Here is a 236,783-nt window from a genome sequence, read left to right as displayed (position 1 = left end):
GTTTACATTTCTTCCGTTCCTTTTCTCTGATTCACCGACCCCATATCTTCAATAACCATTTTTACCTGATATGGAGCCTACCATTTTTCTTAACCAGCCCTTTGTTTTCTTTTCACAAATAATAACACATTTTTTTGTTTTTCCCTCAAATAACACTCTTTTAATTAATCGTTTTTAAGCCATTCTGATTATGTAGCAAATCCACCTAGCTTTGTTTGTAGTACTTTTTAAGTCCATTATATTATCATTCTTCTTCTCATTCCCTCGTGCCATTTTCATACCCCCAAAAGCTTCGAATAGCTTTCCTTCCCATACATTTAGTTTAATTTCGTCCTGTTTGGTCATGTTTTAAGTCTCACACATAGAACTACCAGTCTTATTGTCCAGTTTGTCCGAAGTAGTTATCTTATGTTAAAAATTATTAAAAATAAAATCAGTAGATATAAATATCTACTTTTATTTGAATTATTTGTTTTAAAACATCGCCTCTTTGTTGAGGTTCTCTTTCTGTTAATGTTTCTTAGAAGACAACTTAGATCTTTTTGCAAAAATCTTCAATAATAAGTGTATACAAAACTTGCAAAATTCTACAAGATTGGTTAAATTTCGTTTATCCCACATCCAACAACACCATTCACGCTCACACTTCGTCGCCAGTCGGAAGTTGGATCTTCGAGTGGTCCTTCAAAATGTTCCGATCGTACCACTAGAAAGATGTACCACTAATCCAGCTAGCCCAGGGGTGGGCAAATACTTTTAAGCGCGGGCCAAAATGACATTTTCAAAATGTCTCCCGGGCCGGAGACCTGTACCATTCCCAGGATGTACGTTGCGCACACGCTAATGTTTTTGGTGGATGTTTTTCTCTGCCCAATAGATAATACTTATAAATAGTTGCAATAATAAATTGCATAGTTGGGTGTGGGTGTACATGCGAACCATTTCTTCCCAGGAAAACTACGAAATTTTTAATGTGGTCCATTATATTAAGCCATAACAAGGATCCAGATAAAAAATGAAATTCAAAAATTCAAGAGCAGCCTTTATGAAGATAAGGAAATTTCTGAGTAACCAAAGATTCAAACTGCAAGTCTGATATCGAATGGTAAAACGTTGTGTCAAATCAACCATCGTCGACGAAATTCAAAGGAGACAAATGGACGACGAGAGGCTGCCAAAACAAATTTTAAAATTGACGCCAAGGGAAAGAAGAGAGGACGGCCGAAACAATCCTAGCTCTGTGGCATTCAGAAGGTAATGTCAAAAAGGAACCTTCACCCTGGCGAACGCAACGACGGACGAACGAAGCTGGAAACTGGGAACCGGAAGGCAGAGAACTCTATAAAAACCGGCATAATAATAAAAATGGTATGTCCACTCTATGCTCGTTTATTGGATTGTTAATGCTGAATTAACGAGAAAGCTGGAAGCTTTTGAGCTGTGACTTTTTAGGAGAATTTTGAAAATACCATGGACCGATTATATTTATTACAAACGAAATGGTGAGAAATCATTAAAAGGAGAAAGACAGCAAGGAGAAAGGGCACATACTTAGAAATATAAGTAGGTACGTTGTTGTAAGTTGTTGCCGGAGCTGATTTTGAAGGGTAAAATCGAAAGAAAATGGTCCTGGTAGACGACAAATACCCTGACCGAAAAATAGTCGCGCCTGGACCGTGTTAAACATAGATGAAGAAAATCTTTTTCAGAAAAGCAAGATAGAGATTCATTTAATTGAACACTACAAACACTAATACTGTTGATTTCAACAAAATCGCATAAAAGAGATGAAGAGCGTGGGAGCAAAATTTCGGACCAATGCTTTTTAAATGCATTCCTTTTTTTCGAATCCTGAGAAAACTAAAAAATATTTTTGAAAAATTTAAACGCAGAATATGAAAGATTACATTATTACCGAGGGCCGAAAATCCCTTAGAATAAACAGTTTCTTTTGAATGAGATATTTGAAATCAAAAAACACATTAAATTTTCTCTTTTTTTTACCACTGTGACTTATTAAAATAAACATAGAAGTTTTCAGGGACTTTCGGCCCTCGGCAATAATTTAATATTTCATTCAGCGTTTAAATTTTTCAAAAATACTTATTAGTTTTCTCAGGATTCGAAAAAAATGAATGCATTTAAAAAGCATTGCGCCTATGCTCTTAGAAAAAATTGCTTGCTGGATTTCTCAACGGGCCGGATAAAGTAAGCGAAAGGGCCGGATCCTTTTGCCCACCCCTGAGCTAGCCTATTCACGGTCCGATTTGAGATCCAACTACGAAAATTGGACCACTAGGACTAGAGGGACCACAAATCTGATTGTGAATGCCCCGTTTTACGATCCACCTGTAATGTTTAATCATCGCATTAACTTGTTTAGTTTTGACGAAGACTTTTACGTCATTAACATATTCCAAGATTCTGCTCGACGTTCAACAGAAAACATAAAACAGTTAGTAGTTTAGTATCTCCGCTTCGGTCAGTGAATGTGGATTCTTGGATAATACTTAGTACCACTTTGTCGTGTATAGTTTACGTATTACTAGTTTGCAATGGTATCTAGTTCAATGGCTTTATTGTGGAAATCTTTGTTATTATTTATAATTACATGTTTTTTGGTAGTGGTTAAATCCCAAGGTTAGTATACTGTTCTTAATATTTTCAATTGCTTCAATAATATAGTAGGGGAGGAAAATATGCTAAATTTGCAGTTACTTGAGCGTAATGGCGACTTATTGGGTTGTGAAAAGTAGGTCCTAAAACCAAAAAAAGTTAAGTTAAATTTGGTGCCATTCGATAGATTTTTCAAAAATATTGAATACGTTTAATTTTCAGTTTTGAGATCTGATGTTCATTTCGCGAAATATCGCGGGGTTCGTATTTAAAATTTTACATTTACCCCCCACCCTCTCCGCGGGGGGTCGAGTTCGGAATCATTCCATAGATTTTTGAAAAATATTTAACACGTATTTTTTAGTTTTTCGATCTGACGTTCATTTATAGTATATAGCATTAAAATTATACAGCCTAAAAATCTTCAACCACGACTAACTAAAGCTCCAGTTTATTACCTTTATTTATGTAGGTACATAAATTTCTGGGTTTTCTGCATCACGTCGGATTCGTATTCTTGTAGTCTTGTGTCTCAACTAGATTTTTTTTACTTTTCTGTATCTTTTTTCCAAATTATAAAACATCTATGTTAGTCCACTTACTGATTGTTTTTGCTGTAAATTTTAAAGAACCGCTTGGATTGACATGAAATTTGTCATACACATAGCTAACATATCAAAGAAAAAAAGTAGTGCTGTGCCTATTTGTCCTTTTGCCTTAGGGGTGTGGTTCACCCCTTCTCAGGGAAGAAAAAAATATTCATTGAAAATAATTCCGGAATTAGATAACCTGACTAATTCTAAGCAACTTTTGTTCTATAAAGTTTTTATATTTAGAAGAAATTAATGTACAGATTACATTATATTTTTGTAGATTTCATAGAAATCTAATTTTTGTATTTTTCCTTATAATGAAACTTCCTAAAAATATTGTTATGTTCTGACTTGTTCGTCGAGCTGGATCAGAAAATACCTACATATGGTTCGAAAGTGTACATGTGTGGCTTTTGCGTCACATAGTTAACGGATGCCTCCATGATTTTTCAATTTTTTGTATCGACCCGTGTTCAAGATATTGAAAGGACATCGCACACATCTTATGGAAAATATAATGTCACTCAAATTCAATAAAATTTATACGAATAGATTCGTTTTAAATTAACGGTCAAATCTTATCATTGCGCCAACTCTTAATTATGATTAATTACGGCGCAAATTGCAATTAAAGTTTATCGAAATCACATTTTTGGAGTCAGTAAAACTGTCAGTTACAATTACTATTGCTCTGGGTGCTATTCAAAAGAGCTTAAAAACCCCGCTGGGCCTAAGCGGATTAGTGAAACTAATCCGCTGATTTATGGAGTACCGACAATTTGGGTATTATAAAATATTTTTTCTCTCTCTAACTTATGTACGTATCCATTTGATTTAAGATTTATTTATATCAATTTCTGCTCTTATTATTGAAAATATGGAGTTGGCGCAATGATAAGATTTGACCGTTAATTTAAAACGAATCTATTCGTATAAATTTTATTGAATTTGAGTGACATTATATTTTCCATAAGATGTGTGCGATGTCCTTTGAAGCAAATTTTTCTCAAATGGTCATCAAACCAATAATGACATAAGCGATAGAAACACAACCTGACAGAAAAACCGATGATAAGATACTACAGGGCAAAGCTAGAAGTACAGATATACGATGAAGATATAATATGAAGCTTGACCAGACATCTCGTAACGGGACAGTTCGTAACCACACAGATGGTAACGGACAGTTAGTAACAACGACAGTTCGTAACGGCGACCTTACGTAACTTTACATATTCGTAACGGACAATAATTCGTAACGTCAAAATTAAATTATTCTGTTTATTTTTGTTAACGTGGAAACTAACTTTTATTATAGTTACAATTAAAATTACGCTTCTCAAATTACGGAACAGGCATCAGGATAAACATTTTCAACACATTACATATTTCGTGGAGAAATAAATTTTTAAAATTGTCTTAAAATAAACATAATCTATGTAGTAATGTGTATTGTATCAAATTTAATAATACAGGGTGTAACAAAAATACAGGTCATAAATTTAATCACATATTCTGGGACCAAAAATAGTTCGACTGAACCTAACTTACCTTAGTACAAATATGGACATAAAAAAAGTTACAGCCCTTTGCCTTTGAAGTTACCAAATTAAAATCGTTTATTTCCAATATTTCGAAAACTACTGGAGATTTTTTATTGAAATTGGACATGTGGCATTCCTATGGCAGTAGAATCTTAAGAAAAAATTATAGTAAAATTTGGACACCCCTTAAAAAATTTATAGGGGTTTTGTTCTTTTAAACCCCCCCAAACTTTTGTGTACGTTCCAATTTAATTATTATTGTAGTACTATTAGTTAAACACAGTATTTTAAAAACTTTTTTGCGTCTTAGTACTTTTTCGAAAAGTCAGTTTTTATCGAGATATTTTGAATATTTGTCAAATCCACCACATATTTGTATATGGTTAAGTACGATTATGGAGACTTTGTAAGAATATGAAAATTTATTTATGACTAGCTGACCCGGTGAACTTCGTTGCACCTTAGATAATGTGTCATAATTAGATAATGTGTCATAATTTTAATTCTAGATCAATTGGTCGAACGCAATTGCTAGAGATCAATAACTCAAAATCAACTGCTCGAAAATGAATTGCTCGATATAAAAATTGATCGAAATAAAAATTGCTCGAATAAAAAAGAAAATTATATGTCCAAATATTTATTCACAATAATGCCAAATTTGTAGGTATATAAGAGAGGTACATTTAATAGGACAAATTATTTAATATTCTACGTATATAATCACAGATATTAATTTGTGGTTCATAATATGTAATTGTTTATTAAACGCAATAACCTATCAACACTATCTCTATATCTTCTATGATCATTTTGAGGTTGTTTGCCACTTATGGATACTCGTTCTCAGAGGCATCTTTCAGTGCATCACAGGTTTTCGATTTCTTTCTAACGCATTAAGTTGGAAGTGACAGAAAAAATGGTACGTCCGTGATCACAGTTTGTTATAACATATATTCTAGTTGTTGATAGATGGCGCTATAATCGAACAAAGAATGATTTAGGAATTATATATACGACTATAATCTGTACAATTTATAAGACTATACAAATCAAAGAAAATAACATTTTATAAATGCAATAAACACAATTGATTTGTTTTTATACCAAATTGCAAAGTAAAGGGTTAAACTGCAATACCCTTTTCATATTTGGCTGATTACGATTCTGACAACTGTCACAATTAACTTAAATATCAGATTCTAATAAATGTTATAAATGTGTATTACCACGGACTTACCTTTTTTGCGGTTACTTGTGACATACTGAAAAATGCCTCTGAGAAGGACCACACTGTTCAATTTTTAGTTCATTTAAACTTTGTTCTTGTTCTAGAGCGGAAATAAATTTCTGCCGTTATTTTTCTTATATTTCCAAAGCTCAAACATATTTAAGATTTATAATAAAGATGTTTTCAGCATAAATTAATATACGATTATATATGTGGAATATCATATAATTTGTTCTATTATACTATCTTTCTTATGTCTATATTTTGTACTAATGTGAATAAATATTTTAGATATACAATTTTCTTTTTCATTCGAGCAATCAACTTTGAGTAAATGTGACCTTTCGGCAGTTGCTTTTCTCTGTAATAATTGTATAAACTCTAAAAAACGTAGGTGTTCTACAAAATATTTTATAGAGAAATTTTTTGATCAACAATAGAGTTTGATTTTATGCTTCTGTATTTTGGTAAAATTTTAAAAGCATTAAAAAGAGTAAACTGACGGACGGACCTATTGAGACAGAGAGCGAAGTGTTCTTGCGCTAGTTTTTTGGGGAAAAATTATTATTGTAGTAGAGATACACGCCTTCGCCAAAATTTTGATTATTATACCAGAGATGCGCCTCTATAAAAGCATCTGCCAAAATTTTGATTATTATACCAGAGACATGGTCCTTCGGCAAAATTTTGAAATATTTTTGGTACATTAAAAATAGTAATCGATAAATTAAAAACTTCATAATTTCACGGATGTTAGTACAATTTTCGCCCGTTCTTCTCGTGTGCTTAATGTCGTCTCTCGTGCTCTCGTGTTGTCCTACGGGCTCGTTTTGTTATCTCGGAAATTAATTGAGCTAGAGAGACGATTTATATACCGTTGGATAGCGAACTCATCAGGGAGTATAACTGCCAAATTTCATAAAAATCGGTCTAGTAGTTTCGGAGGAGTATGGCAACAAATACTAAGAAAGAGAATTTTTTATATATATAGATGTTAAATATTTAAATGGCTATTAAAAAATAACGGTTGAAGATAAAAAAGTGAAAATTTAGGATTGTGTGTATATTTTGGTTCTACATCGTATAAAATTAGGAAAAAAAAAATTTGGCCAAAAAAATTTAAAATAATTTTGGGGGGCAAGCCCCCTTTTCACTTAGGTAGAACGTTCCACTTCAGAAACCATCCCGGGTTCATGCACAACAACTTTGATTAAGGTCATCATACGATCAAATGCATAGTTTGCGAGTCTATACGGAACATACATACATACAAACATTCATTTTTATTTATATAGAAGAGGTAATATTTAGATGGCTATTAAAAATTAACGGTTGGAGATAAAAAAGTGAAAATTTAAGATTGTATGTATATTTTGGTTCTACATCGTATAAAATTAAGAAAAAAAAATTTGGCCAAAAAAATTTAAAATAATTTTGGGGGGGCAAGCCCCCTTTTCACTTAGGTAGACCGTTGCACTTCAGAAACCATCCCGGGTTCATGCACAACAACTTTGATTAAGGTCATCATACGATCAAATGCATAGTTTGCGAGTCTATACGGAACATACATACATACAAACATTCATTTTTATTTATATAGATTTACATCTTTAGGTATACTTTTAACCATGTTAAAAAAGAAGCCACATCTCGATAAAAGGTGCCTTATCGAAAAAATACAAAGAGGCAAAAAAGTTTTAAAAATACTGTGTTTAACTAATGGTACCGCAGTAATACTTTAATAGGAACGTACACAAACATTTGGGGGGTTTAAAGGCACAAAACCCCCATACATTTTTTATGTAAACATATTAAAAAAGAAGCCGCATCTCGATAAAAACTGCCTTATCGAAAAAATACTAATAGGCCAAAAAGTTTTAAAAATATTGACTTTAACTAATGGTACCACCATAATAATTTAATTGGCACGTACACAAAAGTTTGGAGGGATTTAAGGGAATAACACCCCTTAAAATTTTTAGGGGGTGCACAAATTTCACTATAATTTTTCTTCAAGATGTTCCTGCCATAAGAATGCCACATGTCGAGTTTCAATAAAAAATCTCTAATAGTTTTCGATATATTCGAGAAAATCGATTTTCATTTTGTAACTTTGAAGGGCTGTAACTTTTTTTATGTGCATATTTGTACTAAGGTAAGTTAGGTTAATTCGAACTAATTTTAATCCCAGAATATGTCCTTTAATTTATGACCTGTATTTTTGTTACACCCTGTATAATAAATACATTATTAATAAACTGTTTTTCTTTGTTTCATTATTATTCACACTTAGTTTTACTGCTTTAAAGTGACAATTTAAGATAAATAAATAAAAAAAATCCGTTAGTTGTCATATTTATTAAGAAGGATAAGGTGCAAAAATATGTGTGAAATATATTTAAAAAGAAGTGGTCTTAAAAAAGTACCAATACTTTAAGTATAATTAAAGTATACTTAAAGTATACTTAAAGTATAAAATGCGTCTTTTTATAAATTCAGTAATAACTTTGCTAAAAAGTGAAATGCTAACGTTACGAATTGTACCGTTACGAATATGTATAGTTACGAACTGTCGCCGTTAAGAAGTGTCGCCGTTACGAACTGACTATGTTACGAATTGTCCGTTTCCATTTGTCGGGATACGAACTGTGGCGTTACGAGATGTCACGGAACCAAAGTGAAGAACATTAAGGACGGGGTAATAAAGAGAAGAGTAGACTGGAACGACCATATAAGCAGAATGACAACAAATAGAGTAGTAAAGATGGCGAAAGACGGTTCCACAATAGGAAGACGATCAGTGGGACAATGAAATCTGAAACGTAAATGACATATTGCAAAAAATACAGAGACATCTTTATACAAAAAGAAGAAGAAGAAGCACAAGAAGAAGAAGAATATGTCGGAATTTGTAAGAAGAAAGAAACAGCCTGTAGAAACATTGGCATCTAACGGGATTTACAAAAAGAAGAAGAGGAAGAACAAGAAGAAGAAGAATATGTCGGAATTTGTAAGAAGAAAGAAACAGCCTGTAGAAACATTGGCATCTAACGGGATTTACAAAAAGAAGAAGAAGAAGAACAAGAAGAAGAAGAATATGTCGGAATTTGTAAGAAGAAAGAAACAGCCTGTAGAAACATTGGCATCTAACGGGATTTATCTGTCGAAAGAAATTCCCCGTAACATTGACCAAAAACGAGTCTCAAAAAGTAAAAAATCGGCAAAATAATTAGCAAAGCATGATGTCAAGTAGATTTTTTAACCAACAAAGAAGATATAAGAAATGACCCGTAATTGTATCCTACTTGTGATATTTTAAAATGATCTCGAAAAGTAATATATTCCCAGAATTCACTTCATTGATATTACAAACTATATAGCATATTTTATTTCTTGGTTTAGTTCCAGACATTTAACTATTTATTTTTACCAAAAAGAGCATTGTTCCTAGCTTGTTCTCTACTTCATATAAGTTGATATACACTACTCCAAGAAATTAACGCACCACCTTAAAAATGGGTCATTTTTGATGTCTCGAATTTCTTAAACCTGTTGTCCGATTAAGTGATTTTTTGAATATGTTATAGCCTTATTCTTTAACAATATCGCTGTAATAATACTGTTGCTAAACAGGTAAATTATCATTGTATACCGAGTGTACCAATCAAATTGTGTTTTTTTTATCAAATTTCACCACACCCTGTGGAATATTCTAGCATTTATAAAATACTGAAATTAAAACCAAACTATAGCCTCAAATTTTCTTCACATTCTGTTTTTTGATTCAATCGCTTATGTTGGATAATAAAAAAGTTTGGTACTTTAACAATTAGCCATGTTTTTCATCAATACAGGGTGTGCCACAAACTTTAAGGGGTACTTCTGTATGAAAAAGAAATTACAGTTTGCTTTATAAGCGTATGTCCGCAAATGCTTCGTTTCCGAGATACAGAGTGTTGAAGTTTTTCTTACAAACTGACGATTTATTTATTGCTCTAATTGAGATATGCAAATGAAATTTGGTAGGTTTTAAGAGATAGGTATTGAGCATTTTTTGACATACAATTAAGAATTTTATATTCACCATTGGCGTTCATACGAGTAATATGACCCGTATTCACCCCAATGAAGTATGTAAAAGGCGTATTCGCGCTGCATGCCCTGAACGTATCCTGAACTTACCCAGAGGGAGATTGCCTGTGTATTAGGTTTTCGGAGGGAAATATTCGACCTTATTGAAGGTCCAATTTTGTAATGCGCAGGAGTTCTCCCTCTGGGTATGTTCGGGGTATACAGCGCGAAGAGGCCTATTGTTTTTAATTGTGTGTCAAAAAATGCGTAGTAACTACCTCTTAAAACCTACCAAATTTCATTTGCCTATCTCAACTGGTTTTAGATTAATAAATAAATCATCAGTTTGTAAAAAAAATTTCAACATATCTACCTCGGAAACGAAGCATATGCGAACATAATGTTTATAAAGCAAACTGTCATTATTTTTTCATGCAGAATTACCCTTTAAAGTTTGTCGCACTTTTTAGAAACACCCTGTATTGACAAAGAACAATTCTAGTTATTAAACTACCTAACTTTTTTATTATCCAACATGAGCGAATGAATCAAAAAACAGAATGTTAAGAAAACCTGAGACTATAGTTGGGTTTTAATTTCAGTATTTTATAAATGCTAGAATATTCCACAGGTTGTGGTGAACCTTGAGAAAAACACAGTTTGATTGATACAACCGGTATACAATGACAATTTACCTATCTGGCAACAATAATTTATGAAATTTAAGAAAAACCTGTGCAGTCACGATCTTAATTTGGAACTTCGCATAAGAATGGTTCGATGTTATATATTCCCAATACTACTTTACGAGGTTGAAGCATGGACTCTGACAGAATCGCTTTTAAAAAACCTAGCAGCATTTAAGATGTGGGTCTACCGTCGTACTCTGAAGACCAGTTGGGTAGAAAAAGTCACAAAGGAAAGGGTTTTGCAACGTTTGATAATAGTTGTAAAATAGTGAACACGGTTAAAAGGCGTAAATTTAAATAATTTGGTCATATAATGCGTCACTCAGAAAAATATGGCATTCTTCACCTTGTCATGCAAGGTAAAATAATGGGAAAAAGGAGTGTGGGCCGCTGTTCAACTTCTTGGCTTAAAAACCTACGCCAATAGTTTGGGAGAACTAGCACTGAACTATTTCGTGCGGCTGTAAATGAGACAATGATTGTTAATATGCTGGGCAACATGAGAGCAAACGATCGAAAAGCGGTCTCGGCACCTTAAGAAAAACAAGCAACAATATTATTTCAGCGATATTGTTAAATAATAAGGCTATAAACATATTAAAAAAATCACTTAAATCGGACAACATGTTTAGGAAATTCGAGACCCATTTTTAAGGTGGTGCGTTAATTTCTTGGAGTAGTGTATTTGCTTTTTGCTTATAATGCTGAAGTGATCATTGATGGCTTATGACGTGATTTTGTAGTTTTAAATAATCTTCTTTTCTAGTAAGTAGAATAGTGTATCCAAATTATATAATTATTTTGCGTTATACTCACATCGTAGATAAATTATCGTAGACGTATAATATAAAACATCTAAAATTCAACGATACTTAATAAATAATAATTACAATGTTCTTTAATACTTCTTTGTTAGGGGCCTGAATTAGTAAGATGATATTCTTCGTGCCTTATCGGCATGGTAACAGCATCAGTGACATGTTTTCCATTCTAACCCCTGGTCATACCGGTTCTATTAAAGCGTTGAACTGGATATTTTTTATCTTTTTAAAAGAATGCACATCGGTATTTTCGCCGGTAAACGACCACAAATCTTTGGCACTATGTATGTATAATAATGCTAATGCTTAAGATATATGTACCGGGTGTCCCAATAAGAATGGATCTCGGCCATATCTCAGGAACCGTTAGTTTATAGTACAGCTTTGGAAAAAAAAAGTTGCCTTAGGAAAAGCCTGGAAATTATTTTCATAATTGTAAGTCCACCGCTAGAGGGCGCAATTGAATATCAAAAATTAAAAAATCTAAACTGGTTATGGGAATCCGATTATCGTATTCTGCATAAAATTCTGCGCATATTTGATTTCACAAGTTTATGTCTACCTTTGCAAATAAGAGGTGGGCGTGAATGGGAACCTTGTTATGAAAAAATGGCTGTAAGTCCGGTTCTGCTTAATCGATTTTTGTAAACTTGGTCTTGTTGAAAACAGCTCTTTTTCTTCAATGTAGGAGTTATAATTTCGAAACATCCTAATAAGTAATATACCAGTTAGGAGGCTCTATTAAATTTTTTTCAAAAATCTAGTTTTTTTAGAAAATATTAAGTATATTTTTAATATTAATACATTACATGTGAAAATATTAAGGTGATACAGTAGCGATCAACAGGTAGCCAAAACGCGTTCCAAGATTGCGGCTGTAATTTTGAATAGTTTTTTGAGATATTTGACACACGTATTCGTAATATAATAAAGAATGGCGGTACAGAGCCCAATTTGAAAAATATAATAATATGTGGAAATTACTCTGTAATTAAATACAATATTAAAAAAACGAGCCTGTACCGCCATTAAGAAGAACAAAAAAATACACTTTCTTCAAATAAACTTTTTTATCCGATGCCTAGATTTTGTGTCATTTTGGAACTACTATGAAATAAAAAATTTTAATAGTTCCAAAATGACACAAAATCTAGGCATCGGATAAAAAACTTTATTTGAAGAAAGTGTATTTTTTTGTTCTTCTTAATGGCGGTACAGGTTCGTTTTTTTAATATTGTATTTAATTACAGAGTAATTTCCACATACTAATATATTTTTCAAATTGGGCTCTGTACCGCCATTCTTTATTTTATTACGAATAAGTGTGCCAATTATCTCGAAAAAATATTCAAAATTACAGCCGCAATCTTGGAACGCGTTTTCGCTACCTGTTGATCGCTACTGTTTCCTCTTAATAGACAAGGCGAAAACGGCGGGTCCGTTGGGAAAAATATTCCCATGAGATTTTTTTGCATAATCACATTCGTGAGACATTCCAGAATAAGGTTCAAGATATCGCCCACGTGAAAAGTTCAATTTTTGAAGTTATACTTCTTTACGCGCGATATGAGGGTGAATTTTTATATGTTAAAACCTACGATCCCGGCGCATGCGCATTATAACTTTGTTCTGATTGGATGTTCAAATGACATGTCAAAAATTATCCAATATGGCAGCTGTAGCGCAGCTGTGGTTTGGACGGTTGACGGTTTGGTTATGTATGGTTGTTGCGTTTTAAAATTTGTGGGAAGAAAAACAACAAAGGTTAGTTAATAGTTATACTGCCTTTCTAAATAGTTTTCATATTATATTTTTGAAGTTATACTTCAAAATGTTTTAATTTATATATGTATCAGTCCAGAAAAGGTGTGGAAAGAATATATTAGTGTTTTTAAATATATTTTTCTACAAACGTGTTAAAAATGCAATTTTTAGGACTCCATAGGAGCGTTAAAAATGCTACTTTAAGGCACTAGTGCTTTAAAAATTTTAAGGCACTGCAGTTAAAAGTGAATTGTCAAATTGTGAAACGTCAAAATATTTATATTTCATTTATTAACATTAATATTAATAATACAACATGCGCAATTTGAAAAAGGTGGTTTAAAAGGTTTTTTATTATAATTTTGTGTCTTTGGATTTGTCTTCCTTGGGCGTAAAATAATAAAACATCTATTTTTATATTTCACTTGTCACCGTGATGTATAATTATGTATATCTGAAAGGTAAGTGCATGCGGCTTGATGGCCTTGTTGGTAGAGCATTGGACCAGAGATACAAAAATCGCGAGATTGCGGGTTCAAATCCCGGACGATTCATATTTTTTTCTTTTTTTTTTTAATATTTGGCATAATATTTTGGTTCATTTTTGGTAATTATTGTTAATTTTTTGTATTGTCACTGTTAAGTAGGTATATTTATTTCGTTGAAATTATATTATAATAGAAGTATAACTTCTTACGTGCGTACAAAGTACACACACATTCTTTTTTTTTAACAATTCTTTTATTTACATTGCAACACTTAATATTTACGGCTCAGACAATTTTTTTGTAGGTTTTTGGACAATTCTGGATAAAAAAGGTCTCTTATAATTTTTCTCCAAAGTTGATCGTTTTCGAGTTATAAGCAATTTAAAATTGAAAAAACGAAAAATGGCGATTTTCAAGGCTTAATAACTCGGTTAAAAGTTATTATTATGAAAGTCAGAAAGTGACTAAGTCAAAGTTTAATTCCCCCCCTACAAGATCCTGAAGAAATTTTTGTCATTATTTTATTACTAAGCTGTTATTTTTAAGTAATAATTATGAGCGCCATGCACGTGGTAGGCGGCCGTAAATTGAGTGCAAGTACGATGCACAATTGGACTGCCGGAGTGGCATCTCTCTCGAACTTAGCATTTACGGCCGGCTACCACGTGCATGGCGCTCAATATTATTTCTTAAAAATAACAGCTTAGTAATAAAATAATGGCAAAAATTTCTTCAGGATCTTGTAGGGGGGCATTAAACTTTGATTTAGTCACTTTCTGACTTTCATAGTAATAACTTTTAACCGAGTTATTAAGCCTTTACTTGAAAATCGCCACTTTTCGTTTTTTCAATTTTAAATTGCTTATAACTCGAAAAAGATCAACTTTAGAGAAAAATTATAAGAGACCTTTTTTATCCAGAATGGTCCAAAAAACCTACAAAAAATTGTCCGGGCCAAAAATATTGATTTTTGCAATTTGATTAAAAAAAATTATTGTTAAAAAAAATTTGGCCCACTTTTCACATGGGCGACTTCTTGAACCTTATTCTGGGATGTCTCACGAATGTGATTATGCAAAAAAGTCTCATGAGAATATTTTTCCCAACGAACCCGCCGTTATCGCCTTGTCTATAAATACATTACATGCATTTTTAATCCCGTATTGTAAAGCCAAAAAATTGTTTATAATTTTAAAACATTTCTGAGACCGATTAAATAATCAAATTTCAATTGGACTGCACAGGCAAGACGTTGTGTGTAGCCGGCCCATTAGCACACGGGTACACTAAAACGTCACTAAATGATCGTTTTTGAAGATATTCAGTTTATATCAAATATGGCCGTCTAAATAGCGTTATCTACTTGTCTGACAATGTTAGTACATCAATAATATGAAAGGCGGCATTACCATGAGCCATGACGTTTGTCCCAAGGTACGACACCTTCCAATACTACTAATAAAAGTAACATAAAGATGTTAAAATCATAATAGAAATTTACTCGAATGGTTCATTTAAATTGCAAAATATAATTTGTGTCTTTAATTATTAAACCAATGTATAATCGAGAGTAAAAAATGATGCACAATCAACATCCCAGAGAACGGCAGTTCTTGCCAGTGGCGCACAACCCTACTACATATAACACTATAGGTTTGTTCCAACACAACGAGATACCGTCCATGTAACGATCACCGACCTGCGCAGTAAACAAAATAAACCATGGAGCGCACGATATACAGACACAGAACGCATGGAACGTATTATTTTATAGTAACGTGATCGTTATAATATGAGGGTTCTTCGTTGTGTTGGAACCAACCTTATAATATACACGAAATTTTCGGTTTTCTAAATCAGACAGAATTGAAAATTGGGCCAGATCCTATCTTAGAGTTTAGGAAAAGACTCGCCCATCCATTTGTAAACCATTCATTTTGATCAAGGGTGTGGATTTTACGGCCCTTCCCATTTAGGGTCTGTTTTTCGTTCTCGTCCCAAAACTCCCAAAAATTTAGAAAATTTAAGTTCCACCTTCGCGGCTTCTAATAGTACTGATCAATACCTTGCCAACACATGTCTAATTTTGAAAAGCGGTTATACCATTCAAAAGTTACCGAGCTCAGAAATATGACTCAATTTCTATTGGGAAAATGTTTGTGGATATGTATGTAGTGGGTATGTGGAAAAGTTACACGGATCTGAATTTTTTTTCTGTGTTTTAAGAGAGGGTCGGGGCCGATTCAAAACCGGTATAGTTTGTGACTTTTGACCACCCATAAGCCAGCTATAGGACTGGGTAGGTACAAAACGGCATATTTTTGGGGGTAAATATCTTAGGTTCTAGGAGAGACAGGAAAACCGCAAATACACCAAATCAATAGCGTTGAGTTAAGCTTTCAAATGATGCCTAAGTGGTCAGGATCAGACATACACATGGCTCAGTATACGCTGTGAGCTCGTACGTAGAGGGGATATTTAAAAATTCGCGAGCGCCAGTAGTGACAAGTCTGTAAACGTTTACTGGAAATTTGACATAAATGTCAAAGTGATTAATTTAAAATTAAAAATAAAAACATTAATTATAAAAAATATTTGTTGGTCAAAGCTGTGGTATATATTTTTACCTTAAATATACTTACGTTTTAAATACTGAATTTAAGTTTTTTTAATGTTCCGTAATATGTAATTATAAATTAATCTATTAATCTTAGCGCCATCTACACGATAATTGTGAAAGTATTCGAAGTAAGAAATTATTATTTTATCAATAGAACGTCAAAATGATTAGCAATATCTTAAAAAAATCGATTACAATTTAATTACTTTTTGGGTTGTAAATATTAAGCGATAACAATTAAATAATAAATTTAAAAAATTACCGGTGAAAGTTCCATTACTAATCCGCTAGGAGCGACACCAGCGAAGCTTAGAGCGTATAGCCGAAAAACTAAAAAACTAAACTTTTGCAAATTTTTGTTTTTCGACAATTACTCAAAATTACAACCTACGAATTGCGCCAATAACTGAGCGTTTGTAGGAGGACTCTAGATGCGTCTAATGCGTCCTATGAGGTGTATACCTGATATTTGGGAAAATTCGAATTTTTAAGTTATAGGATTTATAAGTATAATCAAATTTATCTCTTATGGGAAAAACGGGGTTTCAAGCTCAATAATTCCTGTAATACCTTCAGGTATCATACTTAACCTTAAATGCATCAAATACTATTTGTCAATAGGTTTCAGACTCGTGTTTAGTAATCAAAATCGGTTAAGCCGTTTAGAAGTTATCGAGTTCCAAAAGTATAATCCATTTAACCATTATCGCCGAAATTGTTTATGTAGTTGTACTAACCACTATATCATTTGGGAGATAATGCGACAAAGGGGATCATTTTTAACGCTTAAAGTGTAATCTAGGAACATTATATACAACTTCATACATTTAATTTAGAAAGTACTTTGGAAACTCCTGATACAAGAATAAAAAAACCGCTAAACGCCGTAAAAATGAGTGGCGCACACAATATTCCAAATAGCTGCAAAAGAGCTGATATGAATATTACGTGGCGCGAAAATATATTTTTACTTTCATGGAAAATAAAATTCTAGTCTTATTTAAAACGATTTTTCCATAATATTTGCTAAATTTGAAGTAAAACGCTCAACAAAAGAGCTTCAAAATTCAAACTGTATTAAAGTTACTCTTTTGTGGCGCGTTTTACTTCAAATTTAGCAAATAGAGTGGAACCTCGATAAGTCGGACTAATCGGGACCGCGGCCGATACAGGTTATCGAAACTCCGGATTAGCCGGAGAATATGGTAAAAATGAATAAAATACATTTTATATATAAAATTTAAAATACATATAAATAATAAACAAATACACATTATAATTGCAAAAACATGAAGTACATAAATATGCACGGTACATCTAAATTACGTACAGTTGTATACAATATTGTTTATTTCTTGGTAAAAAACTCAGACAAAGTGAAAAAACATGTTTGTTTTGTCTGATGAAAATCGCTCCGGGTTAGCCGGACGTCCGGGTTATCGGAGGCCGACTTATCGGGGATCCACTGTATTATAGAAAAGTCGTTCTAAATAAAACTATAATATTGGACATGTCAGCTCTTTTGTAGCTGGAATATTGTTTGCGCCACAATATGCCTCTTCTAGACAGTGCCGGTTTAACCTAACTTCGGGCCCTGGGCGCTGGAGGTTTAGGGGCCTCTTCATTGCTATTCGTTGTCAGTTTTTTAACAAGAAAACAGGTGCATTAACTATAAAGGTTTATTGTAAAATTCATAAAATATTTTTTTAACAAGCAAGAAGAATAGCAAACGTGAAAAATAGTCCAAAAAATACATTTAACCCGGCACCTGCCACGTGGGGTGCTACGAGCACCCCATAACACATTTTTATCAAATATTTGGTATTTCAAGTTTGGTAACCGAGCTGTGCGTCATAGTAGCTTTCTATAATATTATATAGCATAGATGTGTTAGTGTTGAAGTGGTTATTTAGTGTCATTCTGAACTTATAGCTCTAAAGTCGAATTGGGGTGTCATCATCTGGCACTTTAAGTTTTATTTTTTTTTTGTATTTTTGATAAACAGGTCAAATTTACATTTTTCATTGAACTAACTTATTTAAATTATTAATATAGACTCTATACTCACTTAATCTTAATTTTTTTAAATATTTTACTTGACTTCATTTATTATGGCTGGTACTTGCTAATTGGCTTATAACATCTTTTTTATTTTATTTTTTAACTTTTATAACGTATTAGTGGCTAATAAATTAATAAAACATGTTTTTTTATATTCTTGTGTTACTTAACGCATTATTTTGTTTTTTAAAAAAGTAGATCACAGAGAATTTTTAAGGGGTGCTGTGAGCACCCCATGTGGCAGTTGGCGCCTTGCAAAGCCACGTGGCAGGTGCCGGGTTAAAAACATCAATAAAAAACAGAAAGTTCCACAAAACAACACATGACAAACAAAAACCATATTCTACAAAATACAGACAGACAAAAATTAGATCACTTTTTTTTCTTGACTTGGCATTCGCAAACTACCATATAATATTATCACAATTCAGTTTCTCCAGTTCTTCATTCTTTATATATACCTACAATAAATAGTAATAATGCGGCTAGGTTTTCTTGGCCCAAATTAGGCCTTAAATATGTTTTTATTCTTTTTAAAGCCGAAAAAGACTGCTCGTCTGACGCATTAGAAATTGGTATCGTCAAATAAATTTGCAGTAAAGTTAAAATATTGGGAAAAGTTGTTTTTACATTCTGGAAGAATCAAATTTTTTATAAATTGTATGATGTTCATTCAAATTTTGGCATAACGTTACAAAATGGGTAATTTCATTATGCAAGTTCTCTTTGGTTTCATCAACATCGTTTTTATGTTTCTCGCATAAAGTATTAATTGACATCTTGACTTCTTCTTTATCTCTACATTAAAAAAACATCTAAAAGCTGATGTTACATCCTTGTAGTAGCATTCAATTAGCGATTCTGAAAACAGCGACTAATTTTCTAGAATCTAGATTTTCTGCGACAGCGATTTTTTTGCCGCTGCGACTACAAATCGCAAGTGGAGTGCTAGCCTTAGAGGCCACTGTATAATGCCAAATTGCAATTTTTGTAACCGCTTTACTTTTGAATGTTTGAAAGGAAAGAGTGTGTACCTATTGTTTGGGTATTGGCATTTTCGAGAATAATCTGTTTTTTATCTATAAATTAGATTTAATCTATAAATTAGATTCCTATTTTAAAAGAACTTATTTTAAAGACGAAAAGTGAGATAAATTATTATTTAAACCACACAATTCAAAATGAAAATATTAGAAACTAAAAAACTCCTTAACGTTGTTCTGAGGCTATTTTCTTCTGGCATTTTTGCAATTAACTAGTTTTGATGGGAAATAAGCCACAATTTTACTAAAAAAAATGACTTTATTAACGTTTCGATGCCCAAATCGGGTGTCGTTGTCAAAATACAAAAAATATTAATATTTTTATTATAAATAAAAATAAAAAAATAAATAAATAAAAAAATAAAAATAAATTAAATATTAATATTTTTTGTATTTTGACAACGACACCCGATTTGGGCGTAGAAACGTTAATAAAATCATTTTTTTAGTAAAATTGTGGTTTATTTCCAATTAAAACTAGTTAATTAAAAAAAATCCGTTTGTGCGATTATTTTGGATACAATAATTCGAGACATGGCCATTGATTAATAACCTACACAGTTTTTACCCACTACCTGGGTAGTTTTAATCAATAACATGGCGAAATCTGACAAATTTCTGTAGTTTTTGGAAAAGAGCCCCGCCACAAACACTGACACGGGGCCCCTGTGGGGCTAGGCTACGGCACGACGGCACTGTGTATAGACGTGGAGAGATGTAACTATAGAACAAAGGCGTTTGCAGTGTGTTGGCGTATCTGCGTATGAGATTTTTTTCGGAGAATATGTAAATTATTTAGCGACTTTATTTTTTTATAATTAAGAGGAACGGACCCCTTCGGACCCCTCCGGGGTCCGGGCATAAGCCAGACAGAAGCAGCGGTGACAATTTATGTCATTTGAATGTTAAGTGCAGTGACTGAGTTGTATGTAGGACTTGATTTTCAGACGTATTGTATTTCCTTGATATTATCATTTGTTTCGCTTAAACTAAACTTGTTTTAACAAAAATTAATAAAATAAAATAGTTTATATTCTTGTCGGATTGGTACTCACTCAAGGGACCGCAGATATTCGGATACAATTAGCGTCTCTTTGTAAAGACAATGGAGTCGACTAGTCACTGTACCATGCCAATGGTCATTAGATATTGTTATTGAGGTATCAAACCAAATAAAAAATAAATTGTCTCAAAATTGTGAGGAAGTTCTACAGTATTTAAAAATTAGCAACCTCGCACAGACGCGGTCACCATCCAATGCGAATGTCATTATAAAGACAGCAAAATATTAATTTAACAAAATTGATTATTTTAGTAAATATCAACCAGTCTTTAATTATAATCCAGTATGCTAATAAAACTTCTCTCTAATATGATAGAAATAAAAGGTTAGTAGAAATATATAGTTTAGTTTTATAATTAAATGAAATGTTTAGATTTGTATAACGGATTCCCCTTGTTGAGTAAATTGACTTTCCCATCTATTTCACACGTCGGACGATTTTTCATTTTACTATAGAGAAAAATTAATACAACTTTACTGTAAAAGCTTCACTTCAAAAAGTGATAGGTACATTGTTACACGAACGTATTCTAGAGCTTTGGTTCTCAACCTATTTGAGTCATGTTCATTTGTTCATGTACCATAAAATTATTTTTATTATGTTTGGTACCACCTAACACAAATACCTATCAAGCTAGGTAATCTAATTAACTATCCACAGAGAACGGCAGTTCTCACCAGTGGCGCACAACACCCCTACAAGCGACACTATATATACACGAAATTTTCGATTTTCTAAACCTGACTGAATTGAAAATTGGGCCACATCCCATCTTAAAGAATAGGAAAAGACTCGTCCATCCATATGTCATATCTCCATTTTGGTCCAAGGGTGTGGATTTTACGGCCCTTCCCATTTAGAGTCTGTTTTTCGTTCTCGTCCCCAAAACTCCCAAAAATTTCAAAAACTTAAGCCCGACCTTTGCGGCTTCTGATAGCACAGATCATTACCTTTCCAACGCATGTTTAATTTTGAAAATCGGTTATACCATTCAAAAGTTATCGAGCTCAGAAATATGACTCAATTTTTATTTAAAAAAGGGAAAATGTTTGTGGATATGTATGTATGTATGTATGTATGTATGTGTGTGGAAAAGTTACACCGATCTGAATTTTTTTTTCTGTGTTTCAAGAGGGTGTGAGGGCCGATTCAGAACCGGTCTAATTTTTGACTTCTGACTACCGGTAAGCCAGCTAGAGGACTAGATAGATACAAAATAGCATATTTTTTGGGCGTATATATCTTGGGTTCAAGGAAAGACAGGAAAACCGCAAATACACCAAATTAATAGGGATGAGTTAAGATTTCAAACGGTGCTTAAGCGATCAACCTGAGACATACACACTGCTCACCATAGCCGAAAAACTGAAAAATTAAACGTTGAAAATTTTGGTTTTTCGACAATTACTCAAAATTTCAACCTACGAATTGCGCCAATAACTGAGCGTTTGTAGGAGGACTCAGGACGCGTCTAACGGTGTATATCTCATATCTGGAAAAATTCGAATTTTTTAGTTATAGGCTTCATAAGTATAATCAAATCTATTTCTTATGGGAAAAACCGTTTTTCAAGCTCAATAATTCCTGTAATACGTTCAGTTATCATACTTGATCTTGGATGCATCAGATACTACTTGTCAATACGTTTTAAACTCATATTTAGTGATCAACATCAGTTCAGCCGTTCAGAAGTTATAGAGCTCCAAAAGTATAATTAGTCCAGGAACTGAAACTTTTCACTTCGCAATTTTTACAGAATGGATCGATTTGCTTGAAAATTTGAGAATAAGTAGTGGAGAGTCTAAGGATCAAAATCTGTATGATTCCGAAAGACGCTTTTACCATGGGGTGGTTGCCACCCCGTCTCGAGGGTGGAAATTTTTTATTATATTTTGACCGCAAATGTTGGTAAAAACATTAATTGTAAGCAAAAAATGTTTTATATTTTTTTGATAAAATTAATAGTTTTCGATTTATTGGTTATCGAAATTTAGTTTATATCGAAAAAATCAATGTTATTAATCAATCATGGTTTATGTACTTGTAGTGGTTACGATGCTAGTTTGATTGGGCAATCCGAGTTCATTTGCCGGCCATAATTACATAATTATTAGGATGGCTGGGATATGAACTCGGATTGTCTTATCACTGGTGTCGTAAGTTCTAGATCATTTGGGAGAGATTGCGACCAAGGTTCTCGTTCTCAAAACTACCAAAAATTTCAAAAATATTAGTTCGACCTTTGCGGCTTCTGCTAGTACTGATCATTACCTTTCCAACGCACATCTAATTTTGAAAATTACCAGAGAACGACAGTTCTCGCCAGTGGCGCACAACCCCTACATGCGACACTATATATTATATACACGAAATTTTCGATTTTCTAAACCTGACTGAATTGAAAACTGAGCCAAATCCCATCTTAAAGTTTAGGAAAAGACTCCTAGATCCATATATTACTTCTTCATTTTGGTCCAAGGCTGTGGATTTTACGGCTTTTCCTATTTAGGTTCTGTTTTTCGTTCTCGTCCCCAAAACTCCCAAAAATTTCAAAAACTTAAGTTCGGCCTTTGCGGCTTCTGATAGCATAGATCATGACCTTTCCAACGCATGTTTAATTTTGAAAATCGGTTATACCGTTTAAAAGTTAGCGAGCTCAGAATTAGAACTCAATTTTTATTTAAAAATGGGAAAATGTTTGTGGATATGTACATATGTATGTATGTATGTATGTATGTATGTATGTATGTATGTATGTATGTATGTATGTATGTATGTATGTGGAAAAGTTACACCGATCTGAATTTTTTTTCTGTGTTTCAAGAGGGTGTGAGGGCCGATTCAGAACCGGTGTAATTTTTGACTTCTGACTACCCGTAAGCCAGCTATAGGGCTAGGTAGATACAAAATGGCAAATTTTTTGGGCGTATATATCTTAGGTTCAAGGAGAGACAGGAAAATCGCAAATAAACCACATCAATAGGGTTGAGTTAGGTTTTCAAACGTTGCCTAAGCGATCAAGCTCAGACGTACACACGGCTCAGTATAGCCAAAAAATTGAAAAACTAAACTTTGAAAATTTTGGTTTTTCGACAATTACTCAAAATTTCAACCTACGAATTGCGCCAATAACTGAGCGTTTGTAGAAGGACTCTAGGCTAATCTAACGTTGTTTACCTCATATCCGGGAAAATTAGAAATTTTAAGTTATACGCTTCATAAGTATGATCAAATCTATTTCCTATGGGGAAAAACAGTTCAAGCTCAATAATTTCTGTAACAACTTATCAGATCTTTTGTAGCTGGAATATTGTATACGCCACTCATTTTTACGGCGTTTAGCGGTTTTTTATTCTTGTATTGTATACGCTGAAATTTTAAGGAATAGATAAAATAAAAGGGCATTTCGACAAGTCTCCCATATTTTAGTTTTATAGTCACCTACTGAACTTGTAACGTAAAATAGTATTTCATTTTTCTTGCGTTATTTTATGCATTGTCGATTTTTGCTGAGTTTTTGTGATTTTGCGTTTTGTGCACCACCACAAATAATGATATGTACCACCAATGGTACATGTACCACAGGTTGAAAACCGCTGTTCTAGAGAATCGAAATCAATATCATCAATTTGTCATTTTTAATTATTATTTTATATATTTTTTCAGATTCGGCTGTAGATGATGATGGTTGTCGAACTCCTACTGGTGGTGCTGGTCACTGTATACCTCTAAGGCAATGTAAACCGATGATCAACGTTTTACGAACTGCAAAAAGACCATTATCGCCAAGCATTAGTAAGCAATTAAATGCATATTACTGTAAGTGAGTAAATTTTATTAGTAGGTAGTATTAAAAATCTGTCAAAAGAGACCGCTTTTCCCGTTCAACATCATCATCATCAATCAGCCCTAATTTTTCCATTGTAAACATAGGCCTCTCTACATCATGACAACCTCTTGAAATTTTTCGACAGCCACGTCTAGGTCTGTATGCCTTTTAGTCTATTTAACCCTTCCTAAACGATAAGGGGCTATACGATTAGTGTCGTTACAGAATTATTATCTGATCCTTTGTAAAAGGTATATTTAATATACCCCAATAACGGTTACATCACAAAACAAAACGTTTTCGGATTAATAGGTAATCCATCATTAGTGTTAAGCCAATAGAATGCATGCGTGAACCACCAAAAGTTATGGGTGAAAACCCTTTAAAAGTTTCAAGATCTTAAATGATACTACATATTTTTAGTATTACAAATGGATGTTGCAAATATTCCTGGATATAACCCAGGGCAACACAGGACTCTAATCCACGTGGATGTGATATGCAAGGAATGAACCTCACATATTGAAAATTGAGTGTCAACTCTTGTTGACATTGTTGACACTGATGTTGCAAATATTCCTGTATATAACCCAGGGCAACACAGGACTCTATCCCACGTGGATGTGATATGCAAGGAATGAACCTGACATATTGAAAATTGAGTATCAACTCTTGTTTTTTACACCGATTTCCATAACATATTGAAAATTGAGTGTCAACTCTTGTTGACACTCAATTTTCAATATGTGAGGTTCATTCCTTGCATATCACATCCACGTGGGTTAGAGTCCTGTGTTGGCCTGGGTTATATCCAGGAATATTTGCAACATCCATCTGTAATAATAATAATATGTAGTATCATTTAAGATCTTAAATCTTTTAAAGGGTTTCACCCATAACTTTTTGGTGGCTCACGCATGCATGCTATTGGCTTAACACTGATGATGGATTACCTATTAATCCGAAAACGTTTTGTTTCGTGATGTAACCCTTATTGGGGTCTATTAAATATACCTTTTACAAAGGATCTGGTATTTTTTGTGATTTCTGGTATACAGCCAGCTACAGGGATTTTATTTCCCTCGTGGATTTTTTAAATTATTATCTGTTATTTTAAAACATAATATGTGTCGATGGTCTAAAGAAGTCATATCATTCAACGTATGCCATTTCTTAACAAAAAATAAGTAAAATCCTTTATAAAAGATATATGTATTTATTAAAATTCCCTAAAAAGGGCTACATCACAAAAGTAGAACTAGTTTTCGATCTGATAACAGATCATCATCAGTGCTGACCTAAAATAGGTATAACCTAATAAGTTTAAGCAAAATTTATAATGTTGACTATGGTTGAAAAAAGATATAGGTTATGCTCACAAGATGTTGACGTGCTAACCACCAAAATGAAAATATTTGGGTAAAAACCCTTTAAACTTAGCCAGTCATGGAAACATTGACTATAATTATTAAAATAAACATGGATATATTAGATACCACATGCATTACTGACCACGGAGAGGTGAATGGCCAATTTTAGACATACTGTATGTTTTTGACGGTGCTGAAAACGAAAATGAGATTTATTTTGAATTTCATTTGCGGGAACATTGTCAAAATCGCAATTTTATCCTAAAAATAAATAAAAATAAAATCATATTTTTTTGCATTTGCCTCGCTACAACTCTGTTCCATTTTAATATTTTTTTCTGAAATTTTTACGGTTTATAGATCTAACATTTCTGAAGACAGCGGCGTCCGTTTTAAGCTTTAATCCTTATTCTGATAAAGGTTATAAATTTTTGCAAGGAAAAGGTGCGGATTTGTGCATTGCAAAGTTTAATCGCAAAAGTTGAGTGACGAAATTTAAAATCTAGCCTTTTAATTACATTTATGTTAAAATAGAGAGTACAAAGAAGTTTTCTGGAAAATTTTAGATCAAAATGTTCTATAGAAAAGAAAAATAGTGCAACTTTTATTATCGACATTAGAAATTACCAATATAACGGTCATTTTTCGAGATACTGACCGTGGGTGGTAAATGGCTAATTTTGGTCTTAGATTATGTTTTTATTGGTGCTGAAAACGAAAATGAAATCACGTTTTTTGCGTTTAACTCGCTAGAGCTCTGGTCCATCTTAATATTTTTCCCTAAGGTTTGTACACTGTATGTTGCTCACTGTTTTGAAGACAACTGCTTTAATATTTTAGTCTTATTTTAGTAAAAGTTATGAATTTTTTAAAGTACAAGGGGCAAATTCGTGAATTGCAAAGTTTAATCGCAAAAGTTGAGTGGCTAAATTTAAAATTTATCTTATTAATCACGTTTATGTTAAAACATAGAGTACAAAGAAGTTTTCCGGAAAGTTTTAGTTACAAATGTTTAATATAAAAAAAATGGCGCAACTTTTAATATAGACGTTACACATCCCCAAAATAACGCTTATCATTCGAGATACTGACCATGGGCGGTGAATGGCTAATTTTGGTCTTATTTTATGATTTCGTTGGTGCTGACAATGAAAGAGAGGTTTTATTTTGAATTTTGTGTGAGGGAACATTGTCAAATGGCAATTTTAAGCTAAAAATGAAAAAAAAAAGTGAAGTCACGAATTTTTACGTTTAACTCGCTACAACTCTGTTCCATTTTAATATTTTTTTCTAAAATTTCTACAGCATATATTTCTCACCTTCGTGAAGACTATGAAAGCAACTGTAGTCTTTCAGTATTTCCTTCATAAAAGTTATGAATTTTTAAAAATCAAAGGTGCAGATTCCTGAATTGCAAAGTTAAATCGCAAAAATTAAGTGACAAAATTTAAAATTTACCTATTTGATTACGTTTATGTTAAACCGTAGAGTTCAAAGAAGTTTTATGGGGAATTTTAGGTCTAAATGTGTTAGAAAAAAAATATGGTGCAACTTTTAATTTTAAGAAAAACGTGGTTTAATTTTTTTTATTTTAAGAGCAAAATTGCGGTTTTAACAATGTTCTCCCACCTAAAATTCAAAATAAACATGATTTTCGTTTTCAGCACCATCAAAAATATAAAGCAAGACCAAAATTAGCCATTGACTACCAATGATTCAATGTATCTCGAAAAATTAGCGTTATTTTGATGATTTATAACGTAGATGTTAAAGGATGCACCACTTGTTTTCTATAAAACATTTTGATCCAAAACTTTCCAGAAAACTTCTTTGTACTCATGTTTTATTTTCGAATTTTATTTAAAATCTATATTTCAAATTTTGTTAGTCAAATTTTGCGATTAAACTTTGCAATTCACGAATCTGTACCTTGTACTTTAAAAGATTCATAACTTTCACTAGAATAAGATTAAAAGCTTAAACCAGAAACCATTGTCTTCAAAAAAGTGAGCGATATAATATAGTGTACAAACTTTAGAAAAAAATATTAAAACGGACCAGAGTTGTAGCGAGCTAAACGCAAAAAAAACATGGTTTAATTTTTTTTATTTGCAGGGTACAATTGCAATTTTTACAATATTCCTTCACCTAAAATTTAAAATAAATTTCATTCTCGTTTTAGCCACGGTCAAAAACATAATCTAAGAAAAAAATTATCCATTCACCACCCATGATCAGTATCTCGAAAAATAAGCGTTATATTGGGGTTTTCTAATGTTAACATTCAAAGTTGCACTATTTTTTTCTATGAAACATTTTGATCTAAAACTTACCAGAAAACTTCATTGTACTCTCCATTTTAACATCAACGTGTTTAAGAAGCTAAATTTTAAAATAAAAATGTATACCATTTTTATTCAGTTGCAATGCGAAGGCAAAACAATCTTATTTTTCATTTAGAACAGGGAGCGCAGTCCAGCACCCTGAATCGACGATTTTCGACTTTAATTGGAGTCGTCATCGTAGAGGCGTAGGCCTGCTGCTCTCTGCTCGAAGTGACCAATCCATGAAAGTTTATCCCCGCATTTCAACTGGCGTATATGGAGTAGGTGACTAGCGTCATCTGGCAACTGAAAGGTAAAGTTTTCAATCCTAATAGCAACATTAATAATATTGAAAAATATTAAAAATATTACTAAAAGATTTTTAAATTGAACACTTATTGGTCCATTTCCCTGGTAACACCTCCAAGGCTTCCAAAATTTGCAAGCCAGATGGATGCTGTAGTGAAGACAAGAGGAAATTCTAAAAAGTTGCAATTCACAACCCCCGTCTGCAGCTTGGTAAAGTTCCAACGGAAAAGGGACCTAGTTACTCAATAGGAATAATACTAATATAAAATAAAAATGTAGACCATTTTTATTCAGTTGCAATGCGAAGGCAAAACAATCTTATTTTTCACTTAGACCAGGGAGCGCAGTCCAGCACTCTGAAGCGACGATTTTCGACTCTTATTGGACTCATCATCGGAGAGCCGTAGGCCTACTGCTCTCTGCACGAAGTGACCAAACCATGAAAGTTTATCCCCGCATTCCAACTGACGTGTATGGAGTAGGTGACTAACTTCATCTGGCAACTGAAAGGTAAAGTTTTCAATACTAATAGCAACATTATTAATATTAAAAAATATTAAAAATATTACTAATAGACTGGGCAGTATCGTCGCCTCCGCTAGCGCAATTATTCCGATTCGATTTTTTTGCACAAACTTACTCAAAAAGAGGTCCTTATAACATATCCACAGGGTGCCGGGCGGTGCCGTGGTCGAAAAATTTTTTAAACAATTTTTTTTAAACAAATTCACAAAAATAATTTTTTTATTTCCAAAAATTTTTTTTAGATAATTTGGGTCATTCTGAGCAAAAAACGTCTCCTGTCATTTTTTTCTAAAGTTGACTTTTGTCGAGTTATACGCGATTAAAAATTTAAAAAATGCGAAATTGGCCATTTTCAAGGCTTCATAACTCGATCAAAAATGATTATTATGACATTCAAAAAGTGGCAAAATCAAGATTCAAATACCTTCTTCAGCTTTCTGAAGAGATTTTTGTCATTAATTTATTACAAAGCTGTTATTTTTAGTTATTAACAATTAGCGCTATAGTCTAACTGTATCGTCGCCCCCGTTAGCGGAACAATTTCAATCAGATTTTTTTTGCACAAACTTACTCAAAAAGGGGTCCTCATAACATATCCACAAGGTGCCTTGCGGTGCCGTGGTCGAAAAATTTTTTAAACAATTTTTTTTAAACAAATTCACAAAAATAATTTTTTATTTCCAAAATTTTTTTTTAGATAATTTGGGTCATTCTGAGCAAAAAAGGTCTCCTGTCATTTTTTCCTAAAGTTGACTTTTGTCGAGTTATACGCGATTAAAAATTTAAAAAATGCGAAATTGGCCATTTTCAAGGCTTCATAACTCGATCAAAAATGATTATTATGAAATTCAAAAATTGGCAAAATCAAGATTTAAATACCTTTTTCAGCGTTCTGAAGAGATTTTTGTCATTAATTTATTACAAAGCTGTCATTTTTAGTTATTAACAATTAGCGCTATAGTCCAACTGCATCGTCGCCCCCGTTAACGGAACTATTTCGATTAGATTTTTTTCCACAAACTTACTCAAAAAGAGGTCCTTGTAACATATCCATAGGGTGCCGGGCGGTGCCGTGGTCGAAAAATTTTTTAAACAATTTTTTTAAAGAAATTCACAAAAATAATTTTTTTGTTTCCAACAATTTTTTTTTAGATAACTTGGGTCATTATGAGCAAAAAAGGTCTCTTGTTATTTTTCTCTAAAATTGACTGTTGTCGAGTTATACGCGATTAAAAATTTGAAAAATGCGAAAATGGCAATTTTCAAGGCTTCATAACTCGATTAAAAATGATTATTATAAAATTCAAAAAGTAACAAAATGAAGACTCAAATACCTTCTTTAGCTTTCTGAAGAGATTTTTGTCATGAATTTATTACAAAGCTGTTATTTTTAGTTATTAACAATTAGCGCTATAGTCTAACTGTATCGTCGCCCCCGTTAGCGGAACAATTTCAATCAGATTTTTTTGCACAAACTTACTCAAAAAGGGGTCCTCATAACATATCCACAAGGTGCCTTGCGGTGCCGTGGTCGAAAAATTTTTTAAACAATCTTTTTTAAACAAATTCACAAAAATAATTTTTTCATTTCCAACAATTTTTTTTAGATAACTTGGGTCATTCTAAAAAAAAAGGTCTCTTGTAATTTTTCTCTAAAATTGATTGTTGTCGAGGTATATGCGATTAATTATTTGAAAAATGCGAAAATTGCCATTTCAAGGCTTCATAACTCTATTAAAAATGATTATTATGAAATTCAAAAAGTGACAAAATCAAGATTGAAATACCTTCTTCAGCGTCCTGAAGAGATTTTTGTCATTATTTTATTACAAAGCTGTTGTTTTTAGTTATTAACAATTAGCGGTATAGTCCAACTGTATTGTCGCCCCCGTTAGCGGAACTATTTCGATTAGATTTTTTTTGCACAAACTTTGTTACTCTTCGCCGATGTTACCGGTTTTTATTGAAGGTATGCGAAGGTAAATAACTAGTTTTATTTTCTAACAAACAAAAAAATAATAAGAAATCAAAAAATCGGAGAATTCACAAACTATTTATTCTTATTAACCAAAGCTATAAAATTCATATTAATCTTAATTGAAAATATAAAAAACCCAAAAGAAAGAAGTAAAAAGCTTAAATAAAGTTTATGTTTGCTTCTAAGAATATTCTTTTCAGCGTACACCCATATTAAAATTCTTAAAACTATGTAATATTATATTTAGGTAGATACTATTTACAAGAAAAAAAAATACAAAACCGAGATATTTGTCAGACTGCTGTATGGTGTGGTGGCTTAGACAGGCAAAACAACGTTCTTTTAAGAGAAGTATTGGTTTGACCATACCTTATGTTTTTTTTTGTCGATGTTATACACGTGGACGATGTCGTACTGCATTTACATACTTGGATACTTCACAGTTATACAGGTTATATAATATATCGACCCTGGACAAGGGTGTTTCAAAAAAACTCACAACATCAAAATGAATTGGAGAGAAAGAAAAATTGCTGGCCTTAAAGATAGCGTATGGCCAAAAAGAAAGGTCTTGAGGACCTAAATATCCAGATATTTTAAATCCTTGCTGAGCAAGACAATCTTCAACTTCATCAAATTGAATATTTCTTAATTAGTTATCTGGATTACTTCTGATTAAATATCCTCAAGGAGTTTCATAGGACAACACTAACTTGTCCTCATGAAGTGTAAATCAAAAGTGAACAAGATATGACACTAGACAGGTAAAGACAAAGAGATGACACTTACTAGACAGGTAGCAATGTATACCTAAAGCCTACTTCATGCCTGATTTTCTATATGATTTCGGACTTAAAAATGGCTTGATAGCAGCTAATGTTCAAGACAATATAGAAGCCTGATTTTTATAATTGTTTAGGCCAGTACTTGTGACAATAAAGCAAAAATTATGAAAATCTTATTTATAAGAATCGTTTCTAGTTGCTTAGCGACTTTTAACCCGTAACAACCCCACCCTTACTTGCAAAAAGTTTCAAAGAAACTTTTAAGTCCTAACGGTACAAAACAAAATAGAAATAAAACAAAAATAAAAAAAACAAAACCAAAAAAAAATAAAACAAAAACTTGTAAAGATAACAAAATCTTATAATAAAATTTTCAACACATTGTAACTCTATACTTCCACATCAGGAGGTTTAGACTTAATGTCCTTAACCTCAGTGTCCTGAGTAACCGGTTTCAAATCTTTTGCATTCCAGGTTCCTGCATGAGAGCCACTTTCATCAACAAGTTCATAACTCCATGGGGAGACCACTTTATTAATACTAAATGGTCCTACAAACTTTTGGGCCAATTTTGAGCTGAAATATCTTGTAGCATCAGACTGAACGAAATTTCTTCTCCAAACCATGTGCCCCACTTTATATGTTTCTGTCCTTCTTCGCAGATTATATGGAACTTTACTTTTCTCATACTCTGACTTAAGTTTCCTCCGAACATCAGAAAACAGTTTATCCAGAGATTCCTTCCTTGTTCCGATATTATACTGACCTTGTTCAGACTCATGTCTATTTTTATTGGCATTCACATTGATTTCCCTACCAAAATTAATAAGGTTCGGTGACACTCCAGTGACTTCATGAACCGAACATCGCAAGGCACATGTAATCTTCGGCAAAAGAAGATCCCAGTGTCTTTGATTTTGAGAGACATAGGCCGTCAACATAGTTTTTATTACTCTATGAACTCTTTCCACGGGATTAGCTTGTGGATGGTATAGTGCTGTAAACTTTAATTCAATACCATAGTTTGAGACAAGTTGTTGGAATATATGGCCACGAAATTGTGCTCCATTATCCAACAAAATTCTCTCTGGTACACCATAGACTAGAAACACCTCATTTTCTAGTAACTTAACTATGTTGGCTGATGTCGCTGCTCTAATCGGGAAAGCTAAAATAAATTTGGAAAAGCAATCTAACACGGTGAAAATATACGAAAATCCTGAAGTGGTCCTAGGTAAAGGTCCAACTAGGTCTATACTGATGAGACTCCATGGATGACTTGCAGTCGGCTGCTGAGATAACAATTGACCTCTAGGACGTTGCTGTTCTGGTTTTATCCGTTGACATGTTGTACAGTTCTTAATATAGCGTCCCATATCTGATCGCATCTTTGGCCAATAATATTTTTGACTAAGTCTTCCAAATGTTTTTGAAACGCCAAGGTGTCCATAAGTTGGAGGATCATGATGATCTCTTATAAGGTTTAGTCTTTGTTCCCTTGGAACTACCGTTACCCACTCTGATGAAGCTAGTTCAGGGTATCGCGGTTTTATATTCTTCAAAAGTTTTCCTCCCTCTACCCTCTAAAGTGGATAGTTTCTAGGATATTTGTTGACCTTGGAAATCAGACCCAAGTACCATCGGTCTAAACTGACCTGTGTAGAAGTAGAACAGTCTACATCCAAAGCATTTACGCAAGGAACTGCACGTGATAGTGCGTCGTGCACTAGATGATCTTTTCCTTTCCGGTGTATAACTTCAAAGTCATATGCCTGCAAACGCAGAGCCCAACGAGCAATTCTGCCTATGGGGTCTTTAATGGAAAACAACCACTTTAAACTAAAATGGTCTGTAATAACTACAAATTTAGTAGCTTCTAAGTATGGCCTTAGTTTCTCTACAGCAAATAGAACGGCGAGACATTCTTTTTCTGTAGTAGAATACTTCCTCTCGGTTTTTGTCAGTGATCGACTCAAGTAAGCTATGACGTGTTCTTCATCTCCATGTTTTTGAGAAAGAACAGCCCCCAATTCATAGTCACTTGCATCTGTCTCTACTATAAATGGTAAAGAAAAATCTGGACACGCCAAAATGGGTGCCGAAACTAAATATTCTTTAACCTTATTCAGGGCGTCCTCGCATGTCTTATTCCAAACGAATTGTACATTTTTTCGAGTAAGTTGAGTAAGCGGTGAGACAACAGTACTAAATGATGGAATAAATCTCCTATACCATGATGCCATACCTACAATCCGACGAACATCCTGAACAGTTCTCGGTGTCGGTATTCCCAGTATTGCTTCTACCTTTTCTGGATCGACAAGTAATCCAGATTTATTTACTACGTAACCTAAATACTTCAATTCTGAACGACATATTATACACTTCTCCCTATTAAGAGTAACACCAGCGTCGGTTAAACGCTGAAATACTGTCTCTAAAACTTTTAAATGCTGCTCAAACGTTGATGTACAAATAATTATATCATCAAGATATACAAAAACATAACTGTCTAATTCGGGACCTAAAATATTGTCAATTGCACGCTGCCATGTAGCAGGAGCTGAATGTAGCCCAAAAGGCATACGACGAAACTGAAATAAACCTCTATTAGGCACTGTGAAAGCAGTTAAAGGTCTAGATTACATAGCTACATTTATTTGCCAATATGCTGATTTGACATCCAAGGTAGTTAAATATCGTGTATCTCGAAGTTTATCTAGAATAGATGACACATAAGGAATTGGATATGCATCCGGAACGCTTACCGCATTTAACTTTCTATAGTTAACATAAAATCTCCATTTGTCATTCTTTTGTACCATGACTATGGACGACGACCACGGTGAGGTTGAAGGTTCTACTATGCCTTTTTCTAACATTTGGTCCAGTTCGGTATTAACTACCTTTTGTAGAGCTGGTGACAATGGGTAGTACCTTTGTTTAATGGGTGGTGAATTGGTATGTATCACATGCTCCACGCCCTTTATACATCCTGTCTCTTGAGATATCATTCCTAAAAACGCTTTATCTACAATCTTTTGTAATTGATCACATTGTTCTTTATTTAATGAATCAAAGTCCTGGATTCCAGAAATTAATACACTATTTAACTCTTCTTCACGGTTAAAAAACCATTCTCCCTTAAAAAGGTCTGGGACTATCCCCATAGCTGACCAAAAGTCAATACCTAAAATAAGCGAAGAAACAAGGGATGGGATAACTAGAATATTCAAAACACGAACCCGATCTCTTAACCGTACTGGTACAGTAATAGATCCTATACTTTCACATGAATCACCTGAAGCAACTATACATGATTTCTTGTTATCTTCATTTAATGGGCAAATGTCTTTAAAAACATCCCAACCAGATTTTCCAAGAATGGTTCGTGATGCTCCACTATCCAATAATCCAAGTATATCTTTTGCAAAAATTGAGACACTCAAGTATGGTCGTTGATCACCTTCAGCATGGGCTAAAATGTATTCAAGGACCGCTGTATTATCAGTTGTCGGAGTTGATTTACATTCCACTCCACTCGTCCGACTTACCGAGGGAGAGAAGCTGCGTTTTTTTGAACATCTGGGACAGTTTTTCGTTGTCACATTGTTGCATCCACATTTATAACAGAAGAACTTCTTAGGCTGGTTACAATTTTTAAACTTGTGTCCCTCAGATCCACAATTAAAGCATGTACCCTTATTGAAATGTTCAGATTTATCGCTATTTGCAACTTCTTCTGTAAACACAGGTGTTGTAACCGGACTCGTAAAAATAGGAGTTGACGGCTTTCTATAAGCTAATTCAGGTTCTACCAAAAGTCTGGTGCTTGAAGGAGGAGGGCAAAATTGTCGAATCCTTGTTTCCATTGCTTCCATAGCCTTGGCTAATGAACAAAGATCACTGATGTTGCTAATTTTTGTTAAAGCCAAGCCCTGCTGAATATAAGGAAGCAAATTCCTACGAATGATATTCAGTCTTTCTTCTTCGTTAGGGGGGATCAATAGTTTCTTGAATAGATTTTCCATGACTGAAATATAGTTTATAACTCGTTCCTGTGAGCCCTGTGTTCTTCTTCGGATTTCCTCCCATAAGGAATTCTCATAGTCATGGGGCTGGAAAGCAGACCTAAGTTCCTGGACCAGATTATCCCACGATGTAAAATTTCCCATTCTGTACCAGAGTAAGGCGTCTTTGGTAAAAAGTTCTGGAGCCGAACGAAGTAGTCTCTCTATAGATACTCCTCTTGAAACTCTGAGTTCCTCCACTCTTTCTAGAAAACTAGTAACGCTCGAGATTCCATCATATTGTAATCTCCATCTACTTATATCAACGTTCTGAACATCATGCTTTAAGAAATCTAGCGAATCCATTATTTTACTGTTGAAGTTAGATGAAGGTGTTTCCAGATTAAAATGTCGAGCTAAAGTATTATCAATCTTCCTTGTAGGTACTGTTGCACTACTTCCATTATTAAAATTGTGCCTTGATAATCTTGTATCAGTTTGTGGTTCCGTATGCCTATTGTGATTTTCAGAAGAATTCATTTCTCTACTTGAATTAAGTGGTCTATTTATAGCACTGGACATATACTCTTGATTCCCATCTGATATTCTGCTTGAAACCCTCAGAGAACTAGAACATCTTTGAGAATGTACTTGTGGTTGTATCGTGCTATCATGTTGATTTTCTTCAAAAACCTGCCTTAAGAATGAAACTCTATTGCCTGCAGTTGGTGAACTGTTAGTAGCTCCAAACAGTGCAGCTTCAATAGGATGCTCTTCAGCTAATGATTCTGAGTTTACCAAACCACATTCATGAGACCCGGAATGAACAATTTCAGGCAATAATGGAACTGAAGTATCCAAAAGTGAGATGTGCTCTACTTGATTATCTTTCCCAAAGCTCTCATAAATCCTGTTGACTTCTAATAGTAACCGTTTGTGCCAATCTAATAGTTGATTCCTTTGAGCTTCCTGTTTTTCGTTGCATTTAAGTCTGTTAAGTCTAAGTTTAACATGTGTTAGACGAGAACTAATTCTTTTAAATTCATTAGTTCTGTTCTGTTCATTAAAATGTTCTATACCTTCTTCCAGATCGCTAAGTTTCCCTGAGCACAACGAAAACTCAAAAGATGGGTCTATATTAACCACCTTAGGAGAATCTCTTTGTCCCTCTCTTTCTGCTTTAAGAGCTTCTCTCAACGTAGCCCTTTTCGTGTGTACATTTGCATCAATTGGTAAACTTCTTATTGATAACTCATAACTGAGTTCATCACCCAAAAGTCTATTAACCTCCATATTAAGTAAACCGAAAAAGAATAAAATAAAACCCTATCTCGGTTAGAGATAAAAAAAATATGATAAAATAAGAGATGAAGTATAAAGTAAAGACAAAAAAAAATCTCAACAATATATTATAGTATCCTATTCTTAAATATTTTTGCGTGAAATGGCAACACGCAACCCTTACCCAATGTTACAAAAAACAAAAAAAAATAACTTCAACTGCTACTTTAAGTTATACGAGCTTACAAAAAACAAAAAAAAATAACTTCAACTACTACTATGCGAGCTAGTAGTAAGTCAATACACAACTATTGGGTTAAATCCGAACACTAAAACCGATAAAATACTATGCAATATATATTTTATGAGGTGCAATAATTTTGAGCCACCCTGTATATTGGAAATAAAGGAATAAAATTAACTATTTATTTGCAAGAAATCAAGAAAGTGTCCACAAAGCACAAAAATCAAAAATATTATGCCTAATAATATTTATGTACAGCAGTGTATATCAAAATATCTGTGTAATATGTAATAATAATTAATATTAAGCCACTATGCCATATCAAAAATCAAAAATTTTATGCCTAATAATATTTATGTACAGCAGTGTGTATCAAAATATCTGTGAAATATGTACCTAACAATAATTACTATTATGCCACTATGCCATATCAAAAATCAGAAATTTTATGCCTAATAATAGTTATGTACAGCAGTGTATATCAAAATATCTGTTAAATAATAATATGTAATAATACTCAATGCTTTATAAAATAAATAATAACAAAAAATTTTACGTTGGAGCGCCAAATATTACTCTTCGCCGATGTTACCGGTTTTTATTGAAGGTATGCGAAGGTAAAAAACTAGTTTTATTTTCTAACAAACAAAAAAATAATAATAAGAAATCAAAAAATCGGAGAATTCACAAACTATTTATTCTTATTAATCAAATCTATAAAATTCATATTAATCTTAATTGAAAATATAAAAAAAACCCAAAAGAAAGAAGTAAAAAGCTTAAATAAAGTTTATGTTTGCTTCTAAGAATATTCTTTTCAGCGTGCACCCATATTAAAATTCTTAAAACTATGTAATATTATATTTAGGTAGATACTATTTACAAGAAAAAAAAAATACAAAACCGAGATATTTGTCAGAATGCTGTATGGTGTGGTGGCTTAGACAGGCAAAACAACGTTCTTTTAAGAGAAGTATTGGTTTGATCATACCTTATGTTTTTTTTGTCGATATTATACACGTGGACGATGTCGTACTGCATTTACATACTTGGATACTTCACAGTTATACAGGTTATATAATATATCGACCCAGGACAAGGGTGTTTCAAAAAAATTCACAACATCAAAATGAATTGGAGAGAAAGAAAAATTGCTGGCCTTAAAGATAGCGTATGGCCAAAAAGAAAGGTCTTGAGGACCTAAATATCCAGATATTTTAAATCCTTGCTGAGCAAGACAATCTTCAACTTCATCAAATTGAATATTTCTTAATTAGTTATCTGGATTACTTCTGATTAAATATCCTCAAGGAGTTTCATAGGACAACACTAACTTGTCCTCATGAAGTGTAAATCAAAAGTGAACAAGATATGACACTAGACAGGTAAAGATAAAGAGATGACACTTACTAGACAGGTAGCAATGTATACCTAAAGCCTACTTTATGCCTGATTTTCTATATGATTTCGGACTTAAAAATGGCTTGATAGCAGCTAATGTTCAAGACAATATAGAAGCCTGATTTTTATAATTGTTTAGGCCAGTACTTGTGACAATAAAGCAAAAATTATGAAAATCTTATTTATAAGAATCGTTTCTAGTTGCTTAGCGACTTTTAACCCGTAACAACTTACTCAAAAAGAGGTCCTTATAACATATCCACAGGGTGCCGGCCGGTGCCGTGGTCTAAAAATTGTTTAAACAATTTTTCGACCACCGGTCGGCACTCTGTAGATATGTTTTAGGGACCTATTTTTGAGTAAGTTTGTCCAAAAAAAATCTAATCGAAATAGTTCCGCTAACGGGGGCGACGATACAGTTGGACTATAGCGCTAATTGTTAATAACTAAAAGTAACAGCTTTGTAATAAAATAGTGACAAAAATCTCTTCATGACGTTGAAGAAGGTATTTGAATGTTGATTTTGTCACTTTTTGAATTTCATAATAATCATTTTTAATCGAGTTATGAAGCCTTAAAAATGGCCATTTTCGTATTTTTCAAATTTTTAATCGCGTGTAACTCAACAACAGTCAATTTTAGAGAAAAATAACAAGAGACCTTTTTTGCTCATAATGACCCAAATTATCTAAAAAAATTGTTGGAAATAAAAAAAATATTTTTGTGAATTTGTTTAAAAAAATTGTTTAAAAAATTTTTCGACCACGGCACCGCTCGGCGCCCTATGGATATGTTACAAGGACCTCTTTTTGAGTAAGTTTGTGGAAAAAAATCTAATCGAAATAGTTCCGTTAACGGGGGCGACGATACAGTTGGACTATAGCGCTAATTGTTACTAACTAAAAATGACAGCTTTGTAATAAATTAATGACAAAAAGCTCTTCAGAACGCTGAAGAAGGTATTTAAATCTTGATTTTGTCACTTTTTGAATTTCATAATAATCATTTTTAATCGAGTTATGAAGCCTTGAAAATGGCCAATTTCGCATTTTTCAAATTTTTAATCGCGTATAACTCGACAACAGTCAATTTTAGAAAAAAATGACAGGAGACCTTTTTTGCTCAGAATGACCCAAATTATCTAAAAAAAAATTTTGGAAATAAAAAAATTATTTTGGTGAATTTGTTTAAAAAAAATTGTTTAAAACATTTTTCGACCACGGCACCGCCCGGCACCCTGTGGATATGTTATAAGGACCTCTTTTTGAGTAAGTTTGTGCAAAAAAATTGAATCGGAATAATTACGCTAGCGGGGGCGACGATACTGCCCCGTCTATAAAAGATTTTTAAATTAAAAACTTATTGGTCCATTTTCCCTGGTAACACCTCCATGGCTTCTAAAATTTGCAAGCCAGATGGATGCTGCAGTGAAGACAAGAGGGAATTCTAAAAAGTTGCAATTCTTAATATTTTTCAATATTATTAATGTTGCTATTAGGATTGAAAATTTTACCTTTCAGTTGCCAGATGACGCTAGTCACCTACTCCATACACGTCAGTTGGAATGCGGGGATAAACTTTCATGGTTTGGTCACTTCGAGCAGAGAGCAGTAGGCATACGCCTCTCCGATGATAGTCGGAGACTGAGAGTCCAATAAGAGTCGAAAATCGTCGATTCAGGGTGCTGGACTGCGCTCCCTGTTCTAAGTGAAAAATAAGATTGTTTTGCATTCGCATTGTAGCTGAATAAAAATGGTATACATTTTTATTTTATATTAGTATTACTCCTATAGAATAACTAGGTCCATTTTTCGTTGGAACTTTATCAAGCTGCAGACGGGAGTTGTGAATTGCAACTTTTTAGAATTCCCTCTTGTCTTCACTGCAGCATCCATCTGGCTTGCAAATTTTAGAAGCCATGGAGGTGTTACCAGGGAAATGGACCAATAAGTTCTCAATTTAAAACTCTTTTGGTAATATTTTTATATTTTTCAATATTATCAATGTTGCTATTAGGATTGAAAACTTTACCTTTCTAAATTTTAAACTTCATTACACAACTTTTGCGATTAGACTTTGTAACTCACAAATCCGCACCTTTTCCTTTGAAAACTTCATAACCTTTATCAGGATAAGAATAAAAGCTTGAAGCAGGCACCGTTATCTTCAGAAATGTTAGAGCTATATACTGTAAAAACTTCAGAAAAAAATATTAAAATGGAACAGAGTTGTAGCGAAGTAAACGCAAAAAACGTGACTTTATTTGTTTTTATCTTTGGGGTAAAAATGCGATTTTGACAAAGTTCCCCCACAGAAAATTCAAAATAAACCTCATTTTCGTTTTCAAAACCATCAAAAGCATACAGTATTACTAAAATTGGCCATTCATCTCTTCGTGGTCAGTATCTCGAGAAATAAGCGTATTTTTGGGGGTTTTCTGCTCGTCTACATCTGACCATCAATTCAGTTGTTTACATGTTCAATGATGGTTGGCAACTAATTACAGTAACGAAAATCTTGAAAGATGTCAAGACTAAACTGACCGTACAACAGGAGGCACTAATATGCACCTATTGGTTATGTAGCCAACAGTATAAGACTTGTTGAAATTGAAAACAATAACGAACATGTTCATCATGCCACAATGTGTTCATCTAAAGGTACCACAATAATAATTGAATTGGAACTTACACAAAAGTTTGGGGGCGTTTAAGGGAACAAAGGCCCCATAAAATATTTATGGGTTACCCAAATTTCACTGTTATTCATTGTTTAAGATATTTTTGCTAGAAGAATGTCACATATCTATTTTCACTAGTAATACCACTAGAGGTCAAATTATTTCCGGAAATTTTCTAAAAATATTCATGATCAAAAAAAAATTCCGGATATTAATTTGACTTCGCGTGGTATTCGGTAAGAAAATTCCACACCAAATTTGCATTTGAAAATCCAAAGCTGCATGAACAGATTAATATCGCGCCATAGCTTTGTCAGCAATTATTTAGGCTTTCAAATTCGTAATTTCTACTCATTGTAGTTGCATGGGAATACCATTTCAGGATAGAAAATAGTATATTCTTCAATTTTACATAAGTTTTGAGTAACTACAAGTGATAGAAAATGAATCAAAACTAAATTATGTAAACAAATAAAAACCAGTCTGTCAAAAATGTTCTGTTATTGTAAACGTCAAAAAATGTCCACTATAATTCGCTGTTGGGTACCCCACGAGCAAAAAATTTCCGATAAAATACCTCCGTTGCCATGGTGATCTGTCAAAATAACGTATTTTGATTGGTTCAAAATTACAGGTGTGGAATTTTCAATAAAAAATCTCTAATAGTTTTCGATATAGTGCAAAAAATCGATTTTCATTTCGGAGCTTCAAAGGCCTGTAACTTTTTTTATATGCACATTTGAACTAAGTTAAGTTAGGAGTCAAACCTAGGAGAGACTACGTTGGTCAGGCAAAGGTCGAAATTTAATTTTATGAAATCGGGGTTTCACTAGTCAAACCCCGATAAGCTATTAAAATGTCGTAATTTGTTAAATTAGGTTTAATAAAACGTCATTTTTTAATTGTAATGTTTATTATTTTTATATTGTCGTAATTAAAATAAAGAAATTAATGCTTATTCTCGCATGTTGAGGCATTATCATTATGGCATTTAGAGTTGCACAACACGCTTGACGTTTTACACTTACATGGTTTTGAAGAGCATTTCTTATTGCCGTGGTATTTTATAAACCTTGTCTTCCAAATTTAGAATATTTTGTACTAATTTCTCTTAGAGACAGCTTAACTTCGGGAACATCTTCGAAATTAGGAAAATTCTCTTTGCATTATTTTATTTGATTTCCTAAAAGAAGTGTGTTTATTGCTCCTTATTTTGTATTAACTCTATATAAACCGTCAATTATTGTTTTAGCTTGTATGATACCCGAAATATTACGAGATCTCCTTGGCACGCTTTCGAGCATGCGCTGTGCACAGACAGAAAAGATTAAAATAAATAAAGGAAATGCGATTGAAGGTCTTCTTGCCCAGCCTAATGCTATGAAACAATTAAGTGAAAAAAAACATCCTCCAATTTCGATCGGAAAAACTGTAACAATGCTTATCCCCAGCTTTTATAGAGCCAAAGGAGATGCTTGAAATATTTTGGGTATCATACAAAATAAAACAATTGACGGTTTATATAGAGTTGGTACGAAATACGGAACAATAAACACACTTTTTTCAAGAAATCAAATAAGAGAATGCAAAGAGAGATTTTTTAATTTCTACGATGTTCCAGACGTTAAGCTGTCTCTGTCTCTAAGAGAAATTAGTACAAAAGATTCGAAATTTGGAGGACAAGGATTTATAAAATGCTACTGCAATAAGAAATTCTCTTCCAAATTACGTAAGTGTCAAAGGTCTAACGTATTGTGCAACCTAAATGCCATAATGCCTCAACATGTGAGAATAAAGACTAATTTTTTATTTTAATTACGACAATATAAAAATAATAAACATTACAATTAAAAAATGACGTTTATTAAACAAATTACGACATTTTAATAGCTTATCGGGGTTTGACTAGCCAAACCCCGATTTCATAAAATTAAATTTCGACCTTTGCCTGACCAACTTAGTCTCTCCTAGATTTGACTAGTCAAACTCTGAAACTGTAATTTATTTCGGGGTTTGAGTAAGACCGTCAGTCAGACCTGAGGATTGCCTAGTCAAACCTAGGAGTGCCTGAAATTCGTGCTTTGACTATAACATATTATTCATACCATATTTGGTATCGGTTATGGTATTTTCTCGAGGTCTCTTATACCCTCGTGGTTTACCAGTTTTTCCGCTTTGGTAGCCCGTGGCCCGTGAGTTTTCTTTACGATCCAGCAGCTGCTTTTGTCTCTTTTTTGATCTTTCTCCATTGAGTTCCAGATAGGCGTTTTTTAATAATAAGCCCAGAGTCTGGTTCCATCGGGAAAACTTCAGTCTTAATATCTGGCACAGAGACCGAGTCCGCTACTGGAGTCACTCCTCGTATATTCCCATTATGTTTTTAGTCATACGCTCAAAAGTCATTTTTTCATTTTGAGATAATTTCTAAGCATATTTTTTATTCCTGTCTCGTTGTCTATTGTGTTCCCACGAGTTGGGGCAAAATATTGTCATCGATCATAACAGTATATTCATATTTCAGTCCATATCAAATTTGAGAAATTCGGTGTAGCATATGAGCGTGGTGCGGCACCAATTAACACGAACCTTCTTATGGTCAGCAGTGAAATTAGGAGAAATCCAACTACTGCCCATTTTTTCCTTTTACTGCCAAACTGTTATGTATAGTTGTTTGTGTTTGACTCACGCCTATGCCGAATAATGTATGAATTTTTAAACGGGTAACATGTCGATCTGTAAAATCAATGTTTTTTTTGTCACTCCATAGATTAAATTTTAGATTAAATAGATATGTTTAATCTGTCTATGTTTAGAACTGTGTATAGATCTGTGAAAATTTACGAAAATCAAATTTACCATAATTTACGCCAGATGGCTCTGTGCAATGTGCAACACTTTTGGTATACCTGACCTACATTATATAATTTTTATATTTAATTTTTATTATTCTGTACTAATGCTTTTCTACTTTTATAGCTTTACAAAGAGCGTATGCTGCCCGCAAGAGCCTATCATACTCCAAGATGATTCGGTAACAGAAGTGCCTCAACGCCCTCAACTCCCACCAGATGTATCGAATCATAGAAACTTAAATTTACTACCGTCTGATTGTGGTTATCTAGATCTAAATGATAGGATTAGAAACGGACAGGATGCTGATTTAAATGAATTCCCTTGGATGGCTTTACTCAGCTACAGAACAAGTAAGGTGAATTAGTTTACTATAGCGAATATATAATTTTCTTTGTTTTTGGTTCGTATTTAACAATTTAAAAATGTATTACTCACTTTAGTTGTTTCAGCAATAACTAAAACAAGTAAAAATTTATAATACCTATAAATAATGACCTAAAAAAAAATTTGTGGAATGATACAATTATTTCACTTTGATATTATCTCTCTTGAGGTAATAATGGTACTGCCCTCTGTGCATGTAAAATGTTCGTCCCTTGTTCAATTTTCCCCCACTTTTTACTTGGGTACCGGTGCCGGTTTATCCACTGGAGGGGTCCGAAAGGGCCCGTTCCTCTTAATTATAAAAAATAAAGTCACTAAATAATCTACATATTTCCGAAAATAATCTCATACGCAGATACGCCAATACACTGCAAACGCCTATGCTCTGTTGTTACATCTATTCACGCCTATACACAGTGGCCTAGCCTAGCCCCACAGGGGCTCCGTGTCAATGTTTGTGGGGGGACGCTTTTCCAAAAACTATAGAAAGTTGTTAGAAAGATGTCTCGAATTGTAGTGAATTTTTCATGCGAATCCAGCTTGGAAGCAACTAGTTATTTCAGAACTGTTCAAAGTCTCTACACGTTTTTTTCTCGGCTTCTCCTTAAAGGTGGAATTTACTGAAAGAAAGCGGCAAATGTTGTGTAAAAACATTAATTGAAACTAGATGGGCCGCCCGATTTGACGCTGTAAATGCAATATTTAAAAACTACGGATCCATCAAATATATTGTTTTCAGTTAAGCAATAAGAGAAATGAAAAATTGGCTGTTAGAAATGAAACCAAGGCACTGCACAATAAAATGGATACCTTTGAGACAAAATTAAACAAAAAAAAATGATTTTATTAACGTTTCGACGTCCAAATCGGATGCCAAATTAAACAAAAAAGTTGTTGCAAAACAACAACACCAATCTTTTAAAATAGGTTCTCTTTAATTTAATAACAAATCTTGTCTGCATGTTAGATGAACACTTGCTCCACTATCTAGGATCCAATCTGCCTTATTGAACTGTGTACTAAAAGAGATAAGATTCTAACATTGAATGCATTTACCTTATTTCGCGAATTGTTTTCGGGTATAATATCACAAGAGAGTGAGAATTAATTGAAAATAATGCAACAGTTTTTCGAAAATTTGTTGTTTGGCAATAGACACGAGAGCCCGCAGAGCTCGAGTGGCTATTGCCCAATGACAATCAAATTTGAGTAAAAATGAAGCATTATTTTCTTATTTATTCGTACTGTCGTGTGACAGTTGTCAAAACTAGGAAACTGGTTGCCATTAAACAGAAACAATCTACTTAAAAAAATTCTATCGGGAATTTTCTACAGTAGATAATTCTCAGTATAATTTTAATCTGATTGGACAGAATTAAACACGTTATCAAATATCTTACTATACGCTGTGAGCTCGTACGTAGAGGGGATATTTATAAATTCGTGAGCGCCTGTAGTGACAAGTCTGTAAACGTTTACCGGAAATTTGACATAAATGTCAAAGTGATTAATTTAAAATTAAAATTAAAAACATTAATTATAAAAAATATTAGTTGATCAAAGCTGTGGTATATATTTTTACCCTAAATATACTAACGTTCTAAATACTGAATTTGCGTTTTTTAATGTTCTGTAATATGTAATTATAAATTAATCTTGGCGCCATCTACATGATAATTGTGAAAGTATCCGAAGTAAGAAATTAATATTTCATCAATAGAACGTCAAAATGATTAGCAAAATCTTAAAAAAATCTATTAAAATTTAATTAATTTGTAGCGTTGTAAATATTAAGCGATAACAATTAAATAATAAATTTAAAAATTACCGGTGAAAGTTGAATTAGTAATCCGCTAGGAGCGCCACCAGCGAAGCTCAAAGCTTATACGACTGGAAGTAAAAATCATCAAAAAATAATCTCCAGGATTTTTGTTTTTCAGTGGACACTTTGACATGTAATGACCGGCTTGCTTACATCTATAACAAATGATCTCACTTTTTTTTCTTATTTGTGGATTTGTTATTTTTATATTCAGCAAATCTGCCTCTGTTGTTTACATTTTGCTGTTGACAGTTCTGATGTTTATTCGAATTGGCATTATTGACAGTAAATGCACCAACTGTCGAAGTCCTGTGAGCACTGCCCTCTGGAATCATGTCCATTAGCTTCGTTTTAATAGAATCTGCTGTCACTTTGATACCTGCGCTTTCTATTGCTATCACCATTGGACTAAACTGGTCTGGTAACCCTGCTAACATCAGATTTCCGATAAGTGACGTTTCTAACTTCATACCTGTTTTAGCAACATTTTGGGAAGTTTCCATTACCTGATTGACATAATCTTCCATGGACGAACAATTTTCTTTTAGAGATCTTTTTATCCCAAACTTCTTTAGCAGTAGTTGCTTCTTTAATATGCACATACAATGAAGGATCTATACATAACACAATCTTTGCTTTGGCTTTTGAAATGAATACGGTGTCGGTTTGTCCACCTTCTACACACTTACTTAGACCTTCTAATATGAGGAAATTTTCCATGGCAAACGACCATTCATCATAATTTTCACGGCCATGTAGTTTCGGAATAGACGACAAATAGTTGACGGCAATCTTGTAACTTTACACTGCACAACTGTACCGTTTTCTGTTACAAACCTTCTGTCGCTGTAAAAACCAAATACTGGCGCAGCAATCACTTCTCAGCTCTATTAGACTTTTCTGGGTCCAAAACCTGTTATAAATGCGGTGGAAATACAGTGAAAATTGGTCTGGAAACAGGCAGAAATGGAGTAACGCGCGTTTAGTTTGAACTCTACTCAACGACTAAGTTTATTATTGACATATGACATATATACATGTATGTTGCATACACTGCAGGTGTTAACTTACGTAATATTTTAAACTATTTTTAACACAACAATCGTTTATTCCGATTATAGCGCCATCTATCCATATAATTCGAAAATAATAATATGTCTTGAGTAAAAGATGTATATTTTTACGTAAAGAATCGAAATCTGCAATAGAAACTGGGGGCTTCTATTTAATATTTTAAATTGACACCCCCCACGGGGTTGTGTTTGGTGCCAGTCGATAGATTTTTCAAAAATATTGAAAACGTGTATTTCGCAGTTTTCGATCTGATGTTCATTTCACGAAATATCGCGGGATTCGCATTTAAAATTTTAAATTTACCCCCCACCCCTCTACGCGTGGGGTCGTGTTTAGTATCATTCGACAGATTTTTGAATTTTTTTTTTTTTTAATTATTTTGCAATCTGTTGAGTGTCAACAATAAACAAAAGTAATTACATTGACTAAGGACAAGGAAGATTTTACCCACTGGCAAAATCAAAGTACAATTTTTATAAAGTTGTGTACAAAATAATTACATTTCATAACTACTAACTTATTAGTTTAAAAGTTTACTCTAAATGGTAAGTCCAATGGTTTGAACCACTTTAACCTACGCTGTTCTTGGGAATTGTCTAGGAGGTTAAGTGCAAACTGGTTTTTATGATCCTCCAACTTGGCAATGTAAGCAGCGCTACGTTTTGTGATGACTTCTTGTACCGTATCAGTTTTAAGGTCTCGATGAATAATTCTGTTGTTGATGTACCAAGGTGTATTAGTGATGGTTCTGAGAGTTTTTGATTGGAAGCGTTGGATGATTTCGATGTTGGAGTGACTGGCTGTTCCCCATAGTTCCAACCCATATGTCCAGATTGGCATAAGTATTGCCTTATAGAGCAGCAATTTATTATCCAGAGATAGTCTTGATGAACGGCCCATTAACCAATACATATTTCTGAATTGGAGACCTAGTTGCTTTCTCTTGGTCCAGGTATGTTTCCTCCATGTGAGACTTCTGTCCAAATGAATACCAAGATATTTTACCTCGTTGGCTGATGGTAATTGGTGATTGTTTAAAGTTACAGGAGGACAAGTTCCTCTTCGTGTTGTAAATGTAATTTGAATAGATTTTCCTTCATTCACTTTAATTTTCCATTCCAAAAACCAAATTTGTACTCTGTCTAGATACGCTTGAAGGATATGCGAGGCATAAATAGGGTCTGTGTGTGAGGCTAGGATTGCAGTATCGTCCGCATTTTGAAAAATATTGAACACGAATTTTTTAGTTTTTCGATCTGACGCTTTAATTTCGCGAAATATTCGCTTCTTTTGTGAAACTTTGGGGCTCACCCATTTCCTCAGATCGTCAGATTTTTTAAATATACTCTTTTGCATGTACTTAACTTACCTTATCTTAACACTTTCAAGTTCTCCGACACGGCTCCAGTGTTCACATTGTTATCAATTAGGTGCCACCGACACGGCTATCGTGTTTAGATTTCAACAATTTTCCAATGACTGTGTAAATGGGCACATGGGACAAATATCTGATATTGGCCCGGAGCTGAAAGTGTTAATCTGACGATTTCTAAGGATAGATAATTTTTTCGACCCCCCCCCCATAACGAACTCCCCTGCATTAAGAGCCAATATATGGTAGAGGTACATTTACAGGGTACAATGTTTCTCCCCATGTGATAATCTGAGGTGCTCGAGTAACTCCAAAAATCCCCGCTTGGGCTCGTCTACCATAAAGGGTTGATTTTTTTAGGTCAGTCTTATCTTCTTTTTTATGTAGCAAATTTGATACAGCCTCATTCCATACAGACGATATCGACTTTTCTCGTCAGCATAAATTAAAAAATCCTTGTATTTTGAATATCTGGGTCTGGACCCCGTTTTTGAGGGAGTCTATAACTAGTTCTTCTAGTAAATAGTAAATCATAATCCTGATAATTTATTAACTTTGGTCTTTGGTCTTTGCCATTGCTTGTATGATTACACTAAGGGATTGTCAATATGCGGGCGGTTTGCCAACGTCGACTGCGCGGTTTACCTGTTTTAATTGATCTCACTCTAATGCCTCCTTTAAAGTTACCAAGGAAAATAGGGGTAAAACAAGTATACCGCGCAGTCGACCTTTGCAAACCGCCCGCATATGGACAAGCCCTAAGCGTTGTCTGGCATGCGTTTAGATCTTTGATTTAGTTTGGTTGTTTCAGTTGCCTTTTTTATTCGGGGGCCCGTCTAGTATTGTATAGTTTTTCATAAAAATCTGTCATCGTTCCTATTAATTTAGTCCTGTTGGTTATTATTTGATCCTGTTTGGTTTTTGATTTGATTATTTGATTTTTTACATTGTTTAAATTTCTTTTAACTATCTTCAAGATTTTATTTGCCTCTATCGTTTCATTTGATTCTTTCGTTATTTCATTTTATCAAATATATTTTGTAATACATTCATTGAGAACAACTATATCTTCAGTCAGAGGTTCCCCTTTATTTGATTTTAATTGGTCTCAGTTTCTTATTGGTACTTGTAACGGTCCACCCGTTATAATATCATTTTTAGCTCTTTAATTATTTTTAAAATTATTTTCCTTTAATTTCCTTTAATTTAATTCTCTAATTTTCTCGTAAAGGACTACTTACGTGACGTCATGCTTCTTTAAAAATTTTAAGTAATATTCCTTCACAGAAAATCCTAACCTTAACTTTTAGCTATTTATCTGTAGGTATCTTTGATATCTGTATATTTTATTGCAACATCTAATAGGTATCCTATAATTATTTTCAAGAAATCATATTTATTCTTTACTGTAATGTGAAATTGTCACATATTTCGCTCTGAAGGTCAAATTTTGTCATGTACTATCCAATAATGAAAGTTTTTCTTGTATGTTAATGGCCTTTTTTACATTACAATCTATACTAAAAACCACTACTTAGTTTCTTTTTTTTCTCCTTTGACTTTTTCGTAGACTTTTATATTGAAACTAAGACTGGGAAATATTTGTTTTAGCCTTTTGAGAAAATACTACACAAAACAACATGGGAAGTCATAGACCCTCACTCACCGAGAGGAACTTATTCCGGCTCCAGTCAGTCTACCTGGGAGCAATCTGTAGCGTTTCAGCTTCATTTTCACTTTTTTTCGCCTGGACCTACAGGGGGTATAGTTTTGCACCACCATGGCGCTCATTTTCCGGTTTGCGGTAGCAACCTTTTGAGAAGTCAGTTGGGATTGTTTGGGAACAATGAGTTTTGTGATAGAAACTTTCTGTATATGGTGTCTCATATCACAGACATTTGGTTAATGTATTATGGTTTTTAATTATTTTTCTTTTAGATTTAGCTTGTATTTATTGGTTCTTAATATACACATAAGTTTAGTAATTTCCCAAACTTACGTATAATCCTGCGGTATTTTACGTTGAGCTCGACGTATTTGCCGAAAAGGTATTTATTGTATTTTGTTGGTAAGTTGGTCGATTTCATTTCATTATGTAAATTTAGGTTGTAAAATTAATTGCTTGTTCCCAGATATCTTGGTATTCATTTACGTATCTTCATTTATTCGGTCAATTCAAGTCGTTTGTTTAGATATTTAGTCCATTCTTTCACGGTATTTGCTCTAAATTTTAAAGAACCGCTTGGATTGACATGAAATTTGGCATACATGTAGCTTGCATGTCAAAGAAAAAAAGTGATATTGTGCCGATGTGTGCTTTTGCCCTGGGGCTGACTTTCACCCCCTCTTGGGGGTGAAAAAATATATGGCCTAATTAAGTCCGGAAATGGGTAAACTGACTAATTTTAAGTAACTTTTGTTCCATAGAGCTTTTTCGCCAAGTCAACACTTTTCGAGTTATTTGCTAGTGAATATGTTCATTTTTCAACAAAATAACCACATTTTTAGACGGTTTTCCGCAAATAACTCAAAAAGTAAATATTTTGTCGAAGAAAACCTTCTTACCAAAAATATAGCCGATATAAAATTACAAAAAATGGTGTAAGAGTTAGGTCTCTGGATCTCGTAGAACCAGAGTTATAGCCAATGAAAAATAGATTCATATTCACCAAATTTCAAATAGAATATTTCGACGTGAAATATCCAAAATATTAAGCGCTTTTTGGGGAACACCCATTAAAACTTTTTTAAAGTGTTTAAAAAAAGCTTTATTTATGTTTTCACAAAAAGTTTCTAGCATTAAATTTAAGCGAGTTACGCTCAAAATAAAGTTGGTCCCTTTTGTTTTGGCAAAAAGAAATCGGGAAAACCACCCCCTAATTAGCAACTTAAATGAAATTAATAATTACCGCTCCACAAATTATTTTACTTTTATGTTGTGTTTATATGATCTGTAAGTTTTATCGATTCAAAGTGCTTATTTTTGAAAAAATTTGGTTTCAAAGTAAAATTTTTAAAAATTTTAATTTTAAAAATTAGGTTTTTTTTCAAAATAACTTAAAAATTGTTAGAGATACCAAAAATCTCGAAAAACAAAAAAAGTCGGCATTACTTTTCTGAATATCATTTTTTTTTTCTGTTAGACAAAAATTGATTAAGATTTGGTGTTTCCAAATTTGCATACTTTCGTGATCAGTGACTCGTTAAACCCCTTTTAACTACATCCCTTTCAAAAATAAGGACTTTGAACCGATGAAACATACAGATCATATAAACAATACATACACGCGTCAAGAAACTTGTGAAGTCGTAACGATTAAGTTCATTTAAGATACTAATTAGGGGGCGATTTTCTCGATTTTTTTACCAAAACCAAAAGGGACCAACTTTATTTTGAGCGTAACTTGTTTACTTTTGATGGTAGAAATTTTTTGTATAAAACAAAAATGAAGCTTTTTTTTAAACACTTTAAATAAGTTTTAATGAGTTTTCCCCCAAATGTGCTTCATTTTTGGTTATTTCACTTTAAAGTATTCCATTTGGAATTTGACGAATATGAACCTATTTTTCATTAGCTATAACTCTGCTTCTACTAGGTATAGAGACGTGATATATACACCATTTTTTTTTTAAATTTTTTACAGGCTATATTTTTGCTAAGAATGTTTTTTCGACAAAATATTTACTATTTGAGTTATTTGCGAAAACCGTCTAAAAGCGTGGTTATTTTGTTGAAAAAATGAACATTTTCACTGTCAAATACCTCCAAAAGTATTGACTTAGTGAAAAAACTCTATAGAACAAAAGTTACTTAAAATTAGCCAGTTTATCCATTTCCCGACTTACTTTGGAAGAATATTTTTACCCCCAGAATAAAAGCACATATCGACACAATATCACTTTTTTTCTTTGACTTGTTAGCTATGTGTATGCCAAATTTCATGTCAATCCAAGCGGTTCTTTAAAATTTAGAGGTTTTGCAATATTTTACCGTTAAAGAACGGACTAATTTATCGTAACTTCAATCTATTTCATTTATCTGTATATTTAACTTTGCTTATTCATTATTGTATTTTCTCTTCGTCAGGCTTTTGCCTATTTTTTTATATTAGTCATATTTTTCGGGTTTTAATTTAGTTGTACGTAGCGGGCCTACTATAACCATTTGGTAAAGAAGTCTCATATGAGTTGTACCCTATATGTAAGTAAGAGGTATGTAATTTTGTAACAGGTAACCTTATTGTAGTTATCTTAAATATAAATTTGTATAACTTATGTCATTTTAGAGTCACATGATATGCACTTTGTGTAACTCAGAGATTGTCAAAAATCTATGTAGTAGTTATTTTTAATAAATATTTACTTATTTTGTATATCATTTATTTTTATTATTCTTTTATGTTCATTATTACTGATTTAATATATTTAATATTTGACAGCAGTGTAAGATACCTGGGAGAGTGATCGAAGGTCATTTTCTTGGCGCCCATGATTTGTTAGTTTTATTTAGTTGGTTCTTCTTTAGCACTCATTCATCTTTATACATTTTCAGTACATTATTCTTATCATAATATTTACTCTTTTTAGTAATCATTATCTACTATGAGCTACTGTTTTTCGACGGGCATGCAAACGAGCCGTATCCATCCTTGAGTGTCAAGTTGTTCTCTTGCGTCTCTTGCTAGCCACTCCATTCAGTTTTGCCTCTGTCTATTCATACTTCTACTTCTATTCATTTTAATTCCTCTGTCCTCAACTTCATCATCTTATCATTATCTCCCCATACAAGTACTTCAGTTTTCCTTAGTATTTTTATTACCTCACCCTCTTTTCATTTTTGTTCCACTAGTTAGTTTCTTTTTTCTTACTTCTGTTGGAGTTTATTACTCTCTTTACTTACACTCCAACAGAAGTTCCTTCTTTTTGTTACATACTATTTGGTCATTGAGTTGTATCCATATGTGTATTACATTTTTCCTCAGTAATCGATGTGTTTCCTTGTTCTTCTCGTAGCACTACAATCCGGGGTGGGTCGAGGCTGACTGCACAACTTGCTTCTATGTCGAACGGTCGTCCATGAAAGTTGAGTCACCGGGTAACCTCATTGTTCTTAAGTCTTAACATATACATAATATATTGTCTCTCCATCGCATTCGTGGACGTCCTGAGGACCTTATTCCTGTGGAGGCTCCCTCCCAGATTAACTTGGCAAGGCGGTTATTAGGGAGTCTATGGACATAGCCAGCCCATCTTGAAGTCGAGATTTAATTTCTTGGACTACGTCGCCTATACATCTGCTTGACCTCAGCATTTGTTCTCATTCGGTATTGGTTGCTATTAGGGTCGTGATAAGGTCCAAAAATTCTTCTGAAGATTTCAGAGTCCACGTCTCACATCCATACATGAGCACCGGTCTAATCTCTGTTTTATATACTGTGATAATTGATGTTCGTATTGGGCTCTTATAAGAGTACATGCTGGTAACAGGCATCTGGGGTTTTTTAAAACTAAAATAATTAAATAATCATAAAATGGCCGTGAGCAAAAAATATTAGCATAAAAAAATTACTAGTGATGAATGATGCAAGGCTAATATTTGTTTTTTTACAGGGAGGGGACCAGATTTTAAGTGTGGTGGCACTATTATTAATAGTAGATATATACTCACAGCTGCTCACTGTATTTCAAATTTGGATACACCAATGTAAGTAATTCTAGTTATTGTTTTCACCAAATTTTAAAAACATGTGTAAACGTTGAATTATCCACGTCCATCTGTCCGTCCGACCGTCTGTCCGTCTGTCTGTCTGTCCATAAACTCAATTCTTCCGTGACTATGTCAGGTACATTGACAAATATGGTGTCGATTGAAAGCTTATAATCCAACGATGGTACTAAAGGTGAAAAATTTGACATAGGACTTCCAGTTACAGAAATGCGACCGGAAGTACTTTAAAGTGACCGGAATAGTATCAGGGTCTCCCGAAAAGATTGGTCATAAATTATACCACAGATTCTCGGGTCAAAAATAGGTTGATTGAACCCATTGAAATATTAAGCCTAGACTAAGCATACTCACCAAAAAAGCGTAACGCGGAAACAGCATGGAAACAGTCGATTGGTGGTCTATCTATCTCTTTTAACCAAGCGACTTTTGACATGTGACTGACAAAGATGGCTAGACCACTCAATCCTATGTCGGCGTTACACCTCGATGCATTGAGTGGCATATCCCTAGCCAAGTCTATTCTCTTTACATGTCTCTGATTGAACCTCACTTACCTATATACAATGGTGCACACAAAAAAAGTTACAGCCCTTTGAAGTTACAAAATGAAAATCAATTTTTTTTTCATATATCGAAAACTCGTAGAGATTTTTCATTGAAAATGGACATGTGTCATTCTTATGGCAGCAGTATCTTAAATGAAATTTAAAGTAAAATTTGTGTACCCCATAAAAATTTTATGTACGTTCCAATTTAATTATTATTGTGGCACCGTTAGTTAAACACACTGTTTTTAAAACATTTTTGCCTCTTAGGACTTTTCCGATAAGCCAGTGTTTATCGAGATATTTTGAATATTTATCGAATCCACCACATATTTGTATATTATGGTTAAGTACGATTATAGAGACCTGTTAATAATCTGAAAATGTATTTATAATTTACATTTTTAGGTATATTTTGAAAAAGAAGCCACATCTCGATAAAAGGTGACTTATCAAAAAAAAGACCAAGAGGCAAAAAAGTTTTAAATACACTGTGTTTAACTAATGGTACCACAATAATGAATTAATTGGAACGTACACAAAAGTTTGGGGGGTTTAAGGGATCAAAACACCCATAAAATTTTTATGGAGTGGACAAATATCACTATAATTTTGTTTTAAGATGATCCTGCCATAAGAATGATACATGTCTATTTTCAATAAAAAATCTTTAATAGTTTTCGATATATTGAAAAAAAAATCGATTTTCATTTTCTAACTTCAAAGGGCTATAACTTTTTTGGGCACATTTGTACTAAGGTAAGTTAGGTTCAATCGAACTATTTTTGACTCCAGAATGTGTGGTATAATTTATGACTAATCTTTTAGGGACACCCTGTATTATTCGACGCGCCTTAGCAAAACGAGAACAAATAAATATATACTTCCGGTTTCATTACTGCCTGTTCATTTGTCCGTCCGTCCGCGAATATAACTCCTCCGTTATTAATACAGGGAGAATGACAAATGACGTGTCGAATGAAAGCTTATAACCCAAGGATGGTAATAAAGATGAGAAATTTGACATCAGGCTTCCGGTTTTAGAGTTGCAACCGGAAGTACTGTTGTAAAGTCACCGAAATAGTATAAGCGATATATAATTCGTCGTGCCTCAGCAAGATAAGAACAAATGTGTACTTTTGGTTTTTATATAATTTCCGCCCAAAAAGTGCTAACCGGAAGTACTATATTATAGTCGCAGAAATAATACATTTTCTTGGTTTTAGAGTCCTTTCCGTTTAAACAGTTATGACCGAAAGTTTAGTAAAAATGACTCAAAATTAGTGAAATTGTATATCAATTGACGTAAAGTTACACAAAGGGTTCAAATATCGACTTCCGGTTCTACATTCGATCACTTTAAGTGAAAACACCTAGGACTTACGAAGATACGAAGTCCAATTACTTCTTTTACTTGTAGATATTATTGATGATGATAAAGGAAAACAACTGCATTTAAGTTGTATGCGGACAATTTAAAACCAACTAAATTAAAGAGATAATATCTTGAAACCAAATATCGAAAATTTAATAACAATAGTGTTAAGTTTTTGCAAAGAAAATCAAATGGATATATGAACAATATAGTAGTTTTAAGAAAATTTTATTGTTACCAAAAAAAGTATTGTTAGCTTCCAATAACGTGGCATGCAAAATCAGAGAATGTAAAAAATCGCAGACAATTGTCGAAGACCTTGTTTTGTCAGCTTCAACAAATATGGTAGAAACAATGTTTGGAAAATCTGTGATTAATCAGGTGCGTCAAACTCCTTTGCAGATAATACGGTAGGATGCAGAATTTCTGATACCTCCTTCCCACGGTCTGCGATTTTACGGATCATCACACACAGCCAACGACCACGGACGGCAACACACTGCAGAGATATCTTACCATGGTCCGTGACAGTCTGTGTGGTGTTTGATTCAACCATTTAACGCGCTTCTTTTTTAAACTCTTTAATCTTAACAGTATTATCCTTTAATTGATTCTTTATAAGGTTCCATGGATCATATATATCGTTCCTCTTCTTATGCTCTGGCGCTGTAGAATTCCATAAATTTGGTTCGTTTTGATACAGATTTAAAAAATCCAAAATAAGTTTGTTGTCCATTCCATGTTTTTAGCAAAACACTGCTAAATCAACTGCAACAAACTTTATTAACACGACAGACAACTACTCGTGTCAGCGGATGAATAACTTCTGACTTTCCATCTGTTAAAACACGAACGCGCTCGGACCGCGTCACATGGGCATATGCCGCATATGCCATACCGCACCTTTGTTCTATCCGACCACTACATATCAGCAGACGCGTCCGCGGATGACATCCCCGTATGCATCCGCAGATGTGTAGATGAGGTAATTTGGTCGTCTGTTGTTTATTTTTAAGGCATGCGGTTGTTGTCGGTTTTCCAAGAACCGACCAAAAGGTTTCCGCGGACGCGTCTGCCGATGTGTAAAGGAGGCACTTTCTTACATCGGCAGATACATCCGCAGATGCATCCGCAGACGCGTCTGCTGATATGTAGAGGAGGCATAAATACCTACCACTACCACGCACCACCACACAGACGTGTCTGTGCCCTGTGCTACCACGAACGAGACACTTCCCACGGTGCGTTGGTGCGAGCTGGTCCGCGTCTGTCGGCGATATTGCGGATCGTATGAGGCCTGCGTGATATGTCATCAATTTTTTTGCCATTTAATTACTTTAAGGACAAGTAAACTTACAATTCAAGATTAAATATATGATATTTGTTTATTAGGTTGGGTGTACGAGTGGGAGAATATAATACTAGGACTAGACGTGACTGTGTTATGGGAAAAGATGGAACTGAAAAATGTATTAATAATCCTGTTCAAGATTTGGCGATAGAAAAAATTATTCCTCATCCCCAATTTGATGCTAGCTCAATCTCAAACGATATTGGACTTTTAAGGGTGGCAAAAATAAATTTAAATGTTGGTGAGTAAAATAATAAATTTAATATACAGGGTGTCCCAAAAGTAGCGGGACGGTCGAATATTTGAACATCTGATCAAAAAACTGAAAAATACGTTTTCAATATTTTTCAAAAGTCTATCGAATTATACTAAACACGGCCCCCACCCGCTGGAGATGGAGTGGGGCGTAACATTAAAATTTTAAAAAGGAATCCCCATTTTCATTGCAGATTTGGATTGCTTACGTAAAAATAAGTAACTTTTATTCGAGACATTTTTTCGAATTGTGGATAGATGGCGCTATAATCGGAAAAAATGATTTACTATAATCTAATATCTTGAGAAATTCACTCTCAAATGAAAAACCAAAAAACACGTTTTAATACTTTTTACAAACCTATCGAATATCACTAAACACGATCTCCCCACTATATCCCATGGAGGTGGGATGGGGGTAATTTTAAAATCTTAAATAGGAAGCCCCGTTTTTTATTGCAGACTTGGATTCCTCATGAAAAAATAAGGAATATTTATTGAAGCCATTTTTTCGAATTGTTTATAGCTAGCGCTGTAATTGGAAAAATACGACTGATTAGCGCCATCTATCAACAAATCTAAAAAATTTCTCGAATAAACCTTACTTACTTTTTTATGAGGTATTCAAATCTGCAACACAAAATGGTGGTTTCTATTTAAGATTTTAAAGTTACCCCCCTCCCACCTTCATGGGATGGAGTAGGGGGTCGTGTTTAATGTTCTTCGATAGGTTTTTGAAAAATATTAAACATGTATTTTTTGATTTTTCATTTAAACGTGTATCAGGATAAATAGTTTTTTCTGATTATAGCGCCATCTATCCATAATTCGAAAAAATGTCTCGAATAAAAGTTACTTATTTTTGTGTAGGCAATCCAAATTATGAATAAAAAAATGTAAGTTCTTATTTCAGATTTTAAAATTACCTCCAGGATGTGGGGGGTGTCGTGTTTGGTGTCATTCGAGAGATTATTAAAAAATATTGAAAACATATTTTTCAGTTTTTTGATCCGATGTAAATTTCGCGAGCTATTCGACCGTCCAGCTACTTTTAGGACACCCTATATAACAGTGCTCGATATCTGCCTTTTATTTCTAAAAAAATTGAAAAAATTTAAATGTGTTATGTCGGACTCCTCTCGTCGCGTAAATGAACTATTTTACCTGTTTACTGTGACTACGAACCACGAACCGCTATTTTGTGTTTCGTGGCCCTACTTCTATGACGCTCGCATCGGCCTTTTACTATAGAGAAAAATAAATAAGTACAACGCCAGTATAGAAGCTTCGCTTCAACAAAGTTTTAAATGTACAGTATGCGGCAAAATAAACAGTACTGAAATGAATATTGAAATGTTTATGATTATTTATATATTTAGTATATAGTATTCCACCTCTGGAAACTATAGAGATATATGCCTCTCATCAGTAGTGTTCAAGCTCTATACGAGAATAATAGAAAGAAGATTAAGAACAGAGGTAGAAGAAAAACTGAAAGACGAACAAACAGCATTCAGAGCCAAAAGGCAAACAGTTGACAACTTAGGCATATTACGAAATATAATAGAAAAAAATAATGATCGGGGAACAAACATATATATGACCTTCATAGACCTTAAAGCAGCGTTCGACTTAGTCGACCGGAAAATATTGTGGAATACTGTAGAGGAGCTGGGAATACCGAGGAAACTATTAGAGATAATTAAAAGTACGTACAGCAGAGTGGTGGAAAAGTGTAAATGGGAGGTAGCAGATCACTAGAATTTAGGATAAACAAGGGGATAAAAGAGGGAGATAGCCTAAGCTCACTCCTATTCGTCATAATTATGGACAAATTATTTAAAAGGGTAAAAAGAAGAACAAACCACTTAAAAACAATAATAGGCTACACGTACCTAACACCAGTTATGATAGAAGGATTACTGTATGCTGACGACGTCGTTCTCTTAGCAGACAACCCGAGAAAGATGCAGCGAATAATTGATGTATGGACTAAGGAAATAGAGAAAATGGAATTAGAAATAAACATCAGCAAATGCAAGACGATGAAAATAGGTCAGCAGGAGCAGGAAATTGAAGGCGAAACACGAGTGCTCTGTAAAGGACAAGAATTGGAGAGGGTGACGGCCTACGAGTACATGGGCACGATAATATCGAATGGCGAAAAGCTAGACCTAGAAATTGCAAATAGAACAAAGAGAGCTACGAAAATCTACTATGCGATTAATAATACGATACTGGGAAAAAGAAAAATCAGCCAGAAAACAAAAATACAAGTATATAATACAATCACAGTACCAACTCTTCTATATGCAAGCGAGACATGGGTCACAAATAAAAGACATGAAAGTGCCATAAATGCAGCAGAAATGAAGCAGCTGAGAAAAATAGCTAGAAAGACGAAGATGGATAGTGAAAGGAACGAAAACATTAGAAACGTGCTAAGTCAGGAACCAATAGAGAAAAAGATTGAAAAAAGAAAACTGAATTGGTTTGGACATATAACTAGGATGAACGAGAACAGACTATTAAAGAAAGTGGCAGATGCCAAAAGACAGGGGAAAAGAAGAAGGCGCAGACCTAGAAAGGGGTGGATGGAACAAATCGAGGAAATCGGGACAAATAGAGGGAAAACAGTGCAACAGATGAAGGAAATGGCAGGAGAACGGAAGGCGTGGAAGAAATCGGTAAAAGATGGATAGGTGATACCAAAGTCCGACGCTCTTATAGGGCATAAGGACAACGAGAAGAAGAAGAAGAAGAAGTAGGGGAGCAGGGGGCTAGTTGTAACAATTTTCATAAAATCAAATATATCTTGACAGCGATCGTCCCAATTATAACTAATTAAATACTAAACGCTAGTTTAACTCTTTCTAAATAAAATTGAACTGAAGAAAAATTAAAAGGCTGGTATTTTTTAATCAACTAGCATTTTACCAAAAAAAGTGCATTGTTACAACTTACCCCGCGCTTGGGGCTAGTTGTAACATCTTTTGCGGCAGGTTGTAACAGTACGAAAATTCGAATTTTTTGGAATATGTCGAAGAAAATACCAACGTTGGTCCTCTTGAAAGATGTTGCTCGACTTAATAACGTGGCTTTCGGTGTTCTTAAATATAAATGTATATTTCTGATGTAGAAATCTGGACCAACTGCAACATTGGTAAGGCAGTTTTTGCATCTTCATGGGAATTAATCCAAAATATATTTCGGCGAACTTCAGAATATACGAAGCAATTTTACTTTCTTCTTCGGCTGTAAAAACTATCCCTGGTTTAGTACAGCCTACTTGCAGACTGTTAATGTTTTTCTTTTTTTTTATATCGTTATAAAGATACATGACCCAGTCCGTGCTGTTTTACTTGCTTGCCTTATGCTACATTGATTATCTAAAATTTCCGCTGAAGGTAACTCGTAGACTTCACTTCCTGGCTTTGAGTTGCCCTTTCTGATTTTCTGTGATATTGTCTAATTCTGGAAGAAAAAAACTAAATAATACGTTTATGTATTGTAATATATCATATTGTAATCATGTATATCACATTGCAATATATTATATTGTATCATAAATTTATTAAGATTCAGCTCAATTTGTGACATGTTACAACAAGCCCCAACGTTTTGTTACAACTTACCCCGTAGCACACTTTTGTATGTTTATTAAAATAACTGTAAAAATATCTTTCTAATCGTAAAATCGTTAAGCAACATCAAAGTATAACTAAATTTAGAAAAGAAATGAACATTGAAAGTTGTATTTCCGTTTAAAACAATGGCGATAAACCAACATTTTATGAGTGTCAAATTTTAAATTACCTTATCCAAATTAAGCACGTACAAAAAACAACTATTTACAATATTTGGAGGATGACTGGTTAGACGGTGTCATTTGCAGGGTGATAAGAGAATAAGATTGAGTTAGCTAATTAGTTAAAAACGGTCAAATAACCTATGAAAAAGACGTCTTACTACTTACCCCTGTTACAACAAGCCCCTCGTTCCCCTATACAGTATACATGATAAAGCCTTGCAAACATTATTCACGATAGAACAGATGTTAAATATGTCCTCTGGCACGAAAAAAACTTTAATTCTAGTCCGCAACTCTGGAATGTCAGACGGTGAATCGGGCTGCCTACTTCAGCATTCCCCATATGTAAGCAACATGTGGCGCATCAGTTGAGTGCTAGGGTATGGAAAATCACTGCCACGCGAAATAAGTCGATGTTAAAAACTATCACGCAGTATGCTAAGAGACTCCTTGGCCCTGTGACAGGTTGCCTCGTCCTGCTGAAACCATTGTTGGTTTTAAGCTTGGACTGTTTTCGCGATATTTTCCGTATGACCGAAAGTAGTGCTCTACGATAAAAATTTTGTCTGCATAACTGAGAACCATCCTGCAGCATATAATGTGACATTCACATACGTTATAACGACGTTCGGAAACCATTCAGTATGTTTCGGTGCATGACACATAGAAATTTAAGGCATAGGTACGCATTTCATTACTGTTTATTTTGCCGCATACCGTATTTAATCACAACGTGGTCACAATAAACAAATTTTTTGACAATGATTGCATATAAATCATCTCGCTTTGACTTCACTTCCTGTGGATTGTAATATATTTTTTTATTTAATAAAACTCCAACAGGATTCTTATGATTATTGCTATCTGATCATTACTATGATCAATAAGCAAGTTAGTTCTATATACAAAATATTATAAAAAAAATGTGTTTGTACTTTGTACGCACGTAAGAAGATATTCTTCTATTATATAGGTAATTTAAACGAAGTAAATATACTTAACAGGTTATTTGTATTTTATTTAAAAATTAAACTAACTTTCTTATCTACCACTTTCAAAAATTTTTTATTAAAACAACCAAAAATAAAAAAAAATATGAATCGCCCAGGATTCGAACCCGCGTTTTTCCAATCTCGGAGCTAACGCCCTACCAACTACTTCAGCGAGGTCCTTGTAATTGACATGTAAGTTTCGGATATAATTACACAGCACGGCGACAAATAGTGTTAAAATGTTATGCCTACATAATATTTTATCATTTTACTACAGAGAAACACAAATCCAAAAACACAAGAATTATAATAAATAATACATTTACTAAAAACACTAATATATTCTTTTAATGACTTATTTGCACGGTTACAGATACATACATACCTATCTTGAAAGATTAGCAACGAACTACATAGGTACTGACTGTGTGCGCAGGCGCGCAGATTTATGTACAATTTTATTCTCAATCGAAACGCGCCTAAGGAAGAATATCTTCAAAAACTTATCTAAGGTCATATTCAACAATATTCCTTAGGCTCTAATACATTACAGTACTACTAGCTAACGTGTACACTTTAGCCGCACTTTGCTCTGCTTTTTCACTTTCACGCACTTGAACTTATTGCACTAACTCGAACGGCTTCGTTCTCTTAAGTCTTCTTATCTGGTTGGCGTTGTCTAGGAGATTGATGGCCTCGACATTCACATGGTTGGAGAGCCTTTGTTCGTGACTCTCGGCAAACTTACTTACTGTCTGGATAACCGTATTCATCTGGAGGTCTCGATGAAGATCACAGTTTCTGAAGTACCATGGAGCTTTGACGACGTTCCTTAATACTTTATTCTGATATCGCTATATAATTTTGATGTTACTTTCTTTTGTACAGCCCCATAGCTGTATCCCATATGTCCATATCGGTTTAAGGACTTGCTTATACAATAACAATTTGTTATAAGTAGACAGAGTGGATTTTTTCCCATCAACCAGTACATCTTTCTGAACTTAATTTCTAATTCTTCCATTTTTTTCTTAATATGCGCTTTCCAACGTAGCTTGGAATCTAATATACCCAAATATTTCGCCGTATTTGCATAAGGTATTTGGTTTCTATTTATACTAACTGGGATATATTGTTCTCTTTTTTTAGTAAAATTGACATGAACAGATTTTGTTTCATTTAATTTGATACGCCATCGCCTGGTCCAGATGTTAATTTGTTCAACAGAATTCTGTAGCATGGTTGCTGCTTCCTCGTGGTTTTGTCCGACTGCTAGAATGCATGTGTCGTCTGCAAAACACGATTGATTTTAAAGCAATTGTTTTTGTTCAATATCTTCCCCATTTTCAACTTTTCGACAAAATGTGTACGGACTGAAATTGATGCAATTACGATTTACTACAATTTTTCGGTCCAGAATAAAAAAAAAATTGTTGAAATATTAAAATATGTTAGCTGACATGAAACTTAATTATCGACAGACATATTTAACCAATAAAACTCACTAGTTAATAAAATTAAGTGAACTTAATGCATATAAGTTATTATTTATGTCTTTTATGTACTTAGTTTGGTTGATGTTTCATTGGAAGTTTCAAAAATTGTATAAAATATATGTATCTTTATTTTTGTTTATGTACAATTATGTCGTAAAGTTAATAATAAATGAGACAATTCAATAATTATGCTTTCCCTCCGCTTCCACTATTTTCCTCCTTAACTCTGAGAATATTGATCGCATAAAAAAAATTGTGGAAAAGAGATTGTAGGAAATTGAGTTTCCAACAGTTCCAGTTGAGTTTCCAATGTTAGCTGACATGAAACTTAATCATCGACAGACATATTTAACCAATAAAACCCACTAGTTAATAAAATTAAGTGAACTTAATGCATATAAGTTATTATTTATGTCTTTTATGTACTTAGTTTGGTTGATGTTTCATTGGAAGTTTTAAAAATTGTATAAAATATATTTATCTTTATTTTTGTTTATGTACAATTATGTCGTAAAGTTAATAATAAATGAGACAATTCAATAATTATGCTTTCCCTCCGCTTCCACTATTTTCCTCCTTAACTCTGAGAATATTGATCGCATAAAAAAAATTGTGGAAAAGAGATTGTAGGAAATTGAGTTTCCAACAATTTTAGTTCCTACCGTTTTTGTCGAAAAAATGAAAATGGCGGAGATATTAAGCAACAACGGTTCTCCTTTAAAATCAATATGGCGGCTAATGCAATCGCGAAATTCAGTCGAGATTTTAAATTTACACTACTATTGATCTCCCCTAAAGGATATAATTATACAATTTGGGGCAGCTCTGGAAAAAAATTCAATTCAGTTATTATGCTCCCCCCACCACTTTTTACTATTTTCCCACTTAACTCGGAAAATATCAACCACATGAAAAAAATTGTTAAAAAGAAATTGTAGGAAATCATATTTGGAACAATTTAAGTTGAAAATGGCATAGATATTGAACAAAAACAATTGCTACAAAATCAATCAGGTCTTACGCTCGCGCCATTATCGCATACATACTACCTTAAATATTAACTTTAACAAAAAAATGAAAGAAACTAAAATTGTGTAGAATTAAATTCTCTCTATTTTTGTGTAGGAACATTTTTGCCGTAAAATTAACAATAAACGAGATAATTCAATAATTATGCTCTATTTATATATAACTGTCACTATTTTCCGCTATAACTCGGAAAATATCGATGGTACAAAAAAATTGTAGAAATATAAATGATAGAAAATTGTATTTTCAACAATTTTGGTCGTTATACTTTTTGTCCAAAAAGTTGAAAATGGCGGAGATATTGAGCAAAAACGGTTCTCGTTTAAAATCAAGATGGCGGCTAACGCAATGGCGGAATTCAGTCGAAATTTTAAATTTACACTACTATTGACCCCCCCTAAAGATTAAAAAAATAAAATTTGGGCAGCTCCTAATGCAAGGTTAGGCCTGTTATTCGTCTGACCCGACTGGACTATGTTGCTAAGATTGGTTATGCTTGATTTTTTTGGTGTTGAGTTAATTGTTTTTTTTTTGTTTTAGAAAACGCGAGACCAGTATGTTTGCCGCTTGGTGAATATCGAACTAAAACGTTCAAAAGAGTAACAGTTACTGGATGGGGAGTAACAGATACACAAACAGGTTAGTTTTAAAATAATTTATTATATATGTTACACATTCTAAATTAAGTAAATAACAAGCCTCAAACAACAAAGAAAACATTTTATGAAGAATTACGACAAGTAGTAGATCAAGTTAGAGGGAAGATGAAAATACTGGGACTGGGTGATTTTAACGCTCGAACAGGCAACCAAATAATACCCGGAATTAAGCAAGAACATACCGATAATGTTAAATACGAAAATGGAGAACTGATGCTAAACCTCTACACGAATAAGGAACGTAAATTAAGACATTTTTGGCTACAAAGACCAACACCAATATACATTCAAAACACCCTACACAGCGTGGAGAAATACAGGGTGTTTGGTAAAGAATGGGCAATAGCTTAACCTTAGATTCCTGAGCTAAAAATAGGTCGATTTAATTAAGCTAACTTACTTTAGTACAAAAGTTGATAATAACCGAAATAGAGGGTGTCAAAGTTAAACTTTTATTTTATTTATTTTTGAATATTTCCTGATAGGCATGAGATAAAAACACGAAATTTGGTAAGCGGCGTTGGGACAAGAAATCTAAATTTGCAACCAAAAATGGTGTATTACCCAGAGGGCGCCACATGCGCCTTTCAGCACTCATTTAATACGTTAAATTTTTTATCCCCCACTCTTTGTACATACTTTTTGAGTCAAAACTTTTTTTCTCTTAATATTTTTACTTAAAAAAGTTATACTACAAGAATACCTCTCTTTAAAAGGGCGACTAATCGGAACCGGAGAATTTTAGAGGAATTAATTTGGTAAACACAACACTAAAATTAATGACCAACGTGATAAGAAATATACGTATTGAATACAATTTTAAACCTAGCAGATGAACACAGTGGCGGCTCGTGATTTTTACAATAGTGGAGGCTATACCTAACTCTAAAATATCTAGACAAAGTTGCACTAGCAAAAAAATGCGCAATGAAATGTAATGTAAGGCCCCATTTTTGGCCATTTTTGATTTACATTTCATAATACATATCATCATAATTCATAATTTCATAATATCATATCATTTTAAAAATAATTAGTCTAATTGTAAAAGTTAATACCAAAGTTTGTGTCATTTATTTGTTAACAATTCCATCTTTGTAAGTAAATATGCATATCAAAATAAATACAGATTTGAAGTTTTGCAGCCCATACAGGTTCAAGGTTCACATTTTTTAAGATACTCAACTGAATTTTTTTAATTCTAAACGCGGCCTACTGCGAATCCAAAAACATGATAAATTACCGATATTTTGCTTTGCGTTACAAATATCGGAAAAAGTTATTTGAACAAGTTGTTTCAAATATTATTCTAACCCCAAATAAAAAATTTCATAACAAAATTCGCAGTTTTAGTTTTTTCATTATTTTTAGTCAGGACCCTAAAATTCGTTGTCTCGAGATGCACGCAACGGCAACGGAGCCGAGAAGCTAGTTAGCCTCCGTTGGTAAATCTCCGGGCAGTGTGTGACGGCACCGTAGATGCCACTGTTAGGAGACCGGGTCTCCCTAAACGCCTGCTGCGCTGCGCGGAGCATTAGCAACGGAGGCTGGCCGGCTTCTCGGCTCCGTTCAGGCATCTCGGGATAACCCAGGGTCCTGCCTACAATAATAATAAAAAAACTGAGACGCAATCATGCGTTCTAATGCTAATGCTCCGTGCGTATGAATATTTAGTGATAATATGGAATTTACGCGTTGTATAATAGTGAGAGTGCTTGTTGTTTTTCGCGATTCAAGATAAACAAAACAGTGTAGCATGTGTAAAAAATTTATGGGGAGGTTAAGCTTCCCTTCCCTCCTCTGACGAGCCGCCACTGGATGAACAACAAACTTTTATGTCGGGAAGATCATCCACTAACGCTATATTTTTATAATGAGACAAGTACAAAAGAAATCATTCGATAAACAAGATGGCATATTTATGTTTCTTGGATTTTAACAAAAAATTTGACAGGGTCAGATTAAAAGACGTTATCCACTACTCTACAACCTGGCTGTGGATGGAATATTAAAAACAACTCTAAACTAAAAAATAGGAGAAAATTAACTTAAAATTATCTGCTATTCAGGCGACACCGGCGACGCATTACTAATCTCTCAACGTGAAGATGTTTTGCAAAGTTTGCTGTACCAGTTTAATATAACCGCCAAACAATTTAACATGTTAATTTCCACAAATAAGACCAAATGCATGATTATAACCGAAAATCTAGTAAGATATACATTAGAGCTGGAAGGACATACAGTCCGTCTAATTTACTCACCGTTGCACGTCATTATCTACGTTAGAGATCTAAGTTGACATTGTTGCATAATTGCAAAAAATTCTTGAATTCATTTTAAATCAAATACATCATATATTTTTTCGGAAGTGAATTATGCAGCAAAACAAATTAATAGTCAATGTAAATCAATAAACATTTTAGAAATAGAAAACAAGAATTAAGTTATAATCTTACGTTAAAATACAAAAAGAAAACAGTAAATATAACGAAACAAATACTTATAGTAAAGATTAAAAACAAATATGAAGTGTCATCACCGCAACTGTCAAATAAATGTTACCAATTTATGCCAAAATATCACCTTCATTCAATTACAATTACAGTGTGTTCCGAACAAATATGCTGCATAAAAACGCTTTATAATCCATTTATACAAATTAAATGAAACATATTATTGTGTATTTCTTTGAGTTAACATTAATAGAATTCTTTAAATATTATTTCTGCGCCTACATAATAAAATTTGTCTAGTGGCTTTAACGCCAGTGAATTCGGCCAAATGATTCTAAAAAAGAACACACCTACTGTCTAAATTCTAAATATTTCGTGTTGGTATCATGTGACGTCACGGGCTATGACGCGGATGATGTGCAACGGTAAGTAAATTAGACGGAGTATATAAATGGACAAATGATGGAGTTTAAATATCTACGTATCACACTATCTAGCTACGGAAAGCTTTAAACTGCAGTGGAAGATCTAATGAATATATCAAATAGAACTGGGTTGGATATGTTGGATATGGACTGTATAAATATCTAATGAATATATCAAATAGAACTTGGGATAAATCAAAAACACAATGTTCGGAAAATACAAAATACAACTAAAAAACTATTAAAGGTAAAAAACTTAAGAGATCTTCTTCTTCTTATGGTGCCTATCCGTTACGGATGTTGGAAAGTAACATGGCTATTCCGACTTTGTTGACTGCTGCCTTGAAAAGTCCGGTAGTGGTTAAGTTAAACCATTTTCGCAGGTTATGCAGCCAGGATATCCTTCTTCGTCCTGGACCTCTTTTCCCATGCACTTTACCTTGAAGTATGGTCCGAAGTAGGTCACATCGTTGTTCATTGCGCATTATATGGCCCAGGTATTCCAATTTGCGACGTTTTATGGTTACGACTAGTTCGCGCTCTTTACCCATTCTATGTAGAACTTCTTCGTTGGTAACTCTGTCTATCCAAGAAATCCTCAACATGCGTCTATAGCACCACATCTCAAATGCTTCGAGTCTCTTTATTTCCAATTTTATATCCTGGCTGTTAAAGATTTTTTTCATTTTGACGAAAGCTGATCTTGCCTTCTCGATCCTTATCTTAATTTCTGTCGATTGGTCCCACTGTTCATTTAAGTTTGCAGCCAAATAACAAAAGTTGGTGATTAGTGTTATAGGTTGTTGGTTAACTAGTAATTGACCAGGTGGTATCCTATTTTTGCTTATAACCATGTATTTGGTTTTTTTATGTTAAAATCAAGCCCAAACCTGCTACTTATTTCTGCCACCCTGGAGACAAGTGTCTGCAGACCTTCAAGACTGTCTGCAAAAATGACAGTATCATCAGCGTATCTTATGTTGTTCAATCGTTCTCCGTTTATAAGTATTCCCTCGTCTATGTCCGTTAGTGCTAGGTTCATAATGTGCTCTGAATATGTATTGAACAATAATGGGGACAATATACATCCCTGTCGCACACCTCTTTTTATATTTATGTCGTCTGTTAACTGATCCCCTACTCTAACAGCTGCAGTTTGTTCGTAATAGATATTGTTTATTATACGGCGATCTCTGCTGTCTAGACCAATTGAATTTAATATTTTCATCAGTTCGTCATGTTTTATTCTATCGAACGCTATCTGGTACTCAACAAAACACACATATATATCACAATTCACGTCTCTACATCTTTGAAAGAAAACTTGTATTGCAAAAAGTGCCTCTCGAGTACCCAATGCATCCCTGAAGCCGAATTGTGTATTTGTAATGTGTTCTTCACACTTTTTATATATTCTTTTATGTATAATTTTTAAAAAAGTTTTCAGGAGATGGCTCATAAGGCTTATTATTGGATAATCTTCACATTTTTTGGCATTGGGTTTTTTAGGGATTGTTATAAAAGTTGATCTTAGCCAGTGTTGGGGTATTTTTCCACTTTGGTATATATTGTTGAAGATCAAGGTAAGTCTTTTGACTTCGTCTTTATCCATAATTTTCAAAAATTCTGAGTAGAACTCGTCTGGTCCTGCGGCTTTTCCCTCCTTAATATTGTTACATAAGTATTGTTGTTTACTTAAGAGATAATGTGATACAAACATATAAACAAATACAGTGACTGCGTTCACCAGATGCAAACACGTTCACAACTGTTTGCGCTTTTGATTCTTAAACTTGTTGACAGCGGGCTGAACGGTTGGTTGTTTAGGTTAATATTTGACATTTTGCTTGTCTGGTTTGAACGTAACCTAACTTTTCTCAATATATAAATTTTTGGAATTACTTTTTTTTTTAAATAAAAAAGATAATGGATTTAACATAGATCATAACGTGTCTGAATGTCTTCTGTAGCCGTTATTTTATATATAAAACCATTATAAATATATTCTATAATATGTATATACAATTTAAATTCCCGCCATATTTTTTCAATAGTCAACACGTTTGCAAAGTTCAGCAGAAATATTTTATGCTTGCAAAAATGGCGATCGCTTTCCAAACATGTTTGCTGTCAAGCGCAAACTGATTGCCAACGTTTGCATCTGGTTAACGCGACCAATGTTTTTCTCCCAGCGGTGTCATAAGCGTCAAAGTGTTGGAATGCCCTATAGTGATTTAGTGTCCTTTATTTTGAACCTAGCTTTAAATACGGAAACAATTATAATAGGGCTTTTCATTCACAGTCATTTGTTTCGAGTTTCTGTCATGTGTCACATAATATTAATATATCTACGACATACGTTATTGGTATGTACAATAATACAAACCAAAGACGTATGACGTAGATATATTAATATTATGTGACACATGACAGAAGCTCGAAACAAATGACAATCGATGAAAAGCCCTATAGATTTGTTCTAGCAAATAGTCAAACTAGTCAGAAACCGTCAGCAAATAGTTGGTCAGTGAGAAAACATAATACAGTCACCAGTGCTATCCCCTCTACTCGCGCTGGTCCACTATTCGCTGATAGTTTCAAACCGTTTGAAACTGATGCCAGAACAAATATAATTTCTCTATTTATTTTTTAGGAGCCGTAAGTGATATACTTCAAAAAGTTGATTTACCAGTAGTGGACTTGGATCATTGTAGAAACGTATACAAAAATCAAAGTCGAGCTCTCCTCACCTACAGGCAAGTTTGCGCTGGAGGTAAGAACAATCAAGATTCTTGTCCCGGTGATAGTGGAGGACCACTTCATGTTGCCGGATTGATTGATGATAACGCTCGTTACATCCAACAAGGTGTCGTATCTTTTGGACCCCGTGAATGTGGCTTGGAAGGTTTTCCAGGAATTTACACAAGGGTGGCGTATTACATGGACTGGATATTAAATAATCTTAGACCTTAGTTTTATATAATTTTATTCACTCTTTGTGATAAGAATGGATCTTTGATTGTAAATGACATGCTGAAGGATGTTATCATAATTCAAACTGCTAACTCTAAAATAAGCAAATTAAATGTGATACATTTTATCAGAGTTAAAAATATTTAATTTGTATAAATTACCTTTTTAATATTTTTATTTTAAATTTCGACTTGTCAAAAAGGACAAATACAGTACCGAAACCGAACATTGTCTTTGTTTTTTAATTTATATAATTAACATGTTTCAAAATGTACAGTGTACACCATTTTGTCGCAAACAACCTACGACGTAACGATCTTGCACAATATTTAACATTTATTATATATAGGGTGAGGCAGATAACTGGCCTATTAAAAATATTTCTAGAACTAAAATTGGAATAAAGGGGAATTGGAATAATCTCATGAAAATTGGAATAAAGGGGTTTTGAAGGATGATCTATTAAATGAAAATATTTTCATCTCTTTGCAACTTCCGGTTATACCGGAAGTTACTTATAACTTCGTTTTTTTTAATGGGACACCCTGTATATTTTTACATTTTTGGATTCTCTTCGATGTCTTCTTTCTTAAAATATAAGGTTTTGTAATATTATACAAGGTATTTTAAAAGATAATTACGTTTTTTTATTAATTTCGTAGCAAAATTCACACCCTGTAGAATTGTAGTAGTTTGACATCTAAAACTCTACTTACGTTCAAATGATTTTTAATATACTCTACTATTGTTAAGAATCATTAGTATAGCTAAATTTTTAATTTTAGTATACAGGGTTGGTCGAAACTGGGAATGAGTATTTTCTGAGTTTTCTTAAATGGAACACCCTGTATTTTTGTATTGTAGTGAAATGATATTTTATAGTACTTTTTTATTTCTTAAGCATTCCCTATACCTAACTGCTTTAATTTGTGCTTAATTGTTAATCGGAGGAAATCCAGAGGAAACTTACGAACATGTAGGAATTGTAGATTATAATCATGTCTCTGTCTTGTATTTTTTCTACATCTTATTTTGGTATTGTTCTAAAGGTATTTTTTGTGGCATCTTATTGAATAAGCCACAATTTGTGTGAGTCAATTTGACGTTTCAAATAAACATAAAAATATCTCTAAAATATTTCAAACGTATGGTGTTGATTTTAAGGGTAAGCTAAATAAGACCAAATGTTTACCGTGTAGAGATAGTATCATAAGGTTTTTAAAGTAAATAGTTCTTATCGCTTGGTATGGAGTTTTTACAGAAATAAAATCGTATTTGACTTTATTCAAACAACGTGACGCGAGTGGTAACCTTGCTGTAGACCGTAATATTACATATCTGTACACTTATGTTTTTAATATTCCGGAATGTGTCAGAATTAGGTCTTCAGGCAGTGAAAATAAAAATATCGTCGGCGAGAAATCTTACTATACGGTACGATTACGTAGACAACACTGATAGTACTGTCTAACCCCTGTGCCGGGCGTGAGCGAATTGGGTCATTTATTTTCCCAATAGAATATCTTTAAGTTGCCGATGGAATCATGTCCCATTTATGTCACGGTTCACGTCCCGTTCACATCACGGACACGTTACGGTACGTTACGGTCAAGTCATGGTCACTTCACGGTCACGACACCGTCACGTAACGGACACGTAACGGACACGTGACGGACACATAATGGACACGTTACGGTCACATCACGGACACGTTACGGTCACATCACTGCTAAGTAACGGTCACGTCACGGGTGTCTGTGAATTGACCTTAGAGATCTAGCCATTGTTTTGGTTTACCTAAAACGTGTGGCTGCCTTTGTCTTTTTTTTTTACTTTTCACGTGGATGACTGAAGTTTGATTTCCCGACGAAGAGATTTTTTTTTAAATTCAATTTAAGAAAAAAATTAGTGTTTGTTAAATTTTAAAGAACTTAAATGTATGGTTTTATCATAAAGAATATTAACAATTCAGTGATAAGCAGACTGGAAATGGAACTGGGTGGGAAACGTGGCACCTCAAAACAGCGACAGGTATACGAGAAACATTGTACATTGGAGATCACACGAACACAGTCGTAATAGAGAAAAACAACAAAAACGATCATCAAAGCCAAAGTGGGGAGAAACTGGCACCAAATAGTACAAAACAGAGAAGACTGGAGAGCTCATGGGGAGGCCTTTATCCAGGAGTGGATGCAAACAGGGTGAAGAAAAAGAAGAAGAATAAGCAGACATAAAATTTTATTAACCTACATAATAACGGGCTTTATGGGGATGGGTACGTATTTTCGGCTGCAATGCTATTCAAATGGGCATTCATTTTTTCGAATCCTGAGAAAACTAATAAGTATTTTTGAACAATTTAAACGCAGAATAAAAGATTACGTTATTAGAGAGGGCCGAAAGTCCCTGAGAACTTCTATATTGTTTATTTTAATAAGTTACAGGGGTGAAATACTAAGAGAAAATTTAGTGTGATTTTTAATTTCAAATATCTCATTCAAAATAAACTTTTTATTTATTCTAAGAGACTTTCGGCCCTCGGTAATAATTTAGTCCACCGTTTAGTTTAATCCACCGAGATAAAATACCGAAAAAGCAATTTCAAATGAATATAATTTTCTGTATCTCAGGATCAACTCCGGATTTTGATCTTTCTTTTTTTAATTTGTATGTAATTTCTACGTACACTTCGCGTCAAAAAAAACTAGTACAACTCTTATAACCGAAAATCGTGTTTTTCAAGTTGTGTAAGTTAATCTTGTCACAAGTGTCATTCCAATTTCTAGGGCAACGTTGCCGGTTCAACGAAAATATTATATCAAACTAGGTAAAAACGGGGCTGTGCGACAGACCGCATTTTTTAATATACATACTAAAAACTAAAACAATTGTAATTTTCCGTCATCTCAATTAAGTATCCATACATTGATTCGTGTTTTATTATAATTTATGAAAATATTTCAATTCAAAAATAATGACAGATAATAAATCTTGACATGACTTTAAATTATTATGTTTAATGTCAAATCGAGAGGTCTGAGTGGTTTCTCCTAAATTGTAGGACAAACCTGCATTAAGTTTTGTAGAATAAATAAAACAAACTGGAAAAATTAAAAATTTAATTTGAAATTAATACAAAATGAATAACTTTTTCAGTGAAGTGTGTAATTTAAATATATGTATTACAATTCGAAATATACATTTTAAACGTTATTTTTTTGTATTTAGATTTAGTGCAATTCCGTTATCTATGATGGCAACAACGAAGTGATTCACGAACAATAATTGTCAGTCTGAACACAGGTTTACATTGGGAAAAAAAAAGTGTACCAGTTTTATATGACGCGAAGTGTACATTACAAATATACAATTTGTTTATTAATTTATTAATTAATAAACAGTCTAATTTGTTTAAACCATTCTTGAAAAAATATTTTTTTACAAAAATCTATTTTTTTAATCATAGTATCATTAATGATCATAGAAAAAGTTAAAATACACTTTAATAAATAAATGATTTTGATTAGATAATTATTTATTGAAGATAATTTATTTAATAAAGTATTCCTTAACTTTTTCTATGATTAATAACGATAGTACGATTAAAATCATGGATTTTTGTGAAAGAATTTATTTTTTTTAAATTGTTTAAACAAATTAGACTGTTTATTAATTAATAAATGTCTAGACAAATTACATATTTGTAATATACAGATAAATTACATACAAATTAAAAAAAGAACGATCAAAATATATTCAGTAGATCCCGAGATATAGAAAATGATAGTAGTTTTAAGTTGCCTTTTTTAGTTTTTGAACTCGTGCATTTGTCGGCTCCCAGCTCCCCCTTCACTTACCCCGACTAGTCACCAGTTGAACTACATTTTTAAAAATTCGTGTAAAATGCCAGCTTTTCTAATATGTAAAATGATTTTTTCTGCGGACAATATTTTTAAAGTTATTCTAAATGATTATAAACTACAAAATTTGACAAATTTGTCCTTACGATTTTTGACTATATTAGATCATTTTTTATCTTTTTTTAGTACATTTTCATAACATCAGTTTTCTACTTTCATTTGGCATACGCAGAATTGCGCTATCTTCATTATTTTCTGTCTTATGTTATTGCAAGGTAAAGGTTTCTGAGATAAACAATTAGAATAACTCTTAAAATAATTAATGGATCGGTCTCAAATTTTGAGGGTTTATTAAGTACCCCAATATCCAATTTTGGGTGAAACACTAAAGTTCTAAGGTAGTTTTAGTAAAAGTTATTAACAAATAACGATTTTCACTTATTTTGCAGTTTGCGTAGCAACAAATTAACTTTTTAACTTTCAAAAATCGGCATTTTGAAGGTTTTTTAATGTTCTAAAAAATAAAATTTTGTAGTTTTATGTCAACTATTTAGATTTTAAATGGGGTGCAAAAAATCTAAAAAATTGCAATTTTTGCACTAAATTATTAATAATTAAAAAACGGACGCGAACTCTAGGCAGGAAACTAGTAGGATTTCATCCTATAGGTCTACAATAACTAAAAAAGTAGTCAGCTACCTGGATCTTTGAGTGTCCCGAACATGGTCTATTTCTAGCTTATTACCCTGGAGTAAAACGTAAAATCACAGAGAGAAGATAAGTCTTACCAAGAAACGAACAGTCAACAATTATTATTAATTACATTAGAGTGCAAAAAAACTGAGAAGAGCTGTATAAGAGACGTAACGGTGACAAGACGCTATGAAATAGGCATTGGCCTCTGCCTACTAGAAACTACATTTTACCGTTAAAAAAATAGAAATAAAAATCACAAACGAAAATAATTAAAGTACATAAAGTATTGGAAGAAATAATGAATATCAGAGATGGATGATGGAGACATGACAGAAATGATAGAAGACGAATAGAAAACATTTTGAAAGCAAAACTAGTACTAGTCGTGTGATCACAAAAAAAGAGAAACGGCAACATGGTGGAATATGGAAATAAAAATCGAAAAAGAAATTAGGAAACTGTGGAAAAATGTATCAAGTTGTCATTTTCACTGTAATGTCGTATCCAATAACTGGACACGATTTTTTATCAATTTAGAAAAAATGAATAAAAATGAAAATGTCAATACCATGCAGTAAAATCTGCTTTGTATTAGCTATTCAATGAAAAAAAAAATAATATAAAAAATAAATAAATTATAATTTATATAAATATTACACAGACATAATAGACCATACAGAGACTTTCTTTATTCTAACTTCAGATATTTTTCTTTCTTCTTCATCATTTGATCCATCCCACTTTTGACGAACTCCAGAAGCAAAGAGGGCAAACAGGATGCTTGGAACAATATACATCATAGCGGCTACTATAAATACGATGCGCCATTTAAGTTTGTTTGTCTGAAATAAATAATAAAATTAATAAAATATATAAAACATAATACAGTGCGTCCATAAAGTAACGCATAAATTCGTTATTTCGTAAACCGGCGACTTTAAGGAAAAATCGCGAACCAAGTCGATTTTTATTTTTAAATTACGATTTTTTGGCATATATGTCATCCTCGTGACGTCATCCATCTGGGCGTGATGACGTATTCGATGATTTTTTTAAATGGAAACAGGGGTCATGTAATAGCTCATTTGAAAGGGTATTTAATTCTCTATCCAATAATATAAACATTAACATAATTATTTATACAGGGTGTTCAAAAAACCTTTTTTTAATTAAAATAAGTGAGACAAGAAGAAGAATATATGTAATTTATTTTAAATCAAAATGCATTTTACTACTGTCAGTAAAGAGAAAAAAATTTAATTTGACAAATAAACATTGATTTTCGTTTAAACGAAATGTTCAAACTGCCAAGAGACAGGTGGGTGGCAGCTTTAACATTGAATTTGAGCGAAAAACAATATTTATTTGTCAAATAAACATTTTTTTTTCCTGTTTTCTGACAACAGTAAAACGTATTTTGAATGAAATAAATTACATACATTCTTCTTTTTGTCTCAATTATTTTAATGAAAAAATGTTTTTTTGAGCACCTTGTATAAATAAATATGTTAATGTTTATATTAGTGAATAGATAATTGAATACCCTTTCAAATGAGCTATCACATGACCCCTATTCTCATTCTCATTTAAAAAAGTCATCTATTACGTCATCATGCCCAGATGGATGACGTCACTAGTATGATATATATGCCAAAAAATCGGAATTTAAAAATAAAAATCGATCGGTTTCGGGATTTTTCCTTAATATCGCCGGTTTACGAAATAATGAATTTATGCGTTACTTTATGGACGCACTGTATAAGTAACGTTTAAATTCTCAATCTGTTGAGAATTTAAAATCTCGACGTTTCGGCACCCATTTTGGAGTCATTCAGCCCTGTGATGGATGACCGAAGTTATCGTTAACGTAAAGTTATCCTGTAGTTATGTTATAACCATCGAATTGGTGTGATGTATCATACCTAACTTAACTATTTGCGTTATTTCTTGACAGTTCTTGAGTTATCTGGCCACTTTACACCGCGACGTTAAACCTCAAGTTATGAGATAATTCTGTAGTTATGCAAGGTTAGGTTCATCTTTTGACTTGTTTTTAGACAGAAATCAACTGAATTTAGAAGCTAGTAATTTAATAATTAAGAATAGAGGGGTAATACAATTTTAAAAATTATACAAAAATCAAATCGAGCGATATAAGTTGAAATTTTATTTTAAGTACCTACTGAGCTTTCTATCCAGAGTTGCCAGATGATATTTTATAAATCCCCGACTTAAAAACTGAAATTCCCTGAAATTCAAGCTCAAATACCCCAAAGTCCCCAAATTTAAATTGTTGCCGCATTTTAATAAATTATTAGTCAAATGAAGAGAACAGTAAAGCAAAATTCATACTACAATATCAACGAGGGCCATGGAAATAATTCATAGTTCCTATCGTCTTCGATTATATGGGAGTATAATATACAGTTCTATGTACATTCGCAAATTTAATTTACCATGACCCCTTAAAATCATTCATAATTTTCCGCCTCCAAAAAAATCCCACTACAATTTCTGCTTAGAAAAATTTCAATAGACGCTTTCAAATTAACCCAAAATTTTGGGAAAATACACCAATCTGGCAACCCTGTTTCTATCTTCCATTTGAAAGCAACTTAGAAACACCAACGAACCTAAACAGCTGTTTGCTGTTCGGTCATCGGCGGTAGCCGACGACGGGTATGTTCGGAACAATCTCTCGCGCTCACTCCAACTTGTACTATTTGTACATAAGGTTCTCTTTGTTACTTCAAAATTTGTTCCTCAAAACTTCTTTCTAATATAACGTTGATGATATAACTATCTCATAACTGCGAGCGATACATCACACCAAATTTTACCTATATAGTTATGGGCACGTTATTCCTGAGAGTTATCTTAACTTTAACTCAAACGTTAAACTTAACTTCGGTCATCCATCACAGGGCTGAATATCCAGAGGGATATGGTTCCGTTCGAGTTCGTGACGTACAAGTATCTTTTTCTCCAGAAATACGAGAACCGTCAAACGGCCTTAAGGTCTCAATCTGCCTATTCCTCAGTGTCGAGTAACTCGACTCTGAAAGTCGAGTTTAAAACTACAGAAGTTTAGGGTGCACTATAATGTTCAGTAGAGTGGAGGGCTGTTATATGAAGAAAAATGAAATAACAATTTTTACAAAATTTTTTAAAAGGATTGGAAAAGGTAATGTCATTTTTTTATATTATGACTCTAACATCTGCCCCAAGGTGATTAAAATTTTGAAATTAAAAAAAAATTGCATTTTTACCTACGCGGGGTGCGGTATCAATTCGCTTCTAGGATATGAATCAAAAACTTCAATAACACTTATTTTTATTTGTATCAGAATAACTGTCCCAGCGCTACTTAAATTGATCTATTTTGAATTTCGCGCCAACCACCTACCTAACGCTGCACCAAGGAGTTATAACCTTCGACCTTCACTCTCCCACTCAATTTCAATTATAAGTAAGTAGAACACAAAACAATATTGGCTAGAATTATTATAGTTTTCCACGATAAGTATATAACATTATTGAAACCCTATGAAGGCAGGAAGGACGAAGACGATTACAAAGAGAAGGTATTAAAGTTTGGTGAGGATAGCAAAAAATTGTTTGATATTGTAACTTGCAAATGTTTAGAGTTCAGAGATTGCAACTGTCCTAGAAACCGAAAAATTCCAAGACCAGAACGAAATTTCTTAATCGACCAACGAACTGACCATAAAATAACGATTAATAGTTTATATCGTGCAGAGACCAAAAAAATTGAGATGGATTTACATAGATTACACCAACAAGAGCAACGTGAAGAACAAATAGTCTTGCAAATAGGGGTGGAATCCATTCCTAGTACTTCTAGATTACCTACAACTTCAAAGATACGACCGAATGTTCAATAGCCAGATACATTAAACAAAAGCGGTGAAATTGAGGACTTTCAATCGCAATCGATTATTTCCATTTCTTCACTCACAATGACTGATGTCACATTTCCGGTTGTTGCCAGAACATTAGATCGTTATGGGGTTTCAGATCGTGCTGGAGTAGCAATCATTTCTGCAGCTTTCCACGACATTGGTCTCATTACTGAAAACGATTCATCACGGGTTATAGACAGAAATAGAGTTCGACGAGCTCGTTCTAAATCTAGGACTACTTTGTAACTCTATTTTGACATTTCTTTCCTCGAACTCTATCGATGTAAATCAAATAATGGCTGTTGGTTGTGATGGGACTGTCGTTAACCAAGGAAATAAAGGTGGCGTTATTCGTTTATTGGAAATCAAGTTTCCACCTCCACTCCAATGGTTCATATGCCAACTACACGCCAATGAACTGACATTGCGTCATCTTTTTCAACATCTAGATGGCACTAGAAGTGGACCAAAAGGTTTCACATGTCCCATTGGCAAGGCAGTTACTAACTGTGAAGTATTACCCATTGTTCCGTTTGATGCAATTAAATGTACGTTGCCCGATATTACCAAATCGACACAGGAATTAAGCACCGATTAACTACATATCTACTACAAATATGTCAGTATATCAATAGTGGACATTGTAATGAAAATTTTGTGAAAAAAATCGTGGTAAACTAGTTCACCCTAGATGGTTGACAATGGTTAATCGGGTATTGAGATTATATGTCTCAAGCCAAACTCCATCAGAAAACCTAACTATACTAAGCACATTTATTTTAACGGTCTATGCTCTTATTTGGTTCAGGATCAAGACTAGGCCAATTTGTATTTTTGGTGCCAAACATTTATATGATATGATAAAACTGTCGCGCTATTTGCCAAACCACTTGAAGAATGTTGTTGTCCCAGTCATACAGAGAAATGCATTCTTTGGACATTCAGAGAATCTACTACTAGGAATGTTAGCTGACAACAGACAGTAGGTACGTCAGAGAAGTTGCACTCCGCAGAATATTGAAGATCAGAGAGACATCATACATAGGAGCCTTACAAATTTTCCAAGTACCTACTTTAAATATGGATGCTGATGATAACATCGATATGATAGATTGGAAAACCAAGACAGAACATCCACTTACGAAGAATTTAAGTACCGAAAGGATATCTCAGGCCATCATAGGCCATCACGGAAAAATTCCGTGTCACACACATACACAATTCTCTGAAAGGTGTGTCAAATTAGTTACAGAAGCAAGTGCTGCCCTCTGTGGGTCACGGAGGAGAGACGGATTCATTAAGAATAAGCTCAAATCATCTCTTTTGATGCCTAAATTTGATACTAAGAAAGACTATCGTTCACAATGGGTTTTTATGTTATTCTTCAATTTGTAAGCATATATTTTTTTATTTTATATTTTGACTATTTTTCTTTTTTTTTTTTTCTTCATATTATAGTCCTAATAGCTTAAATAAATGAATAAAACATAATCGTTGACTCTATCGAATTTTTTTTAGAAACATTTTTTTTACAAAATTCCAAAATTTCGATCACCTTGGGGCAGTTTTCATACTGAAAATACGAAAAAGTGTTATCTACGTTTTTCATTCGAAAATGAAAGACGCATCAATTCTGCACCCCGCGAAAATGAAATTCGAAAAAATAAATTTGCGCTCCACCCTAATGTTCAGTAGATCTGGAAATGTAAATCAGGGCCCCCGTAAGGGTAACTGGCGCCTGTGTGCAAAAAAGGATTTTGGCGCCCCTTAAGGCATTTTGGATCATGTTTTCTATTTATTTTTTGAAGGTAGGTCGGTAGGTAGGTAGGTGCTTGAAATAAAGCAAAAAACTGAACCTTAGAAGTCATATTTATAGTCCATTCACTCACGGTAAAATATTGCAAAACCTCCGAATTTTAAAGAATTGCTTGCATTGACATGGAATTTGGCATACACATACCTAACATGTCAAATAAAAAAGTGATATTGTGCGGATGTGTGCTTTTGCCCTGCATGTGAGTTTCACCACTTCTCGGTGGTAAAAAAACATAGAAATGTTCAAAAAAGGAATTGGATAAAATGACTAATTTTAAGTAACTTTTGTTCTATAGAGTTTTTTTAGTAAGTTCAGTAAGTATTTTATCGAACAAAATGTTCTTAGCAAAAATAAAGCTTATAAAAAAGTGAAAGTGAAACATTATTATTTTTTTTTTCAAAATAAGTTATCAATCGAAGTAGCACAGAAAACGACAATAAATCGCTGGTACCGATGATTATTGTTATTCCTAATACATTTCCAGTGAAAATAATACCTATTTGATAAGTGTTGGCGATACAATTTTTTTTATATGCGTGTCCGCGAAGATTATAACTCCCAAAATATTTATAACGAAAATGTTTAGTTCATAATAGATGTCGACGAAAACAATTATTTCTGAGAACTTTTTAGTAATTATAATTTTCGTGGGCCCACAAACAGACATGATGTTTTTTGTTGATACTCCTCAAAAAATAAATTTTTTTCGCTATTTAACACTTTATTAGGGACTATAATTTTCAATAGTAATACCACTAGTGATTCAATTTTCGCGATAAGTCTGTCGATTTACTTCTAAACGAAACTGAGTTGCTTGAAAACACCACGAGTCCGTAGGACGAGTGGTGTTTTCTTTAAGCAACTCAGTTGAGTTTAGAAATAAAAGACAGACTTATAAGATAAATTAATTCACGAGTGGTATTTTATTAGACTATTTTACGAATAAAGTGATATTCTTTTAGAATGAATGCTAGTCTTTCGTTGTTATTTTCTGCATCTAATTTGTAGTTGCGATCCACACAGAACATCATAAATTGTCTCCACATATAAGATTTAGATTTTCTTGTGTTACTCGGTATATTTTCTTTAATGTTTTGGTTTATAACTTCGTTTGAAGTACCACCGAAACGACTCATTTTGACGTATACCGCTACAATATTTTTTTTGGCAAACGTCAAACTTTGCTTTGCGATCGGTATCCATGGTTACGTCGTTGAAAACACGAAGCTGATAGACCAATCAGAATTGAAAGACAGTTGGTGTTTTCACTAGTAATACCACTAGAGGTCAAATTATTTCCGGAAATTTTTTTGAGATCATGAATATTTTGAAAATTTCCCGAGTCGCAGACGAGGGAAATTTTCTAAAAATATTCATGATCAAAAAAAAATTTCCGGATATTAATTTGACTTCGCGTGGTATTCGGTAAGGAACTTCCACACCAAATTTGCATTTGAAAATCCAAAGCTGCATGAACAGATTAATAGCGCGCCATAGCTTTGTCAGCAATTATTTAGGCTTTCAAATTCGTAATTTCTACTCATTGTAGTTGCATGGGAATACCATTTCAAGATAGAAAATAGTATATTCTTCAATTTTACATAAGTTTTGAGTAACTACAAGTGATAGAAAATGAATCAAAACTAAATTATGTAAACAAATAAAAACCAGTCTGTCAAAAATGTTCTGTTATTGTAAACGTCAAAAAATTTCCACTATAATTCGCTGTTGGGTACCCCACGAGCAAAAAATTTCCGATAAAATACCTCCGTTGCCATGGTGATCTGTCAAAATAACGTATTTTGATTGGTTCAAAATTGTAGGTGTGGAATTTTCGCGATAACACAAGCTGTCTTTGGTTTGTGATTGGTCAGATTATGTGAAAATTTTAAGATGAGTGAAATAGTCACAATTATATAATCGAAAATAATATTTTTCGCGGCGTTCATTGAAGGTTCTACTCTTAACGGCATTTTTCGGAGTTATACTTTTCGTAGGCAGCGGCGAAATATCGTTCCCATACCACCAGATTGACAACAGGTGGAATACTTTCTTTGGTTACAACCTCCCGAGATTTTCAAAAATTATAAATCATACAGGATGCCGAGGAAATTAAGATGAGAGAATTTTAAATAATTCACAACCCATATGCCTAGCGTGGTAAAAGTTCCAACAAGAAATATTCCTTAGTACTCAACAAAACAGTAAGTGAATTAAAATGTATAAACATTTTCAATTTCTTTGCAACACCAGAGTTTAAACCAATTTAACCAGAGTATTATGCAGCTGCTCCATTTTCGTGTTGCAAAGAAATTGAAAATGTTTATACATTTTATTTTTTTTTTTGTTTTTAACTTCAACTTCAAAAGTAAGTACCTAAGTTAAGAGACATCTAACCAAACACGGTACTGTGTAGAACGTTTTTAAAATTGCTCGTAGTTATTTGCTATTTTTGCAAGGAAATAGTTATTTTTGTATTGTTTAATTGGCATCAATTTAATCGTCTAATTATAGTGGTAATATTAGTGAAAAATTAAAAACTGTGCAACATAAATTAAGCGAGTAATTAGAAGATATCTGGAAGCTGTTCTGCCGTATAAACAGGTTAGTCAATAATTGTTTATCGTTACCAAGGTCAAACAGCTTTAAATATGAGTGATTGCCAGAATTGTCGATCAGCTTTAGGGTCTACGCCAACAACAATGTGTGACGGATGTCGATCTACTGTTCATTTGAAGTGTGTTGGAATGCAATCCGCCGAAGATGTTAGAATGACTAGAAATAAATCACGAAGCGTTAAGATTCTTTGTAATAATTGTTCAGGAAATATTGGTAATCTTGATCAATTAAAATCTTTTTTTGAAGGCTTTAAAAATGAGTTTGAAACTAAAATGTCAGAATTAAATAAAAAGTTTGATGATCTAAGCACACAAATTACAAACCAAAAGATGTCACCACAAACTTTTGAAGAAGTTGTTTCGGAGGCAACTGAGAGGATGGTGCGAGCTCAGAATATAATTATTGTTGGTGCTCCAGAAAGTACAGGCAGTATCGATCAACGTAAAAAGCATGATGAAGAATTAGCATCCGATATTTTGGGGGTAGTGTGTGGGAATTCAACCCCACATATTCCTGTTAGCATAACCAGAATTGGCAAACCTTCACCCAATAGACCAAAATTAATGAAACTTTCATTTAACAATGCATCAATTGCAAAGGATATTCTTAAACGCAAGAACTCATTAACGGGAACCCGTTTTGATAAATTTATTATTAGAGATGATAAAACACCTAAGCAAATGGAGTATTTGGATCAGTTGAGAAAGGAGCTAAATGATCGAAAGGCTAAAGGCGAGACTGATATTACTATAAAGTTCATCAGAGGAACCCCCTCTATTGTACCATCAAAAAACTGAAACAGTCAAATTTTCTTAATTTCTCTATATCTTATACTAATATTGATTCTTTAATGGCAAAACTCAATGAATTTGTTCCTTATATGGATTTAGAGAAGCCTGCTATTATGCTTATAACAGAATCCTGGCTTAAACCACATATACCTAATTCTATCATAGATGTACAAGGTTATACTATATTCCGCAACGACCGGCTTTCGACTGGAGGTGGAGTATGCATTTATGTGTTAGATTCTGTTTTTTCTCAATTTACAGTAACTGTTTTACCTTCCAATATTCCTGGCTTCGAGGCAATATGTCTTCTCTTTCATAATAAACACTTATCTTTTACGATTTGCTGTGTTTACAGACCGCCTGATACTGCTTATAATAATTATGTTCAACTTATTAATTTTTTATCCGTTCTAGCTTCAACTTACAAAAACCTAATTATTGCCGGTGACTTCAATCATAGAGATTTAAAATGGCCACATCCTGTACCTCAAAATGCTTCATCTAGACTTCTTCTTGATTTTGTACAAGATTCACATCTCCAACAAATCGTTACTGAACCAACTCGTTTCCGTTCTGGGCAGCAACCCTCCATCTTGGATTTAATTATTACTTCTGATAATGATTTAATAAACAATCTAGAATACTATCCCCCTTTTGCTAAATCCGATCATGCAATTCTTCAGTTCCAAATGCAGTTAATTCTTGTTACTGATCCAAAAAAACTATACTCATCAAGATATTTTATTGATTATAGAGGTATTAATCATGATGTGTCACTGGTTGACTGGGCTTCCGCCCTGTCGTTACCAAATGTACAGGAAAACTGGAATATTTTTCATGAACAATGTAGCAACATCATAAAAAAGAATACAAGCTCAAGACTTATAACTACATTTCCTTCTAAACCCTGGATTAATTGGGATATTCAAAGACTGATTAAGAGAAAGAAAGCTCTTTGGCAAAAGTATCAAAGATCACGTTTGGAGAATGATTTTGTTACGCATAGGAAAGTTGCCAATCTATTGAAAACAAAAATTTGCAATGCTAGGAGAAACTATGAAAAAAATATTATAGACAGCAATAATCCAAAGAAGTTTTATAAGTATATTAGAACTTCCATAAACACAAAAGTTTCTGTTCCTCAATTAAAAACAGACTCAGGTGATATTACAAATGATGATTTGAAAGTGGCTACAACTTTTGCTAGGAGCTTTTACGGATCTTTTACTTTAGAACCTGATGGCCCGCTCCCAGACTTACATTATGAACCCGTAAATCATAGTTCTATTACCTCAGTAGAATTTTCTCCTGATGATATTTTTAAAAAACTTAAAGAACTTGACACCAACAAATCTCCAGGACCAGATAATCTTTCTCCTACTTTCTTGAAATCATGTGCAAATGCTCTTAAATATCCACTCCATTTGCTTATGGAACAATCATTCCACTCTGCTACTCTGCCACTTATTTGGAAAGAAGCACGGGTGAAACCAATCTTTAAGAAAGGAGATAAACTCGACCCCAAAAATTATAGGCCTGTTAGTCTCACTCCAGTTATATCCAAAGTTATGGAATCAATTATTGTGGATAATTTACACATATTTTTGAACCAGCATCAAATAATCCCGAACGAACAACATGGCTTTACCAGTGGAAGATCGGTTGTTACCAACTTGTTATGTTGCCTAAATGACTGGACTGCCGAAGTAGATATGGGACAGGATATTGATATTATCTACTTAGATTTTAGCAAGGCTTTCGATAAAGTTCCAAGGGAAAGGCTTTTGAAAAAATTAAACAGGATTGGAATTCGCGGGCAACTGTTAAACTGGATTTCAGCCTTCTTAAGTGAAAGAAAATTTTCAGTAAGAATACAGTCTTCAAGTAGCCCCCTATATGACGTGATAAGTGGAGTCCCCCAAGGATCTGTTTTAGGGCCACTACTGTTTAATATATTTACATCGGAGCTAAAATACATCATTTCATCAAAGTTTTCGGTTTATGCGGATGACACAAAGCTGTACAACAATCCTAAAATAAACTCTCAGTGTTTGCAAAAAGACTTGGACAGCATTTCTCGATGGTGTACTGACTGGTTGCTACCGCTTAATATAGAAAAATGTGTCGTTCTTCATCTCGGCAAGAATAACCCTCGGTTAAATTATTTTATTAACGGCACCGTTTTAAAAAAGACCGATTGTCACTCTGATCTCGGCGTGTTAATAGACTCACAATTGTCCTGGACTCCTCAAACGTTGCAACAGTGTAATAAAGCCAATCGCATGGTATATCTTATTAGTAAAGTTTTTTCGTCCTGTGACAGTCGAACCTTAGCAAAATTGTATAAAACTTATGTGAGACCTATATTAGAATTTGCTAATTCAGTGTGGTGCCCGGTTCTTCAGCGTGATGTAAATATGCTGGAAAATGTACAGCGACGAGTAACACGGATCCCGTATTCATTGGTGCGTCCCTCATATGAAGATCGTTTAAGGATCATGGATTTAGTTCCATTATCCGCCCGCAGACTTAGAGGCGACTTAATTACAACATTCAATTCATTTCATTACGAAACTTCTTCACTCAGAAATTTCTTTACAATAAATACAGATGAGCGGTTAAGAGGCCATCCCAGAAAGCTAAGAAGAGAACTCTGCAGAACCAACATCAGGTTAAACTTTTTATCAAATAGGGTTGTTTATGCTTGGAATTCATTACCGGCTTATGTCGCTATGGCTCCTAGTACAAATAGTTTTAAGAATAGACTCGATAATAATTGATTGTATTTTTAATTTAATTATATGTAAATCAGCATAAGTGTAAAACAGCTAAGTACCAAAATTTGTTTAGCTTTTAGAGTATAATAGGATTCTAATCCTCTATTCTTATTGAATGTTAATAATAAATAATAATAATAATAAAGTTACGCTAAAAATAATGATGGCCCCTTTTTTGATAAAAAAAAAATCATGAAAATCACCCCCTAATTAACGTCCCAAATGAAATTAATCGTTACCGCTTCACTACAAGTTACTTATATGTATTGTTAAAAGGACTTGAACGAGTCGTTAATCACGGGTGTATTGTTTTGAACAGCCATATCTTAACACATTTTTGTTTTACAGGAAAACAAAAAATCCAAAATATTCAGAATAGAAAAACCTACATTTTTTACTGCTTGAGATTTTTGGCATCAACAATAATATTTAAGCTATTTTAAAAAAAGCAATTTTTTTCAAGATAAAAAAAATTTTGTCCAAAAGATTTCTTTTCCAAAAAAGGGACCAACTTTATTTTGAGCATAACTTACTTATTTTTGTTGCTAGAAACTTTTTTAAAAAACAAATATAAAGCTTTTTTTAAACACTTTAAAAAAGTTTTAATGAGTTTTCCCCGAAAATTGATTCATTTTTTGGTTATTTCACGTTGAAATATTTGATTTTGAATTTGAAGAATAAGAACCATCTTTTCATTAGCTACAACTATGCTTCTACTGGGTTTACAGACTTCATATGCCAGCCATTTTTTAAACTTTTTGTAGGCTATTTTTTTGATAAGACCATTTTTTTTTCGATCATTTTTTTACTTTTTTAGTTATTTTGGAAAAACCGTCTAACAGGGTTTTTGTTAAAAAATGAACATATTCACTCGAAAATAACTAAAAATCCTATAGAAACAAAGTTCCTTAGAATTACTCAGTTTATCCAATTCCAGGCTTATTTTGAACGTATGTTTTTCACCCCCGAGAAGGTGTGGAACTCACCCCTAGTGCAAAAGCACACATCGGCACAATATCACTTTTTTTCTTTGACTTGTTAGCTATGTGTATTATGTGTACCTATGCCAATGTGTATTTCATATCAATGCAAGCGGTTCTTTAAAATTCACAGCAAAAACCGTGAGTAAGTGGACTATTATTTGTACACTAAAATATCAAAATGAAACAAACATAATAAAATCATAACAAAATAAATTAAAATGCCTGACTTCCGACATGGTCTTGCATATAGGAATCGGCAGCAACTGGATGATATACCTACTAATAAAATTTTGTGTGTATTTATTATACCTTCGTCTTCTTTATCTAATATTTCACAACCATTAAAGTTAATTTCGACCAATCCATCTCTTTCCCTCCACTTTTTCTTGCATTATAAGGCGAAGTAGATGGAATTTAGGTCCTTTAATTATTATATGGCTGAAGTATTCTGTTTTCTCATGTTTTTCTTCTATTTATACGTAATCCTATTTAATTTCTCAACTTTTATTTTAAAATTAATTTTTGTTTGTTTTTTTTTTTAATTTTTTGCAATTTTTACCCTGGGTTTTGGCGCCCCTAAAGGATGGCGCCCGTGTGCATTGCACACTTTGCACATATGGTAGCGGGGGCCCTGATGTAAATATTTCTATATCCCTAGTAGGCCTGGATCCCGCGTACCAAAAAAATGTTTATTAACCCGCGAGCAGTCGCGCCGTTAGAAAAAATCTGACATTTTATCCTTTTTCGTGATAACTTGATGAAAAATTTTGCAACATAACTTTCCACTCCTAAGTGCATCGAGGAAGGGTGTAGTAATGCGTAGGTTTATTTTTTCTTCTTCTTCTTCTTCTATTTTTGGAATTTGTGACTTTGGTGAGAAAAATTAGCTTTAATAGTATTGTTAGAAATAATATTTCTAACATTACAAGTAAATAAAAATACTAGAACATAAAGATTTGTTGTAAATTAGCGTCTAAATTCGTATTGTTAGACAAAATCTAACGCGCGACCATAGCGCGACTGTTCCCGGTGTCCTAGATTTTAACAATATTTCAGATAATTTCAAATATCTTAAAATTATTCCACTGTAATATATTTAAATATATTAGTAAACAATCAAGCATGCCGAATGTTTAAGTAGTCTTGTAAACAAAACTTACACATGTAGGTATTAGTGCAAGATTGCATTTCTGTATATTATTATTGAAATAATAATCTTGACATACATATACGAAAGTATTACAAACATAATTAATCAATAAGTATTCATACACAGAAATATTTAGGGCAGTCTAACAGTCTAATATTGGGGTTACTGTAGAGAGTGCCACCTCGACTAAGGACGTTCATTCCATCGTCAACTGGGTACTATTAACGAGTATTAAATGTACCTATAATAATAAAGTATTAATGGGAAATATAGTGTCTTCCAGTTAATCACCCCATCGTTAGAGTAGCAAAAACGCGTTACCACCATACCGGGTTAATAGCAAGCTGACAATTTGTTAATAGCTTAAAGGTGTCTAGTCGGACAAACTTTGCTGTACGGGAACACTGAAACAGGGGAAGTTTTAATTGTGGAACAGGTTAAGCAGAAAATTCATGACGAGGTTGAAGCGCGTGTCAATGCGAGCTTCAAGTGTTTAAAAATTTAGACGTCGGTAAAGAGAGATATAATATATATAATAGTGACACAGAAAGATAACGCAGCTCCCACCCTACAAGACGGTAAAATTAGTAATATTTCTTCTTTTTCTTCTTATACTTGTTGTAGATCTGTCGATCTGTTAATTCCGACGTTGAAGTATTTCTTGAGAGGTAGACTGCCAGCTATCTCTCCATCTTTTTGGTGGTCACACCGGTGGACGCTTGTCTGCTGGTTTTCCTTCTAGAGCAATTCTTGGTAGTCTGTGCTCCTCCATTATTTTTACATGACTGAACCATTCTTTTCGTCTTTGCCTGCCCCATCTTACTACGTCTTGCACGCCACATTGTTCACTGATGATGTTGTTTCGTATTCTATCTCTTCTTGTCTTCCCTGCTATTGCTCTTAGTGTCTTCGTTTCGGCTGTTCGTAGCATGCTTTTGGTTTTATTGGTATCTTCTCTTGATTCAATGCCATAGGTCATAACAGGTCTGATGCAAGTTTTATAAATTCTAACTTTGCTGTCCATTCTCATATATGGGTTATTCCAGACCACATCTCTCAAACATCCGGACAAGACAGCGGCCTTGTTAATTTGTCCTCTTAGGTCTCTGGCTGGGTCATGATAACATGATATAATAACTTGATTAATTAGTAATATTTACTTTGTGATAAAATGGGAATTTTTGTGATAAAATGGGACAAATTAGTTAAAATATTAAAGGATAAATGAGTTGATAGTCAAGATGTACGAATCATAGAAAAATTATACTGGCGTCAAACAGCGACAGCTTGCATAAATGGAAAATCAACAGAAATATATAAAATACAAAGAGGTGTCAGACAGGGTTGTATACTGTCCCCACTGTTATTCAATTTATATTCAGATAGAATATTTAAGGAAGCGCTGCATAATTTGAAATGGGGTGTGAAAGTTAATGGAATTCTGATAAATACAATCAGATATGCAGACGATACAGTTATTTTAAGTGATGATATGAATGGATTACAACACATTTTAAATGCCATTGACACAGTGGGAAGAGAGTTTGGCCTAAACATAAACTGTTCAAAAACAAAATACATGGTATTTAGCCGTTTGGCCCATCAAGATTCAAGGTTATATGTTAATGGTCATAAAATTCAAAGAGTACCCAGTTTTAAATATCTTGGTTGCCATATTACTGAAAAACTAGGTCCAGATAAAGAGATAAAATGTAGCATAGAGATAGCCCGCACGACATTTTTAAAAATGAGGTCATTCTTCTGTAATGATAACTTGCAACTTCAACTTCGAAAGCGCATGATTATATGTTACATTTGGTCAGTCCTCTTGTATAATGTCGAAGCATGGACCAGAGGCCGCTTTACCTATTGTGCAGGGTGTGCGGTGCATACAGGCGCCGGGATGTTGGGATCGCCAAGCGCCAAAGAGCGGGTCCTTTACGTTGTTTCAACATAAAATATGCTTTGAATATTCAGAGTGAAATAATAAATTTATCGGGAGAAAGAATAAAAAGAACTATTATTTTTGAATTAAAAGAATCAAAATATTTTTCAGTTATTTTAGATTGCACTCCAGATATTACACACGAAGAACAAATATCGGTTGTCGTACGGTACGTTCTTAAGCAGCAATAAGACTGAAATAAAAGAAAATTTTCTAGGTTTTTTTCCTATTACAGATACTACTGGTCCAGGCTTAACTCAATTTTTGTTAGAATATTTAATCTCAAACGAAATTAACATACAAGGCATGCGTGGTCAAGGTTACGATAATGGATAAATATGAAGGGGAGAATATAGGTTTACAAAGACGAATTTTAGACTTAAATCCGCGTGCATTTTATGTACCTTGTGCAGCGCACAGTCTAAACCTGGTAGTGAATGTCGCTGCTAAGGGCCGGTATTTCCAACTTCACTTAAGCCAAAGCTTACTTTAAGCCTTTGCTTAAGCTTGGATGCCTGTATTTCCAGTTCAATTTGAGGCTTAAGCCTAGGCTTAAACCAAATAATTTTAAGCTCGCGCGGGAGTTGGTTTAAGCTTTTGCTTAAAATTTGTATTATGTTTTTTGAGGTTATCTCTATAGATTATTAAAGTTATTTTGAAAACCAACTTTTGAGTAATAAAGTTATTATTAGATTATTAAATAATAGTCTATCAATCTATTAATTTATTAATCGCAATAACGATTATTAAAATTCTTACTACTTTTGGAAGGTGTAGGCACATGAAAATTATTTATTTCTACAATGCTTGGTAGGTATATTTATTTTACAAAAATAAACTTACATTCGAGTTTGACATTTTAAGGAATTATTATATACAATAAACAAAATTACAAAGACGGATCTATTGCTTATGCAAAATAACAAAAAAAATTTAACCAGAGAATACATAGACAATAAACTAACAACACAATGTACCATGTACACAAAATTAAGTGAAGTAATTGTCATTGAAGCAGATGACAATATAAAATTAAACGTCAACAGTACTGGTTTTTACCTCAGAACAGTTAAATCTGGCATTTTGACCTATTCAGAGGTACCAAACCAATTAACTTTACAGTTGAGCATCAGTTTAGTTAAGGAAATGATGGAAATACGGCACCCGGCTTAAGCTTCTCCTCAACTTTTGACACAGGCTTAGCTCAGCAAAAGCTTAAGTAGCTATTGAAATACCGGCCCTTAATCTTTATTGGAAATTGCCAATTTCTTTTCAATTGTACAATAAATTTTAGGTTTTTTTTTGCGTCGACAGTACGCTGGCAAATACTTGCTAAAGAAGTGCCAACTTTAACTCTAAAACCACTCTCAAATACTCGATGGGAGAGCAGGGTTGAAGCACTAAAAACTCTCCGATTTATTCTGGGAAAAGTGTATGATGCCTTGTTTAGCATATATTCCAATAACACCAAAGATGCAGAGTCAAGAAATATGGCAAATTCAATATTGGTAAAAATTATGTCATTTAAATTCATCTGTTCTTTGCTTTTTGGTTTAAAATTTTAAGCAAATTAAATATAGTTAGCAAGGCTCTTCAAAAGTTAGATGTCGTATTTTCAGAAACCGTAAAAATGATCAATCATGCAAAAATAAATAAATAGATTTGGGTAGGTTGTTCTGACGCCGTGAATACCTATTGGCTCCCAATATCATTTAATATTGCACTATTTGCATCTGGATTTTTGTTTACATTATAAACGTACCTAATGCCCTCTTATACCCTATGTACTAGTTCTAGGTAGGTACCTATTCGACTATTCCATTTTGACTGCACGTCTACCAAAGGGCGCCAGGGCATCGACTGCACACGGGCGCTACATGGGCTAGAGCCGCCTCTGGCATGGACATTAAAAATATCCACCATTAATCATACGAAGCAAGTTTTCAATCCTAATAGCAAATAATTAATATTGAAAAATATCAAAAATCACTAAAAGATTTTTAAATTGAAAACTTACTGGTACATCCCCATGTATACGCCTCCAAGACTTCTACAATTTGCAAGTCATATGGATGCTGCAGTAAAGACGATAGGGAAGGAATTCTAAACCTTGCAATTCAAATCCCCCGTCTGCAGCCGGCTAGGAACTGAAAGATGCACCATAGTTACTCTACTGAGTAATAGGAAAATAAAATAATAAAAATGTGTACCATTTTTATTCGGCTGCAATACGAAGGAAAAACAATCTTACTTCTTAATTAGAATAAGGAGTGCAGCCAGTCCCTTTAACTGCAGTTTTCTGCTCTTATTGGAGCGTCATCAGAAGGAACGTAGGCACTGTTCTCCTTAATCCAATCAAATTGCATCGAAAGGTTTTCCCAAATATTGCAGCCAAAGTGATGGTAATGGGTGGCTAGCGCCATCTGGCCGTAAAAATACGAAGCAAGTTTTCAATCCTAATAGCAAATAATTAATATTGAAAAATATCAAAAATCACTAAAAGATTTTTAAATTGAAAACTTACTGGTACATCCCCATGTATACGCCTCCAAGACTTCTACAATTTGCAAGTCATATGGATGCTGCAGTAAAGACGATAGGGAAGGAATTCTAAACCTTGCAATTCAAATCCCCCGTCTGCAGCCGGCTAGGAACTGAAAGATGCACCATAGTTACTCTACTGAGTAATAGGAAAATAAAATAATAAAATAATAAAAATGTGTACCATTTTGTTTTATTTTCCTATTACTCAGTAGAGTAACTATGGTGCATCTTTCAGTTCCTAGCCGGCTGCAGACGGGGGATTTGAATTGCAAGGTTTAGAATTCCTTCCCTATCGTCTTTACTGCAGCATCCATATGACTTGCAAATTGTAGAAGTCTTGGAGGCGTATACATGGGTATGTACCAGTAAGTTTTCAATTTAAAAATCTTTTAGTGATTTTTGATATTTTTCAATATTAATTATTTGCTATTAGGATTGAAAACTTGCTTCGTATTTTTACGGCCAGATGGCGCTAGCCACCCATTACCATCACTTTGGCTGCAATATTTGGGAAAACCTTTCGATGCAATTTGATTGGATTAAGGAGAACAGTGCCTACGTTCCTTCTGATGACGCTCCAATAAGAGCAGAAAACTGCAGTTAAAGGGACTGGCTGCACTCCTTATTCTAATTAAGAAGTAAGATTGTTTTTCCTTCGTATTGCAGCCGAATAAAAATGGTACACATTTTTATTATTCCACCATTAATCGTTTGGAGGCCTTTGAACTGTGGCTGCACAGAAGTATACTGAAAATACCATGGACGGCTATGCTGACAAATGTGGCAGTCCTTAAGAGCAAATGCTGCCCGCGAGCTGCTTGATAACATCAAATATATAAAGATGGCCTATTTTGGACACGTAGTAAGGAGAGACTGATATACTATTTTTCAACTTATTATGATGGGTAAAATCGAAGGATGCAGAGGAATTGGTAGAAAGCAGGCGTCTTGGTTGAAGAATATCCGAGAGTGGACGGGAATAAAGAAAGCAGAACACCTATTTAGAATAGCTCGAGACAGGAACAGTTTCGCTATATTAATCGTCAACGTTAAGGGGACTTGATAGGAACTTGTTAAGAAGAAGATAAAATGGGTCAAAGCATATATGTTCCGAAGAATAAAGGCAACCAAAAAGGTTACAGTCCCCAGTGACGGAGGTAAAAATATTAGTAGGTTGGTTAATTCTCACAATGATAAAAATTAAAACAAAACGTAGTTTGACCATAAAATTACCACGACACTGATCGTACCATAGGCTTTGTGGCAAAATACGAGACGTTCCACAGGACAATAAATTTTAGCATTTGGTAATATCTTAAGGGTCATAAATACCAAATTTTGACAGAAATTTCTCTATCACACGTTGCGTTTAATCTATTTCACGTTGGGTTGAATCACGTCTTCAGTCTTTATCTTTTTCTGTTACATTTTTCTATTTCACTAAGAATGTGGCGCCACGTTCCGTCAGTTTTCTCCATTAAAGGTTTCGAACGCCAGACTAAAAAAACGTCCCATGTATTTTGTCGGACGGAATTTCCAATTAATTTTTTACCATTTCATTAAACTCTCATGTAAAAATTAGACTGTGTAAAGATTAATTAAGGTAATTATCTCAGGTTTTAGGGTTTATTACAATGAAAATCACGATAATCCGACAAATGGTGTATTTTCGCCTTTACAGTACAAAATCTCAATGCTAACTAAACCAAAAACAGACGCTAAATAATATTGTCTCTCTCCTTTTAGCATCTGCTAAATATCAAAGATAAAACTACGGTCAGAGTAGACCACACACACCCTATTCAGGTCACTTCCCAAAACACAGAACTTTTGCAAAAGCATGTGTCGTTTGACGATCATAACTACAGTCACCCTCCAGGAACGTATCGTGAGGAATTAGTTTGTTACAATTTCCCCCTCCCCTGGCATCGAACTCGCTAGAGGAGGGGACAGCAGAGGTTGCAGTTTTCTTCCTCGTCTTCGTCTTGGTACTACGGGCGTTTGTCGTAAATAGGCGTGTTGTTACTGCCTTCTAGGTCCCAATTAATTAAAACTCTCTTCTTGGTTCAAATACGTTATATTTACTTTTAACTCCATCAACGATTAACCATAATAAATTGTTTACATATCACAGTAACGACCTACCTTTACATTACTACTACAAATAATAATGATGATGATATCATCGGGCGTTTGCTTATATATTAGAATGAACTTTGCAACCTCACGCGTCGGCCTTGGTCAAGGGCGGACAATTTATGATATGCTTTACTTTCAATCAAACATCTTTTGTACAGGGTGATATTATAATACCACACCTCCCCGTTTTGTTAAAATTACATATTTTTAAAATGAGATTGATTGTCCATCATCGCCTTTTAGGAGATATACCTTATATTACTTATATAGGTAAAAAAATCCTATTCTACACAAAAGTTTATATTTTCCCTATACTAAACTGGTATTTTATAACCTATCACTAGTTCACGTACTATCACGTCGTGTCTTTTCGTCCTTTTTTTTCGTTCACTAATTCACTTCATCAAAACAGTGTCCACAGTGAATGAAATTGATCCTAACTTTTAAATAGTCTTTTAGTGCCTATAAGCCGTAACTAATCTAATTGTAATAAAATCTCGAATTTAATACTTCCTAAGCTAAGCTAAATATTACCTAAACTTCTATTAAATGGTATATAAAAAAAGAATTTAACGTTACTTTACTATTTCATCTTATTATTTCAGTCTTATTTTGATTTATTTATATACGCCTTACTAACTTTAAAATATTGTACCTATAATAAAAATTTAATCTCTCTAAAAAACTTCTAATGTGTCTCTAAAAAGCTTCTAATAACTCTCTTGTACCTATAATAAAGATTTAATCTCTCTAAGAACTCCACTTTTTGTGTCCCTTTGCTTACTATCTACTAACACTATTGTAAGATATTGTCTATCCTTAATTCAAACACTTCCTTTTTCCACGAAAATTTAACCTGAATTCATTATCTACATTTAAACATAAGTTATTTATAATTTACGTTACTTTAGAGAAAAAAAATTTACAACTTTAATTCATAGACATAATTCAATGATTAGCTACTTATTTGATATTATTCTTAATTCTGCTTTATTTTAACATTTCTGACAAATTTTATGTTCCTTCTTTCATTTTTCCCACATATTTTAATAAAATTTCTTTTTTTCTCTCTCTCTTCTTCTTGTCTGGTACTATAACTCATATAATTAATTTTTCTTCATATAATAGCACTTCTACAGTGTATATAATTCATCTTCATATACATGTTTCATATAACAATCATATATCATTTATCTCATATATCATTTCATATAAAATCATAATCATCACTTCATATACTAGCTCCGATACCTTCGTTTTACCTTAATAAAAGAGGTTTCACTCGGATGTCTTAGTTCTCCGCCAATATTAACCCGAATTTTCGCCCTGATCTGTACGCACCATTAAGGTGGTATAGTTAACTCAAAACACGAAATAGGTATTTTATGCGGTTAAAATTCTTCTAAAAATATCACACCTCAATCCCTTGCTTTGAGGCCGTTGTTTATTCACGAATAATCATGAATAAAATAGGTACCCTTCAAAACACAGAGTGGGTCTCTAATAAGCGTTCAAGCTTCTATAAATCACTTAGTACCTTCCTAATTTGAAAAGAGCCGTGAGTTTCTTATTGTCTCAAGTTGCCTCATAATATTTAGCTTATAATATTGTTAGTTCTTCTTCTTATCTATATAGTTCTCCAGATTCCTTATCTCGACTCTTCAGGTCGGTTCGTTAAAAATATATATCTTGCTTATAGCAATGTTTATCGTATGTCATCACTAATCATTATTTATTAAAAAAAATATCAATTGTCACTCAAAAAATATTAATTCAGGTTCATATCATACAAAATTTAACACAAAATCGATTAAATGTATCTATAGAATCAATAAATATCAATAATAAAAGCAACTGGCTAATAAAAATTCAATAACAGTATACATATTCGTCAATAAAAAAATAGCATATGCAAAAGTTAGATAAAAATATTCAAAATAAGTTTATATCTCAAACTTCGATAGAAATTTTTGGAAAAAATTCGATATTCCATAAAATATTCAAAAATAACCGTACTAAAAATCGAAATCGGATAGAGATTTTTCAAATAAATTCAATAAAGATTCAAAATTCAATAAAAATTCAAGAATAGCATATATAATAAACTTCGATAAAAATATTCAATTCAAAAATCAGTTCATGTTTCAAAATTCATAGATATTCTTAAAAAAAATCGATACTTCATAAATTATTCAAAAATCAGCAAAGATAAATATTCAATGTTCAATAATAATATGTATATAAAAACCGAGGGAAGCATTTTCAATAAAGATAGACTAAATTTCTTACTTACATTTTAACACTTTGTCTTTTCACTGGGTTGGGGTCCTATATTCTTCCTGGGTCCTGGTCAGTTTTCGCCGTCTTCGTTTCCAAGCTGGTGCCGCCATCTTTGTTCCTTACAGAAGATTCTCCAATTAGTTTACAGGAACGCCATGTCGTAAATAAGTGTGTTGTTACTGCTTTCTAGGTCCCAATTAATTAAAACTCTCTTCTTGGTTCAAATACGTTATATTTACTTTTAACTCCATCAACGATTAACCATAATAAATTGTTTACATATCACAGTAACGACCTACCTTTACATTACTACTACAAATAATAATGATGATGATATCATCGGGCGTTTACTTATATATTAGAATGAACTTTGCAACCTCACGCGTCGGCCTTGGTCAAGGGCGGACAATTTATGATATGCTTTACTTTCAATCAAACATCTTTTGTACAGGGTGATATTATAATACCACACGTTGGAGCTTCCTTCACGATTATCGGAGGTAACCGTTTCGATATCACTGCAGTTTTTCCCTGATTAACTTCCACGACGTTCACTTGTTGATACTCCGATCGCAAGTCACATAACGGATCCGTGCCACTAGTTATGGTGTTTAAACAGTGATAGTTCACGCAAAGTCTTGTACCGCCATCCTTTTTCGGTACTAATACAACCGGCGCGGCCAAAACACTTCCGTATTCTTCGACGATGTCTTCCCCCAAGGGTCTATCCAACTCGGTCCCAAGCACTTCTCTCTTGGAAGGTGACACCCGGTAAAGTGGTAGTGAATTTGGTGCGCTATTTCCCGTATTAGCATAGCCGGCAGGCTCTCCCCCCATCCTGAAGGCATTCTTCCATCGTCTTTCGTTGGGTCGAGCTCGTTCATTATCTAGAGCTAGGTCTACGGAAGAAAAATCTATCGCGGATGCTTCCGTATGACTACACTCTAAGCAGTTAGCCCTAATAAATCCCGGGTTACCACAACTGTTACACTTTAACGGGGTGTTTAGGCTATTGCGCGGCGAATTCGAAGTAATTGCTCCGACGGTAGCACCGTCCGTACGCGAAGAACTCGCAGTTTCTTTCGAAGTCGTAGGTCGATCGATAGATTGTCGATCACGTAATTTTCGACACTCATCCTCAGAATGACCGGGAGCACCACAATAGCTAGATCGCGGATGGTTTTCGTACGATTCTCGATTGTGGGTGGCTTCGTGCTTGTTAGAACAAGGTCTCTCAAATACAACTTCAACATTTCGTGCTGCTGTAAGCAGCTCCGTAAAGTGGAAACGGAATCTCTAGAAATCTTTTCTCGAATCATGCGTCTCAATATACATTGAATAGTATGGGGGATATTATACATCTCTGCCGCACTCCAGATTTTAATTTGGAGTTTTTTGAAGTCACATTATTACCTCTTACATTAGCGGTGTTATTTACATAAAGTGCTTGTGATAGATAGATAAGATGTTCTGACGTACCCATTTCTCTAAGTATATGCCACATTTTATCCCATTTTACGTTATCGAAGGCCTTGGAGTAGTCAACAAAGCACAAATATGTTTCTATGTTAAACTCTCGAGATTTTTCGATAATTTGACGAATATTAAGAATGTGTTCTCTTGTTCCCCTACCTGGGACAAATCCGCATTGTTCTTGAGGAATTTGCGGTAAGAGAATGGATTTTAATCTTTCATTGATTATTGTTAGAAGTACTTTGCTCGCGTGAAAAATCAACGCTACTGTACGGTAATTACTGCAATCTGTCGGATAACCTTTTTTGAATATGGGAATAAACGTGAGTTTACCCCAGTCATTTGGCCACTTTCCAGTATTCCAGATCTCATTGCAAATTCTAAGCATTACTTTTGTCCCTAATTCTCTCATTTCTTTGAGTATTTCAGCTGTTATTCCATCCTCTCCTTGTGCTTTTCTACATTTTAACTTTTTTATTGCCGACTCAATTTCAGATTTCAATATTTGAGGTTCTTTTTCATAACTTCTTTTCTCTGTATTATGGTCTAGCTCGTTGTTAGAGAATAGTAATTCACAATATTGTTTCCAAACCTCTGCGATACCGTCTGGGTTTGTTATGGTATTTCCACTATTATCTTTGATGATGTGGTTTGAATTCTCTCGCTAGATATTTGACTTTGGAGAAAAGTTTTCTAGATTCTTGGCGGTCAGCATGTTCCTCTAGTTGTTCACATATGCTTTTTATATAATTATTTTTGTCCCTTCTGCACGTGTTTAATAGTTGTATTTATGGGACTTATCTCTATTTCTTTGTGTATTGAATTTGACGTGCCGTTTCTAAGTTTTCGTCTTTCTTCTACAAGGTTGAGAGTTTCTTCAGTCATCCAATGTTTTTTCCTATTGAACAATATGTCGACTTATTATTATATGCCGAAGCGGATGTCCAATACTATAATTACTGACTTTGTTACTTGTTACCAAACAATAGGTTTACTAGTTTTTTTTTACCGAAACGAATTATTGTCAGAATATGAAAAAGTAATTTATAGCGAAGCACTTAATCGTTTTTAACTTTTGAGTTAGCGATATTTTGAACACCGTTGCGAAAGGGGTCCACGCTGAATAATTTAATAATTATTATCGCTGAACCACACTTTTCTAATGCGATTTTTCGTTTGAACTACCGAAACACGATTCATCCCGTAATTTTCAAGTAAACGTCACTACGTTTGGGCGACATTGTAAAGGTAAATTAAGGTAATTATCTCAGGTTTTAGGGTTTATTAAAATGAAAATCACGATAATCGAACAAATGGTGTATTTTCGCCTTTACGGTACAAAATCTCAATGCTAACTAAACCAAAAACAGACGCCAAATAATATTGTCTCTCTCCTTTTAGCATCTGCTAAGTATCAAAGATAAAAACTACGGTGAGAGTAGACCACACACACCCTATTCAGGTCACTTCCCAAAACACAGAACTTTTGCAAAAGCATGTGTCGTTTGACGATCATAACTACAGTCACCCTCCAGGGACGTATCGTAAGGAATTAGTTTGTTACAGCTGCTATTTACTACCAATATAATTCCTGTCATTTTTCCAACATTTTTTCATATATTATATAAAGTTTGCTATTGAATAAACATAAAAACAACCTGCTAGTTTTTACAATCATAAACTTGTCAGATTAACACGTTCAACAATTAAAATCACGTTCCACAATTAAAACTTCCCCTGTTCCAGTGTTTACACACATCAAAATTTGTCCGACTAGACCCCGTTAAGCTATTAACAAATTTTCAGCTTGCTATTAACCAACTTTTATTGGTACGCGGGATCCAGGTATATAGGAGATTATTTCAGGCAGAGACTAATGAACTCTTGCATTGTGTAAGATAAAAGCTTTTGAACCTAGCGGATCAATATATGCACAGATAGTCATCTGGAGATGAGGGTTTTATACTAAATTTACAATCAAGATGCAGTAGAAATAAACAAACCAAGACACGTTAAATGCTACTAGGAGCACTCCCGAATCATAATTTACAATGTATATACATTGTAAATCCCAAATCATGATTTCCAAAGTTTATACATATTGTAAATTATGATTCGTAGTCCAAGTAATGAAGCTTAAAATAGCACAAAACCTCGCAATTTTTACAGAATGGATCGATTTGCTTGAAAACTTAAGAATAAGTAGTGGATAGTCCAAGGATCAAAATCTATATGATGCCAAAAGGCCCTATTATCATGGGGGTGGTTGCCACCCCATCTCGGGGGTGGAAATTTTTTATTATAATTTGACCGCAAAAGTTGGTAAAAACATTCATTCCAAGCAAAAAACGTTCAATACATTTTTTTGATAAAATGAATAGATTTCGATTTATTCGGTATCCAAAATGTTAATTTTATATCGAAAAAATCAATGTTTTTAACCACTTTTTTGTTAATAACTCAAAAAGTTTTAGATTTATTAAAACAACTTTGCTTAACAAAAATGTACCTTTTGAAAAAATAAACAAAACCATTTTTCCAATTTTCTTTACGACTAATAGTAATCGAGCTATACTTTATATATGTAGCTCTTCTTTGTCAAATGCTAAAAATATTGTAGTTTCAAAGTCAAAAGACAGGAAAACTATGCATTTTTCGAGGATAACTTGTTTAAACTAATTTAAAGTATTTAAAAATACCCATCTCCAGAAATAAGAAAAAGTCTCTATCTCAAAAATTAAGTGACTTATAATGAAAAGAATGTTAGTCCCTTTTTTTTAGCGAAAAAGTGATCCGACAAAACCTTCTAATCACCACCCTAATTTAAATTAGTCATTGACCTCATTTGATGTTCTTTATTTATGTACAGTTTGGTCCTAGAAGTTTGACCTGCTTAGAATAATTAATTTTAAAAAAATGGAGTTAAAAGCGAATAATGAATTTTTGTAATTTGGTAAAAATGCCCTTTTCTTCAGAATAAAAAGATTAGCATGAGAGATACGAAAAAATGTTTAATTATAAAATTAAAGGTTTTTTATTTTCCATGAAGATGGTTTGCAAAAATTTTTTCTACAGCAAAAATTGAGTGAGCTATTGACAATTATTAAAACTTGTAATAACATGCAAAAACCACCTTTACCAACCCTTTCAAAGTCAGCTGTTTGTGCGACTAAGAATTTTAAAAGGATTTAATTTTAATATCCTTATAGATCTTATAAAATCCTACAAAATTATTTTTTACTAAACTTTCTAAGATAAAAAATAAAAAGTTACGGTTAAAAAATCAATATGTTTTTTTGAAAAAAAAAAGGTGAAATTAAATTAGAAGCATAATAATGAAAGTTGGTGCTGTTTTTAGTCATTAGCCTTATTCGTTCTTCTTTATTTATGTATTCTTAATAGATTCTAGAAGTTTGACTGGCTTAGAATGATTAGTTTTCAAAAAACAGTATTTAAATTTCGAATAACGAATATCGAATAACGAATTTTTTAGTTTGGTAAAAAATGCCATTTTCTTCAGAATAGAAAGATTAGCATCAGAGATACAAAAAAATGTTTAAATATGAAATTGTAGGTTATTTTATTCCCAAGAATTTGTTTTGAAAATATTTTTTCTACGGCAAAAATTGAGTGAATCGTAAATGAGTATAATATCGAAAAATATTGATTTTTTCGATATAAAACTAACACTTTCGATAGCGAATAAATCGAAAATTGTGAATTTCATCAAAAAAATGTATAAAACATTTTTTGCTTAGAATGAATGTTTTTATCAACTTTGTGGTCAAAACATAATAAAAAATTTCCACCCCCGAGATGTGGTAGCAACCACCCCCATGGTAAAAGCGCCTTTCGGCATCATATAGATTTTGATCCTTGGACTATCCACTACTTATTCTTAAATTTTCAAGAAACTCGATCCATTCTGTCAAAATTGCGAGGTGAAAAGAGTTTCTTCCTGTACTATCGGGAGTGGTCCTATTAGTAGCATTTAAGGTGTCTTGGTTTGTTTATTTCTACTGCATCTTGATTGTAAATTTAGTATAGAAGCCCTAAGATTTACTTTAGGCTAGTGTGAGAATGCCAAAAGTAACTCGACGGACTATAGTCTGTGTTTAAGCCAAGAGGAGTAATTCAAATTTCCCGCGCCGTAAAGCTTGTTTGTGATTGGTCCAACCTCAGTCAAGTTTACTCTGTTATCAAACTGTTATCAAATTTGGACACTGATGACATCTATAAAATTTTGACACTCTTGACATTTCATAGGTTAATAATTAAGTTATATCAGAAATTTTTTGTATTTTCTGTGTTATTCCTTTAATTTTTAGATTTTTAGTCTGTTTTTAATTATAAAAACAGTTGTTTTTAGAACTCTTTAGCAACGTATTAGTATAATATAATATCTATGGATTACCATCAAAGGCCGATATGATCAACCAAAAAAGAAGATGTATTTGGTGATATTTCTAGTGATTTTCTTGGGTGTGAATCAGTCTTTTTAGTTTACTCCTCTTGGTTTAAAAATAAAGCTTAGCAGACTTTAAGTATAGGTGCCACATCATCGTGAAATACCTAAGTTATCTAATAGACCGTCAAATTTCAATAGAAGTTTTGCCACGATTTTATCCTTTATACCTTTGAGCATACTAGAAGATGAAATCAGAGAAAGTAAAATATGTGAAAACTGTGGGGATTCCTAGAAAAATCTGCGAAAAAACTTAATTTTCTTTCGTAAAGAAAATCAAAAAAGGGCTATTGGTGCACTAAGGGTGTTAATAATTATAACCTACACATGTAATATTAATAGGTGAGTGTCCACAATTTTCAAGTTTGTTAGTTTTTACGATAGGCAACCTGCAGAAGAAGATGTAATGGTAGGGCGTGAAAACCAAAAATTTTACCATAGAAAAGATATGGGAAATTAGAAAAATATTCGATTTTCAGAAAAACGAACTTAGTTTAACTCTAAATTGTCTTTTCAATTCGCTTATTAGCCCAGTAGTGCAGTCACTGAAGGTTTTCACCTCCGATTTCGTTGAACCTCCATCGATTTTCATGAAAATTGGTGAGTAATTAGAGGGTACTTCAAGGAACAAAGGTGACACTTTGACATGATGCCAACTTGCGCTTTTACCCTGGGGGTGGATGCCACCCCTTCTCGGGGGTGAAAATTATTTTATTAAAAATAATACCATAAGTCGATAGAGGGACAAATTATAAGCAAAATTTGTTATATAAAGTTATTAAAATAAATCAACACTTCTTGAGTTATTAAAGACCAAAGATTTTATTTTTTCGTAAAAAAATGCATGTTTTAAATCGATTTTTCACGTATAAATCAAAAACTATAGGCTTGTACAAAAAAGTTATTATTACTGAAATTGAAGATAATAAAAAATTTAATACAGTCCTTATTACATAAAGAACTAAACTAATGTTAGTTCAAAGTGAGTTATTGGCAATTGAATGTGTATTTTTTTCAACGAGTAATCAAATCTAAGTATTCAAGCTTAAATAACGGAAAAACGATGCAATGTATAAAATATTCCTACTAAACATTAGCGTAATAGCGTCAAAATTTATCAAGTTATAATGAAAATAAAAGAAGCGTTTCTAATTTTTTAGGAAAAAGTGAAAAATAAAACATAGGCCATTTCCACAAAAATGAAAGTTTATAGTAATCCTTACAAGAACTTCTTTATATTAGCATAAGTAATGTTTTAGATAATTTTGATCGGTTTAGAATGCATATTTTTTTAAAAAAGATATAATTTAAAAAAATCATACTTTTTAAAATTATTGTATTTCTCATATTCTTTTGATAATATGTATCTCCAAAAATACTCAGTAGGTATATGTAAAAGATTATATATAACCAAATTTTATTTTTTTCTGTGCCAAATATTTTACCTGTTTTACTATTTCCATAGGGTAAAAAATAACCGAGATAGAAACGTTTAAATCTTAAATTTTGCTGTGGGAACCATGCAACCGGGGTCATTTAACCTTTTATTTTAAAAAAGTAAGGGGTATAAAAAATAGTTTTAACGTGCTTAAATAGCACTTGGAATTAACTTTCAAACAGTTTTTAGATGATCCTGATATCGTAAACACGAACGGAGTTATTAAAAAAAAACAATAACATTTTTTGGAAAAATATTTAAAAGATAAATTTTGAAAAAAATTTGGAGCATAAATTTTAACGCTATCAACATGTTCGGGGGCTCATTTGATAGATATTTTTAAGTACTTTGACAAAAATGTTTAATAAGTTTATGTCATAAAATGCATCTATTTCCTGTTATTTCAGCTTGAATACTTAGAGTTTTTTACTCGCCGAAAAAAATATACATTCAATTACCTATTAACTTTATTTATTATCACTTTTAGTTAACATTAAAAGGTTTTTCTAATAAGGGGTTTATTTTATTTTTTATTAGCTTCAATTTTGATAATAATAAATCTTTTGTAAAAACTTACACTTTTTGAGTTATTGATGAAAAATTGGTTAAAAACCTGCATTTTTCTCAAGAAAAATTAAAACCTTTGATCTTTAATAACTCAAAAAGTATTGATTTATTTTAATAAGTTTATATAACAAATTTTGCTTGAAATTTGTCCCTCTATCGAATTGTGGGGTTATTTTTAATAAAATAATTTTCACCACCGAGGAGGGGTGGCATCCACCCCAGGGTAAAAGCGCAAGTTGGCACCATGTCACCTTTGTTCCTTAAGATATCCTCTAACCACTCACCAATTTTCATGCAAATCGATGGAGGTTCAACGAAATCGGAGGTAACAGCTCATATCCACCTTCAGTGACTCCACTACAGTAAATGACCGTTTTGGAGTGTAATTTTCAGGGTCAACTCCAAATTGCATGAAAATTTGGTTTTGGGTTCTACTACACGCTCCAGTTCAAAGTTGAACTTGTGCCGTTGGTTGCTTTTACTTGGAGGGTGAAGAAACATACGTTCAAGATAAGTCCGGAAATGGATAAACTGACTAATTCTAAGTAACTTTTGTTATATAGTTTTTTAACTAAGCTGATACTTTTCGGTGAAAATGTGTATTTTGCCACGTTATCAGGCGGTTTTTTGCAAACAACTCAAAAACTAATAACTTTATCGAAAAAAAAATATTCTTAAGAAAAATGTAGCATAGAAAAAAACGAAAAAATTGTGTATTCGTGAAGTCTGTAGATCCAGCAAAAGCAAAGTTGCAGCTCATAAAAAATACGTTCCTATTCGTCGGATTCCAAATCGAATATTTCAACGTGAAATAACCAAAAAATGAAGCAATTTTCGAGAAAAACTTATTAAAATTTTTTAGAATGCTTAAATAAAGCTTTATTTTTATCTTTTATAAAAGTCTCCAGCATCAAAACTAAGCCATTTAAGCTCAAAAAAAGTTGGCTCTTTTTTTTGTAAAAAAGATCGTGAAAATCTCCCCCGATTTAGCACACTAAATAAAATTATCGTTACTGCTTTATGGTAGGGGAGCCCAAGCGGGGATTTTTGCAGTTACTCGAGCGCGTCAGATTATCATATAGGGAGAAACCTGGTACCCTGCATATATACATCTACCATATATTGGCTCTTAACACAGGGGAGTTCGTTAAGGGGGGCCCGAAAAAAAAAATCTATCCTTAAAAAAACTCGAAATTGTCAGATTAAGATAAGGTAAATTAAGTACATGCAAAATAGTGTATATTTCAAAAATCTGACGATTTGAGCCGGGCGTAAGGAAATGGGCGAGTCCCAAAGTTTCACAAGAAAGAAGCGAATATTTCGCGAAATGAATGACAGATCGAAAAACTAAAAAATATGTGCTCAATATTTTTTAAAAAGCTATCGAATGATACCAAACACGACTTCTCACGGAGAGGGGTTGGGGGTAAATTTAATATTTTAATTACGAATCCCGCGATATTTCGCGAAATGAACATCAGATCGAAAAACTGTAAAATACACTTATTTAATATTTTTAAAAAATCTATCGAATGGCACCAAACACGACCCCCCACGGAGGTGGGGTGGGGGGTTACTTTAAAATCTTAAATAGGAGCCCCCATTTTTTATTGCAGATTTGGATTCCTTACGAAAAAATAAGTAACTTTTATTCGAAACATTTTTCCGAATTATGCATAGATGGCGTTATAATCGGAAAAAAGGATTGTTGGAAATGGAAAATTAAATTAAAAAATGGCAAGCGCCCACTAAAATGGAAAATGTTACTTAAATTTTTTTGGTTTTAGGACCTACTCTTCACAACCCAATAGGTCTCCAAAGCGCTCGAGTGACTGCACATTTAGCATACTTTGCTCCCCTACCATTATATGTATGTTATTGTTTATACGATCTGTAAGTTTGACCGGTTCAAAGTGCTTATTTTTAAAAAAATTTGGTTTTATAGCAAAAAAATTTTTTTTCTAAAAATTTTGGAAAAATACTATTTTTTAAAAATAACTTAAAAAGTATTAGCGATACGAAAAATCTCAAAAAGTAAAAAAAATGTAGGTTTTGCGTTTATAAACAAGTTAGTTTTATTTTGTTTTTCTGACAAAAAAAAGTTGGTTAAGATATGGCTGTTCAAAGTTTTGATACACTCGTGATTAGTGATTCGTTCAAGCCCTTTCATTTCCCTTTCGTTCAAGATTATAACCGTTTCAAAAATAGGCACTTTAAACCGGTGAAACCTACAGATCATACAAAAAATACAGAAATAAAGTAAAGAGCAATGATTAGTTTAATTTGGGGTGCTAAATAGTGGAAGATTTTTAAAAATTTTTTTAATAAAAAAAAAAGAAACCACGTAGAGCGTAACTCACTTAGATTTGATGCTAGAAACTTTCATAAAAAATAAAAATAAAGCGTTTTTTAAAAAATTTAAAAAAAGTTTTACTGGGTTTTTCCCGAAACGTTATTTTGTGTTATATCAGGTTGAAATATTAGATTTGGAATTTGACGACTAAAAACGTATTTTTCATAAGCTACAATTTTGCTTCTAGGATCTATAGACTTCACGAATACACAATTTTTTTTCGATAAAATACTTACTGTTTGAGTTATTTGCGAAAATCCGCTCGAAAGCGTGGTTTTTTTGTCGAAAAATAAACATTGTCAATCGCAAATAACTCGAAAAGTATTGACTTAAAAAACTACATAGAATAAAAGTTAGAATTAAGTCATTAGAATTAGTCAATTTATCTATTTACAGACTTATTTTAAACACGCGTTGTTGAGAGGGGGTGACTGTCACCGCCCATATAAATCCAAACAACGGCACAAGTTCAAATTTAAAGTTGAGGATAAGTAGAACCTAAATCCAAATTTTCATTCAATTCGGAGTTGAAACTGAAAATTACACGGTATCGCCGTATTTCCCGTTCATTTACCGGGCTATATCTCATATGATATTTTCAGTTTAGGTACAAAAAGGCATAAGCGATAAAATCGTTGTTGAACTTCGTTTTGAAATCCGGAGGTCTATAATAAATGATCTTATTTTAAACATACAACTTACCTCATCATCACCTACAATGAACTGAACTGATAATGGTGCAAGGATCGATAAACCACTTCCACAGCTATTGCAGATTGCTTGAAGGGTCCCAGAGAAATTCGGTGACAAATCAATATGATTTAACGTATATCCTGCGGTAGCTGCTGACTGTATTCCTACAGCACTGACTAACATAACAACTGAAAGAGTAACAGCACTTACAGGCAAAAAACTCAGTACCAATAATGATGTTCCAGCTCCAATACCAGCTAAAAGGAAATGCTAGAATTACTTATAATGATAAAAAACAATAGGTAAACTAAAAGCCAAACAATTAGGATTGCACGTCTTAGATTTAATGCCATCATAACCCACCGTATTAATGCTAGTATTAAATTCACCATGAAAATAATAAACAGTGAAGTCATAAAAATCAATACACCCGACAGTAATGAGTATAGAAAACTAATAAACAGTTTAAACACGAGTAAACTTTCCTATCACACATATGAAAATAAACAAGAAAGACCAATCAGAGTAATGGTTAAGAAATTACATCATTCCAATCAGCCTAATGACATAGTAAAGGAGCTACAAAGAAGAGGATACAAAGCTATACAAGCTGATAAAAAATTAAAGTGGAGAACTAAAAAACCTCTTGATATGTTCATCCTGACGTTCAGACAGGATGAAGATATAAACAAAATCTTTGGAATAACTGACATTTTGAGCATGAGAGTAGAAATTGAACCACTAAGGAGCTTGAAGCTGGTACCACAGTGCAAAAGATGCCAGGCCTATGGTCATACCTGGAAATATTGTAATAAGGAACCAAGATGTGTTAAATGCATCGGTAAGCACCTTACCAAAGATTGTCAGAAACCACTAAAAGAGGAACCAAAGTGTATCCATTGTGGTGAAAATCATCCTGCAAGCTACCGAGGATGTTATGTAGCCAAAAAAATACAAAAGCTAAGAAATCAGAGAACAAATAAGGCCAGTCTACCAAAACCACCACAAAGGGTCAATGAGAAGGAAAAGCCAAAAGCACAAAACGTCACTGCAAATAGAAAATACAGTGATGTAGTTAATAATGTAAAACAAACGGATCAAGAATTGGAAACCGAGAATACATTGAAAATAATATTAGAAAAACTCATCAAGATAGATGACAAAATAACACAAATAGATATACGCGTTACTAGATTGGAACATAGCGCTAAAGGAGCTATACCGAAAATTCGAAATGGCTAAGCAACTACGAATCATGGAATGGAATGCCAATGGGCTTCTACAACATAAAAATGAACTGCAAACTATCCTAGATACAGAAGAAGTTGATTTATGTCTCATAGCTGAAACACATTTCACGAAACAATCTTTTATAAAGCTTAGAGGATACAGGGTATACCACACTATACATCCTGACAATGCAGCCAAAGGAGGCAGCGCACTAATAATAAAAGATACTATTGAACATTATGAGGAGCTAAAATATGAAACAGAACACATATAAGCAACTACGGTATGTGTCAAACTCAAAACTAATTGCGAAGTTAATGTAAGCTCAATTTATAGCCCCCCTAGGCATTCCATTAAAAAAGAACAGTATGTAGAATACTTGAAAAGTTTGCGAAAAAGATATATCATTGGAGGTGACTTTAATGCAAAGCACACCCAATGGTGATCAAGATTAACAACAACTAAAGGAAAAGAGTTACTGGCAGCCATAAAAGAACAGAAATGTGAAGTAATATCAACAGGTAGACCGACTTATTGGCCAACAGATACAAACAAAATACCGGACTTAATTGATTTCTTTGTTATTAAAAATATTTCATCCAACTATGTAGATATTAATGAAGGTTGGGATATGAATTCAGATCATTCACCCATAATACTCACTGTGAGTGACACGATTATCAGAAAGGATTGCAACCCAATACTAACAAATAAACTAACAGACTGGGAAAGTTTTAGATCAATCCTTGAAGATAGAATTGAACTAGCAGTACCATTAAAAAAACCTGAACAACTAGATGAGGAAGTTGAGTTGCTTGTACAAAATATACAAAAATCAGCATGGAAAAGTACTCCTACTATAAGATCAAACGTCAAAGGAAACAACTATCCGAAAGAAATTAAAAAGTTAGTTAAAGAGAAAAGAAAACTTAGAAGGAAGTGGCAACAAACCAGAGCACCCCAAGATAAAACAAATTTAAACAATGCTAGTCAAAAACTTAAAAGAGAGATTCAAAATATAAAAAATAAGTCAATCAGTTATTACCTGAGAGAGTTGACGGATAATAGTAGCACAGAGTATTCTCTATGGAAAGCTACAAAAAGGCTAAAAAGACCAGTAACCCATTCTCCACCCATTAAACTAGAAGACGGTAGCTGGGCTAGAAGTAATAAGCAAAAGGCAGAGAGATTTGCCACATATTTAGAAAATACATTTAAACCGCATGATGACCAAAATAATGATCAAATATCAATAGAGCCTAATCAGACAGAGGAGAGAATCAGACCAACATCCCCGAAGGAAGTAGCTGATGAAATAAAAGACAATATAAATCCTAAGAAGGCACCAGGATATGATCTTATTACTGGAGAATTACTAAAAAACCTGCCTCGTAAAGCCATAGTCAAATTGACCAACATCATCAATGCTGCATTTAGATTGAGATATGTTCCAAATTTATGGAAAATAGCTGAGGTTATAATGATACCAAAACCAGGAAAATCACCAAATGAAGTGTCTTCATATAGACCATTATCACTTTTACCAGTGATGTCGAAGCTTTTTGAGAAACTTCTGCTAAAAAGAATAAAACCAATAATAGAAGAGAAAAAATGATTCCAAACCACCAATTTGGCTTCAGAAATAAACATTCTACGATTGATCAGGTACACAGAATGACTAACATAATTGAGAAATCATTAGAAGAAAAGAAAGTCTGTTCTACAATCTTTTTAGACGTAGCTAAGGCCTTCGACAAAGTTTGGCATGAAGGTTTAGTCTACAAACTCAAAATTCTTATGCCTAAACAATATTCAGAAATTTTACAATCATATATATCTGACAGATATTTCAGAATTAAGCAAGAAGACGTGTACACTGATCTAAAAGAAATCAGAGCAGGAGTCCCTCAAGGAAGCGTATTAGGTCCTGTTCTCTACCTGTTATACACATACGATATACCTGAAATGGAAAATGATACTATAGCCACATTTGCAGATGACACCGCTATCTTAGCAGTAGGTGATACCAGCGAAGAAGCAGCAGAAAAATTACAGTCGGCAATCAATAAAATACACAACTGGACTAAAAATGGAAAATCAAATTAAATGAATCTAAATCTATTCATGTCAATTTTACAAATAAAAGAATCGAAAACATTCCAATTAGAATAAATGATGCCCAAATACCATATGCATCTTCTGCAAAATATTTAGGTATCACACTTGATGCAAGGCTTCGCTGGAAAGTCCACATTAAAAAGAAAAGGGAAGAATTAGGTATCCGTTACAAAAAAATGTATTGGCTGATGGGAAGAAACTCTGCATTGTCCACATATAACAAAATACTTTTATACAAACAAATACTTAGACCAGTATGGATGTATGGTTGCCAACTCTGGGGCTGTGCCAATTCAAGTAATATTCAGATTATCCAGAGATTCCAGAATAAAGTATTACGGAACATCGTTAATGATCCTTGGTATATCCGAAATGTCGACCTCCACAAGGATCTTGAGATGGAAGATGTAGACAAAGTTCTCAAGAAGATGGCAGGTAGTCACGAACAACGGCTCCATAGTCATGTAAACATCGAGGCCATCCAGCTCCTCGATAATACTGGGCTAGAAAGAAGACTCAAACGAAGAAAACCATTTGAGTTAGTGTAAAGTGTTAGTGTAAAAGCAGAGCATAGTGTTGTATTTTGTGTTAGTTTTAGTTTTAAAATTTCATACTTGTTAAAAAAAATAAGAGGACACCATAGGGTTAAGATCTTAGATTATGTATCATGTAGTAATATAAGTTAAAGAAGAACTGATAATTGGTCAACTGATGACCAGATTTCAGTAGTCTAAACACAGCTTGTGTTTAATAAAAAAAAAATAAAAAAATAAAATAACCCACCGTTACAAACTTGACGACAAAAAAATTTAACAAATTTTTCCTCGTATATTAGTTTTTTCGCTACTGTCAAGTTTAACAGGAAAGCGCTGTTGCCAAATAAAAACCTATAATATGTATTTACCAACCTAGCAACCGGCTACACTGTTTCTCTTTGTCTTTAAAGTTATTTTAAAAGTGTTTTTTTTTTAATTAAAAAAAAATTTTCTTGGTTTCTCTCGTGATTTACTATGGAGCCTCTAACGCGAGAATTTTACTGCCACCGTTGCATTTGGTTGTCTTTTTAAATGCAGATCACGTGCTATGATTTTTTGTGACGGATATTATTGAGTTGAGTTGATTTCATGTAATCAAATGAACTATCTTTTAGTAAAGTCGTCCCAGGAACGCAACTTATCAATATTGGCAATATCATTTTAAAGTCTTCTACTTTAAAATGTATAATACATGTCTGAATTGCCGATATAAATGAGTCAGATTAAATACATTATTAAAAGAATTCTTTACTAAGCAACAATATTTTTGTTTAATTTAGTATTATTTTGTATTTTGACAACGACACCCGACTTAAGCATCGAAACGTTAAAAAATCATTTTTTTTTTTTGGTAAAATTGTAGCTAATTTTCCCATTGAAAATAGTTGATTATATTATAAAAATGCCACAAGGAAATAGCTACAGAACAACGTCTTTAAAAGTGTGACACAAAGATAACTATCTGTACTATAAGTGTCTGACTTGTTCTATAGAAGGGTATGTAAGATATTTGTTTGTTTATCTTCTTCACTTTTGTCGAGCATACTAGTGCTTGTGCCAGATAATTGGTTGGTTTATTTTTTTCTTCTTTCATGGCCTCTGGGAGCTGTGTCCATTTAACCAGCAACATTTCTTAAAATTAACGCCTAACTAAACCTACCATATAACAGGAACCAATCAAGGATAGGGAAAGGAAAGTGAAGTTGGTTAAAAAATAAACTGTCGTTAAAATATAAACTAAATAAATAAAATATAATTTGAAAACAATTGACCATTCCAGGTCACGTGACTTTGACAGCGTCGCTGAGGGGCAATATTGTGTTTTCAGTGTTATCTTTGCTATTTTCTTGTTATATTATAAAAATTCTGTGGTTTTAACTACAAAAATGTCAAGTATTGGATATCGACACCATCACAGGGGATGCAAAAACCCGGCATAATCAGAAAATCAGTATTCTTGACCCACAACTCCCGTCGTTCTGTTGACAGTGCATTTAAAACATTTAGATTTTTAAATGCGGCTGGTATTCTAAAAAAACTCACTTTATCTCTTTTACCTTTACTGGAACACTTTACAACTGAACAAAGCGCTGGTATTTTAATCATATTTTTAAATTAAACCATGGTTCTCTGCACTAAGGGCCAGTTGTTCAATCAGTAGTTAACTCATGGATTAAGTAAACCGTAATTAAATTTAATCTAAAGATTATTTTTTAAGAAGTTGTTCAATGTTAGTTAACTTTCGGATTTATTAAACCCGAGTACTGAAGCGGCGACAACGTTGCCAGTTATTAATTAACGACTTGGAACAAACTTTATTACGAAAACCTACATAAAAATGTGTTCTGTGTTATAAAGTTAATGATTTTTGACATGTAGTGTTTAGTACATGTCAACTACTACTGACAGAGATTTTAATTTACATTATTAAACATATTTAAAATGGAAGAAAGTATTAAAAGTACAACTGCTAACTTAAAAAAACATCAGCAACAACAGCGTAAAAAACATGTTTAAATAGTAATGTTAATTTTTTAGCTTATAAAAATAATTCCTATTCCTTCACAAAAATTTCATTAAAAGTTTTTCCAATTTGTTTTTACCTGATTTTTACACATAATGAAAAAAAGCCAAACTTCTGGAAATATGTATTTATAAATAATTAATAATTATCATGCATAAATTTGTAGAAAGCATAAGTACCTATACACTGAGAGATCTAATTTATTTTTGTACTGGCTATATGTGCATATCACTGGTTTATAATAATATAAATTTTTTAAGAAACACATTTTTTTAAAGTCAAAATATTATATTAAAAACAGCTAAGAAATATTCGTCCTCTGTCATATCTCTGTCATAAAAATAAAAGAGAAATAGCCATTATTATTAGAGACACGAAATTGTAATAGATTATTACTGCATTATTACTGCAAATCTTATCTACGACTGAAAATATATAGAAAGAACAATTCAAAATACATACATATACCTAACTAGTGCAATAACTATGATTGTTCCAATTTGGAATTTTCTTAAAAATATTTAATTTAAAACCAGAAAGTAAGGTTACAAATCTTTAGTTAACACCGTTAATCCTTCGTTTTTGAGCGATTAAGATAATCTCTTGTTAACAGATGGTTAAGTGTTAAACTTGCATTGAACAACGCAATATTAAGTTTAATTGAAGATTATTTTTAATCTGAAGATAATCTCCAATTGAACAATCGGCCCTAAACGTACTTTGTTTACAAGATGTTTTCCCCTCAGCCGCTGTCAAATGACGTCACTCTGGAATGGTCTATAATTTGACATTATATTTAACCTCCAATATTATGATAGACGTCAGTTACTATTTACAATCTCACCAAATATAATAATACCGTAATATAACCATAGATATAACAGAACTAGATCAGGCTAGTCATATGCCACTCAATGCATCGGGGTGTAACGCCGATATCAAGTACGGTGGTCTAGCTATCTTTGTCTGTCGTGCGAGTTTGAGCGTATCTACCAAGAGGTGGGAATAACGGAACGACAGTGACACACAGGCGGCGGCCATCATATGCTAGAGAGAGAAAGCTAAGCGCCGATAGAGAGAGATAGATAGACCACCGACCCGAACTGTTCCGCGTTACGCTATTTTTCAAACTGGCCTAATCTATTGTGTTATATCTATGAATATAACCTCGTCACTAATTCTAGCCAATGAAATGCTCGCTGTAATAGCAATGGCACGTCAAAAAAATCTGATTATTTCCTATATATTTTTTCAAATTTAGAATATGGCAATAAGGGGGAAATTACGTACATTCCTTATTGATTGACTTTTCCTATATGTACCTTTTATTATATAAAATATAAAAAATTTATATAAAATTCAAGCTAGGTAAACTAGTTTTTGGTAAAATATTTTGAATTCAAAAATACTATTTTATTGGTTTACTAGACTGGGCCTAGATTCCGTGCACTGTAGATATCTACAGTCGCTTTCTGTCGATGGCAATTGTCATGAAAATATTTGAATTTTTAGTTTTAATTCAAATATTTTCTTGTTTTACTAAATGTCACTTCAGAATCAATTAGAGTATAACCTAGCAAAACTAGAAAATAATTCAATTAAAGCTAAAAATTCAAATATTTTCATGACACGTGACATCGATAGAAGGCGACTGTAGATATCTACAGTGCACGGAATCCAGGCCCTGAATAGACTAAATTTTGACATTTTTAAGTTCTTCTTCTTTAAGTTCCATCTTCTAACGAACGTTGGAAATCATTATGGTTATGCGGACCCTGTTGACTGCCGTTCTAAATAGTTCTGCACTACTGCATTCGAACCATTCCCTTAAGTTCTTAAGCCAGCATATTCTTCGTCTTCCCACATTTTTCTTTCCTCGGATTTTGCTTTGCATAATAAGTTCTAGTAACCTATAGACCTATATTGACATACACGGCGGAGACAAGACCTGACACATCTAAAACGAGACGACTACTAGAAACAACAGAGATGAAAATACTCCGACGAATATCAGGGAAAAGTCTGTTGGATAGGGAGAGAAGCGAAAACATAAGAAGATCATGCAATATAGAAGCCTTAAATGGATGGGTGACAAAACGGAAACGGGAGTGAAACGAACACATTATAGGCCAATCAAGTTAGGTTTTTACTTGACATAACGGAAAAGACGAGGTGTGACAGTTGAAATGTGTAGTACAAGATATTACAAAAAGACTTAAATCTTGGGATTCATCAATTTTTTAGTGGAACAGTTTTTAAATAAACAATCAAAACGTCAAACTTAGTTTCTTGCTCATAACTTAAAAACTTGTTTATTTAGAGATCTGACGTCTACAGGTAACTTTTTCATAAAAAAAGATACATCGAATGAGATACGCTAAATGAAAATCGGTTAATAAACAAAATCTTATTGCAAAACGGACGACAAAATCGCTGTTTTTGAATATTGTTAATAACAATTTTATTGTTTATTAAAATATGTTTAAATATACCTAAACTTGAGGGCATTATGGTGTGTGAATGGTGTGCAAAAAATCGTCAAGACTTGTTAAATAGTTTTTGCAAAATTGAATTTGTTTATAAACTTTTTTGAAAAACGAGCTAACTTCTGAGGCTGGTCCAGTTAATTTGGCTAAATGTATCTCAATAATCCGGAGCTCATTTCCTTCGTTAAGATGTATACTAACAGCCTATGAAAAAAAAAAGTAAAAAAAATATATGTACGTACACAAAATTATTTGTTAATAAATAGCAGTTTTTAAGCTTATAAACAATTACAATAATTTCGTAGAAATTGGATCAAATTAAATGGCAAAAAAATACGGAAAGATGTTTGAAATACACAACTTCTTAAAAAAATTTTTAGGTCCTACGACCCTTGGGGTCTGAGATGGTCCCCTTTTTTGAAAAAATCACTGTTACGTTGATTAACAACACTAAGAGCTGAAATTAACCAATCTTTTATAAGAAAAGTCAATGTTTTTAACAACGCTTTTAGCAAGAAAAAATGTTAAAAATTGTTTAAACAGGAGTGTTATAAACAAAGAGTATTTTGCGTTCCCACTAAAGTAAAAAATTGCGGGCGTAGTCGACTGACTGAATCGTGGGCCCGGCTGGCGAGCGCCAGCAACCCCTATGTTTTCGAGGTCACTGAATCCGAATATGGAGTATATTTTTTTCTAGAATTAGTCGAACATGTTCAAAAATCAAATTTTATGCAAAAATGCGAAAAATAAATTTTGATGATTTTTCAATTTTACCTCGCTGTAGTTTTGGTCGCTGTAAATATTTCCTTTTGAAAATTTTACTGTGTCATCTTTGAAGCATTTAGATAACAATGATATTTGTCCAAAATGATTAAACACATTAAAAGAGAAGTTGTTAATGATTAAACATTTTGTCGTTATATTTCGTTAGTTTCATGTTTACTTAAAAAAGTTGAGTGACAAACTTTTTAGTTTATAATTTTAACCAACACAGCAATAAAATATGATTTATTAAGAAGTTTTCCAAAAAAAATTAGTTCAAAATATGCAATAGGAAAAATGTTATGTGACTTTATAGACGAGCGACACACTAAAAAAAAAGCTTATTTCTCGAGATACCTACCACGGTGTGGTGAATGGCTAATTTTGGTCATACTTTATATTTTTGGTGGTGCTGAAAACGAAAATTAGGGTTGTTTTGAATTTTGCGTGGAAGAACATTGTCAAAATCACGTTTTTTGCGTTTAACTCGCTACAACTCAGTTCCATTTTAATATTTTTTTCTGAAACTTTTATAGTATATATTTCTCACCTTTTTGAAGACAATGGACCTGCTTCAATCTGTCTGTCTTAATATAAAAAAGTTTTAAATTGTTTGAAGTAACATATGTAGATTCTTGATATGCAAAGTTTAATCGCAAAAGTTGAGTGACAAAATTTGAAATTTAGCTGTTTAATCAAGTTTATGTTAAAATCTAGAGTACAAGGAACAAAATGTTTTATAGAAAAAAAAATGGTGTAAGTTTTAATTTTAAGAAAAACGTGATTTTTGTCACCCAAATTTTATAAGTAAACATGAAACTTATGAAATCTGACAAAAATTGTTTAAACAATTTTTCGACCGCGGTACATCTTGGTATCCATGGATTGGTTATAAGGAACTTTTTTTTAGTAAGTTTGTGCAAAAAATACGAATCGAAATAATTAACCTAACGGGGTCGACGATACAGCCTGGACTACACACGGATTCAAAATAGAGCTCCCGGAAAAGAATGGCCTAAACCTATCGGGTTCTACTGTACCAAGTTTACTAATTTTTTTTATCTATGGTACCACATTAAAATAATAACATTTATTTTATTTTCATTGCAAAATTATCCAAAACAAAGCAGCTAATGGAATATATAAAACTTTTTTGAAGTGGCCTTTTTAGTGTTATTTTTTAAATTCATTTATTTAAAATATAATTTTACTAAATAAATGTGTAACAAACTAATATTCATAAAATTTAAGTTTCTGCCAAAATATAAAATATATAATATTAAGCTTCAAATCGGGTATACTGTCAATGTTAAAAATGAGCTGCAACGGTCTAGCGAATGGTAGTGTGCGAATTTCTTCTCATTCGGCTACTCCCACTTTTTTTTACTTTAGTCGGAACGCAAAATACTCTTTGTTTATAACACTCCTGTTTAAACAATTTTTAACATTTTTTCTTGCTAAAAACGTTGTTAAAAACATTGACTTTTCTTATAAAAGATTGATTAATTTCAGCTCTTAGTGTTGTTAATTAACGTAACAGTGATTTTTTCAAAAAAGGGGACCATCTCGGACCCCAAGGTCGTAGGACCTAAAATTTTTTTAGAAGTTGTGTATTTTAACCAACTTTCCGTATTTTTATTGCCATTTAAGTTGATCTAATTTCTACGAAATTATTGTAATTGTTTATAAGCTTAAAAACTGCTATTTATTAACAAATAATTTTGTGTACGTACATGAATTTTTTGTACTTAATTTTTTTTATAGGCTGTTAATATACATCTTAACGAAGGAAATGAGCCATGGATTATTGAGATACATTCAGCCAAATTAACTGGACCAGCCTCAGAAATTAGCTCGTTTTTCAAAAAATTTTATAAACAAATTCAATTTTGCAAAAACTATTTAACAGATATTGACGATTTTTGAAGTTATACTTCTTTACCGGCGATATGAGGGTGAATTTTTATATGTTAAAACCTATGATCCCGGCGCATGCGCATTATAACTTTGTTCTGATTGGATGTTCAAATGACATGTCAAAAATTATTCAATATGGCGGCTGTGGCACAGCTGTGCTGTAGTTTGATTATTTATGGTTGTTGCGTTTTAAAATTTGTGTGAAAAGAAACAACAAACAAAAGTTAGTTAATAGTTATACTGCCTTTTTAAATAGTTTTCATATACCTATATTTTTGGACTTTTGGACTATTTTGGACAAGGAAAACTCATTCTAATTTTGGTAAGTAGTTTTTATTATAATCATATTGTAATTATACATTTGGATTAGGTTGAAATACAGTAGAGCGTCGATTATCCGAACTAATTGGGGGACATAGGTGTTCGGAAAACCGATTTGTTCGGATAATCGAACTACAATATATTGATACATATTTATAGTCATACATATTTATCCACAAGTGAATAAAAGCCATATTTATATACCTACATATTTATTTATATCTTGATAATGACAACTAGCAACTAAACAAAAAAGTGCAGTCTTTGCAACAACATCATTATTTTTGGATACAATATTGAAGAAAATTGAAGATATTTTAAGCGTCAATTACTAACGCTTGCTCGGTATTCGAGTGCGGGACGCGGGAGTCGATAGTTCGAATAAGCGGTTGTTCGGTTGATCGACGTTCGGATAATCGACGCTCTAATGTACATTTATTTTCTCAATAATGGGGATTTTAGAGAGAAATCCCAAATTAGGTCCGATTTTTATTTTTAAATTATGATTTTTTGGCGTAGATTTATTTATCTAGTAGGTATACCTATGTAATGCTTTGATTTACATACTTAATTTGATTACCAACAAAAGTTCTACCAATCTTCATCTAATATATTGTTTTCTTACTGTTTTGTTATATTTTAATATTTTCTTCCACAAAATTTAAACTACATAATTTAATTATATTAAAAACAACTGTCAAACATTAAAACGTTCAGTTACCCTATTTTTCCACATGACAAATAATGTGGAATTGGACGAGTGAAAGCGCCCCGAAATTCACGGGTTCGATTCCCGATGCAAGTTTTTATTTTTTTATTTCTTTATGCATTTTATGATTGTAAGTATATTTGTTATATAATTTTTTTTTTTCAGAAAATGCGTATTTAAAATTTTTGCCAACAATTATTATTGTTCAGAAATCATTTTTTCTTTGTGGCATTTTTCAATGTGTTTGTGTGCGTTTTATTCTTTTATTTTTTTAAACTTTTGGTATTGTCTTAAAAATCACATAATATGTAGTAGAAGTATAACTTCTTACGTGCGTACAAAGTACACACACATTCTTTTTGCACACCATTCACACACCATAATGCCCTCAAGTTTAGGTATATTTAAACATATTTTAATAAACAATACAATTGTTATTAACAATATTCAAAAACAGCGATTTTGTCGTCCGTTTTGCAATAACTTCTTTTTTGTTTATTAACCGATTTTCATTTAGCGTATCTCATTCGATGTATCTTTTTTTTCTGAAAAAGTTACCTGTGGACGTCAAATTTGTAAATAAACAAGTTTTTAAGTTATGAGCAAAAAACTAAGTTTGACGTTTTGATTGTTTATTTAAAAACTGTTCCACTTAAAAATTCCCAAGATGGTAGTCTTTTTGTTATAATATCTCGTACTACAAACACATTTCAACTGTCACACCTCGTCTTTTCCGTTATGCCGAAAAACGGCTTATTTTTTACTAACTTTATTGATCTATTAGTAGAATGGCAGAGGATAGGATAGTACGAATAGCATGAGATAAGTCACCAAATGGACGAAGAAGTATTTACAGACCAAGAAAAATATGGTGCGATAACTTAAATTGTTTAGGAGGCTACTATTGAAGAAGAAGCAGGCCTTAAAGCCTACATACAAGAAGGAAGAAGAAGAAGAAGAAGTATGTTTACCCTCTCATCACATGTCCGAAGTAGGTACTCAAGTTTTTGTCTTTTGGTAGTTAATATTATTTCCTCTTCATTTCCTATCCTTCTTGTTATTTCCACGTTTAATATCCTTTGAATCCATAATATTTGTAGGATTCTTCTGTATCTGTAACACCAAAATAAGGCGGCCAACTTATTTAGATGTACTTGTATTAATGTCCACGCTTCCGAGCCATAAAGAAGAGTAGATAGTCAATTCGATGTCTGCATGTGCTGATTTAGTCATGATCATGCATTTAGTTTTCTTAAAATTCCTCTTCAGTCCGTACTGATAACAGCGTTCATTAAGGCGTTGAAGTACGTTATGTAAATTATTGTTGTTAGCCGTCGTTCTTACTGTTCAACTTGATACCAGGGAAGGCGAAGCAAAGATATTATAAAATAGCCAAACAGAGAGCAAAGAAAGCAAGAGATTTTAACCAGATTAGATGTATCCGAGATGAAAATAATAAAATACTAATTCACGAAAAGGATGTCAAAAAGAGATGGAGAAAGTATTTTAACAGTTTATTAAATGAAGAATTCGACAGACAGCCTGTGGAGTTAACGGAGACAGTAACAGCAATGGTTACCAGAATAGCAAACGCGGAAGTGGCTCAAGCGCTTCAAAACATAAAGAAAGGAAAAGCAGTCGGACCAGATGATATCCCTGGGGAAGTATGGAGAGCATTGGGAGAGACAGGAATAAGTTGGCTATTAGGTCTATTTAATAGAATTATGGAAGTTGGGCAAATGCCAGACGAATGGAGAAGCAGTATATTAGTACCTGTCTACAAAAAAAAGGGAGACATACAACAATGTACAAAATACAGGGCTATAAAACTACTTAGCCACACCATGAAAATATGGGAGAGAGTAATTGATAGACGGATACGTGAAGAAACCGAAATATTCGATAATTAATTTGGATTTATGCAGGGCAGATCAACAACAGATGCAATTTTCATTGTAAGGCAACTGATGGGAAAATATAGGAAAAAAGAGACCAACGCTCATATGGTATTCATTGATCTTGAGAAAGCATGATAGAGTTCCTCGAGAGATTCTGTGGCGGGCACTCAATACGAAAGGAGTCCCTGGCGAATATGTAAAGATTGTGAGAGATATGTATAAGGGAGTAACGACTACTAGTGTTAGGACAGTTGTGGGAGAGACTGATAAATTTCAGGTGAAAGTAGGTTTGCACCAAGGCTCGGTACTTAGTCCTTATTTATTCTCATTAGTTTTGGACCAGATAACAGCGAAACTACAGGTTAGCATTCCATGGTGCCTAATGTATGCCGATGATGTAGTGTTAATAGGAAATAGTGAAAGAGACTTAGAACAAAAACTGGAACAGTAGAGACAAGTTCTGGAGGAAAAAGGTTTAAAACTTAGTAGGACAAAAACAGAGTATTTGGAATGTTCATTTAAAGATGGAGTTACTACAAATAAAATGGTATCTTTGGATGGTGAAATGATTGTGAAAAGCAATAGTTTTAAGTACCTAGGATCGGTATTACAGAGTAATGGAGAAGTAGATGGAGATGCATGCAGTAGAATTAGGACTGGATGGATGAAGTGGAAAGAAGCGAGTGGTGTATTGTATGACAGAAAAATTCCAATGAAGCTGAAGGAAAAATTCTATAAAACAGCCATAGGACCGGCTATGATATACGGCACTGAATGTTGGGCAGAGAAAAAGAAAGAGGAACAACGAATGCATGTGGTGGCAATGAGAATGCTTAGATGGATGAGTGGAGTGACAAAGAAGGATAAAATTAGGAATTAGTATATTAGGGGAAGTCTAGGTGTGGCACCAATTGATGCCAAAATGAGAGAGCATAGGTTAAGATGGTTTGGTCATGTTCAACGTCGAGACGTCAATCACCCAATACGAAGAATAGCTGAAATGCAGATTCCTGGAAGGAGTAGGAGAGGAAGACCAAGGAAGACCTGGGGGGAGACGATAAGGCAGGACATGTTGGTAAAAGGGATTAACATTGATATGACCCAAGAAAGAATTGTGTGGAGAAATGCAATTAGGGAAGCCGACCCCGCATAGGGATAAGGCAAAGAGAATGATGATGATGATCCGGCGTTCTTACTGTATCGTATGCAAAACGTAAATTATTCAAAACTTCTCCAATAATAGATATACCTTCTATTGAATCTGAGAGCGCTTCTTGAAATATCGCTTCCCTGTAGACATTGAAGAGTAGTGGGGACAGCACGAAGCCCTGACGAACTACCGTCTTTATTTTGATATCCCGGGTGTTCTGCTTATCAACTCTTACTTTGGCAGTTTGATTCCAATATAGATTAGATATAATTTTCGTATTACGACCGTCAATATTTTTGCTTTTTAATATATCTGCTACAAGCTTTTTATGTTGAATCTTATCAAATGCCTTTTCAAAATCTACAAAACATAAGTACATGTCCTGATTCATATCCATGCATCTCTGGGCTAGCACATTCAAGCCCAACAAAGCATCTCTTGTGCTCATACCATTATTTCTAAAGCCAAATTGTGTCACTATTTTTATATTCAAGAGTTTTAACTATTCTGGGTATTATTGTATTATTTTCAAAAATGTTTTAAGTGTGTGACTCACTAAAGCTATTGTTCTGTGATCTAAACAGGTTGTTGCATTTGACTTTTTGGGAATTGCTACAAAGGTCGGTTGCAGCAGTCTGAAATATCAGATTAAAGAGTTCAACAATTGCATCAATAAAATCTTCATCAATGAGTTTTTATATTTTTAGGCACATCATCTGGTCCAGTAGCTTCACCCTCTTTTGTGTTTTTGGTGGCATTGATAACTTTTCTTAATATTGGTGGTCCGGTATCCTCTGTTATTTCTAATGACAGTTCTTCTCTTTGATCATTAAAAATCGTTGTTGTATGTAATTGGTCCGGTGACACAATATCTCCTTCATATCAATAATAATATCCCCTTTATTATTTTTAAGGCAGATATTATTTGGTCATAAAGAAATTTGAGAATAAGGAAGTTTTCTTCTTCTGATGTCTTACGTTATCTTATCGTGATATCTTAGTTTCATTAACTATGTCTTATGACTTAGTTTACACATGAGAGATGTATTTATAGACTAAAATAGAATTCAAAAATAATAACTAATACAAGAATAAACTTACAAATTCCATTGAAAATTTTTCTTGCTGTCGTTCTACTTATGTATTTTTTATTAATGGTATAGTCTGCGCTAAATCCAAATACAAAAGACATCAGGAAGCATGTTAAATAGGGCAATGCCGAGAGAAGACCATTCTGAAAATATAAGGTTCTGTTAAGACAATACATTAGCAGTAGATGACGTGTAGGTATATACAGTATAGTGCAAATGAAAGGAATAAATTCGTTATTTCGTAAACCGGCGACTTTAAGGAAAATCCCGAAACAGGTCGATATTATGATATTTTGGCATATATCTCATACTAGTGACGTCATCCATCTGGGCGTGATGACGTAATGGATGATTTTTTAAATGGGAATAGGGGTTGAATAGCTTATTTAAAAGGTTATTCAATTCTCTATTCAGCAATATAAACATTTACATAATTATTTATATAGGGTATCCAAAAAAAATTTAAGAATTAAATTATTTGACAAAAAAGAAGAAGAATGTATGTAATTTATTTAATTCAAAATACATTTTACTGTTACCCTAAAATAGAAAAAAAATGTTTATTTCACAAATACACATTTCTTTTCGATTCAATTTAATGTTCAAGCCAGCACCTGCCAGCTACCTGCCTCTTGGAAGTTTGAACATTTAAGTTAGGCCAAAAGCAATGTTTATTTGTGAAATAAACATTTTTTTCTGATTTCTGACAGCATTAAAATTTATTTTGAATTAAATAAATTACACACATTCTTCTTTTTTGCCAAATGATTTAATTAAAAAAAACTTTTTTGGAACCCCTGTATAAATAATTATGTAAACGTTTATATCACTGAATAGAGAATTGAATAACCTTTCAAATAAGCTAGCACACGACCCCTATTCTCATTTAAAAAATATCGATTACGTCATCACGCCCAGATGGAGGACGTCACTAGAATGACGTGTATGACAGAATATCATGTAATTTAAAAATAAAAATCGACCTGTTTCGAGATTTTTCCTGTTGCCGATTTTCGAAATAACGAATGTATTTCTTTCATTTGCAACATACTGTATAATATACTATACATAAAAAATGTCTAAGGATTATAAAGTTTTTTCTCACATATACATAATTTTTGATTGGATTTAAAAAAATGACATACTCTTATAATCAGGCGCGGATCTAGAAATTCGTAATAGGGGAGGGGGCAGACTTACTACCTCAACTACAAATATTATAAAGTCAATGGGAAAAACCCAATAGTTGGCTGTATACCATAGTTTAAAAAACTCATAGAGAAGTAAAAACTACAACTTGTATTCTGGTATAAAATCGTTTACTAAAAAACTATCTAAAAAGTCATTCAAATGGATTGCAAGTCGACTTGTAGCCACCATGTTCTATTAAAATAAGATATTTAAACCATATAATATGTGGTTACCACTTTAAATAGTGTGCTAGTTTCAAACTACTCAGCAGAATGCACTGAAGATGTTCTGAATTAGAACGAAAACGTTTTGTAATCCATTTGGATGACTTTTTAGATAGTTTTTTAATAAACGATTTTACACCAGAATACAAGTTGAAGTTTTTACTTCTGTATGAGTTTTTTACAAATATTATATTTTCCAGATTTAGCCATACGACTCACACTTACTCTTTTCAGTGCGTCACAAATGATAGGAAAAAAGGTAAGTCCGTGATAATATACATTTATAACATTTATTCTAACATGACATTTTAGTTAAATCTGATAGTTGTCAAATTTATTTTCAATTGAGCATAAAAACAAATCAATTGTTTTTATTGCATTTATAAAATGGTATTTTCTTTGATTTGTACAGTCTTATAAATTGTACAGATTATATTCGTAGATATATAATATAATTAGTAAATAATTTTTTTTCTATTATAGCGCCATCTATCGACAACTAGAATAATCACCGAACTAGAATAATTACCCAAGTAATCACCGACGTGCCTTTTTTCTGTCATATACAATTTAATGCGTTAGAAAGAAATCGAAAAATTGTGACGCACTGAAAAATGCTCATGAGAAAAAGCATACTTATGGTATCAAAAGGATTGATAGACAATTCACGACTATTAATCTCACTGGTCGTTCTTTACCATAAAGATTAACCTTTCTACCATCAATGGGTAGGTACGCATGGATTATCCAGTAAAATACAAACTTTTATATCTTTATTGTATCGCAAATTTGAAACATGACTTTTCATGAGATAAGTATTACACCAAGTGTTAGGGGAGTGCAATTAGAACGAAAAGATACAATGTTTCGGAAAAAATCAAACAAGGTTATATTTTTCTAAAACTTTTTTTGTTAGTTTATAAATATGTCAAAGTAAAAAGTTCTACTCACAAATTTCGCCGCTAATTGTTTATTAATTGTTTAAACAATAACAATTGTTTTGTGTAAATAATGTTAAGAAAATGGGTGAATTCAACATTTTATTTTGCTAAAAAATGTTTTTATTTTAGTTTTGATTATGCTGAACCCGAATCTGACATTACAATTTGCAAATTCAAAATGGCGGATTCAAAATAGCGGATTTTTTCCTAAAAATCCTTAAAAAGTAAAAACGTGTTTGTTTACATATATGTGGATATTTTTGAGAGGTTGCTGAACCTGAATCAAATTTTGATAATTTAAATTATAAAATGGCAGATCCAAAATGGCGGATAACTTAAAAAATAGTTGTAAAATCATAATTTCTTTACAAAATGTATTTATTTCTACATATATTTAATTTTGAGAGCTTTGATAAACCTAACTTAAATGTTAACATTATAAACTATAAAATGGCGGATCCAAAATGCGGATTTTCTAAAAAGAACATAAAAAAGAACATTTTTCTAAAACATTTATTGTATTTATTTTTAACAGGTTGTTGAATCTGAATTAAAGATTAAAATTTTAAATTTCAAAATGGCGGATCCAAAATGGCGGATATTTAAATGAAAAACGAAGTAGAATCCAATCAAACAAATATGGAATTTAATTCTTAAAAAAAAGATAAACAAATAATTTTCACAATAATATTAAAAATTAAAATGTATTAGAAAGAATATTTAAAAAAAAACAAATTTTCGATTAGAACGATATAATTACATATTGGAACATAGTTTTTAATTCCAAACAACTTTTCTTTATAAATAATTTCGATATTGTGAAATATAAAGGTACTTTACTCTTGAGTGAAATTAATATTTTTTGATATGCCTCGTACAAAATTAACAAAATTTGATATTTGATGGTTGAATCTTATGTTATATACGATACAGAGTACTTTATAAAGAATGACTTTTTTCGTAAAACTGATATTAAAGAAGTTATCAATAGGTTCCACGTTACGCAGACATACTGTATAATAAGAGCTAAAAAAAAATTTTGTGTTGAACATTTATTATTATTGAAACTTATTATTAAATGTATTTTAAGTAAGTTTTACAGAAAAAAGTTTTGATCACTCTGTATATACATTTTTTCAGCTGATAATTTCTTAGTTTTCTCAAAAAGAAATTGTTTATTTTATTTTTAAACTAAAGTAATTCAGTGATTTTTAAAGATTACATCCCAAGCTTTAAAAAAATAGCAAAAAAATTTTATTAGATTTATTCAAACTTGAGTAATACCGTCTTAAAGTGGTGGGAATTCTGTAAAACTACGAAGTTTTCAAAAATTACATTTTTTGAGACATCATATTATTTGAATTAAATTTTTGAGATTTTTTTTGAATAAAACGTCGTTTAGTAAGATGATTGAGAGGTAAGTTGTGCAAATTTGAGAGTTTATAAGTAAAATTGTATTAGTTACACATTTTTAAATCATTTTTAAACAAAATTCATGTAAGGCTCACTTTCCGCCCACACCGTACTTATGTCCATAGATTTTATTTCTTTATATTACAACCATAAGATAGCTTATTTCATCTTCTTTCATGTCCAATTTGTAAAATTTCTTTTGATCCATTAGTTAAAGAATTACATTAAAAACACTCAACCGTGCAATTCTTCCAACGCTAGTTTACAGTGCGCCAATGTGTGTGAGAAGGGTGACTTTAGCGTTATAAATAAAAAATTACAGAAGCTAGAGATTTAATTTTAGAAAAATCTTTATATAAGGTTTTTTTGTAAAATTTTCTGAATTTTTCAATGGTCAAGTCAGTTTTTTTCTAAAAATTATATTTTTATAGTTATTTAAAAAAACATCTAACTTCGCTGTTCATTTGTTTAATAAAAAATGAAGCACCCACTTCTCGAGTAGAACTTTTTGATATGTTGTTTATTAAACATTTCTTAATGAAATTACAAAAAGTTTTATCTTGTTTGATTTTTTCCGAAGTGAAAATCTAAATGCACTCCCCTAGTGTAATGTATTTGCATTTTAAAAAATCATTTTTGTTATTCTTTGAATTAAGAAAAATATTTCCGTTGTTTATGGTTCCACCGGTACCCAAACAAATGCGCCTGCAGATTATTTTTCAGAGAAAGGTGTTTTATTAAATTTTATGGCCTCTTTCAGTTCTTTGAAAGCGGTTGTCGTGTAATTTTGTGTTGTACTGATGGCTTAAAGTTTAGAGTTAATAGAAAAAAACAATAAATAATAAAAAAATACTTATAGACTAAATACAATAGGGGGGTCCATGGACCCGTTGACCCCCCTGTATCCGCGCCTGCTTATAATACCTGATTAGTTCGCTATAAATTATTTTAATTTCAGTCTAATAATGATTTCTCTATAATGAAATAATAAAAATGATTCAGTTCGTTTATAGAGCGCAACAAGCACCCTTACCGAACGGTTTCAAAACTCATTAGTTTTTCATCAGAGAATGCATATGTTGCTATCTCTAAACCAAACTGAAATAATCCAGATGACTAGCTTCATATTGCAATTAACGAAATGGCCTGGGTGTCTCATAGCGACATCTGTTAGATACAAGTCAAGGTTTTCAACTTAATAAAATATAAAATAATATTAAATTATAAACTTATTGGGACCATTTTCTGGTTACACTTCGTGGCTTCTAAAAATGCAAGCCAAGCGGATGCTGGAGCTAGGAAGATGAGAGAATTCCATAATTTGCAATTCAAATCCCATCTGTGCAGCGCGGAAAAATTCCAACGAAAATGAAACTCTACATACTCAGATAGGAGTAACACTATTATAAATAAAAATTAATAACCATTTTTAGCTCGTCGCAACACGAATCCGAAGCCGTCTTAACAGAAATGATCCCAAACGGTTTCTAATGTAATATTATTTTATATTTTATTTTTAATTTAATATTATATTCGTACCCTACTGATAATTAAAAAAAATTAACTTCGCTTATTTTACACCTTACATAATTTATCGTTACTAATTTTTGAGTGCTTATAATCCCGACACACTGATGTTTGTTGTTAATATTGTTTTTTACCAAAAAAACTTTTAAATTTAGTAGTCTAGGCGCCAAATAGAGGTCACCGTGTCATTTTCAATTCTAATGGACAAACTCAACGGTTTCTTATGGATTTTGGGCTGCTGATTACGAATTTCGAGGGGGGATTTCGATCCGAGTGGTCACAAAATTGTTATAAACAATTTAATTGTTTATAAATTGTTTATAAGGCTCTGGCTCATAAACTAAAAGAGATAAAAAAATGTTTCAAATACAATTTGTTCCCTAATAAAAAACGAGGAAACAACCGCTTACTAAACTTAAATCTGACAATTAGAACTCAAGATATTGTAAAATTAGTGCACAATGCAAATTGCAAATTGCAAAATAAGTATTTTTCAAAGCTTTACCGATCGTAACTCGGCTTCTACGCAAGCAAATGACCTTGTAAGATGTCCTTTTAAAGCTTAATTAAGAGGCTTCCAAACAAAGTTTGTTAAATTATTTGGTCTTCATTTGTTTTAAAGTTATACCCGTTTGAAGTTATAATTTTCTTAAAAAAAGTGTACATTAATTTGTTTATAAAGGTTTCAAGCAAACTTGAGCTTTAAACATTTATACTTTAATTAACAATAATGATAAAACAACTCAAAAAGAACAAATTGAGCTTAAGAAAATGTTCGTAAGTTTATTTTTGGGTAAGATGTCGATATTTTAATGGCGCGCTATGAGGCGCAAGATTGGCTCACAGTCAAGTAAGTATGCATTCTTCGACGTTTTATCGATCGTAACTCGGCTTCTACGCATTAAAATGAGCCAATATGTGATATCCATATAAAAATGGATCGAGTTCTTTTGCAGCATCATCATTGCATATAAAACGAGCATTTATGATGTGGCGGCATACACACAATTGACGGGCCTTGATGATGCTGCAAAAGAACTAGATCCACTTTATATGGATATCATATAGATAATTAGACTCTGAAGCCCCAAAAAGTTTTAGTTTTACTGCCTACAAGAACAGACTTGTACCACCATGTAACTGTTAAAATTTCGCTAAGAACTTATGCAGATGTAAAAAAGCTGATATTCCCTGTATATCTCTATACAGATTTGCAGATGCATGAAAAAAATGTTTGCAAAAATAGTATTAATAAATAATATCAACTTACTCTTTAGTTATACTTCTAAAATATTAGTTTTTAATGTTTTTTTCTCATTTAGTGCAAAAAATAGAAGACAATGTAAATAGAATGAAAGGTGATACGAGGTACAGTATGATGATTTAATTATAAGAATTATATGATAAAATTTTATTAGGATCTTCAAAAATAAAAAATGAAGATAACGTATGTGTACATAGAAATTATAATTTGCATCGAGAAGTTAGCACGTGAACCTTTACGCGGTGAGCCGATCTTGCGCCTCATAGCGCGCGCCATAAAAATATCGACATCTTGCCCAAAAATAAACTTATGAACATTTTCGTAACCTCAAATTGTTCCTTTTGAGTTTTTCTATCATTATTGTTCATTAAAGTATAAATGTTTATAGCTCAAATTTGCATGAAACCCTTATAAACAAATGAATGTACAATATTTAAAAAAAAATTGTAAATTCAAACGGGTATAACTTTAAAACAAATGAAGATCAAGTAATTTAAGAAACTTTGTTTGGAAGCCTGTTAATTAAGCTTTAAAACGACACCTTCTTAGACTTATTTGCATGCGTAAAAGCCGAGTTACGATCGATAAAGCTTCGAAAAATACTTATTTTGCAATTTGCAATTTGCATTGTGCACTAATTTCACAATATCTTGAGTTCTAATTGCTACATTTAAGTTTAGTAAACGGTTTTTCTTCGTTTTTTATTAAGGAACAAATTTTATTTGAAACATTTTTCTATCTCTTTTAGTTTATGAGCCAGAGCCTTATAAACAATTTATAAACAATTAAATTGTTTATAACAATTTTTTGACCACTCGGATCGAAATCCCCCCTCGAAATTCGTAATCAGCAGCCAAAAATCCATAAGAAACCGTTGAGTTTGTCCATCAGAATTGAATATGACACGGTGACCAATCTGGTGCCTAGACTATAGTGGCTATAAATCATTTCACAAAACTTCACGTTGCATTGACAGTCTCGTCCTGACATCAGTTGGAAATGCTCTTAAACTATTACTTTAGTTGCCATTCACCGCTCTCAATGTCAATACTTAATTTTTTCACTTAGCAACCCACGTGCCTCGTGGGAGTCATATAGTGCCCTAGGGCCTTATTCTTAGGGATTATCTCCATCTTTTGGATTTCATAATTAATTTTACAATGTATGTAAGACATTTAGTCAACATTTAAAAGGTTTTAACCTCTGTATTTTTGGGTAACTCGGCATGTTAAACCTGTAAGTATAACCATTCTTTGTTTTTTTACCTTGGTCAACATTTTAACTTTAAGTTTTGTCTTCACTAATACGGTTGTACTTATTTTAGGTAACACTGATGATGCTCTTTTTAGAGAGCGAAGACGTTCTGTGACATTTGTAGCCCTTTTAAGGGTTTTTAAATAAATATACCTTTTATAAGAAAAATTTTTCAATAAGTTTACTTGTAATTAATGGTATACAGCCAGATACAGGAAATTCTTCGTTGTGAATTTTATATTTTATTAAGCTGAAAACTTTGACTTGTATCTAGCAGATGTCGCTATGACATCCAGGTCATTTCGTCAGTTGCAATATGAGGCTAGTCATTTGGAAGAATTGGTTTAGAGATAGCAACATATTCTGCATTCTCTGATGAAAAACTAACTACTTTTGGAACCGTTCGGTAAGGGTGCTTATTGCGCTATCTAAGCGAACTGAAATATAAGATGGCTGGTGTTTCAACTAGATGAAAATGGTTATTCATTTTTATTTCTATTAGTATTATTCCTATGTGAGTATGTAGGGTTCCATTTACGTTTGAATTTTTCCGCGCTGAACAGCTGGGATGTGAATTGCAAATTATAGAATTCCCTGATCTTCCTAGCTCCAGCATTCGCTTGGCTTGCATTTTTAGAAGCCACGGAGGTCTAACTAGTAATATTATGAAAATAATATTTTATAATCTTACTTAACCATTTACAAATATGTGGTGGATTTTACAAATGTTCACAATATCTGGTTAAACTGGCTTATCTAAAAGTTACTAAGAGGCAAAAAGTTCTGCCAAAAGAATGCCACATGTCCATTTTCAATAAAAAATGTCTAATGGTTTTTGATATATTGGAAAAAATCGATTTTCATTTTGTAACTGCAAAGGGCTGTAACTTTTTTATGCGCACATTTGTACGAAGGTAAGTTAAGTCCAATCGTACTATTTTTGGTCCCAGAATACATGATTTAACTTATGACTTGCCTTTTTGTTACACCCTGTATATTGATACGTCATATTAGATACTATATCAAAACTTACCGACGACATTTGAAATCCCATAACCTTGTTCATATAATTTGGCATCTCTGTTAGTAATGTGTTGTAGCCCCAAATTTGGCCAACTTGTGCCAAAAACAGCGCCCAAAATGGTCTACATTTCACAATTTCTTTCCACGGAACTGTCAACTAAAATAAGTGTATAAACAAATTAACAAATAAATTTAATTAATATTTTAAAATGTATAATGTATATTAGATTATTAACTCAGAATGAAATGTAACAATTTTAAAGCGTTGCGCGTTGGCTTGAATATAGGGAAAATAAAAAATATTAATTTGTAGTGAAAAATAAAATATGTTCAAATTCAAATGGAGGATATCAGGAATCGTGATTTTGAATCTCATCAAGGGTAGGAAATTTTTGATTTATTAAAAATTAATAAGTGAAAATAGTTTCTATCCTTGTGGGATCGGTACTCACCGGAGGGACCACAGACGTTCGAATACAGTTAGCGTCTCTTGGTAATGACAATGAAGTCGACTTTACTAAGTAAAGGGTCGTTTAGACACAGCGATAAATCAAATAACTTACCGATATCAATCGAGTCGTTGCAATTTATCGTATGTGACTGATCGAAGTTGGTGTTGGATTGAAGTTGGTATCGGGTTGCATTAATCAACAATAATATAATACTTTTATCAACTCTAAGAATTATATGTACAGGGTGATTGATTAGTGGGGTTAAGCCCCGTAGATCCGTTATAATAATAGATAGCAATAAAAGTTAATAACAAAAATTGTAGCCAACTTTAAGATTCACATTTCAACATTAATTAGAATGTTACAGGGTGTTCGATAACATAGTGGCAGACCAAACTTATGTTTTTTTAAATGGAACACCCTGTATTTTATTTTATATTCAAAATCTTCTTAACTTCGCCATTACAAAAATTTAAAGGATTGTTATGTTATACAGGGTATTTTACAAAGTTATAACCAATTTTATATGACAAATTGTAACAAGTTAACTACTCATTGTATAAATAAAAATAAGCACAAAAGCAATGGATTATTGATGCCATATTTTTTTATTTATTATCAAAATTTTCATAAATTCTTCTTCTTCTTCTTCTTTTTGTATAAACATGACTGTCTGTTTTTTCAATGTGCCTCTAGTTGTCGTTCCATCGTTTTCTTGGTCTTACCACTGATCGTCTTCCTATTGGGAAACCGTCTCGCGCTGTCCTGACTACTTTGTTGTCATTCGGCTTATGTGGTCATTCCATTCTATTCTTCTGTTTCTTACCCTCTCTTCTTTCGTATATCTGCACTTCTAGCTCTGTCCCATACAGTCTTACTCTCGATTTTTCGAAGGGTTTTCATCTCCGCTGTTTCGAGCAATCTTTTTGTCCTCTCTGTGTCGGGTCGTGTTTCTGCCGCGTATGTCATTATTGGTCTGATAACTGTTTTGTAAATTCTGCCTTTCATTTCTTTTCCGATATTTTTATTTCTCCATATTGTGTCATTCAGGCAAACTGCGGCTCTGTTTGCTTTATTAACTTCTTGACCTTCCACTTCTGTTTAGAGCCTTCCTTAGCTAGATAGTATGATGTCTAGGTATTTAAACTCCATCACTTGTTCTATTATCTGACCTTCCATCTCCGAGTTAAATCTTATTGGATCTGCTGTTATAACCATGTATTTTGTCTTTTTTGGAGAAATTAACATGTTAAATTTTCTGGCGGTTATGTTAAATTGGTGCAGAATACGTTATAAATCATCTTCATTTTGAGATATTAGTATTGCATCGTATGCATAGAAGATTATTTTTAGTTGTTTGTCTCCCATTGGGTATTCTTTTTTAGTTCTTACTTTTTTATTATTTCGTCCATGATCAGGTTGAACAATATAGGAATCAATGAATCCCCCTGTCTTATCCCATTGCCGGCTTAAATTAGGTCAGTTAGTTCATCTTCCACTTTTACTTTTATTGTGTGGTTCTGGTAGATGTTTTCGATCGTTTTAATGATTCCTAGAGGTACCCCTCTCGAGTATAACAAATGGATAACGTCCTTTAATTTGACCACGTCAAATGCTTTCTTAAGGTCCACGAAACATAAATATGCCGGTTTGTTGTATTCCAACGATTTCTCTTGAACTTACCTCATTATAAATACAGCGTCAGTGCATGACCTTCCCGACCTAAAACCTTGTGGTTCTTCTGCTAATGGTATAATTTCAGTGAATTTGTTTGTTATCACTTTGGTTGTTAATTTTAATGTTGTGTTTAATAAGTTAATTCCTCTATAATTCTCCGGGTCCGATTTGTCTCCTTTTTTGAAGGGAGGTATTAGAATGCTTGATCTCCATTCTTGTGGATGCTTGATCTACATTCTTTTGTTTTGTTCTATTATGTTTTGTATTAGTTTTAATAGTTGTTTAGTTAGATCTTGTTCTCCGTACTTTAGGAGTTCGTTCGTATATCAATATCATAAATTATTAATATTGCTATTTTTTTTATATTCAATACAGGGTGAGTCAAAACGCAAGTACCTACATTATTTTCTCAGTAATTTTAAATGGAACACCCTGTAATTTATATCACTATCGAAAAATATCATTACCGTACTTTAATTTTTATAAAATATTCCCTATGTCTAAATTTATTAGTTTTTGAGATATTTTCATCTTTCAGAGCAAATTATTAATTAAGGGTCTAAAACTTTCCAAATTTTGAGTCAGCCATGACTGAATTGTTTAAAACTGACAATTTACGATTAAGTACTGATTATCAATCTGGTAATAAATATAACAATGTAGCAAATAAAGAAAGAAAAATTATTTATTAGTAATAAATTTTGCAATAAAAAACACAACCACAACATATTTACACAATTTTTTAAACAATTAAAAACTACTTTTGTGTGTAAGTGTAAGAAATAAGAAAGAAAAATAATTCATTAAAATTATAAATTTTGCAAAAAAAAACAAGCACACAACAAACATTTTGTGAAAACCAATAAAAACTAATTTTGTATGTAAATTTACCAATGTAACAAATAAAGAACGAAAAACAATTTATCAGTAAAAAATTTTACAAAAAGACATGAACACAAAACACAACATTTTCGAAAAAATTAAAATAATTTAAATATTTATGTAATTACAAAGTTGTTCAAAATGACGGCATAACACATTTTATGCATGTCTAAAAACGGTCATTGAATGAGTTACTTACACTACGAAGCATTTGTAAATTAACACTTCGAAATACACTTTTTATTCTATTTTTCATCTCATCTCTTGTTGTTGGAGGCATTTTATACCCTTCATTCTATTCTAAAAGTAACCCCAAAAAATCAGTCCAGTTTATTATATTCTGGTGATCTGGGTAGCCACGCTACTGGTCCATTGAAAAATGAAAATATCTCGAAAACTAATAAATTTAGACATAGGGAATGCTGTATACAAATTAAAGTACGGTAATGGTACTTTTAAATAGTGATATAAAATCCACTGGGATATAGGGTATCCCATTTAAATTTTACTGAGAAAATAATGTACTTGAGTTTTAACTCACCCTGTATTAGATATAAACTAAATTAGCAACACCAATCATTTTTAAAAATTTTGACAACCAGTAAAAAAATATGGCATCATTAAACCATTACCGTTGTGCTTATTTTTATTTATACAGTGAGTTGAACTTGTTACGATTTTCATATAAAATTGGTTATAACTTTGTAAATACCCTGTATAATATATACAACCTTTATATTTTTGTTATGAGGAAGGTAACAGGATCTATTTGTTAGGATGAAAACACGTTATAATTTATTGAAGGGTGTAAAGTGTACACAATACTCCCCTCTTAAACTTGTTGTGGTCAATCACATCGCGATAAATCACAGCAACATAACGCAGCGTCTAAAGAGCGTTTCAATCATCAACAAATCACAGCAAATTGTCATCACAATAAGTTGCTGTGACTTATCGCTGTGTCTAAACGACGCTTAACAATTACTTGTAACATTACTCGACACACACACTACACTTGGTATCTGATTGCAGAATAGGTACGAGTTGATTATGTAGTTGTTGTCGAGGCATTACGCTAAATAAAAAAAATGGAGGACATTCAATAATCCTTTTACTCTCCATTTTAACTTTAACATATTTTATTCTTTACTAGTTTTTCCCTATATTGCCTAAATTTTTAGTTGATTATGGATTTCTAGGTCAAGAGGACAAACAGAGCATTTTCTATTTTATATGATTTACCTTATTTTGGCCTTTGATATTGGTAGACTTCTCAATGTACTCTCTTTCAGCAGCTGATATTCTTTTTGACTCTGCGGGAGTACTAGCACCAAGAAAATAAAACATAATAACCCATAGATAACCAGCTATACTATAGATGTAAAAACAATATGGCCATCCAAGCCAAGAAGCAGCTATAAATCCATTAACTGGTAAACTCATAATTGTTCCAAATGGAGCACCTAAAAGTTAAGTTTAAGAATAATATATTTTTAATTTCAATTTTAACAAAGATTGATTGCTAGATTGGATGATACCCAATTTGGGTTCCGCAAAGGACTTGGAACAAGAAACGCATTGTTTGCGCTTAATGTCCTCTCTCACAGATGCTTAGATATAAACCTGGATATTTATTCCTGTTTCATCGACTTCGAAAAAGCGTTTGATAGGGTCCGACATGAAAAACTAATAGAATTATTGAAAAACAGAGATATAGACAGACGAGATTTACGAATTATCATCAATCTGTATTGGAATCAAAAGGCCAATATAAAGATAGAAGAACAAGAGTCCGAGAATATTGATATAAAGAGAGGAGTAAGACAGGGTTGTGTTCTGTGGCCGCTACTGTTTAACCTGTACACTGAAGCGATATTTCAGAAAGCGATAGCGGAGCTAAGTGATAGAATCTCTATAAACGGAAGAATAGTAAATAACATAAGATTCGCTGATGACACCGTTATAATGGCGGACACCCTGGAATCGCTACAAGAATTGCTAAATAGAATTAACGATTATTGCATTCGATATGGACTAAAAATAAACAAGAAAAAACTAAATTTATGATTGTCTCAAAAACAGAACACGGAAATGAAAGGTTAATGATAGAGCAAACCCAAATAGAAAAAGTGAAGACATATAAATAACTAGGAACCTGGGTTGATGACACAAATGACCAAAGCCAAGAAATTTAAGTCCGAAATGAAACTGCAAGGCAAGCATTTATAAAAATGAAGACACTGCTTACAAACAAAGACCTTCAGTTGCCTCTCAGATTGAGGGCTCTAAGATGCTACATATTTTCCATATTGCTATACGGAATGGAAGCTTGGACATTGAAAATACAACACATAAGAAGAATAGAAGCGTTCGAAATGTGGTGTTACAGAAGAATATTGAAAATTCAGTGGCTTCAAAGAATTACCAATGTTGAAGTGCTACGACGTTTAAATAAGGAGTTAGAAATTATAAAGAGTATAAAAACTAGAAAACTGGAATATTTGGGTCACATTACCAGAGGAGAAAAATATGAGTTGCTGAGAATTATTATGCAAGGAAGGATCCAAGGAAGAAGAAGCATAGGAAGAAGACGCATCTACTGGTTGAGGTACCTTAAAGAATTGTTAAACTGTAGTTCATTACAACTGTTCAGAGCAGCAGCCAACAAAGTGACCATAGCCATTATGATATCCAACCTCCGATAGGAGAGGGAACTTTAAGAAGAAGAAGATTGCTAGATTATTAAATAATAATTAAACCACTATAGGCTAAGAGATGGGATAGATACAATTTGCTTATCATTTTAGGCACCATAAGGGTTTATAACTTAAATAGTAGAACCTAAAAGAAAACGTATGAGCACTATGCCGTCACCTTTCAGTGACACATGCGGTTACAGTGGCTGAAAAAGGATAACTTTTCCCTTACGAACGGAATAAGTAAATTAAAGGGTACCCTCGTTAAGATAGACAAAATGCTCTCTGTCCCAGATTTCAAATTTTTTACATACATAAATGAACTCAGTTCATTTCATTCTGCCAATTAATTTCTTCCAGTGAATTCCCTCATCTTCCTTAGTCTCAACATCCATTATGGCTTGCAAATTGTAGAAGCCTCGGAGGTGTAACCAGAGAAGGTTCCCATTATTTTCAGTCTGGTGGGATGTACAGTAACATTATGTTGTTTTATATGCCATTTTTAACCTTTTACAATTTTCAACAATATAACAAATCAACTTCCAACCACTTTGCGCTAAAAACTACCTAAGGGATTTTTTCAAAAGATTATTTTCAATACAAAAAAGAGATGCCTCTCTTTATACTGGTACTTTAAAATTTGACCATAGCTCTGAAGATGGCTTTGTTAGTCGAAAGCGCTCTGTTAGGAAGTACATAAATAAATTTTACGCACTTGAAGAATACCTTTCTTTTTCCATCCATTCAGTTGTCACAACGTCGGTGTACTGCGAAAACCAGGTAAATGACAAATTTTAAAATATTGAGTTAAGTATGCCAAAATTCTCAGCTTTTTACGCTCTACATACAGGTAAAACCCCGTAAATGATACGACTTACCATTCAGCAGATAATTTGTGTGATAAACAAATAAGTTACACATAACCAACTTTTCATTTTCAAGTAAAACAATATATCGCTACTTATTTCCACAAAATTAAAGTTCTGTTGCATGTAAAACCAAGTAAGCGCACATATATTATTTTGCCGGACAACAATATATTTCTACTGCTGTATAGCATATTCTGTAAAAAGGTGGTAAATGTCTTTAATACATTTTACATGTATATTTTATTAAAATTTCTCATTCATATCGACTGGTAAAATCGATAGTATCGACTATGTTTCTTTAAGTGATCAAGAGGTACAGGTATGTGAGAAGTTTTTTTGTAAGACACTTTGTATATCAGCGTCGTTAATGCAAGATTTTGTAAGAAAAATTTATATTCTATGTTGTTATGCAGATTCAGGCAAAAGAGGCAAGCATATACTGCCAAATAAAACAAGCAATGAAAACAGAAAAATTGTGAAGGCTCATATTGAGTCTTTTCCAACCATGGTTCCACATTATATTCGCCAAAGTTCGAAGCGTAGATATTTGGACAAAAATTTGAGTATAAGGAAAATGTATCAACTTTCTTTATATAAATGATTGTCAGCTGAAGAATCCGGAAGGTATTACTTAGCGAAATTACATACCGAAAAATATTTTCTAACGACTTTAATTTAAGCTTTTTTGTCCTAAATAAGATCATTGTTTAGTTTGTAATAAATAATATTTATTAGCCATATCATAAATTATGATATGGCTAATCCAAATAAGAAACCGGATTTAGAAAACAGTTACAGACAACGTCAGAAAAAAAAGAAGTATGGAATCTCGAAAAACGAAATGATAAGAAAAGCTCTAATCAACAACGGAATTTTGTTTCAATCACCTTCGATCTACAGGCTATACTACAGATTCCAACTTAACTGGAAAATTCATATATTCTTCCCGAAAATTATGGGTCTGCAATTTGTGTGTAAATTAAGCCGCATTACCAAATGTAGCTTACCGTTTTGCCTGGTCAGAAATTAACGGTAGACGAGGAAGTTCTGAAATAGAAAGCATTATACTCAACTACTTATCAAAATGTGTCCCAGAATATGTAAGCAAGTGAAATAAGTGTATTTTCTTATACCTGCGGAGGACAATATCATAACATAAATTTTTAGAGTCGGGACATTCTTGTATGGAAGTTGACTCTATAAATAGCACCATCTAAATCGCTAGAAATCAGGTCTCTCTATGGTATTCCAGATTACTTGTCTGTTTTTTCAAAATGCAAGGGAAACTAAAAATGTCAAGGTCAGTGATAAAAAAGTATGTATAGAACCATACAAGTGTAATTTTAAATAGGTACTACGACTTTTATGATTTAAAAAAATTGTCACACACTCTAATTAAAAACCGAACAAAAGACCAAAACGGCGAAAAAATAATGTGGTTGAAGATAGAAAGATGAGATTCCTGAAAGAAACTTCAGTTATGACGCGTCACCAAGCTTCATTTCCTTATTGATACTGCACGGCAGTCAACAAGAAAAAAGCAAGCTGGGTTATCAACTAACATAAGCATGCTTATGTTAGTCGATAAAAACTTGCCATCTAGCATAGCAAAAAACAGAGATTTGTTACAGCTATTTGATAAGGGATTGATACCGGAGGAATATAACAGGTATCGTATTTTACGATGCCAATGGCATCTTCTCAGATCCTGCTTTCAGTGACTAATCTGACGAGTAATACACATAGTCATATTATTTTCTTGTATCTGTAACACATTCAAAATAAATTTGTTTTTTCTATAAAACTGCCTATCATTTATGTAAATAATATCCATATAACTACAAACAGCTCTGAATAAAATGTTCAGGGAAAACCAGTTAAATGTTATAATTATCGACTAATCCCTTAAAAACATTGCTATTAACTAGTTAAAGCCTCATATTCCGATCACAAAACTACAAAATATTATATTTGGTTTATTATATTTGTTATAAATGTGGTATTTTAAGGGTAACTTATTAATTTAGATTTACAGGTAAAACCAGGTAAGTGACCGCATCTCCATCTTAAATTTAGGTTTAATCAGCTAGGTGTCTTAACTTTTTCAAACTAATGATAGAATATCATTTCTGATATATGCATGTTTCACTGGAATACCAAATATCAAACACAAGTTGTCCTCTTAATTCAAAATAAAACACTAAACTTTAAAAACGTTTTTTCTCGGTTTCGGTATTTCGGCATTTACCTGGTTTTCGCAGTATACCGACGAAAGTGTGTGCAAAAACATATCAGTCTTTACAAAAGAAATGAAGGCAAACCGAATTATGATGTGAGTTACAAACAGCTTCAGCTGCTATCAAATAATGAAATTGTTTTTATTTTTTCCCCAAGTTTTCTGTTAACCCATCCACTGACGATCACGCGCCAGCGAGTGATATGGATAAATTTACTAAATTATGTTAACTAACCTGATAAAGTTAAACTTCCCAGTCTCGATCTCTCTGAAATATGAGTCCACCTACCAAGTAAATTACTTATTGAAGGGTAAACGAATCCTTGGCATAAGCCTTGCACCACTCTTGAACACATTACACCTATTGATCCAAAATGTTCTGCGAGAAGTGGGACCAAAGCTAAAGCTGTACAATTTATAGTCATGGCTCCTAAAAGAAATCGTTTAGATCCATACCTTCTGCCCCAATCCGCTGCAAATAATTGCAGTCCAATGTAACCCCAAAAAAATGAAGACAAAATAACACTTTTATTCTTCCAGTCATAGACCTACAAATAAAAAATTTTTGGTAACTATGCATCCATATATTATTAATATATATGAATAATACAACATACTTTCCATCATTAGCCATAAACATAAATAGTAAATTTGCTTCATACCTATATTGCCGATCTTTTATATTGAAGTAAATTTATATTAATTTATGATTCAAACTGTATTATCATTTTATGGATTTGTTCTGCAATATTAAGTATTTTTAATCTTTCATTTATTAGATGAAGTAATATTGCTTACTCTTTTTTATTATAATATCTAAGACTTATTATTATATTTATATTATATTGTATCATAATACAGGGTGTAACAAAAATACAGGTCTTAAATTTAATCACATATTCTGAGACCAAAAATAGGTCGATTGAACGTAACTTACCTTAGTACAAATGTGCACATAAAAAAAGTTACAGCCCTTTGAAGTTACAAAATGAAAATTGATTTTTTCCAATATATCGAAAGCTATTAGAGTTTTTTTTACTGAAAATGGACATGTGGCATTCTTATGGCAGTAGCATCTTAAGAAAAAATTATAGTGAAATTTGGTCCCCCAACTTTTCTGTACGTTCCAATTAAATTATTATTGTAGTACCATTAGTTTTTAACACGATGTTTTTAAGACTTTTTTTGCCTCTTAGTACTTTTTCGAAAAGTCAGTTTTTATCGAGATATTTTGAATATTTGTCAAATCCACCACATATTTGTATATGGTTAGGTACGATTATGGAGACTTGATAATAATATGAAAATTGATTTATAATTTACATTTTTAGGTATATTTTGAACCATATTAAAAAAGAAGCCACGCCTCGATAAAAGGTGCCTTCTCGAAAAAATACAAAGAGGCAAAAAAGTTTTAAAAATACTGTGTTTAACTAATGGTACCGCAGTAATATTTTAATTGGAACGTAAATACACAAACATTTGGGGGGTTTAAAATAACAAAACCCCCATAAAATTTGATGTAAACATATTAAAAAATAAGCCCGATAAAAACTGCCTTATCGGAAAACTACTAGGAGGCAAAAAAGTTTTACGAATATTGAATTTAACTAATCGCACCACAATAATAATTTAATTGAGACGTACTCAAAAGTTTGGGGGGGTTTAAGGGAACAAAACCCCCATACAATTTTTATGGGGTTCACAAATTTCACTATAATTTTTCTTTAAGATGTTCCTGCCATAAGTGTGCCACATGTCCATTTCCAATAAAAAATCTCCGATAGTTTTCGATATATTCGAAAAAATTGATTTTCATTTTGTAACTTCAAAGGTCTGTAACTTTTTTTATATGCATATTTGTACTAAGGTAAGTTAAGTTCATTCGAACTATTTTTGGTCGCAGAATGTGTGATTTAATTTATGACCTGTGCTTTTGTTACACCCTGTATATTACTACTTGGAGCCTATTTATCTTACATATATTTATTATTGGGTGGTAACAGCACCAGAGTAAAATGCATATTTATTTTTCTTTTTCTTCTTATCGCGTCGTCAACCTAAAGTGATGAGTAGTTCGTTATGAATCTTAGATAAGTTACCAATGTTCATGCTGCAATAAAACTCAAGAGTAATCTTCATTGTTTCCGACGAAAGTACGAAAGGGTAAATTGCTCACAAATCCTACTCTTACGTCCCAGAAAGCTTTTGCCGCGTAACCATTGGGTGCAGGCATACTATCTGTGTGCGCAATGGACCAGACGAGAGAGGAATAAAGATGATTCTCTGGTACCTAAGAAATGAAACTATATCGGTACAAAGTCAATGTGTGTTCTTCCGTGCCAAGGTCTGAATGGTTGGTACTAACGGTGACCTCCGAGAACCAAGCGGCATCCACGTAACTAGTCTTACTTGACAGCACAAAGGCTCCGCTCGAGTGGACTGAATACTTCCCTTGTTACTCGTGGGAATAGTTTAAACCCCGAAAAAAAAATAAAGAAATATGCAGCCATGGTAGTGTTAAGCTCAGAGGGTTCTGCAACGGAGAACAAAAGCATCGTCATGGTAGCAGAAAGTTTGGAGAGTGAGAAAAAGTCAAAGTTCTATTGAAGCCAAACGCTCATTGATCAAAGCTATTTTCACCAGTACTCTTAAGAAATATACAAAAATAAATAACGCGAAGCAAAGACCGTAAGTGGCTAAGTAGAAGCCTGAAAAGAAACGGCTATGGTCGGATAATATGACTCTGCCCACGAACGTTAGGAAGATATCGAGAAAGGAGCTTTTCTTCGTGAAGACTTTGTCGACTTTCCTTTGTGTATGATGGGTTCACCAAAGTAAAAATGGAACACATGCAGTTTAAGTTGTGGAAACCTCCATTTTGGCCACTTTGGAAAAAAAACAGGGGACGACCCACAAATATGGTTCACAAAGAGCACGCTCAAGTCAGAGCAAATGGTAATTGGTTGTGTATATAGTACTAGTGCACAATATTTCAAGGAAATAGCTATCAGTCTGAAACCGTGTGAAGGGGCAACTCACGGTCAAGGACAAGAGCAAAACCCCTAGACCATGCACTTTCAAAGTAAATATTACAGAAGAAAATGGAGTGAGCTTAGAAGCTGAGCATATACTTTATGGATAGTTCAATTCTCATGAATGAACCGTTTTGGAGAAAGGTTCCTTCCTAAAAAGGGTAGGTTTGGGTTTTCTCTACTGCAAAGAGTACTTGGAGGAGATCAAGAGACTTGATATGCGTTCATATAATACGAATTAAATTCCGTGTCAAAGATTATGGACAAAGCAAGAAAGTTGGTTAGGCAATAACATCAGAGTTGCAGAGTGCAGCAGTATCAACGGTTCATGCCAAAAAAAATAACTAGGGTTAAGATGTCCATAGTGAAAAGTTCTAAAATACCACACGTCACAAGTAAACTCTAGATAAAAGTGCCTCCCTAAAGAACTAAGACCAGGGAGAGCCCTAAAATTAAGTAGACTGCAAGTTTTTCGACCATGGGCCGCACCTTCGCGCGTCGGGTCTAGAGTTAGTTTTAATCCGCCCAAAAGACCAAAAGCCACTGAGAGGGCAGTTAACGCCATGAAAACAAACCTAGGTAAAGAATACGTACCATTAGAGATGGGGAGGGTCTCGAATTGTTAAGTGGGAATGGTAAGTGAACTATAAGAACGGCGTACCACGAAAACAGCTTTGAGAGATCAAGTAAACCAAAGAAAAATACATGTTAGTGGAATAAATATTTACAAACATTACAACAAGAGTGAGATAATTACAGAGAAAAACAGGCAATACAATAAAACCAGGATATTACCTCCGAATTCTATCCTACACATCATCATGATCAGCCTCTTTTAATCCACTGCTGGACATAGGCCTCCCCTGTTTGTCTCCAAAGTGTTATATCTTGTGCTTTCTGTATCCAGTTTTTTGTTGTCTTTCGTAAGTCGTCTTGCCATCGTGTTGGTGGTCTTCCTCTGCTACGTTTATCGGCTCTTGGTTTCCGTTCAACTAGTTTGCGAGTCCATTTTCTGTCCTTCATTCTGGCAACGTGTCCAGCCCATTTCCATTTTAAGTTACAGCTTCTTTCAATGACGTCTATGACTTTGGTCTTAGTTCGTAAATCTTCGTTTCTAATCCTGTCTCGCAGAGTGGCCCCTATCATTGATCGCTCCATTCTTCTTTGCGCTACTTTTGGTTTTTGTGCGTTTTTCTTTGTGAGCGATAATGTTTCCGCACCATAGGTAATTGCCGGCAACACGCATTGGTCGAAAACTTTTTTCTTCATATTAGTTAGAATGTCACTCTTAAAAATGTTCCTAAGAGCTCCGTATGGCGCCCATCCTTGCATTATTCTTCTGGGTACTTCGGTTGTTTAATTTTTCTTACCTATCTTAATTTCGTGACCCAGATATATATATATTTGTCTACCAGTTCTATTTGTTAATTTTGTATTTCAAGGTGTTTACTTGGTACTAAGTTCGTCATATATTTTGTTTTTGTTATATTGATTTTTAAGCCTATTTTATGACATGCTGTACTGAGTTCTTCCAACATTTTCTTTATTTGTCCCAAATCGTCTGCAATCAGGACTATATCGTATGCGTAGCTTAGGTGGTGTAGCATCTCTCCCTCCACATATTTATTCCTTTGTCACCCCATTCGAGGGTTTTGATCACTTTTTCTATCCTACTACATGGATATTAATGAAATTTTGAGAATAGCCTCTACTTATCTCCTAATTCAAAGTCTATCCTACGTCGATGTGCGCTTTTATCTTGGGGGTGGTTTCCACCGCTTCTCGGGAGTGGAAAATTTTTTGGTGAAAATAACCACGGAAGTGGCTAGAGACCCCAATTCTTAGCAAAAACTGTTCTATAATTTTTTTTTTAAACTCGATACTTTTTGAGTTATTTGTGGTTGAAATTTTGCCATTTTCATTGAAAAATGTCACCTTTTCGGACGGTTTTTCTGCGAATAGCTTAAAAATTATGCATCTAACGAAAAAAACTATACAGGGTGTCCAGAAACTCTACCGACAAACGAAGACAGGACATTCCTCAGATAATTTTAAGATAGTTTAACCCAATTTACCTATTCCGAAAATGCTTCCTAAGGAAGCTAGAGCTCTTTGAAGATGGCGTCATGTAATTAGTTTTTCTTAAATACCTCCAGAATGCTTATATTTAGAAAAACGAAAATTAGTACGCGTATTATATCGTCCAGAGATAAATCGAATTCATCCATTGTGAATTTCTAGTACAGAGGCGTCCATTTTTGGTAGGGCAACGGTTATTTTATCCCATAACTTTTTTGTCTTTAACTTTTAAGAATTTTTGACACTGGATTATTAAATTATGAGGTTTTCTAGTACTAAAAGGTACTCTTGCTTTAAGCCGGTAGATCACACCGAAAATCAATTTCAAAATTTTTCGTTTTTTGAATATAAAAAAAAATTAAAAAAAACTGTTTAGAAAGACGAAAACTGGTACATTTATTTATATTCCATAGATAAATTGATTTCATTAATTGCGAATTTCTAGTATCGGTCATAGGCGTCTGTTTTGGATAGGTCAACAGTTATTTTATAGCACAACTTTTTTTGTCTTTAATTTTTAAGCATTTTCGACACTAGATTATTAAATTATGAGGTATTCGAGTACTAAAAGTTACTCTTGCTTTAAGTTTGTAAAATACATCGTTTTTTTTTTATTTTTTTTTTCAATATTTTTTTCAAACAGCAAAAACGAAAAATTTTCAAATCGATTTTTCTAGAAAACGACGTGTCCAACTGACTTAAAGCAAGAGTACCTTTTAGTACTAGAATACCCCACAATTTAATAATAGTGTGTCGGAGTGTCGGAAATGCTTAAAAGTGAAAGACGAAAAACTTATGCGATGAAATAACCGTTGCCCTACCCAAAATGCACGCCTATGACCGGTACTAGAAATTCGTAATGGATGAAATCGATCCATCTCTGGAAAGTAAATAAGCATACATACTTTCATTTCTCTAAATAAAAGCGTTCTGGAGGTATTTAAGAAAAACTAATTACATGACGCCATCTTCACAGACCTCTAGCTCCTTTAGGAAGCATTTTCGGACTAGGTGAATTGGGTTAAATTATCTTAAAATTATCTGAGGAATCTCCTGTCTTCGTTTGTCGGTAGAGTTTCTGGACACCCTGTATAAAACATTTTTGTAGCTTATGAAAAATCAAAGAGATTCATTTCTGCATAAATCTTCTAGTTATAATACAAAAAGAGATATGATAGGTGAAAAGAGATTTTTTTATGCATGCTTAAATCGGTGTACTTATTTAACTTAAAGTAATAGAGAAATGGTCGATTTTAAGGGTATAATGTTTCAGATTGAAAAGACCTTTACAAAGAACACTGTTAAATGTCGATTACATTCAAACTAAGCGAGATATGTTGCAAAAAAAATTGATGACTAATTTATTTTAAGATAAAATGTGAAGTATATTTAACCCCTCATCCACCAGATTTAAATGCATAATTTCACTTCTACAATACCTTTTATTATAGTGTTAATTCTATGTTCAAAAACTAGAACGGGTTTAAATGCATGGTTTTTGAAAAAAATAAGATCAAATTATAGAGCGCATTTTTAAATAAATTTTCTTAAAAATCTCCCTTTTTCTTTATGTAACTCGAAAATGATAAATAAATACAATAATAAACGACAATACAAAATTGTTATTTGAAAAAACCCTATAGTTTTGTACTGTGTCTTTATTTCGTACCTCTTATCATTTTCGACTTACCTAAAAAAAGAGAGATATTTAAGAAAATTTAAAAATACACTGTATAATTTGATCTCATTTTTTCAATAACCATTCATTTTAAACCCATCTATCGTAACTTTTTGAAATGAATACAAATAATACTATAATAAATGGTATTGTCGAAGAAAAACGATGAATTTAAATTCTGGTGGATGACGGGTTAAATATACTTCTCATTTTTCCTTAAAATACATAAGTCATCAATTTTTTTACACCATATTTCGCTTAGTTTGAATGTAATCGACATTTGGCAGTGCTCGTTTTAAAGGTCTTTTCAAGCACTACAAAAGGTATTTGAAGCATTATACCCCTAAAATCGGCCATTTCTCTGTTATTTAAGTTGAATACACCGATTTGAGCATGCACCAAAACAAATCTCTTTTCACCTACCAGATCTCTTTTTGTATTATAGCTAGAAGATTTATGAAGAAATAAATCTCTTTTATTTTTTATAAGCTACAAAAATGTTTTATGTAGTTTTTTTCGTTAGATGCATAGTTTAATATTCGCAAAAAACCGTTCGAAAAGGTGTTATTTTTCAATGAAAATGGCAAAGTTTTTACGACGAATAACTCAAAACGTATTGAGTTTTCGAAAAAAAAATTATAGAGCAGTTTTTGCTTAGAATTAGGTTCTCTAGCCAGATCCGTGGTTATTTTGAACAAAAAATGTTCCACCCTCGAGAAGTGGTGGGAACCAACCCCAAGATATAAGCGTCATAGGATATAGGGTAGACTTTGTTTCTTGAGCTATTCCCTACTTACAGTGATTATTTCACTCATCTTAAAATTTTCACATAATCTGACCAATCACAAACCAAAGACAGCTTGTGTTATCGCGAAAACACCTACTGTCTTTCAATTCTGATTGGTCTATCAGCTTCGTGTTTTCAACGACGTAACCATGGATACCGATCGCAAAGCAAAGTTTGACGTTTGTCAAAAAAATTATTGTAGCTGTGTACGTCAAAATGAGTCGTTTTGGTGGTACTTCAAACGAAGTTATAAACCAAAACATTGAAGAAAATATATCGAGTAACACAAGAAAATCTAAATCTTATATATGGAGACAATTTATGATGTTCTGTGTGGATCGCAACTACAAATTAGATGCAGAAAATAACAACGAAAGACTAGCATCCATTCTAAAAGACTGGGCCTTCAACTATTTATTGTTATAGGTAAAACATAATTATAACAAATTATTTGTAGTTATAATAAATATTTCATGATTATGACTAATTGTGAATTATTCAAAAAATGGGTAGATTTGGGTTACCTAGATCAAATGTATTATTATTAAATTCCTTCCTCTCATTCTACTGAATTTTTGACCTATCACTTTGTTCGTGAAATAGTCTAATAAAATACCACTCGTGATTTAATTTATCTTATAAGTCTGTCTTTTATTTCTAAACTCAACTGAGTTGCTTAAAGAAAACACCACTCGTCCTACGGACTCGTGGTGTTTTCAAGCAACTCAGTTTCGTTTAGAAGTAAATCGACAGACTTATCGCGAAAATTGAATCACTAGTGGTATTACTATTGAAAATATCAAAAAAAATTATGCAGTAAGATCGAATTCGGAGCCAAGTACCCTCACTGACTGTACTAAAGACAGAACGAACGCAATTATTTTGAGACAGGTGGATAATTGGTACAGGCTGAAGGCCTAAGTAATTACCCGCAAAAAGCAGCAGTCGTTATCTTTACTAGAAAAGGGGCACTACAAGGATTAAATGGGGAACAGTCCAAAAATGAACCTTTTTATACATTACGGTTGTGAGGCTCATGATGACAGTATTTAACTGGCATGGTGAACCAAAACGCACCGGCACTGGAAAAGCATGTATTACGAGTAAAAACTAGTATATACAGGGCCGGGTCTAGGGTTTTGAGCGCCCCGGACAAAATAAAATTTGGCGTCTTTTAATATAAGAATATACCTACCTACAAATTTACTGCAAATATAAAAAATAATAGAAATGGCAAAAAAATCAAAATTTCACTATAATGAACTATGTAAAAATACATGTATTTAAAAAAAGAATGTGTGTGTACTTTGTACGCACGTAAGAAGTTATACTTCTATTATATGATTTAAACGAAATTAATATATACTTTTTATTTATATTTTATTTAAATATTAAACTAATTTATACTTACTACTTCTCAAACATTTTTATTAAAACAGTGCCAAAAATTAAAATAATAAAAGAATAAAACACACACAAACACATTAAAATGCCACAAATGATTTCTGAATATTAATTGTCAGAAAAATTTTTAACTAAATACGTATTTTCTGAAAATAAAATTATATAATAAATATACTTACAATCATAAAATTTATAAAAAAAAATAAAAGTTTTTATTGGGATTCGAACCAGCTATCAGCGCGGTTAGTATATTGAGGTTCATTCGCCTTAAACGCTTCGCCACGGAGGCAATGTATCATTATGTGCGAAGATCGACTAACTAAACGGATGAAGCTTTTGACATTTTTGAATTAAATTAAATTATTTTGATTTTGAATTGAAATGACTTAGAATTGAAAAAATACAACAAAACATAGAGTGAGAAAACAATATATTAGGTGAACATTGATAGAAATTTTGATGGTAATCAAATTATGCAAATAAAAGTATTACATACTATGTATTTTGGTAGGTTCAAATAGGTAGGTACCTATGATACATTTACAATTATTACGTACCTGTTGCTTTTAAAAACTATTTAAATGTCACTACAATTATAAACTTTTTTGTTTCTGTCCTCACAACAATAAAACTGTTATACATTTGTTAACCTTCATATTGAACAATTATTTATTATTGACAGATCATTTCAACACACAATCAGAGCCCGTATAACGACTAATACCATACTGTCGGTGTGCGCATGCGCGCAGATCAATATAAATTCACCCTCAATCTCAATCGTGCCTAAAGAAGTATAACTTCAAAAATAATACAATAGTTATTATTTATAAATGATCCACCATATGACATAGCATAAGGAACGAGCGAGATATAAGATTAAGATAAATGCACAAGTAGAAAAAAAAATTGTATAATGTACAATACCAATAAAGATGTTGATTGTGCGCAAGATATAGCTGCATCCCCAATGACTAAATTCAGGGAGTGGCATCCATATGGCATAAAAAAACACGACGATATTCTTTGCAAACACGAGCTTGTACACCTTAATTTTTTTCATTCATGTTAGAGTCACTGTCATATCCTTGACATTACAATCATCTAAATTCAATTAAAAATCATACATTAATTTTTATTACTTATCTCATATTTATAATGAGTAGTACTATGATTCGATACTTAGAACAAAACTATGGGAAGCAATGGAAGACATTGAAGTTCCACGAATATTTAAGAGCAGTAAAAGCAGTCTACAAGAATAACAAACTAGCTATCAAAATGGATAATACAATATGCAGTCCATTTAAAACAATACAGTTAAAACTTCTTAAATCCTGGGTGTTTCTAAATAAATGCGACGAAATTTAAGGGCTATATGAAAAAATAATCTATAAACTTATGTCCGCAAATGCTTCGTTTCCGAGATAAAATCGGTTGAGATATGCAAATAAAATTTGATGTGCTTTAAGAGGTAATTATTGAGCATTTTTTGACATAAAATTAAGAATTTTATATGTACCATTGGCGCGAATACGGGCAATGGTCTGCATTTTTTAAAGAAAAAAAAGTACGCCACTGAGATATTTCAAATAAAAAATCATTTTGGATTATCTCGTTCATTTTGTACTACAAAAATCTATCTTTCCTTTTCTTTATGCAACGCGCCGTTTTTATGCAAAAAATAAAACATCCTAACCCTTACAAAGAATTCGAAATGAGTTTCTATACATAATATATTGATATGAAAAAGAGCTTGTCATCTCTAATTCATTCCTACCCAGTTTATTGGCAGAAAAAATTGTTAAATGAAAAAATAAATCACTTTTCAATGAAAGAATAGGTAAATTTAGTTACTAACAGGGATTACAATAATGATTTTAAAAAATCACTTCAAATGTTCAAAATTCCCGTCGTTTACCTCCTGACAATGTGCAATTTAATATTATCCTACCATAAATTTTATTTTTTTTATTGCGTGGATTGCTACTTACCGAAATTTATATGACGTAAAAATAAACAAAATAATTACCTAATTAATACAACAATACCACAAATTCTCAATATCTAACAAATAATCTTTCTTTATTTCACTTTAATAATTATTACACACCAACGGACACGCGCCAATCTTGCCAAAGTTTACAGAACAGAAAGACACCATTATTTAACCTTAACCATTGAGGCGTATTATAGACGAAGCAACGAAGCATTAAACCTGGGAAATTTGTGCAGTAAGATGAATCGTCATGCAACTTTTTGCATTCGATTCGTGAGAATGTCAGGCAAGTTTGTGAACTAAATTGATCTCTGGCAAAAAAATTTGTGCATGAGAAAAAACATCTTTAAAGTGCATCTCGAAGAGGTGAAAAATAAAAAATTTAGGACTCAGGAAATATTGACGGAAATGAGTTCAATTTTTATACTTGGGGGTTTTAGAGGTCACTGAACACGAATTTCATGACGGCGATAGTCCCGAGTTACCTGGTGCCCAGGGTGGAACTCGTCGCCTGGGACGACCGAATAATTCGCGGACGATCGAATAATTCGCGAAATGAAGATTGGATCGAAAAATTAAAAAATACGTGTTCAATATTTTTCAAAAATCTATCGAATGACACTAAACACGACCACCCCACTCCACCCCCTGGAGGTGGGGTGGGGTAACTTTAAAATCTTCAATAGAAACCCCATTTGTTATTGCAGATTTGGATTGCTTACGTAAAAGTAAGCAACTCATATTCGAGACATTTTTTAGAATTGTGAATAGATGGCGCTATAATCGGAAAAAACGATTTTTTCGTGATACCATAGGTAAATTATAGAAACGGTCTAATATCTCGAGAAATACATTTCAAAATAAAAAACCAAAAAATACGTCTTTATATTTCTAAGAACCTACCGAATAACATAAAATACGACCCTTCTTTCCACCCCCCGGAGGTGGGGTGGGGTGTAACTTTAAAATGTTAGATAGGAGCTCTCATTTTTTTATTGCAGATTTAGATTCCTTACGTAAAAATAAGTAACTTTTATTCGAGACAGTTTTTCGAATTATGGATAGATGGCGCTATAATCGGAAAAATACTATTTATTAGCGCCATCTATTAACAACTCTAAAAAATGTTTCGAATAAATATTACTTATTTTTTCATAAGGAATACAAATCTGCAATAAAACATGGGGATTCCGATTTAAGATTTTAAAGTTGACCCCCACCCCTCCTCCAGGAGGTGGAGTGGAGAGTCGTGTTTGATGTTATTCGATAGGTTCTTGAAAATATCAATTACGTAGTTTTTGGTCTTTTATTTGGAAGTGTATTTTTCGAGATATTAGACCGTTTCTATAATTTACCTATGTTATCACGATAAATCGTTTTTTCCGATTATAGCGCCATCGATCCACAATTCGAAAAAATTGCTCGAATAAAAGTTGTTTATTTTTACGTAAGCAATCCAAATCTGTAATAACGTTTTCGTTTAAGATTTTAAAGTTACCCCCACGCCACCTCCAGATGATGGAGTGGGGGGTCGTCTTTCAATCTTCATTTCGCGAATTATTCGATCGTCCCGCGAATTATTCGATCGTCCAAAGCGACGAGCTCCACCCTGGGCACCAGGTACTTCGGAGAACATCGCCGTCATGAAATTTGTGTTCACTGACCTCCAAAACTCCCATATATAAAAATTGAACTCATTTCCATCAATATTTCCTGAGTTCTAAATTTTTCATTTTCCATCTCTTCGAGATGCACATTGAAAATGCATCTTCTTATGCACAAAATTTTTTGCCGGAGATCAATTTAGTTCACAAGATTGCCTGACACTCTCTCGAATTGAATGCAAAAAGTTGCATGACGATTCATCTTACTGCACAAAATTCCTAGGTTTTTGGGTTTTTAGTGCTTCGTTGCTTCGTCTAGTATATAACATCCCTGACATAATATACAAGCGCCAGTATTATGTATAATATCCCTGACTATTCATAAAGATCTTTGTCAATTTTTTTAAGTATGTATATACATTGTTATCATAAGTGATACTTACGTGACAAAAATGTCCTTTTAAAAACTGATCAAACTTTTTAAATCGTAAAAAACATTTTAGTCTGCATTAATATTGTATGGGTGATAAAAATTCTTAGGTTGCATTACATTGATCAAAGAATTTTTGTTTTTGTCTATCAATCCTTTTTTGAGTTATTGATTCTGATTATTTCTTATTATTAAAATTATTATTCAATAATGTCTTAGGAATATTGCTCAAAGTTGTAAAAAAATATTGAATGTAAAAAATATATTATTTTTATATCGGTACCCCTTAAAATTCGGCGTCCCGGGCGGTCGTCCGGCTCGCCCGCCCCTTTGTCCGGCGCTGGGTATATAGAATCGCTTGGAAACATTTTAAGTTATAATATTTAAGATTATTTATATTTACATATTTGTTTAAAACTTACTGGAACGCTTGGATTTGGCGAGGCTTCTGGATCATTCATCGCTACTATTGCAACTGAAAGCTGAACCCTCATTGCGATGGCAACTGCTGCGAGACTAAATAATAAAAAAATTTGTCGATGTCTCTCGCCAAATCGAGGAAGACCTAAAATATAAACAGGGTATAAACAATAACCGAAACATTTAATATACAAACCAAAATAGAACAACCTTAGAGAGACTTTAAAAGTCTTTTACAAAACCCAATTTATTTGAAAAGTAAAAGAACATATTTATTTTTTTAATAATTATTATTATTTTGCACATGAAGTGTACATACTTTCTTAAGAGCACACAGTAGCGATCAACAGGTAGCAACAAACGCGGTCCAAGATTGCGAAATTTCTGCGAACTTTCAAAAGTGAGGCAACAGTGCCTCGGCGTGATACACATAGGCGCGAAATGTTGCCAAGTCAGTGACGTTCGATTTCTTGTTATAAAGAAATCAATTTTTAGTAGTTCCAATGTGACACAAAATCTAGGCACGGGATAAAAAAGTTTATTTCAAGAACGTGTATTTTTTTGTCTTTCTTAATGGCGGTACCAGCTCCTTTTTTCAATATTTTATTTAGTTATAGCGTAATTTCCACATACTAACATATTTCGGAAATTGGGCTCAGTACCGCCATTCTATATTATATTACGAATATGTGTGCCAAATATCTCGACAAAATATTCAAAATTAGAGCCGCAAACTTGGAACGCGTTTGTTGCTACCTGTTGATCGCTACTGTTTGCTCTTAAGTTGTTAATTGCAAGCAAATCCTTGATTATCTACCAAAGTTGAGGCACAAGCCCGGACTGGGGCAGCGGCCCACCGCCCACGGGTGATATAGTATGACAAGATAATGACAACTAAGGAAGCGTTTAATTTGTCAAACTTTAACGGAGCCTGCGGTAAAATACCGGTACAAAGTTGTATTAATAGCCAAAAAATGAAAGTCTACTGATAGCGGTGCGGAGGTGTAATTTGGAATACAACTTCTGATTATTTTCTCCTTATAAAGCATACTATACTAAATTTACAATCAAGATGCAGTAGAAATAAACAAACCAAGATACGTTAAATGCTACTAGGAGCACTCCCGAATCATAATTTACAATGTAATATACATTGTAAATCCAATACAATATTATTCATTGTAAAGTGAAACAATAACAATTGCAAGGTTTACTCGACGGAAAATTGACAACACCGCCTTCTTTATCGCATAAGAATAGTGGGACCAGAACTAAATTAAATTCACTGAATTTACTTAAAATTAAATTTACTGAAAAGGATATATTAATTTGAAAAATCTGGTTGAAGCTTATAGCTAAGCTGACAGAAGTTTTTTTGCAAAAAATGAATGAACTGAAACTTAGAATACCTTTGGACGATATAGGAGGACAAGGGTATGATAATGGGGCAAACATGAAAGGGAAGAACTTTTTGTCCCATGTTCTAGCCATTCACTCAACTAACTCAACGTGAACGATGCTGGTATAGCCTCACAGTTTGCAGTTTCTTTCTTTTCCTTAGTCACAAAAATTTACAACTTTTTTCACCACCTATTCATCGTTAAGCTATCCTAAAATATATAGTGTTGTAGAATTGTTTTTTTTAAGAAATTCAAAAAAATTAAATTTATATCAAAGACCATAAGACCATAGTTTTTCATCACCCTGTATATGACCAAAATTGTATAGAATTTAATTTTGCTATTAAACAAGTGTTTCGGAAAAATGAAAACGATAAGTGATAATGATTCGACGAAATGGACGGGACATTAACAAACAATTCGGTGATTAGAAAGTGGACAGAGCGTTGACGGGGACAATAACGTTTTTAAGATCTTTCCGGGAAGGTTTTTAATTTGGTAAACAAATTGTATTAGTTTTTAAGTGTAAAAGTAGAAAGCAGAAAAGAACTAATTATGATATTTCTTGAAATTTGACTAATTGGAAAAGTTATGTGGAAGAATATTTGGTTTATTAAGAAATGAATGGTTTGAGAGAGGTTGTTGTTGATTGGACGGAAAATATTAGGAGAAGGGATAATGAATGTTGGAGTCTGAATTTGAGAGAGAAATAAGGCACTGGTCTGTGGTTTGATAGCAAAGAAGAAGAAATTGACAGTTGGCGACAGTTTGAACAAAAATTTTTAAACTATTTCTGGGGAAAAGTCCAACAAATGAAAATCAACAAAGAATTACAAAATGGGAAATACAATGATCGGATGGGTATCTCGGAAAAAACATACGCATTACAAATATACAATAATGCAAAACCTTTACAATATAATTATTCGTCAGAACAATTAGTCGAACTGATTGCAAGACATTTCGAAGAAACGTTAGAAGACCATATCACATTGCAAAATTACAAAAACATAGATAGTTTGTGCCAATTCCTACAAATAAGAGAATCACGTCAAAGAGAAAGAAAATCAAGAAGATCGCAAGAAGATTACAGAACCCGAGAAACACAGGATTACAGAGATAGAAGACAAAATAATAGGAGGGACTATACAAGACGAAATTTTAATCCCAGGAGGGAAAAAGAAAATAGAGACAATGGAAGAGGAAATTATGAAAAAAGAAATAGGCAATGGAATGAGGACAGAAATCGAGATAACCAGAATAGAAACACCTCACGCACAAATCAAGAAAACAGAAATAATGGTAGACAAAATTAACAGGGATATCGAGAAAACCGAAACAGATCCGACAGACCAAGAGAATATAGAAGAGAGGTAAATAATACCCAGACAGAAGAATATGACGAAGAGAGACACTACGACGAAAATACAAACAACGAGGAGCAAACGGCGTCTTTTCACGAAGGCGCTCACTAGAAACAAAGAACCAAACAGGAATTTTTTTTGTCGCTCGAAGGAATTTATAAAACTGGCAGGAAACAATGAAAAAAGAAATGGGATAAATTTAAAATTTGTGGATGGCTTTATCCACGAGAAACCAATTAAAATTATGATAGATACTGGCTCGGAAATAACACTGGTCAATAGAAAATTAATAGAAGAAGTCAATTTAACAAATTTAATTTACAAAATATCTAGGGTGAACTTAGTGGGCGCAAATAAGCGGACATTGGCAACAATAAATGAAGGCATACGAATAAAGGTACGATTAGGTAAGAGATTTTATGCACTACAATTTGTAATAATGCCAAATATGTCGCATGACATGATCGTCGGAGTAGACGAATTGACAGAAAAACATGTAGTAATTGATTTCAAAAATAACAAGATGAAAATCACAGGGGAAGATGAAGAAGAACAGGAAAGTTTGAAAAACGACAAGGAACATGAGAAACAGAAAATGTACGAATCAGATAAAGAACAAACAGTGGAGATGAATTTAGCAACGAAACAAGGACAAGGCAAAAAAAAAGAAAAGGCGACAGAAGAAATGAAACCTGGGATTCGTCAAAAGAAGATGATGAGCCCAGAAGAAGAGAAAATGGGACTAACAAAAGAAAATGAAAACTGGGATTTCTCAAAATATGATATGAGCTCAGAAGAAAAAGAAGTGAGATTAATAGACGAAAATAATACATTTGAAACAGTGGTATTTGAAGAAGAGGGATGTGACAACGAGAATACAGAATATACGATAAACATGTGTAAAGAAATTGAGGAAAAAGAAAGAGAAATTATCTGCGGGGAAGGAAAGGGAAAAGAGATGAGGGTGATTTTAAGAGACTATGAAAATTTAATAAATGAAGAAAATAGAGTTGCAAAAAAGTACAAACATTCAATCGAGGTGAAAAACTTGGAAAACTTTCGATCGAAAACATATCCGATTCCATATAAGTATCGACAACAGGTGAAAGAAGAGATTAATAAGATGTTGGATGATCAAATTATCGAGAGATGTGACTCACCTTATATCAATCCAATCGTGATAGTAAAGAAAAGCAGTGGAGAATTGAGGCTATGCTTGGATGCCAGAAATATCAACCAACACACTGTATCACAATATGAATCACTTTTAAACATCGAGGCCATTTTTGGAAGAATTAGGGGTTCACACATATTTTCGAAAATTGATTTAAAGCATAGTTTTTGGTTGATACCTTTAGCTGAAAAATGTAGAAATTACACAGCATTTTCCATCGATGGTATTGTATACCAATTTAAGGTAGTGCCTTCTGGATTGCAAAGTGCGTGTGCAGCATTGGTCAGAGCACTACACACCATCCTAAACCGCCATGAAAATTTCATAGTCCACTACATAGATGATTTATTGATTTTTTCACAAGATAAACAGAGCCATTTAAAACATATAAAAATAATTCTGGAGGAATTGGATACAGCAGGCTTGAACATCGAAAAATGTCAATTTTTCCAAAGGGAAGTGATATGCAGTCGGAAAAATGAAAGAATACCCATGAACGAACATATAAAACACGCTGTATTTTCCTGTCGCCGTGTCATAAAGAAAATTGCCCAGCGCAAGTAGATGTAATAATAATTATTACATGTACTTGCGCCGGCCAATTTTTTGTGTAACACGGTGACAGAAAAATACAGCGTGTTTTATATGTTCGCTCATGGGTATTCTTTCATTTTTCCTACTGTATTTGGATTTTAAGTTGGACACAAAAGGAGTTAGTTTAGCCGAAGACAGAATCAAACTCATTGACGAATACCTAAGACCAACAAATCTTAAAACATTGAGGGGTTTTCTCGGTACGATCAATTATTTTAAAAAATTAATTCCCGATTTAAGTCAAAAGGAAATACCTTTAATAAAATTGCTAAAGAGAGGGATAAAATAGAATTGGAAAGAGGAACAGGAGAAGGCTTTTCAAAGTCTCAAAGATGAATTTTCAAAAGGAACGAAAATATATCATCCCATGTATAATCTACCATTCATACTTCGAACAGATGCGTCCATCCAAAAGTTTGCAGTAGTATTATCTCAAGTACAAGACGAACAAGAAGTGCCAATATGTTTTATCTCTAGGATGACAAAAACACATGAACGAAAATATAGTGTGGCAGAACTAGAGTTTGCCAGCGTACTATTCTGTGTGAACAAATTAAGGTTTTATCTGCTAGGGGCGAAATTCACAATCGAGATGGATCATGCAGCGTTGGTCCACATCATGAACAGAGCCGGCCCGTGGGTAATATTTCACCCGTGCGAATTTCACTATTGTGGCGCCCCCCCCCCCCCCCGGTGTGGGGCAACTGGTTTTGAAAAGTTCAACTTTATAGGAAAATCATAGTAGTAAAAGTCATTTATAGTAAAAGGAAAGTAGTATACAACATGTTTTATTTAAACTTAAGTTAATAAGTTATACAATTAGATTTTATTTAAAAAAGTCATCCAAAAGTTACAAAAGTATGGCAATGAGCCATGACATGATACATCTTGTGTTTTTGTGTTATAGGCCAAGTTGAACAAAGTTAACTTTCCGAGATTTTCTCTGGGCAAACTCATTTACAATTGCATTAACATCAATATTCTCAAGCACTGCAAACTCAATTGACATCAAAGCTAGTCATACCAATCTGTCTTGCGACATTGAAAACCTCAGATAATTTTTTACAGATAATTTAAACTTGGAGAAACTTCTTTCTTCACTCGCGACAGACACTGGGAGATTAGGAAAGTTCTCCACAAATTCGTTGTCTGCTAAGTAGCTCAACATGTCAACTGGGCCTTTGATTTTGCCTTTGTCTTCTTTTTCGACATTCTGAATCATGAAGTTTCAATTCAGAATATAGCTGAAGACCATCAATGTCACTGTGCTGGCCATCAGTGAGAGCAATGTGTAGGTCATTGCAGCATTTTAATAAAGTTTTGTCATCACTTGTGGTGTTTGAATGTAGAAACCCACCCAAATAGTTGGTGGTAGTTTTGAAGCTGCTCAAATCTGTCGCCTAGAGAAGATCCAAGACCGCGTAGAAGAATTTAGTTTTGAACACGATCTCAGGATCAAGAACTGTTTCATCACTTGATTCATAAGAAAACACTTTCTTCTTTTTTCTCGGCCGCAGTTCACTTTCTTTAGGGAATGCTGGGTCAACTTCAATCATTTCGCCCACTTCCCTGCAATCGACTAATATTCTGTTGAATCCTGCATCACTACTTGTTTCTTGAAAAAATTGCTTCGTTAAAGAAATCAAAGCAAGAGAGTTTGCTATGTTCATGTCAACCTCTTGAAGTTTCTTGCTTATGAGGTCTGAATTGTCAACTACAACTGACGATGTACTTGCACTAGCACAATCAATGACATTTGTTGTACTCGTAAAACTGGAACTTGGTTTATTAATAAAACAAATTTTTTTTCAACAAAACAGTCCGCTTCTTATTTTCTATAATTTGCTCTTTTTTTCTTTTCCTATAAAAGGCATCCGAAGGCTTTTCTTGTCGGCCATTGTTTACAGTCACTCCAATCCAAACGAGGCACAAGGCTAAAATGAAAACTCACGTACTTGGCGGCAGTTCTGTCTAGCGGCTGACCCACTACTTTGTCCGTTGTGCCGTGTAATTTGGGTTGCCTATATGAACTTGAATCGGCGAAATGGGCATATAAATACGTCCATCAAGTTAGCAGAACAAAGTCAGCAGAACGCAGTTATTCTTATACCATAATGAACCCGGGAGTAGTCGCGCTCACTTCTGTAACGTCGATAGTCGCGTGTGAGATTCTATCTCAAAATACGAATTTAAAACAAATTTTATTTTGTATCATTTTTATCTACTTTTTATATTAAAAATATATATTTCTAACAATTTTATTAAAAAAACCTGTGTTAACGGCCACCTGCCAACATCGGCCACCTGTCCTAACGGCCAGTTTAAAATTCCCCAACCAATTATATGTATACTACAAAAACTGGCAATACCGTCCACCTTTCTATATCGGCCAACAGTTCTTTCATTTTTAGTGGCCGTAACTAACAAATTTTACTGTACAGTAAAACCTGTGTTAACGGCCACTTGCCAACATCGGCCACCTGCCCTAACGGCCAGTTTAAAAATTTCCCAAGCCAATTATATGTAGACTACAAAAACTGGCAATAGCGGCCACCTTTCTATATCGGCCAATAGTTCTTTCATTTTTAGTAGCCGTTACTGACAGGTGTTACTGTATTACGAAAAAGGATGAAATGTGAAATTCTATCTAACGGCGCGACTACTCGCGGGTTAAAGCTAATTGGCTCTCCCCAAAGCCATAAATTCCACAAAAAGAAGAAGAAGAAAAAAAAATTCCTACGCATTACTACACCCTTCCTCGAGGCACTTACAAAATTTTTTAAAATTGCAAAAATTTTCGTCAAGTTATCGCGAAAAAGTATAAAAATTGAGATTCTATCTCACCGCGCGACTACTCGCGGGTTAAGTGTAAATTAAATGCTAATTTATTGTTCCAAGAAAAAATTTATTGCTCTTCTTCTTTCAAAGTTATCGCATGTTCTGCTAACTTGATAATCAAGCTAGCAGAACAATTGTTCAAAAATTGATAAATCATTTATAATTTAATGCCAAAGTATTCTCTGAATTAAATGCCAATTTAATGTTCCAAGAAAAAATTTATTACTCTTCTTCTTTCAAAGTTATCGCATGTTCTGCTATCTTGATAATCAAGCTAGCAGAACATTATTTCAAAAATTTGATAAATCATTTATAATTGAATGCCAAAGTATTCTCTGAATTAAATGCTAATTTAATGTTCCAAGAAAAAATTTATTGCTCTTCTTCTTTCAAAGTTATCGCATGTTCTGCTAACTTGATAAACAAGCTAGCAGAACAGAAGTTCAAAAATTTGATAAATCATTTATAATTGAATGCCAAAGTATTCTCTGAATTAAATGCTAATTTAATGTTCCAAAAAAAAAGTTATTGCTCTTCTTCTTTTAAAGTTATCGCATGTTCTGCTAACTTGATAATCAAGCTAGCAGAACAGTAGTTCAAAAATTTGAGAGATTATTTAAAATTGAATGCCAAAGTATTCTCCGAATTAAATGCTAATTTAATTTTCCAAGAAAAAATTTATTACTCTTCTTCTTTCAAAGTTATCGCATGTTCTGCTAACTTGATAATCCAGCTAGCAGAACAGTAGTTCAAAAATTTTATAAATCATTTATAATTTAATGCCAAAGTATTATCTGAATTAAATGCTAATTTAATGTTCAAAGATTTGGCGAATAGATTAGTGTCCGGAGTTATATAAACCCAAACAAAACAAACAATGTTCAAAGAAAAAATTTATTGCTCTTCTTCTTCTTTAAAAGTTATCGCATGTTCTGCTAGCTTGATTATCAAGTTAGCAGAACATACTATAACTTTTAAAGAAGCAGAGAAATAACTTTTTTCTTGAAACATTAAATTTGCATTTAATTCAGATAATACTTTAGCATTCAATTAAAAATTTTATTTATCAATTTTTGAACTACTGTACTGCTAGCTTGATTATCAAGTTAGCAGAACATGCGATAACTTTGAAAGAAGAAGAGCAATAAATTTTTTCTTGGAACATTAAATTAGCATTTAATTCAGAGAATACTTTGGGATTCAATTATAAAAATTTATCAAATTTTTGAACTATTGTTCTGCTAGCTTGATTATCAAGTTAGCAGAACATGCGATAACTTTGAAAGAAGAAGAGCAATAAATTTTTTCTTGGAACATTAAATTAGCATTTAATTCAGAGAATACTTTGGCATTCAATTATAAATGATTTATCAATTTTTGAACTGTTCTGCTAGCTTGATTATCAAGTTAGCAGAACATGCGATAACTTTTAAAAGAAAAGAGCAATAAATTTTTTCTTGGAACATTAAATTTGCATTTAATTTACACTTAATTATGGTATAAGAATAACTGTGTTCTGCTGACTTTGTTCTGCTAACTTGATGGACGTCATATAAATAATACCAGCAGTATTCCACCACACATACAATTATGTCTTTTTGTCTATAATAAAATTAAAACTTACTAAGGTTTTCTGAAATATTACTAATTCATCATAAATGAATGAATAATTGACTTAAAAAATTGACATAATTTAAATAATTTATGGCTTTTTAATTTTTTTGGGAGGGGAAAATTCGCCCCACACCCTTGGCGCCCTGTGCGGGCGCACGGCCCTCGGGCCGGGTCTGATCATGAAGAACCGATTGGTGAATAACCGAATACACAGAGGCATCTTCATCTTGTTATTACAGGAATACGATTTTGAGTTCCGATATATCAAGGGGAAAGATAACATCATAGCCGACGCTCTAACACGAGATGAAGACACCGGGAAAAAGGAAGCAATCACGTTACACGTGGGATTAAATATTTTAACCCAAGAAGAAGGTGTGTTTTCTTTAAATGAAATACGAATGAATCAAGAAGAACTGGACGAGAGAGAAAAATGAAGAGCAGAGAGGGAAAACGACCTATTTTTCAAGACAATAGACGGGAAGGAACTTTATTTGGTGAAGCAAACATTGGCAGAGAAAATTATAAAAAAAATTACATGAGGAAAACGGACATATCGACAGCAGGAAAGTTTGGCTGGTTTTTCGAGAAAACTATATATGCCGACAGGGCTACCGCATTGCCAAGGAGGTTACGCAGAAATGTGAGACGTGTCAAAGATACAAAAGTAGAAACTTCAAAAATGAAAACATCACAAAAAATATTATATCCCATGGAAAATTGGAGATTGTAGCAATCGATATGTTAAGTGATCTAATCATGACGACCCAAAGGAATAAACATGTTTTGGCGATAGTGGATGTTTTTTCAAAATATGTAAAGTTATACAGTTGCCGCACCACAAAAGGAGATGAAATAATGAGAAAGATGGACAATTTTATCGCTACAGTAGGAACACCAAGAAAAATTCTCCTGGACAATGCAACGTATTTCCGAAACGATCGTTCCAAAGGACAGCTGCGAGAAAGAGGAATTGAGACAAAATTTGTTAGCATCAGACACCCTCAGAGCAATGCTTCTGAACGCTTTATGCAGGAAGTGACAAAATTTCTCCGTATTGCGACGAATGGACAACATCGACGATGGGATGGGAAAATTGCGGAAATCGAAAAGTACCTAAACACCATCCCAAGTACAGTAACCAAAAAGACACCGGAATACATAATGAAAGGTGTCATGCCGAGGAGACCATGGGAAGATCCAGAGCCAAGAATATACCAACAGGTGGTGGAAACGGTACAGAGGAGGCTGCGACGAAGCAATGAGAAATATGTTCGAAGACAAAATCAAAATGGAAGAAGGAGACCAGTAACGTTCCAGAGGGGCGAAAAGGTGCTTGTAAGGGCCTTAAGAGTGTCAAATCTCACTAGCGATATTTGTGCGAAGTTAATGCCTGTTTTCGAGGGTCCTTACATAGTAGATAACGAAAATGGGGTAAATAGCTATGTTTTGAAACATATTGATTCGGAAAAGATCAGAGGAATTTATAATATTCACGATCTGTACAAATATCATGAGTAAAGGAAGGAATGGTACATAGTAAATAGTTAAGGTAGGAAATAGGAAATAAATTAGTATAATGAAGTAGGTATACCGGAAAATGGTTTTGCCTCGAGAAAATCGTTTGCAGATGCAAAGAATTTTATCGAATTCAAAAGGCGGGGATTTTGTTGTAGAATTGTTTTTTTAAGAAATTCAAAAAAATTAAATTTTTATCAAAGACCATAAGACCATAATTTTCATCACCCTGTATATGACCAAAATTGTATAGAATTTAATTTTGCTATTAAACAAGTGTTTCGGAAAAATGAAAACGATTAGTGATAATGATTCGACGAAATGGACGGGAGATTAACAAACAATTCGGTGATTAGAAAGTGGAAAGAGCGTTGACGGGAACAATAACGGTTTTAAGATCTTTCCGGGAAGGTTTTTAATTTGGTAAACAAATTGTATTAGTTTTTAGATGTAAAAGTAGAAAGTAAAAAATAACTAATTATGATATTTCTTGAAATTTGACAAATTGGAAAAGGTATGTGGAAGAATATTTGGTTTATTAAGAAATAAATGGTTTGAGAGAGGTTGTTGTTGATTGGACGGAAAATATTAGGAGAAGGGATAATGAATGTTGGAGTCTGAATTTGAGAGAGAAATAAGGCACTGTGTAATGAACATCGAGAGAAGGCAGTCGAGTTTTTATAAAGTGAGTAATCAGTGTAGAGTGGAGCGATCAGCCTTTGCGATCAGAATCAAGTTGAAACCAAATTGTCGACCGGTTGAAGAGTTAATTTTCCTGGTCCGAGGAAGATTCCTTTGTTTTGTCTAGAACGAGTAGCTGATTATTATTCTGTTGTGCACAAGATATCGAGCAAGGAAAACTGAGTAATAGAATTCGAGCAAGTCCTGTGTGTTTTTCTTGGAAGCCGTTTTGACGAGAGGGACTTTTTCGCAACATCCAGAGAGTACGTGTTGGGAGAATCAAGGACGGTGCAATCCAGAAAACGAGGGAGTGAAGAAACAAAAGGTTAGTTAAATCATTAGTCGGAATGGAGAAAAGTTGTTTATATCAAAACCCTATTTGTTTATTTGTTTATTGAACATTTTTTTACGCAGTTAGTCATTTCAAATTTGAGAAATTAATTCAAAAGAAGAAAAGTAAATTCATTCAATTTAGTATGAGTAAATAAGAAATTAATTAAATAATTTTTTTTTTGTCAAAACAAGGAGATATCTGAGTTAGAGTTTAATTTATTAAGTTAGAGATTGTTGCAACAAAGTTAAATTTTAGTATTTTTTTAACCATATGTACACGGCTTATTTGATAAAAACAATAGATTACTTTTATATGATTTTGGATGTTTTTAATTTCCATGTTTCCACCCTGAAAGAAGTAAGCAACTAGAAATACTAGAAGCCACAGATCACAGGTATTGTATCAAATACAAAATTAGCCCTGACAATAAAATTGATTGGAAAATTTAATTTGAATTCAGTTGTGTCTTTACATAGGCAGTAAATAAAATAATTGAATAATCAATTAAATTAAGAATTCGCTAATCAATCTAAATAAATAGATAAAGTAGAGCATAACAATAGATGGGAACTAGATGAGAATTGATGAGATAAATATGGCATGACATTTTATTTCACATCAACGTAGGCAGCAAATCACTGCAAACTGCAGAGTATTGATATTAATTTAATTGTATCAAGCTGTCAGTTTATTAGAAAAAACAGAAATCCATTTTAAGTCTCTCAGAAGTGATTTAAAATTCCAGGACTATTTGACACACGCAAAAGAGTTCATTCAACGTTAGAAATTGAGAACCCGAAAATCAAAGGCACACTAACATCAAGAAAGAGGAAAGTGAAAAGACAATTCGGCTATGAGGCTGAAGATGAAAGAATGGACCTAGATCCAGAGACACGATATATATGTTGGCTTCTATTTGTGATAGATTTCAGCAAATTAAGAGCCGTGGTGAAATTTTTGAGTTTTTGTACGACATAAACCAAATTAAGCAAATGACTGCCAAATAGTGATTTATCAGATAAATGTTTTAAGCTATATGATGCTTTTGATGGGTCAAAAGATCTAAATTATGCTAATCTAAAAGATGCACTCAAAGTACTTTTCACGATTGTGAAGCACAAGAGTACACCTCTAGAGACACTGAAAATGATTAGAGAGTATGATTTTGATTTCGCCTCCAACGTTAGTGTTGCTTGGAGGATTTTTTTAACCCTACCAATGACAGTGGCCTCTAGAGAGGGAAGCTTTTCAAAGCTAAAATTAATAAAAATTTACTTAAGATCAACTATGTCCCCAGGACCGTTTGAGTGCACTAGCGACAATCTCTATTGAACACGAAATAGCGGAGTCCCTGGATCTTTTAGAATTATTAAAGAGTAAAAAACTTTCTCGTGCCAAGATAAAAATAGTAGTACTTACTTAAAAAAGTAAGTGTTTAATTATGGATATGCATAGTGAGTTTTTGGATATTAAAGCATGTTTTAATATAATAATAGTAATGTTGTAAAATTTCATGAAATATTGCAAATACAGTAGAGCGTCGATTATCCGAACTAATTGGGGGACATGGGCGTTCCGAAAACCGATTTGTTCGGATAATCGAACTATATTGAGATTGTCATACATATTTATCCACAAGTGAATAAAAACCATATTTATATAACTGTATATTTGTTTATACCTTGATAATGACAAATAGCAATTAAATAAGAAGTGCAGTCTTTGCAACAACATATTTTTGGACACACAATTGAAGAAAATTGAAGATATTTTAAGCGTTAATTACTAACGCTTGCTCAGTACTTCGGATAACCGGTCGTTCGGTTGATCGACGTTCGGATAATCGACGCTCTACTGTATATATACAGGGTGTAACGAAAATACAGGTCATAAATTAAATCACGTATTCTGAGACCAAAAATAGTTCGAATGATCCTAACTTACCTTAGTACAAATATGCACATAAAAAAGTTACAGCCCTTTGAAGTTACAAAATGAAAATCGATTTTTTTCAAATGTATTGAAATTAGAGATTTTTTATTGAAAATGGACATGTGGCATTCTTATGGCAGAAACATCTTAAATTAGAATTATAGTGAAATTTGTGCACCTCATAAAATTTGTATGGGGGTTTTGTTCCCTTAAACCCCCCCAAACTTTTGTGTACGTTTCAATTAAATTATTATTGTGGTACCATTAGTTAAATTCAATATTTCTAAAAATATTTTGCCTCTAAGTATTTTTTCGATAAGGCAGTTTTTATCGAGTTGCGGCTTCTTTTTTAATATGTTTACATAACAATTTTATGGGGGTTTTGTTCCTTTAGACCCTCCAAATGTTTGTGTATGTTCCAATTAAACTATTACTGCGGTACCATTAGTTAAACACAGTGTTTTTAAAACTTTTTTGCCTCTTTGTATTTTTTCGATAAGGCGCCTTTTATCGAGATGTGGTTTCTTTTTTAATATGGTTCAAAATATACCTAAAAATGTAAATCATAAATAAATTTTCATATTATTACCAAGTCTCCATAATCGTACTTAACCCTATACAAATTTAATATGTGGTGGATTTGACAAATTATATTCAAAATATCTCGATAAAAACTGACTTTTTGAAAAAGTACTACGAGGCAAAAAAGGTTTTAAAACATTGTGTTTAATTAACGGTACTACAATAATAATTAAATTGGAACGTACACAAAAGTTTGGGGGGTTTAAAGGAACAAAACCCCCATAAAATTTTTATGGGGTGTCCAAATTTCACTATAATTTTATCTTAAGATACTACTACCATAAGAATGCCACATGTCTATTTTAAATAAAAGAATCGTTTTCGATATATTGGAAAAAATCGATTTTCATTTTGTAACTTCAAAGGGCTGTAACTTTTTTTATGTGCACATTTGTACTAAGGTAAGTTAGGTTCAATCGAACTATTTTTGGTCCTAGAATATGTGATTAAGTTTATGACCTGTATTTTTGTTACACCCTGTATTTTTAAGAGTGTATCAAGAGTGTTTAAGGTGGTGAGTCATAGGTCTACCAAAGGGGGGTGCGGCGCGGTCGCCGTTCTTGCCTAGGGCGGCAAAATCCCTACGGCCGGGCCTCTACGTTGCCTTTAACTATCATCCGTTCCATTCCTTCTCTACGTCTAGTTATATGACCAAAATATCTCAGTATATTTTGTTTGATAATTGTGTTGAGTCTAATGTTAAGTTATGTTAAGTTATGCTAGTACATATTGAATTTTTTGTGCTGTGTGGTCAATGGTATGCGCAACATTCTGGTAGACTCACATTTCAAATTGGTTAACGCTTCGAATCGGCTTTTTTGACGGTCCAAGTTTCTGAAACGTAGATGGCGATAAGAAATATTAATGCTCGAACAAGGCGTAATTTTGTGTTTTTTTTTTTGTAATGTCTGTGTTTTGTGAGTTTGGATGTTGCCGATGAATGAAGAAGAACTTCATTTGATGCATTTTGATTTTTTGATATATTTTTTGTATTCACATTTACAGCTGGTTCCTAAAAAAACTGATACGACCCTTAAAGCGTATTTTGTAGAAAATTGAGCAGTGTATATTGAAGGATAAATATTTATTATTTACATACTGTCACTGTCACTGCCAAATCTTAAAATTTGCCAGAGAGCTTATTCTGTTCAACTCATACGAACTGTCAGTATTGACAGTTTGTACCCAGTTATCTTTTAATTTGGTTACAACTCTTGCTTTAATATATTGTTGAGTTAAGTCGTTTGTTTTATTCCAATAATAATAAAAATAATAACAACAACCCTATTGGGACCGTGCAAGTTCGGCAAAGCGACCTCTATTTCTACGCTCTGTACTTTTATTCGCACTTTTAATTATATTGGCCAATTATATTAGTCCTGGTTGCTAGATAATTGTCAAGACCATAGTCCAAAAAAATAATAAGAAGAAAAAATAAGATGCAGGTTATGTTTAGCAAACGTAAACAATTGTATGTAGTAAATAAAATCAGTTATTAAAATGCAGTACTGCAAGCAAAATACAATTAATTAAATTTACCTTTATATAATAATTGCATATCATATCAATATTGTGGAGCAATATATAATTTATCTGCGTCAATGACAGAAGGTATGAAATATACGTCAATTTGACAATTTCAATTGACAATATGAATTATTTAAGATAGTTGCAATATTTCTCCGCGACTCGCGCACGGTCGTTTCTCGTATCCCCTCCAAGTACTTGCACACCGCGAATAGCAAGGATCATTACTGGCCATTCAGGATCAGGTTATACCAGCCAGAAATTACCTGAAATATATCGCCAAAGACCCTCAGGTTCAAAACGACAAATGTCGATATAGATGTCAAGCCCAAGAAACCATCCAACATATTACAGGGGGCTGCCAGACATTTGCTGCAACTGAATACAAGGAACGGCATGACTCAGTAGGAAAGATCCTTCATCAAATGATAGCTATAGAACTGGGACTTCTGCAAACGGACCATCTCCCATACTATCAATACGTTCCTGAGAGTATGCTTGAGAATGACAACTATAAGCTATACTGGGACCGCACTGTGCTCACAGACCAAACAATGACACATAATAGATCAGATCTCGTATTAGTCAATAAATTAACGAGACAAACCATACTCATTGATGTGGCGATTCCTAACAACAATAACCTACGTACTAAATTTACTGAAAGATCACCAAGTACAGAGATCTACAAATTCAAATACGGAGACAATGGAGGATGCAAAGTACCCAGAAAGTACCGATTATTATGTGTACTACTGGAGTCATTTCGAAGACCCTCCTCAAAAGCATAAAAAAGCTGGGTCTCAATGAACATCTTTATAAGACCATGCAGAAAACTGTACTACTCGCGACGGCCAGAAGTGACGAAAATTTTTCGGAGATACACCTGCATTCCAAGTCACCTAGGGCTCGATAACATGGAAGGAGTCCCACCAGAGCTCAATCCTTTTGATACCGTAGGTTTCTGGGATGAGTCAGTTATCCCCGTAGATGTAGTGTGAGGCGTATGGCTAAACAACAACCCTATTTTATGTAAAGACTATCATTTAAATAATCTTTATAAAATGCAGGAATTCAAAATAATATCAAAATTTAGACCTTAATAATTATTACAATTTATGAATTGAGGAGTCCGGCAGTAAAAAATGGTAAGGGGCCGTAAAGAAGTTTTGAGTTTTGAAGTGTTGAATTTTGAAAAAAATATCCTTATATTTTTATTACAGTATGAAGCATGTTGAAACTAGCTGAATATGTTGTTAATACGTAGGCAAAATATGGAAAACCAAATAATTTATTTTAATGATTAATTAGAAAAGTATGAAAATATGAACTACAACTTAACATTGTTTACCTAAAATATTTGAAATAGTTTAACGTAACGTGTTAAGTGGTGTTGACTTAACATAATTTGGTAGGTAGTAGGTACTAGGAATTCATTTTAAATTTAGATACCATTTGTGGTAAACAACTGGAATCAATTCCCCAAATGATTTTACAGCTTTCAGGTTTTTTAAAACGTTTAAATAGAAATAAAAATATAGTGCAGGAGAGAATTTATTTTCAAGTTTGCAAGTAAAAAATGTTAAGTTTTTATGCAAAGTAAACGTGGATGTAAACAATGTTACAAGTACATCCCTTACCATTTTTTTCTTGCGAACACTTCTAAGAATATAAAGAAATTGTCTTCTTTATAGAAACTTCACCAAGCTCTAACTTCACTAAATACTTGAAATTCAGGATCTTTATCTGAGTTGCAGTTGCAATCATCGTAGCTCTCAGAATTGTCACTGTTAACATCAAAAAAGCCATTTAGATTTGAACAACCTGCATTGTCATAGACACATAATATTATTTTCATGCTTATGCATGTCGCTTACCAAATTCCTAAGAAATTAATCTAGCTCCATCTATTATTAGGAGGATCAACTAAGTAAAATTTTGTGCTTTGCCATATCCCTTGCCATCTTTTACGTGCTATTTCGCGAAAAATTAAAATTTGTCCCTTACCATTGTTTACTACCGAGCCCCTCAATTAACATAATATGTAATCAGTTGTTTGTTGTTTGTTTATTTTATTATTTGTCTGTCATAGTAAATAAAATATATGTAATGTCAGATCAATCAAATACACTGCTCAACATGATCAAATCTTACTAAGAGTCGTATCAATTTTTTTATGAACCAGCTGTACCTTACAAATAGGCAATTTTCTATAGTATAGTAAAACTTTTTTACTTTAGCTTCCTTATTATAAATTAAACACGTTAGTTGCGAATTTAAAACAAATCCCAGATTTTACCTAACTGTCTCAGAATATCTTTTTTTATATACAGTGCTAGTCAAAAGTCCGTACCCCCCCTCGTATCTTTTGAAAGGTTGTAGCTCTAATAGTGAAATTTGGAGGGAGGAAATAAACGGACGTAAGCTTCTTAACTAGTCATGACAGATGACGTAACATTGACAGATGACTTTACAGCGCCACTGTGACAGATAATTTTAAATGGGACCTTATGGCAAGTGATACCTCGTTTGAAAGGTATTGAAAATACCTATTCAGTCATACTAATTTTGTTTGAGTTTAAGCTAATTTTTATGAATAAATGAAATAAATATAAAATTGTAGTTTCGCATTTAATTAAAAAAATTCAAAATTCCGCCTATGATTACTTGTCAAAAAGGTTGACTTTGACGTAAAAACTACTAGAGAATTGAAATACGTCATCTTTTTGACAAAAAAAAAACATAGGCGGACATTTGAATTTTTATTAATTAAATGCGAAAGTACAATATTATATTTATTTAATTTTTTCACCAAAATCAAAATCAACTTAAACCCAAAAAAATTAGTATAACTAAATAGGTATTTTGAATACCTTTCAAATGAGGTATCACAAAAAAATTAGTATAACTAAATAGGTATTTTGAATACCTTTCAAATGAGGTATCATTTGCCATAAATTCCCATTTAAAATTATCGGTCACAGTGGCTTTGTAACGTCATCTGTCACTATTACGTCACCTGTCATGAGTAGTTAAGAAGCTTACGTCCGTTTATTTGCTCCCTCCAAATTTCAGTATTATGGATATAACCGTTCAAAAGATACGAGGGGGGTACGGACTTTTGACTAGCACTGTATATGTAAAATTTGTCCACTTTTCAAATATGGAAAAATATTTGGTCTACAAGTAATTATTTAAAAGTTAATTCAATTTATTATAAGTGAAAAGTAACGGTTAATTTGCGAAACGGTTTTTGGTGCAAACATTGATTTTTCTACCTTTTTTGGTGTCTATGCAAAATAAAGCGCTTACTTTTCAAACGGTATCAGTAGAATTACCATATCGTCATTGTTTTGTGTCATGTTATTACATAAAAATTACATCTAAAGTAAACAAAAGTTAAAGATAAACATTAAATAACTTTTAAGGTAATTAATGGATCGATATAAATTTTTTTAGGATTTATTAAGCACAAAAAGATCCCACTTGACAATAATCAAAAAAAGTGTAAGTACTTAAATTTTTACAAAATTTAAAATAAAGAGAAATCACATTTTTCACAGTATACCTACTCTTAATAATTAAAAAAGCACGCCGAGTTTTTTGCAGAAAACGAAAAGGTTTTCTTAGTACCTACGGATATTAGTGGGAAATTTTCAACTCGCAATTTTTACAGAATGGATCGATTTGCTTGAAAATTTTAGAGTAAGTAGTGGATAGTCCAAGGATAAAAATCTGTATGATGCCCAAAGGCGCTTTTACCGTGGGGGTGGTTGCCACGGGATGGTCTCGGGGGTGGAATTTTTTTATTATATTTTGACCGCAAAATTTGATAAAAACATTCATTCTAAGCAAAAAACGTTCTCTACATTTTTTGATAAAATTAATAGTTTTCGATATATTTGCTGTCGAAAGTGTTAATTTTATATCTAAAAAAAATATGAAAAATAATTTTTTAAGAAACACTTTTCTTTAGTTACGAGTGCCTAAAATTAAAAATCATATAAAAAATCAACTAAAAAGCAAAAAATAAAAAAAATTGAAAAAATCTAACACATTCGTTAAAGAAAAGCGTGGTGCGTCTTCATCGAATAAACGGTTTTCGTCCCACGCTTTTCTTTAACGAATGTGTTAGATTTTTTTAAATTTTTTTATTTTTTGCTTTTTAGTTGATTTTTTATATTATTTTTAATTTTAGGCACTCGTAACTAAAGAAAAGCGTTTCTTAAAAAAATTTTTTCATATTTTTTTATTTTTTACTTTTTAGTCTTTTCAAATATTAAAATATATTGTCATGTTTATTAAAATATGTATAAAACATGATGTAGGTACAAACATGAAAAGTAGTCGGAATCGGCAAAAAATTTGAAACTTTATTGCATAACGTAAACAATTAACGTAAAAAGTGAAATTATGTATGGTTCATATAATTAGCTACAATCTGTAAGAGTTTCAATTATCTTCATTGTAAAAAACAAGAGATTTTAATCATTTTCCATTAAAATCGTTTTTTTATTTAGACAAATAATAAACATAAACAATTTTTTTATTGACTATTCGTATATTGTTTCCGCGAATGCATTATTGCAAATTTTTAGTCATTTGCATTGAACAAAAGGCAGTCAAATTAACGTCCAAAGATTTAACTCAAACGATTGAATTAAAGAAAAGCGTTTAATTAATACGCCAAAACGAATGCGTTAATGTTAATTGTAGCACAAAACCTCTCTACCGGTGGTTTTTCTAAGACTACGATAAAAGGATTTTTTTTAATTCGAGGTTTGGTAAGTTTTGTTTCGTATCATATTAAAATTTGACACGAATAATAGGGGAGCAAAATATGCTAAATTTGCAGTCACTCGAGAGATATGGAGACCTATTGAGTTGTGATTATTAGGTCCTAAAACCAAAAAAAGACCATTTTAGTGGAAACTTTCCACTTTTTAATTTAATTTTCCATTTCCAACAATCGTTTTTTTCCGATTATAGCGCCATCTATCGATAGCTCGAAAAAATGTCTCGAATAAAAGTTGCCTAATTTTACGTAAAGAATCCAAATCTGCAATAAAAATTTGGGGCTTCCATTTAAGATTTTAAAGTAACCTCCAACCCCACCTCCGTGAGAGGTCATGTTTGATACCATTCGATAGATTTTTCAAAAAAATGATGAAATTGTATTTTGCAGTTTTTCGATCTGATGTTTATTATGCGAAATATCGAGGGTTTGAATTTAAAATTTTAAATTTACCCCCCAACCCTCTCCGTGGGGTCATGTTTGGTACCATTCAATCGATTTTTGAAAAATATTGAAGACGTATTTTTTAGTTTTTCGATCTGACATTCATTTCGCGAAATATTCGCTTTTTTGAGAAAATTTTTGATTCACGCATTTCTTTACGCCCCGCTGAAATCGTCAGATTTTTTAAATATACACTGTTTTGCATGTACTTAACTTACCTTATCTTAATCTGACAATTTCAAGTATTTTTAAGGATAGATTTTTTTTCGGGCCCCCCATAACGAACTTCTCTGTGTTAAGAGCCAATATATGGCAGAGGTACATCTGCATGGTACGAGGTTTCTCCCCATATGATAATCCCACGCGCTCAAGTAACTGCAAAAATCCCCGCTTGGGCTCCCCTACTAGAGTTGCACAAGTTTGACTTGAATGTTTGAACTTGACTTGAGTTTGACTTAATTTCAAGTCAAACTCAAGTCAATCCTTCCGACAAATATTTCAAGTCAAGTCAAACTGGTCAATCGTACAGGTTTGAAAATTCAAACTGTTTGTCAAACCAGTTTGAAAAAGAATTTATTTTGTGGATATACTTATTTGTTGAAATAGACATGTTAGTTGCCAATTAAGATAAAGAATTTAATAATACAATGAGTGCCATATAAAAGTAACTTGATACAGGGGCGATTATAGTCAAAATAGGGTCATAAATTTCTTGAAAATGATTCCTGTTCGCTTAGAATTGCTTGTTGGCAAGTTTCGTTTTATCGATACCACTTTTTGAGTGTTATTACTAGATTAAAACAAAGACTTTATTGGATGATTTTTTTATCATAACAAAAGCGTAATTTAATCTACTTTTAGGGGAGTGCAATTAGAACGAAAATATGCATTGTTTCGGAAAAATTCAAACAAGCTCATATTTTTCTAAAACTTTATTTGTTAGTTTATATACATGTTAAACTAAAAAGTTCTACTCGCAGATTTGGCCGCTAATTGTTTATTGATTGTTTAAACAATAACAATTGTTTTGTATAAATAATTTTAAAAATATCGTTAAATTCATCATTTTACTTTGATCAAATATGTTTCTATTTTGTTTTTGATTATGCTGAATCCGAATATGGCATTGTAATTTGAAAATTCGTATACAGAAGCTCTTATACAGTGTATATAGCTAGGAACCACATGGAAAACTTTTTTATTATAAATTTAGCGAAAAAAAGTTATTCTTAATAAAATGCTCTGGATAGTCAAAATCTAAAACTCAACCATCCGATATCAAATTGTATCAATTTTGTACGAGTTATGTCAAAAATATAAATTTCGTTAAAGACTAAAGTAGCTTTATATTCCAGAATATCAAAAAATGCTATAATTAAAAGTTGCTTGAAATTAGAAACTATGTCTAAATATACAATTACATCATTCTAATAAAAAAAATAAATTATTTCTCAAATTACGGATACTCATCATCATTTTATTACAATTATGATAACTATTTTATTATCAGTTTTACGAAAAAAAGTTATTTTTCATAAAATGCTCTCCCTGGTCTAAAATCTAAGAGACACAACCATCGGATATCAAACTTTTTTAATTTTATAAGAGGCATGTAAAAAATATAAATTTTTTTAAGGTTAGTGCCTTTATTATTCACAATATTTTATTTAGAAGGATGTAATTGAACACTAAAACAAATATTTTTTAATTCCAAACAACTTTTTTTAATAACAATTTTCGATATTGTGAAATGTAAAGGTGCTTTACTCTTGAGTGAAATTCATATTTTTTGACATACCTCGTATAACATTAACTAAATTTGATATTTGATGATTTAATCTTAGATTATATACGATGCAGAGTATTTTAGAAAATAAAGAATAAGTTTTTTTCGTAAAACTGATAATAAAAAAGTTATCAATAGGTTCCAAGTTACGCAGACATACTGTATAAGAGCTAAAAAACTTTTTTTGCTGAATATTTATTATTTTTGAAGCTTATTATTAAATGTATTTTAGGTAAGTTTTACAGAAAAAATTTTGATCACTTTGTATGAACATCTTTTTAAACGCTTTTCTTTAGTTCAATCGTTTGCGTCAAATCTTTAGACGTTAATTTGATTGCTTTTACTTTAATGCAAATTAATGAAAATTAGCAGATAGATGTATTCGCGGGAACAATACACGAATAGTCAATCAAAAAAAGTGTTTTATGTTTATTAACTGTTTAAATAAAAAAAAAATTATTTTAGTGGAAAATGCTTAAATTCTCTTGTTTTTTACGATGAAGAAACTTGAAAATTTTACAGATAGCTAATTATATGAACTATACATAATTTCACTTTTTACGTTAATTGTTTACGTTATGCTTTATAAATAAACAATAAAGTTTGAAATTTTTTGCCGATTCCGACTACTTTTCATGTTTGTACATCATATATTATGTTTTATACATATATTTTAATAAACATGACGATATATTTTAATGTGTAAAAAGTATAATACTAAAAAGTAAAGAATATAAAAATACCTAATTATAAAAGGTAAAAAATAAGAAAATATGAAAAAAAAAATTAAGAAACGCTTTTCTTTAGTTACTAGTGACTAAAATTAAAAATATTATAAAAAATCAACCAAAAAATAAAAAATCTCACACATTCGTTAAAAAAATTGAAAAAATCTAACACATTCGTTAAGAGGGAACAGTAGCGATCAACAGCTAGCGAAAACGCGTTCCAAGATTGTGCCTGTAATTTTGAATATTTTTTCGAGATATTTGGCACACGTATTCGTAATATAATAAAGAATGGCGGTACAGAGCCCAATTTGAAAAATATATTAATATGTGGAAATTACTCTGTAATTAAATACAATATTAAAAAAACGAGCCTGTACCGCCATTAAGAAGAACAAAAAAATACACTTTCTTCAAATAAACTTTTTTATCCGATGCCTAGATTTTGTGTCATTTTGGAACTACTAAAATGTTTTATTTCATTAGTAGTTCCAAAATGAGACAAAATCTAGGCATCGGGTTAAAAAGTGTATTTGAAGAAAGTGTATTTTTTTGTTCTTCTTAATGGCGGTACAGGCTCGTTTTTTTAATATTGTATTTAATTACAGAGTAATTTCCACATATTAATATATTTTTTAAATTGGGCTCTGTACCGCCATTCTTTATTATATTACAAATAAGTGTGCCAAATATCTCGAAAAAATATTCAAAATTACAGCCGCAATCTTGGAACGCGTTTTTGCTACCTGCTGATCGCTACTGTATCACCTTAAAGAAAAGCGTGGGGCGCGCCTTCATCGAATAAACGGTTTTCGCCCCACACTTTTCTTTAACGAATGTGTTAGATTTTTTCAATTTTTTTAACGAATGTGTGAGATTTTTTATTTTTTGCTTTTTGGTTGATTTTTTATAATATTTTTAATTTTAGTCACTCGTAACTAAAGAAAAGCGTTTCTTAAACTTTTTTTTCATATTTTTTTATTAGCTGGTAATTTTCGGTTTTTGTATTACATTTCTGTTATCTTTCTTAATATCCTAAGCTTTAAAAAAGTACTTACACAACTGTAATAGATCTGTTCAAACTTAAGTAATTCCGTCTTAAAGTGGCGGTAATTCTATAAAACTACGAAGATTTTAAAAATTACATTTGTTGAGACGTCATTTGAACTAAATTTTTGAGATATTTTTTGAATGAATCATCATTTAGTAAGATGCTTGAAAGGTAAATTGTGCAAAATTGAGAGTTTAATAAGAAAAATTGTATTAGTTACACATTTTTAAATCATTTCTTAACAAAATTCATGTAAGGCTCATTTTCCGCCCACACCGTACTTATGCCCATATATTTTATCTATTTCTATTATAACCATAAGATAGCTTAATTGTTCTTCTTTCATGTTCAATTTGTAAAATTTCATTTGATCCATTAGTTAAAGAATTACAGTAAAATAACTCAAGTGTGCACTTCGCCGTATGTTAGTTTACAGTGCGCCAATGTTTGTGAGAAGGGTGACTTTAGCGTTATAAATAAAAAATTATAAAAGATACAGATTTTATTTTAGAACATTTTTTTATGTAAGGTTTTTTTTGGAAATTTTCTAAATTTTTTAATGGTCATGTCAGCTTTTTTCTAAAATTTATATTTTCGGAGTTATTTAAAAAACATCTAATTTCGTAGTTCATTTGTTTAATAAAAAATGAAGCACCCACTTCTCGAGTAGAACTTTTTGATATGTTGTTTATTAAACATTTCTTAATGAACTTACAAAAAGTTCTATCTTGTTTGATTTTTTCCGAATTGAAAATCTATATGGACTCCCCTATTTAACAAAAATATATGTAGGAACAACAAAATATTATATTTTTGATAGAGCAGGTTTAATGATTTTTTTGCGATTTTGCAATTTTGTTTTAAAGAATTAGTTCTGGTAGGGGAGCAAAGTATGCTAAATGTGCAGTCACTCGAGCGCTTTGGAGACCTATTGGGTTGTAAAGAGTAGGTCCTAAAACCAAAAAAAGTTAAGTAACATTTTCCATTTTAGTGGGCGCTTGCCATTTTTTAATTTAAGTTTCCATTTCCAACAATCGTTTTTTCCGATTATAACGCCATCTATGCATAATTCGAAAAAATCTTTCGAATAAAAGTTACTTATTTTTTCGTAAGGCATCCAAATCTGCAATAAAAATGAGGGCTTCTATTAAGGATTTTAAAGTAACCCCCACCCCACCTCCGTGGGGGGTCGTGTTTGGTGTCATTCGATAGATGTTTTAAAAATATTAAATAAGTGCATTTTACAGTTTTTCGATCTGATGTTCATTTCGCGAAATATCGCGGGATTCTTATTTAAAATATTAAATTTACCCCCCACCCCTCTCCGTGGGAAAACGTGTTTGATATCATTCGATAGATTTTTAAAAAATATTGAGCACATATTTTTTAGTTTTTCGATCTCTTATTCATTTCGCGAAATATTCGCTTTTTTGTTGTGAAAGTTTGGGACTCGCCCATTTCCTTACGCCCGGCTGAAATCGTCAGATTTTTGAAATATACACTCTTTTGCATATACTTAACTTACCTTATCTTAATCTGACAATTTCGAGTTTTTTTAAGCATAGATTTTTTTTCGTGCCCCCCTTAACGAACTCCCCTGTGTTAAGAGCCAATATATGGTAGAGGTACATATGCAGGGTACCAGGTTTCTCCCCATATGATAATCTGACGCGCTCGAGTAACTGCAAAAATCCCCGCTTGGGCTCCCCTACCATTCACTATGTGTGATTTGTAAAGCTGTTCTTTATTTTTACATAATACAAGTATGCACTTTGCAATTTTCATTGTTTCACACGGCACCATTTGCCGCAACATCAAATAAATCAGTATATTTATTTTTTTTTAATTAATACTGCTTCGACTACAGATTGTTTCTCTTAATTTTTGCAGTGGGAATACATTCAAAATCAGACTCAATTTGTTCTGATACTTATTCTGAGCCGAAAAATATCCAGGATCAGATATTATCTCACAAAGCACACACTTCAAAACGAACGTAATAAACATTTAAAGCATAGACCCATAGACGTCTAAATATGAACTACAAATAAGTTGGGAGTAGTAGAGTACAGTTTCAGACTTCCGTCAAGTTAGCGGAACAAAGTCAGCAGAACACAGTTCTTATTATACCATAACTAAGTGTTAATACAATGCAAACTCAATGTTCCAAGAAAAAATGTATTGCACTCTTTTTTAAAAAGTTATCGCATGTTCTGCTAATTTGATAAACAAGCTAGCAGAACAGTAATTCAAAAATTGATAAATCATTTATAATTGAACACCAGAGTATTCTCTGAATTAAATGCAAATTTAATGTTCCAAGAAAACATTTATTGCTCTTTTTTATATAAAGTTATCGCATATTCTGCTAATTTGATAATCAAGCTAGCAGAACAGTAGTTCAAAAATTGATAGATCATTTAAATTGAATACCAGAGCATTCTCTGAATTAAATGCAAATTTAATGTTCCAATAAAACATTTATTGCTCTTTTTTTTAAGTTATCGCATGTTCTGCTAACGTAATAATCAAGCTAGCAGAACAGTCGTTCAAAAATTAATAAATCATTTATAATTGAATACCAGATTATTCTCTTAATTAAATGCAAATGAAATGTTCCAACAATAAATTTAATTAATAAGTTAATAAACAGTAAGAGTTTTACCAATAATTACCAAAAGCAGATGCGATTAGAAACTCTATATATTTTTTAGATCCATATTTTTTATAGATCCATTCTTCATTCTTCTTCACTGTACAATTGAAGTTTTTGTACCATTATTATTCGTCAATATTGCTTCGAAAGGTGGCCTTTCTGACAATTCATCAAAATTGAATTGTTATCAATTCTCAACGGTTCCGACAGCAAGGTTTTAAAACACCGACTGGGCAATAAAATAAGAATTTCGGTACCACTATTAATTTGTATGTTTTTATACAAATATGTACCAGCTTCCCATGTGCTTAAAAAATTTAAGGGTTAAAATTTAATGGTATGTTTTTCCCAGTCGAGCGTGGTATTCGATTATAAATAATGTTTTATCAATTTCTGAACTACTGTTTTGCTAGCTTGAAATCAAGTTACTACAAACAAAAGCGTAATTTAATCTACTTTTAGGGGAGTGCAATTAGAACGAAAACATGCATTGTTTTGGAAAAATTCAAACAAGCTTATATTTTTCTAAAAATTTTTTCGTTAGTTTATATACATGTTAAACTAAAAAGTTCTACTCGCAGATTTGGCCGCTAATTGTTTATTAATTTCACAATAAAACACTGAAAACTTTTGTTTTCTATACTTCCACAAAATTTATTATTTACAACTATATGACTACAGCTGTTTCGGCAGAGTGCCTTTCTCAAGTGATATAATTTACAATGTGTTTGCCTTTTTAAGTCTCTAACTGAAGAGGTTGAGGAGTGGGGAGCTGTTTGTCTCGAGTTGGTCATTCAGAATTATATCTGTATTTTTCAGTTTATTAATTTCCATAGATTCTAAAAAAGATAGCTTAAGGCTTTTATTTTGGATATGCAGAATTTGAAACTCTTCATTGAAAGAATTTTTAGGCCATTTTATTGTTTATTCTAACTGGGTGATTATTTATCTCTTTTGTAAGTGAAATAGACATGGGCAGAGTTCCCTTCTTTAGTTCTGATGCTCAAGTGAGACGGAAAGAAAATAAGTACATAAATGGGGAAAGCAAACGAAACAAATTAGAGGTTAGTTACATTTGATATTACATACCTATTATATAATAATAGTATATTGTACAACAAGAGAGAAAAAAGACATATTTCTCACGAGCGCAGAAGTTTGTTGGCACGAGCCGAGGCACGAGGCGAATGCCGCAAATCAAGCGAGAGAGAAATATGTCATTTTCTCTCGTGTTGTACACTGTACTTTTTCTATGGATGCGTTTTTGTCAAGAGTTCAAACTTCAAAATTAAATAATTTAGGTGCTTTTAGGTATATTATATGCCTAAATTGAAATAAAATACATATATACACATAATATTCTTAATATTTATATACTTTATTTATTTAAAATTATAATTCACAGTTGAATAGTCTTAAAAGGTAATTTTTGATAAGTTTTGACAAGTTTGAACACATTTGTGTTTGACACAAATAATTGTGTTTGTATTGTGCATGTTACCATGGAAATGGCGATCATATGTATGTAAACCGGCGGTGAACCCGTGAGAAAAAATATTTCTCACTGCAATGGCCGACTTTTCTCACTGCCTGAGAAATTGTTCATTTTGAATGTACGTAAGTAGTGAGAGAAGTTGTACATTGTATAGCATCCATAGAAAAAATATATATCTTGTGAAATTGTTTTGTTATCTGTTGCGATGAGATCTGATACATTATAATATACATAGTGTATAAGAAAAATAATGGACAGAAAACTTTGATAAAGTCCAAAGAAATATTACGTCAAATTGAGGGCAGTGCTGTATAGTAAAATATATATTAAAAATGAAATGAACATGTTCCTTATGGTTTATTTTTATCAGTAAAAAATAATTGACGCGCTATCCAATATACATTAAAAAACTAGTTAATGCTTTTAATTTTAAAAATTCTATCTTATCCAACTGATAGGGAAATAATTAGGTATACTTACTAATTAATAATATAAGTACAAAATAATAAAAGCTGGACATATCTTTTATTTTCAGCTTTGCATTATCTTAAATTTGTTATTGCTGTGCTGTTGTTATGCAAAAAGACTTTTTTTGAAAAAGTATTTAGATATCTTATCTACTCCTATCAATCCGGCCAATTATTTGAGATATTTGGAATATGTATAAACTTTCTCTTATCTGCAGAAAAGACCTTGGGTCCATATTGTGTATCAAAATATGGACCCCAAAATAAAAATGTATAGCTCTTATTCTAAATAGCTCTTATCCGAAACTGCTTTGCTAAGGGCTCTAGTGATGTAACTATCCTGCTCAAACCGTAAACTCCATTCCAATATCTCCATTACATATCAACGCATTAAGGTTAGTAGCCAATTTCTCTTTATGAATTTTCAAGATTGCTATCAGCCACTGACAGTTATTTTGGATATTGGTTATTTGCAAGTCCTCGGTTATATTCTTAGCAACGGAATATGACAAAAAATGGAAGATTTTAAACATTTTTAGATGGAACAAGGCTACAAATAAGCATTACATAATATTATGTGTGTTAATATATTGTGTGTTAATATAATATATTATATTAGCACACAATACCAGGATTCTGCCATCGAAAGAAAAAATTATAAAATGATAAGAAGTATCCCGCAAATAAAATACGATGTTATTCTTATTAGTGAGGTTAAAAGAAAATGCGAAAGATAATCGACATTGAAATTAAGACATTTTTTGTTTTACGATAGACGAGTTGAAGATAATTTTGTAGTCCTAATTAGATTTCAAACTTACTAAAAGTAGTGTGGAAATCAACAACAGAATCACCGAAATACACGATGTTATTATAAAACTGAACAAAGTTACAAGCATTATTTTTACATAATGAATACCTTCTTCAAAAAAGATCTAAGTAAAAAGTGGATATGGAACTTACAGGCGATGTCATCAGAAATATATTGCATATAATATCGTCACCTTAATACTATATCTTGATAACTCGAGATTAGTTGTTCTGAGATAAACGGGTTTAAAGATTTTAAAGATATTTGTGCTGCTACCATGATGTTGGTAAATATAGAATTGACTCTGCAGCTCTAAAATACTGTTCCTTAACTTTTTGGCTACTGATCTATTCCGTTGGTGGGTGTGACGGAATCAATTAAAAATAAGTGTAACAACGAACGGTAATATATTTATTTATTTTGGGTAAACAAGCGTGCTTCGTTTATTATCTCGTAAGGGTTTGTTAGCGAGGGTGTGTCTGACTCGTTCGCCTGCTGTGGCAATATTGCAAGACCACCACACTCTATATGTCATCATGCTTGCGGATTTACAATATGGCTAGAGAGGCAATAAATTACTGGCCATCTGCGTTTTAAAAGATGAGAACCTTTCTGTATTTTAAGAAGTTGACCTAAAGAGCGTGGCAATTTGGCCTCGAAATCTATTAGTGTTTCCTTGAAAAAAACATTAATTTTATACAATCTGCTTAGGGATACCTTTCGTTTCTTAAACTTACCGGCCCTTGTTAGCATATGGTTTGTATATTAAAGGTGAATTTTAAATGACTAATGTTATTTCGTTTTGAGAAAAGTTATTAAAAATTTAGCAAAAATAGTTATTAAAGCGTATCGCTATAGATCTATTTAGAAATACGGTAAAAATTTGTTTTCCCATATGGAAAATAACATGAAAAATATAAGTTATCAACTTTTAGCACTACAATAATGTTAACCTTTGCTAATGTCGCATGTCGTGCCAAGTTGCATCTAAGTGAACTTGTTAACAAAACCAATATTTGAAGCATTATTTGGTGAAAATTAGCCCTTTGCCATGGGGGTTGCCAGATCTGCTGACAATTCTCGAATGAATTTTTGCATTAACATGAACCGAATAAACAGATAGCAATTACGTGGTAAGCTCAATGGTTTCAGAAAAATACGTGCTACAACTAGATAACTAGAGTTAGCTAGTTGTAGCATTCAGTGTATGTCGTATTCACGATTATTTCGATTGAACAATAACTTGATAACTTATCTTGTCAAGTTTTAGCACTGAATATTAGGGGCATTTGAGTTTTATCAACTTTCGTCAATCATAAATAAATACTTATCCCGTTTGGAGGGAGTTATCAAGTTTTTACACAATATGGAGGCAAATAAAATAAATCTTATGAACTAGTTATCTCAAAAAGGGAAATTTTGGAGTTATCAAGTTATAGTACTAAGGCGACGATATAATCTATTAGTCCATTTGCTAATGGTTTTTGCTCCAAATTTTAAATGAAGATTTTTATTCAACATTTACTAGTAAAAGTAGACTCCAACTAGAAAAAGTATACTCTTCCCAATGCCATTTAGTAAGAGTTGATTCTGATTCACACAAACAACCGATTCTAGAAATTAAATGTTACTGGATATGTCCAAATTACTCCAGCTTGGATTGACATGAAATTTGGCATACACGTATGTAGCTAACATGTCAAAGAAATAAAGTGATATTGTGCCTATGTGTGCCTTTGCACTGGAGGTGATTGTCACCTCTTCTCGAGGGTGAAAAAATATACGTTCAAAATAAGTCAGGAAATTGATAAACTGACTAATTTTAAGCAACTTTTCTTCTATAGCGTTTTTTCGTCAAGTCAATACTTTTCAGGTTATTTGCGAGTGAGTCTTTTTTCTACAAAAAAAAACATGTCTTTAGACGGTTTTTCGCAAATAACTCAAAAAGTAAGTATTTTATCAAAAAAAAAACATTAAAAAAGCTACCAAAAATATAGCTTATAAAAAAGTGAAAAAAAAATGATAAACTTACGTGCATAGAAATAGGCCCACTTAAAAATTTGGTAATTTTTGATGTCTCGTATTTTTTAAACCTGTTGGATGATTTAAGTGATGTTTTTAACATGTTATAGTCTGATTCTTTAGCAATATCACTGTAATAATATTGTTGCTAAATAGGTAAATTTTTATTATACAGGGTGTCCCGAAAAGATTGGTCATAAATTATACCACAGATTTTGGGGTCAAAAATAGGTTGATTGAACCTCACTTACCTATATACAATAGTGCACACAAAAAAAGTTACAGCCCTTTGAAGTTACAAAATGAAAATCGATTTTTTTTCATATATCGAAAACTCCTAGAGGTTTTTTATTGAAAATGGACATGAGGAATTTTTATCGCAGCAACATCTTAAAAAAAATTTATAGTGAAATTTGTGCACCCCATAAAAAATTTATGGGGGTTTTGTTCCCTTAAACCCCCCCAAACTTTTATGTACGTTCCAATTAAATTATTATTGTGGCACCATTAGTTAAACACAATATTTTTAAAACTTTCTTGCCTCTTAGTACTTTTTTGGTAAGCCAGTTTTTATCGAGATATTTTGAATATTTGTCATATCTACCACATATTTGTATATGGTTAAGTATGATTATAGACACCTGTTAATAATCTGAAAATTTATTTATAACTTAAATTTTTTGGTATATTTTGAAAAAGAAGTCATATCTCGATAAAACTTGACTTATCAAAAAAAGACTAAGAGGCAAAAAAGTTTTGAAAACACTGTGTTTAACTAATGGTACCACAATAATAGCTTAATTGGAACGTACACAAACATTTGGGGGGTTTAAAGGAACAAAACCCCCATAAATTTTTTATGTAAATATAGTAAAAAAGAAGCCGCATCTCGATAAAAACTGGCTTATTGAAAAAATACTAAGAGGCAAAAAAGTTTTAAAAACGTTGTATTCAACTAATGGTACCACAATAATGAATTAATTGGAACGTACACAAAAGTTTGGGGGGGTTTAAGGGAACAAAGTCCCCATAAATTTTTTATGAGGTGGACAAATTTCACCATAATTTTGTTTTAAGGTGGTCCTGAATGATACATGCCCGTTTTCAATAAAAAATCTCTGAGAGTTTTCGATATATTGAAAAAAATCGATTTTCATTTTGTAACTTCGGAGGGCTGTAACTTTTTTTATAAGCACATTTGTACTAAGGTAAGTTAGGTTCAACCGAACTATTTTTGACCCCAGAATGTGTGGTATAATTTATGACCATTCTTTTCGGGACACCCTGTATAACGGGTGTACGAATCAAACTGTGTTTTTTTCTCAAAGTTCGCATCACACTGTGGAATATTCTAGGATTTATAAAATACTGAAATTAAAACCCAACTATAGCCTCGGGTTTTCTTAACATTCTCTTTTTTGATTCATTCGTTTATGTTGGATAATAAACAAGTTAGGTACTTTAACAACTAGACATGTTCTTCGTCAATACACTGTTTTTCTAAATAAGTGGGACAATCTTTAAGGGGTAATTCTGCATGAAAAAATATTGACAAATGGTTTTATAAACGTATTTTGCAAATGTTTCGTTTCCGAGATACAGGATGTTGAATTGTTTCTTACAAACTGACGATTTATTTATTGCTCTAAAACCAGTTGAGATATGCAAATGAAATTTGGTAGGTTTTAAGACATAGTTATTGCCGATTTTTGACATAAAATTAAGAATGTTATATTCACCATTAGCGTGCATACGGTCATATGATCGGTCATATTACCCGTACGCGCGCTAATGGTGAATATTAAATTCTTAATTGTCTGTCAAAAAATGTGCAATAACTACGGCTTAAAACCCACCAATTTTCATTTGCATACCTCAACCGGTTTTAAAACAATAAATAAATCGTCAGTTTGTAAAAAAAATTCAACATCCCTTATCTCGGAAACGAAACATTTGCAAACATACGTTTATAAAGCATACTGTCATTATTTTTTCATGCAGAATTACCCCTTAAAGTTGGTCGCACTTATTTAGAAACACCGTGTATTGATGAAGAACATGTCTTTTTGTTAAATACCTAACTTTTTTATTGTCCAACATAAACGAATGAATCAAAAAACAGAATATTAATATTTCACAGGGTGATGCGAATTTTAAGAAAAAAACACAATTTGATTCGTACACCCGGTATACAATAAAAATTTACCCGTTTAGCAACAATATTATTACAGCGATATTGTTAAAGAATCAGGCTATAACATACTAAAAAACCACTCAAATCGACCAACAGATTTAGGAAATACGAGACATAAAAAATGACCAAATTTTTAAGTGGGCCGATTTCTATGCACGTAAGTTTATTATAAAGTCTCTAGACCCAGTAGAAGCAGAGTTGTGGCTAATGAAAATTAGGTTCATATTCGTCAAATTCCAAACCGAATATTTCAACGTGAAATAAGCAAAAAATTGAGCACTGTCGGGAAAAACTCGTCATAAATTCTTTAATCCAGCGGTTCTCAATCTTTTTGTGTCATGTACCACCAAATACTTTTTATTATTTTTGGTACCACCTAACTGAAATACATATCTAACTAGGTGATCTAATTAACTATAATAGTGGTGCTGATTTTGGCTGTTCTTGCGTTTTATGTACCGCCTCAAAAAATGAAATGTACCACCAGTGGTACATGTACCACAGATTGAGAACCGCTGCTTTAATCTGTTTAAAAATGTCTATTTTTGTTTTTTAAAAAGTGTCTAGCATTAAAAGTACGCAAGATACACTTAAAATAAAGTTGGTCCCTATTTTTTTGGTAAAAAAAAATTGGGAAAATCACCCTCTAGTTAGCATCTCAAATTAAATTAATCATTACCGCTTCACAAGTTCCTTTACTTATGTATTATTTATATGACCTTTAAGTTTCGTCGGTTCAAAGTGCTTATTTTTGAAAAAATTCGGTTTAAAAACATTTTTTTTTATTTTTTAGTTTTGAAAAAAATGCTTTTTTTAAAATAACTTAAAAATTATTAGCGATACCAAAAATCTCAAAGAGTAAAAAAAATTGGTTAAGATACGGCTGTTTAAGATTTCAAAATAAGCAGTTCGAACCGATGAAACCTACAGATCATATATTATAAACAATATGTACATAAACGAGTAAGTCCATTCTTTCACGGTTTTTGCTCTAAATTTTAACGAACCGCTTGGAGTGACATGAAATTGGGCATACGCATAGCTTACATGTCAAAGAAAAAAAGTGATATTGTGCCGATGTGTGCTTTTGCCCTGGGGGTGACTTTCACCCCCTCTTGGGGGTGAAAAAATATATGTCCAAAATAAGTCCGGAAATGGGTAAACTGACTAATTTTAAGTATCTTATGTTTTGTAGAGCTTTTTTGCCAAGTCAACACTTTTCGAGTTATTTGCGAGTGAATATGTTTATTTTTCAACAAAATAACCACATTTTTAGACGGTTTTTCGCAAATAACTCAAAAAGTAAGTATTTTTCCGAAAAAAATGTTCTTAGCAAAAATGTAGCCTGTAAAAAAGTAATAAAAATGGTGTACGCTTTAGGTCTCTGGACCTCGTAGAACCAGAGTTATAGCCAATGAAAAATAGATTCATATTCACCAAATTTCAAATAGAATATTTCGACGTGAAATATTCAAAAAATTAAGCACTTTTTGGGAAAAATCCATAATAACTTTTTTAAAGTGTTTAAAAAAATCTTTATTTTTGTTTGTATAAAGAGTTTCTAGCGTTAAATTTATGCAAGTTACGCTCAAAATAAAGGTGGTCACTTTTGTTTTGGCAAAAAAAAATCGGGAAAACCACCCCCTAATTAGCAACATAAATGAAATTAATCGTTGCCGCTCCACAAATTATTTTACTTATGTTGTGTTTATATGATCTGTAAGTTTCATCGATTCAAAGTGCTTATTTAAAAAAAAAATTCGTTTTAAACTAAAATTTTTAAAAATTTTAATTTTGAAAAATATGTTTTTTTCAAAACAACTTAAAAATTCTTAGAGATACCAAAAATCTCGAAAAACAAAAAAAAGTGAGCATTCCTTTTCTGAATATCATGTATTTTTTTGTTTTTCTGTTAGACAAAAATTGATAAAGATTTGGTGTTTCTAAATTTGCATACATTCGTGATCAGTGACTCGTTCAACACCTTTTAACTACAGCCCTTTCAAAAATAAAGACTTTAAACCGATGAAACTTACAGATCGTATAAACAATACATACACAAGTCAAGAAACTAGTGAAGTCCTAACAATTAAGTTCATTTGAGATATTAATTAAGGGGTGATTTTCCCGATTTTTTTACAAAAAAAAAGGGACTAACTTTATTTTGAGCGTAACTTGTTTACTTTTGATGCTAGAAATTTTTTTTATAAAACCAAAATGAAGCTTTTTTAAACTCTTTATAAATAAGTTGTAATGAGTTTTCCCCGAAATGTGCTTCATTTTTTATTATTTCACGTTAAAGTATTGCATTTGGAATTTGACGAATATGAACCTATTTTTCATTAGCTATAACTCTGCTTCTACTAGGAATATAGACGTGATATATACACCATTTTTTTTTAATTTACAGTCTATATTTTTTCTAAGAATGTTTTTTCGACAAAATACTTACTATTTGTGTTATTTGCGAAAAATCGTCTAAAAGAGTGCTTATTTTGTTGAAAAAATGAACATATTCACGGGCAAATACTCGAAAAGTATTGACTTAGTGAAAAAACTCTATAGAGCAAAAATTACCTAAAATTAGTCAATTTATCCATTTCCGGACTTACTTTGGACCATAATGTTTTCACCCCCAAAGGGGTAAAAACCACCCCCAGGGCAAAAGCACATATCGACACAATATCACTTTTTTCTTTGACTTATTAGCTATGTGTATGCCAAATTTCATGTCAATCCAAGCGGTTCTTTAAAATTTAGAGGTTTTGCAATATTTTACCGTTAAAGAACGTACTATGGCGGTAACGATTAATTTCATTTGGGATGCTAATTAAGGGGTGATTTTCACGATTTTTCCCCAAAAGAAGTGACCAGCTTTATTTTGAGCGTAACTTCCTTAATTTTGACGCTATAAACTTTCTTAGAAAACAAAAATAAAGCTTTTTGCACGCTTTGAAAAAGTTGGAATGAGTTTTCCCCAAGAAGTGCTTCATTTTTTGGTTATTTCATGTTGAAATATTCTATTTGGAATTTGACGAATGCGAACCTATTTTTCAGTAGCTACAACTCTGCTTTTACTGAGTTAGACACCTCATACATACACCATGTTTTTCACTATTTTATAAGCTATATTAATTTATGCTAGGAATATTTTTTTCTATAAAAGACTTACTTTTTGAGTTATTTATTACAAACCGTCTACAAACGTGTTGTTTTTTTTTTATTGAAAAATGAACATATTTATTCGAAAATAACTCGAAAAGTCTTAACTTAGTAAAAACTCTCTTTATAACGCAAATTTCTTTGAATTAGTCAGTGTATGCATTTCCGGACTTGTTTTGAAAGTATATTTTTTCACCCCAGAGAAGTGGTGAAACTCACCCCGAGGGCAAAAGCACACATCAGCACAATATCTCTTTATTTTGTTGACATGTTAAATATGTATTGTATATACCAAATTTCATGTCAATCCAAGCGGTTATTTAAAATTTAGAGGTTTTGCAATATTTTACCGTGAGTGAATGGGCTAAATGTTGTATCAGATAACAGTAAAACTACACGGTAATATTCTCTAGTGCTTAATGTGCTGATGATGATGGTCTTAGGAAATACTAAAAGAGATTTGAACAAACACTGGAACTGTTGAAATAAGCGCTTGAAGAAAAACCTTTAAAACTAATAGGAAAAAAGCAGAGTATCTCGAATGTTTATTGTTTATTTATAGACGGAGTAACAAATAAAATGATAACTTTGAATCGTGAAATAAGTGTCTTCTTCTTCAAGTGCCATCTTTGCGACGGAGGTCGGCAATCATCTTAGCTATTCGGACTTTGGGGACGGCTGCTCTGAAAAATTAATTTGACGTACATCCGTACCGTTTTCTCAGGTTGCGCAGCCACGATATCCTATACGAAATAAGTGTAGAAGCCTATCATATTTCAATCAACGGTAGAAAGTGATAGTTTTTTGTACCTAGGACCAGTATTATAAAGTAATGAAGAAATAGATCCCCAAGATGTGAGCTGCGGATGATCCCAATGAAACAAAAAGAAAAATTGTATAAAATTATCATAAAATCAGCTGTGATTTACAGAAAACTAAAGACAGTTAAAAAGAAAGGAACAATTAGTCAATGTGGCAGAAATGATAATGCTTAGATTTTCAGATGAATGAGTAGAATTACAAATAGATACAATTTAAGAATACGGATGCCAACTTAAGAGAACATAGGTTAAGATGGTTCGGGTATATACAACCCATTCAACATCAAGACGCCAGGCAACCAATACAAAGAGTCGCCAATTTGAAAGTTCCTGGAAAGGGTATGAAAAGAAAATCAAAGACGAACTGGGTTAGACTGAACAAGAGGATTGATGTTAGTATGGCCCAACCTTGGGTATAATCTAAACGAGAGCTGGGACAGGGGCAAAGCAATTAGAACAAGTACAGGGGAGATCGGAGCTGGTTGGCGCATTTTTTACATTTTTGTACCTATGTAGATGCTAAATTAAAAGATTTAGTACAACTTTTTGCTCAATGTATGAAAATTTAATCTTTGGCTAAAGAGATATTATAAAAATAAACATCTTACAGACGGTATTTTATGTTCAATTTAACAACAAAATAATAAACAAAAACCTTATTATTCATGAAAAACACTGGTGTATTTAAAGTTCTAGAATCTAAATTTAACTCAAATAATAAATTAGGTATAAAACCAACAGCATAAAATCTTTTCTTTTTTTTTTATTTTAATTGCAACCAAATTTTGAATAAAATAAAAGTGATAAATCGTTTTTTTTTATTGAAAAAGATTTAAATAAAAACTATATGACCAAATACATATTCTGTAAGTAAACTTAATTTCAAATAGTGAGTCGTTTTTAATTTATGAAAATAAAAAAAAATCCAGGATCATCAGCACAAGCTTCGTGTGCTCACTTTTTGCAACTAGTACATTGTATCCACTTTTCTTACGAAGTGCTATTTTGATACGTCTAAACAAAAGAGACAGAAGCATTCTCCACCCTTCGAGTCGATGTTTTTAACAACTTTCCTCTTTTTTCGTTTCTTTGATTTTGCTTTCTCATCTGGGCAAATACTTCTTTATAAGAGTTTTACTATTATTTTACACTTCTTTAAGAGCTTTTTTTTGGAGTGTCGGTTGAAATTAGCCTCTTGCTTCCTTCTTTTATATTTTGCATCCTGATTTCTAGCCGCTGCTTCTGTTAGTGGTTTCAAAAGGAACGGACTAAGCTGAGGAGAGTTCTCTTTTTGATTTTGCATTGATTTTTGTTGTAAGATTATTTTTAGAAGGGTTAATTAAGTTCCTTTGAACACATTTCGATCCTTCATCAGGATTGCTCAAAAATCTTTTAATATTTTTGTGAGCATTAAGTGCCTTCAAACACTCTGGTTGCAGCCGTTCGTTGGATTGGTTTGACCGTTTTGTGGGATTTTCAAAACTTGAAGGTTCTCTCTTTGGAAGTTCCTGTAATGGAATTTCCATATATTTTTATCTCACTAACGGCTCGTAACATAATATCGTGTAGTTTTAGCTTTTTTGGACTTCTTTTTTAAAAGAACGCATTTCCTAAAGCAAAATGTCAAACCAGTAAAACTATATTTATGCTCGGGGAAGGTTGACGCATGCGTCAACCATCCCCTCATCGAATGCGTCAACCAGCCCCAGAGCACATGTTTGGAATATTATGGTAATCGACTCTATATGATTTATCTTTGGAAAATATAATGATTTATCTTATAGTCGTAGTTCCAAGCTTCAATAAAAAACAAAGAACGAATTATTATCTTTAAAAATGGGATTTCTAGAACAAAAAATGTATGATAATAAAAATTTACTCATCACTGTAAAAAAACTACAAAATACTCTGTACACCATATTAGATATCTTGCCAAACTGAAACTATTGTTCGTCCGCTGTAACTTTTCCCATGCGTCACGATTCATTTTCAAACAAATTAAGTCAAAACATAAAGTGAAACATACGCCAATGTGTGTAGTATATAGTATACAGTATACAAAATGTATATATATATACACATCGACGTTCGTTTCACATTATGTTTTGACTTATATATATATATATATATATATATATATATATATATATATATATATATATAATATCGGTTTACAACGTTCTTCGACGTCTTCCGATTTCCAATCTCCATCTCGTTCTGTCATTCCATAGATCGTCCTCGAGTTCTCTGTCCCTGATTTCTTTATCAACTCCTTCTCTCCAACTTCTTCTAGGTCTTCCTGGTCTGCGCCTTCCTCTTGGTTGCCATTCGAGGATTTGTCTTGGTATTCTATTCTCCGGCATTCTCCTTACGTGTCCGTACCAGCTGAGTTGTTTCGTCCTGATGTCGTCAACAATAGTATGTGTAACCCCCATGATTTCTCGGACTCTCTCGTTTGTTATTCTGTCGCGTCTAGATATTCCCGCTGAACGGCGCCAGAAGTCCATTTCTGTTGCTCTAAGCATTTTCTCTGTTCTGTCTTTTAGGGGCCAAACGTCGCATCCATATGTTGTGATGCTTTTTATTATAGTGTTATATATTCTTTTTTTATTCTCCTTAGAAATATTTTTATCCCACATTACGCTGTTTAGTAAGGATATGCCTTTCCTCCCCTGTATATTTCGTTCCTTAATAGCTGCATCTAATTTTCCGTCTTGAGTGATCTTTACTCCCAGGTATTTGTAGTCTTCACATAATTTTATTTCTTGATTTTCCTCTACTCGGAGGCTATGTTGGTCTCCTCCGATACTCATGTATTCAGTTTTTTCCATATTCACTTCTAGGCCCCAGTCTGTAAACTCTTCTAATAGTACGAATACGAAGCAAGTTTTCAATCCTAATAGCAAATAATTAATATTGAAAATATCAAAAATTACTAAAAGATTTTTAAATTGAAAACTTACTGGTACATCCCCATGTATACGCCTCCAAGACTTCTACAATTTGCAAGTCATATGGATGCTGCAGTAAAGACGATAGGGAAGGAATTCTAAACTTTGCAATTCAAATCCCCCGTCTGCAGCTGGCTAGGAACTGAAAGATGCACCATAGTTACTCTACTGAGTAATAAGAAAATAAAATAAAAATGTGTGTACCATTTTTATATATTCGACTGCAATACGAAGGAAAAACAATCTTACTTTTTAATTAGAATAAGGAGTGCAGCCAGTCCCTTTAACTGCAATTTTCTGCTCTTATTGGAGCGTCATCAGAAGGAACGTAGGCACTGTTCTCCTAAGGAGAACAGTGCCTACGTGCCTACGTTCCTTCTGATGACGCTCCAATAAGAGCAGAAAATTGCAGTTAAAGGGACTGGCTGCACTCCTTATTCTAATTAAAAAGTAAGATTGTTTTTCCTTCGTATTGCAGTCGAATATATAAAAATGGTACACACATTTTTATCTTCTAATAGTTTTCGCATCATGTAACTAAGATCTTCAGAGTCCTGTGCGATGATCACCTGGTCATCCGCAAAGCACAGCGTGTACAAAGTTGAGTCCGTTAGTGGTATGCCCATATTCGTACATTTTTTCTTCCATTTGTTGAGTGCTGCTTCGAGGTATATTTTGAATAGTGTTGGTGAGATACAGCATCCTTGCCTTAGTCCTTTAGTTACTGTGAATCCAGGTGGTATGAGATTTCCCGTTTTAATTCTTGTTGTTTGTTGGTAGTACAACGTTTTTACGGCTTCAACCAATTCTATATTTACATTTGTTACATGTTTTGACTTAATTTGTTTAAAAATGAATCGTGACGCATGGGAAAAGTTATAGCGGATGAACTATACCTTCCGAGAGTACGGTTTGTGGGGAGCTTTGGAACTTGTGTAAACGCATGATCGCCACGTTTCTTAGTTTTAAGAAAATCGCACTGCGTCAACCAACCCGGTGCGTCAACCAGCCCCGGTCTCCCTAGAGAAGGCCTAGGCCGCATTCTGAAGATAAACAAACCGTTATGTAGAAACAATATTACGTTGAGTCTGAAAATTAGATTACTGAGATATTAGGTGTTCTCCACTGTTTTGTATGGTGTCGAAGGTTTAACGGATACACTTCTCAAGAAAGTCTTTGAAATCTGGGTGTATCGGAAAATCCCACGAGAGTTTGGTGAATAGAGTTCGTAACGAAGTTGTTTTGCATCGGATGGGAAAAATTACGGAAGACGTCAGAACAGTAAAAATCGCAAACTGGAGTATTTTGGCCATGTTATGCGACACCCAGATACTCACTCCATTTAATAATACAAGGCAAGATAGACGGAAGAAGAGGGGCAGGTCGAAGAAGAACGTCATGATGTAGAACCTAAAAGAATGGTTTATCAGATCCTCTGCATCCCTTTTCCAAGATGCCGTCAACAAAATTACTATAGCCAATTTGATAGTCAACGCTCGATAATTAATCACGGCACATGAAGAACAGAAGATGACACTTATGGTGAAATATGGTATGGTGGGGCCAGCGTAAGAATTAAGGTAAAGAGAATAATATTGAATTTTTTATAAATAATAAATATAATAGTTGATATAATAGTTGATATTAGATATAATATTGAAGTTTCTCCAGTTATTGGTTACTTTAAATATATTTGCTGTTATTGTGCTTAAAAAATATTATCATGTTGTAGATATCACATGATTAATAGATATTGTTCTAAAATCTGATTATAACTCCATTATTTAATAATTTATTTAAATTTCTGCTGTCGGTGTTTTTTTTTTGTATTTTAAAGGAAATATTTTTAAAATGATTTATCTAAAGTGCAAAATACCTTAAATTAATTTAAAAATGATAATGTACACGAGCTAGAAGTTTAGATAATATAATTTATATCTATTGTTTGTTTAAGTGTCTGCTTTGATTTATATTATGCTCCAAAATATATCTCCAAAGACACATAGAACCTTTGACAAAATTTTCATGAGAAATGTACTTTGCAGACACAATCTTTGAGCTTAGAGTTCATTGACACATTCCTATATCTTTCTAGTGCTACTGTATCTAGTGGAAGCGTAGACTCCAAATAAGCAGTCCCGGATTAAGAATCTTGAGGCCCCTAGGCAACCCAAGCTATGAGACCCCTTAAGAAATCTCCTCCTTCAAAACCTCGGAAAAACCCTCCATCTCCTTAAAATACCTTAAAATCCCAAATTTTCGAGCAAATCATTATCAAATCTCTATAGCCATAATTGAAAGAACTGCTAGTCTATTTTGTGCCATTGCCGAACGGTGACGGTTTTTAATAATTTTCATTTTTAAAAATGACCATTCGCCTACTTAAATCTTAAAAGCTACTGACACATTTGCAAACCGTCGCGTCGATTCGAGTATCTTCTCATAAATAACCCAAAATGACTGTAAAGCAGGAATAAATTGTTTTCCCTGCAAGTCTTAAAACTGGACTATAAAATATTTGAACTGCACTAGTTCATCTTCAATGTCAGGTTAAATATCATCAGGATAGTTTTCATAAAATATAGTTTTGAAGCATAACCTTTTATTTAAGCATCACTCAGTTTTGAAAAACATCCCAGCTCAGTAATTAGCTTATTTAAAATTGGTAGATACGTTTCAACTTTTAATTTTTTCCACCCTCTAGAAAAACTTCATTGAAATTAGCAGTGCCGTGACGTGCTATGATGCGGCGAGGCAGTCGCATCAGGCGGCATCACAAAGGGGCAGCATAATCAGTAAAATAAAAAAATGTCATATTGTGTAAAAATGTTCTCAGAAACTATAGACAAAATGAAATTTACAGATAATATGGCTAATGACCAAATGAAAATTTAATGGAATTGCAGAAAATTATGAATTTCCAGCTGAAAATGTAATTCGAGCCAGCATAAAAATGCATTAGTTTTTTTCGAATCCTGAAAAAACTAATAAGTATTTTTGAAAAATTTAAACGCAGAATGAAATACTACATTATTACTGAGAGCCGAAAGTCCCTGAAAATGTCTATGTTTATTTTAATAAGTTACAGAGGTGAAAGGAAATTGAAAATTTAGTGTGATTTTTAATTTCAAATATTTCATTCAAAAGAAACTTTTTGTTTATTCTAAGGGACTTTCTGCCCTGGGTAATAATGTAATATTTCATTCTGCATTTAAAATTTTCAAAAATATTAATTAATTTTCTCAGGATTCGAAAAAAAAAATATTTAAACATTTAAACATGCATTGGACCAAGATTTTGCGCCTACCCTCTTAATAAAAATAACAGTTAAATTTTAATAATATTTAAGAAGCGGCATTTCGGAGACTTTCATTCTATTAAACAGATGTACCGCACGGCTCTGGAAATTAGCATCATCAAAATGTAGTTTTCTTGCTCGCTTTCGTTTACTCTCGTCAGTCGACCACAAACCTTAGACCAAAGCGGTCGCATTTCGTCCAGCAAATTTTAAAATATTTTATACTGTAACCGTTAATGTGATTTTAATTATTTTAATGTGTTTTTAATATCATATATTCGAATGACCCGGTACTTGTTTTAAAAATAATAAACTCAGTTTTTATTATTGATAAATTGAAAGTGATTCCAATGACAAAACGGAAAAAACTCTCAGCGAAATGGATTACAATATTACTTCGCCGTTTCAACCGATGCAGCCACAGCCACAGCAGAATTTATACGGAGTTCCAACACCAGCGATGATTCAGCCAGGCCAATTTACAACTCAGCCAGTGGCGTACGCTCCGCAAGTTCAGATCAACAACGACCAACTAGTACAAGGTAACGTTTCATTTCCTCAGGTTTTACCCACACCATATTACCAAACAACACAACAACCCCTATACTTTAGCAATATCCCAGCCTTGCCAAACAAAAATAGCCAAGAAATTAGCCAAGACGAAGAATGGAAAACTGTAGAAAACACTAGGAAAAGAGTCAGACTTAGCCCTGAACACAGAGTAACTAAACAGACCAAAATTAATGACTACTGGCTAAATTCACCTGTTCATACATCAAATCGATTTGAGGAGTTGTCTAACGACGCAGATAACGAAGCAAAAAATGAAGAAGTTCAAACTGAAAGAACTGAGATTCAAATTGAAAAAACCTCAAAACCACCTCCCATATTTGTAAATGGAGTGAAAAATGTGACCCCACTCACCACACTATTAAATAATATAGCCAAAAATGGATACGAAATCAAAGTTTTAAATCACGATCAAGTTAAAATACAACCTAAAGAAAAAGAAAATTATAGTACAATAACTAAAGCTTTAACTGAGAAAAAAACAGAATTCCATACATTTAGGCCTCGTGACGAACGCAGCTTCAGAGTAGTATTAAAAAACATGCATTACTCAGCCAATCTGACAGAATTAAAAGAAGAAATCGAAAAGCTGGGGCACTCGGTAGTAAATATGTGGAACATTAAAAATTACAAAACTAAGCAACCTTTATCAATGTTCTTCATTGACTTAAAATCAGCAGAAAATAATAAAACAATTTACGACGTTGAACACTTGCTAAACTACAAAATTAAATTTGAACCACCATACACAAGGAGGGAAATTCCACAGTGCAGTAGATGTCAAAGATATGCGCATACAAAAAAATACTGTCAACATAGGCCCAGATGTGTAAAATGCACCGGAGATCATGCTACTGAACACTGTACAAGAAAAGAAAGATCTGACGATGTTCAGTGCATTCTTTGCGAAGGAAACCACCCGGCAAATTATAAAGGATGTACTATATATAAGGAACTGCAGAAAAAAACATATCCAACCCTACGGCAAAAACAACCTACAACCCCACTAACGAGTAATATTGGAAGAACCATCAATCCAGGCATTAGCTACTCACAAGCAGTAACAAACCAACTACCTCAAGCAAGCACATCTCAGAATACTTTGCAAGCACCAAATTTAACGCATCCTACTCCTGCTAACGACCTGTCTGAACTAAAATCGATGTTTAAAGGATTTGCGGAACAACTGTCCACACTGCTAAACCTCCTAACGATAGTCGTCAATAATTTAACAAAATGAATAAGTTACTAAAAATTGCACTTTGGAACGCCAACGGGCTTGCCAAACATTGTCTTGAGGTAAAAACTTTCATCATTAGTCACGAAATTGATATAATGTTAATATCAGAAACTCACTTCACAAGTAGAAGCTACTTTAAAATACCTAACTACACAACTTACAATACTAGACACCCAGATGGTACAGCCCATGGTGGAACTGCTATTATAATCAAAAACAATATCAAACACTATGAGACTAATGACTTTAAAAAAGACTACTTGCAGGCTACTAACATAGTTATTGAAGATTGGCATGGCTCACTAACAATCTCTGCAGTCTATTGCCCACCAATACACAAGATAAAAAAAGAACAATTTGAAGAATTTTTTAAAACATTGGGTAACAGATTCCTGGCTGGAGGAGATTACAACTCTAAACATACACATTGGGGATCAAGATTAATCACCCCAAAAGGACGACAGCTTCTAGCGGCTATGAATAGTAACAACTACTCGTATATTTCCAGTGGTGAACCTACTTATTGGCCAACCGACGTGAACAAAATACCCGATCTACTTGACTTCTGCATAACAAAGGGAATTCCAAAAAGATCGCAAAGAATTGAATCTTGCTTTGACCTTTCCTCGGATCACTCGCCTGTATTAATCACGATAAGTACTGAACTTGTTGAGGTACAGCTACCACCGAAACTGGACAACAAATATACGGATTGGGAAAGGTTTCGGCGGGTGATTGAGGACAACCTAAACCTAAACATACCTTTAAAAACAAACTATGAAATAGATGAAGCCATACAAAATTTTAACGTAATTATACAGGAAGCAATCTGGCAAACAACACCCCTAAAAAACACGACGCTCATGAAACAAGAGCTACCAAACATAATCAGACAAAAAATCAAAGAAAAACGATATTTAAGAAAAACATGGCAAAGAACGCACGCGCCTCAGGACAAAACCAGACTCAACCAGGCTACACTTCAACTTAAAACTCTCCTAAATAACTACAAAAACGATGGGATTAAAGAATATCTTAGCAACCTATCAGCAACAGAAATTACAGACTATTCTCTATGGAAGGCTACGAAAAAATTTAAACGACCTCAATCAAGCAACCCTCCTATTCGCGCAGAAAACGGCGAATGGGCCAAAAGCAATAAAGAAAAATCAGAAGTGTTTGCAAAATATCTCACAGACGTCTTTCAACCTTTCCCTGCTGAGAATAATCAAAACTTTGAAGCATCCATCCAACAATTTTTAGAATTTCCATACCAGTTAGAACTTCCACCGGAAAAGTTTAAGGTAAATGAAGTGATCAAAATAATACAAAATCTTAAATCGAAAAAGTCCCCAGGCTTCGATCTTATATCCAGTAAAATTATTAAACAACTACCCAGGAAAGGAATTGTGTACCTCACTCAATTATTCAATGCAGTATTAAGAACCGCATATTTCCCTCTCCTCTGGAAAGTCGCAAAAATTATACTAATTCCCAAACCAGGAAAGCCGCTGGAAAATGTCAAATCATATCGACCCATAAGCTTACTGCCGATAGTGTCAAAGATCCTAGAAAAACTGATACTCTCAAGAATTCAACCACTCCTATCAGATCGAGAACTAATCCCTGCACACCAGTTTGGATTCAGATCCCAACACGCAACCATAGAACAGGTTCATCGGATATGCAGAACTGTTAATCAAGCATTGGAAGACAAAATGTACTGCACTGCCGCTTTTCTAGACATCTCGCAAGCATTCGATAAAGTCTGGCACACAGGCCTTCTATACAAATTAAAAAATATGCTTCCTCTCACTCACTTCCTAATTTTAAAATCCTACCTCCATAACCGTTACTTTTTTGTACAACATAGAGATGAGTGCACGTCTCTATTTCCAGTTGGATCTGGAGTTCCACAGGGCAGTGTTCTGGGGCCAGTGTTATACCTATTGTACACAGCAGACTTACCAACAAACTTTCAAACCACTACAGCTACATATGCAGACGACACAGCAGTGATGTCAGTACATCAGGACCCACGGATAGCTTCTCAACTTCTGCAAACCAGCCTCAACAAAATGCAAACTTGGTTAAAACGGTGGCGTTTTCAAACAAATGAAACAAAGTCGGTTCATATTACCTTCACAAACCGTAAAGGTCACTGCCCGCCTGTATATATCAACAACCACCAACTAAAACAGCAAGCAACAGTCAAATACCTTGGAATGCATCTAGACCAAAGATTAAACTGGAGAACACACATTTTTATGAAGCGTAAACAACTTGGTCTCAAATTACACAATCTTTACTGGCTGATTGGTCACAAATCATCACTTTCGATGAAAAATAAAGTACTTGTCTACAAAGCAATTTTGAAGCCAATATGGACTTACGGGATCCAACTTTGGGGTACTGCATCAAACTCCAATATCGAAATCTTGGAGAGGTTCCAGTCGAAGGTTCTTCGAATAATCACAAATGCCCCATGGTATGTTGCAAATATTATTATTAGACGCGATCTAGAAATTTCAACAGTAAAAGAAGAAATTACCAACTTTGCACAGAAATACGAAGACAGACTGGCACAACATCCAAATGTACTAGCCAGAAACCTGATGAGCCAACCAGTCAGACGGAGACTTAGACGAAATACACCTAGTGATTTACCATCGCGATTTTAGTTATATGTGCCGTAATTCCCAGAGACAAACAATTTTATATCTATGTAAAATATTTGTAAAGAAAATGATTATTGAATCATTTTCTCCAAGTCACATACACTAGTGGTCACAACATTTACTTATTGTAACTTGTTTTACAGATTGTAAATAAATTAGGACGTTAAATAAAAAAAAAAAAAAAAAAAAAAAATCTCTATAGCCATAATTGAAAGAACTGCTAGTCTATTTTGTGCCATTGCCGAACGGTGACGGTTTTTAATAATTTTCATTTTTAAAAATGACCATTCGCCTACTTAAATCTTAAAAGCTACTGACACATTTGCAAACCGTCGCGTCGATTCGAGTATCTTCTCATAAATAACCCAAAATGACTGTAAAGCAGGAATAAATTGTTTTCCCTGCAAGTCTTAAAACTGGACTATAAAATATTTGAACTGCACTAGTTCATCTTCAATGTCAGGTTAAATATCATCAGGATAGTTTTCATAAAATATAGTTTTGAAGCATAACCTTTTATTTAAGCATCACTCAGTTTTGAAAAACATCCCAGCTCAGTAATTAGCTTATTTAAAATTGGTAGATACGTTTCAACTTTTAATTTTTTCCACCCTCTAGAAAAACTTCATTGAAATTAGCAGTGCCGTGACGTGCTATGATGCGGCGAGGCAGTCGCATCAGGCGGCATCACAAAGGGGCAGCATAATCAGTAAAATAAAAAAATGTCATATTGTGTAAAAATGTTCTCAGAAACTATAGACAAAATGAAATTTACAGATAATATGGCTAATGACCAAATGAAAATTTAATGGAATTGCAGAAAATTATGAATTTCCAGCTGAAAATGTAATTCGAGCCAGCATAAAAATGCATTAGTTTTTTTCGAATCCTGAAAAAACTAATAAGTATTTTTGAAAAATTTAAACGCAGAATGAAATACTACATTATTACTGAGAGCCGAAAGTCCCTGAAAATGTCTATGTTTATTTTAATAAGTTACAGAGGTGAAAGGAAATTGAAAATTTAGTGTGATTTTTAATTTCAAATATTTCATTCAAAAGAAACTTTTTGTTTATTCTAAGGGACTTTCTGCCCTGGGTAATAATGTAATATTTCATTCTGCATTTAAAATTTTCAAAAATATTAATTAATTTTCTCAGGATTCGAAAAAAAAAATATTTAAACATTTAAACATGCATTGGACCAAGATTTTGCGCCTACCCTCTTAATAAAAATAACAGTTAAATTTTAATAATATTTAAGAAGCGGCATTTCGGAGACTTTCATTCTATTAAACAGATGTACCGCACGGCTCTGGAAATTAGCATCATCAAAATGTAGTTTTCTTGCTCGCTTTCGTTTACTCTCGTCGGAATGTTCAGAGTACTTGTTGTAGGTAGATCGCAGGCCTTCTGCTTGTAGTAAGCAAAATTAGCTCTTTGGTATTTTAAGAACTCAAAATCCGAATTTAAAAGCTGAACTGCACTTTGAAGTTCAGTCTTTTCTTTCTGTAATGATTTACTGACATTATTGATGCGTTTTGAAACTGTTGCCCAAAACTCATTCATTATGAATGTTTCTTTTTTGATATTTCTTTCAACAAACACATGAATCAACACACCTTATGGACTGTTTCAGCTTTGTGATTAGTATCTTCAGCAAACGTATGAAACGAAGATTTGAATGCGCTGTAACCTTTAGACAAAACTCTTGTTGCATCATACCTTTCACTTTATCTAGTGCTGCTTGTTCTTTTAACCCTTATCCGGGCAACACATTTTACTTACGTAACCGGGCAACTTGGGTCCGTTGGGCCCACCACTGTTCGTGAATGTACTATTCATATTTACCCATATATTTCTAATATTCTTTTTTCATTTTTTACTTAAGTTATATTTAAATTGTCTAGATTAATAAAAGGTGCTACTATAGTATGCGGTCTACTTTGAGGGCGCGATCTACCTGAAGGATTTGCCATATTTTCATGCCATATTTGTCTGACTTTGAAGGCATATACTGCTTGAAAGGACACCTACGTCGATACGTTACAAGTTGCTCATCTACCGTTACGTTTTTTCCTGGTAAATAGTATTTCTGAAAGTTTTGTTTGACTTGATTCCACACATCGCGTATTGCTGCTAATTTGTCGTTCCTTCTTCGTTCAGACCTCGTGTCTTTATGGTAAAATCGAAAAAATCTTGGAAAATTTTTTAATCGTTTTAACCCCACGGTAGCTTTAAATATAGTAGGTCCATAAAACGTACTGCAAAGGTCCAAAGTATATCTACATTATGGATGTTGGCACTCAGTTGCCCTGCAGTTAGTAGTAGTCCAATAAAGGCATATAGCTCTTTAAAGTCTCAATATTTCCAGTTCTCTATCCCCAGAAATTTTTCGGCTTCTTCATTTGTACACTTCACTATTTCGTTCACAATTTTTTCGTCCACAAAGAAACAAAAGGAATCAACAGGATCATCTATACTTTGACCAGGGGCTAATATTACTTTGTGCGTTTTGTATTTTATTATGTCGCAAGATTGCATACGTCCTGTCGGTTGTGGTTGACTCTTCCAGTTAATTCCATCCTTAGTTTCAAAAATTACACACTCTGAAATCTGGGAACTTGTAGCTACACATTCTTCTTCATTATCACTCAATACTACTTGCTGATCATCCTCTTCACTTGCTTCCGAAACATGATCTTGAATTTCAGAGTCACTTTCAGTGCCACCTACTTCAGGAGATTCTTCATCATCGAAGTCCCATAAATTATTAGCAATATCTTGCAGTTCTGCAGCTGATGATGGTTTTCGGGACATTTTATTCGCACTATCTACTTTCACTGTAATTCAATATAATTTTAGGAGCTTAGTTGTCGACACTAACATCGACATCAAACGATTGATAGCAGATGCATTATTTATTTCAAAATATGTATATTATATGATTATCAGTTTTTAAAATTCATTTGGAATAGATATAACACCTGTTGTAAACATCTCTTTGATGTTCACACCAAAGAGATGTTTACATTGTTTATCACAGGTTTAGACTTTATTATTGGATTTCCGGAATCATAAAAAACGTTTAGATAATCCACGAAAACATTACCTGACTGCCAGATTAACTTCTGTAACAAAGATTTAGACTTTAGGTATAAATACAAATAGGGTCCGACGGGCCCGTGTTGCCCCTTTACGTGACAAAATTCTTTCGACCCAATAATTTCAAAAATGGTAATGAATATTTTGAATAGCTCATGACTATGTTGAAGGAAACATACTTCTAAACAAATACAGTGATGCATAAAATTTAATAAAATTTTTTTATCAGTTTATGATAAAAGAATTGGCGTCTCTCGGACCTGTTGGACTCACCTTGCCCGGATAATGGTTAAGGACTAGATCGTGACGAATGGGATCGCTTAGTGGAGTTTCATTTAAGCATTTGATCATAACTTCACAACGGTGGGTAGAGGCTGAAAAAAAGTTGTACTGGACTGAAAAACCCCAAAATACGATATTGCTCCAACTCAACTTTCAGCAGCACTTCATCATTTTCATCAACTAGCCTATATTTGTCCACTGCTGAACGTAGGCCTCCCGTAAAAATTTCCACCTATTTCTATCTTGAGCTTCTTGCATCCAATTTGTGGTGATGCGCTTGATATCATCCGTCCATCTAGTCGGTGGTCGTCCTCTGCTTCGATATGCCTCCTGCCTTGGTCGCCATTCCAGAATCTTTTTGGTCCATCTGTCATCCGTCAGTCTGGCAACATGTCCTGCCCAAGCCCATTTAGCCATGGCTATTCTTTCAACTGCCTCCGTGACTCCTCTTCTTCTTCTTATTTCTAGGTTTGGTACTTTATCTCTGATGGTAATACCTAACATTGATCTTTCCATAGCGCGTTGTGTAACTCTTATTTTATTTATTGTTCTTTTTGTCAGAGTTAGTGTTTCTGCACCATATATAAGAACCGGCAAAACACACTGGTCAAAAATCTTTCTTTTTAAACAAACTGGAATATTAGACTTGAAAATGTTATTTAATCTACCGAAGGCAGCCCATGTGAGACCTATCCTTCTTTGTATTTCAGTTGTCTGGTTATCTCGGCTTAAGCGAATCTCATGCCCTAGATATTTGTAAGCTATTACTTGGTCGATGCTATGACTCTCAATCTCAATTTTATCGCTGACTACAAGGTTGGTCATAAATTTTTTCTTTGAGGTGTTAATTTTAAGACCAATTGTTTTTGACACTTTATAGAGCGTGTGCAGCATTTTTGTAGCTTTATCAACTCTATCAGATATTAAAACGATGTCATCGGCAAATCTTAGGTGGTTCAGCACTTACTCCAGCTAAATTAAGCGAGTGTGCGGTACAAAGAATGTAAACTGCAAGTTTGTTAATCTTAGATAAATGAGCCTGGAGACCATTGTATTTGCCTGACACGTTTGCTGCATTGTCGTACAATTCGTCACTAATATCGTTTACATCAATGCCACAGAGGTTTAAAAAGGTTAAACAGCAGAAGAATGGTCATTCTTTTTCAAAGAACAAAACAAAACTAAGAAGAAATAAGAGACCAAATTATAAATTCTATGGGAAACTAGAGCAAAAGGCAAGGATAGTGGCGGAGAGGGTACAGAGGGGGACCTGACTCATTTATTCCTCTTGCTCTTGCTACTTTTCAAAGAAATGGTGCAGGTGCAGACTCACAGGCAGTACTGTTTCTTCTACTTACACGATATAGGCTTTCTATGTGAACAGAAGTATGCTGTTTTATAAAATATATAAATACATACTACATAAATGTAGTTTTATATGTCAACCATAACTTTTATGGTGTTGAGCGATATTTGAATTTTTCGACAAAATATAATTTACAGTTTTAGGTTAATTCTAATTATTATTTTTTCGTTTTGGGCCCTGCTAGACCCCCATTGGGGCCGAGGCTCTAGGCAACTGACTACTTTGCCTAATGGTTAATCCGTTACTGCAAATAAGGCCATGCTTAAGGTCATGAAGACTATTAAAGATAAGCTTGGTCGACAAAGTTAGACATGAGGATGAGGGGGTTCTTGGAAAGTTGAACCAAACAACATAGCTAACCGATAAAATAAATGGACGCAAGTTGAAATACTTCGGTCACATTATAAGACCTTGAAAAATATGAACTTTTGCATCTCATTCAAGGCAAGATCCAAGGTAAACGTGGTCCTCGTAGAAATTAAACATCATGGCTCAATAATCTAAGACAATAGTATAAAAAATCGACTATCCAACGATCGATAACGGTCATAAAACTAGAAGAAGAAGAATGATCAGGAGTATAAAGGAATGACAAAAATATTAAAAGACTTTTAGAACCAAGGAGGACATTGGAATATCGACATGTTTTTTAGGAAACTTGCTAAAACAAAATAACATAGGAATCAAGAAACCTTAATCTGAAAATAAACCAAAATAAGACCCTATCTATAATATTATCTGAGAATTTCATGGGGTAAATGTAAAAAAAGTTATAATTCAGATTTGAAAATGTAATACAACCGTGAGTCAGATTACAAAGGATAATTAAAAAAGAATTATATTAGTAAGACTTAATTTAAACTAAAAAAGGGTAGGTAGTTCCCTAGGTTGGCTGTATACCATATAGTTAAAAAAACTCTAACATGAAGTAAAAACCACTTCTATGTAAAAGGTATATTTATTAAAAATTTTAAAAAATCCCAATGGGTTGAATAAAATATGTACAATTCAGAACGTTTTCGAACCTATCAGTCCATCATCAGTGAAATCAAATACTTGCTAAATAGCACCAAAACCAAACAATGGTTGAAATTATAAGGCAATCTGCATTATATTGAAGTAATATTGATCAGGCTAAACGCCGATGTTAAAAGATTTAACGTGTGGGAACATTGTTAAACTCTATCACGAAATCCACTAGAAAAATAAACTTCCTGTAGCTGGCTGTATACCATAAATCACAAAAATACCAAGTTTCTTGTAAAAGGTATATATTAAAATACCCTAAATAAGGGTCACAATACAAAACGTTTTCGGATTAAGGAATCCATCATCAGTGTTTAAAAGCCCTAAAATTAAGTATAACCTAATTAAATGAGATAAAAGTTAAAATTGAAACAGGTTTTCAAGAACAAGAGGCCATACTTACAAAATTTGCATGCCTGAGCCACCAAAATGTATAGGGTAAAAACCCTTTAAATGTAAATAATAAAGTTATTTTACATATTTATATAAAATTCATCGGATGTTATAGATAAACCTGGATGTTACCCAGGGCAACACAGGACTCTCCCCACGTGGTTGGACCTTTTTTTTTGGAGAAAACCTCACATATTGGATTTCAATGGCCAACTGACAAGTGAATTCAAGAGAAACCCAAAATGACATCAAGAACTGTCAATGTAACCTAGTTGTAATATTACTTCAGCCACAACGTTAAAGATTAATTTAAATGTTTTAAGATAAAAAACAGTATCAAATTTACAAATAATAAAAATAAAAGATGTTCGCAAAATATGAAAAATTTTTCCCTTAAAATAATGCATTAATTAAGTATTCAAAATAGGGAAATGAAATGTTTACGTTACAGGAAGTTATGCAGTCAACAATACCAATAGGTGTTGTATTAGTGGTATGAAATTGTCAATACGATTAGACAAATAGTGGTAAAGGCCTTATACTAGGAACACAAAATAGTATGTAATGTGTACATATGTGTACGATTTTAAGAGTATTGATTAAATGATAATTGTTTAATGACTGATAACTTTCTTGGTAGTCGACCCAACATAAATTTTATAATGATAGAAAAAGTGATATGATAATTGTAAAAATACTGTTTTGTTTTTATTTGATTGAAAATGAGACTAAAGTAACTTGATGAAACTGAGTCCTCCAGAGACCAGGGCCCGGATTACGTACACTCGATACGCTTCGTATCCGCCATGTTTTCCCATAAGGCGCTACAGTAAAACATGGCGGATACGATGCGTATCGAGTGTACGTAATCCGGGCCCTGATATCAAATTGGTTAAAAATGAAATGATTGTAAAATATGGGGGGGAGTAGGACGGTATGAGAAATCTGACAGAGTATGTTGTGATATTGGACCATGGAAGATGTGTAGTGTGTTTTTGTAACAACACATATGCTTTTTAATTTTATTTTTTAACTTTTAGAATATATTAGTAGCTAATAAGTTAATAAAACATGTTTTTTATATTCTTGTGTAACTCAACACATTATTTTGTTTATAAACAAGTAGATCACAGAAAATTTTTAAGGGGTGCTGTGAGCACCCCACGTGGCAGTTGACGTCTTGCAAAGCCACGTGGCAGGTGCCAGGTTAATTTAAAGCCAAGCAAAATTTAATACGATTGACAGCCAAGACGTAACTTTAGATAAGAATATTAATAAATCACACTCCTAAGCAATAAAATAAAAATGAAAAAATCCACATTTTTATGCTAAAAAGAATTATTTTCACATGGGATTATTTAACAAATTAGATGATCTAGAATTTGCTGGCGTCATATGCCTCATAATATCAAATAAACATTTGCAAAATAAAACGACCAGATTAAAAGACAATGAAAATTGTTGGATTAAAAATAAACGCAAAGAAAACGAAAATACCCTCAAGCAAAAAAAACCAATTACGGATATAATATATATGTTACAGTTCAAGTTGATTCTCAGTTAGAGTTGACTTTTCCTAGTTCGAGTCAACTCCAACTGAAACGAGCAGTAAAAGTTGATTTGAAAAATTTAAATCAACTTTTCTAGTTGAAGTTGACTCTTCCTAACCCTTGTTAGTAAAAGTAGTTTATACAATTTATACGAGTATAATCTCACGTGCATTTTTGATGAGTGTGCGTCTCTTTGTTTTGACCGTTTCAACTACTTATTAGTCCAGGTGTAACGTCGCCCCCGTTAGGTAAATTATTCTGATTCGATTTTTTTGCACAAACTTACTCAAACAAATACATCCTTATAACAAATACACAGTGTCAGGCGGTACCGCGGTCGAAAAATTGTTTAACCAATTTTTTTAACCAAATTCACAAAAATAATTCTTATCTACTATACCTCATATTATGTATAAGTTTTTATTGTGTGAAAATTGTAAATATAGATAGCAGTATATGAAGGGTTTAAAGTGTACCTGAAGTAATAATGTATTTTAAATGGGATTTACTTTTTCGCACTGTTTTTTAGCACACATTCATATAATCAAATATCCTTAACTTTCGCCTTGTCATGGTGATGACATGTGAGCAATAAATTACAAAAAAAGTTTTGACAGTTTTGTGGTTTGACAGAAGATTGAATTTTTAAATGTTAAAGTTCTAAAAAATTGTAAAATAGGAATGTATTCCAGTGACGAAGAGTTGCAGTTTTCTTATTTGTTTTTTGGTAGATAAAATATTGTATGAAACTGTGCGTGAAGAAACTTTTGCGCACTTAGGCGATGTATATAGCACTCGGCCGCTCGTGCTCTAAAGATCGCGTGCGTGCGAAAAAAGCATACTTCACGAACTATTTTATAAATAACTAAGTATTTCACTCCGGACAAATTTTTTTACATTATTTTGGTCATTCGGAGTAAAAAAGGTCTCTTGTAATTTTTCTCTAAAATTGATAGTTTTCGAGTTATACGCGATTTAAAATTTGAAAAATGCGAAATGACCATTTTTAAGGCTTAATAACTCGATTAAAAACTATTATTATGAAAGTCAGAAAGTCACCTAATAAAGCCCCCCCTACAAGATCCCGAAGACATTTTTGTCACTATTTTATTACTAAGCTGTTATTTTTAATTATCAACTTTTGCGCACTTAGGCGATGTATATAGCACTCGGCCGCTCGTGCTCTAAAGATCGCGTGCGTGCCTAAAAAGCATACTTCACGAACTATTTTATAAATAACTAAGTATTTCACTCCGGACAAATTTTTTTAGATTATTTTGGTCATTCGGAGTAAAAAAGGTCTCTTGTAATTTTTCTCTAACATTGATAGTTTTCGAGTTATACGCGATTTAAAATTTGAAAAATGCGAAGTGACCATTTTTAAGGCTTAATAACTCGATTAAAAACTATTATTATGAAAGTCAGAAAGTCACCTAATAAAGCCCCCCCCCCCCTACAAGATCCCGAAGAAATTTTTGTTATTATTTTATTACTAAGCTGTTATTTTTAATTATCAACAATGAGCGCTAAAAGCGTATTGAGGCGGCCGTCAATGTGAGTGCGAGTAAGATCCTCTATTCCGACCGTCCAATGGTGCATCTCAATTGCACTCACATTGACAGCCACCTCAATACACTCCTAGCGCTCATTGTTAATAATTAAAAATAACAGCTTAGTAATACAATATTGATAAATATTTCTTCAGTACCTTGTAGGGGGGTCGTTAAAATTTGATTTGGTGACTTTCTGACTTTCATAATAATAATTTTTAACTGAGTTATTAAGCCTTGAAAATGGTCATTTTCGCATTTTTCAAATTTTAAATCGCGTATAACTCGAGAACAATAAATTTTACAGAAAAATCACAAAAGACCTCTTTTGCTCCGAATGACCCAATTGATGTAAAAAAAATGTCCCGAAGTGAATTTTTTTTTGTGAATTTGTTTAAAAAAAATTGTTTAAACAATTTTTTGATTACGGTACCACCTGACACCCTGTGGATTCGGTTTAAGGACCTCTTTTTGAGTAAGTTTGTGCAAAAGAATCGAACTGGAATAATTTACCTAACAGGGGCGACGATACAGCCTGGACTATAAATATCACGATTTGAACATAATAATATACAGTAACACTTAATTTCTAGAATCGGTTGTTTGTGTGAATCAACTTTTACTAAATGGCATTGGGAAGAGTATACTTTAACTAGTTGGAGTCTACTTTTACTAGTACATGTTGAATAAAAATCTTCATTTTGTATTTATAATCAACTTTTACTAAAACCAGCTGTTTGAGTCGACTCGAACTAGGAAAAGTCAACTCCAACTGGATAATCAACTTGAACTGTAACATATATACTTGGAGGACAAACAAATAGAAGAAGTAGAAGAGTTCTGCTATCTGGATAGTCTTGTAAATGCAACAGGTGCCACAAAAAAAGACATACCAAAGAGAATAGGCTTAGCACAAAACCTCTTCAACACATTACGCAAGGTATGGACCTCGACAAGTATTAGTAAAAGAACGAAACTGCGCCTTTTCCAGATAAATTTGAAATCAGTCTTAGTATATGGAGCTGAATCATGGAAATATAACACAAAACTTTTTTAAAAAATGCAATCCTTTGTGAACAGATGTCTACGAATATTATTGAAAATATTTTGGCCAAATAGAATCACAAACAAAGAACTGTGGCAAATAACGAAAGAGGAAAAAATATAAATTACAATAAAAAAGCGGAAATGGAGGTGGATAGGTCACACGTTACGGAAACCCAGTCAACTGTAGCGAGACAAGCTTTACAATACAGTCTACCAGGCAGGGCCGGCGATAACGGGTCTGCAAGGGATGCACTGCAGACGGGCGCCAGAATAAGCTTTTTTCTGCTTGCGTTATGCAAAGTACTTAAATAGAAAAATTCATTTGTTTAGATTTGGTTTAAATTCGTCATAATACGTGTTTGTTTATTTTTTCATATTATCACACATGTAGAATATACAAAAATATTCAATGCCTCATAGAATTCTTACTATTAGGTAGTAATATAATTTATTGGTCAAGGATATCATATTTCAAACAAACAATTTTGCTCTTAATGAGTATGCTTTGTTTATCTTGTTCAAATTCCTTGCAAGTTGTTAGTTTTGTATCAGCAGTTATGAGAGGAAATGAATGATTTTTAGTAAAATAAACAAGATTGTGATACTGTTTTCTTGCCGCCTGTCTAATTTAAGTTTAAGTATTATGTACCTATTAATAGGTACCAAGTTAAGTATTAATCCCATATAAAAACATATATAAAATATACCCCAGGCTGTGGGTGAAAAAACGTGATATAATTCAGGAATTTTTGAAACCTATCAGGTGTTGTAAAGGACGATGCCAGAAATAACTTCTACTAAAATGTAACCAAAATATTGTGCGCTTTTTTTTATTGCGATTTTCATTTGTTAAATTTGCAATTTTTAAAGATTTTTAATTTTGAAGCTTAGGATATTGATTTTAGAGAAAAACTTTTTAATAGAAAGTTGTAGTAAATTAAAAACCTACAATTTGAGCTATGGTAAGTTTAATTTCGTTTATTGTTTATTGCAAAACAGCCTGCGAAAGGTCCAAAATGGCCGTTTTTTACAATTGCATTATTTATTGTACAAATATTTTTTTTTTATTTTTTAAAGCTTTAAAATGAACATCTTTCAATTCCAAACATAAAAAAATTGTAAAGCCAGATTAACGAATTTGTTGCTTAGATATTATAAATTGTGTATCCCAAGAGGTCAAATGTCGAAGGCTATAACTTTTTGAAAAAAAGAAATGTAAAGAGTTGGTGAAACATGCAATCTCCTTCTAAAGAGTTACGTTTTCGTATTCTGATGTAAATAAATGCGTAAAACATTTTTAAACCTCTAATTTTTGGGTTTGAAAATAAATTAGAGCTGAAGCGGCCCTCTACATCCTACGAATTTTTAACTTACAGATTATTGTTGCTGAGACGAAACGAAGATTAATAAAAAATAAAAAATTTCTACGACCAGCTGAAGCCGAGATAATTTTTGGGTTTGAAAATAAGGGGGCAAATTTCGTTAAAAACATTTAGAGCGTAAGCGGCCCTGTACATCCTATGAGTTTCTAACTTACAGATTATTGTTGCTGAAGACGAAAGGAAGATTTATAAAAAATAAAAATTTTCTACAACCAACTTAAGCCGAGATAATTGTTTTTTTTTTCTTAAATCGTAGTGCCTTTATTTATAACAATTAAGAAATTATTTGACAGTCATTGACTAAAGAAAGACTTATATGATCTTAAAATAAAAATTATTATAAAATATAAAAACATTTAATTATTAAAAATTATTTTTAAAATCGGTGCTTTTGCGAGCGGCCGAATTTTGCAAATCTCCCGGCTCGCTTCAAATCCGCGCGCTCGGAAAATTTTTACGTAACTTGTATTAAATTTTGACAGAAAACAATTTAATAATATTACCATTATAATATACAGTCTATTTACCACTGTATTTTGTTTTCTTGATAAACTTTTATACGCTCTGATCTTCGCTGGTGTCGCTCCTGGCGGATTACTAATTCAATTTTCACCGGTAATTTTTAAATTTATTATTTAATTGTTATCGCTTAATATTTACAACGCTAAAAGGTAATTAAATTGTAACAGATTTTTTTAAGATTTTGCTAATCATTTTGACGTTCTATTGATGAAAGGTTAATTTCTTACTTCGGATACTTTCACAATTATCCTGCAGATGGCGCTAAGATTAAATAGATTAATTTATAATTACATATTACGGAACATTAAAAAAACGTAAATTCAGTATTTAAAACGTAAGTATATTTAAGGTAAAAATATATACCACAGCTTTGACCAACAAATATTTTTTATAATTAATGTTTTTAATTTTAATTCTAAATTAATCACTTTGACATTTATGTCAAATTTCCGGTAAACGTTTACAGACTTGCCACTACTGGCGCTCGCGAATTTATAAATATCCCCTCTACGTACGAGCTCACAGCGTATATGTGAAATCTCATTTCTGAAGAAATAATATTACAAAAATGATTCATATGAAATATATAATTATATTTTTAATTTTTTCAATGTTATATAAATATAATAATAATAATGTTACTTCTTATTATAGGTACAATATAAAACTTTTTCTTCTTGTAGTGACTATCCGTTTTGAATGTTGGCGACCATCATGGCAATCTGTACTTGCACACTAAATCGGTACTGCTGCTCTAAAAAGATTTGTAGTTGTTGTGTTGAACGACGTACGTAAATGTGACCGAGGTATTCGATTCTGGCTGTTTTTATTAGGGTTAACAGCTCTTATTCTTTTTAAATTCTCAACAAAACACCCTGAGTAGTAACGTGGTCGCTATAAGAGATCTTTAGGATTCGACGATAAAGTCACATTTCAAAAGCCTCAATTTTCTTGTAGGAGGCGTCTGTGAGAGTCCACAACTTAACTCCATACAACAGTATATGAAATACATTATAACATCGTAATAACCTGATTCTTGTGGGTATTGATAAATCATCACATAATGAATAACTTAGCCATTTTTTTAATGCAGATGTTGCTTTCTCTATCCTACCTTTCATTTTTCTATGGAATAGTCCCAATTTTCATTGACGTTAGTGCCAAGGTGGTGTATGTTTTTGTTCTTTCTATTTATTGACCGTTCACACTGGTTCGTCCAAATTGCTGTTTCTTCTTAGAGATCATCATACATTTTGTTTTCTTTAGTGTTTAGTGATTTGTTTTGTTTAGTGTTTAGTGAAAGTCCGTATCTCTGACTAACTTTTGTGAATCTGTTCATTTACTCCTAGAGGGTTTCAGAACTGTCAGCGAATACCACGGTGTCGTCTGCGTATTTTATATGTTCTTGATACATTATCCGTTAATTCCAATTCCACCGGCTTCAACGTCATCCACTGCTTTTTGAAAGATTTACTTAGCGTATATGTCAAACATCAGTGGTGATAGTATAGGTAAGTATATCTCTGACGGATCCCTGTATTTTAAGAATTATCAGTAATTGTATTGCAATCAAACAGCGTATTTCCAAGCAGAGGCAGGAGAATCCGACGTCATCGAAATCATACCTGGGGTTTGCCAAATTGCCATGATGGTCGCCAACATCCAAAACGGATAGTCACTACAAGAAGAAAAAGCTTTATATTGTATAATAGGAAGTAACATTATTATTATTATATTTTATATAACAATGAAAAAATTAAAAATATAGTTATATATTAATCTCATATAATATGTATCATTTTTGTAATATTATTTCTTCAGAAATGAGATTTATTTCTGTATTTCACTGTATTTCTTCAGAAATACAGTGGTAAATAGACTGTATATTATAATGGTAATATTATTAAATTGTTTTCTGTCACAATTTAATACAAGTTACGTAAAAATTTTCCGAGCGCGCGGATTTGAAGCGAGCCGGGTGATTTGCAAAATTCGGCCGCTCGCAAAAGCACTGATTTTAAAAATAATTTTTAATAATTAAATGTAATTATATTTTATAATAATTTTTATTTTAAGATAACACAAGTCTTTATTTAGTCAATGACTGTAAAATAATTTCTTAATTGTTATAAATAAAGCATAAATAAAGGCACTACGGTTTAAGAAAAAAAAACAATTATCTCGGCTTCAGTTGGTTGTAGAAAATTTTTATTTTTATAAATCTTCGTCTCGTCTGCAGCAACAATAATCTGTAAGTTAGAAACTCATAGGATGTACAGGGCCGCTTCAGCTCTAAATGCTTATAACGAAATTGCCCCCTTATTTTCAAACCCAAAAATTATCTCGGCTTCAGTTGGTCGTAGAAATTTCTTATTTTTTTATAAATCTTCGTTTTGTCTTCAGCAACAATAATCTGTAAGTTAAAAACTCATAGGATATACAGGGCCGCTTCAGCTCTAAATGTTTTTAACGAAATTTGCCCCCTTATTTTCAAACCCAAAAATTAGAGGTTTAAAAATGTTTTACGCTTTTATATACATCATAATATGAAAATATAGCTCTTTAAAAGGAGATTGGATGTTCCACCAACTCTCTACGATTTTTTTTTAAGTTATTGCCTTCGACATTTGACCTCTTGGGATAAACAATTTATAATATCTAAGCAACAAATTCGTTAATCTGGCTTTACATTTTTTTTTGTGTTTGGAATTGAAATATCTTCATTTTAAAGCTTTAAAAAATAAAAAAAATATTTGTACAATAAATAATGCAATTGTAAAAAACGGCCATTTTGGACTTTTCGCAGGCTGTTTTGCAATAACCAATAAACGAAATTGAACTTACCATAGCTCAAATTGTAAGTTTTTTAATTTACTAGAACTTTCTATAAAAAAGTTTTACTCTTAAATCAATATCCTAAGCTGCAAAATTAAAAATCTTTAAAAATTGCAAATTTAACAATTGAAAATCGCAATAAAAAAAGCGCACAATATTTTTGGTTACATTTTAGTAGAAGTTATTCCTGGCATCGTGTTTTACAACACCTGATAGGTTTCAAAAATTCCTGAATTATATCCTGAAATCGACCTATTTTTCTCCAAGAGCCTGGGGTAAATTAAAATTTTACAAAAAATCTAGTTTAGAGCTCTTTAGATTTGGATTATTTCATGTGATTATAATACAGAATGGTTTGTCAGTTGTATTCTGCAGTTAAAGAATCTAGTGTTGTATTCAATTAACATAAAATTATATTTGTTAAGTACTCAGTACTATTATTAAATTACGGGTTCACATTACTGCAGAAGCGTAATCTTGAGGTTTTAAAGTTATTATTTTTATTCAGTTAAAAATAACAGTGGATTCAAAAAAAAATACCTGGGGTACAAATCGAAAAAGAAAATCTGAAAAAAAGAAATGACAAAAAAACAATCTTAGTTTTCTTAGCCAATTTCTTAAAAAAGTTAAATTGAAGTTGTTTTGTCATATGATGGGCCCAATAAAACTGTAACCGAACTTTATTTTCCGTGGATATTTGCGAATAGCGGGACACCAACTTTAGTCGGTGTCTCGTTGCCCGAAACACACATTTTTAGAACACAAGTCCAAAATCAAGCCATTAATCGGGAGAAAAGCTCTTCTAGCTACCCCTAAAACGACATAAAGTAATACACAGGATATCCCATTACCCAGGACATCCAAGGTAACGTTCAGTACAAAGCCTCCTCATTCGTTATGTACTGCGATGGGGAGAAGTAGTGGTATAGCTTAGGGGTCAGACAGATACCACTCCAGGTTATGGGCGGTCAGATAAGTACCTCTCCAGGTTACGCAGTGTGACCGGTTTGATCTTCAGACATGTGGGTCTCGCTTCACTGTTCCATTAGTACACACATAATGTTCCTGAGGCTGGGGTTGTACGAGTATCTGTGTGTATGTGTGTGTGGGGGGCGCCAGTGATAGTTTTGCAGGCGGGCACCTTATACCCTAGCGCCGGCACTGCTACCAGGTAAAAGTAAACAAGGAAGACCACTAGCCACATGGAAAAGGGCGTTAGAAAAAGAACTTAGACCAGTCAATTTAACATTGAACGAAGCAAAAAATATCGCAAGGAGAGAAGATAGTGGAGAAAATTAATTAATAAAATCGAACGGGACTCAAGCAATGATGCGTGAGGCTAGCAACCTTACTATCAAACCTTTTGCTTATCTATTTTGCTATTGAAACACTGATGTGCCCTTTGCTCCACTATGGAGCTATATGATTTATATAAAATAAGCCTTTATTTTTGTTTTTAAAAAGATATTTAGGTAATTTTGAATTGATTCTACAGTGATTTTTAGTATCAGCATATCTTCACTAAAATATCAATATTATTTCACTTATTAAATTTTTTAAACTTAAGACTGCCTTAGACTATACCTTTTTTTGTTAACAGAAAATGCTATAACAAAAATTTACATGAAATTATTGTGTACAATATTATTACAAAAAGTTTTGTTTATTAGATTGTCACATTTTCGTATTACATAGAATATGTTGTGTGATTCTGCGCATTACATGCTAAAAAAGTACTTTTTTATATTTGTATGGTGGTTCATATATTGTTAACCTTAATATTCTTCTTCTTTTCCTTTTAATAATGCGTTAATCTCATTTTTCTCAACATTTAACCTAGGTAGATATTGTATATTACAAACATAAATACTATATGATGGATAAGAAAACTCTATTCTTATCTGCTGCTTCCATTAGAACATTTCGTAAAAAAGGTAACCTTAAAAGAACCAATGTGACAGTACAACGAAAATAACCTAACTGCGCATGCCTGTGTACTAATAATTGGTATCAAATATGATAATTATTTGTATTACATTTTCTGTTAACTGATTTTGTTTTCTGTTTTTTACATTGTGACAAAATTTAGTATATCATTTGCTTACATCATTTTATAGTATAAAACAGACTAACCCTTAAACGCCCAAGGGTGGATAAAAAATGTCCACCAAATTTTTAAAAAATTATTTATTGTTAAAAATACGATCCTTTATCGAATGTTAATTTGGTTCTACCGATATTTTTAAAAATAAAAGTAATATCTTGAATTCAAACTATGGATGAGCACAAAATGTCCACCTTTGGGTAAAGGTTTCTATATAATTTCTCGTTGGCAGAAACATAATGCACATAATTATCGACGTATAATTACATAATCGACATAATTATTCGTCACACTAATGAGGACGTAAAGGAAGAATGTGGAAAAAATCGACAAATCTGAATTACTGGCTTTTACGGGTATGTTAATTTTGATGTACATACTTCGTAATTTTTTGTAAGATCGTTTATATTAATATTTTAGAAGATGCTGTGTTTAGTATGCATAAGTTTCTTTCCATTTCTTCTGTTTAATCCATTTCTAACATTTGTAACAACTCTCAATTAATATTTTACCTATTTTCGAGGTGGACATTTTTACCCACCCTTGGGCTTACATGGGGCCTATAAAAGGTTGGGCGTTTAAGGGTTTTAAAGCAAAAAATACATGATTACCCTCGTTCCGAGTGGTGACCTTCAGTTCTAAAGAACAACAAAAAAAATGGTCGCAAGGGTGGCCATTAAATTTCAAAATAAATTTTTTTTGCATCAAAAAAGTGGATACTTATTATCGATTTTGAAAGAAACAAATAATTTCAAGCAAAATCTAGCATGTAGTAGCAAATATTTTTCTTACCTGGTTTATCGAGAGTTGGCGTATTTGTCATATTGATTTTTTAAACTATAACCTAACGTAAAATGTGTAACACATATTCTGTAACTTGTCATACTAAAAAAGTTGATTTTAGATCACAGGGCATCATCAATTGTAAGATAAAAAGTTGAGATATGTAAACAAACGTAGATTTTTCCTGAAGTATCTTTTGTTTTAGTACTTTATATTCATGATAATAAGATAATAACTATCAAGAATAAAAGTAGCACAATATGCTGACATATCATAAATTCTGCGATTTTTTTTAGTCAATGCCATTTATTCGGTTTTAATTATTGACAGTGTCATACGTAAAAAATTTAATAAAAAAAATCGGAGTATCAAAAGGAAACATTATTTCCTGTTTACGCCTTATTGTTCGAATTTAAGATTTTAAGTTTTGTTATACGTTTTTCAACCTCTATGATTAACCTTTATTCTTTTTCTTCCAGTTAAGTCCTATTATTCCAGGTAGTCTCATGTCACTTGCAAGTTCAAGAGGACCAACTTTTATTTCACACAATTTCTAACGGGACATGGTTCGTTCCGAGCGTTCACACACCGCATCGGGAAGGCTAACGATGACCTGTGCCTGACCTGCCGCCTGAGGGAGGACGCGGAGCACTGCGTTTTTCGGTGCAGCGTCTACGTTCGCGGGCAGGCCAGGCTCAGAAACCGATTCGGGGATATAGGTCCGGACAACATATTAAACCTCGCGTTAGAAAATAGAGACAGCTACGAATACATAATTGACGTCGTAACTAATATAATTAAAGAAAGGGCGATACTCGAGCGCGCAGAGCAAAACGGATACGGGGGTTTCCTCACCATCCTCATATAAATAAGAAAATAAATAAATGAATAAAAAAAATAAATAAATAAAAAATAAAAGAAAAAAATAATAATAATAATAAAAGCACTTTCGATCATATGTAGAGACCTAATCTTTGATCCTTAATACATCTATGTCCTATCACTTCCCGATAGGTGCTTAGCCCACTTTCCACTTCAGGAAAATAACATCCGCCTATTCCTGCCGCTCTTAGGCAGATAAATAGGACACACATGTTTCTTACTTATATCCTAGACAGCGCGGAATGTCCCCATGTGTCGTTCTCTAAAGAACACGTCCAGGGATATTCCGGGTCGGAAGAGGGGGTGGTTTTAGTTGGTAGGCGCCTGGTCATGGGGATCATGCGGGACGCATGGATCATACTCTGGTCTGTGGGTCCTAGCGTGTTCTGCTCTCCTGTCCGTGTCCAACAGTACTAGGGACACCTTCCCTAGTCTGCTAAGAGCGTTCCACCTCAATCCAAAAAAAGGTAGTCTCATCTCAGCGTTCTTTTAATATTCCTAAACTATATAACTATTTGCACTCTTAGCACCTCTAAAATATTCTTCTTCTTCTTTAGGTGCCTTGTCCTTCCAGAACATTGGCGATCAGTCGCATGATTTTTACTTCGTCCACAGCTGACCTAAATCTAAATAGTGTCGTGGTGCTCACTCTACCACTAGCGGAGCGGAGGTTCTTAATCCAGGATGTTTTGCTTCGTTCAGGGCCGCGCTTTCGCTCTAAAATATTCGGTTCTCCATATATCTTCTCAAAGTGTATCTTTTTTCTTTAATCCATACCACATTCTATATTTTTCTCAAAATATTTTTGTAAGGGCCGTTATTTTCCACACTTAACACTAGAAAGTCTGGTACCTACATAGAAAGCCCGAAGGGATCATTTTGGCCCCACTTTCTTTAATCAATTAAAACTCAGTTTAAAGAAATTAAATCTACTATAGACGCTAGAATCTGATTTTATTTTTTAGTTTCATTGTTTAACACATTCGCTGCCTATCAAAAACATTCGGAACACCATAGAGTTTGCAGTTTTTGATATTTGCAACACGTTGCCTTGTTACAGCCGTGGCAATGATTGGAAGTATGATTTCCTTTACAAAATATTTTCAACTGATATTTTTTTCGTTTTTTAATAGTAACAGTGATAGTTGCTGGTAGAATTGGTGTTGCTAGGCGTAGTTCCAGATTTCGGGAGGCAAGGTATGGGGCCCATAATTCTTCACACAGCCGAAGAATAAACTTACGAAAACTGAGTCTACTTTGAGCTATTTCTTTATGAATAATCCATGCATTTATTGCTTCCAAGTGAAGAGTATTATAAAACACGTACATAGGCCATCGTCTTGAAGTTACTTTTATAGTATAAAGACGCGTCATTTGGTCCTCTACACCTACACCAACAATGTTCATTTTTGTGTTAACATACATACAGTAGGAAAAATGAAAGAATACCCATGAACGAACATATAAAACACGCTGTATTTTCCTGTCCTTGTGTCACACAAAAAATTGGCCAGCGCAAGTACATGTAATAATTAATGTTACATGTACTTGCACTGGACAATTTTCTTTGTGACACGGTGACAGGAAAATACAGCGTGTTTTATATGTTCGTTCATGGGTATTCTTTCATTTTTCCGACTGTATATATAATTTTACCCATTCGACAGGAATTTGAAAGAAAGGCTCGACGAATTTCCCAGAAAACAATAATAATTTACACAGGGCCAATTTGGCCCCTTTAGACTTCTATGGTAGATTCGTTAGAAAAACCATTTAATAAATTTAGTAAACAATATTTTTTTGTGTTAAATAAGGCTTTGTATCAAAATATTAAAAGTCATAAAATATGAAATTAATATTGCCTCAAATAAAAAAACTAGAATAACTTTAAATTTTAACAGGGGCGAAATTGGCCCCTCCGACTTTCTAGTGTTAAATCATAACTTGTTCTGAAATATTTATTTTCCATGTTTAGCTACGGTTTTCTGCAATTCTATTAATATTTTACCTTTTAATAGTTTGTTCAGAACATCGACATACTGATTTTCTCTCTAGTGACTGACAATTATTTATACCTTTTTAAATCTGTAGTATTATCATTCTGTGTTTTGTACTCCCAGTTTTTGTTCTCTCCCTATATTATTTACTGCTTCTACTAGCTCCTCCTCGTCTGTCCGTTATACTACGCAAGACTATGGTAACGTCATGATGTTTGATTGACTATGATTGACCATTCAGTTCTATTTTGAGGTTTGTGAGATGATTGTAGAAGGAAAACATCTCACAAATGTAAATTTTTACTTTGATCAGACCAACGAGAAGGAGATCTGCCTTGATCTTCTTCTTTCGACGATCAGTCTTTCTATGTCCTCTTTCTAGGGCAGAGTAATAAGACAAAAATATACCCTGTTCGTGAAACTTCAGCAGCCAGGGTACTGAAGCGTTTTTTCGACAGGTAATATCTATACGCTCTGAGCTTCGCTGGTGGCGCTACTATCGGATTACTAATTCAACTTTCACCGGTAATTTTTAAATTTATTATTTAATTGTTATCGCTTAATATTTACAACGCAAAAAAGTAAATAAATTGTAATCGATTTTTTTTAAATTTTGCTAATCATTTTGACGTTCTATTGATAAAATATGAATTTCTTACTTCGGATACTTTCACAATTATCTTGTAGATGGCGCTAAGATTATTAGAATAATTTATAGTTACTTATTACGGAACAGTAAAAAAACTTAAATTCAGTATTTAAAACGTAAGTATATTTAAAGTAAAAATATATACCACAGCTTTGACCAACTAATATTTTTTATAATTAATGTTTTTAATTTTAAATTAATCACTTTGACATTTATGTCAAATTTCCGGTAAAGGTTTACATACTTGTCACTACTGGCGCTCGCGAATTTGTAAATATCCCCTCTACGTACGAGCTCACAGCGTATAGGCTGTGAGCTTGGCTGGTGTCGCTCCTAGCGGACTACTACTTCAACTTTCACCGGTAATTTTTAAATTTATTATTTAATTGTTATCGCTTAATATTTACAACGCAAAAAAGTAATTAAATTGTAATCGATTTTTTTACGATTTTTCTAATCATTTTGACGTTCTATTGACAAAATATGAATTTCTTACTTAGGATACTTTCACAATTATCGTGTAGATGGCGCTAAGATTAATAGATTAATAGATTAATATAACATTAAAAAAACTTAAATTCAGTATTTAAAACGTAAGTATATTTAAGGTAAAAATATATACCACAGCTTTGACCAACTAATATTTTTTACAATTAATGTTTTTAATTTTAATTTTAAATTAATCACTTTGACATTTATGTCAAATTTCCGGTAAAGGCTTACAGATTTGTCACTACTGGCGCTCGCGAATTTGTAAATATCCCCTCTACGTACGAGCTCACAGCGTATAGGAACAAATTATAACTATTTCCTGCGTAGGATCTGGCGGCCATTTTTATTTATAAACAATTAACTGTCAAAAATGGCATTTTCCCATTTTTTTCAAATCAACGGAAAACAGTAAAACTTATGATATTTTTAGTACAAATATTTTTAGTACAAATCTTTTAGATTCCCAAGTATTTTACATCTTCGGCTCGAGGTAAATTGTTGTTGTTAATTTGTACTGGTGGGCAAGTTTCTTTACGGAGTGTAAATGTTACATGTATAGATTGTAGTTCATTTGCTCTCATGCGCCATTTCGACAGCCATTTTTGTATCTTGTTAAGGCAGATTTGAAGTTGTCTTGATGCCATCTTTGGGTCTTTGTGTGAAGAGAGAGAAGCTGTATCGTCCGCAAATGTGGCTATTGTAATCATCTTTGTAGTCGTTCTTACACATTAAAAATAAATAAACATTTTCAATTTAAAAACTTAAACTTTTTTTTACTTCTTACACACTTTGATATACTATTTTTTAATTGCTTCATTCATTCAAGTGTGTACAAATTTATCAGTTTTTCAACAAAAATTTTAAAAGGATAGATAAAGGAAATATTTAAATAATAATGAATATATCTCTAATAATGAACGATATTGGAAAGATTTTAGAGACAAACTAAATAAGACAGTAGGAGGAACCAAAACTATTTAGGCCAGGGTAATAAGACAAAAATATACCCTGTTCGTGACACTTCAGCGGCCAGGGTACTGAAGCGTTTTTTCGACAGGTAATACCTATAGGAACAAATTATAACTATTTCCTGCGTAGGATCTGGCGGCCATTTTTATTTATAAACAATTAACTGTCAAAAAATGGCATTTCCCCCTTTTTTTTCAAATCAACGGAAAACAGTGAAGCTTATGATTTTTTTATTACCAATATCTTCGAGATTATGGAAAAAGCTTTAAAATTTATTGTTAATATAATTGCGAAAAAAGGTCGGAATTGCAAAAAAATATTTTCTCAATAACTGTTGTAAAAATTAGTGTACAGCTTTGAAATTTTTGTCAAATGAGGGTTATTTGATGCTTAATATGTGATAAAAATTTCAAAGCGATTAATTCAATTGTTTAAATTTTATTCAAATTGTTTATCCCAGAGAGCATTTTTTTTTGCAATAAGTCAGAAAAAGATTACCTTAGAACCATTCCACAGGTGTCAAATGAAAGAGCATGAGCTACATTTTCAACGTGGTTTAAAAAAGTGAATAAAAAATGCATGTATTAGTAATAAATAATTATGCAAAAGTATCGTCAATACTTCTTTATAAACTTTTTGAATAACTTTTTCCAAAAAAATTAATTTTTTTACCCTGTTTTAAGTGCACAACTACCAAGTAATGTTATCTATATCATAATTGATAAAACATTGTAATAAATATGTATAATTTCTTATATAACAAAATAAAAAGTTTATAAGGAAAGATTTAAGATACTTTTGTATAATTATTTATTACTAATAAATGCATTTTTTATTCACTTTTTTTAAACCAAGTTGAAAGTATAGCTCATGCTCTTTCATTTAACACCTGTCGAATAATTCTAACGTCATTTTCTTCTGACTTACATATGTTATTGCAAAAAAATGCTCCCTAGGAAAAACAATTTTAATAAAATTTAAACAATAGGGATGTTCACTAATTTTTAAATATAGTTAAATTCAATAGATTACAAGGTATATAAAAACGTAACAATCATAAAACTGTTTAAAAATGTATATTTTTTAAGATAAATGAGTTCATAATGTTGATTTTCTTGGAGGCTAGAAAAACGGTACCCTGCAGCGAGGCTACGGTCTGTGACGTCAGCAGTCGTAACGTCTTTGATCGACAACTAGTTTTGTATACTTATTTACTCAGTGTATTTGAATGTGCGCAGTTTTTTACTTATAAAAATAAAGCCAAATAAGTGGTGTTTTTTTCCTGGGTGTGTAAATACATCAAAAAACAGTTCTGACAAGATTTTTATTACCGTTCCAGCCAATTTAAAACAGAAAAAGAAATGGTTTGTTGCAGCTAGAACTTAATATAACTAACTTAAAGAACTAACTTAATAAAATAAACATAGAAGTTTTCCAGAGACTTCCGGCCCTTGGTAATAATGTAATTGTTCTTTCTGCATTAACATTTTTCAAAAATACTTATTAGTTTTCTCAGGATTCGAAAAAAATGAATGAATTTAAATAGCATTGGACCAAGATTTTGCACCTACCCCCTTAAAGAGTAAATGAAAAAGTTTAGGGACCTCAAATTTGTATTCCTTTAACTGGGATATTCCTAAAAACGGGATTCTAATAATACATACAGTAAAAGTAAACCTTAAAATAACTACATACTACATGTGGATGTAGGTATATGACTTTATATTATATTAAAATCATTAATAATTTAGTGAAAAGATTGGTTGAAATGAAAATGTATAATACCCAAGTTCAAAAATATTTTTTACCTTGGAACAGTTGTCAACTCGAAATACGAAACAACCGAAATAAGATCTAGAGTTGAAAAGGAGATAGCAACATTTAACAACATGCATGAGAAATATTTTCACCCATTGCGACATAATATCTCTCCCACTAAAAATGCGGCTGCTAAAATGTTATTATTTCCGGTCTTGCTATATGGCACAGAGGCCTGGACAATAATGGAAACATTAATGAAAAAGCTAGAGGCATTCGAGATGTGGGTGTACCTACCCACGTATCCTCAAAATATCCTGGTACGTATTCTCAAAATATCGACCCACACCAACGTATAGGTATTGCGTCGAATGGGAAAACAAAAAGAAATCTCTTTTACAATTAAGAAACGAAATCTTAAATATTTCGGTCATATCATGAGGCATGATAAATATCGTATACTCCAATTGATAACGCAAGGTAAAATAGAGAGCGGACCCGGAAGAAAAGACACTCATGACTTAAAAACTTACGCCAATGGTTTGGACAAAAATCGATCGAGTTATTCAGAAACGCCTCAAATGAAATTAAAATTGCCATGATGATAGCCAACGTCCACAACGGACAAGGCACATGAAGAAGAATAAAAATATTTTTAATACACCTAACCAAGGTAAAGTAGTAACCAGCCAATGTATGTCAGTGTTGCCAACCTGAGGGAAATTTCCCTTTTTGCGGGATTTTTTAACAGTTAAAAATGTAAGAAGAGAAAAAATGAACTCAAAAGGGAATTTTTGTTCCAGTCCAAATTCTAAAATATTTAGAAAAAATGAGGGAAATTACCGATTTTGTAAACGGTAGGGAATTTTTTCATAAAAGTGGGGAATTTTAGGGTAGGTTGAGGGGAAAAGCTCGCTTGAAGGTTGGCAACACTGATGTATGTATACAATATGCATGCGTAAAATGCATGCATACAACTTTCTTTTTTTTTGTGGAGTATTAAGCATTTATTTTTTTAGCTTAAAGAAGACATGGAAAATTATATGGAATATACACTCAGTAAAGCTGTGGTAGATTTAGTTTTTTACAAGATGCCAATAAATCATACACCATTGTTACATCTACACTGCAGTCGGTAGTTTATGCGAATCGGCTTTCTGAAAACCTTCTTCCATTTTATTTGTTTATTTTTGTAAAACCCAAAATATGTCCTTACAAACAGTCTATCCACTTTAAACTAAACAAATTCACTATAAAACTCCACTTTAACCCTGATAAAAAAAGAAGAGAACAAAATAAAATGACCTGAAACGTCAAACAGGTAAACAGTAACACTATGAGAATGGCGCACGCTTGGGGTATGCAACTAATGACGTCAGGCCAATAGAGAAGCGTTCTTGAAATTAAAAATATTGCTAGATTTCTGATAAAGATTTTTTATAGAAAGGCTTTTTCAATTTTGTTGAAATTTTGGGCAATTATTCCTAGGGTGTTTCTTAATCGTTTTACATGTTTGAAATGACTTTTTAATTTTTTGTGAACATCCCTATTAAATGAATCGCTTTTGAAATTTTTATCACATATTAAGCACCAAAGAACCCTTATTTGACAAAAATTTCAATGCTGTACACTAATTTTCACAACAGTTATTGCGAAAATAATTTTTTTGCAATTACGACCTTTTTTAGCAATTTTATTAACAATAAATGAGTATATCAAACTTTATAATACGTCATTTTAAAGATTTTTCCATAATCTCGAAAATTTGTACTAAAAAACCATAAGTGTCCCTGTTTTCCATTGATTTGAAAAAAATGTGAAAAATGACATTTTTTGACACTTAATTGTTTATAAATAAAAATGGCCGCCAGATCCTACGCAGGAAATAGTTACAATTTACTCTTATAGGTATTACCTGCCGAAAAAACGCTTCATTACCCTGGCTGTTCAAGTGTCATGGAAAAAACCTTATTACCCTGGACTATTCCTTTCAATGATAAGTATGAATAAAGTATAACTTATTTGAAATTTATATGGGTCCTTACATTTAATCCTTATTGTTGTATCATTAGTTAGATAGATTATATCGCCGGTCCGGAATAAGAATGACGTAACAGCACAAAGCCAAATTTCTCAGGAGAGCAAAAAAAAACGATTTTTAAATATTTAAAATAGTGATAAAATGAGGAGTAATCGTCCAGGAGCACCGGTATGGCGTTTATTCTTACAATGATGGCTTTTATTTTTATCCCTATTGGTTCGAATTTCAATATCTTAATTTAATCTCCCCCTTTTTCAATCCTTTTTACAGTAACTGTAAAACGGATCTATTGGTTCGAATTTCAATATCTTAATTTAATCTCCCCTTTTTCAATCCGTTTTAGAGTAACTGTAAAACGGATTGAAAAAGGGGGAGATTAAATTAAGATATTGAAATTCGAACCAATAGGAATCGGTTATTTCGAAAAGGCCACAACTCCAGAAATGTTAATTTTACAGGAAACGAAAAAAACGTTTTATTTTGGTATTAATGAAGATATCTTTCTCTTTTCGGAGTAAAGTCTCAAAATGTGATGCATGACGAAGCGAAGTTTCATTAACAAATCCAACATAAAAAAGACATAGGTACACTGTAAAAAATAATTTAGTTTTTGGAGTTGTGGCCTTTTCCAAACAAACACTGATGATTTTATGATTAATAATAGAAAACTCCAATATTATTAAGGAAAAAATTTATTAGGTGGCAAAAAAACATGTTGAAGGTTAAGAAATAGTCTTTTAGTAATCTTCCTCTGGTGGTTCATCACTATTAGTGGTAGGCCATAAAATCAGCTCATTATAAAAAAACATTTTGTCTTCTGGCACATGTTGTACAAGTTTCTTGATGTTGTCCATTTTTTTTCGAATTAATAGGGATTTTTTCTGTGTAAGCAGACTCTGTTGGCAAACTAGGACAAACTCCAGCTGGTTTTCCCAAGGAAAATTCATGAAACATAAGCCCATCGATAAATGGACGTACTTTAACAATTCCCGGTTTTTTGTTGTCATATTCGAACTCATTATATTGAGAAATTTGAAAAGTTGTTTTCTCATGTTTGTGTATTTTCCTATAGGAGTCAATGGAGAGTACGGTTTTCTTATAATGCCTGGGCCACCATTTTTTGAATTCCAAAATTGTTTCATTTTTTACCATTTCTATAGAAAAAAGAGACTTTCTTGACGATTTTTTTATCAATTCGTAATATCCTTCAGGAAGAAAAATTCGGTCCTGCTTGCGAATGAGTCTTTTTGCTACCCCGAAGTCTCTATCGCACGGGAGGAATGAGTGGCCTCTGATTGGAAAATAATGAAAAATGTGATTGAATTTTCCTGACGAAGCAAGAGCTAGAAGGAATCTTATTACCGTGTGGTTCTTATTTTGGCCTGCACAGCCATCTGAAAATATATGGACCTCTTTTACATTTTCAGAAACATCATTTTCAAAATAATTTTTCAGGAAGGTGCACACTTCATTGGGTCCTTTGTGGGCCTCGCCCTCTTGATAGGAAAAAAATTTAGCTTCTCCTGTTTTTAAGTTGTGTATACTGAATTGAAAAACCCATAACTGCCGATAATAAAAGATTTCCTGTACAGGTATGTCAGGTATCGGCAAATTTTGCATATAATCCATGGAGATTCCTAGTATCTCGTCCGTCTCTGAAGAAAATTTTTTAATCTGCTCTAGTTTTTTATAAAATTTCTTAGCCCTATTTTTGTGAATTAATAGTTCTGCAACAGCAACTCGTTTTGCAATGTCGTTGAGAGTGGTACTTTTAACTTTCTGGCCAAGCTCTTCACAAGTAGAACATACATCAACTTGAGGACGACCAAAAGAGTATGTAAAATTTTCATGAAAATACTTCAAATAAAAACTGTATTTCACTTTAGATTCCGGAAATTTTTCGATAAACATTTTATGCATTTGTTTGACATCCAAAGTAGCAGGCAAATACTTTTTTAATATATTAGCATAATGGACTTCCTTTACATCAAACGATTGTATGTGTTCACAAATTTGAAAGCACAATTCACCTGGTATTAAATTATGCCTAGATTTAACAGATTTACCTCTATTATCTCTTGAAGTGGATCCAGTCACTAGTAGGTGGGATAATCTTCTGACATGCTTTTCACCAACACCGTATAAACTTAAGAAAGCTTTCTTACATACCTGCTTACGTACTCCTTTTAAACAAACATGGAACAAAAAATTATTGGGTCTCTCAATACGTTTAATGGCATTCTGAGATTTTCTCTCTCTCTTAATGGGAGTTACTTCGATCATATTTTGTAAGCATGAGTCTTGTGAGTTTTTGTCATCAAAGTCATGTAACGACGTTAACAACGCATTCTTGTCCATTTCCGAAAAATGTTCACAACACTTCTTGCGACAAGTACAGTCGATTCCAGTTTTTCGCGCCATAACTTGTTTTCCCACGTGATTAATATGGGCTTGGCCTTTAACTTTAGCCTTCTTAATAACTTCACTTTTATACACGGCCCGATTAATAATACCTTTCTTTCTTTTCCTTTGTTTATTTTCAATAATAACACTGGTTTCACTATCAGAGCTACTCATTTTTGTACATATAAACAATACACAATGGAACCTAATCGTACTAAATGTAATCGTCAACAACTGATCTAGGAAACTAGGAAGGTCCGCGACCGTAATCAACCACTAACCACTAAATCACATGTCCGGCGCGCGCAGTTTGTTTCGGAAACGCCACATCTCCGGAGAAGTGGCCTTTTCGAAATAAACAGAGAAATACGCCTGTCAAGATTAATAGTAACGAATAGCCGATATGTGGCGTTTTCACGTGTAATAAAGCACGAGGATATTCTGAACAAAATGGCGAAGTTAACTCATTTTGTGAAATTAATGGAGATGTGGCCTTTTCGAAATAACCGATTCAGTTACGTTATTCTTCATCTAACTTTAAATTTCAAAAAATGAAACTTGTTTTTAAAAAATAATTTTATTTCTAAACTACAATTTTGAACTACCAAGAACAATAATGAATTTAACAATACAATTAAAATAAAACTAGCAAACAGAACTTAATGAAAACTGTAGAGTCAGCTGCAGGTGTTGGCTTGGATTGCGCCAGGTCTGGACTTTCGTACCATGTAACTCCTCCGTCCTTAAGAGGAAAAAATAACGGAGTTAATGTATTAAATAATGGAATAATTGGATTCCAAATTTTGGGGACACCTTTCTTCCAATGGGATTTCGTCAGGAACCTTCTTATTTTTGTCATATTTTCGGCATCTAGTAATGACATAAATTATAACGATTAGAATTAATATAGCTAGGATGACTGAACCAGTGCTGATAGGTAATGGGTGTAGTTGGAAAGCCAATTTCTTCTACAGGTGAAAGATTTCTGGTAATTCTGTTAATTTCGTATAGTCCTTTCATATCGATTTTGCTCAAATTGGTTACTTGATAATTTACTTTTTCAGTCGAGGGATGTTCTAGTTTTGGTAATATTGTGAGTTATTTGAAAATTTTAAGGTTCCAACCTCTATTTCACATTT

The 236,783-nt window shown here is 32.8% G+C and overlaps 2 protein-coding genes across 2 annotated transcripts; one reads left to right on the top strand and one right to left on the bottom strand.

Moving 5' to 3' along the window:
• Window positions 1-2,460: 2,460 nt before the first annotated feature.
• LOC114332092 (phenoloxidase-activating factor 3-like) lies at window positions 2,461-72,167 on the top strand. The gene is made up of 7 exons (XM_028281803.2): window positions 2,461-2,640; window positions 24,272-24,428; window positions 44,318-44,544; window positions 54,457-54,550; window positions 57,887-58,086; window positions 65,969-66,067; window positions 71,622-72,167. The coding sequence occupies exons 1-7, from the start codon at window positions 2,556-2,558 to the stop codon at window positions 71,939-71,941; spliced, it is 1,182 nt and encodes a 393-aa protein (XP_028137604.1). The 5' UTR covers window positions 2,461-2,555; the 3' UTR covers window positions 71,942-72,167.
• A 4,953-nt stretch (window positions 72,168-77,120) lies between these two features.
• LOC114332091 (putative inorganic phosphate cotransporter) lies at window positions 77,121-224,624 on the bottom strand. The gene is made up of 8 exons (XM_028281800.2): window positions 224,463-224,624; window positions 157,785-157,927; window positions 144,582-144,894; window positions 139,788-140,008; window positions 135,545-135,691; window positions 126,708-126,840; window positions 110,466-110,713; window positions 77,121-77,342 (listed from the first exon to the last, which is right to left on the bottom strand). The coding sequence occupies exons 1-8, from the start codon at window positions 224,491-224,493 to the stop codon at window positions 77,154-77,156; spliced, it is 1,425 nt and encodes a 474-aa protein (XP_028137601.1). The 5' UTR covers window positions 224,494-224,624; the 3' UTR covers window positions 77,121-77,153.
• Window positions 224,625-236,783: the final 12,159 nt, after the last annotated feature.

The sequence above is a fragment of the Diabrotica virgifera genome, chromosome 6 (assembly GCF_917563875.1).
Source record: "Diabrotica virgifera virgifera chromosome 6, PGI_DIABVI_V3a".
In the NCBI taxonomy this organism is placed as follows: Eukaryota; Metazoa; Arthropoda; class Insecta; order Coleoptera; family Chrysomelidae; genus Diabrotica; species Diabrotica virgifera.
This window is presented reverse-complemented; position numbering and strand designations above follow the sequence as displayed.

Coding starts and splice junctions, on each gene's coding strand:
- LOC114332092 (XM_028281803.2), top strand. CDS start 2,556: ATGGTATCTAGTTCAATGGCTTTATTGTGGAAATCTTTGTTATTATTT. Junction 2,641..24,271: donor GGTAGTGGTTAAATCCCAAG/GTTAGTATACTG, acceptor ATATTTTTTCAG/ATTCGGCTGTAGATGATGAT. Junction 66,068..71,621: donor AGTAACAGATACACAAACAG/GTTAGTTTTAAA, acceptor TTTATTTTTTAG/GAGCCGTAAGTGATATACTT.
- LOC114332091 (XM_028281800.2), bottom strand. CDS start 224,493: ATGACAAATACGCCAACTCTCGATAAACCAG. Junction 110,714..126,707: donor AAAAATTTTCAATGGAATTT/GTAAGTTTATTC, acceptor ATTTCCTTTTAG/CTGGTATTGGAGCTGGAACA. Junction 77,343..110,465: donor TCATTGTAGGTGATGATGAG/GTAAGTTGTATG, acceptor TATTTATTTCAG/ACAAACAAACTTAAATGGCG.